The 255,882-nt window shown below is 42.7% G+C and overlaps 3 protein-coding genes and 1 long non-coding RNA gene across 9 annotated transcripts; all 4 read left to right on the forward strand.

The window, feature by feature from the left end:
- Positions 1-2,453: 2,453 nt before the first annotated feature.
- On the forward strand, positions 2,454-180,731 carry LOC135237794 (acid-sensing ion channel 1B). Of its 6 annotated transcripts, XM_064305253.1 has the most exons (11): positions 2,454-4,122; positions 22,661-22,856; positions 156,440-156,590; positions 159,612-159,739; positions 161,563-161,713; positions 163,963-164,019; positions 164,978-165,131; positions 169,845-169,936; positions 171,828-171,907; positions 176,000-176,101; positions 179,311-180,731. In XM_064305253.1, exons 1-11 carry the CDS (start codon positions 3,761-3,763, stop codon positions 179,404-179,406), a joined length of 1,569 nt encoding a protein of 522 aa, XP_064161323.1. In that variant the 5' UTR covers positions 2,454-3,760; the 3' UTR covers positions 179,407-180,731. The 6 variants fall into 6 exon arrangements, with proteins under 6 accessions (XP_064161323.1, XP_064161324.1, XP_064161322.1 ...); XM_064305254.1 differs by lacking the exons at positions 2,454-4,122; positions 22,661-22,856 and adding an exon at positions 52,793-53,050; XM_064305252.1 differs by lacking the exons at positions 2,454-4,122; positions 22,661-22,856 and adding an exon at positions 120,947-122,433 and having other exon boundaries at positions 176,000-176,165.
- Positions 180,732-193,462: 12,731 nt separating this feature from the next.
- LOC135238637 (SWI/SNF-related matrix-associated actin-dependent regulator of chromatin subfamily D member 1-like) lies at positions 193,463-217,090 on the forward strand. The gene is made up of 13 exons (XM_064306758.1): positions 193,463-193,684; positions 200,899-201,071; positions 202,278-202,320; positions 202,854-202,976; positions 204,199-204,321; positions 204,667-204,783; positions 205,147-205,248; positions 207,881-208,042; positions 208,505-208,602; positions 209,476-209,611; positions 212,179-212,301; positions 212,962-213,063; positions 215,399-217,090. Exons 1-13 carry the CDS (start codon positions 193,490-193,492, stop codon positions 215,450-215,452), a joined length of 1,551 nt encoding a protein of 516 aa, XP_064162828.1. The 5' UTR covers positions 193,463-193,489; the 3' UTR covers positions 215,453-217,090.
- Positions 205,255-207,067, forward strand: LOC135238639 (uncharacterized). Its single transcript, XR_010325164.1, has 2 exons — positions 205,255-205,514; positions 205,570-207,067. It is a non-coding gene; the product is annotated as an uncharacterized LOC135238639 (long non-coding RNA).
- A 160-nt stretch (positions 217,091-217,250) lies between the features above and the next one.
- On the forward strand, positions 217,251-233,070 carry LOC135238638 (glycerol-3-phosphate dehydrogenase [NAD(+)], cytoplasmic-like). Its single transcript, XM_064306759.1, has 8 exons — positions 217,251-217,408; positions 224,484-224,661; positions 225,390-225,530; positions 225,861-225,999; positions 226,436-226,548; positions 228,006-228,242; positions 230,345-230,451; positions 231,999-233,070. Exons 1-8 carry the CDS (start codon positions 217,365-217,367, stop codon positions 232,093-232,095), a joined length of 1,056 nt encoding a protein of 351 aa, XP_064162829.1. The 5' UTR covers positions 217,251-217,364; the 3' UTR covers positions 232,096-233,070.
- The last annotated feature ends 22,812 nt before the right edge of the window (positions 233,071-255,882 follow it).

Below are 255,882 nucleotides of genomic sequence, written 5' to 3' on the forward strand. Positions count from 1 at the left end.
CCGCTAGCGCCGTTGCGTCGCCGAGAACGATCGATGCGCGACGTGCTTCCTCCTCTGTGGCAGACGCCCCGATAAACGGTCCCTAAACGTAGTGCGGATAAATCCAGTGTTTCTCTCCATGCCTGAGTTACACGTGCAAACGTGCTACAGCATTTAATCTGTAATATAGAGTTGTGGAGAGGGAAATTACCCTGTTACTGTATACAAGCCCCGTGTGGGGAACTCTGTGCGAAGTGCCACTGAGTAAGTAACATGGAAACCTTTAGAACTGGTGTATAAAGGGAAATCATGCTTCACCATTTACCCTGAAGTTCCCATTTTACACGAACGTAATGGAAAATCAACTCTCTGATTCTGCTTAATGAGGAAATGAAAATGTGAAGCGAAATGTTTCGAGGAAATGACCGTGTCCGTGTAGAACAGCAGTGAAGATGATTTTAATTTCCAGCGGAGCAGTCCGAGTGAGACTCCATTAACCACAGAGTGGGCGGGACTACCCCCAACTGGGTACCAACCAATCAGAGCTCACTTCCCCGAACACTGCGGTTTTTTAAAATCAACAATTAACAAAAAAAAATGCGTGGTGACCCCGCCACCCCTTAATTTGGGGGGGTAAGGAAGCCTCGCTCTCTGGTCAGAATGAGCCTGTTGGCTAGGAGAGGTGCGCTGCACACCCATGTTTAAACGTGCTGCTCTGCTTCAGGCTGTGTTTGCTAAGCGTTCGGTTTTTCTTGCTGTGACGGTGCGTACGACAGCACTGCTGGGCTGGGAGGGGCGGGGGGGATACAGCACTGCTGGGCTGGGGGGGTAGGGGGGTACAGCACTGCTGGGCTGGGGGGTAGGGGGGTACAGCACTGCTAGGCTGGGGGGTAGGGGGGTACAGCACTGCTGGGCTGGGGGGATAGGGGGGGTTATAGCACTGCTGGGCTGGGGGGGGTAGGGGGGTATAGCACTGCTGGGCTGGGGGGGGTAGGGGGTATAGCACTGCTGGGCTGGGGGGGTAGGGGGTACAGCACTGTTGGGCTGGGGGGGGGGTAGGGGGTACAGCACTGCTGGGCTGGGGGGGTGGGGGAGTACAGAACTGCAGGGCTGGGGGGTACAGCACTGCTGGGTTGAGGGGTACAGCACTGCAGGGCTGGGGGGGGGGTAGGGGGTACAGCACTGCAGGGCTGGGGGGGGTAGGGGGGTACGGCACTGCTGGGCTGGGGGGGTAGGGGGGTACAGCACTGCTGGGCTGGGGGGGTAGGGGGGGTACAGCACTGCAGGGTTGGGGGTACAGCACTGCAGGGTTGGGGGGGTACAGCACTGCATGGTTGGGAATGCAGCACTGCTGGGTTGGGGTACAGCACTGCTGGGCTGGAGGTACAGCACTGCTGGGTTGGGGGTACAGAAGTGCTGGGTTGGGGGGTGCAGCACTGCTAGGTTGAGGGTACAGCACTGCTGGGTTGGGGGGGGAAAGCACTAATTCCATTTTAATTGGGAAAATGGATGTACACTAAAACAAAATGTCTGTATTACCACTAGTATTTGATTTTGTTTTCAAACGCTTGGCCATTCTTTCAGCTGTCAGAGTCTCAAAGGTCATGATGTGACACTTCTGCCACTCTGTAAAGCGCCTTTGTGAGTTTTCTGTAAAAAGTGCTATACAAATGAAATTGATTTGATTTGATGCGTGTGCTTTTAACATAACCTAATCCTCTGCCTCTGGTTCAGTTACTTAGGAAATATTTAGGGTATGACAATCATTGTCCTGATTAATTACTAAAAATCTGGATATGTTTACATGCTTCATCTGATAAGGCTTCCAGTTGCGCTTAAAACAGCCTGTTGTCTTTGCTGACTGCATGGATTTGTTCAAAATAGGTTCGATCCGTGCCCAAGGAGTAATACAGTAATGATTAATAAAGATTAATACAGTTTATTATCAATCGTTAAATACATGTCTCCTCGATTGCTAACAGCTACAGTCAACACTGTGTCATGTGGTGATTAGAGGGGAACGATGGGTAATTTCACGACTGGGTTATGTTTGTCCATGGGTTAGGAACAGCATCTTCTGCCTCCTGTTCAGCGTCTTACACACATGCGCGCGCAAACAAAAACAAACAGGCTGGGTGTCCGCAGAAACCAGACAATTTATTCAGACTACACAATTCTTCACTGTGTTCTAGTGAACTGTGTGCAGTGTTATGTTATATCAAACGTAAACCGACGCGCGTAAATTGACAGGCGTCCAGGCTGACTTGTTACGCAGAAATTCTATTGTATTTAATGCATTTTTTGTGATCCCTGCCTTGAATGTTTGTCAGAAAGCTATACATTGTGTGAGCCATCCGCAGACATATGTCGTTTAAAGCTCACGTCAGCGCTAGAAATCAGCATCTTTCCACGATGCAGCGCCCCCCCCCCCCGCTCTTCCTCTCTCTGGTAAGCATCACAGTAAGCGGGAGAGGCTAAAGAGCTTCCTCTCCTTAGTTCATACCTTTTAAGTCTCCCGGTTGGTTTAATTTCGACCTTTTGATTCGTACAGACATCGATATTACGAAACCAGACGTATGCGAGACAACGAACCGTCATCAGCACAGCTCCAAGTTTACCAGATAGCCTAATTGCGGTTTCAGAGGGGAAGAGTCCAACCCCAACCAGCCCCTTCTAAAAGCACACACCATTGAATCCTTCATCTTTCGCTGGTTTGTGGCAGACCGAAAATTGTCGGAATTTAGCAGCGGTCGTGTCTTATAGCCTAACGGTATAACCTCCCCTTGGAGGGTCGGCGTAGCTACATTCGTTTTGCACTTGGATTATGGCTTTTCCTTGACTGCATACGGAATTAATTGTTTTCAGGCGTCGTTCAAGGACCACACCGCAGCGTATAGCTTTGTTGTTGCATCTTAAACCATCGGGACGTGGAATCTGGGAGTCAGAATGCAGTCGTTTTATATTCTAACTGGTTTTACTTCGGTGACTACTCGGTTCCAGCGCTGCATTCTTCTGAGCGACCTCAGTTTGATCCATTAGCCGGAAAGCTGGACATCTACTTAAACTTAATTTAGCGGTTTCGTTTTCTTATCTGTTTCGCACAGGTGGGAGACTAGGCAGTCGATTCACTGTACGTGGCCTATACGTCCTTAAGAGTGAGCTGATCTTGTACTATTTTGTTGTCATTGTTAGCCATCGGTTGTAATATTTGTTATATAAGCTAAACGCGTTCCTAGGCTGTATTTCTGATGTGTGCATTTGTGTTAATAGCTTTATCAGTTCTAACTGTGCTGCAACAGCATTGTCACTGTTAAACCAGTCGCTTCAAACACCTGGATGCATGACAAGAAATGCTGTCCAACCCCTGGGTGTAGGCTAGTGCTCTGAAACGAACTTTAAAACAGCAGGGCGGGCGTGGGTATCGCTGTACCGCTTCCCACGCCGTTTGATATCAAATGGGAAATGGTATGATTCTAAGCAAAGCTGTCTCAACAGAAAATGTGTCCGGTCTTCTTTCTTGTTTCGAGTTTTCTTAAGTAGCATACCACGAAGTGGGATACTGAATGTCAAGGAGTCTGAGTAATGTTTGAAAAAAGATAGCTACCTGTGGATTTCTCAAAACTGAACGCGCAAAACATTTACAAAGCGCCTCTGTGATAACAAAACCAGACTATGTGTAAAGCCTCGTGAATTTACGGACAGCAAACCATCTTCTGAAATTACCGGCCGCAATCAGTTTTTATTCTTCACCTTTTGAACGAAAGGTAGCCGACTGGTCGTAATGGACCTCACGGTAGACCCAGAGGAGATGGACAGCAAGAAGCCTGTACCCATTGAAGTTTTCGCTAGCAGGTCCACCTTACATGGCTTCTCTCACATGTTCACCTACGAGCGGATCTGCATCAAGCGCTGTCTGTGGATTTTGTTCTTCTTGGGATCCGCGAGTTTCCTGGTTTACGTGTGCGTGGACCGCGTACAGTATTACTTCGAGTACCCGCACGTCACTAAACTGGACGAAGTGGCGGCTCCATTGATGATCTTCCCTGCTATCACCGTCTGCAACCTGAACTCCTTCCGTTTCAGCCGCGTGACGCGCAATGACCTGTACCACGCCGGAGAGCTGCTGGCGCTGTTAAACAGAAGGTGTGTAGTCAACGTCAAGTCTGAGTGCCAGGCTAGCCTACTACATGCAATCTTCATATGCGAAACCTACACAAAGCAAATCAGATTACAGACAAGACGTTTTTAAGGGCTTTGTGAAGTTGCGTTAACCTTATGGAACATACTCCAGAGTTCACTCTGATTTCAGAAATAGTCGACCGCCAGTGTGCATTTAATTTTACCGTTTTGAAGTTGTGACTTTAAACGGTCTCCCATATAATTTTAGTGGCTACATACTGTAATTATTGCTTGGGGCAATAGCATCAGTAGGCTGGTATGTTGTCTAGTCTCCCTGAACTCTTTTTTTGCCAGGAATTCTGTCCACTTATCTCTGCATTCGAATATTGAAGTGGTGTTTTATTTGCTCCGTTTTTGAGCTGGTGGGGTTTTAATCAAATAACATACAGCCTGTATGTTGCATAAATAAGCCTGTATATTTATAAGTGATTAAAATCACCCAGTCAATCTGACCAAACAGAAATACACAGAAATGTCATTCGTACACTGGCGAAATACTAATACTGAATTTAAGCCCAGTAAGAAATATTCAATATAGGCTATAATGTGTCAGCAGACTCACTTAAATTTTTTTTTTTTTTTAAAGAAATCATGTTCATTGTGGACTACAGTTTTTGAAAATCTGTTTATGACTGCTGTAGTCTCCTAAGATTCAGTATGTCAAATCTTAAGTCCAGAGTTTAAAGAAGAGAAAGGTCTGATCAACCGGCTGGAAACTGTGATGGAAAAGCCATTTAATTTGTTAACCCATTAATGCCCAGATTTTTCCCAGAGATTTCTTCCGTAGTCATCCAAAAATTATTCACAGATGGAAAAAGAGTGGTAGAGACTTCGGCAACTTTAGTTGTCCATGGGCTTAAATTGATTATGTTCAAGTTCAATACTTTATTGCCATGTCAACACAGTTGATAGGAATTTGCCTCAGTGCTACTCTTAAAAACAGACAAAAACACAGACATTAGTAGATAAAGTAGATTAAACAAGAACCACAAGAACAGTTATCACATTTATACATTCAAACATACATAATATCATAATTCCCTGCATAGTATCATCTTGTGGAGGGGAAAAAACCCCATCATTTTTATGTGGTTTATGTAGCCTTTAGCCTTCTTATAACATTTGCTTCCTCTCTAAATTTTGGTCTGGGCTTCAGGCATGTTCTGTACATAGTAAAATGTTCAGTGTTAAATCAACTCATACAGAGAACTCATTCGACTCTGTTAGAGTCAAATTAACACTGAACATTTTACTGTGTGCAGTATGTCACGTCTTCACCCTGCTGAAAATTCCAGCTTAAACCAGTTTGACCAGCGTATAGGTGGTCAACCAGCTGACCAGCCTATACAATCAGCTAGTCCACAAGTTTGACTAACAGCATACTCTACCAGTTTAACTAGCTTTGTCAAGCTAGAGATCAGCTGTGACCAGACCTAGGTCAAATACGTATTTGTTTTGGATTCAAATACTTTTCTATGCTTTACTGATCTCGTCTGGTGTATTAGAACCAATCAAATACTCTCAAAAAGTGCAAACCCCACCTTGTGGTCACATTGGCAGGCTCAAACGTGTCCTACTTTATGATAATTTAATATTTGTTGGCATCAGATACATTACGGGGTTGGAAATCAAATAATTTTGTATTGATGTGGATTAAGGTGTTGATGCTATATGTGAAATATGTAGGTAAAAATATATTAGTAACACCTGAACAAGGTACGTGCAGTTTGCAGGTTGTTGGTTAGCACTGGACATTATAGAAAAGCCAATTTCAAATGAATTTGTGAGAGTGCAGACCATCAGGGAAGCTCACCAAGGAAATCTGATATATTTACTGCTGCTGAGCTCAGTAAAGATAGGTCACCAGGGAAAATTGATATATTTATAGTCAAGATTAATTGTCTTGTAGCTTGGGAGTTGTGGTTTGATTCTACTGGAAGTCTGATTAATGTAAATGTATTATAAATAAATCAACAAGTAATTAATTTTTATTTTTTTTATTTATTTATTTATTTATTTATTTATTTATTTATTTATTTAAAAGGGACAACACACAGTAAACAACATTTCCGCAGTTGCGTCAAATGGTACAGTGTCAAGAGTTAGCTCAAGAGCTAATTTTCATCTGTAGTCCCTTAGCAGGTGGGAGATGTTAATGCAGGTGTTAACAGGCAATTGGTAGCAGTTTGGTAAAGCTGTAGTGGAGAACCATTTGCCCTGCCCTGTCCCAGGAGTGTATTCAGTTCAACAGCTTTTGTCATTTGGTCATTTACGATCCTAAACATCTATCAAAACATGTGAAATTTGGTTTGTAGTAGACTGTTTGTTCAGCTGAAAGGACATTGATTTCCCTGTCTTCTGTGAAGGAAAATGGATGGGAAAGATCTGAACAGTGGCCAGCACCTAGATCTCAGCAGCACTGTGCTCAATGTAATGCTGTATGAAGTAGAGTAAAATCTGAAGAAAAACACGTTTTCCACACACAAAAATGGCAAGTTGCTCACACATACAAAGCACTGTCTTTAAGTCATCAATTCAAATTTGCAAAATGTAGGCCTGCCATTAAAAGTATTGATATCACAATTAGGCCAAGTTACAAGAAATAATATTGGCTATAATTAGCTCACAGTAATGAAACAAGCTGTATTCCAAAGCAACGCTACAAAATGTTTCCTAAATAGGCAAATGCTCTACCCATTGCGCCTCTAGTAAGCCACTGCCGAGGCCACAATGTTTTATTAAATCGATGCACTTCCATGTATCTCCATTTTGCCTGTGTATCTGATGTTTCTATTGGCTAATGTTGGTAAATGCCAAATGGGGAAACATATTCTTTGTGGGCCTGGAGCATTTGTGATGATGTAATCGGCCGGAAAAAGAAGGAGGAAAAAAACAAAAATTCCCGTAAGTTTGGGAAGTTGTGAATTTTGTCTTTTGTCGTGAGGTCAGACGGTACAGAAATGAAGGTTTTAAGGTCTGAGAGTCTGTGGTCAATGCGGTTATTTCCATGAGGAAACCCTGAAAAGTGGCAAACTCTCAGTGTTTGCGAGAGTATGTATGTGCTATGTAGGTATGTGGCACCTGCCATCCCAGTCTGTCGATACCCAAATCCTTCAAGGGAGAGTTCTGTTACATTTACAAGGCCAAATGTTACACAAATGTTGTCCCTGTCAGTCATGATTGCATTCCCATAAAACCATGTATATTCGTGTAAAAAAAAACAAAAATAAAACGCCAGTCCGTCCTTAATAAAAGAGAATGCAACAGGCGGGGGCTAATATGGACAAATATATGTGCTGGGAACATTTGCCCTAACATTCCAACTGTATATTCTGAGAACCGAAAATGGATATCAGGGATAAAACTCATTAAAGCCCCTGGGGTGTGCAAGTTGTTATCTTAGAAATGGGATTCCTGAAATGTTCTCACACTTTACAGTTAGTTGCTGAAACAGCTCGACTTTCCACAAATTGGTAACAACTGCCGAAGGTAACCTGAAAAGGGCCTTTTGTTAATTAATGGCTCAGTTTGGCGAGATTCGCTTCTTGCATAGGTAATTTCCTTATCCGGGGGTATAAAGTTTTCTGAAGGAAGGAAAATGATTGACACCAGTCGGACACGGCTGTCGGCAAACAGATGGTGATCGACTTCGGTACGGCTTTTGCTGCGAGAATGAGCCTAGAATGTGTGATCGTTGGATCTGTTGAGCCGCATACACAGAAACATTTTAGTGCTAAATTTACATTTCATGGAGTGCATTTACTCTGGAGAATAATTTACTCTGATGGAGTAAATTTGCTGCCTTTTAAACTCAGAGTATTCGTGCAAAGGATGTTTTTATACTTAAGTGCAAATCAATGCGCGCATTACTGGGAATGTGATTGGACTGTGTTGAGTGCCACTGGTCTCATTGCATTGCGTACTGTAGGCACAAGAAGTATGTTAAAACTTCTGTTTTTCTATAAATAAGTGAATGGTTAAACTGTTTGAGACCCATCATCAGTGGTCACCAAACTAAGAGAGGACGTTATTTTGGGATGGGATTGAGTGATTGATTGATGGAACTTTTATATTACATGTGCCTCCGTCCAGTACTTATTGCACCTTGTATCATTATCTTGATGTCGTAGCTTGTCATGCCTCCTACTTTGACGTAGCATAGGTTAGGTCAGAGTAATGTTTACTGTGTGAACTGGACTTAATGTTTTCATCATGACTGTACAAAATATGAGTATTGTACCTTATCGGACCTGTGTTTTGTAGTTGCACCAGTGACCTTCGGTATGCACTTATTGTACGTTGCTTTGGATAAAAGCGTCTGCCCAGTGAATGTAATGTAATTGATGAGCAGTTCAAGCTCGCTGAGGCCTCCTACTGTTTGACCAACGTAGTTACATCAGTGTACTCATCTATTTTCATTATGGCCCCTTGTCTGGTTTCAGTTTGTTAGGCTAGTCACTTGAGGAGCTTGTCTAATATTTATTGAACAAAGAAATCTAAAAGCTAAAGGGTGTGCGGTGTCCATATATGGTAAACATTCAAGCGTCTGTTGTAGGTTTAGGTATAATACTCAATTTTTCTGAGCTCGTATATTTCTTTCAGCATTTCCCAAGATACTATTCTGTTACCTGTTACCAAATGGGTGACATAGTGGGGTAAGAGAAGTTTACTTCATAGATACTGTTACAGTCTGCACGCACGCACACAGCTGTCTCAGTCCCTTGCAGGCTTTGAGAACTCCTGCTGGAGACCAGCTGGGACACAGAGCTTAGGGGCGCAGTGAGGGGAGCAGTGTGCTCTGCAGCCTGGTAAAGGAGCTGAGGGGAGCATTTAGGGGAGCAGTGAGGGGAACAGTGAGGGGAGCAGTGAGGGAGCAGTGAGGGGAATAATGAGGGAGCAGTGAGGAGACCAGTGAGGGGAGCAGTGAGGGAGCAGTGAGGGGAGCAGTGAGAGAGCAGTGAGGGGAGCAGTGAGGGAGCAGTGAGGGGAGCAGTGAGGGGAACAGTGAGGGAGCAGTGAGGAGACCAGTGAGGGGAGCAGTGAGGGAGCAGTGAGGGGAACAGTGAGGGAGCAGTGAGGGGAGCATTGAGGGGCACAGTGAGGGGAGCAGTGAGGGAACAGTGAGGGGAACAGTGAGGGGAGCAGTGAGGGTGCAGTGAGGGGAACAGTGAGGGAGCAGTGAGAGAACAGTGAGGGGAGCAGTGAGGGGAACAGTGAGGTGAGCAGTGAGGGAGCAGTGAGGGGAACAGTGAGGGGAGCAGTGAGGGAGCAGTGAGGGGAACAGTGAGGGGCACAGTGAGGGGAGCAGTGAGGGGCACAGTGAGGTGAACAGTGAGGGGAGCAGTGAGGGAGCAGTGATGGGCACAGTGAGGTGAGCAGTGAGGGGAACAATGAGGGGAGCAGTGACGGGAGAAGTGAGGGAGCAGTGAGGGGAACAGTGAGGGGAGCAGTGAGGGAGAAGTGAGGGGAATAGTGAGGGAGCAGTGAGGGAGCAGTGAGGGGCACAGTGAGGTGAACAGTGAGGGGAGCAGTGAGGGAGCAGTGAGGGGCACAGTGAGGGAGCAGTGAGGGGAACAGTGAGGGGAACAGTGAGGGAGCAGTGAGGGGAACAGTGAGGGGAGCAGTGAGGGAGCAGTGAGGGGCACAGTGAGGTGAACAGTGAGGGGGCAGTGAGGGGAGCAGTGAGGGAGCAGTGAGGGAACACTGAGGGAGCAGTGAGGGGAGCAGTGAGGGAGCAGTGAGGTGAACAGTGAGGGGAGCAGTGAGGGAGCAGTGAGGGGAGCAGTGAGGGGAGCAGTGAGAGAGCAGTGAGGGGAGCAGTGAGGGGAGCAGTGAGGGAACAGTGAGGGAGCAGTGAGGGAGCAGTGAGGGAGCAGTGAGGTGAACAGTGAGGGGAGCAGTGAGGGGAGCAGTGAGAGAGCAGTGAGGGGAGCAGTGAGGGAGCAGTGAGGGAACAGTGAGGGAGCAGTGAGGGAGCAGTGAGGGGAGCAGTGAGGGAGCAGTGAGGGTGCAGTGAGGGGAGCAGTGAGGGGAGCAGTGAGAGAGCAGTGAGGGGAGCAGTGAGGGGAACAGTGAGGAAGCAGTGAGGGAGCAGTGAGGGAGCAGTGAGGGGAGCAGTGAGGGAGCAGTGAGGGCGCTGCAGCTGGGGTCCCCGCAGAGCCAGGCTTGCCGCAGTACGCTGAGGCTCCGGGCGGGATCAGGTGTTTGAAAGGAAGGGGCACGTCGGCGATGGGGTGACGAGCACAGAGACGGAGTGTCGCTGAGAACAGGAGCGGACTTCAGAAGGGAAGGGGGGGAAATAACGAGTGGAAGCAATTAAGCAATTAAGCGATTTAGCTAAGTCCGGTAAGCCGTGCGATAAACAGGCTTTCATCTCCGTGTAATTAGCGCCGCCGGTGAAACCTCGCCGTCGTCACGCCGATAAACACCGCCCCCGGGTGGACTCCGCCCCCATGCGGCCCCACGCGCGTGTGTTGCCCTCGGTTTCGTTTCTGTGTGTGAGCCAGGAGATGGTGCACGGGTGTCCCATAAAGACCCCGTTAGACACCCCCCTGCAGACACTGCAATCTGCTGCTCTGGAGCAACAGGGGACACCAGTGGCTTTCAGACTTGTGCGGTGCTGGTTTGTGTGTACAGTATTAATGTGTGCGTTTATATAGTGCACACGCATGTTCATGGGGATGGCAGGTATGCCAACCGGCCAAGTTACGCCTTGGCAGGGCAGCATGCCCCATACCTATACAGCACTGGGAGTTTGGCACTTTTCAGGGTTCCCCACAGAAATAACCACAATGACCACAGACTCACAGCCCTTAAAAACATTAATTTCTGTACATTCTGACCGCATTTCAACAGACAGAATTCACAAACAACTTCACACATCAACACAATAAAGCCCCAGACTAAGGGGATTTTGTGTCTTCTTTTTTTCCCTGCCTGATTACATCATTACAAATGCTACCAGCCCACAAATAATGTGTCTCCTCATTGGACATTTAAGGTACATCAGCCAATAAAAACTTTGGATCCTTCCTTACCAGCTCACTGGGTAGTGCGCCTGCCTGCCACGCTTTTAGATGTGTGACAGCTCAGGTTCGAGCCCTCCTTGGACTAATGAAAACCTCTCACTCATTACAGTACATGGGCCTACCTGGGTAACTACAAATTAAATATATAAACTATTGCTTTTGGATCTGTATAATCTTTGCGGGAAACTCATTCATATTACTGAAATACAAATAAAATACACCCACACTTTAGACAGTTCCGCTTTCAGCATTTTAACCCAGTTTAACGTTAGCTACCTTGCTAACGACCTGACAGACCGACTGCATAACAGTACAGACAGCTGTCAAATGAAACACTATAATCAGCATTGCACTTTGGTCCGCTATGTGACATTGCCGGTCCTATTGAAACTGCAGATGAGCACTGGTAACGTCAGATGAAAAACAACGTACATTTTCCAAGTACAAAAATTGCCAAGTTGCTCACACATACAAAGCACTGTTTATAAGTCATTCATTCAAATATAGGCCTGCAATTAAAAGCATTGATATCAAAATTGTGCCAAGTTACATGACTATGTCAGATAGCTAAGATAAATGAAACAAGCTGTATTCCCAAGCAATGCTACCCAATGTTTCCTAAAGTGTGCATGTACGTATGTATATTTGAGTTTATGTGTACACTATGTATGTATGTGTGTGTATGTGTATTTGTATTTGTGTGTCTGTGTGTGTATGTGTATTTGTATTTGTGTCTGTGTGTATGTGTATCTGTGTGTTTGTGTATTTGTTTTTCTTTGTGTGTGTATTTGTATTTGTGTGTGTGTGTACGTTTGTGTGTCTGTGTGTGTATGTGTATTTGTGTCTGTGTATTTGTGTGTTTGTGTATTTGTTTTTCTGTGTGTGTGTATTTGTATTTGTGTGTGTGTGTGTATGTTTGTGTGTCTGTGTGTATGTGTATTTGTGTGTTTGTGTATTTGTTTTTCTGTGTGTATTTGTGTGTTTGTTTATGTGTATTTGTTTTTCTGTGTGTGTGTATTTGTATGTGTGTATGTGTGTTTGTTTATGTGTATTTGTTTTTCTGTGTGTGTATTTGTATGTGTGTGTGTGTATTTGTGTGTGTGTCTGTGTGTGTATGTGTATTTGTGTGTTTGTGTATTTGTTTTTCTGTGTGTGTGTATTTGTATTTGTGTCTGTGTGTATGTGTATGTGTGTGTTTGTTTGTGTGTGTTTTCTGTGTGTGTGTATTTGTATGTGTATGTGTGTGTGTGTGTGTGTGTGTTTGTGTGTCTGTGTGTGTGTATGTGTATTTTTTGTCTGTGTGTATTTGTGTGTTTGTTTATGTGTATTTGTTTTTCTGTGTGTGTATTTGTATGTGTGTGTGTGTGTGTATGTTTGTGTGTCTGCGTGTGTGTATGTGCATTTGTATTTATGTGTGTGTGTGTGTGTGTGTGTGTGTGTGTCGTGATAGTGTTTTGCATTTGTGAAACTCCACAGTGACTCATTTAGGGATCCTCATGAATAGCTGGATTCTATTCAGCGTTCGTCTCTTAATTGTTTTTTTGCGCTGGCGAGCTGATCACAGACACGCTGGATTACAGAAATCTCATTAACACCTCTGCTGCATTTGGCTGCCATTTCATCCATTTTATTTCATCATTACTGATTTGCAGAATCTTATCGTGGCTTAACAGGTGTGAAAGTTGATGCAATTTCCCAGAATTAAGATCACCAAAATAGAATCTTTTCTCCTGAATGATTTATCATTTGTCACTTTCCACCTCATGTAACCCTGGGCATTCTTTAAAATAAAAAAATAAAAAAGGGCTCTTACCCTTGTCCTCTTGTCCACTTTCAGAATGCTTTGTTTTTAGTAAAGTTTATGTACTGCTGTGAAGATAATAAAAACCATGGGTGTGGGGGGGGGGGGGGGGGGAGGCGGATGTTTTGAAAGGGATCTTTGTCCTGTGTTGATCCTAGTTAGGGTTAGGGTTAGGGTTAACATCTGAAGAAACATTTGGCATTAGTAAATGCCTCCTGTGGATGGTTGAATGGAAATAAAGATTCCACAGAGGAGTTGCATGTACTGTAAAACCTTCTACAGAGGGTTGCACATAGAACAGTTTCTTCTAAGAACCTTTTTGTCATGGTTTCTACATGACAAAAACGGACATATAGGGGTGAATGAAGAACCCTTTTTGGTTTTAGGAGGTTAGTTTTATAGCTGTTTGCTTATGAAATACAATAATCTTTGGAGGAGTGTAGCACAGTGGGTAAGGAACTGGGCTTGTAACCGAAAGGTTGCAGGTTCGATTCCCGGGTAAGGACACTGCCGTTGTACCCTTGAGCAAGGTACTTAACCGAAATTGCTTCAGTATATATCCAGCTGTATTAATGGATACAATGTAAAAATGCTATGTAAAAGTTGTGTAAGTCGCTCTGGATAAGATCGTCTGCTAAATGCCTGTAATGTAATGTATCTTGACATGTGGTAATTTCTTGCTTTGTGCAGAAGTGTGGTAAACACTATACGGCCTATGGGTAAACAGCATCAAGTAGGCAACATGAGTTGAATTTGCTTAGTTCCTTTTTTCTTTTGGAAATAAGCCGACATGCATTGCAAGTTTGGGGAAGTGTGTTGGTATACTTAATCTAGGATTAATCTGTTTTCCTTAATCTGTTTTACTATGATTTTAAGTAAATAAATAGATAGATAAGATTATGGAAAATGCATAATTCAATGAACCTGTGGGCTTTAGATTACTTTGCTTGACTTAATGTGCTTTACCACAGGGTTCTTAAACATATAAACATTTTAAAATGTAGAATAGCAAGTTTATGTTATCACAAGCCACGGTGTACATGCTTTTGCTAGGTATGATGGATTTGAGTGTGAGGGCTGGGCGTTTCTATGGCGATGTAATGCTTCGACCAGTAGTAAGCAAGAGAAATCACACTTGGAACAGCTGCCATATGCATTTGTGTGTGTCTGCCATAGACCAGTGTCTTCACATTTGCACAAGGAGGCAAATCCAAATTAATACGTTTATTACTCCGAGTCCCAGAATGCATTGCAGATCTCTTACAATCATAATGTAACTCAAACCTGCTGTCTTAGATCCTCAATAAAAGTACATCTAATTTCCCAGACACATTTTTAAACAAGGAGTGAGAAAGCATTCCTGGATGGGGCTCCAATTTTATGGAGTATTCTGCTGAAAATAATCAGGGCTCTGACTTTTAAAATTAAATCAGAATTTTAAGTCCCATTTTTGATTCATTTAAACTTTGTGTAACTATTTTACTGTTTTGTTTCATGCTTATGTAATGCTTATTGTCTTTATTCTACATTATTTTTCAGTCACTTTACTTTTATTGTGTGAAGGGCTTTGCCCACCATGTAAGCAAAACAATCTTCAAATAAATGTGTCATCATCATCATCCTCCTTATCATTGACATCATCCATCCATCATCATCCATCATCCAACTTCAATCATCTGTCATCATTAATCATCAGAGCCGAAACAGAAAAAAATCATACCAGGAATGGACCAGAACATAGGGGAACATTCAGGACCAAAAGGTGAAATCCAAAGTTTAATAACAATAATGAATGAAGTAAGGAGAGGTGGTGTACAGACAGAGCACACAGTATATCTTCAGCCGTTTCTGATGTGCTGGCTTTTTTATGGTCACAGAGGGACGTTGTTGCAGCTGGCATCTGGAGTCTTAAACAGGGAAGATTTGTGTTAACGTCTTTAAACAGATCAAAAGAGCGATGAAAGAAACTTACTCCGTCTAATCGTAACGTCCTACATTCTGCTGTCAGGTAGGATGGTGCTTTTGCAATTAAAATTTCACTGCCAGAAGAGTTGGGATGGTTGTACATGGAAACCTTAAGTATGCAGTGGCAGGTCTGTGGAGAGACACTGAGAGGCTGCAGTGTCATTGTACATTCAGCTACAGGGTAATTCCAGTTGTTCAACACCAGATGAGGTGAGGGAAGGAACTGTTTTCCCAGAGAATCATTTTTTGATCCTCAGAACATTCCCTGAGGTTTGTTTGAAGTTGTACATATTGAACAGTGTACACACACACACAACAATGACCACATTTCTTAAATTCCTTAAAACAACAAACCAAAGTCACACATTGATAACACTTACTGTAGCAGTGAATGGCCACACAGGTATGTGCCAGCTTAGCCATTGGTCAGATTCTCTCACAAAGGGGCTTTTTTCAAGGGTGAACCTCTTGGCAACCTTCACTTGATGAGTTGGTGTTATTGTTTAGAAATTATTGGCTATTCCCCAAAAGAGTGGGAGGGGTTTGTGGCTCTGATTGGCCACTTTTCCCTGGTTCAGAGTGGAGGGGTGTAACCTTGGGCACACAAGGCTGGAGTATGGATGATATGGAGGTAACCGCACAGAAGAAAACAATCCCAGAGCCTCTCAGAAATGATACTTATTCCTCTATCATTTACTCCCTGATCCTGTACGGCAAAGTGTAGACCCTCTGCGGGTACTTCCTCGCGTCTTAAGCCTCTGTCTGAAAAATTAAAGCGCTCCTGGTCATAAATCCAATTGAGACTCTCCCCTCTCTTTCTCTCAACAATGTTTGCTGTGATTGCTTTGGGGAACAGCGGCGGGCGATGTAAAAACAACCCACAAATACGGTGGTGGTAACATCAGCTTCCACCAAGCAGTCTGACGCGAGGACAAATACGGTGGCGGTAACATCAGCTACATTTCTGATCCTGAGGCAAAGTTAGACCTGGCGGAAACTCGCTCTTGCCTCAAAAGCGCTCTGGTCGAACAATACGTGAGACTACCTCCTTCTCCACAAGGCTGTGAGCTTGGACGCGCGGGATGAAACAACAAATACGGTGGCGGTAACATCAGCTTCCACCAAGCAGTCTGACGCGAGGACAAATACGGTGGCGGTAACATCAGCTTCCACCAAGCAGTCTGACGCGAGGACAAATACGGTGGCGGTAACATCAGCTTCCGCCAAGCAGTCTGACGCGAGGACAAATACGGTGGCGGTAACATCAGCTTCCGCCAAGCAGTCTGACGCGAGGGCAAATACGGTGGCGGTAATATCAGCTTCCACCAAACAGTCTGACGCGAGGACGCCGCCCTCGAGTGCTCTCCTGACGTGGCGGCTCGGTGGCTCCTGAGAAAATTCGGGCCCCCCTGCTACTATTCAATCACATTTGTTTTGTTAATCGAGGGAGTGGTGAGTGCAGGGAGTGGAGGAGAACAGCCTGAGAACACTCTGAAAGACTGCAGTGGCTCTGCTCTACAGGCTCAGCTGTTTTTAGTCCCCCTTTGTGACTGAGGGGGGGGGGGGGGTGGAGGACAGGAGTATGTGATTCATCATTTGAAAAACAAGCACGAAACCGTCCAGACCCACGGCGCAACTGTGCTAACTATATAGCTGGGTAGCTTTGGCATGTCCTCACCTCTGTAACGTTATTTGTTGTCCTCCGTGTGTCCATTCATCTGTATCGGTGGTTGTAGCTGTGTGTCCTTAGCTCCTACTCATGCGTGCAGGATAGCATCCGTACGCGCAAACTAGGTTAACTAAAGTTGGCGATCCGTACACGCTAACTAGGTTAACGTGGTTAGTGAGATGCGTTTATCTGTCTGCATCTCCCGAAATCACCACTTCGAACGGCACAACATTTTTAAGCACAGCTTTATTGCCTAACGTTACTTTAGCTAACCCTAACATGTTTGCGTTTCGCCTACTCCTACTAAACGAAGCACCACCTGCGCATGCGTCCTACTAAACGTCCCTCTCAGATCGTCCGTGAGTGAGTGAGTGACCACAATTTGCCACGCATGGCCAAATTAAAAATTATTAGTTAAAGGTAGATCTGAAGAAGAGGACAAACCTTAGTCTTGGCAAACTGTCCTGGAGGTTCCTTACTTGTTGAATATTAATCATTTGTTTGGAGGAGGCTGTAGTCTCTACCTCTCTTAGGCTTGGTAACATAAACAATATAGCTAGGCCTCAATTGCTGATGCATACCACATTGTCTGGGGACGTATTTCATGAAACAAGATTACCGAGGTAGCTGGATAACTGCACTGAGTAAAACCCAGAGTAGCTCTTTTTACTTCAATTCATGTTCCAAATATAGGTTGTAGGTTTTTGCCGCAGTTATCCAGCTAACTCAGTAATTCTGCTTTGTGAAACAGGGCCCAGGTCCAGTTCCAATCCAGCATCACAGGGGAAGGGTTAAATGTACAGAAATTCTAAGTGTTGCTTTGGAAACAGACCTCTTTTTAGTCCAAATTCTAATGGTAATGGAGATCGCTTTGCACATCAAAACCTTTCAAACCTTAGCCCTCCTCAGTCGGTAGAGCTGGAAACCCAAATGTACCCTTTTGTTCATTCAGACCGCGGTGCATTCTGGGAAGGCTGCTAAACTTTAGTCAGGGTGTGAACGCTTTCCAAAATCCCAGGGATTGTGGTAACACTGAGCTGAGTGGTTTTCCCTAATTTCGTCCTTAAACCTTAATCAGATCCAAACATTTTGTGTGTATTCACCAGCTGTTAGGCTGTCTGTCTAGATATGGAAAAAAATCATTTGAAACCATTTACTGGCATTTATCAAATAAAGTTTTGCCGTGATTACACTTTTTGCTTACATATATACTGGCTGCAGCCTGATATTATGTATTATTCAAATGATAAGTAATATCCACAGGAAAGGATATACACACAAATTCATAAACCATTATGGAGATTTGGACAGAAAAGGCAACTTTACAATGCAAATTCAGAAATACGGCTCAATGGGAAATAAGCTGGCAGACATTAAATTGTGTACCAAGGTTAAAAAAAGACTGGCTGAAAGAATGTCAAAGTTTAAAGATGACAAATGTAATCTTTTTTTCTATATTTATCTTAAAAAAAGGAAAGTAAGGAAAAAGTTAAGTGCATTAGAACAGTGAATAGGCATTGTTGTGTAAAAATAAAGTTATTGCAGACACACTTACTTTTTAATTTGCTGAGAGCTCCACCAGAGAATAGGATTTGAATGAGCCACAATTACATGTATTTGCAATACCCAAGGTCTTTTAAAGGGTATTAAGATAAGGAATTGTGCAGAACTTTAAAAAAATAAAAATGACAGAAATATGGAATATATCCATAAGCACACTAAAATGATTGTAAGCTGCTAATAATATTTTTTTTTGTGAGCTCTAGATTAGGACTTGATAAGAAAAGCCACTGTATTGGCTGTTTGTTAAATTTGATGAACGTTTTTTGCTGGGTGATCATTCATAGCTAAAACCGAAATTCTTAATGGTTTGCTTCATGATGGCTCTCGTTTGTGAAACACGTTAATGATCAGATTTGACCATTAACTGTATTCTCAAATGTTTTACAAACATTTCAGCATTCATCTTTTTTCTAATCTGAATTTGTTCTTTGGTACAACAGACCTCATTAACAAAGTGGTTATCAATACAATTATTATTACATTACATTACAGACATTTAGCAGACGCTCTTATCCAGAGCGACGTACAACAAATGCATTAGTTCAAGGTGCAGAGGTGCAAAAGAAACACACTAGAGTGAAGTAAAGATCGTAGTGCCAGAAGTGACCACATCGATCAGGACTCCAACCCTGTAGAGTAACCTGTTCAGCAAACAACAATCCTACCAAGTACAAACTAGCACTATTATATTGATGTTATAGTATTGTCTAAAATGCTTATTCCTGGTCAGGGTCCGGAGCCTATCCCAGCATGCAGATGGTGAGAGGCAGGAATACACTCTGGACATGTTGTCAATTCATTGCAGGGCACACAATCCATTCACTCACGCGTTTATACCTACAGGCAATTTAGAGTCCCCAGTTAGCCTACTGTATGTCTTTGGAACTGGAGTACTTGGTGGAGACCCACATGAACGCGGGGAGGGCATTCAAACTCCTCACAGAAAGGCCCTTTGGTGGCGATTTGAACTTGCTATCTGCTGCACCACTGTCGCCCTCGTGGAATTTGCTAGTTTTAGTTTACTTTTTATATATAGAGTTCAATGTTTTTTCACTTCTGGTTTTCATCCTCATTTTTTACCTTGCTGGGAACACATGGTAGTTGTTTTTTTTTTTTTTTGTACTGAAACCTTGCAAGCATGTTCTGTTGGCTAGGTCTCTCTCGAAAGATACTGTCTCTCACAGCAGCTTCATGGTTAAAAAGAAGATAAGCAAAAAAACGAATTAACAGATACTTCGGAAATTAGAACTCCTGTTTATGTATGTCCAGCCAAGCCTTAATTGGTTAGTGAGTTACTTGGCTTGAGTCTGCTGGTTTTCCTGCAAAAAGAGAAATGGTATTGAGCAGTTGCAGGGAGTGACCGCCTGTGTAATTTAGCAGCTGTCTTCAATTTTTTAAGCATATCCGCTGCTGAGTGTTTAATTAGCTACAGCTGAAACTTAAAAGAGGATAGCATGAGAAAGTACATTATTTTCGATGTCGGGCCATCATAAAATGAATAATGTATTGAGTAGAACAAGAAAAAGGTGCTCAGAATAGTGAGAGGTTTCACACGGGCCTCCTCTCCTGATTCAGCCGCTTCCCCTGCGCCTCATTGTTTATGCTTGATTAGCTGGTTTTAATCGCCGCTTTCGCCGAGTTGATGTAATTGGTTAGAAAAGATTGTTCCCAAAAGGTCGGCGAGTTTAGTACTCTAAAAACTGCTTTCATCTGGCTTATCGTAAAGAGGTGGGATTCCAGCAGAGGATGCCGGACCGACATTTTTTAGCTGATCGATTACTGAAAGTTAATCGATTACAACACAGCCCTGTAATGTGTCAGAATTAGCCTGGGTCCACCAAGCTGTGTTTACAGGGAAGTTCTGCAGACACTGAGCAGCGCTGGGGTTCTGTAAAACCTACTGAATGAGCTTTGGTTGTTAGAAGGGTTCAGTGATACATTTGTGAACCTTGTGATTTTTTCAAACTGACTGCTTTGTAAAGGGGGAAAAAGCTGTGTTCTAGTCTTTGATGTTTTCCTTAATTGTTGTGATAGCGATTCACCTGGTTTGGCTTCTGCTGTCCCATCTGCTCTCTCTGTGTCCAGAGACATGCATACAAAGAGTTTTTAGAAAGGGATGGCAGATCATTTAGATTTGAACAAGACCAGGTCAAAACCTAGTATATGGCTGGACCGAATCGGCCGACCAATGGTGCAACTTCATCACTCAGTCGCTCAGTCACAGACATTCGCGTTTATAGGGCTGGCCCCGCTGTTGCAGTCCAGCCAAAAACACAGCTTGGTGTAAGCTGTGCTTAGGGCTCAACAGAGAGGAGGGGGGGGGGGGGGAGAGATAGAGGCCAAGAGAGAGGGAAGGATGGAGAGATGGTGATAGCAATGTTGTTGTTGTTTGTCATTAAGGCTATGTCTGTATATTGTCAAAGTCACTGTCATGTGCGATACTTGTATGTGCTTTGGCAAAAACTCCTGTGGTTGTCCAGCCAATAAAATGCCATTGAATATAACTGAGTTGAGATGGGAAGAAAGAAAAAAGCTAGAGAGAAAGAGAGAGGGAGAGCGGTAAACCAGAGTGACGCATTGCCAGCGTTTGCCATTGTTGGTGTGTGTGTGTGTGTGTGTGTGTGTGTGTGCGCGTGCGTGTGTGAGTGAGTGTGTGTGTGTGTGCTGCCTGCTGCCCACCTGGTCATCAACCTGCCGAAATTCACACCCCACTTTTGTACACCCATAACTAGGTTCGGTGGCTGCCCACATTCAGTTCAGATCTCTCACACTGGCATACCAAGCTGTGTACTGTAGCACTGCCGCTTCCTATCAGCAGACAGGCAGACCTCTCCATTCAGCGTCCTCTCCTCCCCAGCTGGCTGTCCCATCTTCTTCCAGTTCCAGACAGCCGCTCCTTGCAGCCCTGGCTCTTCTCCTCTCTCATCCCTCGAGAGTGGCACAACCCTCCCCAATCAATCAAGAATTCAGATACACTGGCCGTGCGTGTCTAAAAACTCAGCATTCAAAACTAGACCTCAATGTTTCTCTTTGATATAAAAAGCAACCCCTTTGCTCCCTTTCTCTCACAGGTCTTTGGGCAAACAACTCGATGGTGGCAGTTTTATGACCATAGCTTCATGTATCTCGAGTCTGCTTTTAGATTCTCTTTTTTTTCACAGAGGGTGAAGTTAAAAATAGGACCATCCTTATTTCAGCTCAACGCTCACTGTGACTTTTCAGGTTCCCTTTTTCTTCTAATTGCCTTCTTCAAATTCAGAGGCAGTTCAGAGGTGTTCAGTGTCTGTCAGTGAAGTTAATTAAAAATCAGAGAATCCATTAAAACTACAGACGTTCGTTTTGAGGTGTGAGATTAGACCGGACTGGACTTTAAAGGAGAAAATTCTATTTGTATGATGAGGCATATTTTCTTCTTTCATTGACAGCTGTGGGATTTCAATCACCTGTATACGCAAATGATAAAGCATTTAAAAATAAGTAAAACATAAAAAATCCTTTTACAACATCACTGCTATAAAAGTCCAACGGTAAATAATTTTGATTCATAGCCACAATTTTAATAAAGAAAATGTATGTGTATTTGTAAAACATAAATGGAAATGAATAATTCTTTCTTGGACACATCCTATCCCCACTTCCTGTCCTGCCCAATGTCACTTCCTGTCTTGACTTTGAGCCTTACTGTGTTACTTTTGACATTCTGAGAGCAGGCATACGTGATAATCACCAACTGAACTGAACTGCAACTGAATATTGACCATACTGTAGGTCTCAAACCATGTCTCAGGAACAAAAAGGTATAACTACAACTGCAGCTGTTGTGATGAACCATTTGTCTTACACTAATGTTCAGACCAGACTACTTTTTAACAGACCTATCAGTCAAACACTCACTTACCCCAAGGAACACACTGTGCTTGGTGGTGATTTGTTTGATGTATCACTGCTTTTATCATAGAGGGATTGCGAGTCGCTGATGGGGCACAAAATACACATGGAAAAAAAGTATTTAAAACTATAAATGTAGACTTTCGATTGACATTCACACCGCACACTGCGTCGTTTAAATGAACACACAGACACTCAGACACGCCCACATAAACATTGTAAAACTGCATTTACACTTTAACTAGGCAACACAGTGTGTGTGTGTAGTGTTTGACTGCTGTGAATGCATATATAAAAAATGTGAAATATTTGCATTTGTCAAAAGCCTCAAAAGACAGCATATTACATTAATCAACCCTAATGCTCTCCATCAAGGTGTATCAGCACAGATCTTTGACAACTGCTACAGCCCTGTAAATGTCTGTTGTACTTCAAACAACATGTATGCACCACTGGGCAGATTCATACCTTAAACTTCATACCTTTGCTACCGTGCTCAGTGTAATATAGTAGGATATGTAGTGTAGTATAATGAACCCTAGTGCGTTGGTGAACCTCTAATCGATACTTTCTCTACTTGGCACACAGGTATGAAATCCGGGACACGCACCTGGTGGAGGAAAGCGTTCTGGAGATGTTGAAGGTCAAAGCAGACTTCCACAACTTTAAGCCCCGCCCCTTCAACATGTTCGAGTTCTATGACCGCACGGGCCACGACATCAAGGACATGCTCCTGGCCTGCCACTACCGCGGGACGGAGTGCGGAGCCGAGAACTTCGACGTGGTGAGCCGCTGGCTGTCGAAGCCCTCTTTTAACACCTCCAGCCATGGAGACCTTCGACCGTTTAAGTGTGCTTTGGTTTGGGCTGGCAGGTTCTGACCGTCACGGTTTGGCCAACGGGTGGCTTGCGGCGGTGTAGCTGTATTGAGTCTCCACAGGTTGGCGTTTGTTTATTTTGTTTTATGTTATTTTGCGTTTCAGCGGTTGAAAAGGAAAGCTGGTGGAATATTGCTCGTGGGCAATGGTTGAACTTATCGGTAATGTTTGCCAGCACAAACAAATGAAAGGATCTAAATTAAAAGTCATTAAGGGGAAAGAGTCATCTTCGGTGAAGCTTTCATTTAATGAAGCTGGCGTTCTGTCAGTTGTTGCTGCGGGCCGTATTATTACATCATAATTAAGGAAGTATTTGAAATCAAGATTGTAAGATTCAGTCCGCCAATAACAATGTAATGAAAATGAAAGGTCTGTCACTCATAGACATCACCAGGTGCTGAGTACCTTCTCTGGTGATGCTCTGTCAGGTCTGTGCTGTAGGCATCTTTAGCTCCTGCTAGTCTTTTGGCTAGTTGCCTTAAGTGTTTACTTAAGCATATGAATCGCATGTTCATTTGGATTCAGATCTGGAAAATCACCTGACCCGTCAAGAATTTTCCAGTTTTTAGCTTTGAAGAACTTTTTTTTGCTTTAGCAGTATGTTTGGGATCATAATCTTGCTGGATGACGTGCTGTTCAATGAGTTTGGAGGCATTTGCTGAAACGGGCAGATCAGCTGCTTCTGAACACTTAAGATTTCATTTATGGTGCCGTTATCAGCAGTTACATCATCAATGAAGACAAGTGAGCAGCCATACATGCCCAAACTACAACACCCCCACTATGTTTCACTGATGTGGAGGGGAGGGTGGTGGTATGCGTTGGATCTTTGGCAGTTCCTTTTGGCCTCCCCACTTTGATCTTTTCGTCACTCTGATGCAAGTGAGTCTTGGTCTCATCTGTCCACAATACCTTTTCCAGAATTATCTAGGCTGTTTTAGGTATCTCTGGGCAAACCGAAACCTGGCCATCCTGTTTCTACGGCTGACTGGCGGTTTGCAGTATAACCTCTGTAGTTCTCTTAGTTACATCTTCTGCGGACAGTAGTCACTGATACATTCACGCCCCCTGAAGAGTGTTTCTGCTTTGTCAGACAGGTGTTTGGATTTTTTCTTAAATTATGGTGAGAATTCTTTGGTCATCAATTGTCTTAGCCTACCGGGGCATTTGCAATTACTGAGCTCACCAGTGTTCTCTTTCTTATTAATCGTGTTCCAAACAGTTAATTTTGATGAGCCTAAGGTTTGGAGTATGTCTGTGACTGTTTTTTCTTATTTCTCACCCTCACAATTGCACTGAAAAGCCTAGAATCAAGACTACATAGTATTGCAGAACTTTGACCTTCCTCTACCACTCAGGTGAACTTGGATGTTTGCCAAATCCTTACCACTATAATTAAGGGGGGGAAATGAGCACTTGCCAAAGGCCAGTACTTCCTGGCATAAACAAATGACATATTGAATAGAATAGACAGGCAGGGGCAGGTCGATATGCTCCAGGTGTCCAGGTCAAATCCTACATGCAAGTTGCATACACTTCTTTAGCATCCTGTGGCCCAAAGTGACAGGTCATACAGGCCATTGGCGGCAGGGGTGCCCACATTATCCAGAAATCTGCACTTTAGCCACATGTGCCTCGTTTGATTACGAAGCTTAAAATTGTGTAGTGCCAAGCCAAATCAAGAGAAATACGTTTGTCCAAAACACCTTCGATGTGTCAGTATTTCCCAATGTTAAAATGTTCACAGTTTGAGAGTTTTGAATTAATTGAATTAAAAATGTCAAATTCAAAAGGCTTCAGACTAAATTGATTTTTCTTTTGACCTCCTGTGACACTGTGGTGGTCCCCTCAGCTTGAATGAACACATTTAGCATAGCCCTGTTTGCTCAAAAAACACATCGATTGAAGTACCGAATCACTGTCCATCACTTCTGGAGCAACAATATTTTGTTCCAATAACAAAAAAAAATTCTGCAGATTTTCCTCCTGAAACAACGGAGAAAACCCCAAATGGGTCCGTGCGTTTTGATGATAAAGGCTTGGCAGGAGTGGCAGCGATAAAGAAGATGATTTTAATTGTGCGTGTGTGAGAGTGCTCCGGTGACTTTCCAAAGTCAGTGTTTAAAAGAGGTATAAAATGATGAGAAATATACATGCGCGTGTGCGCACATTCATAAGCTCCCCTATGCCGGTGGAGTACATGATTTGTGATCATTTCATATCACTTGGCATCTTCATATACCCGTAAATCATTTGCTTCACACCATAGAGAAAATAGACATTCTAAAAGAAAACAGAATTCTAATCTACGGTGACGCTAATGTAGTGGGGTGGCAAAGGAATCGCCTACAGACGTGTTCCATTAGCTGTGGCTGCACTGAAGAGGCATTGTTTCTTATTAAAAACCTCTTATGTTCCTATCCTCAAACGTGTTGCATCTGAGCCAGCATCATATAAACTCTGAGTCCCTTGGTTCTTTTTTTAAAATGGCATCTTTTCGTGATCAGAGCTAGTCGCGGATTAGATTTGGCTAACACATCCTGTCTTTGTTAATTAATTAATTTTTGCACACACAAACACACACACAATGAATTGTTTTTCTTTATGAAAGGGATAATCCAATAGAGACCTTCTTGCAGTCCGTGACTATCGTCTTCAGTGTGGGGGGGAGAGCGTCTGTATCCAAATTCTGTCAGAGCTGCTGCCCCTCTTGTGGAAAAAAATAAAAATAAAATAAAGGCCGCTCCCGACATGACTTTTTCTTCCCCCCCCCCCGTAGCCTTCTAAAACGCAGCGCGGCGTGTTCTTAAGCACTAATGTGCTGATGGGGTCCGTGTTTTTAGTTCTGCTGATGAAAAAGAACGCTGCGGAACCCGGGGAACAGCTCAGCAGAGAGCACTAATGGTGTGTAAAGAGTCATTTTGCATAGATGATTTCGCAGTCAGCCCAAGCGCATTGTACCTCAGCTGTGCCATCGACAAGGAAAAAAGGAGTGTTAGCACCACTCAGCGCTGTACGCGCGAGCGTCTGCTCAGCACGGAACCTGGTGACCTTTCAGCTACTGTTTAAATAAAAAGTCCAAGATAATCTCATTTATTCATGCTGATTCTTCCATTGCTCCCCCCCCCCAAGTTTCAATTCCAGTTTATTAGCACCTCCTGCAATAATAACTTATCCCAACTCCAGTCATAAACTTAATTACATCACTGTGTCTGTTAAAACAAAGTAGCTTTCAATTCATTTATATTCCACAGGAAATGAAAAACAAAAACAGCAGAATAGTGTCATTGTTACTGGGCAAAACGCTGGAAGGTCCTACTCTGCTCCAGATTGCTAAATGTTCAATATTTTCAGAATTAAGATTCATTTTCTGCACAGATACAGGGACATGTATTTTTTAGAATATCAGTTTTTATTATGAGTATTAAGGAAGCAATCATGACTTTTTAAACCAGGGGGCCATAGCCATGTGATTAAATGAGCCTGATGCAATCCAGTAAATGGTTATCATGTGTGAACAATGATGTCGTGTGTCATGTCGTGAATGTGTGATGGCGTAAAAACGGGATCTTGTACATCACCTGTGCCCACAATCTGTAAGTTTGGAGCTTTACTCCTTTTTCTGTTTCATGTGAACATTATGAATAAATGAATAAACAATAATCATGGATCATCCATTTGGCTCTAGTCTTCAGTCAATCAATCGATATTTCTTTTTGTATAGCACATTCATAATGAGTTCCCCATGGATTTAGTCAGCATTTTTAAATAAATAAGCCCACAAATATAAGCTAAAATAGGCAAACAAAATGGAAAATGATTCCCTAGGGTCTTTGAACACAGTAGGATAGATGGACACCTAAAAGAAAAATAGTCAAGACACAGAACAATAAGCCAGCACTCCATACAAAAAATAATTGAATTGAAAATATTCACTTTTAAATAGACTTTGACAGAGTACACCACTAGAGTAAATTTGATTCGTTATGGGGTCACATAATATGAGGTCGTATATATGGAGTTTACTTGGCTGATGTGTATTGGCCCTGAGCAGGGACAACGGAACTACATCTCCCTACATTCCACAGGAAATGCAAGGAGGTGAACAATACCTCCCCCAGTGTGACATCTTGGTTAAAGGGAACCAATCCTGTAACCCAGAAACATGTAATAGGCTATGAGACTTCTGGAACTCTGAAATTCAAAGGCTCGCAGAATGCCTATTGCCGTTATCGCTATGGAGACTTATCTGAACACAACGGATTAAGTGGCTTTTCTCCGTGAATAGCTGTTGCCTTTGACTAAGGACCTTAACTCACACGAGTATGACATTAACACAGCAGATTTTTCAGTGTTAGAAATGGAAGCTGGCTGTGTGGTTGGTTAAGACCTCTGCCCATCTTCCTGTCCATCTGTCCTTTGGACAGCCTGTCATATGGGGCTTAAAACACAGCCCTACCTGCTGAGACTAGTCACCTTCCACCTTTGTCCCTTATAATTTAACCTAATGAAGGGACTGGTGAATGTGAAAATTGCTATGATCACAAAATTGCCAGGGACCTGAGATTGACAGTCTCCGTTTCCCAGCAGCTCTGTGATGGTGTGTCGGATGAAAAAGATGTGAAACGATCTCATTACAGGGAGATAATTACTGATCACACTTCCTGAGTTATATTTCCCATGATGATTTAGTGCAGTCATTTACAGCTTCTAATGTGCGGAAAGAAATACAATAACAACTCGATGAAAACACACTCCCTGACAGCTGAAAGGATTGTCATTCCAGCCTGAGAAAGATAACATAACATAACATAACATAACATAATGACAAGAACAGGCCATTCAGCCCAACAATGCTCGCCATTTTCCTACATAAATTAGTGCTCTGATTACCTACAGACTAGATAGCATCTAACACTATGTCAAGCCTAGTCTTGAAAATCCTGAGTTTCTGCCTCTACTATGTGACCTGGCAGGCTATTCCCCACACTGACTACTCTGTGTGAAAAAATTCTTCCTAATGTCTGTATGGAATCTACCTTTTGTTAATTTCCATTTACATCCCCTTCTACTAACAGAACTCAACCTGAAGAATCTCTTGTAGTTCACTTTGTTGATCCCTTTTATGAATTTAAAAGCCTCAATCAAATCACCCCTGAGTCTTCTTTTACTCAGCTTGAAGTGGTTAAGCATCTTAAGTCTTTCCTCATCGCTTTTATCTTTCATATCAGGAATAAATTTTGTTGCTCTTCTTCAAACTTTTTCCAGAGCCTCTATATCTTTCTTGTAGCATGGTCCCCAGAACTGCACACAATACTCAGAGTGTGGTCTAACGAATGTATTGTATAAGATAAGTATAACTTCCTTGGATTTATACTCAATATTTTTGGCTATATATCCCAGCATCCTTTTTTTTTTTACTGCTACAGCACAGTGCCTAGAACCAGAAAGGCTTTGATCAACCATTTCTCCCAAGTCTTTTTCAAACTGAGCACATTCCAGTTTTGTTCCTCCCATAAAGTAATCCTGCCTAATGTTTTTATTTTCCCACATGCAGAACTTTACATATGGCTATATTGGATTTCATTTGCCACACACCTCACGGAAGCGCGTGTCAGACACAAGCAATCGAGTAGGAGCAATCGAGCAATCTTTAAGCTTTGGAAACTCCATCAAATACAATTTAACAGAGTTTTGGAGTCACATGAGGTCTTTTTTTTTTTTTTGTGTAGCCTGCGTAGACCGCGCGTTCTGCTTTTTGGGGCGATGCGCTAGGGGTGGTGCCGCGGCTGTGGGGCTCAGCTGATAGTCCAGCCGTCGCGGTTTTTGGATTTGCGGGTGTCCCACGCTCTCTGCGCCCCTGAGCTATGATCCGCCTCGGCAGACAGACGGCTGCTTGAATTAATAAGGTGTCGGCCCTAGCCCCCGCCACAGGGCTGTGGGTTTTCCGTTTTATGACACTGCGGTTTTGCGGCTCCCTAGGTTCAGCAGTCCCGAAGCCATTTTCCATATCATTCCTGCATGATGCCCCAGTGCTTTCTGGGTAAATAATGTCTAATTGCACACAGGTCTGCAGGAACTCACTTTTCCATGCAGGGAAATTAATGATATCAGTGACTAATATTCTGGGTATGAGTATATACAGGCTCACCTGTATGTCGGTTATATTGACTTATTCGTTTCTTGTTAATAAGCACTTGAGTATTAATTATGACAGCGGTCCTCAGTCCTGTTCTGGAGAGCTGCAGGGTCTGCTGGTTTTGTTTTTCACCTTAAATAATTTCAATTAAAGTTCAGAATACCAAAAAAAAAAAGAAAGAAGATGCCATAGCTTTCCAGGACCAGGGTTGGGGACCCCTAATTTATAGTAATTGATAGATATTCTCCTGGTCAAATATTTGAAGAATCAGGAGATTGAGTGGCATGTCCTACTAAAGTACTTGTTCCTAATGCAGTGGCGTTCCCTAACGGTTCTGGCATCAACTGCCGATTGGCCGGCACCCTTAAACATAATTGGCTGTGGTGTTGCCAAGGCAGAACAGTCCCCTTTTGCACTGCGGGAAAGAGACTTGTCCGGTTGATCGTGTGTCTGCTGCACTCAGAGAAACTGATAGGCCCTTTCGTCTGTAGGGAAATGACTAAATGGCCGGTTCTTGTGCAGCTCAGCTGTCGGGTAAGAGGAAGAGGTGGCTGATGGGAAGTTGTTCGGCCATGACAGGTCTGCGCATGGCCGAATTGACAGGAGACTCCGTGTCGATGGGATGGGCTTAGGAATTGAACTGGAAACTCCGGATAGGGAGAAAAGAAAATAAAATAAAAGGGAAAATGGGTCTCTAGATGGTTTCTTTGTCATCTAAAATGTATTTGCACAGGTTTGGTTGAATCAGTTGAATGCCAGAATTGGATTGTAGCGTGTCATCCCTACATACAATGAGTGGCCTTACCCTTACAAAATGAATACATTTAAATACATTTCATAAAAATCACGTGTTCAAAAAGCACACGTGAATGTGAAGAGTACACGTGTACTATATTGTTGGCGTACATTTGGCAACAATGCCGCTATACAAACTCAGAGCTGCCAGCTTGGTTAGAATTCATATCACTTTATGTGCTTTTTAAAATGTTTTATAATGGACAATTTTATTCGTTTTTAGAGAGGTTTTGGATTTGAATGAGTTGTGTAATTACGTGAATCGGTTTGTTGTCAACACGCAGTGCAACCACACGTGGTCTCTCCTGCCAGCTAACTCAAACTCCTTCCAATTCTTTGACTAACAATCTAACAATATCAGTATGGTCAGTACTGGGCAAATAACCAGCTCAGTTGCACTTACCTACTGCTTATGAATTGAAGCTGCCCTTCTTTCTTCAGCACTGTCGGGTGCGATATTTCTTTGTAGCTAAAAACGAAGCTATTCAACCAGGCCACTTTGCCTTTCTCCTTCAGACAAAGCACACACGTGCACATGCAAACATGCACGGACACTCGCACACACTCATAACACACTTTCCTACCTTTCTCTTATCTTTCCTGGTTATATTACTTTGTGTATGTTCTATTTTTAGAATATGTTTGTAAAAATAATTATTTTATTAAACGTGTCTTTTTGATGTTGCATGAGGGCCAAGTCAAATCTGTCTTTCAAATAACTCTTTTCATCCTTCAGGTTGAATCTATTAAATCTTTGATCAAATTATATTTGACTACTAGCATTGGTAATTATAATTATTAATCGAAAATTGAAATTTATGGCTGGATATTTTAGATAATTTAAGTAAATTTATGAGACTGATTACTTATTCAATTATAGCTGCACCTACATCATTGGGCCAGTGGCTCCTTCTCTGCCCAGTTTTAGGTCATTACAGAGACGGAATATAAAAATAAAAGATATCATCGACATATTTCAACACTTCACAATATATGGGCAAAATAGAAATTATTGATTCTTTCGGATATATTACGAAATAGCTGTCTGAACTAAATTGCTGTGTAATATATGTGTCCTTGCATATTCAGAAAAGTCCACCTATTTACAGTATTCTGCAGTAAATTCCATTCAAGGAAGGGAGTGTTTTTTGTATTAGGCAAATTGCAGGGAATCGTGGGGCGCGGTGAGATGTAATTGGCGACATGCTGTGGCTTTTTTTTCGACGCCGAGGAGCTGGCTCTGCGGGACTTGTTGCAAAGGGCAGCACAGCGCTGTTCTGGACTGGAGCTGGGTGCCAGTGAGCTAAATATCAATACCTCTCCGCTTCCAGCAAAACAGCCTCTTCACTGGAGCCCGGGAGACCACCGCTCTGTATATGCAAATGTACACAGCCTGCCAGACTCTCCTTTTCCCTCCCCCCATCTCCCTCCTCCTTTCTCTGTCTATTTCTCTCTCTCTCTCTCTCTGTCTCTTTCCTTCTCTCACACTATCTCATCAGTGCTTTAACCACACTGTATTATTTGACATGTAAACAATGATTGTTTGAAGAACATATTCTGCTCTCTCACTCTCTCTCTCTCTCTCTCTCTTGCTCTCTTTCTCGCTAACAACTGTAAATCTCCTGTGTTTGACATCCTCCTTGTCATACTTGAAAAATGAATCACAAGCAGAGAAGAAGAATTAGCCTTGATTAATATTAATGAACTGCTTGGCAAGCACTCAAATGGCTAGCCTGCAGGACATCATAAAGAAAAACAATAAATACTGACAGAAATGGCCAGTGATGGAGGCCCCCTGTAGTTAATTTAAAGGGGACATAGAGGCATAGTACATGCAGCTCAGTCACAAAAAAAACTGCACACTTTATTTGGGGAAAAAACTGCAGATCTCTGCCAATCTCAGAGTCTCTTACATTACAGCCAATAGAATTCCAGCACTGACTGGTGGATGCATTCTGGCTATAATTCCAGGATCTCAGTGTGGATAAGCAGGAAGTAGCCTGAATGTATCAACCAGTTGTAAATTCACTGTAATACTCTGTGCTTAGTGCAGCTCATCTTCTTCTCTTTTTTTGGAGTAAGGTTAAAGTTAAAAACAGATATTGACTGAATTATCAGTCTTCATAGTATCTTGCAAGCGGTTGCATCCATCCATCCAAATTGAATGAAAATGCATGAAATTCCATGAAAATGGTCAATAAAGGAAAGCCTATCGTTGATAGCAAGCATTTAAAATCCCTCACGGGAAAATGTGCTTGGTTTTCATGTCAATTTCACAAACATTTTACACAGGGAAAACTCAATATCAAAGTACAGAGGAAGACATGAGAATCTTCATCTTATCCATTATTATGTATGTAACAGTGACAGAGGCTGAGGACCTAAAATAAAGATGCTTTGAAGGAAGAGGGTATTTGAACGGAACTGCACTTCATACCTCCTCTGAAAACCGTGCCTTACCCAGGGCGGCCCCAGCCCTGTTCCTGGAGATCATAGTGCTGCAAGTTTTCATTTTACCAAAGTTCAAACCAAAACTAAGATTCATAAGAACATAACTTTGAAGAATAATTGAGTACTATACATACATACCACCTTTGGGGATATGGTCAAATATTATATTTATATGACAATATTATATTTGCATGTATTGGAAAATATAGTTAGAGTGCCTCCATATTGAAATGTATTATTCAGTGTGTTTTCATTGTGTAAGTAAGAAAACCTTCTGATTTAAAAAATAATATGTTCAGTGTTCGGTGATGTCGCTGATATAATTTGCCATGATCATTTCTTTGATATGAAAGTGATGAAATAACAGGATGTGGTTGGATAGAAATGAGCACGGACTGGATAAAGTTGCTTTGTCCTCGTATTGTGCCTTTATAGTTTTCTGCCTTGTAATTGTTTGGGCTCCGTGGATATGAATATGACATTGTATGATATGACAAGCTACAGGAAGACACTCTCCCTGTTAAACTCGAAGAGTTTCTTTAAATCCTAGGATTCATCTCTTCTCCCCTCTTGTCGCATGCTTGCAGAGGCCGTTGCCATGATTACTGCCTTCCCCTGGCTCCTCTATCTACAGCATATGAGGGGATTACAGTAATGAGATTTTAATCAATAATGGCAATCCCCATGGAACCCCCGACACTGCTGCTTAACAACCAAGATGCATCTGCTTTTACATTTCCTTCCCCTCGAGTCTGACAGTGCCCAGTCTTCATTTTTTAAAATTCACCAGCGCACGACAAAATAAAAGCCCTGTAAAGAACCTGTGCTCGCTTGGCGTGAGATAATTTTTTTCCCCCTGAAGTCGGACATTTTCAGATGTCCAAATTAGATGCAGTTAGTGATTTGCAGAATGTTCACATTCGGTAAATGTAAATGTACTGGTTCATCTACTCAACTGAACCTCCACCTCTCTCCTGAATGGATTCATCTGCTCAATTGAACCTGGGTAGCCCCCCCCCCCCTTCCCCATCTACCTCCTGAATGCATTCACCCACTCAGTTAAACTTGTGGAGCCCCCCCCCCATTGCCTTGCTGAATGGAATCATCCACTTATAAGAGCCTGTGCATTGCCCCCCCCCCCCAATCTCCCTCTCAGATGGATCAATCAATTCTCTATTACCGTAGTGCTCAAAGACAACGATTAATTAGATCCTAGTTGCTGAATAATGAATGTCCTCCTCATGAAAAAATGAGGTCTTCCTGAGGAGCAAGGCTCGTCATTTATACCCAGCTCACTCTCTCCCTCTCTCTCTAGGTCTGCAATGCTTAATATGTATACTCATCCCTCGGTTTCTAGACAGAGGGGATTGATTTCCCCTGCTCTCGATGATAACGGGCCATATATTCGTATTTGCACATGGCTGGGCTCCCAACCAGGGACGTGGCTGTTGAGGCTAAAGACCTGGGGCTTGCAGGCAGAACATTGTAGGTTTGAATCCTAGACTGCAGTGCTGTGTTTATGCCTTTAAGTTAAATGCCGAACCTGAAGTGCCACAGTAGATGTCCAGTTGGGAATCTTGCACATTTATCCTGGGAGTGAGACTCCGGAGGTCGTGCTGCGTTTAATGTCGATGCACAGACGAGAGTGCGTGGAGATAACTTATTAATTTTTTTTTTGATACATTTGAAAGTCCTGTGTACATTATTCATATTTCTGTGTCTTGCTCCAGTTTAACGTCTGGATTCATAAACACATGCTCAGCTAACAAGAAACATTTCTGGAACAGTGTGGAAAATACTGGGTTTGATATGATCAAGTTGTTCATTCAATTTTTGGTTTAACTCTTTATTGTTTGAAAGAAAAAACTTCTGGGGATATGCTTTGGTTAGTTACTCCTGATGAATGATGACATTACGTAGGCATGGCTCCATTTGGAGGTGGCATTTGAACCAACTGAACCACCTATGACATAATGGCACCTAAGACTTGCTCGAAACAAATAGCAGAGGCACAGTCTTTGAAACTGCAGCTCCTTTTACTGAATGGTTGAGAGTAGGGGTGTCTAATCTTATCTGAAATGGGCCTGTGCTGGTGGAGGCTTTTGTTTTTAGCCCAGCACTGCAACGCGTGATTCAACTAATGAACTAATCATGGTCTTCAATAAAGACCTCGATAAGCAGAATCAGGTGTTTTAGCGCTAGGCTAAGACCAAACCCTGCACCCGCCATGGCCCTTTTCAGATAACATTCACCATAGCTGTCCAATCTTATCTGAAGAAAAACACGTTTTCAACATACAAAAATGCCAGGTTACTCACACGTACAAAGCACTGTCTAGAAGTCATTCACCCTTGCAAAATCTAGGCCTGCCACTAAAAGTATTGATATCAAAATTAGGCCAAGTTACAATAAATAATATTGCCTATCTTAGCTGACGCACATTTAACATGCCGTATTCCATAGCAATGCTGATACCCAATTTTTATTAAGAATTATTTCAAGTAACTTGGCCCTGTGTTTTTTCATCTTGCCATCTGAACACATTGTGGTCACTCAGACTATTAAATGTCTGAAGAGAAAGAGTAGCCACACTGTCCTGGCTACTCTTTCTATCCTAACCTAGATTAACATTAACATTAACATTAACTCTTTCTATCCTACTCCAGACTAAAGTAAGTCCACACTGTTCTTTCTACTCTTTCTAGCCTACTCCAGGCAAAAAGTAAGTGCACTTCCAGATGAAAGGGAGTATAGGGGAATCTCTGTTCCCTCCTGAGTTGTCTTTAACCATAAAGAATTTTCTGTATCAAATAGAATTACACTTCCAGCATGTAGACTTATAAACTTATATTTCTTAAAATGCACATATATTTCAGAGGTTCAGAGGTCAATATATAAATATATTATTGGGCGGCATGATGGTGCAATGGGTAGCAATGTTGCCTCACAGCCAGAAGGTCCTGGGTTTGAATCCTGGCCTGGGCCTCTGTGTGGAGTTAGCATGTTCTCCCCTCCGGGTACTCCAGTTTCCTCCGATTGTCCAAAGACATACAGGTAGGTGAATTGCAGACTCTAAATTGCCACAGGTGTGAATGGTGAGTGAATGGTGTGCGTGCTCTGCAATAGATTGGCGGCCTGTCCAGGGTGTATTCCTGCCTCTCGCCCAATGCACGCTGGGATAGGCTCCAGCACCCCCCACGACCCTGCCCAGGATAGGTGGGTACAGATAATATGGATGGAGGGATCTTCCATAAAGGCATCAGCTCCCGCATATTATTATTACACTTTTCTTGCATCAGATAGTTTATAGTGTATTTTTTCAGGTTTTTTGTACTTTCTCACGTATTCCTAATATGAGCTTTATCCCATATAGTTTTATCTGACTAACACACGTTTTACAAACATATTTCATGACGTAAAATATTAGACTTTTTGGTATCGGTCAGCGCGAGGGAGAGAAGAAAGAGGGGTTGGGAGGTGGAGAAGAGAAATGGGACGGGAGGTGGCGGAGGAGTCCGCGTAACGTGTGCCAGGAGCGTAGGGCGGAACTAAACGAAGGGGAGCGGAGTTCTGAAGGATCCCTCTAATCCGCGGTGTTCCCATTCCCGCCGCAGACCCTCGGAGCGACGCGCCTGATAACGAACCGAGCGGCAGGGTTTACAAACCCTCCCCAGAGAGCTCGCTCCTCCGAGAATCAATTATAAATGCTTCAGCTGCAGAGATCAGAGGGGCTACAAAGGGCTTCAGATGGGAAAGTCACAAAATAATTTAAAAAAAGGAAGGGAGAATAAAAAAATTAAACACATGCATATAAAGTGATTTCTGAGTTTGGCAGGGCGAACTCTTTCTTCTTAATGATATTCCAAACAGTTGCTTTTGGTTAGCATTTGGTTTGGCCTATGTCTCATATTTGTATATGTAATATGTTTCGTATTTCTCAGCCTCATAATGGCTTTCTTGGATATTTCAGTTTTTTTATTTTTTAATAAATTTGATAAAATTTTTAAAAACCTGTTTTCGCTTTGTCATTATTGGGTATTGTGTGTAGATTGATGAGAATAAAAATGAATTTAATCAATTTTAGAATAAGGCTGTAACGTAACAAAATGTGGAAAAGGTGAAGGTTTCTGAATACTTTCCAAAGGCACTGTAAACTATGTGTAAAAGTCATTAAAACTAGCTAAATTTAGGCTGTTAAAAGCAGTGATATCAAAATTAGGTCAAGTTGCAAAAAACAATATTGGCTGTCTTAGCTCACAAATGAAGATGCAAAAACACAGGGCCAAATGAAATGAAATTGGGTAGCATTGTTTTGGAATAGGGCTAATTTGTGTGAGCAAGGATAGCCAATATTGTTTGTTGGAACTTGGCCTCATTTTGATATCAGTACTTTTAATGGCTGGCCCACGTTTAGCAAATTGTATGACTTACAGACAGTGCTTTGTATGTGTGAATAACTTGGCATTTATGTACATTGAAAACATGTTTTTGTTGATGTAGGAGTTATACCCCTCACCTGGCCCGCAGTGCTAGTGGTGCCAAGGGGAGGGGAGGGGCATGACAGGTCACATGACGCTTGTGGTCTGAGGGGTGTTCTCACTGCTCATTTATTCTCTCTTCATTGGTTGACGTGCTCAAAACAGTGCTCCCGGTGATTCAAACTTCTCACGTTGTGGGCAAGGTGCTAATTGTTGCAAGCACTGATGTCGGACGTTAGGCCACATAAAAAAATAGAGCTTTGCAAAAATACCCATCGGCAGCACACTAAGTGCCAAAAATGTAAAGTTCATGTTGAGTAGAACATAATTTACCAATTTTGTGAAATATGGATGAAATCTTTTGCTTTTATGCTGAGTTATGTATTTGTATTTCCGCTGCCCTTTTCAGAAATGGATTCAGGTGTACTTTATTGTGTACAAGGTTATTTTTGGATCGAAAGTATGCTAAGGAGCTCTAGCTTGGTTACAAAAGAGCCATTTCCAGTGTGATAATGATCTAGAGTTTGGAATGAGTGCATCTAGGGTTGAAATTAAATGTTATAAATGCCCCTTTTCTGTCTGTTGATGTAAATCCAATGAAACATTTGTCCTTTAGATTGAGTCCAATAAGCAAGTTCAGGAGCATGAATGAAGAAATGATCTCATGGAGCTCACACAAGCCAGGGACGGCAGTGAAACAGAGCTCAAAGGGACTGTCTGAACATTCGGCTGCGAGTGCTGTCTGTTACATCATCCTCAAAAGAGGATGCAGAACAGATAGTGGGGGCTTGAAGGGGGGGTTAAAACTGCTGGGGTAATGAAAAAAAGTCACATTCAGAGGCCAGAAATAAGTACTTGTAAAAAATGTATTTGGAATAATAAGCAACCCAGAATCCGTATTACAACCAGTATTAAACAACATGTGTGGTATTACGTACAGCTATTTTGGAAGGTATCCAGGCGTCACAAATGAACATATATTTCAAAAACTGACTGTCCAAGACAATATATGACCACTCGGTCCCAAAACGGACATCTCTACACGTAAAACCAATGGTAAGGTTGTATATTTATTCCATATTTAATCCCAGATAATGACAGTAGAATGACATGGTATAATTTTAGAAAAATTTGTCTTGTTTATTTCGTTAGTCAGTGAGCAGCTTTTCACTGCTGTATTGACATATCTTAGGGCTATTGTCAGGTTTACCTTGTTGCTATGACGGAATGCAATTTTTTAGTGGTGAAAGAATATTTTTATCAATGCCCAGATAGACACCATTGTCCAGTGTGTCATGGGTGGGGGGTGAAGTAGCAGATGAGACTGCAGGGAGGGGGTGTGTTAAATGAACGATCGGCACGACAATGGTGGTGCTGCAAAACTCCATATTCGACATAGTTGTAGTGTATCGTCTAGTAATGAAACTAAAACACGGAGTTTGTGTTTTCAACTCATAGTTTGGTCGCAGGAGCAATGCATGTCTGAGTTGAGCAATCTAGGCACGCCGGCGTGCCGACCACTAGGAGGATTGCACAAAGGGGTTAAAGATGACAGACCTTGACTGATTTCAGGTGAGGACCGAAGAGACAAAGATGGATAAAATGACTGATTGGAATGAGCCCCTTGTTTCCAAGGGTTTAAGATAGCTTCTGACTGAAAGAAAACCAGAAAAACACACAGCACAGTAGCCCTCCAGGACTAGAGTGAAACCTGCCGGTAGAGCAGCCATCCAGGACTGGAGTTAAACCTGCAGATGCTGCAGTCCCCCAGGACTGGAGTTACACCTGCAGACACAGCGCCCCCTGTAGGACCGGAGTTCAACCTGCAGACACAAGCACCACTCCAAGACCTGCAGTCACTGCGGCATTCCAAGACTGGAGTTAAACTTGTAGACACAGCGGCCCCTGTAGGACCAGAGTTAAACCTGCAGGCACAGTGTCCATACTGGACTGGAGACTGATGCTCAAGGCATACAGGGCTCAGACGCAATGGCATGAGCCTGAGCAGTCTGAGTATGATGATCTATTTTAGGATTTATCGATGTTGGCTGCAGAGTGTGTTGCGTGGTTCTATGATGTGATGCGTTTATGATTCTTACTGCTTGTCCATGAAAAGTTTTTACTTCATAGGTTAGTTAGTACTATAACTTTGAACTGTGTACATCCTATAGCCTTTTAAGATGAGGATATTCCTGATTAAATAATTTTTAGGTAATGAACTGAATATTAATGTGTTTTGCAGTGTGTGTAATATATATATTTTTGTGTTTTCATAATATAGTTCAGCATATTGTTCTGTAGTGATAATATGCCATGATAATATTTCCTTTTCACTTTTGTTTATTTTTTTAGGGACCCATTTAAATTTCTGTTCCATCACAGTCCTGTGAAGGGATCTTCTGGACTTCAAAATAAATGTAATTAGTATTCATATTTTAGATTTTTTTAAAACTCAAACAGAACTATAAAAAAACCTTTTTAAGTCAGCGTATTGAAAATTTGTCTTTGGGTGGCACATAATGTGTGAACGCTGCTTCCCATTGTCATTCCCTGCACGGTGCGCACGCGCGCGCGTGTGTGTGTGTGTGTGTGTGTCAGCTCTTCCCTGCTGGAGGCGAGCTTTCAACAGTCCAACTCCAGCAAGAGCTCCTGGCTGAAGGAACATTTTTCTCTTTCATGCTCAGCAGCCATTCTAAAATTGTACCTGACCGTCACACAAACCCACATTTTGATCCTTCGCTCGCAGATTGAATTTAGTAAAGGTGTCATGGTTCTCTTTCAACTGAAAAAAAAACTGTCCTTTGAATTTTGCTTTGGTCACGGGAAAGTTGATAGGAGAAATTCGGTCTGTGTGAATTTCCCGGGCGGTTTTTATTCTTCTTTTTCTTTTGAGCACATGTGCCTCCTTTGTTGAGATGAGGGTACTGTGGGTCACAGGGATGGCTTTTTTTTTTTGGCATTTTGATTGGCTGACTTGTTTCATTGCCATCTCTTGTGAAATGAGAAAATGTGTTCAGGGTTAACTTTTTTAACAACCGAACACACTCATCCAGAGCAACACTGCTGTGCGCCATCCAGTATATTTATATCTTACTGTAGTAATAGTGAGATATAAATATCCACCTACTGGATATTTCCTGAAGTGATTCTGATTGAGCACCTTACTCCTGCGTACAATGGCAGTGCCATTTTGAAGTACTGAAATTGAAGTATTCGTGTTTGCGTGTTCATTTACCTTTATTTTTATCATGTGCTTTCTGCAGGGTGTAGAATGGCAGAATAAGCCTGAGGAGTTCTGTGCCTCTCCATCAGCTGTTTCCATGGCAATTTTCATGAGTATTTCCTGTGCTTTGAAATGAGTAAGATTAGTTGACACAGTGGTCTTATGTACCATGTGCCACATGGCCCGGACACTCAGGGAAATCCCTTGTAGTCCACTTTGTTAATCCCCTTTATGAATTTTAAAGCCTCTATCAAATCGCCCCTAAGTCTGATTTTACTCAGCTTAAAAAGATTGCGCATCTTCAGTCTTTCCTCACAGCTTTTATCTTTCATACCAGGAACCTTTTTGAACCTCTTCCAGAGCCTCTTTATCAAAACTGCAGACAGTATTCCGGGTGCAGTTGAACAAATGTATTGTACAAGATAAGTATAACTTCCTTGGATACGTTTAGCTAGGCTATATATCCCAGCATCCTGTTCACCTTTTCTTTTTTTTTTTACTGCTACAGCACATTTCCTATAACCTGAAAGTCTTTGATCAACCATTACTCCCATGTCTTTTTTAAATTGAGCACATTCCACTTTTGTTCCTCCCATAAAGTAATCCTGCCTAATATGTTTTATGTTTTATGTTCTGCACATTAAACTTTTCTTTTACATAGAGAGCTACATCCCCCACCTCTCTTACTGGATCTATCCTTCCTAATGAGTTTGTACCCCTCTATATTATATTCATCCCCATCCTCATCTCCAAGCCATGTCTCTGTAATCCCAACTATGTCATAGCCCCCCCTGTTCATAGCAGCCTCAAGTTCCAAAAAATAATTTTTTATACTTCTATCATTTAAACGACATTCAAAAGACATTTCAGATTATTACTTCTAAACTTCTCCCGTTCCCTCACCCCCCGTCGTCCCAAGCCATCCTTAGTACCATTTTGCTTTTAAAAGATTTAATTAATGTTCACACTATTATAGGAAGCCTTGGCAGCTTCCATTTGGGCAGTCTTCACCCCCCTACCCTTTTCAATTCCTAGACTCTCTTACACATGCAAAACACACAGTCACACACAGACTCTCTCTCTCTCTCTCTCTCTCTCTCACACACACACACACACACACACACACAGGATCACACATAGACACACACATACACAAAGTCACACACAGAGTCACACAATCATAACCTCTCTCACAGAGAGAGAGAGAGAGAGAGAGAGAGAGATGTTATTATTATTATTATTAATTACATTTATATAGCACTTTTCCAAATGCTCAAAGTGCTTTACAGTGAAGGGGAACTCACCTCACCCACCACCAATGTGTAGCACCCACCTGGGTGATGAACGGCAGCCAATTTGCGGCGCCAGAACGCTCACCACACATTAGCGAAGGTGGAGAGGGAGAGAACATTAATGTTAATCATTTGACAGCTGTCTTGGTTCAGCCATTATATGAAGTTTTAATGTTCTGGCAATCTCATGTCCCACTCAGGCTCTTTTCAGAGGAGATACCAGTCCCCTAATTGGAACTCAGTGTGGTTGCCATAGCACCTGGGTTGCCATGGTGTTTTGGAGGGTGGATATTCAATGGCTGTGTCGTGACAGTGTACCTGCGCAGAAAAATAAGTGATGCACAAAATAGAAATTCCGCCACTGGAAAATTCTGGATGGAGGTATTAAAAAGCTGAAGATAAGTTGGTGAATTAGTCCTCTGCCCATCTTTTTAGAACTAGTGAGGGGGAAATGACTATAGTTAATTAGGTTCTTTAGCACTGTGGAAAAAATATCCTCTGAATGGTTAAGAGAAAAGTTCCCCACGGTTACTTAGGCCAAATGAGTCCTTGTGAGTTGTTTCAGTTCTTATTCCAGCCACCAGCCAATACACCACAGATGTCTCAAAACTGCCGACAGAAACGCGACTTTCCCGATCTTTGGCTCGTCCTTCCAAGCCAAACGAATGAGCTGTAATGCCAACTGTAGGACAATCCAGCTCCTGCGTTACATTACATTATTTATTCAGCAGACACTTTTATCCAAAGCGACATACAAAAAGTGGACATTAAGGTCACCAGACAGTACGTCTGGCATTAGGATTCCTTCCTGCCTCTCTGCTTCTTGTCCAAAGGAACTTATGGCAGATAACAGGGTTTCTGGTGCTATTCTGCAGTACAGGACCGTTACTGCACATGCTGTTGGCAATGCCACCTAATGCATTTTCAGAAGATGGGTCAAATCTGAAGTTCAGTGGGGTCCAATGGTAGGAAGACCCATCCACACTGAAACAGTGTCTTTCCGATACCAGACCATGGGGCCCATCCACACACTGGAACAGAGCCTTAACAGATACCAGACTATGGGACCCATCCACACACTGGAACAGTGTCTTTCCGATACCAGACCATGGGGCCCATCCACACACTGGAACAGAGCCTTAACAGATACCAGACTATGGGACCCATCCACACACTGGAACAGTGCCTTAACAGATACCAGACCATGGGGCCCATCCACACACTGGAACAGTGCCTTAACAGATACCAGACCATGGGGCCCATCCACACACTGGAACAGTGCCTTAACAGATACCAGACCATGGGGCCCATCCACACACTGGAACAGTGCCTTAACAGATACCAGACCATGGGGCCCATCCACACACTGGAACAGAGCCTTAACAGATACCAGACCGTGGGGCCCATCCACACACTGGAACAGTGCCTTAACAGATACCAGACCATGGGGCCCATCCACACACTGGAACAGAGCCTTAACAGATACCAGACCAAGGGGCCCATCCACACACTGGAACAGAGCCTTAACAGATACCAGACCATGGGGCCCGTCCACACGTTGGAACAGGGCCTTAAGAGATACCAGACCCCCCCCCCCCCCCACCTCCATCTCCATATCCCCCTGGTGCCTCACTGTTTGCAAGCAGAGGGGACGAGGCAGACATTTAAAAGCAGAAGAAATCGCTTAGAGGCTGCAGCATGCAGTGCCTTCTGCTCCCACCACTGAGAAGGCCTGGAAGGAGCACTGCAAACAAATATGTTTATTTTTATGTGCGCTAGCATTATCTAGCAAGATCCTCTGTGTCTGCTGTTTAAAGTTGAATGCATACTGTGCGTGCAAGTGTGTGTGTGTGCATACATACACAGTAAAATGTCCAGTGTTAATTCAACTTTTACATAGTGGATATGAGTCTATGCATATGGACCGGAGCAGGACCATATTTACTCCGTTAGAGTTGATTTAACACTGAACATTTTACTGTGCATTTGTGCAATTCTGCACGTTCGTAAACCTTTGCATGTTATTTGGAATGCTATATGGAATTTTGGTATGTGTGTGCACTGTGTGCAGTATGGGTTGTGTCCATGCATGCTTGTGTAAGTGTGTGCCTCTGTGCTTTGTCCATGCAGAACACAGTCTGGTGTTAGCGGTGTGGCTAGCAGCGTCTCACAAGCACTAAGGGAAGTAACACTGCCCCGAAGCTGAAGTGACAGACACTATATATTTGCAGGACCGGAGCTGCATATCAGCAGAATGGACTGGGCGGGTGGACGCACAGCGGTGTTTGCTTTGTCACAGATGGACCGGGCCCACTGCCGCCATTTTCTTTTGATTTTGTTCTGTGGCCTGAAACAGGCGAACGACCCGAGGGCTCAGATCATATCAGTTCCGTCGCTGTTCACGTTCTTCCTCATGAGATCCAACAGAAGCACAGCGGCATCAAGTAGGCCAAACCTGCACAGGGTTTCTCACATCCTGTCCGGTTTTTTTCTTTTTTTTAAACATTTGGTTATTTACAGAGCGGTTCCTCCTTCCCTGCCCTCCTCCCTCCACTCCACACATAACTGAGCAGCCTCCCCTCCCCACCTCCCTCCATCCTCGCTTGGCCATTCAGTTATACGGCCATGTGTATGACCTCCTGCACGTGTGAGCAATGAAACACTCCCATCGTTTTTTGTGTTTTTTTTAGTGATTGCTTAATTCCTGTTCTGGAGGGCCAATGTGTCTGCAGATTGGACTCCAGGAGAACTGGCCTGGAAACACATTCTTTAGGCTATGAAACACAGATTTTCCTACATTTATCTAATTTTGATGCTATTTTTCAATCTATGGAACAACAGAAAGTGTGTCCTGTTTAAGTCATATTTTGCTTCATTAGGCTACACAGTTTATGAGGAACATTTGCATGTGCTCCTTCCTGTTTCCTGTGACTCTCCGGTTTCCAACACACACACCCAGATGGCCATGCTGTACCACAGCACAGCTGCTCTTTAGATGGCCATGCTGTACCACAGAGCAGCTGCTCTTTAGATGGCCATGCTGTACCACAGAGCAGCTGCTCTTTAGATGGCCATGCTGTACCACAGAGCAGCTGCTCTTTAGATGGCCATGCTGTACCACAGAGCAGCTGCTCTTTAGATGGCAATGCTGTACCACAGAGCAGCTGCTCTTTAGATGACCATGCTGTACCACAGAGAAGCTGTTATTCAGATGGCCATGCTGTACCACAGAGCAGCTGTTATTCAGATGGCTGTGCTGTACCACAGAGCAGCTGCTCTTTAGATGGCCATGCTGTACCACAGAGCAACTGTTATTCAGACGGTTGTGCTGTACCACAGAGCAGCTGCTCTTTAGATGGCCATGCTGTACCACAGAGCAACTGTTATTCAGACGGTTGTGCTGTACCACAGAGCAGCTGCTCTTTAGATGGCCATGCTGTACCACAGAGCAGCTGCTCTTTAGATGGCCGTGCTGTACCACAGAGCAGCTGCTCTTTGGATGGCTGTGCTGTACCACAGAGCAACTGTTATTCAGACGGTTGTGCTGTACCACAGAGCAGCTGCTCTTTAGATGGCTGTGCTGTACCACAGAGCAGCTGCTCTTTGGATGACTGTGCTGTACCACAGAGCAGCCACCAGTGCCCCGCTGCTCTGTCCTGGCTAGAGGAAAAGGCAGGAGCAGTGGTGGATGACTGCAGAGAGGAGGAGAGGAGCGAGGGATAAACATTCTGCCTCTCCCTTTAAAAATAACCCTCTGTCCGGGCTCACACTGCAGGCCTCCCGGGGAGCAGGGTGACTCTGTCTCCAGCACTGTTCCGTTGTGTTGTTATGGTGATTTTTGAATACCTTGTTAGAGAGAACTCTATTTATATCTTTTCTTTCTCTCTCTCTCATCCTCTCTCTGTATATTCTGCTCAAGGGAGAGACTCCAAAGCGTTGCTAAAATGCCCCTGAATTTAACGCTATGTAAAAAAAAAAAAAAAGACAATACATAAATATTGGGAACAAACACCACTGAAAAACAGGCTTTTTTTCTTCTCGGTACATGGCTGTGATGAACTTATAGCCTTTTTCCTGCACCAGCAGCAGCTTTTCTTCATTTCTTAATTGCATTTCTAGGGACATTCCTTCACTTACTTTCTGTTTTTATTTTTTCCTTTAAATGCACCGGTGGGCACAATTCAGTGGAAAAAGTTATAATTTAATTATAGCCACTTACAGGTAAATAATAGTGACTCTGTGCGGGGAGTTCGAGAAGCATTAATCAAATGGAGCTCAGTGTTCTTTGATTGGGATGGTTCTGGCATCACACTGTACCTGAAGGGCTTAGCCAGGCATTGAATGAAGCCAATCGTTTGCCTTTCTTCGAGCGATTTTCCCACGTTGTTGGGAATCACTTGTTTTTCTTTTACTCCGACTGGAGTGAGGAGCCAAGCAGATGGGCGGATCGGAGGCCGTAGACGGGGGAAGGAGGGGAGAGGAGGCAGCGTGTCCCGGAGCGGGGGGTCCCACTTCCCAGGCCCTGAGAGGGGCCCTGAGAATATCCAATTGGCTTTTTGTTGTGGAAGTATTTTTAAATTATTCCATTAAATCAAACACTTTGTATTTGAAATGTTTTTGAAAGTAATTGCAAATACATGTGAATGCTCCTTACATTTCAGATTTCCTTTTCAAATACATTTTGTAATTTGTAAATGCTGAATTTCAAATAATTCCTAAATAATAAATATTTAAAAGTAATTAAAATACTTTAAATGTGTATTTGACCCAGGTCTGGAAACTCATATAAAGTTTTGTCTATTCAGTTGCTGAACAGCATGCTGGAGTAGACAGCGACACAGTCGCACCTGAGTAAAAGCACCTGTTGTTGTGTATTGGGCGGAGGGGTGGGGGTGTGTTGAAGAAAATGGCTCAAACTGTATTTCTTGACTGAGTCAATTTCTTTCAAATTTAAAAAATGCCGTTCAAGTCCAAATATTTAGGAAAGTCATGGAAGGAGGAACACTGTGATATATTGGCGGCCTGTCCAGGATGTATTCCTGCCTCTCGCCCAATGCATGCTGGGATAGGCTCCAGCACCCCCCACGACCCTGCTCAGGATAAGCAGGTATAGATAATGGATGGATGGACGGGATGGATGGATGGAAAGAGGAGGATGTGGCATTTATGGCATTGGGAGTAATCTTCATTATAAAGTCCCCAAAGCGCGATGGTGTCACTCTGGCTCTGTCCTTCAAAATGGCTATTTTCTCCACTCTCAGTGAAACCCTGATGGTTTCCTGGAATTGGGGTTTCAGGTTGGATTGTGTCTGTTGTCCTCCCCCCAACCCCTCATTTTCTCAGTGTCTTTACTTGGCCAGTTAAACTTCAAGGAATGCGACGAGGCAGCCAGTCGGTCCACAGACAGTGGGAGAAATGGCTGATGGAGGCGCCTCTATTTACCGTAGTATGCAGTGCTGGTGATGGTTTAATAAAAGCTGTTCATGTCATGTAGTTTATGATGCAACACAATCGCACCGTCTTCCCATCCGTAGGGTGGCTACTTATTTATTTTTTCCCCACAGAGCTTGCGCTTTCTGCTTTGTTTATAATAATTCGTTAGGGACACGTACCCATCAATTACAACGATCCCCAGAGGATAGTGGTGAAGCTTGGGGTTGGGTTCAGGGTCAAGCCGTTTTGGAGGACACCCGCCTGCTGCTCCCACTGGGCAGATGCTGCGCAGGGCGGAGCAGGGGAGGTGGGGGTAATTTTGTCGACAGGAGTTGATGTGTGCAGGGGTGGGGGTGGGTGGGAGGGGGGGGATGTGGGATGGGGTTAGGGTGGGTCAGGCGGGGGGGCGGAGGAGGCGGGGGCAGGGGCGGGGGTGGGTGGGAGGAGTATATTTGCCAGGCTTTACAGGCTTGTGACGGTATTCTTATTTGCCATGCCACGACATTTTGAAATGTTTTGAAGATAAGGCTTTGTGATTGGTGGATTTGCAGCAGGCCGGACCTTCCTGGTCTGCGAAATTCCGGTGATGGACGAGATGATGTAATTCTCTTTCCCGTTTCTCCTTCGACGCACCGTGAGCTGATAGGACTCGCCTTCCCTGCCGCCGATGCTCATTTGTGACAGGTTACACCAACTGACACCCTAAAGATCACCCAGAGGGGCCGCCAACGCACCTCTACTTGGGTTTCAATTACATACATCACCAAGCTCAAGTGAAGAAGGTTCTCTCCAGCCGTGCTCTGGTGAGGCGGCGTCTAAACTAAAGTGGGTTTGCCGTGGCTTCAAAAGGCAGGCTTTAAACTTGGGTTTCCCTGGCTGAGCAGGATGGCGGGATGAGCCCAAACGTTTTTTTTTGGCTGTCGCTGCGTCCCAGGCTGAGCGCGTGCACGTATCTCCGCCGTTCGTTTGTTCGTTAGCCATCTGTTTGAAGCGCTAACCGCGCGCTTTGCGCCATCCCCCGCACCATTTAAACGAGAACGTATCGCTCGCTTCCTTTCTGAAATGCGCCTTAACTGTGTCCCACTTGTGCAGCTGAGTGTGCCATCCCCCATTTTGTTTGTAATTGAGTTTTTGTGGTGCTTCTCCTGGATTGGCCAAGATTCCACCCCGAGTAATCATGGCTGATAGTAGCCAGGCGACGCTGGGATTGTTTTATAATCCAGCCTCATCAAGGCTTGCTGGTTCGCTCACTGGAGGAGAGAAATGAGTGGGAAATGATCTTCAGTTTACGGTTTATTTCTTTTGGCCTCATCGTGTAAAGCACAGTTATTGCACTTTTTTTTTTGCAACAGGCGATGCCTGGCTTGCAGTTGGCTTTCCAACTGATCCCAAAGGTGTTGGATGGAGTTGAGGTCAGGGCTCTGTGCAGGCCAGTCAAGTTCTTCCACACCGTTCTCAACAAAACCATTTCTATGTGGTTTCAATATTTCTATATTTCTTTATGATCTATATGGACCTTGCTGTGTGCATGGGGGCATTGTCATGCTGAAAGAGAAAATGGCCTTTCCCAAACTGTTGGGGAAACACAGAATTGTCTAGAATGTCACTATATGCTGTAGCATTAATATTTGCTTTCACTGGAACTAAGGGGCCTAGCCCAAACCATGAAAAACAGCCCCAGACCAAGGGGTGTCTAGATACTTTTGGTCATATAGTGTATGTACATACATACTTATGTACATTAGTACTGTACATGCATATTGGGTATGTAAGATTCATGGGTGCATATACTGCATTCGGTATATAAGATTAATAGGTACATAAAGTGCATTGGGTGTAAAAGACTAACAGGAACATATAGTGCATTGGGTATGTCAGACGTGTAATTCACCACTTGGCCGTTCTCAGCCGTAGGAAGCTTCAAAGTGCTCGGCCAGTATAGCCTGGAGATAAGACAGTGTAGGAACTGGGGGGTTACTATCTGAGGTGTGAATCTGTGTGTCTGCGTGTGCGCGTGTGTATCTGAGGGTGAAGTTGGGCACCCGTGCAGATGGAAAAGCGCCCCCCGTCGGTCGGCTGCGGTAGTTCGGCTCCTAGCAGCCTCTGTGATGACGAGGGACGGATTCAAAGCCGCCGAGCCTCCCGGTGGCTCTTGTCATCAGCCCGTGTTAATTGCACCGGGCTCCAGCGGGGAGGGGAGGCAGTCCTGCTGCTTCCCCCGGCGATATTATCTGAACGCCGCTCCGTGGGCTGAACGCCGTTCTCATCGCGTCCCTTCGTGTCGTCCAGGCAAGCCTTGGCGAGAGGTCGGGATAAGAGGCGAGAGAAAATAATATGTTAATTAACTGAAGGAGATGTGAGGGGGAGGGATCTTTGTGGATTAAGCCTCAGACTCAGAGTTCTCATCGTTTTTTTTTGTCCTCTTTTGTTTTGGATCAGGTTGGGGAAAGGCAGTTGTCGCAGACTTAACTGATCTTGACAGGCATCAGATAAAAAGATCAGTTCATTTTTTGAATTGTGAAATAACAGTGCATGGGCGTGTTTATGTTTTTAGACATTTTTTTTTCGTGAAGATTGCTGTCGGCAGAAGGCGACACTCAGCTCTGGTGGGCTAAATGATCATGACCTACCGTAAGGCTACATAGCGTTTATTTTTGAATCTGGAAATAACACATCTTGGCTGTAACCACAGCTGTTACCTTTTTTGTCATGCAAAGAATTTAGATTAATTACAATGGTCGCATTGCGGTCGCCGATGCACTTTGGCGTGGAGCCCAGGACATTCCAGCTTTGCCCACTTCCATCATAAGCAGGGCCGAACACGGCCAAAGAAAACCAAAAACACAAGGGTGCGTAGGAGGTTTTGTGCATTCCTGGAAATAAACCAAATAAACAATTCTAGAAAACAAACAAACTAGCACTGAAATCACATTCGCCTAATCAGAATCAGACAAAAACAATCCTGCCAAATAAAAATGAGTACTAGCAACATCAGATGTCCCTGTTGACCATTAATGGCGACACTGTTCCTCTTGGTTTTCTCCCGTTCACTCCTATTCATTTTCGCGGCCTCGCCAAAATTAACTTTTAAAACAGAAACTAACTCTGAGGATAAGTCGATAAAAGAGAGTGGGCTACTAATGTCATAAGGTCCAAGGTTTTTCGAGCCGACTATTTTCAGATTGGTTACTGCGTAGGAATACAGTAAGCCGTAGTTTGTACCGTAGTTTCACATTTTTAAAAATGGATGCGTCCTTGTGAATGTGTTATCATGCTCAAGGATACTTTGCTTCGTTAAAATAACACTTTTTCCCGGATCTTCTTCTTCTTTTATAAGGCAATAAGGCGTCCAGATATTCAAAAAACTACAGGCTATATGATGTTAGTACTCTATTTGACCTGTTACCCTCTGTAGTTAGTTTGTGTTTTAAAGCAAGTCATTTCGGAGAGGACGCGAAAATGAACGCAAGTAAAAGGGAACCGGAAAACCAGGAGGCCCGTCGCTGCTGTTAACAGAAGACAGGGACAGAAAAATCTGACGTTGCTAGCATTCACGCTACGCGACTACAGTGGGGTAAGCTCCACAAAATGGCTTGCGTTATGCCAAAGTGAAATATCCCTGTAAGGCCTTATTATGCCCCAGGTTCGGTGGAGTGTGAAGGTCGCTACCCTCAAGCGAGGCCGTGTGATATTTGGCCTGACAGGACGGGTCGATACACGCTCAGCGGAAAGCGTCAGAACGCTCGCAAACCCAAACGCAGCGCCTGGCTTGCGCTGAGGAATATAAATGGCTTTCGTTGGCGTTGATCGAGGGGGTCAGGTGCTTATCGCTGGGGTCTTTAAAGACCAGAGCTGAAAAGACAGAGCAAGGCCTCACCTGGTCTTCGCACCTGCACATGCACACACATACGCACTGACTCTCTCATATGCACATGCACACACACGTACATACACACACTTATTCACTCAGTTTCACACACACACACACTCAGTTACACATACATACTCATGCACTTTCACATGCAGACACGCATACAGAGGGACTCAGGTACACACAAAAATGCATGCATGTGCACAGACACACACATACATACACTCACTCATTCACGGTATAGACAGTTTGTTGTGTGGTGGTGATTATAACATGACTGTGGATGAATAAAGCATGCGACATGTTTAAAACAACGGAGGGTGTGCAGTGAAATCAGGAACTGGACCTGATCATGTACTTGGTTGTTCTTCCACCACTCCAGCTTGTTCCTGCCGTTCTCCTCTTGGGATCTCCTATCGGTGTCCATCCGTGAGTCTGAAAAGCTGTGCATACTTCTTACCCAGTTATTGAAAGAAACTGGGTTTAACACTGCTCAGTATCGTATTAACACATCTGTGAGTTTGACACGGTGCTCAGTACCATAGTGGCTCATTTTGGGTTAAACACTGAGCTCAGTAAACACTGTGCTCAGTACCTTAGTGACACATCTGTGAGCTTAACACTGCTCAGAAAACACTGTGTTCAGTACCATAAAGGCGGAACTGTGGGTTTAACATTGTGCTCAGTACCATAGTGGCTCATTTTGGGTTAAACAATGTTCTCAGTAAACACTGTACTCAGTACCTTAGTGACACATCTGTGAGTTTGACACAGTGCTCAGTACCATAGTGGCTCATTTTGGGTTAAACACTGAGCTCAGTAAACACTGTGCTCAGTACCTTAGTGACACATCTGTGAGCTTAACACTGTGCTCAGAAAACACTGTGTTCAGTACCATAAAGGCGGAACTGTGGGTTTAACATTGTGCTCAGTACCATAGTGGCACATCTGAGTATGCAGTAACACAGTGGCTCATTTGACATACAGATTCTAAATGGCATTTACACTCCCCGATATTTCATAACTACGTGCTTCTCGCTAATAATAGTCCTTTCTAATTCCCTGCTTGGAGCGATCAAGGCATACATGTTTTAGCTAACATATTTGATGAAGAAGGTCTCCACCTGTTTTCAGATTTAAAAGCTTATTATGATTTATCAAATGGCTCTCATTTTCTTAACCTTCATTTGTGCTCTAAGCTACAGGCCTACCATGTGGAACAGCACTACCAGTGCACCCACTTTATACACTACTAAATAGGGGGATAACTTCAAGAGGTTTAGCGTCATAGTTGTGTTTCCATTTTTGCAAGCTTCTTACAAGCCTCTTGCTGCTCAATTCATGTGGAGTAGAGATCATTCAGGTGAAGCTGTCTTTGCTTGGGATAATATCAGACAATACACAATAACTTTTTGCACAGGATGTACGTTACCCAGAGAAAGCCCTACATTATGAAGCTCTCTTATTTCCTCGAATGCAGTTTTTGCTCCCAAGGCTACATCGGCACTTTCATGCACACATTTTGGGAATGTACCGAGGTTAAGCAATTCTGGCTTCAGATTTCTGTAACCTTATCCAATATTTTATACAAAGCATTCCTTGTACCGCTGTTGCAATGCTCCTGAATGACAATCGGAAAAATATGTTAGGCTGGCTGAACTCACAGCAGCCGAGAAAGTTCTTGGTGTACAGTGGAAGCCGCTGCATTCAGTGGATTTAAAATTTTCTTGATGTTATTTATATGGTGCTGTCCATTCTGTGGATTCATGGTGCCAGACAGAGGACAATACTCTACTGGGAAGCAGCTGTGCCTGCTTCAACTAAACTCAATTAAGTCTCTTATTTATAAATATGTGACACCGCCACATAAACTGTCTTTATTATTTCTTCATATTATGTGCTCAAAACACATACAACACTTATCTGTTGACAAAGTGTTCCTATGATACAATATTGCCCATCTAAAATGTATAATAGTAAACTGGTCATCAGTCATGCACCATAAAACTTCATTCAGATGTACCTATTTCTATTTTTGTTACTGATATTTTTGTTAACTCTTAACTCTTCGTTATGTTTGAACTGTAATGTGATATATTGTGTCTTTAAGAGATGTTCGTTCAGAAAACGAGAAGTGATATAGGGGGTGGCACTAGCTTTACGGGAGGAGCCCCGTGATCGATCAGCTGTTCCGTTTTGAAATACTATGGCGGCAAACCGGAGTTGAAAGAGTACACTGCGTTGTTGTTAAAATAAATATAAATAATAGCTTATTCTTGTGAATGGCGATTATATAATTGCCTTAAAGAAAGCATTGAAATCTTCGTTTGGAATCGGACATTGGAATCACTTGTTTGGATTATTGACGGATTTCCCACGGAATGCATGGATTGAAGGAGACGTACGTTTCTCCAAAGCGGTGAGACCAATTAAAATTTTTTGTATATAAAGTGGAATTAAGAGATAATGTCCTTGTTTTTGTGGATTACCTTTTATTTTTCTTCTCTTCTTGTGAATTATTGTTGGAGGACTTTGAGTAATGTTTTCCCGTGGCCGCGTCTGATATACATATTGTATTGCCTATAATTAAGAGCGCATAATTAACGTCGTCAGGGAGCGCCAATTCATTCGTGACAAGTTTCTAAGAACTTGTCGAATACCTGCCGTGGTTTAAAGATGCTCTCACCTAAATCTTTGAGTACCCTTGGGTATATGCATCTGGGTGCATTCTTATTTGGCTTTAGTTTATGTAAAATCCTTACACTAAAGACAAAACCTTTCGCTGAACACAGGTGATAGCTGAGAGACATAAGAGAGAGAAACAAGCTCAACCATCGCCATCCACTACACCAGTGGTGTCAAACTCGTGCCATGGAGGGCCGTGTGTATGCAGGTTTTCATTCCAGCCTCAGATCTTGATTATATAATTAGTTAAATTATTTGCTGAATTAGGGATGCAGGTTTGTGCACAATGGTGACCCGACGTCTATGGTGACCCGCATTGTCTAAATAAAAATGTTCTTATATTCTGTGCTTCAATGCAGTTAAACGCATATGGCTGAATGAGTAATTGGACTCAATTAAGGCAGCATTAATTGGTTGGAATGAAAACCTGCATACACACGGCCCTCCATGGCACGAGTTTGACACCACTGCACTACACCAATGAATTCCACAGCCTCTAGCTGTTAGCCTCTCACCAATATTTGAGAGAGATGAAAATCAATGAAATTATTTTTGTTGATTAAAAAAATAATTTACCTATGCATATTGTGGTAGCGATGTGTGGCAAATGTTACTTGAAATATACACTGCTCAGTTAACACTGTGCTCAGTGTCATAGTGGCACATCTGTCAGTATTAAACTGTGCTCAGTGAACACTGTGCTAGGTAAAATAGTTGCACATTTGTGCAAATAGCATGGTACCCAGTACCATAATGACAGTGCATTTAACACTGTGCTCAGTGCCATAGTGGCACAACTGTGAGTTTAACACTATGCTCAGTAAACACTGCTCAGTATCATATTGCCAAATATGTGGGTTTAACACTCTGCTCAGTGCCATAGTGGCACGTATGTGAGTTTAGCACTGTGCTCAGTAAATACATTGCTCATTATCATAGTGGCATATTTGTAAGTTTAACATCCGTGTGTTAGTGTTTTCCGCGCAGGAGACAAACAAAGGGAGCGGGAGGCTGGTAGGGAGTGTAATGTTCCCGTCTCGGCCTCTGTCTCCAGGCTTTTGGTGGTTATTGCAGTGACCTGTGATTGGTTGCAGAATGCTGCATCTGGCTGAAAGTGTTTGGGGGGTCCATATCCCTCATCACATGCTTTTAAGTACGCCCACTCTGGGAGGACTTTGAGAATACCGCCCCCACTCCAGACTCCCACCCGTCTCATCGCCCTGCCCTCTGGTGCTGGAGGAAGTTGGAGGAGCCTGTCTCCAGGCTTTCTAGGCATTATTGTAGCCATAACTCCTCCGTCCTCCTCCACTCATCTCCTAGTGATGATGGCCAAGGGGCCCCGGTGATTCGATCGCAATTTTAAAATGTTTTTTCATTTAAAAAAAAAAAAAAAAATTGTTTTTTGCACCACTGAGTGAGGGAAGGAAAAAGAATAAGGGAAGGATGAGGAGCAGATGGGGAGACTGGAGATGAGAGGATGACCACGCTGAAATGGGGGAGGTGAAGATAAAGGGAGGGAGTCAAAGTGTGGGGGTAGCGAAGGAGAACCAAAGAGTGAAGCCCCCACCGGCATGGCACTGCTTCATTAAATATGAATGAGCAAAATTAATGTGTGAAGTGTACATACAAAGGTGGCTCGTATCTACAGTGAATCCGGGCTTGGCGGATAACGGTGGCATTTATCCTTACTGCCTCAGCTGAGGTGCCCAGTCAAGAAGTGCCACCAAACGGAAAACGTTCATGAGATGTTTTGTGGAAATGACGGTTGACGAAGACAGCAGGGCATTTAAGAGAGAGAAAATTCTGTTCACTATCCTAAACAAAACCAAGATGACATGTAGTTGGTCAGAACCAGCAAACAGTCCACCTTAACTCATTCAATTACCTTCAGCCAGCAGGGACTGAAGTTAATGATATTCATTGATCAGCACTGAGTGAGTGCCCCAAAGCGATTCGGGTTCATTTATGGACACGATTGCCCAAGGTCTGGAAAAGCTGTGCTATCATTATATCATCTGTTGAGACCGCAAGTATGGCCACAGACACAAATAGTTAACAGGATTATTCAGTTTACCGTCAAATATTTGGTTAAAAATGTTAAAAATGCCATCCTGCTTTCAACATAGACTTGAATATTACCGTAATTGAACGTACTGTGATGTTATTGCCGTGGGGGTTTCCGAATCCCACCTTTGAGGTTACTAGTCTGTCTCCACCATTTGAAAACGTCAGTCTGATGTGTGATCTGGTGTGGTCTGAATCCTGCACATCCCAAACTATTGCTCTTGAAATTTCACTGGGAGGCTTCTTAGTGAGAAGCAGACCTGGGTCAAATAGCTACATATTTTAAGTATTTTAATTACTTTTAAATACGTATTTAGAAATTATGTGAAATTCAGCATATACAAATACTGAGTATTTAAATTACAAAATATATTTTAAAATACATTTAAGGAGCATTTGCATGTATTTGCAAATACTTTCCAACATGTCTTAAAAAACATTTAAAATAGTGAATTTTAGAAATGTTATTTTAGAAATGTTGAAAGAACAGCACGGATTAAAATGTTTTATTATAAAGTGGACATATCAACACGATTAGAGCTTTAAAAAGTCATCAAGCGTGTAATTACCCTTTACAGCATTTAATTAACCTCAATGAATGGTTAAGTCTATGAGCCAATGAGAGAATATGAAGTATGAAATAAAGCCTTGTTCTAAAATGGTGTGGAATTCCATCAATTGAAATGTATGAAAGCCCAAATCAGTGGGTTGAATGGTTGCCCACTATGTAGTGACTGCATTTAAGAGACTGCATTTTGGTGCTTTAAAGTATTGGATGGCATAAACACTTGAAGAGTCAGAAGATGTCCTCTATAACTAAGGATGTTACCTTTCTGAACTCAGGGGAGAAGGACAGACAATACTTGGCTGTAAATCCCTGGGAGAAATCAGTATCTTTAGTGCTTTTGTATGTTACCCTCTGTAATTAAAAAAATATCATAATATTGAAGTGTATGGCCCATTTCTGATATATCAGATATAATATAGTACAAATGAGTGGTGCTCAAAAGTGTCTTAAGTATATTTTATCTCCATATATGGCTAAATATATTTTTGTTGTATAATGGCAGTCTGAGGCAGAGTGAGTGCTGTTAGCCAAGTACAAATGGGGAAAACGCAGTCCACTGAAACCTGGACTGGAGAAAAAAAGAGATTTGCTGGAACCTCCATAAACGTACTTGCAGTCATGACTTCAGGTTACCGTACCTGATCTTCCAGACAAGTTGATTAAAGCACAGCAACAAACCATAGCCCAACAAACGATACATCCCTGTGCTCTGCTCAGTGAAGAATGGTCAATCCTCATAGCTTCAATTGCTTCAATTGCAGCATGGTATCCTGTTTGTGTTTGGAACCAGCGAATGATATATATTCTTACCCCCCCAGTTGCTACAGCATGGTGCTCAATTAGTTTTAAAGAAGAACTGGCCAAGTTGTATGCAACTTTTTCATTTACAGGTGAATCCCCCCCCCCCAGCCATCCAAGTCCCCCCCCCCCACAGCCACCACCAGTTGACTGTTTTTATTGATGTTTACACAGTTATACCTGGATAGACGTAGTGAAATAATGTGTCTGGATTGAACAGAGATATTCTACTATTGGTCCCTAGTGATGATGATATTGTTTTACTAGTTTGTTTTTTAAGACTGTTTAAAAAAAAAAAAAAAATGTTTATATTGCTTTGTTTTCCTCACTTCTTATATGATGGTCCAAGAGGGAGTATCCAGTGCAAAAGAGTTTTTTTGTAATGGCTGATATAGCTCAGAATATGCTTTTTTGAAGTGGTGAAATGTTTTTATTGGACTGGTTGCTAACAAAGTGTGCAGGGAGAGAAAGCTACCACGATTTTTTAAATGATCTGGAGGAAGTTTGCTCATTTTCCATATTGCTTGTACTGATGTGCAGATCCAATAATACATGTTTAATGTGTACTTCTCTTTCATAAATTATTTTATAGTCCCATTCTTTGTAGCTTTTCTGGGGTGCAGGGTAGTCCGGATATGACAGTTGGCTGAAAGACAGCCTTTATTGCATTTTGCTAAATATCATGTGAGGTAAAAATGAGATCTGTTCCAGAGAATGATTTATGACCATGTGTGGAGAAAAGTGCATCAACATTTTGTGCAGGGTGGGTTAACCATCATATGTATGTCACAAGTTATGTGTTTGTAATAGATTGTGCAATGCTTTATCTACTTTGTTGTTTAATGTAACAAAGTTGGCCTCCATACGATCTGTGGAGTTTGTATCATTTAAAATAACTACTGCAATTTTCGCAGCAAAACATCATTGTTTGTGTCATTTACAATGTATGCAGCAAAGTCAGGCTGTATTTGCATAACCGTTAATTAGGATAGTCTCGTTTTACTCTTGTCTACGCCACACAGAGTTGAATCGGCCTGTCAGCCCCTTGATCCATTGGTACCTGGGTGTCTTTTCTGAGTATTTGCTGTCATTCCCAAAATGTCCCCCCAAAATGTACTGGTTTCACACATCTCTCAGGAATAATCTGTGAAGTATTCCAGCTCCTCCACGATAGGGAGGAATAATTTGTCATATTGTTCATCCTTGATATTTGTAATCTATGTGATATTCTACATGACATTTGTAATAGTATTTGTGATATTCTGTATGCAGTGAAACTGAGCCAGTCACCCAGCGTAGTCATGTAAAATGGCCGCCATTTGCAGGTGACTGCCAAGGCAGCTTTCGCAGTGTTTGCGTACGACCAGCGCCCGTGTCCTCCGCAGTTTTACAAGCGTTTTCAAATCAGTTTGATTCTATTGGCGAGTGTGTATGTGTCAATTCGTATGTATGTGTCAATAAGCTGTATATTTGGCTGGACTGCAACAGCAGGGCCAGCCCTACAAACGCGAATGTCTGTGACTGAGTCACTGAGTTATGAAGTTACACCATTGGTCGGCCGGAGAGGTCCAGCCATATACTAGGCCTGGTCTTGTTAATATGTGTAAGACGTGATAATATGTATAATAATGTTGTTACGATGTAGCTTGCAGTTATGACACACCTAACATAGCACCCTGCATAGAAGGCTCATTGTGACAGGGGTAACATAACACTGATTCACCATGACATTTGAAAATGACTGTGCCAGTAACTAATTGAGAGCCATGTCACTATGTGCCAGCTTGACAAATAGTGACACTTCATGTAAAAATACCTTGTCAAGAGGTTTATATTCTTTTACAGGGCACTTCAGGGCAGGTATTATGTCACGATAATGATACTGTCATTTCTGTGTCACAGCGATAATGTCAAATAAAGTGTTACCAAGCGTTTCTCGGGTAGGCGAGCACTGGAGCACAGCCTTGCTGAAATTCTGGAGCTCAGTGGAACATGCTCTGTACAGCCACACGACTGCCGCTGTATTTGGAATTAGTCAAAACTGGACAACATGCACAGCTGGGAAGCTTAATCGCGAATGAGGTTTTGGAGCCAATGGCGGACCGGGGCTTGGGTTGTTGTTGCTGTTGCTATCGGAAACGTTTGCAGACCAGGGGCGAGTCATGAATTCATTACAAACTAACAGTGAAGAGTGCTGGGCCAGAACAAAAACCTGCAACCCACGCTAGCCCTTTTTGGATAAGACTGGACACCCTGGATCTGTAGCGCCGCTCAGTTTGAAGATAAGCGGTAAATTACCTTTCGTTTGTTGAGCCACAGGCAAGATGCCTGTACACGGGTTCTCCTGCATATCTTAAACACACGGCACAATGCAGTCTGATGTTACAAAGGATCTGATTGATTATAGCCTTCTAGTGCTGAATGGAATAATGATTATGTGGGATTGTGTGAGTGAGACATCTTCTGGTAGTGACATTGTAGCAGTGAAAGCTCTGGTTTCATAATTATGATCTAAGGCTTTTTGTAATGAATCTTCCTCTTTATAGGGGTGTCCCTTGAGATAATAGTCTCATACAGCCATGCAAATTGAATTCATATATGACGTTTATAGCTTCCCAGCTAAAATATGTATGTTTAATGTTCCATTGTGCTGTAATTTTACTTAATGTGTTTAAGGAAAGGCTTGATCTTGTCCCAGAATCCATTAAAATCCTGAACGCTACTTGTTCTCTTAGATCCTAAATAAAAGTCCCCCGCGTGGTCCCAGCCACACGTTTCATCCGTACTCTTATTGCGTTAGAAATGTCTTCTGCAAACAGTTTTTGTAGGGGAACATTCCAAAGAGACTGTGATTTGGTTGTCCAATAATGTTACCATGATACAGTCTTAGAACTTTTTCATGTTCCAAACAAGTTCTGTCGAAGTCACAGAAAAGCAGTCCTGATATGTCTTGCATACAGACCTCTTGGTAATGTTCCCTGGCGGTTGTTTATTCATGAAAACTGTGCTGGGGTGTATATTTCTGGACAGGGTGCCCTAACTTTCCTAATGTTCCAGGTAAAAAAAAAAAAAACAATGAACAACTTTCTGAGTCCAGCTCAGATTCACTAGATTTGATATAAGGCTTCAGGGGTATTGGTTGCAGTGGAGTCCCCCTCCTGATGCGGGGGAGGAACTTGTACCTCAGGCCGAATAACCTTCTTTGAGTACATCGCCTGGGCCAGTTGATGGAGAAGGTTGTCTTCCAAATGTAATCCTAAACCACATTGGATGTGGTCACTATGGAAACTTTAGGGGAGCTCAGCCACAGCTCCTGGTTGTCCATACCTAAATAAATATGAATAAAATATATTTGAAAATATATTTAGTCTCAATGAGTATATTAGAAAGTAACCTCATATTTGGGGAACATAAATATATGAAAAGTATGCATGAATAGGTGCCCTTTTCCTGTTAAAATGGGTTTGTAAAATATATAATTAATGCATGCAAAAATGCATGGTAATAATTTGTATTATATGGTCTATTTTTATTAAATTATTATGACTGTATGTTACAAATGCTTTTATAACATATGAAAATTGAGATGTGTATATATGTATATATATATATATATATATTCATCTTCTTCAGGAAATGTACAAGATATATTGTAAATGAAATTATTTGTGATGGCCTACCTGCTACCTTGCCCAACCAATCAAAAGAGGACGACCGGTTTGAACTTCCTCCTCAGTATGGCAGTCAGTCTACCGATACTGTAAGTCGAAGAGTAAAGCACTTATTGTCTGGGAAAGGTCAGGGCTTGGGCTGTAGAAAATACAAAGTATTTGTCTTCATGACAGCTAACATATGTACGCATATCTTACTAGAATAATACATTTATCATTTTCTAGAGCTTTTGTTTAGCCCCTACTGCCAGTGGGAACTATGTTTTCAAAAGGTGGTTAGTAATGTAAATTTGTCATACGAGGTAAACTAAAAAGTAACCATTTTTATCTATATTTTTAAGCCATTAATTTGATGTAACATAAAGCAAAACCAATATCACTTCTCAGATCTCTAATTGATATATGTTTGGAATTTACCTTAATTCTTTTGAATACGTTTTTTTTTCAAAAAGACTGCAACACTTCTGTACAGTTTGTCTATTCACAATGGACTTTTGGATCAGACTCTTTGTACAAAAATTAAATTTAGCTTTCCAACAATCTAATGATTTTATATCTATATAGTTTAGACTACTTTGGATGCAGTTATATCTTTGGAGGAGGAGGTAGTGACTGTTTTCTTCTGTTGCCTGGGGATATTTTGCAGAGCTGGCTCCAAGATAGATAGAGACAGAACATCTTCATAAAAGACATCTTGAAATTATTAGGGAAATGTTTATTTTTTAAAGACTAGCTACCACAGAGACATCATTAGTGTGCATCCCCAAACAAAGATGAAATATGAAAACAGGGATATTTGGTTTTGTTAACAGCTTGCACTGTAGACTTGGGTCAGACAGATTTTAGAAAGATCATTTAAGGTGTGAGATCACAAATGTGTGATAAGAACGTTCTAATCTTAACATGCTGATGCAACAACCACTACTGGTAGTTGAAAACAACGGAGTTCTAGAACACTGACTTCCAAAATACCTACTCTTCAAAGGGTTAAACACAGATATCAGTAGAGCACTTCCCTGAGAATGCTCAGTGAAACTTTTCTGTAAGCAAATAATCGAATCATATAAAATGTATTCAAAATGTTGATAACACAATGTTGCACGCTCATGATTTTTTATTAATTTTATTTGTCAATCCATATGATAGAGGTGTTTAAGTTCTATTCTGGGGTCCCACTGTGTATGCTGGTTTCCATTCCAACCATAATTGCCACCTCTGAATTGTATTAAGATGTTAATTGTTCTTAATTATACAATAATACCTGCCGAAGGATAATTTGCCCTCTTAATTCACCTTATGTCAGAAATGTCTGTGCTTGCAATGAAGGATAAATGCCTCACATCCACATCCCGGGACTTCTAATCAGTCAGGTCAACTAATGCTGTCATTTTCTGCACTTCTGTACAGTATATGATAAATGTTTCTGTCAAAATTAGGTTCCCAGTTTTTAATTGATTCAATTAGAAGTGACAGGTAAAGTCCGTTGAAACCTGGTCACTGAAATAAAGCCATTTTTTGTTGAAAATGAAGAGCTGATCAGCAGAGCAAATGGGAGAAAGTAAAACTGCTGTTGTGCTATAAATTTAAATGAAAAAATGTTCTATAAAACGTAATTCATTTTCATCAAGCTTAAAAGTATGCTGTATAGGATTGTGTGACCCTTGTAGACTGTGTATTTGTAAGCCCCGCTTACACCTCTGTTGAGGACACACCGTTGAGTGCTACAAGCAAAATGTCAAGCAAAGAGGTGAAGTGGTCAGGGATATTGAAAATGGCATTTTTAGCAACATGAATGATTTCATATCGATGGTAACAGTAAATATTCAGTGTTATAACTGGGATGGCAGGTATGCAATCCTGCCAAGTTGCGTCTTGGTGGGGCGGCATGCACCAAACCTATACAGCACCGAGCACATTTCCCTAGCAGCATGTAGCATTCACATTTAACCCTAAGGTTCATAAATTATAATAAATTGTCATTTGCTGTTTTATTAGTTATTGTTCTACATCAAATAATTTTTAGTTCAAGTATTTGCATGTATTTTTTTAAGGTATTTATTGTTTAGAATTCATGACATTGCACTGCAGTTTTATCTGCATTGTGATGTGTTTAGTAATGATTTGGCAACACATATACTGAAATGTGTCATGCCAATAAAGCACTTTGAATTGAATTGAGTTTTCAGAGGCAGAAGGAGAGAGAGAAAGAGAAAGATAAAGAGAGAGAGAGATGGCTGACGGAGCTGCACTGGTAGCTGCGTGTTCTCTGACTCAGTCTGTCAGGCACTGACACGTGCCTGAGGGCAGGACAGCACGTTGGGCCCGCCAGATTGGACTTCATTTCAGCGCGGCAGATTGGTCCGGACAGGGATCACCGCCTTGGACCCCCTCTCTGTCTCCCTCTGTTTTCTCTTTATATCCCTCACTTCCTCTCTCTATCTTCCTCACTTCCACTCGTTCTCCCTTTCCCTTCCACTCCCCCCCCCCCTCTCTCTCTCTCTTTTTCTGGGGGGGGGGGGCACCACTGGTTGAAGGCTGGTGTTTTGCATTTGCCTCTGTTTGAGGGGGGGCAGGGTCTGATAAGTATGGGCAGCCGGATGGCATCTCTCAGGCTTCAGACACTCCATGGTAATTGCACTGCTCCTTGGATGGCTTTTGCTTGCTCACTGCTCAGAACGGTTGGGGGGGGGGGGGGGGTTAGGACTTGAATGGCAGTTATTCTCGCTGGATAGTGAGAAATTTAATCAGTTAAACTGGCCTGCCTTCTACTCAACAGCTGCAACGGTGTGGGCAATGTTTAGGGCTACCAGAGGGGATAGCAGTTTTGTGGTGGAGGAGCCCATGTTTTTTTAACCCACTATTTCCAAACCTAGGTTTCCCCATCACAAAGTGTGGTGAGGAATTTTGTAAGAGCTGGGGTCACTCAGATAAAACATTTGTTTGATTCACAACATGAATGGAGGGATGAGGAAGAGCTGGCTAGGCTAGCTCAGTGGTTTTCAGTGCGCAGAGTAAAATTACTTTTGGATGGATTCAGAGACTCCGTGTCTGTGATGTTTCCCAGGTTTCTTACAGAGGGAGATGTTGTTGGGGCCCCTTCTGCAAGTGTTCACAGATTTCCAGGGTTAAGGATAGATCCTCCAGAACCTGAGGATAGTGGGAGCGATGGCAGTTTGTTACAGTGGGGAGGGCTGAGGGAGATTTTGTTCGAGAGGGAAACAAAGAAGACACTGTATTGTGTATGAAGCTCATTTTCAGGGAGCAAATATGGGAGAGGGCTGTGAGATGGAGGACCCTCCTAGCTGGCGACACTGAGTATGGGCCATCATGGAAATGAATGTATAAGAGTCTGCTTCCCAAGCATGTCGGTGATTTACAGTGGAGGATCCTCCACAATATTGTTCCAGACAACAGCACTGCGAGTCGGTTCGACAATACAGTGGACAAAAGACGCCCTTTCCGCTGGGCAGTAGGAAGCTGTTTCCATCTGTTTACAGAGTGTTCCAGGCTAAACACTGTGTTCAGGGTTCTGGAGGATTGGACTACACACAGTTAGGGGTTTCATTTTTCCAAGGCGGTCTTTGTGTACGGAGTAAGGTACTCCAGGATATACTGACAACAATGCGCGCTGATTCATTTTATTTATGATCAGGCAAAACTGGCCATTTATAAGAGCCGCAAAGGGATGATGCAACAGCAAGTGACTCGGGACTGTGTTAACATCCTTAGAGTGCTGATTATTGCTCGGCTGAAAGTGGAGTTTGCCTTTTACAAAATGAATGACAATCTGGTGGAATTTGAAGACTAATGGGCTATAAATGGAGTGCTCTGCAAAGTGTGGGAAGGAGAATTAGTAACTATGTGTTAAGCAAGGTTTGGTACTTTTCTATATTCTTTGGTTTGTTTATTTTGGTCTGTGTTTTTTTTTTTTTTTTCTTGCTTTTTTAATGTTCTGGTTATGTTGTAGGTGGTATAGGGGTTGGTGTTGTTTGGGGGTAGCTCAGCTGGGTGGGATATAAGGTTATCAGTATGGTTTGTTTTTTTTATTTTTTATTTTTAATGCCCTTTGTTTAAAGTTATGTTAAAGGGTTTTTTAAAAGTCAAAGTCTCTCTCTCTCTCTCTCTCATTACCTCCTCTATCCATTTCAGTCTGGTCCCTTTCCTCAGTCAAAGCAAGTCTCCCAATGGCAGCCATTAAATATGATATGATAAATAGGGTTTGCGAAAAAACAAAACACATTTTTAAATAAAAATGGTGAAAGTTATCTTAATTGGGATGGCAGGTATGCCACTATTCAGGGCTTCCTACAGAAATAACCATGATGACCACAGGCTCTCAGCCCTGAAAAACATTCATTTCTGTACCTTCTGTACCTGAGACTCTGCCGATTTTCTAATTTCTTAAGGGTTATTTGTTCACTCACAATTCTCTGTTAAATGGTAATGGTAAATGGACTGCATTTATATAGCGCTTTTATCCAAAGTGCTTTACAATTGGTGCCTCTCATTCGCCAGAGCAGTTAGGGGTTAGGTGTCTTGCTCAAGGACACTTCGACACACCCAGGGCAAGGTTTGAACCAGCAACCCTCCGACTGCCAGACAATCGGTCTTACCTCCTGAGCTATGTCGCCCTGTTACTTTTTAACTATTGCTTTTGCAACTGCATAATTCTTCTGGATCCTTCTGCATCACATCATGCCGGTCTTTCATGGAACATATACTCAGTAAACCGGCTACATTCGATTTCAATGTGAATGTTTTTCTAGCCGGCTAGTGAGGCCTTCTCTAAAACCACAACCACTTTTCACCAATCCTGCCTCAGCCTCATGCAAATATTTACTTTATTGCATTAATAATTACTTCATTTAATATTTATTTTGTCACTTATTTGCTAACTAATGATTGTCTATTGCTTTTAAAATATTGCTTTTGCATTTCTCGGAATAACTGAATCTTCAATGCATATGTTCAGCTAAAGTCACGCACAACCACCCATATGCATTTCATGACGGCACATTCATTGATTTTCTTAAACAGTTACAACAGCTGACTACTGTGGCGTTTCTATACTAACTACTTTACTTGGCTACTGTAGAAAATGCTCTTATCAACAAACGACACATTTCTACATTCAAGTTACCTCGCCCTGTTCTCTGTCTACCCACATACAAACAATTACTACGTCTAGTGTCTGCAACACCCCATTAAACACATTCCATTTAAAAACATGACTCATTCACAAGTACAATTGCTAGTAGTCTATGAAAGTACATCTGTTTATATATGCAATTTCACCCACTCCTTGAACAGCTATATATACAACCACTTACTAATACCATCTGTTTTATATACTGTTGAATGAGGACACTCATCTCGCTCATGGTCAGACTATAGTCTGTGATCATGTCAAACTTCACCTAAACGCCCATTCTGCAGAATAAATGCCCATATTTTCTCATGTGCAAAGATTGCTGGGAAATATGTCTGCACATGCTCTTGTCCAATGCCAACTGTTCTATTTCTCACAACTGTTACCTACTTATCCTTCTCAAATTCTCACGTAAGGTCAGTGCTCTACCTAAGGAAAACAGCAGAGGGGAGTCCTACCTATAGCTAAGCATATTCAAATGCCTTATAAACCTCATAAACACAAAAAGTGGATCCCAGACGAAATAATAGAAAGTGCATGCATTACTGTCATCATTTTCTCATAACAAACGCTTTGCAAAAAGAAATGATATCTGAAGAAAAACACGTTTTCATTGTACGCAAATGCCAAGTTATTCACACATACAAAGCACTGTAAGTCATTAACACTTGCAAATTAAACACCTGCCATTAAAAACACAGGGCCAAGTTACCAAGTAGGAAGCCTTGGGTAGCAGCATTGCTTTGGAATACAGCATGTTTAATTTGCCTTAGCTAAGGTAGCCAATACTGTTTCTTGTAACTTGGGGTAATTTTGATATCAGTACTTTTAATGGCAGGCCTAGATTTTGCAAGTGTTAATGACTTAGTGCTTAGTGCTTTGTATGTGTGGGCAACTTGGTGTTTTTGTACGTTGAAAACGTGTTTTTCTTCAGATAAAACTTAAAATGGGGGATGGTGAAGGGGAGGGGGATGTGTGCAGGGGTGGCATGGTGGAGGCAGGACTGGGCATCACCCTTGGTCATGGGCCCCGGGTCTGCATTTTTCTTGTTTCATATCTGAGGGCCAGGCTTCCAGCATCGCCCCTCCCCCACCAGACTCATTCATACATAACTGCAACACAAAACATGAGAGGCATGACTGGACCAGACCATCAATTAGGCTGCTGTTTCTTCTTTTCTAATACCCACATTTTGGTTCTTTGTCGTTCCAGTGACATAAAAGAAAGAAATCACGCACGAGCGCAAAGGAAAGGTTTCCCATTAATATTTTATTGAATTGTGCTGGCAGGGAGAAATGTATATCATTAAAATGATTTAACTGCCGGAACAGCGGGAATCAGGGTTTTTCCCTGCCTGTGGCCAGATGTCCTGAGAGAGGCTAAGAGAGGCTCAAACTTCGACAAGACGACAACACTGGGGACATTTTTCCTCGTGGATGAACGGGTCATCCGGACATTTCAGCCACGCCCTACAGGCTGAGAACTCCTCAGTGTCCTTGTCACCTCGGCAGTTTTCCAGCTGCGTCGGTCAGCTGCCGGTTACAGTGTCCGATTTTGGATTGTCAAAACTTAGTGAAATATTGGAGAGTTAGAATTTTCTGTGATTCCCAAAGTTTGGGAAAGAAACTATGGTTGCCCCATTGGCAGTGCTTTACAATTATAGCATATATGTATATATATATATATTTATATATATGTACTTTACAGTATGCATGCAAATACAGACACACAGAGGACTCAATTTTAAGTACAGTATAGCATAGCTGGACTGACCACATTTCATGACTAGCTCACCCATTGTTTATTTTACACAGTTTTTAAATGGCTAATCTTTTAGGTGAAACGGTATTCCAAGCAGAGGAACCTTCCGTGCTGCAACAGAAGTATTCTGTGACAAGGTGTTTTAATTCAGCAACCGTACATTGGATGTAGCCATAGTTACCAATGGAGGTGGTGTTTGTGGGCCTGTAGGGGGAGGTTTGAGATTAGAGATATTGCAAGGAGGAGGGGGGGGGGGGGTCCTTGGTCTCCAATTTGAGTCCCACAGTGCACCTGACAAAATAAATCCCCCATTACAGGTGATGGGTGCTGAGTGTTCTGCTTAGGTTTGCTAGCAGTCCCTTTGGGACACAATGTGGTGACACACACTTAGGTTGCCAGATTTAATATTGCTGACATGTATTTGTGCACATTCACATAATAAACCTACCACATATATGTACAGTGTATGCATTTGAAATATATATTTGAATGCATGTATTTAATGTGTAGTACAGCTTGCAGTGTAGTACATTCTTTTATGGTTCATATCTCTGTGCCACCAACTGCAGAAAACCACTTTGGTACTAAATTTATAATGTATAACGGTGCTGAAGAAACAACCGTTGATTGCAGATGGATAATTGAAGATTATTTGCATATAAAAGCTGCCAGACCACATTGAAGGGCATTAGCCTTGCTAGGTTTATTTCACTTGTGCATTCATTTTTGTTTAATTCAATTGCTTGCTTTGAAAATGAGCACTTTTCATGAATGCTTTTATTGTTTTTATTTTGCACTTCAGCCCGTTTAGCGGACTCTGTGCCGACAATTGTCTTATTCCACCGTTCAGACAATATCGTGTAATACCTTTTTAAACCAACTTTATGAGGGTTTTGGCTCCTGATGGCCTGATAATTTTAGGTTCTTAGGTTTTTTTTCTTCTGGCAACTCCATGATTGTCCTCTTCAGTGTGTGCAACATTAGACAGGGGGAAGTCGCCATAACATTGCAGACACATCGTGTAAACAAATCCCATGACCATTTCCCAACTGTTTCTCTGTACTCTGTGGCCTCAAAGTTTTTATTTTATAGTTATGTTAACAAGTGAGGTCAGCTTGGGGGCCAAAGCTTTGATCATATTCTCTTCTGGTTTTCCAGGAAAATGCCTCTGCTGGTGGTAGATAGACAAGTTATTATTATGCACACGAGTTTGATAATAAGTAGCAATGTAGACCATTTATGAGTAATGGGCCTTGATCTAGGATCAGTTTTGAATTTTGGCTCTAAAAAAATTGATACTAAAAAAAAGTATCAATGTAAAAAAAAAAATTTAAAAAAAAAGTTATTTTATGAGAAGATAGCTGCACAGTTATTACTCCAGTGGTGAAAAACATGCTGGGGATGTATGCGGGTTGAAGTAGCAAAAATGATTAATTAAACGCTGAATCAGTTAAATTGCAATTAAATTTAATTGCATTTAATTTGATTGTATCAAATAAAATGCAACGAAATGAAATATTGCATCAAATAAAATTTTATTAAATGAAACATTTCATCACACAAAATGCACTCAACGATCGACAGCTCTCGTCGGACTATCCGTCCGTGGGATCTTGTCCTCACCTGTTCATGCGCCTGATAGCCGACTGTTTTTTTTGTTTTCTCTTGCATAAGGAAATATTTTGACCCTTTCCGCAGCCCTAGAAAGGGTATCGGAACAAGGGAAATTCACCCGCCAGCACGGCCAATATAGTCGGGCCTGAAAATAATAGGCGGGCCATTACTGAACCAGGGGTGTTTCCAGTACGGTTTAAGAGATGGGAGATGCGATTGCGGACACGGGGTAGTAGCTTTCCCGCATTTCAAACAGTTAGCAAATTAATTGTCAAAAATATTCACAGTTGGGTGTGGTGGTTCAGCCAAAATGTATAGGCGGGCCAGCCCAGGAGACTATTAGCTAAATGTGACTGACTGGAAACTGAAATTGCAAACTAGCTGACATTCACAGGTACAATTGACGCTAGAGTAACTGCTTACCTATGTGACAGCAGTTAACATACAGCAACTCTGTCAGTTGTTGTCACACAAATAGTAGAGCAAGTATATACGGTACATTAAAGGCAACTGATTTTAAAAACATTTTTATGTACACAATGTGTGTACCATGAATGCTAGCAAAGCATTGACCAACTTTTTGCTATTTTCTGTGTGGACTCAAGGTATGTAAAATCCTTTATCCTGTTTCCTGTTTTTGTAGTTCTGTACATTTTCCTATTGTTACCGTATTGTCCTTCGGTGCATGAATTTTGGTTGTTTTTCTGTAGGCTGTTGAATAATGTTTCCAGATGGAACTGTGAGCTATGGAATAGGGGTGTAAGCATGTGTGCAAGGTCTTCTCATGCTGCCATTATCAGTGATATCAGGGCCTGTGGCCTGAGGGAGGGAGGGATGGAGAGAAAGAACAAGAGAGAGAATGATGGGGTCTTATCCAGTGCTGATATACTGTTTATCTCTCATCTGTTTGAAAATAAGAAGAGAGAGACTTATGGGGTCTTCTCTGTTGGCGCTATATAGTTTATCTCTCCTCTCTGTTCAGAAAGAACCTTATATACTGGGATTACCTTAGAATGAGAGAGGGTGAGAGAGAGATTTATTTTATTGAATAATTAATTTATTCTGTTATTCTGTTTTTATTATTGTGATGTCTGGAAATATATCTGTGCTTTGGCAATATCACTAATTTTAGTTAACCAGCATAGTTAGAATGAATCACAGTTGCCATACATGTTTTATCAACTAGCACCAGACCATATTATACCTCAGGTTAACCTAATATTAATTAGTTAATACCAAAAACAATTTAAATCTTTACCTGAGTTAATACATCAAGTTGATGTTGATTAGTTCAGTCTTCGTCATCTAGCATGACCTACAGATGATAACAAATTAGCAATGACTGGCAGGTCTAATTACCTGCAGACATACACATTTGCCCCATACACCGTAGAGCATTGTGCGACTTCCTCAAATTTTTGAGTGTACGTAGCTCTTAGCTCCATTTACCAGAGTTGATTACGATGCCCACTGCGGTATCACATGCTCCTTTTTCTCTGAAGCCTGGTTTAGGCGGGGGTGTGCTCTGAATCCTGGTTTAGTGGAGTGCTCTGAAGCCTGGCTTAGTGGAGTGCTCTGAAGCCTGGCTTAGTGGAGTGCTCTGAATCCTGGTTTAGTGGAGTGCTCTGAAGCCTGGCTTAGTGGAGTGCTCTGAAGCCTGGCTTAGTGGAATGCTCTGAAGCCTGGCTTAGTGGAGTGCTCTGAATCCTGGCTTAGTGGAGTGCTCTGAATCCTGGTTTAGTGGAGTGCTCTGAAGCCTGGCTTAGTGGAGTGCTCTGAAGCCTGGCTTAGTGGAGTGCTCTGAAGCCTGGCTTAGTGGAGTGCTCTGAAGCCTGGCTTAGTGGAGTGCTCTGAATCCTGGTTTAGGCAGGGGTGTGCTCTGAAGCCTGGCTTAGTGGAGTGCTCTGAATCCTGGCTTAGTGGAGTGCTCTGAATCCTGGCTTAGTGGAGTGCTCTGAAGCCTGGTTTAGGCAGGTGAGTGCTCTGAAGCCTGGCTTAGTGGAGTGCTCTGAATCCTGGCTTAGTGGAGTGCTCTGAAGCCTGGTTTAGGCAGGTGAGTGCTCTGAAGCCTGGCTTAGTGGAGTGCTCTGAAGCCTGGTTTAGTGGAGAGCTCTGAACTCTTGTTTAGGCAGTGTAGTGCTCTGAAGCCTGGTTTAGTGGAGAGCTCTGAATCCTGGCTTAGTGGAGTGCTCTGAATCCTGGTTTAGGCAAGGGTGTGCTCTGAAGCCTGGCTTAGTGGAGTGCTCTGAAGCCTGGCTTAGTGGAGTGCTCTGAATCCTGGCTTAGTGGAGTGCTCTGAATCCTGGTTTAGGCAGGGGAGTGCTCTGAAGCCTGGCTTAGTGGAGTGCTCTGAAGCCTGGCTTAGTGGAGTGCTCTGAAGCCTGGCTTAGTGGAGTGCTCTGAAGCCTGGCTTAGTGGAGAGCTCTGAAGCCTGGCTTAGTGGAGAGCTCTGAACTCTTGTTTAGGCAGTGTAGTGCTCTGAAGCCTGGTTTAGTTATGTTGTGAAGCCCAGTGAAGACAAATTTGATTTAATTTCATGCATATTATGTAAAGTATATTCTGTGATTTTCTTACATACGTTTCACATTTGAGGAGAGTCTGATCTGGGTCTGGTGAGTGTTTGATGGAGATGGAGGGAAAGGGGGACTCTCCACAGCTGTGGTGAGGAGATAAGGCCAGCTGACCAGTCACTGCCATAATTCACTCAGTAACTGAGAGAGAGAGAGAGAGAGAGTAAAGAGGAAGAAGAGAAGGAGTGAGGTGAGGAATGAGGGAGGATGAAAGGGGTAAACAAAGGAGACCAGAGTAAGAGGGGAGGGTAAAGAAGAAAGGCAGACAGGTACTGTTTCTGGCTGTGATGTCCAGGACCTGCACTGGGTTTGTGTGCTGGACCTGCTGCTTTCCTATCTCTGTCATAAGCTTCAGGAGTGTGTGAATCAACTGCTCCTCCCTGCTGAGCATGCACGCACTGTGTGTGTGTGTGTGTGTGTGTGTATGGGAGACTTATTGACTTAGTGTCAGCTAGGGGGCTTGATCATCCTGTGAGTTGCTTCTTAAGAAAGACACTCTGTGGTGGGTCAGAGAGCAGGATCATCAAATGACAGAGAGATAGTGTGAACTTTCGTTTAACTCTATCGATGTATATCTGTTCTTTGCGGGCACATTGACTTCAATCACAAACTAATTTCATGACAGTTTGCATTCTGTGGCTGTATAGATGGCTGCAACAGGACAGTTGTGCAATTTTTCTTTACCTGTATTGTTGTACAAACAATATGGCTTCCACTGTTTTGGCTCTCTTCCAAGATGGTGTGCCAAGATTTGACCTCCCTCAAAGAGTAAAAAGAGACATGGGTGTTGGGAATGTGGACTTTGCTAGATAAAGAGTGTACAACATGGGGATAAAAGAGGTTGTTTTATTGTAGGTTTCTCAGTCCATAATATTTTTATATTGGGATGCTTCTATTACTGACAAAAAACAGAAAATTTTATTCATCATGGGTATTGTTTATTTTATACAGTCATTTTCAGAAGGATGCCAGTAATTCTGGAGTTGACTGTACACCTGGACACACACACACACACATACCAGAATCCTCTTTCCCCATACCAGAGTCCTTTTCCCCCTATACCAGAGACCTCTTCCCCCCATCCCAGAGTCCTCTTCCCCCCATACCAGAGTCCTCTTCCCCCCCATACCAGAGACCTCTTTCCCCCATACCAGAATCCTCTTTCCCCATACCAGACTCCTTTTCCCCATACCAGATCCTCTTCCCCATACCAAGTCTCTTCCCCCATACCAGAGTCCTCTTCCCCCCATACCAGAGTCCTCTTTCCCCCATACCAGAGTCCTCTTCCCCCCCATACCAGAGTCCTCTTTCCCCCATACCAGAGTCCTCTTTCCCCCATACCAGAGTCCTCTTCCCCCATACCAGAGTCCTCTTCCCCCATACCAGAATCCTCTTTCCCCATACCAGAGTCCTTTTCCCCCATACCAGAGACCTCTTTCCCCCATACCAGAGTCCTCTTCCCCCATACCAGAGTCCTCTTCCCCCCATACCAGAGACCTCTTCCCCCATACCAGAGTCCTCTTTCCCCCATACCAGTGTCCTCTTTCCCCCATACCAGAGTCCTTTTCCCCCATACCAGAGTCCTCTTCCCCCCATACCAGAGTTCTCTTCCCCCATACCAGAGTCCTCTTCCCCCATACCAGAGTCCTCTTCCCCCATACCAGAGTCCTTTTCCCCCATACCAGAGTCCTTTTCCCCCATACCAGAGTCCTCTTCCCCCCATACCAGAGTCCTCTTTCCCCCATAGCAGAGTTCTCTTTCCCCATACCAGAGTCCTCTTTCCCCCATACCAGAGACCTCTTTCCCCCATACCAGAGACCTCTTTCCCCCCATACCAGAGTTCTCTTTCCCCCATACCAGAGTTCTCTTTCCCCCAAACCAGAGTCCTCTTCCCCCTATACCAGAGTCCTCTTTCCATGCCGCCATGCAAATTGCAATGTGTCATTTCTGTGCACATTGCCATGACATTTATTGAATAATGGCTCAGCAATGAGCCAAGAGAAAAGGGGAAAGATTAATGAATCATGAAGATTTAAGGTCACGTATGCTGTTATTGAAATGCAGTCTCGGGCGATTGTGGCGCCAGTGATATGTGTGTGTGGGCTGTGTTCATCAAACATGACCAGAAGGCATTTCTGTTTGATTGGCTTATTCTTACCAACTGGTAATCATTACTCTTTCTCAAAGAAAAACACTGGTAAATATGTTTCTGCATGTATTCCATAAATGCCCACAGTCCCCCCTTTTCATTTAACATTTTTGTGTTTTTCTTAACCATTTGACCTGGAAACAAGATGCCAAATCCGGCGAGCAGAGGACAGATTGTATTAGTATTATGGTTTGTTTTCACAATAAATGACAAGTCATTTAATCTGAACTGTTTCCGGAATTTAATTTTATTTCTGAATGCATTTGTTATAACCTCCAGGAGACCAAGTCGTGTGTTTCTGGAGTGGCTGTGCTGATCAGTGCCGACAGCAGCAAATGAAATGTCAGCTGTTTTCTTTCACATTACCATTTTGCAAAGTGCTCATTATCATCTCCAAGAGAAAAGCTTTTCGGGGTCACCTTGGACTAAATTTCCTACCTTCAGCTTCTATATTGTATAACTGAGCCACACTTGTGCCTGAACAGAGAGAATCCACAAAACTTCCGAAAGGGACAGAAAAAACAACAGCAAAAACACACATTTTTCTTCTGTTTCTCTGATGTAGAATGATTTAGAGACCAAAATGACACATACATACAATACATTTGGTAAATGGACTGCATTTATATAGCGCTTTTATCCAAAGCGCTTTACAATTGATGCCTCTCATTCGCCAGAGCAGTTAGGGGTTAGGTGTCTTGCTCAAGGACACTTCGACATGCCCAGGGCGGGGTTTGAACCGGCAACCCTCCGACTGCCAGACAATTGGTCTTACCTCCTGAGCTATGTCGCCCGCTATTTGTGCATGTACGTCAGACATAAATGTTACATAAGCATTAGCATATTTCACAACTCCAAGGGCAGTTTTCTTAGAAACAGCATGGAGTTGCAGGCTGCCATGTTTTTATTTGCTGCTATCCCCCTATGAGCCAGATATTCATTTTTGTCTGCTGTTGGAGACATGAGTCTCAAGTATTAATCTGAAAAACTATGTAAATATTCTGCGATGCCAAAAACCAACACTACAAGGCGGATTCAATAAAAATATAATACTTTTTTGAAAAAATATTTTCACTACAATGTGTTGTCATCCAAGACACTTATGTAAAACCATTTTTTTTACTATTATGTAAAAATGCTTACACTTTTTTCAAATACACTTTGAGGCTATTTAGGAGTAATCTGATGAAAAACATGTTTTCAATGTACAAAAATGCCAAGTTGCTCACACATACAAAGCATTACATCAAATCTAGCTCACACAAATTAAACAAGCTGTATTCAAAAGCAATGCTACCCAATGTTTCCTAATAGTGTTTTTCATGAGATACAATTTATTTTTGTACTGTGTTTGTTATGAGTTACTGATAATTTTTAAAATCTTTTTTAGATAACTTTTTACAGGCAGGAAAAAGGAGGAGGAAAAAATACCCTGTTTGGGGCTTTATTGTGTAGATGTGTGAAGTTTTGTGAATTATGTCTGTTGAAATGGGGTCAGAAGGTACATAAATTCATGTTTGTAATGGCTGAGAGTCTGTCATTGCGGTTATTTCTGTAGGGAACCCTGAAAATGGCCAAACTCTTGGTGATGTATAGGTATGGGGCACTCTGCCCTGCCAAGGTGTAACTTGACGGGATGGCATACCTGCCGTCCCAATACTGTATATATATATTTACCAGTAATGCATTTCTATTTCTTACGCCTACCCACAACAATCAACATTTTTTTCTGTTGTAAGAAGGAAGTACAATACAAATCAAGTAAAAGCCTACAACTGAATTAATGAGCTGCATGAATTAAATGGCGGATGAACGATATGAGGTCACACTGCATGGGCTCTTAATGTGAACACACAATCAGCTGTCCCGGTACGCTGCTTTCCCATTAACATCATGTGAATCAGCTCACAGGTTGATTGCCAAATCAATTATCCGTCTGACAGTAGTGACATTATAAACTGTCTACTTGTCAGGAACTTTGTAACCTCCTTTGTGTGAAACTAGTTACTGGACCTTTTTTCTCCTTTTGTTTTTATTTTTCCTGTTACGCACTTTGAGCTGCAGTCTGTATGGAAGATGCTATACAAATGAAGTTATTATTATTAGTGGCTAAAGTAGACGCTAGTCTTTTGGGTAGAGAGTTTGACAGCTGTAGCCGTTAGCTTTGCTTAGCCAATCAAAATTGGACACTTAGACTAGCCTGTCCGGCCTGGTTGTTGTGTTGTGACACAGGTGGATAGGTCTATCCAAGCCAATCAGAGGTTAATTGAAAGAAAAGAGGTGGCTAAGTGGTGCGGCCCTATTGAGCTTCATGTGATTTGGAGCAATCCTGGTTTTCAGCAACGCGATGAGATATAGACAAGGCACTTAAGTGACCGTGAGCAAGTACGGTTTGTGCTCACACTTAGTGAATGCGAATGCTCAACCCTGCCCAAACCATAGCATTCCCAAATGTCCCATGAATGAAATTCTTATGTCACAAAGAACTTTTTTTTTTGGTACATTTTTATGTCTGGACGAACTGACAAAGCTTTTCAGGGTTTTTTTTGTTACAGTGTTTTTGAATTGTGGATGGCAATGTGTTCATTTTGTCAGGGAATCACTACTGTAAGACAAATCTAGGATATCAGTACTTACAGTGAGGACAGTAATTACATTCAAAATGGAGAATAATAATTTCTGACATACATGCTCCATGTTTAAAAAAAAAAAAAAATTATGCCAGGAGCCCTTGCCGCTAAATGTGTCAGATACCTGTCAACATTGTTGTGTGTCTTAACTTGTTTGTAAAAGTAAAAGTTTGGTTTGGGACCATTCTTTTCACAGTACCAGATGGGAATCTAACTGCAATGTTGAAACATTCCAGAAAATGTCTTAGTTGGACACTTCTGAGATCTGATTTTTGTAATCTGCTAAATAACATTAAGCAATGGAATGCAACAATCCATAAATGTTAAATAGATATTATTCTGATCAACTGTATTATAATCTGTAAAGCAGCTTGAAGAAAGGTATCCAACAAAATAAGTAATAATTAAAATAATATTTTGTCCCAACAGCCGCATTTGAATCTGGCCATACAAAATTGATTTTACAAGATATATTTTTTCAGGCATTGGCAGAAACTCTGACCTAGATTTCAATCTTACGAAGGCCACATATTTCAAATGACTGATATTTTTGTGCATATATTTGCATAAATCATTTAATAAATTTCATCAAATTCTGTAAATCAACCCTTACAGAATTTATGAGTCCACTGTAGCCAGAGTGGACTCATATAAACACTGCCAAGAGTTGAATTAACACTAAACGTTTTAACTGTGTAGTAGGTGTGGGCTTTCTTGTTATTTGTTTTATTCGTCCACATTGGCAGGTACCCTTGAGATATCTTGGGCTGGTATAAAACTTTTTTTTTTTTTTTGAATTACTTAAAATTGAATGATAGTGACTGGATTTATGAAAAAAATATTCTTCAAAACATGACATTAAGCAGAAGAGTGTCCTTCTTTTTTGGGGGTAGGACCTTGAAGAGATGTTTTTGCTTTATCATTTTTTAATTCAAATATGGACACAGCATTTCACTGAAATGTGTGCGGTGTTTTTTCTGGTATTTTTCATGCTGTGGAAAGGTAGTAATGGGCCTCTTTCTATTCTTCTGTTATATTAAAGAGAGTGTCGGTACACGTGCGGTTTTGGGACAGTGGGCCTGTGACATGTGTGTTCAGTCATGTGATGTTGAAATTGCATCACGGTGCCTCCCCAAAAGCTCTGTGACTGACGGACAGGAACCCTACGGCATATCTGGGTAGCGCGCAGCCCTCACTGGCTTAGCTGCCAAACCTGTCACTGCTGGAGGGGGCGTGGAGCCAGACCAGAGAATGAATGGGGCCAAGGGAGAGAGGAGAGGAGAGGATAGAGAGAGGAGAGTGAGAGGAGGGGATAGGGGGGAGGGAGAGGAGAAGAGGAGAGGAGAGATAGGAGGGAAAGGAGGGAGAGAGAAAGGAGGGAGGGAGCAAGAGGAGAGGATAGAGAGAGGAGATGGAGAGGAGGGGATAGGGGAGGGAGAGGAGGAGATGAGAGAGAGGAGGCAAAGGAGGGAGGACCGAGAGGAGAGGATAGAGAGAATTGGTGAATGAGGAAGAGAAAGCAAAGAATAAGGAAGAGAGGAGAGGGAGAAGAGAGAAGGGAGAGGAGGGGAGAATATATATTTTAGTCAGGCATTAACATCCATTATGAAATGCGGTAGCTTGCAGCAAACAGGCTTCTAGGAAGAAGCATTCTATTTTTCCCTGGTTAAAAAATCAGGAGTAATTTTGGGTGGAAATGCATAAAGCTTTAACACGGGGCTGTATGAAGTGTACTTTTATTCTGTAGGGAAAAAAACTGCAGGTCACATAATTGCAAAGCTGGTTATTTAAGTTATTTTTGTCAAACGATTACTGCATTGACCTGGTCTGAAGTCTGTATTTTTAAAGCACGAAAAAGTGGAAATGCCCGGTTTAGCTGATTTTAACCGGTATTTTTCACGCTGTGTACAATCATTTCCATCCGACTTCTGTAATTACTTCTGCAATTCTAAAGCTTTTTAAACAGATTCATAGCATCTTACCAACCACTCAAGGTTATGACACTGTTTGCCTTGCATTACTGCTAGAAATTCTTTAACGCACTTTATTCACAAATAACCGTCTCTCAGTATGTGAGCCACATATTAAACTCTTCCTCAAGCACATCATATGAGAAAATATACTTTGCTTGCTCACTGAAAGCCAAAATTCATGCCAAAGCTTCATGCTTTGCTATGGCCTTCTGTACTTTCAGGTTATAGTATTTTGACTAATGGCCTGCAAGCCTTTTTTAACACACATTAATTTCAGCAAGAATTTATTTTGCGCATTAATGAAAAAGTTGTGAAAAACGAAGAGTGCTGACTTGAGGAATTTTAATTTGATTTAACCGCGAACCGTTCAAATGAATGGACATCGGTAGCGGATACTCAGGGCTGATGAATTATGACGTTTCTTTGGCGACTATTTAAAAAAGCATTTTAATTCAGACTGCTTTGGCACCTACTGCATCCAAAACAGTTGGCACCCGTCTGAGATGTCTTGTCAGAATGATGTCTGTCTTTAACATGATTCACCAGATCTTAAAACACTTATCTTGGATGGTGCATTCGCTGATTTGGAATTTTTCCAGGCAACAAAATTGAGTCTGATTTGGCATGTTTTGGCTTCTTTGTAAACTGAGTAGCACACGCACACACACACACACACACATTCACACAAAAACACACACGTACACACACAAACACTCACACACACGTGCAGGTGCATCCACACGCACGTACACACACACACACACACACACACACACACTGAAACTCCCACCCTGAGTAACCCTCTGGCCAATCATATGCCACCCTGCCAGGTTCCCAGCCAATTACGCTCTCTCTCACTGGGCGACACGTAGCTGCCCGCAGCGCTCCCTCTGTGCTTATGTTTGGTATCACATTGGTATCATGACTTGAGCAAGAACAAATGGTAAATTACCACAGTACAGCCACAGACATTGGCTTTGTTTTAATGTTTAATAGGCTGGGAAAAAAATAACAGTTCTTATATCACTGTTATGCTACAGCTATCTCACTGTAATATCACTGCAATACCAGTGCTATACCACTGTTATACCATTGCTGTGACCATTGTTATTCTCATGTCATTCCACTGTCATAACACTGTTATACCACCGTAGAACTAAGTAAGCCTTCAAAATATATGTGACATCCACGTGCAATGACAGTTGGAGCTGCTTAGGATTTCATTTGTTTATTTGCTCTGTTTTGCATGTAGACTGGGAACTTGGTCCGTGTTTGCAGTGGTGACCTGGGGGCAGGGGTGAGCGACTCTGGTAGCACATAGCCGATGCTGGTTTTCGATCGGTTGCTCTGCGCTTAATTAGCAAGCGCAGTCGATTACAGTAAAAGCAGTTGATTACACGGTGAGCTTCCCTTACCTCGTTTCCTGGGTGCGGACTGGTCTTTGATTGGGTTTGGGACTCCAACCCCAGCCCTGACTTTTTGTGACCCCAGCCCTCTGGGATCAGAGTTGGGGACACCTGCCTAGGCTAACCCTAAATGGTTCAGGGATTTCAGTCTACCTCAAGGATGACGTGACCTATTTCTGCTCTTCATCATTTAATATACACGGCCATTTGCATGATCTGACATTTATTAATAAACTCAGAAATGGCACGGAAGACTGTTCCTGTGTCTCTATATGACATGTTTACAGTGGTTTAATCTACGAAGGAGGGGCAGCAGAAGTGTCTGCAGCTTATTGGAGGGCAGTTGGCAGAAACACACCTGCACAAACACAGGAACTTGATTGGACTCCTATGCTGTGGACCGATTGGATGCAGAGGAAGATCAGGTGGCCGGATGTTGAAAGCCCATCCCCCCATTCTAAAACCGTTACTGCCAAAATAACTGCCACCATCTGTATGGCCTTCAGCTGTATCTCATGTTACATGAACCCCCATTCCAGCACCTTTTGTAATTTGTATTTTTGTCCTAATATTGTAGCTTGTTCTTCTCCCTAATTTGACTTGGCATAAGTTTGGTCAGAATAAAGTTCACTGTGTGAACTGAACTGTGTTCTTGGCTAGAAATAGCTGAACAAAATGAGTATTGTACCTTATCGAACCTGTGTTTTGTTGTTCCAATGACCATGATGCGCAGTTTTGTACGTCGCTTCGGATAAAAGCGTCTGCTAAATAAATGTAATGTAATGCATCTCCTCGTCTGGAGCTCCAATGGTTCCGCTGGGTCCTGGGTCTCCGACATTTAGGGTTCCATATTCTTCTGCTGTATTTCCAGAACATTCCAGAACATTGTGGACCTGCTCTGATCTTTATTTGTCAGATGATGTTTATTCAACACAGTCACACAAGAGAAAGTCGGAAAAACACAGATGAAGAAATTGACTCATACTTTACTCAGATTAGCCCTGGTAATCTACAGCTGCCGTAGTGTACAAACACACACGGTTATGCTGGCATGAGATTTACATTCATTTGAATTGTGTGCGCAGAGGATGCCTTTGAGCGCTCCAAAACTGTCAATCAAAGGCTGTTTCACGTGTTGTTGTAACGTGTCCACTTCTAAAGTGCAATTGCTGCTCAACAAATAATAATATTTCAATTTTAATGTGTTTGGATGCCTCCAATGTTTAAATTGATGTAGAAAACTGTTGATAGTCATCTGCTGCTGGTATAAAATCCTGACTGTGCCCGGGCTGACTGAAGCTGGCAGCCCCACAGGGTAACACATAATGGGTTGTTGCATCACATGGGTAAGGAGAGGTTCTGCCTTTGTTTCTCCAGATACTCTCACTGGCCACCCACACACTCAGTCTGCTTTCTTAGATACAGTATGTAGATTATATTAACCCTCATGTTCTGTTTACTTACTGTACCTTTGCAACTGTAGCCTGGGTCAAATATGCCCAGGATATTATTGGGATTATAAAGCAATACAGAAATAAAATGTATGCCAAAATACTCAATGGTCATTATCTTTATCTCAATTCCAAACAATATAATGTTAATGGTCTCTATTTACCTTGATTGCATTTAGCCATAAAAGTCTTTCAGTTGTGATGAAGATGTGATTTTTTAAATAAAATCCACTACCCATAAAAGCATGGGGAATATAAATCATGTTTATCTGTGAAATTCCTTTTAAATATGCAAGTCAAAAAGAAACTGTGTTTTCATGCAGTATATTATTGATATTTATGGTTCATTTTTCATCTTTTTTATTGTATTAAAAAAAAACATCACAAAAAGACATAAAGCAAAGACAGACGATGAAAAACAAACACGAAACAGGAACCAAATTTACAACGGGTTAGTCACTCAAAAGTGTCAATCCTCTTTTACTAAAAGTTTAAAACGGGTCAGTTTGACCCTACCTGAACAAGGTTTAAGCTTAAAAGTTTTCCTCAGATTCAGGTGTGTGTGGGCTCGAATTGTGGACTGGGATGGCTGGTCATCATGTGCTTTGCAGGAGATAAGGTACTCAACTGCATCCCCCCTCCCGATTTTTGAGTTTTATTTATTTACAGAGCAGAAAGAGCAAATGGAGCAGACACATTTTTACGCAAAGCTAAGCTACCTAGTGTGTCTGCTCCGTAAAGGCCAGCTTGACACTTGATGCTAAACTACCTAGTTTGTCAGCTTTGTAAAGGCCAGCTTGACACTAAAGGCTAAGCTTCCACTTCTTAGAATTCAGCCAAAGTAGCCAGGCTATCGATCTTTTATATTTTTGTTGCATGTTCCATGACCACGGTGTATTATAAGTAAAAGCCATTTTTTTCTGAATTCAGAGAGTCATTCAAAATTGGGATAAATAATGGAAGGAATTTTTTTTTTTACAGAATTAAAAGGGAGTGTCATTCATTTGAGCGTGCTGGGAGAGGTGGGGTTCTGTATCGGTGTCCGGAAAATCTGGGTTGCTCTGCAGGATACGTCGGTCGTGCGCGGCTCTCCTGGTTCTTCAGCCACCGCTAATCCTGTAGCAAAGCTTCGGAGCTCCTCGTTCCTACTGTAGCCGAGGGTATCTGCACCTTGCTCGGTAGCAGGCCTTGCAAACTCTCCCTGGTGTGTGGACTCACGCGAGAGGGAGACTGATGTAAGGTGGTGAGTCCAGGGAGAGGAAAATATAACAGAGAGTGTTGAAACAACAGCAACCTCTGTTTTATTGAAGGGCCCGCATTTTAAATTTGCAGTAAGCCCGTAGTGTAGCTGTGGTAGGAGGCGTGGTTAAATGAGTCACTCTGAGTTGGACATATGGGCTTTGTAGTTTGGTGTCTTTTGTAGTCCATGGTACCTACACATACCTGGGGGCACTTTAGACTTTCCAATTAACCTAACTTGCATGTCTTTGGGCTGTGGGAGGAAGCCAGAGTACCTGGAGTACCACACAAACATGGGGAGTTCATGCAAACTCCACACAGAAAGGCCTCATTTTTTAATGAACGTAAATATCCGTGAGGTTGTAATTTGCAGCTTAAAAAAAAATAATAATTTGTGTGTAAAATATTCAACTTGGCATAAAATAGTTTAATTAGTGGCATTAACTCTACACGTGTGTCGAACAGTCGGTGAAGATGCAAGGAGCATTGTAGCTAACTACGTATATCATCTGCAGTGTTAATGACACCGGTGTTCATATCTGCTCTCTCATTCACTCCCTCTCTCTCATTCTCTCTTCAAATTTAAATTTGATTTATTTGCATGACAAGTAAACTTGTGTTGCCAAAGCATTGAAATACATGAAAACATTAAAAACAGCTCCTACAAACACAAATATAGAATAAAAACATTAAAAATAGCCCCTACAAAACACATGCACACCCATCTCACCTTAAAGGACCAAATTTGAACAAAGAAATTAAGAGTGCTCCATCTGAGAATTAATAAATAATACACGTCTCCCTCTCTCCCCCGCTCTCTCTCATTCTAAGGCAATCCCGGTGCATATTCCTCTTTTCAAACAAAGAGGAGAGAAACGGTACATCACCGTTGGAGAGGACCCCATCATCCTCTCTCCCTCTCCCATTGTCTCTTTCTCTCTGTCTCTCTCGGCGCAATCTCTCGTTTTCTGAAGCGCGACCGCGCCGGTGAACATTTCAGCCGTTTCCCGTCAACCTTTTTTTTCCCGGAAGTCACACCTGAGCTCTGTTCCTAGAGCCAAACAAATGGCAGTCGGAGCCCCGTACCCTCTGCATCCTGCACAGATTGGCAGCTGTGTGGGGTCACCTGCTCCCCCTTTTCTTGGTTTTGGAGATGAAGAAGTGGGGCCGGAATGAAAATTTGGGGGGGAGTCTGGCTCCATGTTGCAAGGAAGGTATCGATGAGTACCGTTTTATTTCAGGAAGCCGATCATCATTAGGTAGGGGTAGGGTTCTTTTGCTCAGTTTGAGCCATGAGTACACACTTTGTACGTTTCGGTTTTCATAGTCACTGTGAGGATGCTGTCAGGGGGGAAAGAGTGAACGCATGTTTATTAACGGCCGATTAAGAAGCTTTGAGCTGCCAGGAAACAAGGCCCTTATAGCGACAATCAAGAAATGGAGTAATTATTGCTTCATTTGTGTTGGTTATTTTTGGGTGTGTATCAGACATGGGTCAAATACGTATTTGTTTTGGATTCCAAGTACTTTTCTGTGCTCTGTTGATCTTGCCTGGTGTAATTGAGCCTGCCAATATGACCAGAACGTGGGGTTTGCACTTTTTGGGAGCATTTCATTGGTTATAATACACCAGACAAGATCAGTAAAGTGCAGAAAAGTATTTGAATACAGAACAAATAGGTATTTGACTCGGGTCTGGTGTATAAGATAGGCCACCGTCGCACGCTATGGAGAGACCTCAGCAGCCCTCAGCTCGGGTGGAACGGGAGTGGCTTTGTGTGGACACTGACACCTGGGGTCACACCAGAGGGGCAGGTGCTTGAGAAGAAACCGTCAGTACACAATGATCATGAACTCAACTGCGAGGTTCTCACCTGTGCGCCCCAGTGAGAGTCCTTCTAACAACCAAACAGGAGAGAGAGGAGAGGAGAGGAGAGGAGAGGCCTCCTTCGGCACGACAGAAGCTGTAACAGCAGCACTTAGCCGTGCCAGAGAATTAGGTGATCGCGCAAGGAGTGGAGGCTTAACAACTGTGTTGGAAAAATTTATCATGAGTGTGTTTGTGTCTGAGAAATGCATTTACTTTAATATTCAGTTATATTGAAAAATATTTAGCAGTGCCAGACCATTACCAGTGGTCAGTTTGGCTTTTAGAGATATTCTCAGCTTGTCAGAATAGGGATTGGTTTATGCATTCATGAGTTAATTTAATTTATTATACTGAAGGGAAGGAAGTGTTTTGACACTGCAATTTGTTCCCTGTAATCAATCTCAACACACTGTAAGCGCCGCTCCTTGGTGTGTGTGTGTGTGTGTGTGTGTGTGTGCGTGTGTGCATATGTGTGCTTGTGTGTGGATCCAGACAGAGCTGGTTAAAGTTGAATGGGTCATTCCAGACTGAGGAGTAAAAGATGGGTTAAAACTTGTCACCAAGGTGATCTGTTTTGTTTGCAGAAGTACTTTTAAAGAAATTCTTCTTTGCACACATACACACAAGCACACACGCACAGACACATTCATTTATCCATGTTTATTAAGTGTCTGTATCTCATTCACCACTTCTGCTTGCTTAGGTTTTGTTTTTCTCTGTTCTAAATCTCGCTTGCATTATTTACAGCAGTGGTGTGTTAGCAGCGCTGCCAGTGGGTGTCTCTGCTCCCGGTCCTCCCGCCTGTAAAAAAGGCAGTCGGGTTTTAATGAGTGCCGTCTGACTGTTTCACAGCCTGGATTTTACCACTGTTGTGACCCTCTGCCATTCGATTTGTGCTTTTCTTAACCCCAACTTTGGCTGGCAGGTTCTTGACAGGAAAAGTGGCTTTAAGTTCCCCCCCCACAATAAAAAGAGGACAAGTCCTCTTCAATGAAGTGCACAGTGGGTCACAGTCCAGGTAAAAGCAGTACAGAAGTATCGCGTGTCGAATGAGATCTGCTATCAGCCTTTGCTGACTCTTGCTGCTTAAACTGTAGCTCACTTGGCTTTACTGCTCCGAGGTGCTCCACGAACAAGGGCTGATCTAGGATCAGTTTAGACTTTTAGCTCATAATGGATACACAATAACATGTCCAAAATAATTTATACTCTAACAGAGTACATATGTACTCTGTAACAGAGTTTAACACTGAACATTGTACTGCGTACGGCTAAGATACAGACAGGGAAAATTGATCCTAGGTGAGGAGCTTTGAATAATGTGTCCTGTTCAGATGTTCTTTTGAAGACCATTATGACATGGAGAAAAATAAGATGCCTACACTATATGACCAAATTTATCTGGACACCCTTTGGACTGGGGCTGTTTATCATGGTTTGGGCTCGGCCCCTCAGTTCCAGTGAAGGGAAAGCTTCAATAAAACTTATTGTAGCCTGAATCTAAAACATTATTTACATATGATTTCATGTACTGTTAGAGTACATACAGTGAGCACCATAATTCATTGGACAGTGACACATTCTTTGTTATTTTGGTTCTGTACTCTAGCACTTTGAGTTTGAAAGGATACAATGACAGTGAGGTTGAAGTGCAGACTGTCAGCTTTAATTTGAGGGTATTTTCATACATGTCCAATGAACCGTTTAGAAATTATAGAACCTTTTGTACATGGTCCCCCCATTTTAAGGTACTACAAGTATTTGTTGAATTGGCTTCACAGATGTGTTTCGTTAGGCAGGTGTATTCATTTGTGTCGTTAGTGAATGCAGTGTAGCGGGCTCCCTACTTACACTGTTGTTTTTGGCTCATAGTTCTCCTTCCTGTTTTCCCAGTTGCTAACTGACAACATACGACTCCAGAGCCTTCTGATGTCAGGACTGCGCGGCCAAACGTTTGATTTTTCAGCTGGCTAACACTTGTCAGAGCAAATCAAAGCGTTTGAAGCTGCTGATGAGAACGGTAACCTTTCACAGCGAATCGGCCGCTGTCTCTCTCCATCGGTTAGTCGTTAGTCCAACCAGCTGTCAGGGTTGGCGTGGGCGCCCCGGTCCCTGTGGTAGGTGTGTGTGTGTGTGCGTGTGTGCATATGTGTGTGTGTGTGTGTGTGTGGATCCAAACAGAGCTGATTATAGTTGAATGGATCATTCCAGACTGAGGAGAAAAAGACGGGTTAAAACAGGTCACCTAGGTGATCTATTTTGTTTGCAGAAGTACTTTTAAAGAAATTCTTCCTCGCAGCCCAACCGAGTTATACGTAAAAAAATAAAAAAATAAATAATAAATAAATAAATAAATGGAACTGGACATGGAAATTTTTGCCTTTCGCAGAGTAAAATGAAAACTAAAAAACCGTCTCCCTTTTCCTCTTTGTCTCCCAGTCTGCCCCAATACCTTCCCTCTCCCTTCCTTGAGACTGGACATGGAACCAGACTTCTTCCTCGCCGGATGCTGGTGACCAAGGACGTGCTCAGCATGCGTACAGAATGTGTAGGGCCAGGGACGGCAGAGACCAGCCGCTCGAACCTCTGCTGATATCGCTTTCTCACATCTCCTTTTTATCGTGATGAATGAGACTCCCTGGATCGAGAGTGGCAGTTCTGTTGAGCAAGCCTTTAGACGTATTAGATGCTGTAGCATCTCTTTGACGCTAATACTCTACCTAAAGAATTATGGTTGTCCATACGTCAATGCCACTACAGATACAATTATGTCCACTGCACATCTATACTTCTTAATACTGTTGTGTTGATTTATCCCATTTGTCAAATAATAAAAAAACAATGCAAAGGCAAAAACAGAAGTCGCCTGACTCTGAGGCACAGACTCATTATTTTGAATATTCAGAAGCAGTCGCTAAATTTGCGCTGCAGCAACAGGCAACTGTTCACTGCAGGAGAAAACAGTGGTGCTCGGTGTAACCCAGGTTCTTCACTGTCTTGGAGAGTTCTCTCTGTGCTCTGTCAACATGGGTGGTGCAGGGCTGGAGCATTTCCTGGAGGACACTCGCACGCACACACACAAGCACTCACACACACAGGGAGGTACTCTTTTACACACACACACACACACACACACACACACAAGCACTCACACACACACACACACACACACAGGGAGGTACTCTTTTACACACACACACACACACACACAGGGAGGTACTCTTTTACACACACACACACACACACAGGGAGGTACTCTTTTACACACACACACACACACACAGGGAGGTACTCTTTTACACACACACACACAGGGAGGTACTCTTTTACACACACACACACACACACACAGGGAGGTACTCTTTTACACACACACACAGGGAGGCACTCTTTTACACACACGCACACACACACACACACACAGGGAGGCACTCTTATACACACGTATATACACAAAAACACACAATAATGCACTTTCATGCACACACAACCACATATGTATGAACACACTGGGATGCACTATGCTCACACACACTCACACACATGCACACACAAACAAACATACATGCACGTACACAGACAAATAAGCAAACACACACAGGCTTACACTCACAATTGTACTGATGCATGCATGGGCACGAACACAATCACATGGACAGGTACACACACACACACACACACACACACACACAACTGCATAGACAGGTGCACACACACACACATCTTTCATTCTTGCAGAACTCCCCTGAGTCCTGGCCTATAACTGAGATCTGAGGGAGAAGTTAAGTTTGCCACCTGCTCATACGTCACACAGAGGGAGGCGGTGAGGGAGAGGAACATTAGATGTCCTCTGGCCTCCTCTGGGAGGGCTTCTGTGACTGGAGGTGAAGCACTTAAAGAGTGATGTAAGTCCACTGGGGGATTCAACCTGTTAAGGCTCTGTTCCAGTGTGTGCATGGGCCCCATATTCTGGTATCTGTTAAGGCACTGATCCCGTGTGTAGATGGGTCCCCTGGTCTGGTATCTGTTAAGGCACTGTTCCCGTGTGTAGATGGGTCCCCTGGTCTGGTACCTGTTGAGGTGCCGTTCTAGTGTGTGACTGGGCCCCATGGTCTAGTATCTGTTAAGGCCCTGTGTTCCAGTGTGTGGATGGGCCCCACAGTCTGGTATTTGTTAAGGCCCTGTGTTCCAGTGTGTGGATGGGCCCCACAGTCTGGTATTTGTTAAGGCCCTGTGTTCCAGTGTGTGGATGGGCCCCACAGTCTGGTATTTGTTAAGGCCCTGTGTTCCAGTGTGTGGATGGGCCCCACAGTCTGGTGTCTGTTAAGGCCCTGTGTTCCAGTGTGTGGATGGGCCCCACAGTCTGGTGTCTGTTAAGGCTCTGTTCCAGTGTGTGGATGGGCCCCACAGTCTGGTATTTGTTAAGGCCCTGTGTTCCAGTGTGTGGATGGGCCCCACAGTCTGGTGTCTGTTAAGGCCCTGTGTTCCAGTGTGTGGATGGGCCCCACAGTCTGGTGTCTGTTAAGGCTCTGTTCCAGTGTGTGGATGGGCCCCCATGGTCTTTTATCTTTAGCTCTGTTCCAGCTCACCTCACGGATCTCCTTACTTGACTGAGCTACTCCCTACACTGACATCCTCATCACGTTTGGCCCTCTTAATTGGACTGACTCACTCCAAACACTGCCTTTCCAGGCCATGTCTGTGTGTCAGCTTTGATTAGATCCCCAAAGACACCACAACACAAAGGGAGGAAAACAAAGTTCAGTGTCTTCAATCTCTCGCAACATCCCTGTCTCTCTCTATCTCTCTCTCACCCTCCCCCCTCACTCACTGTCCCTTTCCCTCTGCTTCTGTTTCTCTCTCTCATACCACATATACAACATGCAACAAGTATGACCCACAACACAATAATAATAAGAATAATAGCAACAACAACAATAATAATAGCAATAACTATAATAATAATAATAATAATGATAATAATAATAATAATAGTAATAATTAATTAAGGTGCAAAGAAAATATGTCGTAATATAAAGAAATATGGTTATGATATAGGTTTACAAAATGTCTAATTATGGTACAGTAAGTTACCTTTTTTAAACTAGGTCAAGAAATCACAATTTGTTGATAACGAAAAACAAAAATGCCAGATTTGCCTTCTGAATGGCCAGGCTGTGGTCACTGACATGATATTTGTAATGTATTTGGTCCGGATCTCCCTCTGTTTTGAATTTTTAACGGTGAATAGATATTCTGCCAATTTTCTGTTTAGGGCCCAGTAGCATTTCAGTTTGTTTTGAGTTTTAATAGTTGCATGCCAATGTTCCAAATAAGAGTTTTTGAGGTGATTGATAATTTGGGTCACTCTAATTGATGGCGTGTCTGATGTGTTGTCCTGAAGCTGATGGTGGTGTTGGTCTGTTCAGTGAGCTTCAGGACTAGTTGGCTGAGGGGACTCTTTTATATGTTCTGCTCTCGACATAACAGGGCTTTTTTTTGTATACAGATAATTAATGGATGAAAGCCTAATTTTGTCCTGCATGCATTGTTTGGAGTTTTTCTTTCTAATTAATTTTTTTTTTTTTTTTTTCCACATGCAGGGATTCTGTAGGGTGTTTTTCCCATTTGGTGCAATCCAGGTTGGTAATGGGACCCCCCACTTCACTACCACAAAGAGCAATTGGTGTAATTACGCTGTCAACTATTTCATATATCCAAATTTTAATGGGAGGGTTTAAATTACAGAACCTCTTCTGTATGGTGTTAAAAGCCTTGCGTGCCTTCTCCTTCAGTGCATTCACTGCCAGGCCGAACCTCCCTGAAGCACCAATTATCAGACCCAGGTGCAGTAAGGAGAATTAGTGGTATGCCTAAAGTAAGCTGGAACTTATTTGAGATATCATGACTCTATCATGGTCTTATTCATGTTGTCTGTCAGGGCCCAAGTCTGGCAGTACTGCTCCAGCACATGCAGGTTCTGCTGAAACTCTTCTTCTGTATGGGGATGCAGGATGAGATCTTTTGCACAGAGCAGGACTTGGACTGCAGCCCTGTCCTCACTCCATGCCCTTGAGTTCAGTTGTTTAGAGTACATAGATTTTATGATGTCATATATTTTACCCCTACACCACATTGAAGAAGTTTGGAAAATAGTCCTTCATGCCGAATTGAAGCAAAAACTTTTAAAAAATCTATAAAGCATCCCAAAAGGTTACATGTCCACTAAACTAACTTCCTCTGTTAGTTTAGTGGACATGTTTATTGTGCAGGGTGTAAATGTGAGCTGATGTATGGTGTTTTGGAAGAAAGCCAATCTGACTTTTACTGAAGACACTGTTTGTTAAGGAAGGCAAGTATCCGGGTGTTTAAAATACTGCAGAAAACCTTCCCCAGGTTACTGTTCATATAGATGCCTCGGTAATTGTTAGGGTCAAATTTGTCCTCACTATCGTATATTGTATATCCAGATCTACCCAGGTTTTGAAGAGTTTCAGTAGGGCAATCTTCATTTCAGAGCTGCTGTGTTTTATCATCTCAGCAATGATGCTGTCAGGCCCATTGGCTTTGCCTGATTTGAGGCCTCCGAGTTTGTCTTGCAGCTCTCCAGTAGTTATAGTGGGTTTTGGTTGTCTTTAATACATGATTTTAATTGTTCAAGTCTTTCACAAATCAAATTGTGTCGATTCCGTTCTTTGGGTGGAATGTTTTGGTAAAGGTTTTCAAAATATTTTTTCCAAGTATTTCCATTTTGAATGGATAACTCTTCTGTTTTTGCTGAATTTAGTTTTTTCTGTGTTTCCCCGAAGTGGATTTGGTTTATTGCCTCTTAAATTTAGTTTAGCTTTGTGTTGATGTGTTCCAGTCTTTTATTTTTTGTTTATATTGTTTGAGTGTTTCTCAGTACCTTAGGCGTAATTTTGGTTTTTATGATTTTTATGTTCTTGGTTTAGTAGAGTTTTCAGCTTTATTCTATCATTTTACATTCCTCATCAAACCATTTTTCATGACATTTCTTATCATTTTTTATTTCTAGTTTTAACTTGAATTTCGTAGCTACTTTAAAAAATATATTATTTAAGTAATTTATGGTCAGATTTACACCTAGTTTTGAAGGTTGATACTGTGTGATTTGGAATGTGTCTGTTAGAGTTTTTATTTAATCACTGCCAATTGTGTAATTGTGGGCTGTTTGAAGCCCATCTGTAGGAAGGATTGGGGTTGTACAGCTTACTGGGCTTTGTATGTGTGTTGGACTGCTGTGTTCTTGATTTGAATGTGATTTGATATGGCTGTTTGTGGTCTGACAATGAATTAATTTATGGAGGAGGGGTCTAGGTCTGTGATGGCATAGTCTACCACAGTCTTACCAAGAGCTGAACTGTATGTATTTGAAATCAGAGGGACTCTTTTGGTAGAAATACAGTATTTCTACCAAAGGAGTCCCTCTGATCATGCCATTTATTCTGTTGAGACCAAGGCTTTGACATTCAACAGTTGCTTACCATTTTTATTGACTACTTTTATTGAGTGACACGGATTTGTTCAGAATACATGACAGTTTCCCTGGGTGCTGTTGAAGTCAGGTAGTTTACCTGTCCTGGAGTTAAAAACTCCACATAGCAATACCTTCCCCTGGGCCTGGAGGTTTCAGATTTCCGTGTGGAGATTTAGGAACACGTTCTCTGAGTAATAAGGGGATTCAGAGGTTGGGATATAAGCTGCACACAGGAATAGGTCAGATTGGAGGGATATTACTTTTTTTTTTTTTTTTTTGCCAGTACCGTATGATAATGACCCCAGAACCTCTGCCATGCTGGACATGTGTCTGCTTGAGGGATGGCAATATTATCTCTCTGCAGCCTGAGGGACAGTAAATTAATCTCCACTGCACCATGTCGGCTGGAGGATTAAAACGTCTATGGTTTTATGCTACTGATATAATTAGGATCTGTGCTCTTCAACCCGAACACTGAATATTCCAACATTTCACAGAATAGGGTATAATGACAAACTATAACATAGATCAATAATTAAAATATGATCGTAGACGATTTATTATACATATACATGTATACTTAGCCAATTATTCTGTTGATTATGTTGAGGAGTTGCCCTATTTCCCCCATCTCAGAACTGGCCAGGGTCCTTGGTGTTGCAGCAATAGCTGCATAACTCTGCTGTCTCTCTCTCTCTCTCTCTCTCTCGCTGGAAAGAACTTTGCTATTAATGATGCCTGGTTCGGGGGCCAGGATGTAACTGGATTTGCACTATAATACTTAAATCCCTGAAAGTTCATGCCCATGAATAAGAATTTTATTGAATTAGAATTTGAAAGGCAATAAGTGCCATTTTTCTAAAAAAAAAAAAAAAAAAAAAGTCACTTCTTAAAATAGCCTTGTTTTATATTTGTAATACTGCAAAAAAGTTGCTAACACACTATTTAGTCATACAGGGTGTCCACCCAACTTTGTTAGTATTTTTTCTAGGTTAATTACAGTGAATAGCTGACAAAGTTGGGATGATTCAGTTTGGTATACTTCTTTGTGTCGCTGAAAGGCTTTCTTCCCTAATGTTTTATTTTTCTGCTACATAAACAGACACATACATATCCAATCAGAGCCCTCTGGGTCAATGTACCTAAAGTAGCCGCTTACTAAATGTCCCTAACAAGTTGGCTCCTGTGTCTGAATTAAGCGGATCAATCTGTCTGTCTTAGGCTGTTCTCCATTGCTTTGCAGCAGAACAGTAATACAGTAAATGCCTGGGATCAGAGCAAAAGAGGCCATGTTTGACATACCGTAGATTCTGTTTTCTGTTGTGACCTTTGCTTGTACATGTGGTATGACATCAGGTAAATATCATGATGTGATACCCAGGTTAGTGCCGTTTGATCTTAGTTGTTCCTTTCAAAGATCATCATTTGACCCTGTCTCCGTCTGACTGTAAACTGGACCTCTGTAGATAGAATCTCTTTCAAGTTCAAAAGATCTTTGAGAGCGCACGGTTTGAAAACAGACTCTCTCTCTCTCTCTCTCCCCCTCTCTCTCTCTCTCCCCCTCCCTCCCCCCTCTCTCTCTCCCTCCCCCTCTCTCTCTCTCTCACTTTCTCTCTTTCAATCGCGCATACCGTATACACACACACACCATAACGCGCACCATCTCTCCTTCTCTTTCTCGGGTGCTGTCGGCCTCTGTGGATGCTTGGAGGTATTCTGAAACAGCCCCAGCCAGAAGACAGGAGGAGGAAAGGGAGAAGAAAAGCATGATGGGAATACTTAATGAGCCGTGGGGGCCCTGAAGATTAGGGGGCGCGCGGGCGAATGTCACTTTTCGCTGCGGCCCGGTGCTTCGGGGTCACCCTGCGACTCCGTGGCGAGGCAAAATCATCTGCTTTATTTTAATTGCCCTCTGCAGATCTTTCCGGTATATTCTAGGCATTTCTGTCTTTTTGCGCCCTCATTGATAGAGGTTAAAAAACAGCCACAGGGCTGCTGTGGATTGACATGTGGGAAAAGAAAAAAAAAAACCAAAAGATAAATTAAATAAATAAATTAAATAATTAAGTCTGTCTAAAGACGAAATGATCATCCTTCCAGGGGGACCATTATCTATAGTCCATGAAGCGAGGTGGACTACTTCAGTAACCAATCCTGAACCTCACTGAGTCAACATTACTGGAGAACATAAAAAGAGCTTCATTGACCATCTGTCTGTCAAAAAGCAACCAAAGAGACTGGGCTGTCCTTCCTAAAAGCCTGAGTTTAAAAACTCTGCTTTCTCCAAGCTGAGAGTTTATGTGAAAGACTGACTGTTTAAGTGGTACGTTCATTTCCCGAAGGTGCGATAAAGCCCGTGGAGTGAGAATGAGCTGTGGTTTGTGATTGATAGAGCTGTGGTTTTGCCTGTTTGGTGTTCAGCCCTGCTGGAGTAGGCCAATATCTGTCTGTGCAGGGAACTCCTGGCCTCCTGACCACAGGTCGAAGTGAGTGAGCAGGTGCCTCAGTTCAATTTATAATCAGCGTCAAAATGTACTCTGAGATTGTATGTGTATGGAGCTGCTCTGTAGCTCTTGTGTGTGTGTGTCTGCATGTTTGTGTTTGTGTGTGTATGTGTACAGAGGCTTAGGGTTTCATTTGACGCATTTGCCTCTACAGTGGAGTAGCTCTGCTGGCCAGAGGGAAATACTTGCGGGGCTCCGACAGTAGGGGGCAGCAGAGTGTAATTTTTCCTCATAAGGACCAGCTTCCATCATTCTGCATTGAGAAATTGTACTTGATGTCACGGCAAGTTGCGTTTCGGGGTGACTCGTCATCTTTTGAGGAGCGCTCAGCTACATGACTCTGAGATTTCATTTGTATTTGGAAGGAATATTGAGCTGGTATCTGCTGACAAAGGCCTACTTTAGGACAATCGTCAGTGTAGCCGCCATACAAATATTGTTATGCATCCGGTAACTCTCTTGACATATTATTCAATAGAAATATTATGCAATGGAAAAACCTGTGCTAGACCCTAATAGGAAGGTCAGAGCCGTTTTGGTGATTTTTTGGAAAACATATTTTGCCAGTTTATTTTTTTGTGACTAATGCCATGAATGCTACAGTATAATCAAATAACAACATATAAATCGCTAGCTTGGCCAGAAAATAATGGCTGTTTCCCTAACAGTAATACGGTTTTAAAAATGAGCTTCCCACTGCTGTGTAATCACACTTGTTGAAGCAATAAGCATGCCTTCTTTGTAGAACTGAAGTGCTGTATACTGTGCCACGCATGTAAAAATTTCATTGTTCAAAATAGCCTGTATGGAAGTATGAATAAAAAGTGTGTAATAATGCCTTCAATGTGTTTACATTTTTTTTATAATGACTGTTTTGTTTTTGGGGGTGTTAGTGATTAAAACGGCTGGATTCAGAAAATTAAACATATTTCACTTAATCCTCATTTTGCTGACTGTGTTTATGTCTGTCTTTGTACGTGTGTGTGTGTGTGTGTGTGTGTGTGTGTGTGTGTACATATGTGTATATGTCTGTGTCTTTGTGTTAACTTTGTTTTTATCCTTATTTGACATTCCCCATCTGATTTTGTGGCATTATTGATCCGTGCATTTTCAGGGGCACTAAGGCTAATTCATCAGCAATACTGCAATTGACAATTTGACAACACATAAATATTCTGTAGAGCACATTGCTGGCCGGTAAATGTGCTGGATTATTTCTGTGTTTGTAGATGCTTCTTCTTACACATGAGTGTATTTAAGTGCGCAAGTGAAGTGCCTGTCTGAAAGTGTGTGTGTGTGTGTGTGCGTGCATGTGCATGCATATGTATGTATGTGCATATGTGTGCATGTGAGTGTGTGTATGTTTTGTGGTGTGTATGTGCATGCGTGCATGCATGTGTGTCTGTGTGTGTGCATATGTTTATGAGTGTGTGTGCTTGAATTTGTGAGTGTCTGTGCGTGTGTGTGTGTGTGTGTGTGTGCGCATGTGCAAATGTATGGGTGCGTGTGTGTGTACATGCATGTATGTGTGTGTGTGTACGTGCATGTGTGTGTATGTGTATGTATGTGTGTTTGTATTTCTGTGTATGTGTATGCATGTGTGTATGAGAAAGAGAGAGAGAGTGTGTGTGTGTGTACATGTGCGTGTTTGTATGTCCGTGAATGTGTTTGCATGTGTATGTGAGAGAAAGTGTGTGTGTGTGAGTATGTGTGAGTGTGTGTGTGTTTGTATGTCTGTGTATGCATATGTGTGTGAGAGAATGTGTGTGTGTGTATGTGTGTGAGTACAGTATGTGTGTGTGTGTATGCGTGTGTTTGTATGTCTGTGTATGTGTTTGCTTGTGTGTGTGAGAGAAAGTGTGTGTGAATATGTGTGTGTGTGTATGTCTATTTGTATGTCTATGTATGTGTATGCATATGAGTGAGAGAGAGAGAGAGTGTGTGGGAGTATGTGTCTGTGTGTGTGTGTCCATGTGCAGTGTGTGGGAGTGATGTGAAGCTTGCCACAAGGCTGTTAGGATGCTGAAGTAAATGGAGATGTATCGGTCCAGGTGTAATGGGTCTGTTTTTCTTGGGTTGGCTAATGAGACAGTTTAGCCACAGGGGCCTTTCTGTGTAAAAAAAAAAAAAAAACAACAACTGCAAGAGGTGGAAAAAACACCATCTAGTCTGAGCCATTATGTTTGCTGAGAGAAAAGCTCAAGTCTCCCTCTCAATCCGATGGGGCGGTTATATCCCAGGGGTTGGGTATAGCAGAGAGGGAGGGGTCAGCAGTCAGCAGTGAAAAATCACACTATTATTAAATGAGTACAAAAACTCAAACAAAACAAAAACAAAAAGAGATTGGATTCACCCCGAGGTCTGCACAATGCAGTGGTATTTGTTACTTTTCTGCAGAAAAAAAAGTTATTTTTTTAACAGTGTTTTTGTTTTGGATGGAGAAATAACCTGTGTCTTAATAGCGCAATCTGTATTTGTTCTGCATTGTAAATATGGAGGTTTATGATGGAAAAATGCCTTTACTTGGTTAATATATCCTTACAGTCTTTGCATTATATATGCACTCCAATAATAGTTGTTTCGATGACTGCATTCTCTTCACAGGGTAAGAGGAAAAAACACAGGCCCAAGTTACTCAAAATAATTTAGGAAGCACTGGGTAGCAGCATTGCTTTGGAATAGCTACAGCATGTTTAGTTTGTGTTAGCTAAGGTAGCCAATATTTTTTATTGTAACTGGGCGTCATTTTGATATCAGTACTTTTAATGGCAGGCCTAGATTTTGCAAATGTCAATGACTTATAGTGCTTTGAATGTGTGAGTAACTTGCCATTTTTGTATGTTGAAAATGTGTTTTTTTTTCAGATATTTTATCACAAGTTAAATTTATTATGATGTCCATGTTTGTTGCATATACTTTCAGTCATGTGTGAAATGTATGATTCCACGTGAGTATATTTTGTGTTTAGAAATATATTTCCTCATTTGTTGGAAATATGCATACAGTCTTGGTAGAAGAATGACTGGAGCAATAAGAACGAGAATAATGTGTGCAAAATGTAGTGTAATAACCCCCCCCCCCCCCGAAAAAAAAAGAGGCGAAAGAGAGACTAGGTGGTCATTACCAGTCCTGTTGGAGTTCCATCAGGTGCTGGGTTTTGTGGCAATTAGTGTAAAACAGGAGTCAACAGTCTCACAATCCCAGTGGTGTTGACAACCATTAGTACCATTACCAGAATGTAATCTGCGCCAAGGAACATTGAACTTCAACCGCCAGCCGCAATCAGAGTATAAAGCACCAAGAGAGCAATCCTCAAAAAATTAAAATGTGTTTGTCCCTGCATAGAGATGATTACACAATAGTTGTGGTGGTTATAATATGAAGGAGTATGTCATTATCAACATATCCAGTTAATTGTCAGAAGTACTGGTGTGGAGGAGTGTGATCCTCTGCAATTGTTTAGTAATTTGGAGACATGATCTAAATAATCCCAGGTGGTGCTGGCGCCGCTGTTTCTCTCCCCCTGCTTGGCTGAGATTTCATTGGTTCATTTCTCTGTCCAGTTCCAGCTGGTTCATTTTCATTTTGCCTCCCTAGTTTATACCCATTACTGACAATGAGTAATCTGCCTGATTTTCCTTTTGGCAGGTCCCTGTAGAATATCAATAACCGTGCTCCATTTTAAATTGTGGCTTTCCCCGTCTGTATTTGGGGGGGGGGGGGCAGGGGGGCGCGAAGCACCGGCCGGGCTCTGAGCTATCTCCATGGTGATTCGTGTTTTTGTGTGCTGTGGCAGTGAGGTCACGTGATTTGCTCACTTTTCACCATTCATGGAATGACAGCATCTTATCTCTTTGAAGCTCCTCCCCTCCACAAGATGTAGATGATAAAGCACAGTGCACAATTAATCATGATGAGTGTATTAACATGATATTTTTGTGATATTATAAGATATATAATATTTACATAATATACAGTATGAAGCTATATGAACCGGTGGAGTTCCAGGAACTGAGTAGCTTGTCCTTTAAGGAACAGCTGAGAAGGGGTCCTGATCATCTTGACCATCATTCACCGGAAGTCGTGAAGGCCCATTTTTGAATGTAGATGGCTAGGTTTTGAATGTCAGCCATTGCAGAAGCATGATCACTTTTTTATATTTTCCTTTTTCATCTTTATAAACTTTGAGACATGACGTGAGAGCACATTCTTGCCAGACTCTACATGGCTATGTACAGTGGGATATAGGGATGTATTCTGATGCGAAATAGCAGTCATTATACAGTGATCATTACTCAGTAATAATGTGACTCAGTGATCGCTCAAATCAGAATCTGTGTCCATCAAAGCTACGGAATAATGCATATTATTTTACTTTTCAGCCATATAAATATTCTCTCTCGTCTATTCAAATATCTCTTAACCTCAATGCAGCTTTTGACAGTTTTCACCTGCAAGCTCCTGCTGTCGTCACTAACTGCTTTGGGAATCTGTGACACAGCTCTCAAGTGGTTTGCTTCCTACCTCGTCTGTCACTCCTTCCACGTTACATGCGGGGCAGGGGTTGCACTTTCAGAAACTCTTCACAGGTGTCTCCCATGGCTCAGTCCTTATCTCTCTTTACCAATCTTTTAATTCTGTCATCTCCATAGCCTGTCTTACCATTGCTATGCTGGTGATACACAACTCTTTCTTGCTCTCATCCCTGCCCCCCCCCCACCTGATACATTGGTCTTGGCATGATTCTCAACTTGCCTAAAAGAAATATCAACAAATCATTGAGCAAAGCTCAACTTGGCTCAATCTGAGATACTTTAATTCTCAGCTAGGTTCTCCCCCCACTGGACCTGTCCTTCATCCTGCATGGCACCACACTATCACCCTCTTTATCTACCAGGGTTAGGGTTAGGCCTTCAGATACCAATGAAATTCCTGCAGGTTACTGGGTGTCTCGTGGCTTAGCCTGTAGAGCACTGTCCACATGCTCGTTCCGAGCCGCGACGTCGGCGGTTCAAGTTCACATTTGTCGCACGTCTCTCCCTCTCTCTTCCCCTGTTCTTCCTGTCTCTCTACACTGTTCTGTCCAATGAAGCTGAAAAGCCCAAAGAAAAAAAAGAAAAAGAAATCCCTGCAGGTTACTGACAAACTTGAAAACAATTACCCATTTTCACCTGTATTCAGAACATAATTCTTTCTTTAATACATTTAGCTTAATAACGGTTCATTAAAAGTCCTCGGGGGTCTGCTTGAGTGTTTTCAATTTTTACTGCCATTAAGTTATTAAAATATTAAAATATTTTAAAATATGTATTTTACTTAGGACTGGTGTAACAATTTCATTTCTTGAACATTATTATTAAGGCTCTGGCAACAGATACCATCGTGGTCTCTGACTCAGTGATACTGCTGGAGGCACAAATGGCTGTAGTGGAAACAGTTCTGCTTAGCGGAATGATGCATGCTTAAAATTCAGAGAACCCAAAAGGATTCCAGTCTCACCTTTAAAACACATAAACCAATTAAATGTTCATAATTTTTCATGAAAACATCTACTCACTGGTCTATAAGCCATGACAGAGTGACAGCACAATGAGGCAGATGACCTTATGTGAGACAATGATGCCTTCCCTCTCTTGCTCTCTCTCTTTCTCTCCTCTCTCTGTCCTCTCTCTGTCCTCTCTCCTCTCTCTGTCTCTCTCTCTCTCTCTCTCTCTTTCTCTCTTTCTTTCTCTCTCTCAGTCACATACACACATACACACACACACAGGTCAGGGGTGGGATGACTGCAGATGGCAGCCAGACTTGATATTTGTGTCACATCCAGTCAGAGATTCACAAGTGAGCTTCAGCAGCTGGTCTTCTCCTTTGGCATGCAGGAGTGCGGTCTTCAGGACCCCCTGGGGATGTCTGTGCATATGCCCATCCTCCAGTCTATTTGTCATGTTTCATAAAATCATGTGCTTAAGGGTAGAGACTGTAACTATAGTATAGTCCCTCTCCACATATTTTTTCAGCCTGGGACAACTTGTTTGTCACCATTAGATGGCTTTCCTGGTAGCGTCTCCCAGTGAATACACGTGGAAAAGTGACTTTGAATACAAACACTGAAAGAACAGTAGAAAACACTGGAGACAGAAATATTGAAATGAGAGCGAGAGAGAGAGAGGTTACAGAAAAGCTTAGATCTGCTAAAACAGTACTGCCAGACCTGGGCCCTGGCAGTAAACCTTAACAAAATTAAAATTTTGACATTCCAAAAATTTAGGAACACCTTACATTGAACATTCCTCAAATTACAATAATTTAGGATTAAAAATCAGCTCTACATTTCAGTGAATGAACTAAGGGAGAAAGCACGCAGGGGCTTCTAGAATTATATCGCTTACTGGGAAATTCAAACAAAAACCGCAAAGTAAAATGAAATGTTATCTGACCCTAAAAAAGACAGTACATTGTAGCGAACTACCTGACCACAGTTACTGACAAAAAACTGAGAACCACCTTGACGAGGTGCAGACTCAGCAAGCACCACCTAGCCATAGAGACTGGCAGGCATCATGGTTGCCGGAAGAATAAAAGATTGTGGCAACAAAATTGAAACAGAAAAAACACTATCTGATGAAATGTACCAAATTGACCAAATTCGACAAAGATTTTACCCAAAAATGGCTCAAGAATGTCCCCAATTGAATGATTCACCTGATTAAGTTAGATTAACCTTCATATTAAGAGAAAAAAAGTTGCTGCATAATAGCAGCACAATTTGTGTTCTCTTGCCATACTCTGAGGGACAATGTGTGACCACCTCATGCGCACACACAGCATACACGCGTGCAAGCAGACAGGCATTCACTCATGCACACAACACACAGACAGACAGACACACACACGCACCCACCTAACATCACTTACTGACATTTTTGTCATAGGCCTGGCCTTTTAAAAAAAAATTAATTAAAAACTAATTCATAATCTAGCATTTAGTGTATATAATTGTATGTTGTAGCCACTGCTTTGGCAACACAAGTGCCTATATTTGTCATGCCTGTAAAGCACTTTGAAATTGGAGAGTGAGAGAGTGTGAGTGTGGACTCCATTGTGACGCTCGGTGCCTGTGAGAAACTGCCTTTATACATCTTAGAATTGTAATTAGGCTTCGAGTCTAGCTTCAGACAAAGTCTCAAAGATTCTGATTCATTTCTGCCTCCTTTGTTTCATTAATTACCCCAGCCTGCTGTGTTTGTAATTGCTTCAAGATTAAAAAATACAGCCAATCTCAACTTTCTAAAATGTGTTATTAGGTTCGAAGATTTTAATCGTTTTGCTGACCATATAATATACTCGGAAAGTCAATCAATCTGTATCGCTCGGAAGTTTGCACCATTTCAGAGGCGTTTTGCGCGCAATCCCCCCACAGTTAATCATAAAGTTTGGTGCTGTAGATCAAGCTCAATTAGCACTCCCGCTAACGTGAGCGGGCTCTGTCAACACCTTCCCCCACCCCAGTGTGTGTGAGACAGTGATGTTCTCCCTCTCGCAGCACCTTGTAAATATGCTCTTCCAACCCTCAATATCATCATATCATATCATTACTGTTGATTTTCCATAGCGAACCGGTGCCTGCCCGCGGCAGATGGGTTCCCCCTCTGAGTCCGGTTCTGCTCAAAGGTTTCCTCCTGTTATCAGTCAGGGAGTTTTTCCTTGCCACTGTTGCCCTAGGCTTGCTCTTTGGGGGCGGTTCTCTGTAAAGCTGCTTTGTGACAAAGCTCCTTTGTTAAAAGCGCTATACAAATAAAAAGATTTATTTATTGATCATACAGTATATCATATATCACTCATCAGTTTCATATCAGTACAAATTCCAATCATACTGCTGCTAATAATAATAATAATAATAATAATAATAATAATAAACTTTATATCTTGTGTATTTTACTCACAAGAAAACAAACTGCTTAGGTGCTTCACAGTGGAGCAACTCAGCTGAGACTAGAAAATTTGTATATTAGTAACAAATTAAGCTACTCATATATTTGTGACAAACATTTCCATAATTTTGGTGCAGAAGAAGGACATTCCAACATTTAAAAAAAGAGAAACATATATTTATACATATGTTATATTCTCTGATGAAGACCAGGACAGTTACAAGTGTTACAGCTTTTATTATATGTACAAATACTATGCATACACAAATAATGGTGTTTTCATTGAGATGGAATTAACCCATGTAATTCTGTTGCTGAATCTAGATATGCTCTCTGTGAGTGGAGGCTGTGGAATCTTTGCTCTTTGAAGCAACATACAGTATTTTAATGGCTGTCTGGAGACTTGCTATAACAGTAATCATGTCTAAAAACAGCTTTGAGATGGAAACACCTTAAAGCTGGTCTAAACATCTGTCCAGATGCTCCAAACATCTGTTCAGGCATGAAGGAGAGATTCTTAGGGACTAATTATAATTACTTACAATAAATGAGAAGGTATCTATTTTGGTTTTGTTTTGATTGTTATTATTCATATCACATGGAAAAAACAATTCATGTCACTAATGAAAAGAATTACTCATGATAATCTTATAAAAAGAGTCACCATCTTTCTATGAAAAAAAATAATGAATTCAAGGTAAGTAGTAATGTTGTATCAGTCGGGGAAAAGGAGTTTTAGCGGATGAGAAAAATGTATAAAGTCACTGACAACAGACGTGTCCCTTCAATACAATGCTCCTTTCATTCTGTTTGCCCATTGCTCTTCCTGTTAAAATCATGTTTTTATTGCACTGGCTCAAATGGCCTTCTCTTTGGTTTATGGAACGCTGTACCCTCAATTGTAAGGTTCCGCAGTCTCCCCAATGCAGCTATCAAGTAACTCAAGTTGATGTTTTTATTTTCCTTGAGAAGGCTGTCGTGCCGGCTTAGAAACCTGACTGCCTTTTTCTAATGGACACACAACTTAGGCTTGTTCCGGTTTAGCACACATTTAACTTTTATGTGTGTCTGAACCTTGACCAAGTGGGTCATTTGAATTTGAAATTTTTTTTTTTAAATGGCGGCATTGTGCCTCGCCCCTCTTGGCATCGGTTGAGATGTTTGACTGTGGAAAACTTCTGCAGTGTGTTTCCTTGACTGGTGGTATGGTCTGCCCTATTTAGACCCCCAGGTTGGGCTCTGTGAATGAATTGGAAAATAAAGTGGTTTCGTCATTCTGAACGCCAGCACATTTAGGCCATTTCTGGTAAAAATGAAAAAGAATTTTTTTAACCTTCAATCATCTCATCATGGTATGACATTGAAATATCATGTCCATGATACATGTCATAATTATACAACATCTGACAGTCCTTTGTCATTACTTATTCCTCCTTTATGACATAAATGTTTGTGTTTATTCATGCTCATTTTATACTAGCATCTCTCATGGGCTACCTGCAGTAATTTATACACTGTTAAATTTCAGGCAGCTAATAGGGCATCAATATTATTTGGAGTGTGAACTCACCAATATAAAACATGTTGAGTGTGTAGTTATATCTACTCAATTTGTGGCCCTTACCTACAAACCACTTAAATGGAAGCCAGTGTCAGTATTTATTGCTGATTCTCTACCTGATTAATGCTTTTGGAGCCTTTAAGTAGTCTGAGCTGGCTGGCAGCATATCAAAGCAAATATTGGACCAAAGTCTTTTGTACTAAGAATGATTCCACAAATGTAGTCGTTAACATGAGTGTTATCATAACACTGAGGTTTTTCTAGGACACATCCTCATCACGTAGTCTTTAAACAGGACACCAAAATCACAAGATGAAGGTTTTTTTTAAAAAAAACTTGCAGAAGGAAGCTTCACTGAGAAAAGCGGACTAGCATGACCGCTACGTATCGGGAAAGAAAAAAGAACAGCGGGCTTGTGAAAGTAAAAATACATCCCTTCTTCAGCCTTGACACATGGTTTAGTTGTCTTCTTCCTTTCAGATGCATTATTTGGAGGATATCTGTGTTTTATGTGCCCACAGGCTTGCTGAATTTCCAAATATAGTTTCGAATAGTGACTTGAAACAATTTAGAGAACATTGGGTGTCATTGCTTTGGAATACAGCTTCTTTAAATTCGGTGAGGTGAGAGAGCCTATTTTGTTTGTAGTACAGCAACTTGGCATCATTTTGATATCAATACTTTTAATAGCAGGCCTAGATTTAGCCAGTTTGAATGAATGAGTTGTAGACAGTGCTTTGTATGTGTGGGTAACTTGTTATTGTTTTTGTTATGAGATCTTAATATACACTATCAGAGCAAAATGTACTCCAGGAGAGTTGAGTGAACATTGGACAGTATTTTAATTTTGATTTTAATTTTCACCTAGATGTGGGCGCAACATGAAATTTACAAGAAATAGGGGTGTCCTTACACCTGGTAATCTGCTGACCCCCTCAACAGGTTACAGAATTTAAATATGCTCAAGATTTATTTAAGTTAAAATGTATGATCAAGATATTGCAATGCATTAATAACAGCATATTTATTTAGACAGCATATTTACATAGTACACTCAATGTTTTACAAACCAGAGGGCAGCTGAGCTGAGCTCCCCAAAAAAGACCTGAGCCCACCAGTGTGCAATCGCAACCCTACCCCCCCCCCCAGTCCACAATTTCAGAGACTTAACCCCCCCCCCCCCACTCTTGAGCTGCCGTTGGAACAGCTGTCAGTCCGCCAACATATTGCAGACTGGCACCAGAGCGGTAAGGCTGAGGGGAGGCACTCAGCTGTTCAGAGAATGTGAAATAGTCAGCGGCTGCCACTATTGCCACTACGGGGTCATGTGCAGACTTTTGGAGGTGACACACCCCACTGGTGTCTCTGCAGTGACACACCCACTGTTGTCTCTTCAGTTCACCACCCACTGGTGTCTCTTTAGTGACTCACCCCACTGGTGTCTCTTCAGTGACACACCCCACAGGTGTCTCTTCAATTTGTAATAAAAAAACAAGTAGCTGACTTTTCTTTGTGGACAACCACCTGCCCTCTAATGAAAATCCAAAAGGTTTCACAAATAAGAATAAATAAATGTTTTAAAAATATAAGAAAAGTGCCAAGAGAGGGCACTTCGTGACCGCAGGCCAAAGAGGCGGAGGCTGGCACCTCCCCTCAGGCCTCTCTGTGCAGGTCGTGCCGCGTGCCGCTAGCTGTCCGCGGTGGCGGCCGCTGGCAGACGGTGGGCGGAGGAACAGCTGGCACTGGTGGCGGTCCAGTTGGCGCTCGGTTTCTCTGGAACTTTGCCAGCGGGGTTGTGGGGTATTGGGCACCTCGCACCTGTCATGCATTTCCAAACAAACCTGAAACTTGCAGAGAATTGACTGAGGTTCAGGGCTGACTCTAGCCATTGTGACACCCTAGGGTTGAGCGGTAGGGGGTAGGGGGGGAGGAATTGATTGTGGACTGGGGGGATTTTACTGACTATCATGAACACAATGCATTCAATTTTCACATTTTTCCCTTTATTTACTGCCCTCCCGTACGGGGGTTGCCCTAGGTGGCTGCTTATATCGCCTATGCCTACCAGACCTGGATCAAATATTTTTCTGTGCTCTACTGATCTTGCCTGGTGTAATTGAGCCAGCCAATATGACCAGAAGGCGGGGTTTGCACTTTTTTGAGAGTATTTTATTGGTTCCAATACACCAGACAAGATCAGTAAAATGTAGAAAAGTATTTGAATCCAAAACAAATATGTAATTCACCCAGGTCTGATGCCTACACCCAGCCCTGCTGCAGCTTGATAGTCAGCCACCATGCTTTACACCAATCACAGGGCAGCCTGCGTCTGCAGCCTTCACGCTCTGGAGTCCAAAAGCTTTATTCGCAAAATGAAGAGAGAGACAGCCTAAGACGGCGGCCCATATGGGTGCTTTGCAAAAGTGGGGATTTTGTATAAGCTTTTTAAAGGAACAGATTGCTCCAAAATCTGGTGCGAGAAATCTGTGGTGTAAAGTTTGCTTTGTTGAACCAACCAAGGATTAAGCAGTGAAGGAAACATCTGTGCTGTATGTCACCAGGAGGCACACATTCATTCTGAATTCAGTGATGAAGAAATAAAAAAGAATCGTTATACTATTTATTTATATTTATATTTTATATTATATTTTATTTTTATTAAATGTCAAGATTATATTTTACATTGGTAAAATGTATGAGGAACAGATTAGAATTGCAAATTAGTTGTGATGTCTGATGGCGATGGCCTCGAAGCAAATTTCATAGGAAGAGGTACGATTGCTGCTGGGTAAGATTTTTGTGATAAAGAATGATTGCTTTTTATAGCTAAAAGATGTGTTATAAAAAAAAAACACCTCCATTTTCAGAGGGCAAGAGGAATTCATCTTCTACTGTCATCTGGACAAGTGTTAAAGTTCAGTCCAGGCAAATTTAAGAAACATAGTAAAATGTAAAAGCTTTAAAAATTATGGGATTCTTTATTCATAGATAAATGATTAAAAAGGTCTCTGTGAGCAGAAAAAATCACTCTAAAGCCCTTTTTGTGTGTTGTTTTACCTCTGGTTCATTTTCCAGCATGTCCCACTGTTCTTTACAAAAAAGACCTTTTACTGTGAAAACCATTTCAGAGTTGATAATTTACCCCCCAAATTAAATGCACTCAATATAGTGTCTCTACATGCTCAGGATAGCCAGAAAACAAATTAAATTATCAGTTTATGGGCTGGTAAAATATTTTGGTTTCCACAAAGGCATAACTAAGTGGCAAAGATGATGACACAGTTCTTCAGGTACTGTGGAATTGTTAAAAGGTCTATAAAAATGACTCACTTCTCCTTCGGAAGGCAAGGCCCACTGAATGTGTGTGTACACCTGTGTACGTGTGTGCATGTGCGCATTGCACGTGTACGTACGCACGCTTGTGTGTGTGTGTATATAGCTATAGCATAGTGGGTAAGATTTGAGGCTTCTTATTTAGGGATGCAACTTTTACTTTGGACTAAGATAGTTCAGATTTGGGGATGGCAGTGTGGTTTAATTGTTTTTTACGAACTGAGCTTTCAGCTTTGACTTTGCAGGCTTGATTCCCATGTTGGGGGAATTGCCATTGTACAAGCAAGGTACTTAAGTTCTTATGACCACCAATGTCCAATTAAATTTGACGCTAGCATTTAATAATAATCATTTTAAACAGAGGGGGGAAAAGGGTTTAAACTGAATTACAGTATAGTATAATCACTGTATAAATGGATTGTAAAGAATGTAAGCTGTGCGTTAGAGCATCTGACAAATGCCAAATTTTAAAGTGCTTATGTGTGTCCGTGTTGGCGTTTGGGCAAAATGTGAATTTTTCACTAACAACAGAACCTTGTGATTCTTCAAGTGTGTCCTGTTTCCATGACGATGTTAGGTTTGTCACAACCGTCAGTCGTTCCAGTGGAGGGGCTGGAAAGAAACCATTAGAATCGCTCTTCCTCTTGTCTGCCTTCTCAGCATGAGCTTTTAATGAAGCATTAACCCCGGGGCGACACAAATACTAGCGCCCACTGGTGGCTACTCGCAGTACAGCAATGCTACATGTGCAAAGGAAGCAACTGGAGGCGACCTCAACCAATTAAAAGCCACGGTAGCCTAATCGTGCAATGTTCTGCTATGCGATACTGAGATAAACATTGTTAATACAATGAAAAAATGTCAGCTGAGTATGTTGCTTATGCGTGTTTCTTGTTGTGTACTACTGCCTGTCCCAGATTACCTGTCTTCTGCTTCTTCACTGTGGAGCAGATGTCTGGTAATTGAATTGATATTTGTCTTCCCGTGCTGTGAATGAAGTGTGTGTCATTTGAATCATAATCACTGCGTTTCTGTGACTCCTCATTCATCATTTAATAACATTCTCATTTTGGTTAGCTAACTAATTCATGTGCCAGAGTGGGAAAAAATGCACTAGCGGTACTTTGCACTTACGTTATTATTTTACTCAGGAGGTTATTTCCATACAGATGTAAATACAATGCGAATACTTCAGATGCACTGCCCTCCAAAAATACCAGGACCAGGACCAGTGATTTGACATTTTGACCAGAACTCAGAAGGTTAGAATGAAATCCTAAAATACAAGAAGGTTTATTTATTTGTAACACCCAGTCTCAGGGCTGTGCAACCATACAACAAATCTTTATGCTATTAGCAATGTGAAGCCATCCTCATAGAATTCCAGAACTAATTTAGACAGTGGGACTACTGGGTAGCTCATTCGGTTAAGGCACAGTTCCAGTGTGTGGACAGACCCCATGGTCTGGTATCTGTTAAGGCACTGTTCCAGTATGTGGATGGGCCTCATGGTCTGGTATCTGTTAAGGCTCTGTTCCAGTGTGTGGATGGGCCTCATGGTCTGGTGTCTGTTAAGGTTTGTTAAGTTGTGTGGATGGGCTCCATGGTCTGGTATCTGTTAAGGCTCTGTTCCAGTGTGTAGATGGGTCCTATGGTCTGGTATCTCTTAAGGCTCTGTTCCAGTGTGTGGATGGGCTCCATGGTCTGGTATCTGTTAAGGCACTGTTCCAGTGTGTGGATGGGCCCCATGGTCTATTTGGCTGACAGCCCTGCAGGCAGTGTAAAGCTGGCCTTAGCAGCACACAAGGAATGAGGAATTCAGTATGCTTAGTAGACCCTGTCTCTTCGTACAGCAGTGATCAGTTCCACCAGTTCATTTGTCTGCTTGCTCAAGCTGCACATGAAGAGTCTTCCTCAGACTCATGTCTGTTTGAGCTCAGAGTCCAGGGTTTCCCCCAGAAAAGTTGTTAGGCCCGGTGGCAAGTATCTTTTGACAGGGCCTGGCGTGGGCCGGCGACAGACTGGTGGCAGCATTAAGGTAGGGCCCTATATTTTCTGTGATAACAGAATCATGGACGGAATCGCGGAATTGAGAATTTAAAAAAGCTATAATACAGATTCCATAGGGCCCTACATTAAGTCAGTGCTAAAAGCTGACTGGAGATTTGAAAATATGACTACATAATGTGAATGTTGTTATAAATAAGTCATTTATTCAACACACATTTAAAAAAAATCAACAACTATTTACAGCATAGCAGAGTCTTATAAAGAATTTGACAACAATGTACAGTCTTGGAATGCTGTGTTTTCAACAACAACAAAAGAAATTAAATTAAAATAAAAAATATCAAAGTTTTTACACTGTACAAAAAACTTGTATTCAAGTCCTCATTGGCTGCTGAATCATACAACAAGCCTTGGAATGCTGGGCACATTTAAACATTTAAAAAACTGTCTAAGGTTTTTTGGCTTTTACAGTAGGCTACCTTTTCTCCTTGACATTATCCCTAAATGGCACAAAGGAAGTAGCCTGTGTTACTGACTGTTTGGCTAGCTAGCTAAGTTAGCTACATGACCACGTTGTCATAAATTTTTTCCCGACCGTGAAAACAGCCTGACTTGTTTACATTTCGAACAGATGTGGCTCCTGGGTAAATCTATCGTTGTTTCCGCAGCACTTTAGACACAAGCAATATCGAAAAAATCATGAAATTTCTTCTTACCATGAAGAGTGCCTGACCCTCAACCGTAGCGTTTTTTCCCCAAAGATGGTATTTCTAGATATAGCCTAATTTTGCCGCTGTGTTAACATATTTCTACGGTTGACGGGCCGCCGGGCTTGCAATACACTGGCGGAAACCCTGGACTCTTCCTCAGACTCATGTCTGTTTGAGCTCAGTGAATCTTCCTCAGAGTCATGTCTGTGAGCTCAGAGTCTTCCTCAGACTCATGTCTGTTTGAGCTCAGTGAATCTTCCTCAGACTCATGTCTGTTTGAGCTCAGTGAATCTTCCTCAGACTCATGTCTGTGAGCTCAGAGTCTTCCTCAGACTCATGTCTGTGAGCTCAGAGTCGTCCTCAGACTCATGTCTATTTGAGCTCAGTGAATCTTCCTCAGACTCATGTCTGTGAGCTCAGAGTCTTCCTCAGACTCATGTCTGTGAGCTCAGAGTCTTCCTCAGACTCATGTCTGTGAGCTCAGTGTCTTCCTCAGACTCATGTCTGTTTGAGCTCAGTGAATCTTCCTCAGACTCATGTCTGTGAGCTCAGAGTCTTCCTCAGACTCATGTCTGTGAGCTCAGAGTCTTCCTCAGACTCATGTCTGTGAGCTCAGTCTTCCTCAGACTCATGTCTGTTTGAGCTCAGTGAATCTTCCTCAGACTCATGTCTGTGAGCTCAGAGTCTTCCTCAGACTCATGTCTGTGAGCTCAGAGTCTTCCTCAGACTCATGTCTGTTTGAGCTCAGTGAATCTTCCTCAGACTCATGTCTGTGAGCTCAGAGTCTTCCTCAGACTCATGTCTGTGAGCTCAGTGTCTTCCTCAGACTCATGTCTGTTTGAGCTCAGTGAATCTTCCTCAGACTCATGTCTGTGAGCTCAGAGTCTTCCTCAGACTCATGTCTGTGAGCTCAGAGTCTTCCTCAGACTCATGTCTGTGAGCTCAGAGTCTTCCTCAGACTCATGTTCGTTTCAGCTCTGTGAGCTCAAACAGCTCTGTAGCTCTTCAGGACCAGGGCTGGGGACCCTAGCAGACCCTGCCGCTCTCCAGGACCAGGGCTGGGGACCCTAGCAGACCCTGCGGCTCTCCAGGACCAGGGCTGGGGACCCCAGTAGACCCTGTGGCTCCCCAGGAGCAAAGGTCCACATACAGTGCTGTGTAGAGTCACGCTAATCGAAGAAACTGAAAGTAGTGTGAGAAAAACTTGCTCTGCTTTTCATACTGTGACTACAACTGAAGAAGGCCAAACTTGTATTTTTGAAATTAAAATATCGCCTTCACTTTTGAAATGTACGCCAATGCTTTTCTGCCATGGTGAAAATATTTTCTACTCAGAATCTCCTTCTAAAATGAGAAACATTTTTTTTGAAATACTATAAATGCACATAGCTTATCGAAAATGGTATACAGAATATGCTCAGTGAAAACAGTTTCAGACTGATTCTTTGTACAGCCCCAAACATTTCTGAATTATTCTTAGTGAATTCATACTTATCACAATATCATGTGAAGTGCTCCAAGATTGCAGAATCTCGCCATATCTCAACCAAAGGCTAATTACTCTCTGAGTAATTGGACTTTGCTGAATTAATTCTGTCTATCATTTTGTTATATCAAATTCCTTTTCTAGTTATAACAAGAAATGTTGGTATGTCATTAAAATGAAAAAGGATGTCATTATAATGACAAAAGTTTCTCGTTATAACAAGATACTGAACAGAAAATATTTTTCCACCGTTGCAGAAATATGCTGCTGTAGAAATGTTTAAAAGTTTAATGATTTAAATGCCTAATTTGCTTTCTTTTGTAAAAATATTAAGCAGTGCATTCTGGGTATGGTGACCCAGGCCTGTGCGAGATCCACTTTTTTGGAAAGTATGGCATCTCCGTGGAGCTGTGGGAGGTGCTGTGGTGTCAGTAGTGAAAATGGAAGATCTCGCCGTGATCTCTCTTTGAGCTCGGGCTAAACTCAAAGTAAGCTCAATGTAAGCTCTGCACTAAAAAACCCAGATCTCCTCCGGCACTCTCACGCCAGCGCCGAAACCCGTGGTGTTTATTTATTTATTTATTTATTTATTTTATTTTACTTTTATTTGACCAGGAAATCCCTTGAGATTAACATCTCTTTTTTCGAGGGAGACCTGGCCAAGATAGCACACCATTACAAAGGTACAAAAATGATAAAAACAGAGCATGTTGAAAGCAGACAAGGAACAACAGATGCATAATACAAAATACAAAATCCAGCTTATGAATAACAATTGCGCTCTTCAGTTACACAGTTTTTTTTTTACCAGAGCTTTGAACTCTCCCAGAGAGACAAAACCATTAAGCTGCAGGGTGTTCTGAAGGTTATCACATGACCAGGGCGCAGAATAGGAGAAAGCTGTTCGACCAAGTTCCGAGCAAATCCTGGGTTACCTTTAGAGCAGCCATCTAGTGGAGCTAAAAATTATAACAGCTGGTGGTATGTGATAGGAGATTACACAGATATAAAGGGAGTTTACCCAGTATGGCTTTGTAAATAAAAACATACCAATGCTGCAGTCTCCTTAGGCTTGATGAAGACCAGGAAACCAAATCGTGAAGTATACAGTGATGTGTACGGGACAGTGAGCTGGAGTCGGTGTGGGCCTCATGCATATGCATCCATGCGTCTCCTTTGATGGAGAAAGCAGAAAAGGAGATCAGCTTGTCAGATCATGCTCTTGCCCTGGGATGGATGTCAGATTGTGAGCCGAATGCAGGCAGACCATTTTTTGCTGAAGGCACCGTAGAAGATAAGTGCCGTTTTGAAAGTCGCGTCTCTTCCACAGTGAATGTTTTTTTGGGGTTGAGATGTACGCATCCGTTTCACTGGAAATGCTTTGGAGGGCCACCTGTCACTGGCCAAAATATAAGGCTTTCAGGGAGAGTGGCTAACTTTATTTTGATGCTATATGTCCATGTATTTGTGAAAAATAACGTTTGGGAGAAAGTAATTTTTTTCTTCATTTGGCTCTGTACTGGAATTTTAGATTTGTAATCAAACAATTCACTTGTGGACTCAGCACAGCTGAGTCTTTCAGCTTTTCTGCTTTTATTAAAGGGTATTTTTATACATTACATTACATTACATTACATTATAGGCATTTAGCAGACGCTCTTATCCAGAGCGACGTACAACAAGTGCATAGGTTTCATGATGTAGAGGCGCAAAAGAAACACTAGAGTGAAGTAAGGATCGTAGTGCCAGAAGTGACCACATCGATCAGGACTCCAACCCTGTAGAGTAAGCTTGTTCAGCAAGCAAGAATCCTACCAAGTACAAACTAAGACTTGATTCACACCTAATCATACAAAAACAATCCTGCCAGATACACTAACATAATCAAATTATCCTAGCTAGATACAGTGAGCTGAACTATAGGCTAGAGAGGGGTGGGGAGAGGTGCAGCCTGAAGAGATGAGTCTTCAGTCTGCGTTTGAAAGTGGTGAGATTCTCTGCTGTTCTGACCGTCACGGGGAGGTCATTCCACCAGCGAGGGGCCAGGACAGACAGCAGACGGGAGCGGGAAGTGCAGACGCGAAGAGGGGGAGGTGCCAAGCGTCCAGAGGTGGCCGAACGGAGAGGTCTGGCTGGCGTGTAGGGTCTGATGATCCTCTGAATGTACCCTGGTGCTGACCCCTTAGCTGCCTGGTATGCAAGCACCAAGGACTTAAATTTGATGCGAGCCATAACAGGCAGCCAGTGGAGGTCAGTGAGCAGGGGGGTGACATGGGAATGTCTGGGGAGGTTGTAGACCAGACGCGCTGCAGCATTCTGGATGAGCTGCAGGGGTCTGATGGCGGATGCTGGCAGACCAGCCAGTAGCGCGTTGCAGTAGTCCAAGCGGGACAGGACCATCGCTTGAACCAGGAGCTGGGTTGCGTAGGTGGTGAGGAAGGGGCGGATTCTCCGGATGTTGTACAGGAAGAACCTGCACGTTCGACTCACCGCTGTGATGTTCTGGGAGAGAGATATACATTTTGGTTTCACCATATAGAAATTACGGCACTTTTTATAAATAGTTCCCCCCTATTTCAGGGCACCATAATGTTTGGGAAAAATGGCTTCACAGGTGTTTCTGATTAGTCATGTGTGTTCAGTCGCTTCCTTACTGCAGGTATAAGAGAGCTTGCAGTATTTAGTCTTGATTCCAGGCTTTTGATTACCTTTGGAATCTGTTATTGGTGTTTGGCATCATGGGGACCAGAGTTGTGCCAATGAAAATCAAGGAAGCCGTGAGGCTGAGAAATAATAAAAAGTCAGAGACGAAGGCCAAGCCATACGCTCGCCAAAATGCTGTAGCATTAAGATTTCCCTTCACTGGAAATAAGGGGCCTAGCCCAAATCATGAACCAAACCACTCTTCTGAGACTAACTCTGCCGGAGGTGAGACCTATACGTCTGTCTAGCTTAAGGTATCAGTGGATTTTAAATTGCCCCAATCACATTTGCTTTGATGACTGTGATATCAAAGGAGGCCAGGCCACATTCTCAGAAACAATATAATACTGTGTCAAATTCTGTATTTTCCTCTCTAAGGCCATAATCTAAGCATTATATATCTGTCAATATATAGGCTCCATATAGACAATTTTTCAGCATGTCTTACAAATATATATTAAAAAAACATGTTTTGTTTCTTTATAACATTACACATGCTGTGTGGTTTTTTTCCCCCCTGTTAGGAGTGTTGGCGAATAGGCCTGCACTCGAGAAAGCCAAACAAAAACTCAGCAATTCGGGGGAATAATAAAGGGAAAGGCTTTTTCCTTGTCGATCGCCTATTGAAATCACTGATGTGCAATGGTGAAAATAGGTACATCACATTACCCATATTCTCCTGCAATGCTAATCCCGTACAGACAGGGCTAGGTCGGTGCACCTATTGGGTGTTGGCCATACATGGTTATAAATCGCGTTGTTTACCATCACAAAAACCTTTTGATTCGAGACGAGAGACCTGCGATCATATTGAACATGTCTGATTTCATTGGAACAAGTCGAGACGAGGAAAAGTCTGTCAGAAACTCGGTCGGAGCCGTCTTAATGCAACCTCACACTCATGGTGACTCCTGAGGGGGGGCACACAGTGACTGGGGTAGCACTGGCAAGATTTCACTATGACTCTTAAGACTGTGAATTCAGTGAAGATTTCATCAAGTGTAAGGCCATATGCACACTCACTGGCCACTCTGTTAGGTATATTACTCCTGCTTGTTAATGCAAATAGCTTGCTCCTCCAAACAGCAAATCTTGTGACTGCAACCCAATATATAAAGCCTGCACGAATCCATTGCTCCATCCTAGCTTTTGTCAATGGCATAGGCTGGTAATGGTGTGGGGAGTGTTTTTTCTTGCCGCACATCAGCTCCCTTAATAATTGCGCACCACAGCGTAAATACAGTTAGCATTGTTGCAGACCATGTGCATCCCTTTATGGCCACAGCCTGCCCCATTTTCAAATGGATACTTCCAGAAGGATAATGTGCCATATCACAAAGCACGCCTCATCTCAAGCTGGTTCCACAAACAATGGCAGCCACTTACTCCAATGGGCCTGCACAGTCGCCAGATCTACATCAAATAAGAGTAGCTTTGGGACAAGGCGGAACGGGAGATTCACAGCATGAATGTGTGGTTAAAAAAAAAACGTCAGCACCAAAATCCCTAAGGAATGTTTCCGTCTCCTTGTTGAATTCATGGCACGAGGAATTGTCGCTGTTCTAGAGGCAAAAGGGGGTCCTTCGGCAGTACTAGACAGACGTAGCTGATTAAGTGTCCACTGAGTGTACGTACTCTAGATCTTGTCAGGGATATGATACGATTTACGCTGCACCTCTGACCAGTAAGACAACATGCAGCCGGTGCTCTCGTGGACACTTTTTCGAAGGGCTGGTTTCACCAGCGGGTGTTTGCTGCCACCTATTGGCTGCAAAGTCACATACACCAAGAACAAGACTAGGTGAACATTTTGTTCCCGGCATTACCTCAGGATGTGAAGTGTTTGTTTCTTTTAACTGCGAAACACAGTTTTAAAGAGTTCAGCAATCAACAAGATTAGCTTTTTGAGATAAAATTTGCATGCATTGATAGGCCAAATTCAAGAGCAGCTGTTGATTAAAAAAACGGGCCTTTGTGGAAACATGCAGCTCAGCTGGACCAGCCCAATCCAGCACAATATTCTTGTTTTCCAGCATTATACTTAGCACAGTAAAATACCAGCCCAGCAAAGGTCTGTGCATGTTGTTCCTGTACATTACATAGTATTGCAGGACTATGATCAGTAGTATTTTTTAAGTTGTTGTATTCTCATGACACCATAGTAAAATTAAGCATGGCCTCTCCCTGCTTAAATGAAGATTTCTGTCTATGGGTGATAACTGCTATGTTCGTATTTCAGGATTGATGGGGTAAAATTTTAGTTTAGTGTCCCTGACAGAGTGGCACATCTTCCTTGGAGAAAGCAATACGACTGCATTCAATTCTCCTGGCTGAACATTACATTACATTACAGGCATCTAGCAGATGGTCTTATCCAGAATGACTTACACAACTTTTTTCATAGCATTTACATTGCATCCATCTATACAGCTGGATATTTACTGAAGCAATCCAGGTGAAGTGCCTTGCTCAAGGGTATGATGGCAGCGTCCTAGCGGGGGACTCGAACATGCAACCTTTAGGACACAAGACCAACTCCTTACCCGTTATACTACACTCTTTAGTTCAGTCATACGTCACGTTGTGCAGAGTGGGGAAAAGTCATGGTTCAGAACCCACAGCGGACTTCCCCCTCCAGTTGCCGTGGCGCCTAAGGGTGCTCATCTAGGTGGGACTGCCAGTTTCATCGGCTAAATTATGGGCTGCTGTTATGGGCCTGTTGTTATGGGGAACCGATCCAGCGATGCAGAGCACTGCGCAGAGTGGTATATATTTCCGCCCAGTTGGGGAAATCTTATTAGTTACAGCATCCATGTCACAAATTACTAAACTCCAAAACCTCAATGTCCTTGAAAAATTTTTTATGCATTCAAAATGTCAAACCATCCGCAAACGCTGATTATGTGTTCGATCGGGCCGGCTTAACTTGTGATTGACTGAGATTAAAGAATGGCAGTTGTTATTGATGGAAAACAGATCATGGCGAGGATGGTGAGGAACACGGCTGGAGTGGTCTGTCCACGCTACACACTCATGTTCTTTTTCAGTCCCTCTCATTGGTTCTCGTTCCATGGCAGTGAATAGCCTTTGAATAGCTAATTGTTTGTGTGTGGGAAAGGCGACGTGTCATCAAGGACACGCCCGGCTTTTCCAGGAAGCGGGGTGACGCGTCCGAGCCCTTCTGACATTTTGTAGCGCAGTCACGCGGCTTTCGCTGGCCTGAAGAGGAGGTGTCGGGAACTCCGCGGCATTTCAGGGGGGGCCTTGTGTGCGACCCCTGAATCCCGGATGGGGGAGGCCTCTTGGGGGGTGTTGATCTCTGCTGAATGTGGGAAAAGTGAGCGGTCAGTGTGTGTGTGTGTGTTTATGTATGTGTATGTGTGTGTGTGTGCATGTGTGTGTGTGTGTATGTAAATGTGTGGTGTGTGTGTGCGTGCGTGCGTATGTGTGTGTACATGTGTGTGTGTGTGTATGCGTGTGCGTGTGCGTGTGTGTGTGCATGTGTGTGTGTGTGATGCTTGTGTGTGTGTGTGTGTATGTATGCGTGTGTTTGTGTGTGTGCGTGTGTATGCGTGTGTGTGTGTGTGTGCATGTGTGCGTGTGTGTGCGTATGCGTGTGTGTGTGTGATGCATGCGTGTGTGTGTGTGTGTGTGTGTATGTGTGTACATGTGTGTATATGCGTGTGCGTGTGTGTATGTATGTGTGTGTGTGCATGTGTGCGTGTGTGTGTGTGTATGTGTGTACGTGAGTGTGTGTGTGTATGCGTGTGCGTGTGTGTGTGTGTGTATGTGTGTAGTGAGTGTGTGTGTGTATGCGTGTGCGTGTGTGTATGCGTGTGTGCGCGTGCGTGTGTGCGTGTATGTATGCGCGCGTGTGCGTGTGTGTGTATGCGTGTGCATGTGTGTATGTATGTGTGTGTGTGCATGTGTGCGTGCGTGTATGTATGTGTGTGTGTGTGTGCTTATGTGTATGCATATGTGTGCGTGTGTGTGTGTGTGCGCGTGCGTGCGTGCATGCGTGTATGTATGTATGTGTGTGCGTGTGTGTGTGTGCTTGCATGTGTGTATGTGTGTGTGTGTGTGCGTATGTATGTGTGTGTGTGTGTGTGTACAGATTGCAGGGGATACAGAGAGATTTACTGAATATAGGGTCGAAGCCACAATGATTTACTTCAGATATTTCTGGGAGGACTCTTCTCTGAGGGAGGAAAGGGTATTTTGAGGACAGGGCTAAATTAAGCTCCAAAGAGCAGACACTATTTCTTTGCTACCAGAGACTGACTGTAAAAAAAAAAACTCTCCACTCATATACGCATTTCCAATAATCCTATATTATTCAACGGTATACACTGTGTGATAGAATCATCCTCTGGTTGTCATTTTAATTGGACATTTAAGAGCAAATAAAACAAGACCAGGTTAAAACCTAGTATATGGCTGGACCGAACCGGCCGACGTCACAGACATGCGCGGTGTAACTTTATCACTCACTCAGTCAGTCAGTCAGTGACAGACATTCGCATTTGTAAGGCTGGCCCCGCTGTTGCGGTGCAGCCAATTAAATGTGTTGAGCATCTGATTTCTGCACGTTACCAAGTATGCGGATTCTTTCTTCTGTTCTCTGAACGCCATTTTTCCCTCCTTGGTGTGATTTTATTTATTTATTTTATTTTGAAAACGACTGAATTGTTATTCTCGGGGCGTCCTGATAATTTTGTTCCGCTGTCACTCCCGGCTTTGAAAAGGGCAGCTTTTTGTTTTTTCAGCTCTGGGTTTGTGTGAAATCGCAGAAAATGAAATTAGAAAGCAAGGCCTTTAAATCTGCTTCTCATTTTGTGAGTTTCTGTTGCGTGCCATTCATTGACTGCACATTTACATTCAGGCCCTTGCATATACAGTATGTTCTGTGTTTATTCAGTCTCTGAGATAAAGATGAAATTCTTCAAAAGAGAAGGTGCGGAACAGGATGAGAGGATGTGCCTTTCCTGGGTTTCTCACATTCATCCAACCAAAGCAGAAACCACGGCATTTTCATGCGCTAGGCATTTTTAGAAGAATGGAACAGGTTCAGCACATTCAACGCGGTGATGAAACTGGACAGCAATGCTCATTATTGATCAGATTTGTTCAAACTGCTGTAAGCTCAAACTCTGACGTTAGACAGGAAGCCATTATACGATGACTTCCTGTCTGAGTCTAACGCTTTGCTGATTGAAAAACAAAACCGAAGCAGGAATCGCAATAGACGCCTGTCTCTAAATCGTTTAGTGTGGAAGATTGACCCCAGATTCCAAAGCTCTACCATGTTCATGTACAGTGAGCTGCCAGCTTGCTCTTTGTACAGTACGCTGATCTATATCTAACTGTATGCGCTGAGGTGGCACATCTCTGGCACACGAATCTCAGATCCAGCAGGTCCGTTGGTCCTCTGCTCATTACCCCTGGCCTTAATTTTTTAATTGCACTAGCACATGCTTCACGGTTATGAACCAGTGGTAATGAGTTAATGGCTAAAGGCTTGCTTCGGCGACGGTATCTCAGGGGCGTGGCCAGCCGTGTGTTAATCCCGCCTCTCTTCATGATGCTGCCCATTCACCCGTATGGACCCCTAATGCATAGATTACAGCCTGAACAAACTGGCTGACAGCTTATGTGGACTTTGCGAGACTGCACATCAATGATATTGCCAAATAAAACAATTAACAATCACACAAAAGACACATCATTAATACAATGGAATAAAAAATGTGCGTGTGCATTGGGAGGTGGTGGCTACAGACAACCTGCAAGTTGTATGATAAGTAAAAGAGACAGTAATAAAAAGAAAAACTAATAGCAATACCTTCTTGTTTTTCTTCTCTTTCACCCCGTCTCTCTCCCTCTTCTTCTAATACTTTCCCCTTCTCTCTCTCTTGTTGTTGTGTGTTGTGTAGTTTTTGCTTTAGAGCACTGATGCTGTCCTCTGTCTGTTAAATAGATATTGCTCTGATTAGTATTGAGTATAAATCCAAGGAAGTTATACTTATCTTATACAATACATTTGTTAGACCACACTTGGAGTATTGTGTGCAGTTCTGGGAACCATAATACAAGAAAGATACAGAGGCTCTGGAAATCGTTCAAAGAAGAAGAGCAACAAAACCGATTCCTGGTATGAAAGATTAAAGCGTTGAGGAAAGACTTAAGATGCTTAACCTCTTCAAGCTTAGTAAAAGGAGACTTGAGGGTGATTTGATTGAGGCTTTTAAATTCATAACGTTGATTAACAAAGTGAACTACAAGAGATTCTTCAGGTTGAGTTCTGTTAATAGAACGAGGGGACATAAATGGAAATTAACAAAAGGTAGGTTCCATACAGACATTAGTAAGAATTTTTTCACACAGAGAGTAGTCAATGTGTGGAATAGCCTGCCAGGTCACGGAGCAGAGGCAGAAACTCTGGGGACTTTCAAGACTAGGCTTGATACAGTGTTAGATACTATCTAGTCCGTAGGTAATCAGAGCACTAATTTAGTTAGTAAAATGGCGAGCATTGTTGGGCTGAATAGCCTGGTCTTGTCATTATATTATGATAGTGATTATGATATATTATGATCTCTCCCAGTGCACCTTCTTTTCAAAGAGAAAGGAGAGATAAACTGTATATACTGCATATCAGAGAATACCCCATCATTCTCTCCACCTCTCCCATTCTTCCTCACTCTCACTCTCTCTCTCTATCTCTCACCCCCCTCCCCTCCCTAACAAGGGAGAAAGGTTAGATTCTGGCTCCTGTAAAGCAGGGCCAATGTGGGGCTCTAGGGGGATATATCTTACCTCCCTGCCCTCGATGACTCCATCCTTACTGTGGGTGTGCAGTACTTGCAGAGGGGGGAGGGACAGCAGTCAGCCTGTGTAACCTAACACAGCCTCGAACTGAGGGGGGGAGGGGGGTGGCGTGGGGCAGGGGTGCTCAGAGGGAGACGGAAGGACACAACTCCAGCCTCTCCTCCGCAACCGCGTTCTTCAGCACTCCTCTTCCTCATGTGTCTGGTAAAGCGTCTCTCCTCCAGCTGCCAGGGTATACAACTTTCCTTCCAGCTGCTTTCTACAAAGCTGACAAACTGTGCAGGACACACAGACGTTTGGACCAGAATGTGAATTTTTCTGCCTGAGAGTTCAAAAGGTTTATCTTTTTACTTTGTTTTTCAGGAATGGATTACGATCTGTTTTTTTCAGTTGCTTTGTAAGTTTTCTGAAAATATTTTACTTGTGGAAAGTTAATAGAATTGTCTTTTTTTTAACTTCAGATCAAGGACCGGATAAACTTTTTCTTAGTTTTTGTTTTGTGGCAGGTTTACAGAAGCAGAAATGCGAGCAAATTGGGTGCTTTTAGTCAGGATTTAGTCTTCCTGGATAATAATATTCATTTGTCAGAAGGATTTGCACTGGAAAATTCAGGCTTTTCTGTTTTCTTTTCCTGTCTCTTGTGCCCTTCGCAAAACCTTCTGTGGTTATTTTTACTGAGGTTTCCGGACATCCTACCCGCTATCGACTCAGTCAGGATTTGAGTTTTTAGCACTGTCATCAGCTCTGTGTCAAAGGAGTTTTCAATCTGACACGTGGACCCGAGAATTCATTTGATTTGGACACCATGTTGTAAGCCTTACTACCTCAACCGCAAAAGGAAAGGACTTGTACCCAGCGTGAGGAAACCGAAGACAGAACTCCAAGAGCCACATTGCTCCACCCAGCTCCACCCGGAGGCGATTCTGAGAGGCAGCAGCACCTGCACCCGAGCCACTGGCGGAACCATGCCCGTCCGGATCACCTGCACCATCTCCTTCTCCACCGACGACGAGCCCAACGGCGGCGCCTGCGGCGACGGGTTCGAGGACCGCTACAGGCGGGTCCTCAGGGCGGGCGGCGCCAAAGACGGGTCGCCCGCGGAGGACGGCTGCGACGAGCTGGACGCGTACGACGAGGACGAGGACGAGGGCGGCGGCGGCGGCGACGTGCCCGACCTGGCGACCTTCGCCTCGGGGTGCTCGCTCCACGGGGCCAACCACGTCTTCGTGGAGGGGACCAAGTTCGGCGTGCGGCAGGGGCTGTGGGCCATCGTCTTCCTGCTGGCGCTCTCCATGTTCCTCCTGCAGGTGGGGGACCGCGTCGTCTACTACCTGCAGTACGACCACGTCACCCTGCTGGACGAGAAGGTGGCCAAGCAGATGGACTTCCCCGCCGTCACCTTCTGCAACTACAACACCTTCCGCCAGTCGCAGCTCAGCTACAGCGACCTGCTGTTCATGGGGCCCCTGCTGGGGTACGAGGAAGACATGGCCCCCGGCATCACCCTGGCCCCGGAGCCCGACCGCCGCGGGCGCCCCTTCAGCGTGGACGAGTTCTTCAACCGGACCAGGCACCGCCTGGAGGACATGCTGCTGGAGTGCGATTTCCGGGGCCAGGACTGCGGCACTGAGAACTTCCTGGAGGTGAGCGGGGCCCCTGGTCTAATGCTGCTATTTTTTAAATCAAACTTTTTTTTATTCTGAGGCCTGTAATACAATGTTCAAACGACACAAATAACCCCACTGCCTTTGTACTGGAGGGCAAATAAAATAAAATAATACTGCCTTTGTACTGGAGGGCAAATAAAATAAAATAATACAATGTGTATTTAAAGTAATTAAAAATGTAGCGTTCGACGTTTGAGTTAGTCTCGTCACAAAATCTTGTGGCGAAATTATGAGATGTTTACATTCCATGCACTGAACGTGAGTCTCGGGCCCCAGCTTGGTCACGTGACATGCCTCCGTTCGAAACGTTTTAAGGGGCTTGATAAGAAGGACATGACGTTGGGCATGTCCAAATGCACAGCAGTTTGACTAACTGAGCATCACCTTTTAGATCCCACCTGGGTCAAATACACGTTTGAAATACTTGAGCTCTTAACGGGTACCCATTGTGAGCTGGTATACTTTGCCAACTTCTGCTCTAAAATATGAAAATGTATTTGGTATGCCATTTTTGCTGTTTTTTTTAAAAAATAAAGTCATGAGCTATGGCTATAGAACTGCATCCTTGATAGATGCTGGTTTTACTGGGACCTGGTATGGGATAAAATCAAAAAAGGGGTATGTGGGGTCGATGGCCTAGGCAATGGGTTGGCCGGGGTGGGCCACAGCCGTGTAAATAGTGTGTTGTCCCAGCCATTTACCTCGCCTGACCCACCACACCCAACTGTAAACGTCCACCTTCTATGTTCTATGCAGGCCCAACTACATGAATACTTTTGTCTGCGTTGCTGATGTGGTTGTTTAGCAAAGAGAATAATTGGTTGGGAAAAAGCAGCAAACACACACATACCCTACTTTAGTTTCAAGTCAACTTCAGAAAACAATCCAGGGAATCCTTAAGAATTAATGAAACATGTGACTCACCTAGAACATACAAGCATACAGAGTTTTTTTATGAATTATGGTAGAAGTAAGTAGATGTTTTTAATTAATCTGAAGTATTATGGCTGTCCAGAGAGATTAATTACTCCAGATACAGTCACCGTGGGCAATTCTTTCACTTTTTCTCTGCCATTTCACTTTTGATAATTTCATTATTGGGCTCACAGGGAGAGATTGTTCTTCTAATGCATTTTTTATGGTCTGACTGTGGAGAGACTTGGAGGGATGATATCCATTCATTCCCTAGATCTTACTGCTATTTCTGTTTGGAAATGGCCTGAACAGAGAGAGTTTCAGTCCTATGCACAAAAATGCTACAGTAACCAGGCAGCTCTACTTGGGGTATGACCAGAATGCAAATTTCCATATGGACTTTTTGCCACAAAGTGTATTGACCCCCATGAAATTTGCTCAGTATTCCAAATTGGAACAGAGAACACACTCCTGACTGACAAATAGATCCAGCTCCTGTGGTCCTGAAAATAACACAATGTCCAAAAAGGCTGTTATCTAGTGCAGTGTTTCCTCCTTTCTGTATCACAACATCAGGGGTGCTAATTATAATGTAGTTTGCTGCTAAGGAAAACACTGATTGCTGCCTTTGAAATAGCCTGTCCAAGATTGCCGTGTCGCTGATTATGAGCAGGCAATGTTTGATCAATCTTGACACACAGCTACCAGTCAGCAAGTCTTGAGATTAGTTGTCTTCTAACGTCTTTGTTACCGTGACATCCGAGTGAGGACAGGAAATGCAGGTGGCGCAGCATACAAATTGTAATGCCTTCTCATGAGCTACGACACAGTGCGCTTATAGTTTTATACATACTTTGTGTATGCGTGTCACACTGTACAATGAGAATGCAGGTTAGGCCAGTCACTTCAAATTCAAAACCTTGGTGATACCTTATGGGGAAGCTAAAGGGGACAGCTCTGTTATTTTGTCAAAAGATCATCAGAGCCTGCACACCTAGCCGTCCCCTCCATTCTGCTTCCTCTGGGCATCGGGCTCCTCCCCTACTGCGTGCCCGCACTTCCTGGGGACCTCTCCTGTCTGTTCTGCCCCCCGGTGGTGGAGTGAGCTTCCCAATGTGCCCAGAGCAAGCAGAAACCCTGCCCATCTTCTGATGCAGGCTAATGACTCACCTCTTCAGATAGTATGGCTCCCCTGGCTCCTTCTGAAAGTCTTTCTTTCCTTCCTTCCTTTTCCCCTTCCTTTCTATGTATTTCCTTTTTTAATAACATTATAGGTATAGGTGTATAATGATTTGATACACATGTAATCGTACGTATTTGTTATGTAATGGTTATTTTTCTAGTTCGGCACTTCGTTTTGTTACAAATCACGTACCGTAGTTTGTTCGGTTTACACTACTTGGTGGTTGGAAATTGGCCTCTGTGCCTTCTTGTTGAAAGTGCATTTTTGAATGCTTGAGAGTAACACTGATGTTCTCCATGACTGTATGTCACTCTGGTTCAGAGCTCCTGCTAAGTAACTGTAATATAATGTAATGGCAGTAGTGGTTTGGCAACGTTGGCAGCAGGTGCGCAACCAGACATATCTGTCGGGGGGTGCTAATAGTGTTACAGTGATGACGCCATTTTGTAGGACAACCCAGAAGTTTGGTGTTTTCCAATGTTTTTCTCCCATAGGGATTTAGATTTCTCAGTTTTAGGTTTCACGTTTTGTTCTATGACATAGCCTAAATTACACCCTTTAACATAACAACTTGTTACCAACATACTTTTTTAAAGCCTGTGTCAGCTTGGGATACCCATGATTGAGATATTAAATAGTGTAATTTAGGCTATGTTGTGGGGAAAAAAAACGTCAACTCTCTTAAGCTTATATTCACCTCAGACCTTATTTTCTGCAGAAATCGAAATCCCTACAAGAAAGAAGCATTGGTGATCTGCCATTTCTTCGTGAAGGGGAACTGACATTATGTCACCACACGTCCAGCTGCCGAAGCAAATCACTAATGCTATTTTTATTAGCGAAATACAGCACATGCGTCACCGCATCACACAATCACGTCACGTTGAGGGACGAATGCGTTCGGGGCAGCTGGAGTCCGACAGCCCCAACGCTGGGTTTGCTGCTGGCTGGCAGAACGTTTCGGGCTGGGAGGGAGCTTTAAGTGAGGTTGTGTTGTGGCACATAAATGGATCAACTGCTCGAAACTTAAATGCACACTCAGGAGGTTCCGGGTTTTTTCCCCACACTGTCATACTGATGTTACAACTCTGGCCAACTCTGCTCTGTTCTTTATGTGTGTGGTTTGTTAACAGATGTTTGGGCTATGGGTTAATGTGGTATATTAGAATGAGTATACTTAATTCATAATATGATTTATGGTATAATATGGTATATTAGAGTAGGTGGGCATTATGAGTTAATATGTTCTCTTAAAGTAAGTTTGAGTTATGATATAATGCTTTAGAATAAGTTTGGTCTATATGGTATAATATGGTATATTACAGTAAGTCTCGGTTTTATGGTAGTAAGAGGAGCTGTAAAGGTTACTTAGACCCTTACCTCAGCTAATCAATAAAGGCTCCTAGATGGGACAGCAGATAAGAGGCTCAGCTTTCAGTCTCGGGACCGAACATGACCCCCCCCCCCCCCCCACACCTCCCACTTCCTACCTCCATTAGGGTTGAGGTCCGATTTCACCAAATCCCACGCCTCCATTGTACCCGTATCACGTTTCTCCCATCTGCCTTCTCCCCAGTGCAACTCGAGGAACAGTCTTGGCCTCTTTGCGTTTGCTAAGACGCACAGAGAATCGGATTTTAAATGGAAATGCCAGGCTGCGATATTTGATCAAATGCTGTTTCCGTTAAGGAGCGTATTGCAGGGTTTTTTTCTTTTTTTTCTTTTAATAAAAACAGAATATTTGCCCCTTCTACATGACAATATAAAAAAACTGAATTAAATAAATTAATTTTGCATGCAACTAGAGCAGACACAGTGCAAGCATATTAGCTGAGTGAGCACGCCCCCCTTAAATGTTCGATTTTTCACTACACTGGCTATGATGTAAACCAAGGTGAACATTGTCAAAGGCATTGTAATTGCAAAAATGGGGGGACCTGCATATCCCGCGTCAATCTGTTTCTGGTTCAGGCGTCAATTGGACATATCGACTGCTTTATTGGATACAAGACCAAGGATGCGTAACTATGTGCTTGTTCACATAGGATCTGCGTTGAACATTATCCGCCTGCTGGCTCAAGCACTGCAAGCTAAGTAGTTAGCGAATGTAAGTGAACGTTTTGATAGCTACTCACTCAGCTATCAAGCTACTGAGATAGCCAGCGTCTCCAGGCAGGATCTGCACCAATTCTGGCCCCGCAGTTCTAACTTCGTTCAGCTACAAATTGCGACATTTCCACGATATGAATTTAATCAAATTTAATGTGGCTTTACCATTTGGGGAAGTTCACAGCTAGCTAGCTGCTAGCTTTCCAGTTCCATGTAAAGGACGACTGACATTCATTTTCAACTGTAACATATTGTCGTGTATTGGAAAATATATTTAGGGCAGGTTTCACAGACACAGATTAAGCTTAGTCTTGGACTAAACTGAGTGTTGTATGGGACATTTTCATTCAAAATTGAATTTAGTCTAGAACTAGGCTTAATCTACGTCCGTGAAACCTGCCCTTAGTGTATTACATGAATGACATTATATATGTCAGCATATGGTGAATTCTTGTTGTGTGAGGGAGGACAACGTCCTGCACCTCAGATTTAGCCTCACGTGTTATTCCATCATGTGCACTGGCCTGCTCAATGAAATGATTGTGTAAGCACACTGAAATCAAAGGCTGTGTCGACAGTTCTGCAGTTCATTTCACCAGACTTCTGTCCGAGGTATAAACTTTTATAACAGGTCGTAGTAATTTTGCCATTTGTGTTGGTCTGAAATGGTTCTGTGTTGGGAAGTCAGTATTGTAAATTCTTTTGCTTACCTTAGGGGTATTTATGTTAATGTTATAAATAGCTATATTGTTGTTTATAATAAGCCCTATTCCACAGTGAATTAATTTCAAGATGAAGGAATGCCATTGCTAAAAGTGAATTAGATCATGAATGGATAAATTAGAAAATAGATATGTCTGATTATTACATTATATGATTATAATATTGATTATAAAAAAGCAAATTCTGAATCCATCTAAATGTTCAGCTTCTGCAGATAGAGTTCTTATAAATCAGCAAACATTTTTGTGCTATCGCACTCACACACAAACACATACGCACAAACACACACACACATAAACACACACACACACGCATACACACACATAAACTCACAAACGCAAAAGGAAGGGGCATTTTGCCCTTGATGACGGGCTGTGAGCTGAGCCAGTTCTGTGTTGTTTAATTAAAGCTGCCGCAGAATTAGGTGGAGCTGACTGCAGCATGAGACATTAAAAATTTACGAGCAGTTTGAGCCTGCCTCCTCTCCCCTCTCCCCAAACTCCTAACCACCCCCACTTACTCCAGTGATCCACAAACTCCTTCCATGGTCCAAGCACATCTACAAACACATGCGGTTGGGCAATGGTCTAGGAGAGAGGTGTGGTATCCTCAGAGTTAACCATGGGCTTGCATAGGGTTATTGAATGTAACAACAGATAAATTGTAGGTAAATCTTGAGGGCAACTGTAACTATATTGAGGATCACTCTTGAGAGAGACCAATCATAACTGTATTGAGAATCAACCTAAAGAACAACCATAGATACACTGTTGCTTTACCTTGAAGGCAACTGTCGACATATTGTGGATCAACCTACAGCTCAACCATTGACATATCGTGGTGGTATCTCCCTCCTAAATTTATGGGATTGATTTATGGGAAGGGGCGTGGTTTCCTGTTAGGCCTTATTTCCTCAGATGCTTAGTTCTGCGTTGACACAACAGACTGAAACGGTGCTACGGCAACCTAAAATGCCAAGAATGCAGTAGATCTTTCCTAGCAGCGAGCAGTAAGGTGTTTTGTTCATGTGCTTTATAATGCTCCGCAGGAGAGCCTGATCCTCCGCCTGCCCCTTAGCTCAAAGAGGGCGGCGGTCTGTCTCTCCTGCAACGCCGCTAGATGTTTCAGGGCTTTTCCCCAGCGCCGATTCCATCACCCTCCCTCCTGCTTGTTCTTCCAGCTTGTTCTTGCCTCCTCTCTCCCCCCGTACGGGGCCACCACTGTGATGAGTTCTCCAGTCCTTCTCCCCACAAACCACGCAATCCGTCGTTCTTAGACGCACAAAGGCTTCATTGTGCACGCGATGCCAAAAACACGGAAACACAAACAAAACGAAACACGCACGATAAGGAGGGGGATTAAACGGCACGTTGCTCCCGCGTGCGCGTCTCTCAATCTGGCGCCCCAGTCTCACTGCAGGCAGGGCATTTAAAGAATTAGCCATTAGCTGTAATCGTAAACGGCTGTGGCTGTAGGGCCAGCTAAAAAGCTCCCTCTCCACCTGCAGATGGCGCCCTAACCACACCACCCCTCCACATATCCCCACCGCCCGACTCAGGCCGGGGAGCCGTCCGGCCGCCAGCCAACCCCCCCCCCCCCCAAGCGGGAGAGGAAGTCAACCACCACCATCCGAGCCCCCCGGCCTATGGATCACCTTGAACTTATATCGTTGTAATGCCAGATACCAACTTCCTTCACTTTCCTTTTCCTGCTACAGCATTGAAAGAAACATTTAGGATAACTTTTTACATCATGGGAAATTTGCCTTTTGAAGAGCTTCTCAGCTTCCCATAGTTCTTTTTTTAACCTTAGCAGGCATATTACAATATTCCGCATTATTACTCTCAGTGCTATTGTTTTTATATATCTTATACAGTTTTTTTTTTCTCAAACTCTCCCATATGGCTTTGTTCATCCACTGGGGAGACTGCTTCTTCAACTTACTTTTCCTTACTTTTGGAGTAACTCCACATTGTGCCTCAAGAGTAAACCTTTTGATCCTGCTCCAATTTTCATTCACAGTCAAGAAGTTGCACCCAGTCAATATTACTTACATTTGCTCGCATCTAGTTAGCTTAGACTTGGACTAAGTGTCACACATGGACAGAATTATTGTTAAACTGCAGATTTAGTCTGAGATCAGAGCTGTTCAGGTTCTGGGAAACACAGTGCATGGGCAATGCTGGACATTCTTAAGCCATGTGTTAAGCCAATCTTCGTGGCAGTGCTGTGTCAATAGTGTTGGGTGTGATGGCCATGCTGGGTGATTGTGATTGAATACAAGCAGCACAAAATGGTTGTGAAAAGGCCAACGTTCACTTTTTATTTATATCCTCCTGTAGCACAAACTGACACAGAAATGAGTGAAAAGAAAAGGCCCGAAGAGAAAGGCAATTTCTTCGTTATGAAACCAAAGAATGACAAACTTCAGTCTTCCAAAACTCCCTCTTCCAGGGCCTTTGAGCCACTTTAAGTGGGCTGGTGCTGTCCATGGACCTGCTGTATTTCTGTAAGTGGGCTGGTGCTGTCCATGGTCCTGCTGCACTTCTGTAAGTGGGCTGGTGCTGTCCATGGACCTGCTGTATTTCTGTAAGTGGGCTGGTGCTGTCCATGGACCTGCTGTATTTCTGTAACTGTGCCGGTGCTGTCCATGGACCTGCTGTATTTCTGTAAGTGGGCTGGTGCTGTCCATGGACCTGCTGTATTTCTGTAACTGTGCGGTGCTGTCCATGGACCTGCTGTATTTCTGTAAGTGGGCTGGTGCTGTCCATGGACCTGCTGTATTTCTGTAACTGTGCCGGTGCTGTCCATGGACCTGCTGTATTTCTGTAAGTGGGCTGGTGCTGTCCATGGTCCTGCTGCACTTCTGTAAGTGGGCTGGTGCTGTCCATGGACCTGCTGTATTTCTGTAAGTGGGCTGGTGCTGTCCATGGTCCTGCTGCACTTCTGTAAGTGGGCTGGTGCTATCCATGGACCTGCTGTATTTCTGTAAGTGGGCTGGTGCTGTCCATGGTCCTGCTGCACTTCTGTAACTGTGCCGGTGCTGTCCATGGTCCTGCTCTACTTCTGTAAATTGGCCGATGCTGTCCATGGTGCTGCTGTACTTCTGTTAATCTATTTAAGTAGTATTAAATAGATTAGTAAATATTAGTTCTCTTTAAGCCCCCAATCAGATGCCATCTGTATGCTGTATTCCCTTTGAAATGGTATGAATATGTGTTCATAGAGTCCCTGTGGCAAACTTTAACAGTGTGTCATTAATCTATTGGTCTTGGGATTAATTCCAGCCATGGCACGCTGAATTATACCCATTTTCAAATAAAAATTTGCAGTAAAAATTTGTGAGCCGTCCTTGAGAGGATGGTAGTGCTGTAATGATATTTGGGAAATTGTGCTTGCAACTTGGAGGTTATTGTACCCTTGATTTAAAAAAAAAAAAATTTAAAAAAAACTTAGCCTGAACTGCTTCAGTGTTTGTAAAAACTATAACCTGTGTAAACCACCCCTGCTGAGAATTCCAGCTAAGACCAGATTTTAATGCTTTTGGCAGGTCATAGCTGGTCTGTGGCTAGTTAGAGCTGGTCTCTGACTGGAAAAAGCTGGTCAAAGCTGGTTAAGCTTGTAAAGTAAGCTGGTGGTCGACTGGTGAGAAAGATCACTATATAGGCTGGTCAGTTGGTGAGCTAAAAGTATCAAAAACACAGCTTAAACCAGTTTGACTGGCTTCAAGTGGAATTTTCAGCAGGAGTCTCGATGTACATGTCTGTTGAACATAAAAGTCCCCTGTCCTTTTTTTCTGTTTTTCTGTGACATGCAGGTTGATTTTTGCTCATAGTTATTTAATTGAATGGTGTTTTGAACCCTTTTAAGTTTCAAGATCACAAATATGTGATTAGAATGTTCTTAAATGAACATTCTAATGCTGAAGTAACAATCACTACTCGTAATTGAACACAATGCACTTCAAGAACGCTGACTTTAAATTTTGTAAACCACATGATAAGAAACCTAGTCTTAGGAAGGTTTTTAATGCAGCCGACATTGAATGTGATCAACCTTTTGCACATTTTGTGCTTGTGAAACTTGCGCCCTGTCACAACCCTGTCATGCTTCTCAACTACCACTGGAGGGCACTGTTTAGCAGGAAAATAGTTGCCGGGTTATCTGAACAGGGTTCATTTTTATTTTTTCAGTGAAGAGCTGTACACTCATTTAAGAATCATTAGTACATCAGTAAATGAGAGCCTGATAAGGGGATAGAGTCTAATGGCTTTGGATATCTCATGCCATTTCTGTTTATGTGGATTATTCATGCACTGTTAGGCAAAAAATAAAATGTTTGTAAATGAATTATGTTAGTTTTTGTCTGAAGTTGACCATTCATTTGAGATTACCATTCCCGATATAATGAGTAATTCTAAACATGAAACAAGAATTGCACATTCTGAAGAATGGAGTCCTAGAACATTTATACTTAAGTGAATAAATCATAAGCTACGAAATGGCTTGTAGCATGTCTAATGTTTTTAACAAAGTCTTATGAGGCATCACTAAAAATTCCCTAAAAGGGAAATAGTTTTCACCATAATTACCCTATCTTAAATATATGCTATAAAATAATTGGTTTTAAATTGTACTTCCAGTGATACTTTTACAGCGAGCATCACAGCCATTTACTGTTATCATATTCCCAGTAAATTACAATTAAATGACAGCTACATACCCCCTAATCATTGTCTTTATTACTGTGCTGGTGGCAATGGGGATTACTTGACTAGAGGGAAGATCGCATCTACTGGCCCACAAACACCAATTCCAGCTATAATAACATGGTTTTTCTTAGCAGCCTCCCATCCGAGTACTAATCAGCCCCACACTTGCTTTGCTTTGCCGATTCAGCAGGAGCAGGGTGCATGGTGGGATGGCTGCTGGTATTTTACAGAACCTTTTCTAATCGGGTAAATTTAAGTAAAAACAAAGACAATGCACATTTGACATATTAAGCAGTTTTTTTATGCTGCCGAAATGTATTTTCTTAGGACCCAGGTTGGGACGGGCCCTTAGAACACCATGAAGAATTTACCATGACAACCACATACAGTTCCCTTTTTTATATTTTTATTACGCAAAACCATGTAAAGATTGTATGAAATGTAAATGTACAAAAGCAGTAACACTGAAACCTTCAACAAAGATGTTCAATGACAATTTAAAAACAATGGAATAACAACAAACTTCTGAATCATTGCATTTATATAGCACTTTTCCACATGCTCAAAGTGCTATACAGTAAAGGGGGAACTCACCCCAACCTCAATGTGGGGCACCCGCCTGGATTATGCACGGCAGCCATTTTGCACCAAAACGCTGAACACATATCAGTGAGGTGGAGAGGGACGGATTTTTTAAAAAAAAGATTGTTTTATAAATGAAGGCTTGTTGGATGCCTGTCAAATCACTGCGTACGCACAGTTCTTTATCATGGTGATTTATGTTGGGTTTCTGATGGTGCCAGCCCATTATAGTTTGAATTGTACCACCGCGCCACTGATCACAGCCATTGTTTTATACGTATAGCAAAGTGCCAATGCTAAACGGTAATCGTCGATCAGACTGTAAAAGTTCACACAAGGATAACCGTAATCCACGATCGTTGCTTTGAGGGTCACTTACAGGCAGGTCCGCTGCGCTACTCATCACTAATTATGTGATGAAGTTGCCCCCCCCAAAATTTCTTTCTGCCTCCCAATCACACCAGTCTACATCCGGGACTGCCTACGCTGTATGCGTGTTTGCATGTATGCGTGTGTATGCATACCTCTCATAGTCTACATTTATATGTATTACAGCGCCCTGTGACAGTGACTGTTGGAAGCGCCCTGTCTCTGGTACTGCCAGCTTCAGTCCAGGCGGACTGCGGTGTTGGCATAGCTTGAGTCCATTATTCTTTGAAGTGAATTTCTGGAATGCACTAGTTCCGCGCGTAGTAAATCAGTGGCTAACTGAAAGGTAGAACTGAATCTGACTGAACTGCGGTACATGAAATCATGGAGCAGCCTAATCTTGCTGTCTGAGAGCTGCGTGTTAGGGTGCTCGTGTGTGCGGTTGTGAGAGTGTAAGAGAGTGAGTGACAGAGAGAGAGCGAGAAATAGTGCTGTAGTGGCGTTCCTTTGAACAAAGCCACTTCTTGTGAGGTCGGGGTAGGTAGCCTAAGCTCAACGCATGTCCATAAATCCATAAGCAAAGATGAAAAATATTGTTGAGATGAGAGAAATGAAATAAGGATGGTTTATTAAACGTCAAAAAATACAGAAAAAAGAATAATTCACAGCATGGCAGGGTTGAAAAACTGTTGGCCTTCTCTCCCCTAACCTGCCCTCTCACCCCTATACCACACCCTGATATACTCATGTGGGCTCCTCGCAGGTCATAGGTGATGTCAAAATAAAAGTCTTAGAAATAATATTTCAGAATATTTTAAAAAGGGCTCCTGCAAGTGCTAATGTCACCGCATCTAATAATGTGTTGTTTTAGCATCTGTGCTTCTTGCAACAGTTTGGCTGATTAAAATAAGCGACAACAATATTAATTCTCACAACTCCATAAGCACAACTGTACCTACTGAATCTGTCTGCTGTTAATCATCTGTGAAGCGTCATTTCTTTGCATCTTCGGCAGCCGGGGGGCATGCTTGCTGACTCCAGAAGCATGTGCGGAATCCACTATGAATTAGCGAAAGAAAAGGAGTTTAAATAATAATAATAATAATAATAATAGAACAGCGGTCCACACGATGCGAAACCCTGCGCATCTCCAGTTATGGCTTTGGAAAGGCGGTTTGTTCCGTCTTTCTGTCTGAAGAAAGACGGAACAAACTCCTTGGCAGCGGTCTCCAGACTGAAGCGCCACTAAGCCTGACATTTGGCTCCCCTCCACGTTCCGTCTCAATCTGCCAACATTTTAATTGCTGGTGCAAAGCAAGGACACCAGGTACTAGGTGAGCAGGGGAAAACTGCAATCCCAAATCCATTTATTTAAAATAAGCCATAAGTATTGAACAACAATAAAAAACTAGCACGCCATGCTTTCCACCAAAGGCAAGATGGAATATCAGTGTTCTTTCTGGTTGTTTTCTTCATCCAGAAGAGCAACGGGTGAAATCAGAACAAACCCTCGACCTGTGTTGGGCCAACACCCTGAAAGGTACCTTGAAAAAGTTTTTCCAAAACTTGAAGGGAACGCATTCAGCTGCCGGGAGGCTTAAAGGCATGTCCTGGAGGAATATTATTTGCCTTGCTGTGCTCAAGCGTTTATAATCAAAGAAGTCTCCTCCTCAGTCTTCACCCCCACCCGGTCACCCGAGTACCTCACGTGAAGCAACGAGCTCGATAGCTAGAGGTAACGTTAGTAGCGTGAAATGAGTGACAGTAAGAAGGCGGATTAGATTATAGCCTAATTAATTACGTTATGTTGAACGTATAGCTTAACTAATTCCATTATGTTGAACGCAATTGTTTTCTTTGTTGCTGGAGAATTTTAGAAGATTTTGGACCGGAAGTCATTATTGTCACCAGCTTCACACTGCTAGTAACATTTACTTACAGGTCCGACAGAAAACAAGCCGACTCTTTTTTCATGCCCTTGGGGAACATCAGCTGACACCGCTGAGGAAAAGCAATTCCAAGGTTGACTCTAGTTCTTCAACAAGCCTCGCTTCTGCCGAAAACCAATTCCAAACCGCGGTGGCCACTGTGGCCGCACTCAGCCCTTCTCCACACAGAAAAGCACGCCGTGCCTAAATGACCCGCTGGCTTGGTAGGTATCGGGGCATTTGGGCTGTTCGTGTGTCTGAAAGAGTTGCTGCACTCATTGGCTGAAATGGGGGAAACAAGTCCAGTAGTTCAGTATTCTGGAATGGCCCGCGGCCAAGAGCGCAGGTTTAGATCGCACTGACCTGAAAATAGTTGACCACCTAAGCTCTTCATCTTGGAAGAATTGGAGCAAATGTGCACGAAAGGATAGGGAATAAATACATGCACTGTATACCTTGATCTAATTCAAACAATCACAAGTGCGTGTAGACATTGTACGTGTGCTAGTGTGCTGACATCAGAGGTCAGTTGAGGACAGAGGCATTTGACAGGTTTGTTTGATAATCTGTAAACATTAGCACCAGCAAATTCATTCACATTCACAAAGGGGCATTTATCCTCCCTGAGCTGCGAAGGGGGAGGAGGCACAATGAGGGGGGGGGGCAGGAGGGGCTCAGAAAGAGGGACTGTTTACAAGCAGCCCCCCCACCCCCCCACCCCCCCCACGAACTGAAGAGCATTAATCTATGCTGTCTGCCAAAACTCTCATCTATATAAGTCTATATCTGTCAAGATTAATGAGAATGGACCACCAGCACAGCAAGCCCTCCCTCTCTCTCCCTCACTCTGTCTCTCCCACTCTCACACACACACTCACTCTTTCAGGTATAAGTGAAAACTGAATCCGAGGACAGTATGTGTGATGAAAGTGTTTAAGTGAATCTACACCAGTGTTAAAAGTGCACTGTTCTTTACTAATCCTGCACGTGCCCTCAGTGTACAGACACCTGGAGTACTGGAATCCCGCCACTACTGACGATAGACTGTGCCACGCCCCCCCCCCCACCCCACCCCACCCCCACCCCCACCCCCAGAGCTGCTTTATCACGAGTTAGCAGCTAGCGCCGGTCGCAGCGAGCGAAAAACTTGCGGGGGCAAAGGGGGGCCTTTCGGACCTCTTAAAAATTGGGGGTACGCAACAGTAACCCCCGCTCCTTTTCGGCGGACGGCATCACGCGGCACTCTCTCTCTCTCTCTCTCTGTGAACGGAGGGCGGCGCGCGGGTGATTATTTTTTGGGATTGTAGTCGCGAGCCGCCACCTGCGACTCCTCCGCTGCAGCTGCAGCCTCCGGCGCCCCTTTCACTCCTTCTCCCGTCCCCGCCATCGGGGGGGGGGGGGGGGGGGGGGGGTTTGGTGGCGCGAGACCCTCACATCCTGCCTGCCCGACGGTGCCAGGGACCAGCCTGCAGGGGATTATGGGAATGCGATTACGGCGGCGCAAGAGAACCGGCCTGACAGGTTAATAAACTGCTGGTCCAGAGGCCCCCTCCTCAGCCCCCCCATCAGCCCGCCTCCCCGTCCCCCAAATCCTTGAATAATAACAAACGCCAAGTGCAGAGGTGCAAAGACACCCACTCCTCCACCCCACCTGCAAACCTTACTTCAGCTTTCTCTTTTTAATTTTTTTTTAAAAGGAACTTTATTTGTACTTCATTTAACAAAGTACATTAGAGTGGTTGAATACTGCGTAATATAATAATAATAATAATTTTTAAAAACGACCACTTAAAATGTCCTTTATTATTTCAAGGATTGCCAAGCCCTTTAAGTTCTCTTACCGGCATGGTTTTAGTACCGTCTATGATTAAAAACCTATTTTAAGATCCTTCTTGGCTGTATTTTCCATAATTTAATTTTCTCTGAACATATTATCCCACAAACCTGTACCTTCTCAGCAGTTGCTTGTTTCATCTATAACTGGACATCATTGCAGGAAGTTCGGTTGTTGAATCTAAAGCTTCACGTGCAATAAAATGAACCATTCTTTCTGCATGTGTGTGTGTGTGTGTGTGTGCGCGTGAGAGAGAGATTTTTTAAAAATATATTCATTTATTCATTAATGGGCATATGGCCCCGTTAAAATCAGATCCCAAGAATGGGACAACCAGGTGACTCCTGCTCCTGATACATGGTTCTGGGGATCGATGGTCCTTGTCGTCTGGTGTTTAATTGTGACCATCTCAAGTAAATCAGACCTGCATGGGTGATTGAAATGTGATCTTTATGGCTCAGTTAGCAAACACCGCCGAAACAAGGATTTCCATACACATACGTCTGTCTATAAAAGTAGAGCTCTTCTTTAATGAAAGTTACAGAGCTGAACGGCGCATTTGAAAAGCGAAATCAATAAACATTCAGCTATTTCATGCGTCTTATACTCAAGTATCATGCAGCGAAACGGCTTTAAAATAGTTTTGTTCAATTTTACCTCTTGTTCAGTTTGGGACGGATCGATCAGCGTCGGTGTTCACATCTCTGTGGAGAATGCCGTAAACTCTGCCGTAGGCATTCTTTCCACAGACACTCAACACCATCAATTTTCTTTAAAGCATGGAGACAGACGATACTGATGCGGTTCGCTTCCAAGATGAGACCCCTTCCTCGTCCCTCTCATCCACTGGGCCAGGCTGATGCGCGAGGTCTTCCACTCACCACGTGATAAATTCAGCACAAACGCGGGCCAGAAGCACTGCTGTGAGGTCGAACCTCTCCTTAAAATGTATCGTTATCCATCTGGCGGAATTGTCTTGACGAAGCAAGGAATACTGAAGTTTGAATTAATAAATGCGCGAAAGCGTCTGTGCTAAGAACAGTGCTGTTAAAGGATGATATCTTCAAGCAAGTTGGTATCCACATTTTACGATGCAAAAACGGAGAAAATATAAAACATGCAGTTAACTCCAATGCGTAATTAAATATGCAGTTAACTCAAATGCGTTGTTAAACATGCAGACAATTTCGAAGTGCATTGAGAATGTTGTCGACTCCAAATCGTTTGTATTTAATCTCTAAAACGTTATAAAACATGGTGTCTACTCCAAATCGCCATTAAACATGCAGTGTACTCCCAAAAAAAAAAAGTTATTTATCATGCAGTCAACTTCAAGACATTATCAGACATGCTGTCAACTCCAAAACGTTATTAAACATATTGTCAACTCCAGAATGTTCAGTCCGATGATTTAATGCCTTAGGAATCAGTCACGTGTTTCATCTCACTAATGGCAATAGGCTTTATTTGTCATTTTCATGTTAAGTTCATGGTCAACTTATTGCAAGTGTTTGCCATCTTTTACTTAGCCCAATTAAGTGTCTTATTCAGAAACAGTCAGATTCAGTAAGCCGTTGTGTTCTGTTCGTTAAGACATAAATGATTTTGTGTGAGTGGACTTCGGTGTAGGTGTTAAGACTGACCGTGACAGTTTTTCAGTTGTAAAAAGAACTACATTGGCGTCTTTTCTGTTACTATTTTGATTGAGACTAACAATTAATTTTGTTGACTGTGAATATTAATCTGGAAGCTTCACCCCTTCCCAGAACCCCAATATAATAAATTTAATACATAACTTTTTTCCTAGTCTATCCTCTAATTCATTTTATCATCTAGATTGAACATCATATTTTGTAGATATATTTACTGAATATTGCATCTTCATTTCTAAATCAGCAACTCAATGTTACATTTTCTTTTGCTAATGGTGCAAATGTTGTGTTGTATTTGTGTAGGTACATACGCATTTTAACAAAGTGAATTTCTGTAAATTATCCTATAAAATATGAGTAAGGAAATGAGTTGAAAACAATCTGTTTAGAACACCAGAATGTGGAAAGCAAATGTGTTTCCAACAACAACCATTGAGATTAGGAGAACTAATCGTTAAAGTACATTTTTACTGCTCACTTTGAGTTATACGCGGGGTTTGAAATAAATTAACTACAGAAATCTGAAATCCAGAATCTGGTCACGCTAATAAATGATAAAAGGGCTTGCCATGCTCTGCCCATTTGCACTGCCCAACCATGCTTCTAAGATGCAACTACACTTGAAATGAAGCTTTTTTTTAAAGCCACCCACCCACACAGACACAGACACATGCACATGCGCACGCATACACACACACACACACACACACACACGCATACACACAAACATTCTAAGCTGCCTTTCATGCTTGGACCAATTAATTACTGCAGTCTCCTGTTTTATCATGTGTGTGTGTGCGTGCCTGAGTGTGTATGTGTGTGCATGTGTCTGTGTTGGCAGACGCTCTTATTCAGTGTACAATAAGTGCATAATGAAGGTCGTAGGAACAACTAAAGAACATAGATCAGATAAGGTACAATCCTCATAAGTTATCTAAAGTTATGAATATCAAGTCTAGTTCACACAATAAGCTGATGGGTCAGCACAGAATTACAGATATCTCCAACTGTCATTCGGTATGTGTGACAAGTCGAATGACGATATCTTCGACATCATAGAGGTATTTAAAAGGTATTTTGACTAAACAGATGTATTTGCAGGTATCTTCAATTGCTGTTCTTACAAATCAGGCTGCTGCAGATAATGAATTGTAATTATGACCGGTCACATAGCAATTACAACTTGTAAAAATCCATCTGTAGATATCTAAAATGTAATTATGGACAGTAAAGCGAGACTATTAATGTTAAGAGGGCTTGCCATAGCAGAGTGCCTTCTGGATATGTGAGAGAATAAGTTCATGTGGTAGTCTCGGGGACTGTGTGTGTGTGTGTGGGGGGGTGGGGGGGGGGGGAGGGGGGGGGGGGGGGGGTGAACAAATGGGGTGAAATGAGGGAGAGGACATTTAGAATATGCATGCAGAGGAAACGAAAAATGCATTTGACAGCTTTATAGAAAATAGGGAGGCTGGGAGGGTAGGAGGGGAGACTCTAAAGGAGTTTGGTTCACAGATGGATGGACAGACCGAGGGAGGAAGGTAGACGGCATAGAAAACCTCGTGTGGAAGACACACAACAGAACATAGATCGCGCCGAGATATGCCAAGCGGGACAAGAGAGGAAGTATATTAGAGACGTCATGGCGTGGAATTTACAATAAGCTATGTTGCTTGTGAGCGCGTGCCCCATCGCTGTTGTGTTCATTTAAATGCGCTATTGCTGCGAAGCCGCATTCCGTTGGACTGACATTGATTTTCAATGAATGCGTGAATACGTACGCAAAGCGTATGTAAGTGTGTATTTCTCCTCTCCTTTGGCTTTGATGCTGATGGTCGCGTGGAACCTATTATACATTGGCTATACAGCTATTTATATTTGAAATGAACGTTACAACGTTTGTCTCAAAAAAATACGTAATTTATATTATATCGAGAACCTAGAGTTATGTTTATTGCTTTCATTAAGAAGCTTTCATTCAAAAAGAAGGCTTACTGACAACTATGTGACGTGCGCTGATTTCATGGATAATTGGTTGCTTCTGAATATTTTATGTTTTTACTGAACATGGGCCCCTACCAAACTTCAAAACAAATGCGCTTGTAGCCTACTCAGTTTATTCTTTTGAGATTTTGTTTATTCAGTCAACGTTCTGAGACCAAGATTAAGTGCGGCATTTAAAAATCGCATACGTAATAATGACTAATGAAATTTGTCCCAAACAGACAGAAGAACCGATAAAGCAATCAAGATTAAAAAGCTAAATACCTAGTCTCTGCTATTTGAATTCTCCCTTGCAAGCTAACAGGTCACCTAAACGATAGTAAACATATCGATTGCTTACACAAAATACTTGTCTGGATTATAAAACCAACAAATACTTACACATCCTGCACATCGAGTGAGTTTACTACACGTGACTCCAGGAATACTCGCTTGGATGCAATTGTTTTAAAATGCTGAAAATCAAAAAAAAAAAAAATTCTTCTGACATGATTTTATAAAATATTTTAATATTGAAGTCGAACAACAAGCTGGTAAATAAACCTTGATAAAAATAAAATAAAAAAAAACACAAAAAAAAAAAAAAACAATGAAGATTACTATATCGTAAAGCATTTCTGCAGTCCTACTCTTCAGACTCAATATTTAATTATCTCTGCAACTTGGCATGCGCTGGTAAACGGAATACTTTGGACAGCCTCTGAAATCCTACCACATCGGACCGAAATGCTCAGTGACGAACAGTGCGCGTTCTGACGGACGCGCAGGATTGTTCGAGCAGCTTTGTCGGAACCAGTGAGTGACTGACGGAAGGCTAGATGAGCGCATTCGCTTCGGATTGACAGGCGAATGCTAGAGTGCCGCGCGTTTTCTCGCAAAAATGTGCCAGTATGCAGACGTCCATAGGGGGAGAACGGCATCTCTGACAGAAGCGGGGAAGCTCTTCTTAAAACACACCACCTTCCACGGTTTGAGGCACGTCTTTCTGGCTGGGTCGTACCCGCGCAGGCTGGCGTGGCTGCTGGCTTTCTTGACGACTCTCGCGCTCCTGTTCACCTGGTCCACCAACCGGGTGCGGTACCTGCTGTCCTCGCCTGTTCACACCAAGGCGCATATGGTCTACGCCAAGCGACTCGTATTCCCAGCAGTTACTATCTGTAACCAGAATCTTCTGTTGCCGAGGCGCATGAAGAAGACGGACATCTTTAGCGCAGGACGGTGGCTAGGGCTCTTGGGAAGAAACTGGCAGCTGTCCCCTGGGGCCAGAGAGGCGTTAACCCCCTCGACCGAGAGCGGGCACCCCAGCAACGACCCGCCGTGGTCCCCACTTTCACGCATATTGGACTTCAACCACTTTCTCCCCCCGCCCCGGGAATCCCAGCAGACGATGAAGCAGCTCCTGGATCGGCTCGGGCACCAGCTCGAGGAAATGCTACTGCACTGCCGTTTCCAGGGAGAGCAATGCGGGCCCCGGAACTTCAGTACCGTGAGTGTTTGGAAAGTGCTGAAATTCACCGCAATCACTGGCCGTTAGCACCAGAGCGCTTTCCGCTTCGTGTCAACGCGATTCGCCTTGCAACAAGTTTCTCCCTGAAACGTCGAGCCCCAAGCAGAACTTGTTTTCATTATTAGCGTGCAGCGCCACGCTCATACATTCACACTCCAATACGCACTCACACTCCCTCACGGTTTCTTTAAACGTATAATTTCCGTGTTGTGCTTCCCCCTCCGCTTTACTTAAAATTTGTGTTTTAAAATGCAAGTTGAATCCCCACTTCGCACTTGGGTTAGTTCCAGGAGTAGGCGCTGTTTTGGTAGAATTTACTGCAGTGAGATATTTTTGCAGATAGTAGTTTTATGTCCACTTGGATCTGAAACTACAAAAGTTAGCAATTGTGCGTTTAATGGGCTTGTCAAACGATAAGGTTTATTTACGACAGTTCTTATTTCTCTGCTGAAAACAGTTTTTAACACCTATTGGCTCGCTTTTAGAATGCAGCGCACAGAAAACCCATTTAGCCTGTAGCTTTTAATATTGCCTTGGTTTTTGTTGTTCCCCATGCTATGCTTCATTACACGAGTAATAAAAAAACAAAACAATTAATGACTTTCACCCATTAGCTGTGTTTGCATTATTAAAGCCATCCCCGTGACTGAGCTTTAGGTGTAAGTCAGGGATCATAATATCAGGTTGTGCTGTTGGTGGGTTTATAATTGTGGGCTCAGAAATGAAGGGGAATGTAAAATCTGATGGTAAAGTGCAGATAAATGTTTCCTGTTTGTAACTTTGGTCAGGTGTTCTATTTTGTTCACTCAGATATCTTTTTTCCCCCTATGCATTCTAAAAATTAATAACAATAACAGCAGACCTGGTAGCAGAGCAGGCTGTGCAGTTGTCTAGGACCAAAACCATCTCTGGGCCACAAAATTCAAGTTTAATTAAAACAAAATGATTTGGTGATTTATGTTGGAGCACTTTGAGGCCACAACAACATTCATGTTTAGGACCATCAAAACCTTAGAGCTGGGCTTCATGCTGCGATGAGAATCTGACTGTTCATCTTGTAATTCCACTGTGATGTGTATTCTCCGTAGCTGTTCATAGCCTGGGCCAGATATCTTCAGTATTGGCCCTGACAGACCACAGGGTCTGCTGGTTTTTCGTTTTCCCCTTAATATCAGGAATCGATTCGGATCCAAGAAACCACATGAGGTGAGTTGACTGTGTAATCAACTCCTTTCATTGATCAATTAAGCGCAGAGTTACTACAAAAACAACAAAAACCAGCAGTCTACTCAACATTCAGAGATGTACTTTGATAATAAACCCCTCTGTGACCTTTGTCTTTTTTGGAATGACATACAGTATGGTATATACAGCATAATTGTGTCTGTCTTTGTTTCAGCCTCCTACTGGCTGACTCTTGGTTTGGGTTCGGTCTCCTTGTTCATTTCAGACCTCTTAGTCTTGTATTAGACAGATTTCCGGGATCTTTGATTCTCAGTCCGACTCATCGTTTTTTTTGGTGAGATCTTGCTGATCAGCTACATAAGCCGTGTGTTTATATTTCAGCCCAGCAGCGATTCATCTGTGAGCACTTAACCAAAAAAATCAGTTGGAGGACTGTATAAATTAGAGCCGCTCAATCTGCCAAGAACATTCAGCGATGGTGGGCAGGCACACGGTGCTCCCAGATAGCTTCCTCTCCCACATAGACCATGAGGCCAGACCACCTGTGTGGGTGACCAGTTGTTAAAGTAACAGTATTAGTGACAGCCTGTGGAGATTGAATCAGCAGTGGCTTTACTCATGCAATGGGAAGTTAATCTGTAATATTCTTCACATCTTATAGAAATGGAATATACTGAAATACACTACATTTCCAAAAGTATGTGGACACCCCTTCTAATTAGTGGTTTTGGCTATTTCAGCCATGCCCATTGCTACCGGGTACATAAAATCAAGCATACAGCCATGCAGTCTCCATTGATATACATTAGCAGTGGAATGGGTCGTACTGAAGAGCTCAGTGTCTTTCAATGTGGCACTGTTATAGGATGTCTAGGATAGGATGTTACAGGAATTTCTGTCCTGCTTGAGCTGCCCCAGTCAACTGTAAGTGCAGTTATGTGTAGGAGCAACAACGTATGGTAGCAACAACAGCTCAGCCGCAGAGTGGTAGGTCGCACAAGTGCTAAAGCATGTAGCGCATAAAAATGATCTGTTTCCGTGGCCGAGCAGTCGTGCACAAGCCTAAGATCACCATGCGTAATGCCACGCGTTGGCTGGAGTGGTGTAAAGCACACTGCAATTGAACTCTGGAGCGTGGAAATGCTTTCTCTGGAGTGATGAATCACGCTTCACTCTCTGGCAGTCTGATGGAAGAATCTGGGTTTGGTGAAATGCATAGTGCGAACAGTATTGGCCCAAATAGCGCCGACTGTAAAGATTGGTGGTGGAGGAATGATAGTCTGGGGCTGTTTTGCATGGTTTGGGCTTGGCCCCTTAGTTCCAGCGAAAGGAGATATTAATGTTACAATGATATTCTTGAGAATTGTGTAATTCCAACTTTGTGGCAACAGTTTTGGCGAAGGCCCTTTCCTGTTTATTAGTAGGTGATTCTGCAGATACACCCCCCACGCACGACACAGTGGATGATAGTGTCTATCTGGGCATTCATAAAAAACATTTTTTCACCACTAAAAATGTGTATACTGTCATAGCAACAAGACAAAGCCAACAATAGCCGAAGGTGTGCCAGCACAGCTGTGAAAAATGCTGCTCAATGAAGACTGAAATAAACAAGAGGAACTGTAGTAGAATTATATTATGGCATTCTACTGTCAATATATGTGACTAAATATGGAGAAAATGTAAAATCTTACCTTTGGTTTTACATGTAAAGATGTCCCTTTCAAGGTTCAGTGGTGATTTATTGTCTTCAACAATCCGTTTTGGAAATGTTCAATTGTAACGCCTGTGTACCTTCCAAAATATGTGTGTGTAATACCACACATGTTGTTTACGGTGTTGTCGCCCTTTGTAGTACAAACAGGCTTGATTGACAATTAATTCTTCGAGTAGATGACTGTATAAGCTTTCTAACAATGTATGATATGTCAAATTTTGCTTGAATGATCATTTTATAGCCCAGCATGACTGAAAGTTGTGAATCATCAGCCTTATTCATTGTGAGGCTGCAGTAAAAGACACTGCACCTGGCGAAATATTATCAATGAGTTTAGTAATTTCTTGGAAAATATTATTATTCTTGAGAACTTCTGAGCATGGCTAAGGCATATGTTTGCTGATAGACTCAGCTGATACTGTTTTCTGAACAAAGTCAGAAGAGGATAACAACAGCATTGATTCTCTCTGTCTCTGTCCACTGAACACTGATAAAAATTTCTTTGTCGATATGTAACAAGGATATTTCACACTGTAACATAAGCATTCACTGATAGCTCAGTCGGTTGTTCAATAGGGTTTGTGTTCAATATACCTCATTAAAAACACTTCCACTTAAAAATATGACATACTTTCATTTACTTGTCTTTCATGGCAAATGAAAAGTGACTGAATACATGCCTGTGTATTTCTTTCTGCTGGAAGGTATGTGTGTTTGCTTTTCTCTTTCATAGCCTACATTTATATGCGTTACTATTATCACTCATAAAAAAGTGCAAAAAGAACTGATATCTGAAGAAAAACACATTTTAAACGTAAAAAATACCAAGTTACTCACACATAGCACTGCCATTAATTCAAACTTGCTAAATCAAGGCTGCCATTAAAAGTATTGATATCACAATTAGGCTGTTACAAGAAACAATATTGGTTATCTTAGCTCACACAAATTCAACATACTGTATTCCAAAACAATGCTATCCAATGTTTCCTCAATTATTTCAGGTAATTTGGCCCTATGTGTACAAGCCTACAGTACATGAGAATGGTTTGGACTGATATATATATATATTTATTTCCCATAAATTACCCAGATTTGTCCATTTCAAGGTTGTACAGTCATAATATGTAAATGTTTCTGATTATAAATAAGCCCGCGGTGTGCAAGGGGAAAAAGTGTCTCCTGAACTGCCGTGCTAGTTTCCCAATTATCTGTCCCAACTGAAGCACTGGATGATGGGTTGTGTTGTCCTTAGAGTGGCCTAGATGGACTACAGCGGTGTGCGCGTGGTGTGTGTTATGCCGCTGCACAACAGTCAGAATAAGAGGGAGAGGTGTTCTATCCATCACTGCCTTGTCGTTCGCGGTCGGACGGAGGCTTGTTTGCTTTTCGGCGAAGCGGAGAAAAGCCCCCGGCGAGTTAGAGGAGCGAAGGCTCGCTATCTCGGGGTAGCAGAGCGAGGCTCGGGCCGGGGAAGACGAGAAGGTATTGAGAATCGATGAGGCGGCACGCCGCTCAGAAGGAGGGTACATCTGTCGCACGTTAGCAGCGAACATCTGAGGGAAAGACAGAGCGAGGGTAGAAGTTCCGTGGGATCTTGAGTAAGGGGTGCGGGGTCACACAGGAGGCTGGGAAAGCTTCCCTCTGCTGCCTTGCTCTCTTGAAGAGGGGTCCCCTGCCCTGGTCCTGGAGGGCCGCAGGGTCTGCTAGAGTCCCCAGCCCTGGTCCTGGAGAGCCGCAGGGTGTGCAGATTGGTATTATTTTCACATTAAACATTCAGTTCAGACCCAAGAAATCAGGTGAGGTAAAATGAGGTGGTTTTTATTTATTATTCAAGATGCAAGCTCTACTTCTGAGATAACATGGCATTTAATAGGGTAAATCAACCCTCCATAAGCTTTAAACGGGTCTCATTCCAAACAATTAACAGCCTGTTATAACTCAGTGGTTGTAGTTGTGGTTGTAATGAAAACCATGCACTCATGCACGTTCACACACACACACACACACACACTGGGTCCCCAGTAGTTTGAGAACCCATGTTCTAGTATACGTGTGATTGAGAAGCCTGCATGTGTGCCTCTGGAGAACTGCAGGGCTTTCTGTTTTATTTCCACGTATCAGCCAATTTATACGCAGGAAATTAGGTGAGGTGAGGTAACTGCCTGAAATAAACAACTTTAATTGATCATCAGTTCAGTGTTGTTTAAAAGTGAAATTACACTGACCCTGCAGCTCTCCACGACCAGGGCTGGTTTTTAAAAGTAGTCCTTGTTTCAGTGTTTCTGATTTTAGCTGGAAAAGACTGTTTGGGGTGCCTAGCAACCAAACTCAGTCCAGTTAACTTGAGGCCATCTTCAGAATCACAGGTGGGCACAGAGATGGAACTGGATCACAAGGTGCTAGACTTCCTAAGGCTCCGGACCATTCTGGTCTTCAGATTCACTTTGATAGATTTTCGCCACTGGACCGTCCCTGAGTAATAATGGCAAAAACTTCAGCCATGTGTAGCTTTTAAACAGCAAGACCACTAATCACTCATTCCTCTAGTTTTCAAACCCAGCAGTCCACTAACACACTTTAGTCAACACCCAGAAGTTCATTACAGATTTGTTTAACATCCAGTCTGGTATCTGTTAAGGCACTGTTCCATTGTATGGATGGACCCCATGATCTAGTATCTGTTAAGGCTCTGCTCCAGTGTGTGGTTGGGCCCCACGGTCTGGTATCCTATAAGGCACTGTTTCAGTGTGTGGATGGGCCCCACGGTCTGGTATTGAATCCATACTGTGTGAGTGTCTACTGAGACTGGCAGCCATGCAGGGGTACACGTGTTAACTTGCTGCAGGGTTTCAGAGAGTGGTCGGGTCAGACATTGTCTACATCAGACTGTCTCATCCTCAACAGCCATCACCATTGGTTGAGCGGTTGTGTAGAAAATGTCTGTTAGCTCGAGCTGCACGTTAAGCATCTTCCTCCGATGCACGCCTATGTGAACCTGACTTGTGGACTGCAGTGTGAAAAGAAGCAGAAGCAGCCTACTGTTGCATGTTGCGGGTGTTTAACATGAATTGCCATTCAAAATTTGAGGAAAGGGGGTAGAAAGCACAAAGAAAGTTTAGTTTAATGGTGTTTTTGACTCTGTTCGCCTTTGTATTGTTGTATCTACGTCAGCCTCGATGCACACACTTATGAGAAGGAATGGCCATAACCATAGCAGCTTTCTGACAATGCTGCCAAACGGCTTGGCCTCCTTCAGAAAGGATTCAGAAAGCGACTCACGGTGCCTGTGAATAACTCCTGCCGAGATGAAACGGCTGTTGACTTTATATTTTACCATTTAGTACACACTGTCAACCCGAGAGCATTAAACAGATTACATTTTACATACGCTCGTTTGTACAGATGAATGTTTTTTTCCTGAAGCAATTCAGATTAAGTACCTTGCTCAGTGGTACAAGGCCGGTGGCCCAACTGAGAATGGAATCCTGTAACTTGTGATTTACTGGCCCAGCTACAGAACCGTTATACTATGCTGCTGCCCTCTTCAATCTCCTCCTGTCGATTTTCTTTGCGGGACCGGGGAAGAGCTGCTGTCAGTTGAAGCGAGAAAAAATGGAGATCTGAAGTGTCTGAAATGGCATATTTTTTCATTGACTGTATTAGAATGACATGCTTGGCTTGTTTAAATTAGCACGTGTGCACCCTATCTGTACATTTTGCTCCGCAGATACAATACCTTATGATATATAGCAGTGATGTACATAAACGTGCAGTGTAACTGCATGGAATTAACTACAATACCCACATTCATTTTTGTTCAATAGGGAATTTTATTTTTACTTGTGCTGCCGTGTTCAACACATTTTCTGTACATTACTGATATTGTGGCATTATATATGGCCGTGCTTTAGTTAGCTTTCAATCAGTCTCCAGAAATGTTTCAGCACATTGATTGCTAGAGTGCATGTCAATGTCATTACTGAACTTAGACCTACAGGAGATCGCACAACTTGTTTAACCCTTTCGCGCAAGCCCCTTAGTGATCTGCACATCGAAGTGCCTAGATTGCTCAGCTCACCTTGCAATAGCATCAGTAGATCCACATAGAACTATAATACCCATCAGCAGATCCACACAAAACTATAATACCCATCAGCAGATCCACACAAAACTACAATAATCATCAGTAGGAGCAGATGATTCTGAATGCCGCTGCCCGACTCATCTACAACCTTCCCAAATTCTCCCACGTCACTCCTCTGCTGCGATCACTCCACTGGCTACCGGTCGCCGCCAGGATCCGGTTCAAAGCCCTGACCCTTGCCTACACTGCTGCCAACAGGACAGCCCCCATCTACTTGCAGAACATGACTCGATTCTATGTGCCTGCGCTCTGCGGCAGCAGGGCGCCTTGCAACCCCTCCCACCCGCCCAAAGGGATCACAGAGCTTCTCCACCCTAGCTCCCCAGTGGTGGAACGAACTCCCCGTCTCTCTCCGAACCTCCCCCTCACTACCGATCTTCCACCGTGGCCTGAAGACTCATCTCTTCAGACTATACCTAGACTAACCACCACCACGCTGTATATTTCACTCTTTAAACCCCCCCCCCCCCCTTTCATGTCACTTGTTACATGTTGCCCCATCCCAGCACTTTTTCGTAATTTGTATTTGTCCTAATACTGTAGCTTGTTCTTCTGCCTAGTTTGTTTTGTAGAGGTTAGGTCAGAATAGTGTTCACTGAGTGAACTGTGTTCTTGGCTAGAAATAGCTGTACAAAATAAGTATTGTACCTTACTGAACTGTGTTTAGCAGTTGTCTATGACCATTTTGTACGTCGCTTTGGATAAAAGCGTCTGCCAAATGAATGTAATGTAATGTAATGAGCACACGAAAATGGAGAAGCAGGCCAAAACGAAGCCCAGAAACGATGCTGCCATGACAGTAGGAGCCAGCACAGAAGTGAGAGAGTTTCACCCAGCCCTCGAACCTGCTGCTAGAAGCTTGGACTGAATTTACTATCATCGTAGTCATCACAACAGCCCCCGTAGTGCTGATTTACGACTCTCCAAAGACTAATCGCTCTTTCTCATCTGGAAACAAATGGAAGTTTACATGATGGATGTTAATATAATCCAACAAGGCTGTTTCAGCCTATTGAAGGAGTTTAAAGGGTAACCTTGAAAAGTTATACTGTTCAAAGTCCCAATAGTGACCCAGCAGGCAAAGCTATACCCGCTGGTCCAAACGAATCTTGCCTCAGTGCTACTTTGTGAAATTATTTTTTCTTTATTTAACCAACAGAAAGTTTTGGAGTTTGGATTTGGCAAGAATTTGCCAAATAGGAAGGCCTGTTAGGTCTAATGATTTTATGTGCACTGGGTAGTTTGTGGTTGTAAAATTCACTAAAGGGATTTTACAAAGTGATTTTTCAGGTTAAGTTCTGTCAGTAGAACAAGGGGGCATAGTTGGAATTTAGTTAAAGCTAAATTCTACATGGATAAGAGGAAGTCCTTTTTGATTGATGATTATAGGTTTTACATAACACATAATATGTCAAGATGTATTTTATGCTCAAAATACACATGGAACAAAACACCTTCCTAGGTTTAGGGAGGGCAGGCCACATTCTTCTAAACAATATAATATTGCATCCAGTTCACTGTTCCTTTCTCTAAGGCCATAATCTAAACTCTAGATGTCTGACAGTGCTGTCGTTTTGTGTAATTGGGGATGTCAGGATGCCCTATGCCCCACAAACCCAGTTCTGAACAGAAGCCCTGCTGAGGCAAACAATTCTATGTTATAAAAAAGCCACTGAATTTTTATCAAACAGCTTTATTGTGTGAATACAGCCCGTGTCCTATTTTTCACCACGGCACGCAGGACCTGGCGCCGTGGGCTATGCATGGCAAACTGTGGTCACGTCTTTGAGGGACGTTTTGTGGGACGCATGCGCAGGTGGTGCTTCGTTTAGTAGGACGCATGCGCAGGTGGTGCTTCGTTTAGTAGGACGCATGTGCAGGTGGTGCTTCGTTTAGTAGGAGTATGTGAAACGGGACGCATGCGCAGGTGGTGCTTCGTTTAGTGGGACGCATGCGCAGGTGGAGCTTCGTTTAGTGGGACGCATGCGCGGGTGGTGCTTCGTTTAGTGGGACGCATGCGCGGGTGGAGCTTCGTTTAGTGGGACGCATGCGCAGGTGGTGCTTCGTTTAGTGGGACGCATGCGCAGGTGGAGCTTCGTTTAGTTGGACGCATGTGCAGGTGGTGCTTCGTTTAGTAGGACGCATGCGCAGGTGGGGCTTCGTTTATTAGGACGCATGCGCAGGTGGTGCTTCGTTTAGTAGGACGTATACGCAGGTGGTGCTTCGTTTAGTAGGACGCATGCGCAGGTGGTGCTTCGTTTAGTGGGACGCATGCGCAGGTGGCGCTTCGTTTAGTAGGACGCATGCGCAGGTGGTGCTTTGTTTAGTAGGACGCACACGCAGGTGGTGCTTCGTTTAGTAGGACGCATGCGCAGGTGGTGCTTCGTTTAGTGGGACGCATGCGCAGGTGGAGCTTCGTTTAGTAGGACGCATGCGCAGGTGGTGCTTCGTTTAGTGGGACGCATGGGCAGGTGGAGCTTCGTTTAGTAGGACGCATGCGCAGGTGGAGCTTCGTTTAGTAGGACGCATGCGCAGGTGGTGCTGCGTTTAGTAGGATGCATGCGCAGGTGGTGCTTCGTTTAGTAGGACGAATGCGCAGGTGGTGCTTTGTTTAGTAGGACGCATGCGCAGGTGGTGCCAGCTAAAAATGTGTCTGCGGAAGTGAGTTGCGCCGTGGGTCTGGACGGTTCTGTGCTTGTTCAGTCCGCAGCCTTTGCAGAGTGGAAAATCACACGTTCGAACTGCATCTTTGTTCAACAAACCTTGAATTCTGGATTAAAAATCCCTGCTTTTGCTGCAGGTAGCACGTCAAATCCATTTGCTGCCAAATCCTCAGTCTCTCTTTTGCACCGGCTGTGACCCTTAACATGCAGTAGGTTTATCTAATGGCTGTACTTCTGTTCATCTTTTGGCTATGATGCTGATGACTTGGTATTGCCTCTGATCTTTTCCTAATGTTTTATATAATAATAATAATAATAATAATAATAATAATAATAATAATGTTTTATATGCATCTTTGTTAGCGGATAAGAGCTGCTGTTAAGTGTAAATAATTTGCCTTTGGTGAAGCAGAGGTTTACATTATAATCACTTTGCAGACATTCTTGTCCAGAGCGATTCACAGTCATGGAGAACATCGGTACTACTGTCAGGGATGGGAAGATGCAGTATCACAAGGAGGATGATGAAGGGAGGGTGAGGATATAGGCATTCATGGGGGGGGGGGTTATGCTGTGCATTCAGTGTGCATCCTTTCAAGGCCACCACCCCCCCCCACCCTTGCCTCCGACCCTGAGTCTTCCAGCTCTCCCAGCCCCCCCCCCCCCAGGTTACCACAGCAACTCTGGCTAGCTTCACTTCATCCATCCCTTACCAGCCCCCCCCCCCCCCCCAACTGCCATTTGTCAATCATGGCCTGACAGCCCTCCGGCGATGGGGATTCTAGACGTCAGTGAGATGGAGGCACTTTCACTCTTAGCTCGTGCATTCGTTTATTCTTCTCTGCAAAACTGAATCAGCAGGGCAGTGACTAAAATACATTATTTTCTTTTCTCTGAGAAAGAGGGAGTTAGAGAGAGGGCGAGGGGGGACAGAGGTAGGAAATAAATAGACGGTGGGGGGGGTAAGAGAGGGAGGTAAACAGACAGAGAAAGATATATAAAGATGCCGAGACAGAGAGAAGTTTTTGTTCTCAGAGCCGATTTCTACATGACAGACCGTTCCTGACATACCCTCTGACTTAGATCGATGCTGCTTCGATTTCCCGCTCGGTTTTTTCTTTAGTGCCACAAAGTGGATGGGGCAATTACTAGCGGACGGGTAGCAGCAGTGACCTTTCAGTCCGGGGCACTTTCTCTTTGTCTTCTGCGACATCTTTCACGGGGATTCAATGTTTTTCCCCATATTATTTTTTTTCCCCCCGATGCAGAACGCTGAGAAGCAAAGGAGTGTGACCGCTGCCGTTTTCAACCCATCACGGTACCGAGAACTCAGACCGCCACTGAGCACGCTTTTCCGTTCACGGTGTTGTGTTTTTTCCTCCTCCTCTTCTTCTGGAGCTGGTGTAAACGAGCATTCGTGGCGGAGTGTGCTTCTCATTCAACTTCAGAAATTGCTCTTTGAGAAGGTCAGCTGCCCTGATGGATATTTATAAACCGAATGGCGTCACTCCCAGTGAGATTCACCGTTGGGATGCTACAGAGTGCGCGTCTGCCTTTTGCTTAGTGATGAGTTTAGAAACAATGATGCTGCGGACAAACTCTGTTTCCCAAATTTTTTTGCCCTTTGGAATTTAATGTTGTGACCTTGTGATTTTGCTACGCCGGAAAAATCTGGCCATTTGTCGGTCCAAGTCTTGGGCTGTCCCCCACTCATGTCCAGGTCCAGTCAGTTACTTTAGGAGAACATTTTGCTTTAAATTACATTTACATTCAACAAAAGTACTTATGAGGATTATCCTTCTAGCTTTTTATCCTCCTGACTACTTTTTCTTTGTTTCTGTCTGTAGTGTTTTATATGTTGTTCAACGCATGGGTGTATAATTGAATGGAGAATTGAATGGAGGCCAATGTTGTACAGCATTATAGACAGACTACCAGACTACAATCACCAGGATGGAGGAATACCCACAGGGCCACAGCCGAGGGCTGAGACTGTGCTCACAGTTGTGTGTGAGCAGCCTGAAGATTTCTAAACTCCCAATACAGTTACCTCAGACCCCAGAAACTCTCTCTCTCTTTCTCTGTTGTTTTTCTTTTCTCTCTTCTCACTTTCTTTCTCTTGCCCTTTTTTCTGTCTCTCTCTATCCACCTCTTTATGTTTTTTTATTTATCTGTCCCTCTCTGAAATGCAAACTCAAGTAAGCTTTCTTAGCATGGCAATAGTGCCCTTACATTGCCAAAGCGTATACTGACATAACAAACAGTTTAGAGAAAAGCATTGCAGTAAACATGCACAGTAAAGAAAGAAAGAAAATTCTACATCTAAAAAACAAACACATAAAATTGGACTACAAAATATCTTTATTTTTATGTATAAATGTTAGTGGCAAGTAGTGATATACTGTGCTGACAAAGCCACACATTCCCTCCGCTCTCCCAAGAGGAACTGCAGCCTCTGAAAGCATCTGAAATTCAGGGCAGATTTCTTACGTTTTAACTTGTTGGTGCAAACCCCCTAGTGGCCATGACGTGACGTCATGAGATTGTTCAACTCAGACGTTCGGCGCTCCTGCAACCGAACTATGAGTTTAAAACACAAACCTTGCGCTCTCGCTTTATTACTTGGCGATTCGGGACAACTATGCCGAAGACGAAGTTTCTAAGCTTCACCATTGTCGCGCCTGTCCTCCATTTACCAAGCACCCCCTCCCTGCAGTCTCATCCGCAGCTACACCCCCATCCATGACAAACTGGACAACACTGTCTATCTGGGCGTTCATAAAAGCATTCTTTCATCACTAAAAATTTGTATTCTGTCATAGCAACAAGATATAGCCATCAATAGCCAAAGGTATGCCAGTACAGCTGTGAAAAACACTGCTCACTGAACACTGAAATAAACAAAAAGAATTATAGTAGAATTATATTATGACATTCTACTATCAATATCTGGGACTAAATATGGAATAAGTATAAAATCGTACCATTGGTTTTACACATAAAGATGTTCCTTTCAAGGTTCAGTGGTCATTTATTGTCTTCAACAAATTGTTTGTGAAATATACGTTCATTTGGGATGCCTGGGTACCTTCCAGTATAGCTGTGCGTAATACCCCATGTGTCGTTTACGGCCTTGTCACCCTTATTAGTACAACGTGCCTTGACTGACACTTAATTCGTCCAGTAGGTGACCCTATAAGCTTTCTAACAATGTATAATATGTCTAATTTTACTTTTGGATTAGTGTTTTATAGGTCAGCGTATCCGAAAGCAGTGAATAATCATCGCCATATTACGCAGTCACTCAGTGGCAGCAGTGAAAGACACTGCACTTGGTGAAACGTTATCGATGAGTTTTGCAATTTCTTGGAAAGTATTATTATTCTTGAGAACTTCTGAGCATGGCTAAGACATATGTTTGCTGATAGACTCAGCTGATACTGTTTTCTGGACTAAGTCAGAAGAGGATAAGGACAGCATTGATTCTCTGTCTCTGTCTCTATCTACTGAACACAGATAAGATTTCTTCATCGAGTGTTACTGCTCAAAATATTTCGGTTATCTACATTACTTTTGAAATTGAGTGACTTTAAATAGGTTAGTGGTATTTGAAAATGAGGATATTTTACACTGTAATGCAATTGTTCGTAGGTAGGTCAATAGGATTTGTGTTTCATGCACCTAATGTGATGTGAGCTGGAACATTGCCACAACATGGTGGACGGTTGAATATTATTTTAATGTTATCCCATCCCCATACAAGAAAACAAGAATTACATACTGTAGAGTGCAGAAAAATATATGAGAGTTAATGATTACACATTTTGCTGCTGTAGCACATTGTGCGAAAATGTTTTTGCATTATTTTTAAATCTGATATCAATGTTTCATCTTAAACATTCATAAGGGGCACATTTACAGGCTTTATAATTGACAAAAAGCATTGTATTCATTTTTGAAGAGATTTTGGATGTATTTCTGAACCCCTATATATTTTAGACCATTTAACTGACTGAAAGCTTGTAATTCCCACTTTAAAATGAGACAAAAGTGAGTTTCTTGAGACAAAACTGTTGATTTGTAGAGAAGTACATTATTGTGTGATTTACAGAAATCCATAATTTAGAAATTTGCTGTCAAACATGAATGGAGTCCAATGGGCAAATAGGCTTTTTCAGTGAAAATATTACTAGGAGCAACTTCAAAGCTGGCCCATTGTTCCGCATGGGACAAATATGAATTTCCGGATCTCTGCAGGATAAGAGTAGTTCATGTTGGTGCATATGTATTCATGTATGTCTGTATATGCTAGTTATCTTTACGCCCTTAAGGTTGAAGATGTCACAGTTGCAGTTTGTTAGTCAACTGTCCATCTGATAGTTACATCATCTACCAAGTTGACAAGGTAATTGAGACTAAGGGGCCAACATAACTTGTATCTTTGGCAAAATAGTCATCTCCCAAAAGAATCGATCGGTTGTATTTATCTGACTGAGTTATTCCTTGTCTTTTGACTAATTTTCTATAAAAGCTTTTTATTTTGGCCTATTTATGTACTGCTTTTTTTGTAAACATGTAATATAACTGACGTCAGGAGTTCACCATAACGTCAGGTTGACACAATATCTCCTCTATTCATTGTAAAGACACCTACCGTGGAAATGTTTGACCGGGCATCACAACCTCAAACAAATGGAAGGAACGTCTTCTTGGATGCCTTGTTTAATAGATTATTTATTCTGCTTTCCTCGCCAGATCTTTACCCGCTACGGAAAATGCTACACCTTCAACTCAGGGAAAGACGGACGCCCTCTGCTGGTGACGATGAAAGGCGGAATGGGGAATGGCTTGGAGATCATGCTGGACATTCAGCAGGATGAGTACCTCCCCGTCTGGGGGGAGACGGGTAAGGACAAAGACGTGCGCTCAGGGAAGGCGTGACACCCCTGTAGTCCTAATTAATTAAGTAATGAAATCAGTTTCTTGTGCCAAAGCGCATTTTTTAGTTTCAAATTCTATTTCTTTTTTTGAACAAGTATTTATTCCATTTCAGAATATCGGCAATCCAAACAATAGAACACTTTGACAAAACAGAGAATATATATAGGTATATATATACACACTCACCGGCCACTTCATTAGGTACTTGCTTGTACCGGGTGTGGTCTTCTGCTGCTGTAGTCCATCTGCTTCATGGTTCGACGTGTTGTGCGTTCAGACATGCTCTCCTGCATACCTCGGTTGTAACGAGTGGTTATTTGAGTTACTGTTGCCTTTCTATCAGCTCGAACCAGTCTGGCCATTCTCCTCTGACCTCTGCTATCAACAAGGCATTTATGCCCAGAGAACTGCTGCTCACTGGACATTTTCTCTTTTTCTGACCATTCTCTTTAGACCCTAGAGATGGTCGTGCGTGAAAATCCCAGTAGATCAGCAGTTTCTGAAATACTCAAACCTGGTCTGGCACCAACAACCATGCCACGTTCAAAGTCACTTAAATCACCTTTCTTCCCCATTCTGATGCTTGGTTTGAACTTCAGCAGATCGTCTTGACCATGTCTACATGCCTCAATGCATTGAGTTTCTGCCACGTGATTGGCTGATTATATATAACGAGCAGTTGAACAGTTGTACCAAATGGAGTGGCCGGTGAGTGTGTGTGTGTGTGTATATATATATTAGGGGTGGAGGTAGATGCCACTATTTGTATATTTTTGTTCAACCAAAAACATTTTTGAATTTTCATTTGAATAAAAACAGGAAGTGGGCGTGGTTAAAACCAAAAGCGTGTGGAGCTTAACCAAAAACTGTATAAAAGGCCGAAAATCCCAGATTTTTATCATTATAATCACTGGTACTGCTCATGGGAATTAATACAGAGTTGGTCCCTCCTTTGCTGCTGTAACAGCCTCCACTCTTCTGGGAAGGCTTTCCAGTCGGTTTTTGGAACATGGCTGCGGGGATTCGCTTCCATTCAGCCACAAGTGCGGTCGGGCACCGATGTTGGGCGTAAGGCCTGGCTCGCAGTCAGCGTTGCAGTTCATCCCAAAGGTGTTCGATAATTTGATATATTACTTCTAGGCGGGTAACAGAGGCGAAGCCATCAGTTCTGACGCTAATCGCCCATATCAGGAATGACAGGTTTGAGCCTGAGGTTATGAAAAGCAGTATGCAATTGTGAGATTTGGTGTCTACCTAGCTTCTGGATGACAGGGTAGAGTCTCAGGAAAAATTCATTTTGTGTTTGTGTGTATAATGCTGATTTGGTTGAGACTGTTGAGGTGGGATAAAATGCACTTACTGCCTTGTCTCCATGGTAATTACCTGAATGAAAGTGTGCCTTTACATTTCAAAGGGGAAGGCGCACGCTGACAGGAAGGATCTGAAGTAAATAAGCAGATAAAATAGCAAAACAACTCATCAGTGTTTTGTATCTGCCGCCGTTATTTCAAAGACAGACCTTTTCTTTGCCGAGGAGCCTTGTAATGATAATATATTCCTGCAGTATTTTCAGATTTGAGGGTTACCGAAAACCTTTTTTTCCCCTGAGTTGTTCACAGTTGCATTATAGGTCTACTGACTTTGCATGAAGGAAGCTCATCCATAGAGGTAAAAATTCAAACCGAGTATCTAAGCATATAAACCACTCTAGTAGTTGCATTGATTTCCTTTAGATTTTTAGCAGTTTTACTTATGCATCTATTTCTTCAATGGTTCGTAACGAAAAAAAGTCAAACATTCAATGCCTTGAGCTTGTGTTAGCACGAGCACCTTTGGCCTCTCTTCCAGATGCTGTTAATCCATCTTTGCATGACTTTTTTAAAAGTAGCCATACATGCACAGAATGCCTTTATATATAGCCTAATGAAAAGACCTTTTCATCTCCTCTAAGGTTGACTATTATTGGTTATACTGTAGGCCACTTGGAACCATTTTATCAATAATATTTCTCCAGTATTATTTTATATTATTGCTGAAACCCTGGTGAGTTTTATGAAATGCAAATGAGTCAAAGGGCTCACATTAACCCTTGGATCTGCACTTGACTGTCCACCCTTTTACAAGTTTTGCCAAAAAAAGGAAAAACTAGTTGGTGTGTAGGCTATTATCAAATATCTTAGACAGAGAGCAACTTACACATGTTGCGTTTTAAATACAGTTAATTTGTACTCATGTTTTCCTGAAGCAATTCAGGTTCAGTTTCTTGAATAAGGGTACCAGGACACCGGGCGTTCTGGGAGTTTTGGGAACCTGCAAACTCAAAAATACAAGCCTAATTCCTTAAATATTACTGTACTATGGCATTTAATTCTGAAATATGGAATAGCCTACCCACTACACTTCTGTATAGGCTAGTCTCCAGGTCATCATTCTGGATCGCAGTAGAATGCATCGTCGAATGACGTTAGAGTCACTTATGCGTCTGTAGTCAAGAAAAATAAATTAACTAATTTTCAACTTCTGTAAGCCTCCTAGCCTATGGTGAAGCACTAGGGGGTAACTTGCTTTGACATAGCGTTATACAAAACAACGGTTAATTAATTATGTTCCTGGCATTTAGAAGACACTGTTGCCGGAGTGGCTTACTCTATGTTTTGCTTGCTTCGGTAGTATCCATGTACAGGTGGATATATACTAAAGTAATGCAGGTACCTTGCTCAAAGGTACAAACACAGTGTTCTACTTAAGAATCAAACTTGCAGTCTGTAGATTACAAGCCCAGTTCCCAACCAGACCTGGGTCAAATACGTATTTGTTTTGGATTCAAATACTTTTCTGGGCTCTATTGATCTTGCCTGGTGTAATTGATCCTGCCAATTTGACACTGTCACCGTTGATAGATTGATTGATTGATTGATTGGTTGGTTGGTTGATGGATCGATGTGTTGGATTGACGCTGTTTTTGTTCTCGCTTCCCCTTCTGTAGACGAGACGTCGTTTGAAGCGGGCATTAAAGTGCAGATCCACAACCAGGACGAGCCGCCTTTCATCGACCAGCTGGGCTTCGGCGTGGCACCGGGATTCCAGACCTTCGTGTCGTGCCAGGAGCAGAGGGTACCGTTCGGGGCGGCGTTCGCGCGTTCGAAAGTTAGCGGCGGCGTCCGGCAGCGGACTGGCTGGCGCTCCCGACGCAACAGTCGGCCTGTCGTGTAGTCCTAGAGGAGCCCAAACCACACGTTTCCCCGTCCGTCGACCCATCACCACCAATTCAATTCGTTGTTGCCTTTTGTACCTTGAAAGGCATTAAGCATGCTGGCACCGTGCTGGCTGTCAGCCCCCGGGTGCGGTCTCTCTGTCTGCCCGGTGTGCAAGCTACGCCCCTGCCTTTCATTAATTTAATGCAATGGAGTCTAATTTCGTCTAATTCCCCCCCCCCCCCAGGCTTACAAATCTCTCCCTCCGGCAGCAAAGCCAAGCCGTCGGCTCTGGTGAATGAAGCCACAGACTATGGAGAAAGCTTGTCTCTTTCCTCCTCCTCTCTCTCTCTCTCTCCTCTCTCCTCTCTTGTCCTTTCTTCATGAAATCCAAACAAACAAAAAAAAACCCCAAGACGGCCATGTCTCTGAGTAAAGAGGACAGTCAAGAGGATTCTTTAACTGAAGTTAAATGAATCACTCCCCCTCTCTCTTCCTCATTTCCTCCCTCTCTTCCTCCCCATCTTCTTCCTTCTCTCTCTCCCTCCTTCCCTCTCTCCCTCCCTTTCTCCTCACCTTCACACTCTCTTCACCTCTTTCATGACAGAACCTGCAGATTAACTGTGTGTGAATAAGGAGTCGGGGCAAAAGGCAACACGTTTTGTTGTGTTGTTTTGTTTCATTTCAAAGGCTGACTGGATCAAGGACACGTACAAACACACACAAACACAACCGAAAACACACACACATGCAAGCACACATACAAACACCGAAGCACAGGCACAAACACACACACACGCACAAACACACACAGACACACACACACACACACACACATATACATACACACACACACGCGCGCGCTCACACACACACACACACACACGCACACAAAGACACGCACACACACACACACACACACAAACACACACATACACACATACACACATGCACACACACACACACGTACACACACACATACAGCCCCTGCCAGTGCTTGAAAAGACAGCGAGTGGAGTGTGGGTGGTTGAGGTTGGCTGAATGGTGCTTTGCTTTGAAAAGGCTGGATCTGAATGTGGGGACCCAGCACACAAAGCGAAGCTATTGCTAGCCTGGCCAGCCTGGCAATCGGGAAGATACCATGTCACGATGAGCGGGAGGAACTCAGGAAAGCTGCCAGCTCAAGTCATCCATTAAAAAAGATGATACTGTGACTTTTTCCTCTGTGTCCATTTAGTGACATTAGCCATTATGAGGGCTATTATCCTGGAGTAATTAGGCTTAAGTGTAAATAGGACTTGTGTGTGTGAGTGTGTGTGTGTGTGTGGGAGGAACAATACAAACACACATTAGAAATGCTCATATAACCTTGAAAACACATCAGGACTTTTAATTGTAAATAACGTGACTGTTTAAATTGCTCGGAAAATTATTTTCAGTGTTTTCAATTTTTGCCACACCGATAAGTGGATTGTGATAAAATGTGTATGTGTGCGTGTGTGTGCATATGTGTCTGTGTGTGTATGTGTGCATGCATCTGTGTGCATGTGTGTATTGTGTGTGTGTGTGTGTGTGTGTGTGTCTGATGTGTGTGTGTCTGTGTGTGCGTGTGCATGCGTGTGTATGTGTCTGATGTTGGTGTATGTGTTTGTGTCTGTTGTTTGTGTATGTGTGTGTGTTTGTGTGTCTGATGTTTGTGTGTATGTGTGTGTGTGTGTGTGTGTGTGTGTGTGTTTCCTGCAGCTGACGTACCTGCCGCCTCCCTGGGGTGACTGCAAGGCCACGGCCATGGACTCTGAGTTCTTCAGCAGCTACAGCATCACGGCCTGTCGCATCGACTGCGAGACGCGCTACCTGGTGGAGAACTGCAACTGCCGCATGGTGCACATGCCCGGTAGGGCCCTGCAGTGCTAACGCTAAATGAGCAGTGCTAACGCTAAATGAGCAGTGCTAATGCTAAATGAGCAGTGCTAATGCTAAATTAGCAGTGCTAACGCTGAATTAGCAATGCTAATGCTAAATGAGCAGTGCTAATGCTAAATTAGCAGTGCTAACGCTAAATGAGCAATGCTAACGCTAAATGAGCAGTGCTAATGCTAAATGAGCACTGCTAATGCTAAATGATATTTCAGTGCATTAAACCAGCCAGGGGTCGACTAGATGTTTCATGGGGGCACATCATTCCTGCAGTTTCTGGGGGTCTATTGCAGTGCTAACTTGCGCTTATTTGAGCTGTTAAGGAATTGCATTGCAGTGTTTGGATAAGGAAGTAACTAAGCGCATACACTACATTTCCAAATGTTTGTGGACACCTGAACTTTACACCCATAATATGCACCTGTTGAAAATCTCATTCCAAAACCATGGGCATTAATATGGAGTTGGACTCCCCTTTGCAGCTGTAACAGCCTCCACTCTTTTTGGGAAGGCATTTTTGAACATGGATGCAGGGATTCTCTTCCATTCAGCCAAAACAGCATTAGTGAGACTGGGCACTGATGTTGGGCGTAAGGCCTGGCTTGCAGTCTGCATTTCAGTTCATTTCAAAGGTGAAGATGGGGTAGAGGTCAGGGCTCTGTGCTGGCCAGTCAAGTTCTTTTCTGCCAAACTCAGTAAAACCATTTCTTTATGGACCTTGCTTTGTGCACAGGGGCACTGTCGTGCTGAAACAGAAAAGGACCTTCCCCTAACTGTTGCCACAAAGTTGGAAGTGCACAATTCTCTAGAATGTCGTTGTATGCTGTACCATTAAAATTTCCCTTCACTGGAATTTATGGGGCCTAGACCAAACCATGAAAAACTGCCCCAGACTATTAGTCCTCCTCCCCCAGGCTTTACAGCTAGCACTGTTTGGGCCAGTACAGTTAGCACTGTTTGGGCCAGTACAGTGGGCCAGTACAGTCAGCACTGTTTGTACCAGTACAGTGGGCCAGTACAGTTAGCACTGTTTGGGCCAGTACAGTTAGCACTGTTTGGGCCAGTACAGTTAGCACTGTTTGGGCCAGTACAGTTAGCACTGTTTGGACCAGTACAGTTAGCACTGTTTGGGCCAGTACAGTTAGCACTGTTTGGGCCAGTACAGTTGGCACTGTTTGGGCCAATACGTTAGCACTGTTTGGACCAGTACGTTTGGCACTGTTTGGGCCAGTACAGTTAGCACTGTTTGGACCAGTACAGTTGGCACTGTTTGGGCCAGTACGGTTGGCACTATTCAGTCGGACCCAGCTTTCTCCGTCAGACTGCCAGATCGTGAAGCGTGATTCGTCACTCCAGAGAACATGTTTCCACTGCTCTGGTGTGCTTTACTCTACTCCAGCCAACGCTTGGCATTGCGCATGGTGATCTTAGGCTTGTGCAAGGCGGCTCGGCCATGGAAACCCATTTCATGAAGCTCTTGACGGACAGTTCTTGTGCCGACGTTGTTTCCAGTGGTAGTTAGTGAGTGTTGCCATTGAGGACAGACGATTATTACGCGCTACGCTCTAGCACTTGGTGCTCCTATTCCGTGAGCTCATCTGGCCTAAGGCCGAGCTGTTGTTACTCCTGTATGTTTCCACTTCGCAATAACAGCACTTACAGTTGACTGGGGCAGCTCTAGCAGGGCAGAAATTTGACAAAATGGCTTGTTGGAAAGGTGGCGTCCTATGACAGTGCCACGTTCAAAGTCACTGAGCTCTTCAGTTACGACCCATTCTACTGCCAACTTCTGACAATGGAGATTGCATGGCTGTACGCTTGATTTTATGCACCTGTTAGCAGTGGGTGTGGCTGAAATAGCCAAAACCGCTAATTAGAAGGGGTGTCCACATGCTTTTGTAAATGTAATGTGTCTGAAAGCAGGATTAATACCTAGGAAATCCTGTGATTAGTGTCCTCATATGCTACGTGAGGAGCTTTTAATACCAGTATTTTGCAGGCGTATTTTAATTGGCTGTTCTGTAAGTATAGTACTAACTTCCTGTTGGTAGGGCAAATCAATATATGTCAATCTAAGTGGACTTGATTGCTGAAATGTGTGTCTGTAGAGTGTAGGGAAGTTTAGATATAATAAGCCCTTAATTCAGGGCGCGTTTTATTAGATCAAAAAAATTCACTCTTATTGACTCAAGATGGTGAGCCCTGTGTTCTCTGATTCTTCTCTAGGAGATGCTCCCTACTGCACTCCGGAGCAGTACAAGGAGTGTGCCGATCCTGCGCTGGGTAAGGAGATCGATTTTTTACATTTTAAAATTGACGCGTGAAGGCACACCGCCCTCCCTGCATTTCCAGGTTTCTCTCCGTGTTTCGTTTTTTGTTGTTTCATAACGTGCTATCAGGGCCAGTGCCCCGCAAAGGCAGCGGAATGTTTGTGGTTTGAAATTTGAAGACGGCTGTTTGAAAAGGCTAATAATAAAAAAAGCCACACTAAAAGCCTGCACCCACACCTGATATTTAAGTTTTTTTATTTTGAATAAATTTGCAAACATTTCTAAAAACCTGTTTTTGCTTTGTCATTATGGGGTATTGTGTGTAGATTGATGAGAATGAAAATGAATGTAATCCATTTAATAATAAGGCTGTAATATAACAAAGTGTGGGAAAAGTGCAGGCGTCTGAATACTTTCCGAAGGCACTGTTTATGAAGAACATTTCAATGTTTTGCTTGTATTAGTACAGTAGATACATTACTTGATTTTGCTCACATTCATCTGCATTCTCCTTTTCTCTACATTTCTACATTATCTATTCATCTCTGGTCTGTTGGCTCTTAGTACAGAAAATAGTCATAAACTGTAAATGGTCTGGCTGTAACTGTAAAATCCCCCCGGCCCCATCAAACATCTGTGACTACACTCACATTTCTTTCTCACTCTTTCTCTCTCTCTCTCTCCCTCTCCCTCTCTCTCGTGCTCTCTCCCTCTCTCTCCTTCTCCCTCTCCCTCTCTCTCTTGTGCTCTCTCCCTCTCTCTCCCTCTCCCTCTCTCTCTCGTGCTCTCTCCCTCTCTCTCTCTCTCTCTCTTCCCGGCTCTCTCCCTCTCTCTCTCTCCCCGGCGCTCTCTCCCTCTCTCTCCTCCTCTCTCCCTCTCTTTCCTCCTCTCTCCCTCTCTCTCTCTCCCTCTCTTTCCCTCTCTCTCCCTCTCTCTCTCTCTCCCCCTCTTTCCCTCTCTCTCTCCCCCAGACTTCCTGGTAGAGAAGGATAATGATTACTGCGTGTGCGAGACTCCGTGTAACATGACGCGCTACAACAAAGAGCTGTCCTTCGTCCGGATCCCCAGCAAGGCGTCCTCGAAGTACCTGGCCAAGAAGTTCAACAAGTCAGAGCAGTACATCGCGTGAGTCACGTCGCCTGCCCAGACGAGCACCTAGGCGCTGTCTACCTTGGGTTCCATTTCAGTTCAGTGTCAATTCAGCAAGGGTAGATGGGAGCCTAAACTGGTGTTGCGTACCTGTGTGTCTATGTGTGAAGAAAAATAAAACATAAATATGCAAGTTCTTGTGGCGAGGTAGCGCCAAATTGAAAGTGTGAAGGGGTAGGTGACTCAGCCAGTCTGGTGGTACCCGCTGCAGTCGTTCGTTGATGGCGAGCTCGGCCTACAGGCCGAGCAACAAGGCTTTGTCTTCTTTTGTTTTGAAAGGTCGTTTAATAATGTGCACGAAACCCCTGAGTGAAACTGAAACTGAAAATATGCACAGTGCCTTCAGAAAGTATTCACTCCCCTTGGGTTGTTTCGCTTTTTGCCCTGTCACACTTTGTGCTGCACTGACATTTTTTTTCCTTTCATCAACACAGTGAATTAAAGAAATTTATGATGCCAAATAATGTTTTTTATTCAACATTTTTTAAATGTAAGACTTCTCAAAAAAGTATTGCCCCAAAACTCCCCTCCCCCCCCGAGAAAAAAAAATGTAGACAAGCAGTTACAGCTCCAAGTCTTCACAGATATTAGTTTAGCCAGCGGCTAGACAGTTATGACGGGAGGGTTGCTGGATTATTTATAGCAAACAAAACTAAAAAGAAAAAAACAAAATTATTAATTTAATTTATTAAAGTTCAAACATCTCTGGATTTACAAAATATTGTAGTGGGGAGCAAAATTGACGCAAGAATGGGCTTTGAATTGAATAGGGTAATGCAGAGCATTGTGTACTGTATGTAATAATGCTACCAGCTGTTCTACTAGGTGCTGTTACCATGGCAACAGGTCATACACAAAAACCTACCCTGCTAGCTAACAGCTAGCTATCATTTTACTATTGATGCCCGCCTGTTGAAGCTAGACCAAGACACATCACATGAAAGAATTTGATGAGCTGGAACGTTGCTGCTTTTGACGCTGCAACATTAATGCAGCTTGTTAAGACAATGACAAGCTCCAGAAAGACAACGTTCAATCACAAACCGAATCACAGCTATTGTTACAGAAGACATTGCCTGATTAGCTTAAGCTAACAGTAAGCTACAAGCTAGACCATGGATACTCTAACCTGGACCTTGAATCCAAATCCAGCCCGGGTTTTCTTTTCCCCCAGGTAATTAACTGAACAATTAGCGCTACTGATTGGCCAGACTGTATTCACACCTGACTCCCGAGTAAAGGGAGGGTGGAAAACCAGCAGTGCTCGGACCTTGAGGGCCGTGATTTGAGTGCCAGGGAGCTAGACAAACCCCGTTCCTGGAGATCTATCATTCTGTAGGCTTCCATTTCAAACTTAATTGGGCACGCCTGAGTCTTTCCTTCCAGCCATCTTCCAGGTAACAGGTTGACCTTTTCACTCATACAATGGAACCCATGTATCCCTCCACCCCAATATTTCATCAGAGTTACATATCATACTAAAACAAACGAATGTATGTGCTCCTTGCATCAGTCAGGAAATAAAATAACTTTCAGTCAGTTGTTGATCTACCTGAAATATTCTACCTGCCATTGGGATCATACTGAAATGCTTGATGCATTTTTTTTATTTAACCATTTTACTGTAGTAATTCGCATGGCTGGGGATCAGTTTAATTTCAAATGACTCAGTCTTGGAAATGAACTTGTAATTCACTTCAGTCATTGAAAAAAAGTAAATTTGAAGTTGAGAGGCATTTTTAAGTTTGCAAATAGAATTTTAGTTTATTTCCTGAATTGACTGAATTGAAATTTAATTGGAATATGTCTGTGCATTACTGTCATCTCTTACTTTCTCGTGCTTACCTTAGTTGGTTGGCACACACTGGCAGAACCAGTGTGGAACACTGATTTCCTTCCTGCAAAGTCATGGGCTTACATCCATCAGCCTTGTCTGAGCTAGATGTTAAACTTGGCCTCTTTCAGCAGAGTGGATCTCTTACAAATGTTAATGTATCTCTGTCAGTTTGAAGGAATCTGTCTGCTGTTCAAATCTGTTAGAAAAGTAAAGAAGAAACAAATTGCACTCTTGCGGAATAGCTTCCAAAAAGCACAATTTGTACAGTGGCAGGTCTGTTTTTTTCTACCTCCTGTGGATTTTGTGTGTGTGTGTGCGCGTGTGTTTGTGTGTGTGCATGCGTGTGTGTGTGTGTGTGCAGCAGTGTTTGTGTGTGCATGCGTGTGCGTGTGTGTGTGCAGCAGTGGTTGTGTGTGCGTGTGTGTGTGCAGCAGTGGTTGTGTGTGTGTGTGTGGTTGTGTGTGTGCAGCAGTGTTTGTATGTGTATGTGTGTGTGTGTGTGTGTGCAGCAGTGTGTGTGTGCAGCAGTGTTTGTATGTGTGTGTGTGTGTGTGTGTGTGTGCAGCATTGTTTGTATGTGTGTGTGTGTGTGTGTGTGTGCAACAGTGTATGTATGTGTGTGTGTGTGTGTGTGTGTGTGTGTGCAGCATTGTTTGTGTGTGTGTGTGTGTGTGTGTGTGTGTGCAGCAGTGTTTGTGTGTGTGTGTGTGTGTGTGTGTGCAACAGTGTTTGTATGTGTATGTGTGTGTGTGTGTGTGTGTGTGTGTGTGTGTGTGTGTGTGTGTGTGTGTGGTCCTCACATAAGAAGCAGCGTGTGTTAAAAGCCCTCAGCTCACACTGTGTAACTGTGAGGATTATCAGAAAAGCAGGCAGGAGCTCGTCTGGATTTGCCACACACAGCACAAGCCTGACACTTCACGCTTAGCCGATTCTACAAATGAGACAGGATGCCAGACAATGTGCGTGAATCACAGAAAGGATTAAAACTTTTTCAACGGAATGCTTTACCCACTTGTCCAACATGGCAAAGGAATTTGTTTATTGTGGAGAAAACTTAATCAAATATTAGTTGCTCTGATGGATTTAATTCCAAACAAGCCCATATGAAATGAACTGCAGTCACTACAGTATAGTCAGGTACTATAATATTGTAGTGCTCTGCAGTAGGTCTATTGTATGTTATGGTATTTTTTACCATTATAAAGTGGTCAATTAAATACAAAAGTATGTTTATATTGATATATTATTGTGTAGTAGAAGTATAATATTTTCTATAATGTGTTTAAAAAAAAACACAGAAATAACAATAAAGTATCAGTAACACAAAAGCAATACTACTTTTTTCTATCATGAGTATTTATAGTAATACTATAGTAATGCTATAGTGTTTGTTTAAATATGGGAGGGAAATCTCTGATCTGTTTAGTAAGGTCACATGACACAGAGCAGTGTGGGTCACTAACCGACAGCTGTATATACAGTAGAGAGTCAGAGTAACTGCAAAACTTCAAATCAAACGGGAAGGAGACAGCCCAAAGCCTGAAATATGGCCATAGTGTTCTGTCCTTGAGCCCTGGAGAGGCCCCATTTACATTTTTACATACTACACTGTCATGACCCCTGTAGTCAGTTGTCCTGATGCCAGTGTAGGGTATCTTGTCCTCACCGCAATCTTTGGTCCTGTGTTCTAAGTGATAAGGGCATTGGTGATTATCTTAGTACACTGTGCTTCTCCTTTTGCTTCTACCTTCTTCCTCCTCCTGTTCTGCCATCAGTGCTGCTAAAACCTCACATAGGAGCCTTAAATTACTAAAAGGTCACAGAGGTTGGAAGCCTGCCAACGAATGATTTATATTTAAATGCAAAATGAACCTGCATTCATTTGCTCACAAATCTTGATACAGGTTATCCATAAGCTCTTAAACATTATAGCTTGCAAGAGCAAGCTCAGGTAGTATGCCCTTTCTTTAATATTTCAGGTTCAGAGTTAACAGAGCTCCCTGATTGGATCAGTAATAGATAATAATATTATTTGGCTTTACGTTCCATTTAATCGATCTGTATAGTTTAATTTGGAGTCGATGCTAAGATATTAGCTAATTCAGTACTCGTTAGCTTTGAATCTGTTGCTACGACAGTTTGTTCGTGAGTGTAGTGACTTATCCAGTACCGTCATCCAAATTCCGGCGAAGGATTTGTTGAAGGATGTGTTGAATTCTTTAAAAAGTGTAATTATTTAATTAATTTATGCCCCCAAACCCCCCGCCCCCAATGCCACCCCTCACCCCCTGCTTGCGGCTTTAATTTGTATTAAAGCTTTGTTTGTCACTTTTATACAAACTGTATTATCTTAATTCAAATCTAATGATGGCTTTGAAGCTAAAGGTATTTCTCTTTTTACTATTTAAAAATATTTTATGATTAAATATTTCAAAAGTTCATGTTGAAAAACATGCACATAAAGTGCTTCTTGAGCATATCTCTGGGGAGAAAAAGACCGAGTTACTCAGTTCACATACACTGAGATTCACTGGATATTCAGAAACTAAAAAATAAAAAAATCACCCCTGCCAGGATCTTTCATGTAATCCCTGTCTGCTTTTCCCCAGATGTGAAAACAGCCGTATAAAGCAAAACTATTAATAATTTCTGTTATTGTATTTCAGCATAAGGACCAGCATACAAACACAGGCCAGCAGGTTATCTGCTACCTTTGTAAGGCCTACTTATTCAACTGCTGATAAAAATGAGAAAAAACACCAGGGGCTAATAGGAGCCATGCTACACTATTGCCTGAGAATAAATGGCAAACTGTGTGTGTGTGTTTGAAACCTGCTTTTTCTTATTGACAGCGATAATATCCTTGTGCTGGATATCTTCTTTGAGGCTCTGAACTACGAGACCATAGAACAGAAGAAAGCGTATGAGATTGCGGGACTGCTGGGTAAGGTTGCGTGCCAACTGGTCTTGTTTTGTTGCTTATCACCGTGTTGCCATCACTACCACCACCATTTTGTTTTCCACTTTTTGCTAAAATTGGATGATTATACTGTTAAACCTTTACTTAACCAGATAGGGTCGCCTGAGACCTCAATTCTTATTTGCGCTGACTGACAACCTGGGAATGAAATCAGGTTGGGGGGAGGGGGGGGGGGGGGGCTTGGGAGTCAGGGATTGTGTAGCCAATTATATGTAGGATGTGATTAGGTAGCCAGCCATGTTTGAGAGTCTGTTTCTGTAGAAATTTAGCTTTAGTTACCACCGTACGTCTTTTGAATAGTACCTTGGGGGTCTGTACTGACCAAAGTGAGTATGAACCAAATTGAGTATGAGTTTTAAACCTTTCATGTCTGTCAACCAGTCTGTGTGCCACCATGGGTATGTTTGACTTCAGAGTAGGGCCCTGAGGTTTCCTGAACACGTGACCTGATTCAGATACTCTAGATCATGACTGAAGACCACGATTTGTTCATTAGTTGAATCAGGTATCAGAACAAAAAGCTTGCCCCCACGTCGGCCATTCTCGTATTGGAAAACCCTGCGGTAACAGATTAGCTGACATGATTAAGGTATCATAATGCGTCAACTGCTGTTGAGAAGGAGTCGCTTCAGAAAGGCTTGTGTCACACGCCGTGACACACTCCTGGGTGGAAAGAAGAGCTGGACACGGGGAGATAGACGAATTCCGGTTTTCGCCGACAATTTATTACCCAAATGCACCAGAGTGAGTGAGCAAGAGAGCGGTTTACCATACGGGGTTTGGAAAATGAAATAAGCGGGGGAAAAAAGCTTCTCCTATCCCCTTCACGGGCTCTAGGTAAAAATAAAAAATGAAAACATCAAAGGCAAAATAAATTCACATGAAGCTCCCTTCCCATTCATGCTCGCTTTCACTGAAGAATATGTGATCCCCGGTCTCAGACACCTACTGGAGAAAAAACGTACACTTTTAAACCCTGGACTGATTTGTAATGTAATCCAGGTGTGTGTGTGCCTACTTAACCAGTAGGCACGGTCCTCCGATTGCCCTGATTCTCCCTCAGAAACCAAGCCCTGCCACAGCCTGTATCCCCCTTGTAGTTTTGGAGGACTAAGTCCCGAAAAACTCACAGCCCTGTTCGTGAGCTGTGTGACTATGATGTTCCTTGTTACATGAGGATGAACTTGCTTGGGATATCCAGGAGCCTGGAACGAATGAATGCGTTGGGAAAACTCTCCTTAGCTTTCCGGGAACATTTCAGGAATTGTCTGAAGGACCAAGAACTGGGTCCCTGCTAAAAACTGTGTATTCGGATAAACACATTTCAGTCTAGTTCAGGTTTCTGGAGGGTCAATATGGACACAGGCAGGACTGGCTGTAGCCTCTCTGCTGCTCTTTGTGCCCTTTCTCATGGACACAATGCATGCCCCCCTTCATTTGACGCCACTTAGGCAATCATGTATAATTGCCTTGATACCGGCCCTGTATGTGGGTTAGGTTATTGTTTCCACCTATTACTCTGGCTCAGTTAGCTGCGTGCACCATCAGTTCATTCAAACAACTAGGCCACAGTAAACTGTTGGAATTATCAGACTGTCATTCAGGAACTTATCAAGATGTGCAGCTAAAACAATAGATCGCATAAATAATTGAATAGTTACATAGTTCAACTAAAAGCAGAAGTTTGCCAGTAGTATTTTACAAACAGAGACAGACCACCTTGTCTATCCCTGAGTAATGCTCAGAGATAGACAAGTGATACCGCCAATCAGTGTATCAGAACACATATGTATGTCTGTGTTTATATGACTGCGTCTATGACTGTGTATGAAGTGGTTGATTGCTTCTATTTCAGGTGACATTGGAGGCCAAATGGGCCTGTTCATTGGAGCCAGCATTTTGACCATCTTGGAGCTGTTTGACTACTTGTATGAGGTGAGGCGTTTTTTCTGTTTTTGAGCTGGATAGTTCCCAGCATGCACTGGGGCCGTGTTCACCTCAGAATGTATGGCTCCGATGCCTCTTTGCATTCCCCATTCACACACTACATTGTCAAATTGAGCAACTTAAAATGACATGGCATAGCACAGACCTGAATACATATCAGCCCATGCCCCATGGACCATGACTGGGTGAAGAACACATCTGCGAACACCTGATCTTACACCATCCGCCACAGGGCAGTGAGTAGTAATTATCCTAATTAACAGTTAAATCTTTTAACTGAAAAATGATACATCAGCACCTTGTGGAATGTGTGTTTCGATATGCAGAATTTCTCTGCCCTCTGGGAGAAAAATGTATGTGAGAGATGAGGTGAAAATTTGAAAGAAAGAGTAAAAATCAGATCAGAGCTATTGGCCAGTCTCATTTTTGCATGCGTAAATGCTGTAAGGTGCATTATGTCATGATTTATGCATGAACAGGAACATGGACTGACTAATACTGACATGTACTACTCTGGGGCCTTGGTTTGGTCAGTAGTCATCAATTCTGCCCTTGTTAAGGTGTTATTATCACATTTGAGTGCACCCAACGATCCTTTCTATCTCAGCGGCTAAATTTCTGCCTGATAGATAAAAGGCGCAATCCGGACGTTCCGTTTGTATCATGTCGTCCAGTTTCCTTTTGACTCGTCGTTTTTGATCACGTCCTCCAATTTGATGCGCCACAGTAACGTCCTTCTTTAATCCCGGAGGACAAGCGCGTGCCCGCCTCTGAAACACGAGCGCCGGCTCCTTCTCTCACTTCTGCAGTCCTCCACCCTGCAGCTGCGCAGTCATTCAGTTGCAGGAGTTCTCTTTGTGCGCAGTTGGGGCTGGCAGACTGCACAGGCTCGATCAGCTTGAGCAGCAGTTTTTGAACTCTCTCCGGGGGGACTTCCCGTGAATTTTCAGCATTTCTGTTTCAGCCAGTTTAAAATCCTTCAAAACACGGTCAAGTTTTTCCTCTAATTTCCCTCAAACTTGTTTATGCGACACAGGTGTGGATCGTTGCCATTACCTTTCACTTTGAGTTCCTCCATTTTGTACAGTTTAGTTTTGGTGACCTTGTGTCCAAGCTTTCAGCAGTTAGGGCCCCACTGGTGTCACCTGTGCTCAGGGATGGACTGCGATCAAAAATTGGCCTGACTTCTGTCCAGTCCGGCCATCCGCAATCATCTTGGACACAAACCGTCCTTGCTGGTGATGTACAAATCCCCAGCATCTTTTTATTACAAACACATTGCTAAGTAGAGATGTCTGAAGTAGAGATGGTTGAATTGATAATATAGGCCATATTGGCCATTGCATGAATCATGTTGGATTGTGATTGGTTGGTGCACAATGCCAGTAACATTTGGCCCTCTTAATTGGACTGACTCACTCCAAACACTGCCTTTCCAGGCCATGTCTTTGTGTTAGCTTTGATTAGATCCCCAAAGACACCACAACACAAAGGGATGAAAACAGTTAGTCTCTTCAATCTCTCTCTCTTTCTCTTTCTCTCTCTCTCTCTTTCTGTCTCTCTCTCTCTCTCTCTCTCTTTCTGTCTCTCTCTCTCTCATACACACACTCTATCATACAACTCAGACCGTAGGGCGTTGATCTGAAAGGGTCAATAATTTATTTGTGAAGTTAAAGAATATTTTACTGATTTACTTTATTTCACTATGTTCTATTTCTATAATGGATGGTGTCAGAACAGAATGTTCTTTGGTAAATTCTTAATGTTGGTGCTGCAAATTAAATTGGATAATTAATATGAAAGTGTTTAAATGATTAATTAAACAATTAGACAAAGCACTGAAGTAATTTGGTTCTGTACTCAGTTGTGTAGTTAAGTCTAAACTAGCTTAAATGCATCTGATCTTTGGCTTTAAGTCTGAACAGCCAATAATCAAATGAAATCAGATATTTGGAGTTCCAGTTTGGACCACATTGATAGTGGTCTGAAATCTGATAAATATCCAGACTTGTGTCTGTAGAATCAGATTTTTTTCTGCCCTCACAAATCCTCGCTTTTTTCCCTCAATACTCAACTTTCAACATCATTTCTCAACAGAAGTAAGAAACATCCAGCTTGGTCCAAACACATGAGCCTAATCTGCCACCAACTTCAGACAGTAGAGTGAACTCAATGCTCTTCGGAAATATAAAACAAGCTTGTCAGGATTGTGAGACTATTATTATGGGTGACTTCAATTACCCTGCTATTAATCGGGAATTGATGACAGGACAAAGAAAAAGTGAGGAAGAATTTTTAGATGTTATAAATGACCTTTTTTGGCACAGTATGTCAGTAGGCCTACTAGAGGCAAATCAATTCTGGATCTGGTGCTATGTAATGATCCGGATAGAATCTGTAGCATAGAGGTAATTGAGCCTCTTGGGTCTAGTGATCATCCTGCAGTTAGATTTCCTGTATTATGGCAAATTAACAAGGCCTCCTCTATGGCCTGAATTTTTTATTTTATTTTATGTCTTCAGATATTGAAATAGAGGGAAAAGTACTGGATGAATAACTTAATCTAAAGACAAACAAGGCTGCAGGTCCTGAGGGCATATACCCAAGAGTACACAAAGAGTTAGCTGAGATCATTTTTAAACCACTGGCAGGTATTTTTAGACCATCCTTAGAAACTGGAAAAATACCTGAGGACTAGAAACAAGGTAATATAACACCAATATATGAGAAAGGGGAAACTACAGGCCTGAAAGTTTACTTTCATCACATGTAAAATACTGAAATCTATCATTAGAGACAAGTTGGAAGTATTTCTTGAAAATTGCAACATCCTAAGGGATAGCCAGCATGTTTTTTGTAAGGGAAGGTCATGCCTGATAAACCTTCTGGTATTCTTTGAAGAAGCTACCAAGTGTTTTGATTATAACAAGGCTTATGATATTATATACTTAGATGTCTAGGCTTTCTATAGCTGGGTTCCTCTCAAGATTTCTTTCCCGTGGGGAGTTTTTTCTCGCCACCGTTTGAGGGTATTCTCCTCACTGGGAGTTTTTTTTTTACCTCATGTACTTGCTATTTGGGGGTTCAGGCCTGGTGTTTGCTCTGTTTGCTTTTTTTTGCTCTGTCTCTTGCCTTGCTACTCTGTAAAGCGTCTTTTGTGACAGTTCTCTGTAAAAAGCGCTATACAAATACAAGTGAATTGAATTGAAATTGAAAATGTACCGATTATTGCCACTTTAATCTTACTGGGATATTTCAAACTATAAGAAACAAATAACTGTATACTGGCATGTATTCAAAATATATGTGGTATATCTCTACATTGTATATTTTTCAATATATGGTAATACATTTTCATTTCTTAAGGCTATGGCTGTAGTCCTGTCCTCCCCTGACTCCCCTGATATTTTCTGTGGGTAGCGCCTCTCAAATTAGTGCCAGAACACACTGAGAGGCGCTACCCATAGAAAATATTAGCCTATGGGCGGGTCATGCGTAACACCTGGCAGACCACGTGCTCATGTGGCCTTCTGGGCTAGTCATTCGAAATGGGCTAATGAACGGCGCTCACTTGCTGTTCTGATGAATGCTTGTTAGCCGAAACGCTAACTGTGCTCTATTAAAGCTTTATTATTTGGAGCACCATACCAAGTGTGCAGATCTCACTTTGTTCAAGTTTTAAGACTCTCTTGACTCTGTACCTTAGCTATTGGGCTGGTGTGTGTGCATTTCTTCAGATATTACTCTAGGCCCATGGGTAAAAAAAAAAAAAAAAGAAAATTCAGTTTTAAAAGTAAATATAACAAGTAAATATATTGCATTTGTTTTGTATGTGTATGAAGGAAGTTGATTTGCACAGGTCACTTGTGAACACCACATTGTTCTCTCTGCATGTACAGCCGAGCCGTATAGCAAATAGAAAACGAGGAAGGAAGACGGTGTCTGGAACACACACGTTACCGTGAAATGTCCCTATAAACTGTGGCGGTCATGTCCACAATAAACATATGAAATTATTGGGTGCGCTAAAGCAGTTCTGGCACGTCCTTTTCACGAGCGTGTTTTTCTGTTTGCGTGCAGGTGATCAAGTTCAAGCTGTGCCGCTGCTCGAAGAAGAAGAGCAAGCAGAGCAGCAGCAACGACCGCGGCGCTGTCCTGAGCCTGGACGACGTGAAGCGCCACGTCAGTACCCGCGACTGAGCCTCGGCACCGTCAGAACCAGACCCGGGTCAAACGCGTATTTAAAGCATTTCAATTACTTTTACAAAATGACAGTGCCGTGCTATTTGTGTGCATCCAACTTTTTGTGGCAACGGTCTGGGGGAAGGCCCTTTCCTATTTCAGCATGACAGTGCCCCCCGTGCACAAAGTGAGGTCCATAAAAAAATGGGTTTGCCGATTTTGGCGTGGAGGAGCTCGACTGGTCTGCACAGAGCCCCTGACCTCAACCCCATCGAACACCTTTGCGATGAATTGGGACGCCGACTGCGAGCCAGGCCTTATCACCCAACATCAAGTGCCCGACCTCGCTAATGCTCTTGTGGCTGTATGGAAGCGAATCCTCGCAGCCATGTTCAAAAATCTAGTGGAAAGCCTTCCCAGAAGGGTGGGGGCTGTCACAGCAACCAACTCCATATTAACGCCCATTGGAATGACATTTTCAACAAGAATATATGGGTGTGATGTTTGGAGATCCGCATACTTTTAGCCATGTAGTGTGCATCAGCAAAGCAGTGTTTGCTAATCAGAGCTGACTGATGGGAACAGTAGGACACTTAACAGGATAGCTTGCTGAAACCCCACAACTAGAGCCTCAAAAATTACCACGGATTTGAATGAACATCTCTGTGACCCAGTCTAAAAAAAACATACATTGTGAGTCTCACAGGACTTGTATTTAGACAATAAAATTGCTCGTATCCAAGGCTAATGCACAAAGACAAAAAAACCTGGACCCCTGAACAGTGGAAAAAGTGATGGTCTAATGGGTTGTCTTCTACTCTTTTTCCTACGCCTGGATTACTTTATATTGAGGGAAAATCCAAGGTAGCCTTCAACCCACAGGGCGACATAGCTCAGGAGGTGAGAGCGGTTGTCTGGCAGTCGGAGGGTTGCCGGTTCAGTCCCCGCCCTGGGCGTGTCGAAGTGTCCCTGAGCAAGACGCCTAACCCCTAACTGCTCTGGTGAATGAGAGGCAACTATTGTAAAGCGCTTTGGATAAAAGCGCTACATAAATGCAGTCGATTTACCATCCATTTACCCACAATGTCCGTTGCCAACTGTTAACCCGTGTGTTCGGTTTGGGTCAAATGGACCCATTTTAAACTTTGAGTAAAAGAAAAATTACACGTTTGAGAGCTGAATTTCATAACCAGTGACTAAACCAGTATAAATTTGGTTCTTGTTTTGTTGTTCATCATCTGTATTTGCTTTATGTCTTATTTAGTTTAGTTGAATATAACAACATAAATATGAAAAATAATTGAAAATGCCAGTGCAAATCTGGCTAACAGTTTCACAGATGCTAATAATTAAACATTGCGGAAGGGTTTACCATGGTGGTGAGTCTGTAATAGTCTGGGCAGCCATCTCATGGGAGTCATTGGGTCTGATGATTGTTCTGCGTGGTCATGTAATGGCCGAGGAGTGTGATGCCATTTTATCAGACCAGATGCATCATGTGGTGTAAAAACAGTTCCCTCGTGGTGTTCCCATCTTCCGAGACGATAACGCGCCTCCACACTGCTAAACGAGAATGGTTTCAGGAACACCGTGATGAAGATTTTTTGCGTCTTCCTCTGACTCATGTCTCCCGAAGGTGAGGCATGATGTAAACGTGAGAAGCGTGAATGTTAGCCCCGGCTTGGACGCGCCCACGCTCCACTCTTTGGTATAAGGGTAATGAGTAATGTTTTCAGTTGGACGCCCACCTAAAGCCTGCGTTTCTTGACTGGTAGAATGCCAGGTCATATTTTCTGCAATTTATTATCCACTTAAATTATGTCATTCTAACAGAACAGACACTTATTTAACTATGTGTAAGAGGACGGGGTTGGAGAGAGAGAGAGGGGGGGAGAGAGAGAGAGAGAGAGAGACGGCTGACCAGGCCAGAGGGATTTTGAGCTCATAATGTCAGGTGACATTTACGGAGAGCTGTAATTTCACATGCAGTGGAATGTAAAAGATATGAACTTCAGAGTTGTGTGGAAGGAAGGAAGATACACAATTATGCCTCATTTGAGTTTCCTCATTTTAAAAACTCATGGATTATCGTCGCCATTCTCGCTGATTCAAAAAAAACAAGCATTGAACAGAGAGAAAACTGGAAATTAACCCCTCCCTTGATAACTGTGAATTAGGTCCATGGTAGCTTAACGTGTTTTATAGAAAGAATTATCAGAAGAAAACAGGAGAAGGTTGAAAGATTGTGTGTCACTGGAAAGGAGAGTTAGACTGACGAGAGAGAGAGAGCAGATTGTCTCTCCACTGGACATCGAAGCCAGCGAAACAATATGAAGGTAGTTTTATGGTAATCAAGCTGCTATTTACTGTCAGTAGTTCAGCTGGCTTGACATTAGACTCCGTCTGACTCATTTAAGGAACAGCATGTTCAACAAAAATGCACTTCAAGTAACTCCAAAACAATTTGGGCAGCAATGTAATGCCTCCAGATATACTGAAATTTTGGTTTATGATTGTGAATAAACCCTTCAAAATTCATCTGTTCTTACATACAGCCTCAAGAAATCAAATTTTGCTGTTTGAGTTACTCAAAGTGTATTTTCTTCCTTTAGACCAGGGGTCCACGGCCCTCCGGTTGAAAACCAGACATACCCCTAAATACTTGTTTGCCAGCAAGCAAAGCCATCTGGTTATTCGAAACAGTTGTAACTATCCAAATTATCCTTCATAGCACATAAACGCTGTCAGAACCAAGTCAAACCTAGTCAAAAATATATATGAAATCCGAAAAATATTATCACATAATTTTAGTGAACTATCCCTTTAATTTAAGGTGGGTTCTTTTATAACTCTGTGGCACAGGCAAAGCCAGCTATGCCATTTTCACTAGGCTTTATAGATACATTTACTTGTGTGGTATATTATATATTTTATAACTTATATTTTATACTTATATTTAATAAGTAAAAGTGATCCATTTGTGTTATTGTAGGTAAAAATTGAACAAAACATTTTGTACTTTGATTTGTTATTCAATAAATGTGTAAAAGAATTCTTTTCTACCTAAAGTTTTTTTTAAATTTTTTAACTACAGGTGGTCTAATACTTTTGGCCTGTACCTAATATGTGGTATTTTTGCCAATCCCTGCCCCCTCTCCCCCTCGCTCATGGTCTCTTTTTCTCCTTTTGTACTTCTGTCCACTGCACAGGCTCCTTGCGAAAATATCCGCGCACCGTCTACATATCCCGCAAACATGCTACCTCATCACCCTGGGCAGGGAAACTTTGAGGACTTCACCTGCTGAGCCAATCACCGAGGAGCATGGAGGCAGAGCCTTGTAGCCTGCGCTACCAAAGTCAGCAACTACAACTTTCAATAAGGACATTTATGGGATTGGAACAGATTTTAATGGGTTTTTTTCTTCTTCAGTTTTTATGAGCTTTTTTTAATGGAGTATTTGCTTCTCCATTTCACATGGAGAAAGAAACTGAATAATCCACCACAAACAAAAACAAAAGCCAAGTAGAAAAACCCAGTTAGAAGAGTATGTGAGGGGAGCCCGAACCTTTTCGAAGGAGGACCATTCGTCACAGATTTTGTGCTGCCGTCTCAGAAGAGATCCTTTTCGAGGCCTGGTGAATACGGAGCGCTTGGCCTCGCAGAGCGCGAATGTAAAAAGTTTCGTTGTCAACCGGACGCTTGTGTGAAAGCTTTTCTTTCCAATGCCCCTTGCCTTTACTGCACCGACACACAGACTTTTCCAGAAACTTTCCGGTGCATTTGGACAGTACAGTAGAATACAGCATCGCATTCTCAGCTGTTCATGTAGCAACTGTTCATTTCTCTCTGTCACCTGACCAGCCAAAAGCAGGTCTCAGTGTATTTCTCATGAGAAGGTATCTTCTCCCTGGGTTAAAACAGCTGCCTGGAAACCCAAGGGGGAAAGGTGCTGTGGGGGGGGGGGTGGGGGGGGTGGGGGGGGCTAGGTGTAGAGACTTCTACCATTTTAGGGCGCAGAGGTTTAGCCAGATGTATGGTGAAAATCTTCAGGTGTCATCCTGTAAATGCATGCTTGTACTCGTCTTCGTGTGCATGTGCAGTTATTTTCAGTTATTCTATTATTTGAATTGCCATATTGCCGTAAGGGATCGTCCTTAATTTTTTTTTCTCATTTTTAACATTTTTAAAAATAATTGTTGTTGTCTGTGTGATTGTGTGCGTGCGTGTATATGAATGAGGGGTTGTGCGTTCATTTTGGGAGGGGGAGGGGTTGTGAGGAGCGTGTTTCTATTGCCCTACCCCAACAAATTTATTTGAATATTCACACCTAGATAAGGGGACCTTTATGTAACTGTGTTATAATCGCAAATGTCATATCAAAGCACAACAATAACACCAATATGTAAAGGTGATGTAAAAGTACTATGAAGACTATGATTATATTCTGATTGCTATTACCATCATGGTTATCATGTACCATTATTAGTAGTATTATTATTGACATTTATTTGTTTTTTTCTACTACAAGAGCATACAGTATTGCCTGATCATCCAGTCTCCATCATTTCAGATACCAGGCTGTTCTATTTATCTAATGAGATTTAAAGAAAATAAAATTATGAATAACCATTTTTGAAATAGGACATCTTATTTTTCCTGCATCTTCAGTCTCTTGTTTTCGGTGTTCCAGCATATTTAATTGAATTTAATGTGACCTGCGGCAATTTATGTAAGTGTTCTCTCGCAGTAATGCTTTGCCCAAGGAAGTCTCTCAGCTGCTTCCTGTTATGTGGATTTGCGGTTTATTGAAGAACGGGGTTTGAGCAGAATCGTCCTGCTCCTCGTCACAATGATTCAATCATGACCTCAGCAGCGGCCTTCCTCTTGTCTCCCCCAAATGCTGAGCTATTTTTAGGCCGGTAATGAAATCTAGAATTAAAACTCCATTTAGCAGGAGGGAGAGAGAGAGATAGTGAGCCTGGGAGAGAGGCAAAGTGTATGTGAGTAGGTGATGGGGAGAGAGAAAGAAACAGAGAGAAAGAGAATGCGAGCGAGACAGAGAGAGAGATAGACCCCTGAGAAAGCGAAAAGCAAGTCAGAGAAAGAGAGAACTGTAGTTAATAGAAACAATGCTATTAACTGTTTGAAAACATTTGTCTGCTTAATTAATAGAAACAGTGCTGATTATTCTGTTTTAAAACATTTGTCTGGGGGGAGGGGTAGGTTCCTGAAAACAGCAGGGTGTGATCTTGCAAGACAGGGCCACCTTCCAATCCCGCTTAAGGCTATTACATTAATGCACTAGGATGGATGTGACATTTCTGTTTGTGGTTTCTATACAACATCCTTCGCGACCATGCAGAAAGTCAAAAAAGCCATTATTCTTCTCGCTGTCAGCTTTTGGATCTCAACAGGCTAACAGGTATACCTCCAGGTATTTAATTTTCTGTGCAGTTTGAAGCTAATCCTGAAGATCATTTACCTTCACAAAGATTTCACTTGAGAGGTTTATGAGCATCACATGAGTACAAATTATATATTTATATTGAAATATTTTTCCTTTAGTGTGTGACATTGATTCTCAGCAACCATTTTGTGTGGCAAAATACATAGTTTTTAAATGCGCAGTTATTGAAAGTGAGTTTGAGAATTCATTACGGTGGGATTATTTCTGAATTATCTGTCAAATAAATAGCTTTACGTTTTTGCAAAAAGGAAACGCCTTGGAAATACCTGAGCTGTTCGGCACTATGGGATGCGTCTTTGTTGACATGAGCAACGGCTTATGGCTTTATCCTGGAATAATATCAAAAAGATGACAGCCCCAAACAGCTAAAATATAACCAGTTTATTAACGGTCAAAGTTGAGTTCAAAATGTGTGAAACGGTGTAAAAAATCTCACTGACCTTTGATCTGACCGTCAGTAAATTACATTTTGGCATATTTAAACTTTGGGCCCCCCCTTTATGTTTACAGATCATTTTCTGGGCGATCTTTTGGCAGCCATGCTGCCATCTGCCCTGCTTATTTTGGCTCGGTGGCCCTGCCAGCTGACCTGCGCAGTCGTGTTATGAGAGCGCACTTTATGCGCAGTTAGTGCACACACTGCAGGCGGCCAATCACAGGCCAGAATGAAACCCTTCGTCCCTGCGAGACATTACAGCCAATAATGTGTACGAGGCTGCCAACTTAATTTTGCACTGGAAAAGAGTCTTGCTATTTCAGTGGAACTTCCTGTTGAAATAAAGGCTAAGTATTCGTATATTGGATTTTTATGTAAAACAGGCACATTCTGGATTCAATCGCAAAATATCAAGGACATGTCCCTTTAACAAACCGTTAGACAGCACTTGGACCCTTTTCCTGATTTTGAGTTGAAGATTCCGTAGTTTTTGCTCTGTACTCCCAAGTGTGTAAAATTTGCCAGAACCTGAAAAAGGCTCAGATTAATTAGCCCAGATTAATTGCTCTTCTGCGATCATATTTTCATTTTAAAATGTCTATTTTCATTTAAAATGTAGCTGTTGAATTGGTTAAGCAGGCAGAGGATAACTTTAAAACACCATGGCCATTTTCATCATTAATTTGGACATTTTCACTGTACAAATTATAGTGCAACTTATCAGGAAAGCATAACCTCCTGCCACACAGTATCCTAAACATTGCACGAGGGCTCTGGTTTTCAACTAGATCCAGAGGTATTTTACACAATTATCAGGATATGAATGAGCCAACCCAGCTCAAGTGAAGCTTCTAGCAAAACATTTTTTTCAAAGAATACACACAGGGGCTACACAGCATGGAGTGGTTGTACAAGCCCTGGACTGTGAGGGGTTGCTGTTTTAAATCCCAGTTAGTCGCTATGGAATGGTGAGCTAAATGTAGTGTGAAATAACATAAATAATAAAGGGTGGTTAATCCGATCCTTGTTTTTGTTGATTCCTCTCAATTTTTACTGCTACCGAATAGGGTTGGTAGTCAGTGATGGTGGCAAAAATAATGGCATTTTATGTACACTATTAATCTGAAAAATGTCACTACCTTGCAGGTAACCTTGAGTGTGGATAGAGATACAGATCAGGCGAATACACCACATGACATCCACGCACGTAGCCAGTATTAGCATATAATGTCACAGCGAAGCACTTTTCAACTGATTCCCATTCTATCTTCAGACCTTTATTGGCAGACGTCGGCTTGTAATGACGAGCACGTGGGAATGCGCTATTCGTTTCCAGTGGACGGGTTTGGCGGAAATGATTGCACTCTCGCCGCTCTTCATTTCTTTTCCGATGGACATGGCGGATGAGTCACATTTTGTCTCTCCCCAGCGGATAAATGTATCCTGCCCAATCCTGCGGCACAATTAGCAAACTCGGCAGTTTGTCACGGAGACGACCGCCCGGGCTCCCCTCTGGGTTCGACTCTGCGTCCTGCTCGTTAATGGGATTAATAATTACCGTGGAACAAAGTCCTCCAGAGCGCTCGCCTCATTACATCTTTTAGGGTTTGTGATATTTCAATCCCCTTGAAAAAAAGAAAAGAAAGAAAAAACACTAGTATCTGTTCACGGTGCAAAGATTGGCTGCCGACAGTTTCGCGTCTGTCTCATGAATAATGATTTTACACAAGGAGCATTGTGCCTGGAATGGCAAGTAGAGGCTGAGTGCGGTGGAAGAGCTTCAGGTGGTTTTGACTGACTGCAGTTTCCGGAAAGCTGTTTGGGTTTGCGGACGGCCTTGCTCTTTCGTCCTCTGTGATTTGAGTGTATCTGTGCGATGGAAAGCTCAGAATATGCTAACAGCTGTTTTCATCTATTTCCATTTTTAAATGGAGATATATAACAATGGCCAACTGTCGTATGAGGGTTTACAAGAGATTTGGTGGTTATACTTTTACCCTCTCCATTAGCCATAAGATACAACGGACGTATACCAAAGAACAAAAAACCAAATTGACACTATAATGTGAGTTAAGTCTTCCCAAGTTCCAGGGATGTGCTTTGCTATTAAAAGGTCAGTTGCTTCTTACACGCCATGATTGTATGTAGTTGGGGGCAGGGATTCAGCCATTTTGGCCTCTAACCTAGATGATAACGCTGGCTGAAACATTCAAGAACCTATCAGATTGCAAGCAAATTATCTCAATCTGACTGCCTTTTCCAGGAAGTATTGAGCAGGGATCTTTAACTTTTAAAGACCTGCCTGTGGCTTATGTTGTTTCCTTCAACAAAATCAGTGGCCAATTAAGGCCTTGGAAAAACGTATTTGGACTGTTTAGCCAAATAATTTATTTAAATGTTGAAACACATCGAAAACCAACAGGTATTGCGGCCCTCCGGGCCTGGAGTTAGAGACCACTGCTCTAGAGGGACAGGAGTCACAATACAAGACTACTGAGGCTCCTGAGCACTTAATTGATCATTTACTGTAAATCAGATGATTATGGCGTTAACTCACATCACCTTTTTTGAGTCCGAAGTGGTTATGAAATTTAAGGGGAGAAGCATATCCAGCAGACCCTGTGGCTCTCTGGGACCAGGGTTGGGGCCCCCAGCTGAACCAGCAGCTCTCTGGGACCAGGGCTGGGGACCCCAGCAGACCCTGTGGCTCTCTGGGACCAGGGTTGGGGGCCCCAGCAGAACCAGCAGCTCTCTGGGACCAGGGCTGAGGACGCCCCTGCAGAAAGGACCCTGCATGGCCTCTACCAGGCACCAGGAGCCTGGGACCAGGGCTCCCAGAGACCCGCAGCTCTACAGCTTCGCTGGCTTTCCAGGACCAGGGCTGGGGACTCCAGAAAACTCTGCGGCTCTCCGGGACCATGTTTGGGGACCCCAACAGTCCCTGTGGCTCTCCAGGACCATGGTTGAGGAGTTTATTGGATGGGGCAGCAGCTGATGCCTGCCTCAGGAAAAGAACCACAGGATTTTTTTTTCACTCTCAAAAATCGGTAAGCTGAGAAAGGCTGTCCAGCTGGGCTTCCTCATATGACATTACATTATAAGCGGGCAGACTTATCCAGACCTACAGAAGCAGATCACTGTTACTCTCAAAATAAAAAAAAAAAGTGATATCACTGAGAAAGCACAGAAGGTCCATTTATAGGCACTGTTAACCTGTTAACCTCTTCAGGTATGGGGTTTTGAAACCTACTAGTGTGGAAAATCAGATATTTGGTTGGTTGATATTTTGGTTGATGCTTAAATCCTTCCGACAGGCTGATTCTTGAGAGTAACTCACTTATTCAAGTTAAATATATATGGGTTTCAAGTTACCAGTTACTATATAGCCTTTATAAGTGGCATTCTTCTAAACAAAGCTGTCCATCACCCGAACTGCTGAGGGGGTCTGGGGGTTTCATTTGGCTTTTCTCATTTCTTCCCTAAAAAATTATTTCTAAAAAATTGCCCTCTGTAACAACGTGTTGATAAATTCTGCTTTACAAAAATGATGATTGATTAATGTATGTATTGATTCATTGAAAATAAAATGATTAAATACATCTTTCAGTGACAAGAACAGATGGTCCTGTCTACTGGTGTGTTTTCACCAGCCAAAGCAAGGGCACTGGCCTGGGTCCATATGCCCCTGACACCTGTAGCCACCCAAAACAGCCATCGGCCCAAGAATGATCTAGAAAGCCCCCCCCTCCACCCCAAAACGAAAGCACTTAAACAGTACCCACAATGCTCTGGGGCTCAGAATGATGAGGCGGGTCATCTCTGCCCTGTCCTCCTTCCTAGCTGAGAAAATAAAGTGCACCTTCTGGAAATTAATGGCCAACTTCCCGTAGCAAACTAATCAGGATGACATAGAGGCCATTAAAGACAGACATCATTGAAATGCGATAGGCGGACCATTATTATACACCACAGCCAGGTGGATGCCAAAAGAACAAAAACAAAATTAGTGAAGTCAGAGGACATGTTGAGATGAAAATATTATGCTTTAAAAAATAAAATTAAGATGATTGGGTTTGGAGAATGTCATTGTTCTTCTGTTCTACAGTGATGGCAGCCCTTGCTACTTGATTGAGTCGCACACTAAAATATACATTTTATAAATTGTTAAAGATGTGATTATTTTATTTTTGTAAATAATGTGTTCAAACAAGAAAATCTGTGTATGCCACCACTTCTGAAACCAATCCAAACGCAACACGGCTGGCTCACAAATGTGTTATGTTATAACCCACACAATTTCAACTGAAATAAACAAGGCTTCATTCAGAAGCCAAAGTAACCATCTGCAAAGCATAGATTGGCATGTAGTTGTAATTAAGTTAAATAAGAGGGTGGTAATAGAGTGTTACAGTGGTTAAGTCTTTTTGGAGGCCAACTCAAGACTTACTTCCGCCATGGGTTCCCTCGGCAAATTTCCAATTCATTTTTCCCATAGGCATTTCGTTTTCTGTCGAAAAAAAGGTCTGTGGTTAACGTATGTCGAAGAGAGTTTCACGTTTTGTTCTACGAGATAAATTACACCCATTAATATTTCAACCGTTATCTGCTTTAAAAAACTAAGTGGCTAGCAAGTTGCTATGTTGAAATTACAATGGTTGTCACGTGCAGGCGGGCTAGTTTGGAAACTTCAGTGACGGTTGCCAGAAAGTGACCATTGTTGTAGTTTCAACATAGCAAGTTGTTAGCAACTTGCTTCTTAAAAGCACATAACCGCTTCAAAATCCACAGTGGTGATGTTAATGTGTGTAATTGATCTAGCAGAACCAAATGAGGAGCTTTCTTAGGCTAACGTTCACTACAGACAAAAAACGAAATCCCTCTGAGAAAAATGCATTGGATATCTGACGAGGGAACCCATGGCTCAAAAAAGCTAACTTACTTTTGGGTTTTAGGACAACAAACTGTAACACTCTATTAGTTTACAAATTTGAATACATTTTCAGGGAATGTTTTTATGGGGAAATCAAAGAGGAAATCGATCAAATCCGCAGTCTAAATGAGAGTCCGATGCTAATGCTAGTGCTGTTCAACTGTATCAGTTAACAGGGACCTTTTTCAAGGAAGATGTGCATCCTTATAGGGGAAGTCCATCAAGCAGACTGACATCAGACCTCACAAACACTTTAATATCCATTCTTTCATTTGTGACGAATGCACACAGAGACACACGCAGAGAGAAAGAAAACTGAGAGAGAGAGACGGTAAGAACACTGCATTGATTTTAGAAGCGCTAGCCTCCTGCTAATGGATGGAGTGTTTAATGACATCATGAAAGCCTTTAAAGCAGCGTGCTGATTAATTCTGCACTATTACGCAGTGTTGAGTTATGGCCCTCGTCAGCCCGCAAGAGCCGTGCAGCCCTTGTAAATCAGTCTCTGCTTTAGAGTGCCACTCTGGCATGAAGAACCACATCAAACCGTCATGGCTGCTATAACAAGGACTCTCGCCCCTAGCGTACGCTATATGCTACTTTCTCTCTGCAATTTCATCCAGTTAACCATTAAGATAATAATAGTCATGGCAACCATTCACCACCACAGACGGCTGCTAGATTGTGCATATACAAGGAAAGGGGAAAGGAAAGGCAAGGGTAAATAGCAACAGTGATAATATTTCTTTTAAAAAAAATATAAACTCTAGGTCATTGAACGGTGGTTGTTATGAAAATACTCTGTATTAATATGCATTGGCATATTTTGGCTTTCTGTCTGGTCCTTAACCTTCATCGTTTGCCCTGTTTAAAATGTATCCCCCTCTTGAGCCATTAAATTACATCTACTGGGGGAGGAGGAGGAGGAGAGGACTGATCTGACTGTTTATCAACAAACAGCTCCCAACCTCCCCCCCTCCACCGTCCACCATGACTTCATCACAATTAATTAGAGGGAGCGGAGATGACAGGCTCTTTCCATTTTCTGTTGCTCTGTAGCTCCTGCCAAGGAAAACCTTTTTGTCTTGAAGACTTTAATGAAAATTGATTGCCGGATGGTCGGTCAGACTCTTCGATGAGTGGGACGGTGAGCGATAGCACACGTGCAACAACTCGACTGGCGGATGCTGTGGCCTTGACATTGTCAGGCCGTGGTTAGCGTGTCCAAAGAAAGAGACGCAGAGATGGGGCTATGGGGATAATGACCTATTTAAAGCCACAGGTAAACAAAGAGGTCTTCCTTGTACTTCTGCGTTTAAAGCCCCACACAAAGTTTATACAGTTAATGGTCCATATTAACTAAAGATTTGCGAGGCTTTCACATATGCTAACGAGACAAATAGTATTTTTTTGCATATTTACCAAGATTCAGCACTGGATCTTAGTAAATATGTATAGTACTACACTGAAGTATAATTTAAGTGCAGTTTTTAAAATAAAATACAAATATGACTTCCAAATGAATATATAAACCCAGTCAAATGCGGGTTGCATGCTCCCTCCCTACCTCCCCAGTGCTCATTGCACAAAATCTAAGTTTAGATGACAAATCATCACCTACAGCTCACCTTGACTAAAAGCAAAATAGACCCTGATGCTTTCCATCTTCCTGGATGGTACTACTGTCATGCCTTTCATCTACTATCTCAGAGTAGTACTTGCCTTCACGTTCTCAGGTGGACAATTATCTATATCACCTCACATCAAATTCTTAACCTTGGTGCTAGCAGCTAAAGGAACAGCTGTTATATCTGCAAAGGATCATCAGACCCTGAGACTACTGCATGACCTCAATTCTGCTGCTTGGGCATTGTGCTGCCTCCACCACCGCTCCCTACCGGCCTGCATTTTAAGGTCACGTCTCCTATCTGTTCTGGCCCCCCAGTGGAAGAATGAGCTTCCTATTGTTGTCAGAACAGCAGATCTTATCTTCCAATACAGTCTGATGACTTACCTCATCAGATTGCACCATAGCATCCTTGACCCCTTTAGATACTCTTTAGCCTCTTTTCCACTGTAGGGCCGAATGGTTACCAGGGCCGCTCCGTGCCGTTCCGCGCTGCTCAGGACTCGTGGGAACGGTTACCGTTTCTGTTTCTATCTGTCGGGCTGCTAAAACCAGGACTAGGAAGTATCTAAGAAAAACTAGTGACGACAGCAAGTGACGCGGTGGATCAGCGACGGCGTCCCATTGTGTATGTAATAAATATGCGCCAGTTGTTGTCGTCGCTCCCCATTCGGTTTTGTTTTTGTTATGTTCTGTCTCGTTGGCTGATGATATGGATGAGGATTCTGTGTATTTTGGTCTGTTTTTGGTTTTTCTTTTTAGCGCGTCATCCACTGACCATGACACAGTTTCGGGCATTTTTATTTATATTAGCTTCTCTACCGACCTAGCTTATGGAAGAGGACGTGAAGAGACTGGATGCGGAGTCACAAAACTGACGTAAATGTGAAACCAATCAGTGAATACCTACATCATTAAGCCTGCCCACCCGAACGGTTCTGCTGCACTGAGCACGGCTGTCTAACCGTGCCGAGAAAATCGTGCTGGGCACGGTTCGTGTACTGTTTCCAGGTGGAAACACCATTGGAACCGTTCCTCTCCGTGCTCAGAACCGTTTGGCCCTACGGTGGAAAAGAGGCTTTCTTTATTTCTTTTCTCTCTTTTGGGATACTGTAAGGCAGTTTACAGAAGTGTGCTCCTTATCAGACCCCCAAAAGAAAACCGACTCTTCACTGTGCTGACAGGGAGTCAGTGTCCGTGTCATGAAGAGACAATGCTCAGTTGCAAAACGTCCGATTGGATCAGCATTATGTAAAACTTAGGTTCTCCATAATACAGTATAATTATGTTTTGTGTTGTTGGAAAGCCGATGTCATGGGCGGCAGTGTAGTATAATGGGTAAGGAGCTAAAGGTCACAAGTTGATTCCCAGGTAGGACACTGCCACTGTACCCTTGAGCAAGGTACTTAACCTGCGTTGCTTCAGTGTATATCCAGCTGTATAAACGGATGCTATGTAAATGCTATGTAAAACATGTTGTGTAAGCCACTCTGGATACGTCTGCTAAATGCCTGTAATGTAATGGTGTCTCAGATTAACCTGGTTAGGTTAACCCGATGTGGTATGCTTACGGAGATACCGCAAGATACCAGATTCATGTTGTACTGTTTTGTCATGTTTGTGTCTTTATTTGATGACTTCAGATTGTTCCTTGTATATATAAGGAAAGAAGTGGAAATGATTAGGAGACTCATTAACACGGTCTCCTGCGCATCATTTACGCGTATAACCATTTCACCACTCACATTTTGCACTCACCACTCACATCGTATATTATCATTATTACTGAACACGCTGAACTGCATTCATTTCAGCCTGCCATTCCTCTTTGACACACGTAGCAGTTTTAAGATCCTAATATACACACAGAACTCAGGATGTCTGCGCCCCATAGTCACTCGCCTATACACTGGTGCTGTAGCAGGATACACAAGCCAAAGACACGTCCGCATCTACCAAGTTAGATAGTTATCCGTATAAAGCTACACTACTGGCAGAAAGAAGTCTATTCCCCCTGTGCATAACTGTCAAGACAGAGCAAAGGTCATAAATACTATTTTGGAATCAGATAATCGAGATATCATTAAATGAATCCCATTCAAGTAGAACTGGGTAAGACTACACGCATTCCTTCCTTCGCTGTTTGGTTTGCGGAGGGGTTTCTTACAGTCGGTGACCTCGATGCATTGTTTGGTGTATCTGAGGGGTTTCTTACAATACCGTAATAGGTATTACTGTGTTAAGATAGGTTATCTGTCTAGTGGTACTTTCTTTTGTTACAACATAAATTGTTATTTTTTCTTTTGGTTAATATTATACCTATTTCTTATCAGTGGGCCTCCTTTGCCTTCTTGTTGCTATTGCATTTGTGTACTGAGACTAATATTGATGTTCTCCACTTCTATATGTCACTCTGGAAAATAACATCTCACCATATGATTATAATATATTTTCCATACAAAAAAGAGGCATAATGGAAAACATATACAAATACATATTTGAAATACATGTGTATAAGTGCTACCTGTCTCTGACTGAGGCACATGGCCCTGTGGACCCCCAGGTAGCCTTATCCACCTTCTTTTAGCTACATGGTAATAATTATAATCAGACTGACAGGCCACTCTCAACCCTTGTGTTCTGTCTATGTATTTGCACCTGTGAAACTTTTAGCCTGCATCAGATATACACTGGATATTATTATGATTTTAAAGTAATACAGAAATAAAATTTATGCAAAAAAATACTAAAATAAATATATAATTTATTGCAATTCCAAACAGTATAAACATATGTCTAGTAGCCATTTACTGCTGCTAGATCACATTTAACAATTAAAGTGTCATTCATTTTTTGTGATAAAGATGGGATTTATATTTTTTTTAATCCACAATTATGAAGGCATGGGAAACATAAATCATATATATCAGTGGAAAATTTAAATGAAACAAAGTTTTCATGTAGTTGATTATTGATCTTTTTTCTGAATTGACATTCTCAATTATTATTTTTCTTTATATTATTATATTCAAAGAAACTATAGGAGAAAAGATATATAACAAACACAGATGATGAACAACAAATAAAAAATAAAAACAAGAACCACATTTACACTGGCTAGGCACTAGTTATGAAATACGTCAAGTGTAAAATAAGTCAATTTGATCCAAATTGACCACAACAGTTAAGGACAAGGTCCTTGCATTGACACTTCTATCTCTTCTATTTGCGCAGATGAAGAAAGCTTTACTCTGTTTGGAGCTGAACAGGCTCTTTGCCACTTTACATATGCTAATTAATTTAGCTGGCAGCCACTCTTATCCAAAGCACATTACATAACTAACACCAATGATTTTTCATTTCAGGATACAATACTGAAATCAATCAACTTCACAACAGTGTGGTTTTCTATCAGTTGTCTTAAATTAATCATAGTCTGGCATGGTAACAATTTATCACCATAAAAAATAACCTTTGGGGCCACACGCAAGACTCCACAAACAATGAAAACTCTATTGATGTATAGAAGACTAGATGAGTGTCTTCAGATCCTTTAATATTCCTAACTTCTGGAAATACAAGAGAGAGGAGACAGGGAGGGATGCAGGTGGATGGGATGAGTTTGGCTTTTTGGCCCACATCAACTGCTGTACTGTCGCTGTGATGCTTGAGCCCTGAAGCCTCTTTGTGGAATTCAGATGAGATTTGGAAAGTGATAGTGTCTATCAAGTGGCAAGTGATATTTATTCTATTGGTGAATCATAGTTAAAGTACTCAGTGGATCAGTTTTTGTACACCAGCGCTAAAAAAAATGCGGGAACCTGGTACAGCGCAGACACACTGAACTATAGTTTTAGGTTTCTGGTCTATCCCTGGAGTCAGCGTTTTATATAATGCGGGTCTACTAATATAGAGGAAATTACCACAATTATGGGTCCATAATGAATGGAACCCTGTTGTTTTTGTTCAGGTTTTTATTTTTAGGGGTCCAGGCAATGAAGCTGCTGGAACCCCATTGAACCCTATTGATTTTGCTGGTGTTATTAGGGGCTGAGCATCATATGTGTGTAGGCACCTATTGATTTTGTTGGTTATTATTTTCTGCCATGGGAGTCCATGAAATTTGGCACACTGATAGAGGATAGTCCATAGACCCCTGTATTTACAATTGTTTCACTCTACTGAACCAACATGTGTCGTAATATACTGTGACACCCCATTATGTAGGATACAAAGAGCATCCACCAAAAATATTATCACTGTGGCTATGTTATTGAGTATGCGCTGATCAACTAGTATTGCTAATTGGTGGAAGCAGGACATGCAGGTATAATATGGGAGTTTTTGTTAGTGACCTGTTGCTGTTGAGTGTACACACCACATTCTGTATTAACAACAATTGCAAGATTTTAAAAAGTGAATTTTTGGCACAAATGTTGCTATTCTGGCTTTGTATTAAAGTATTATTTTTAATTTGCAATTCAGGATATATATTATTCAGGCTGTATTAGATCTCATTGGAAATAAGAAACTCTTTCGTACTTTCTAAATAATAATAAAAAAACACCAACAAATTGAAAACCTGTGACACGAATGCATTCCTTTATGATGGCATAACGAGAGAACACTGCACAATCAGTAACATAACGACCGGTGGTTATGCAGATTCATACGGTCTTCTTGTGTGAAATATTAAAAACACATTAAATCGTTTTAATAATTATTGCAAATTCTAGCAAATAATCAATGCTAAATATTCCTAAGGTGTCAGAAATTACATGCCAAGTTATGCCACCCGTCCTAAGCTTTCTATCAGTGAAACGGTGCAGTCAGAACCAGAGCTGTAGATCAATAGTGAAATCTCGCTGTGTTGTCGCGATATTTCCGTTAGGCTGCTCACTTGTGACCTCGCGGCTTCTTTCCTAGTATGGAGAAAATGGCGGCCCGCGGAAGCTTTCAGGCAGCACCAACTGGCGGCGTTGGTGGTAGTATGGGTCCTGGGCCCCCGGTGACTGGTGGGGCACCTGGAATGGGACCTGGAACCCCTGCTGGTCGGATGGTACCGTCTTCGGGTGCACAGAATCACCTTTACCGTTCCCCAATGCCTGGCCCCGGATACCCGGTAGGACATGGAAGGAGGAACAAAGAGAAGGGGAATGAAGGGGGTCGGGGTTAATGCGATGATGTGAGACAAATGTGATCAAGCTAGGTAGCTAACGTTAGCATGACCTGATTAATTATTGACCATTGGGAGATAAACGATTTGGGAAAGCCCTTGCATGTTTGAGTTAGCGTAGGTTAGTTGGCTAGCAATTGCATGGACTTGTTTAGTTACATTACGCAACCTTAGCTAAGTTAGTTAGCTGGCTGGTACACGCAACATTACGTTAGCTGGTTAGCTTTGCTAACCTAACCGGTTGGGTTAGCTAAGCTAAGTTAGCGAGTGTTAGCTTAATGGTAGTTAACGTTATCTGTATCGAGGGACACCGTTACCAATAACTTGCATTGTAGTTGACCCAATAAGCCATTTATCGTTATTTTATAGCGCTAGAGTAGCGCACTTCATTCAGGCAGCTAGTATTGCTTGATTAACGTTTGCTAGAATAGATAGACTAGCTAACATAGGCCGTGAAATACATATGATAATAGCAAGCTGACATCAGCTAGGCTAGGTGTATCTAAGACTTATTTCGAAGGAAGACTAGATCGTTAATGATATACAACTGGCTAAATGGTTTTAGCTGGCTTGCCATCTCGGCTTGCACTAATTGGTCTTTTAACATGCATGATCTGTGGAACAACCTCCCCTGAAAGTTTGAATAAATTTTATTTCAGTTCCAGCATTTTGGTTGTGTTGGTCGTGTCAAAATCTTTGTTATGGTTTTACCCATTTAAGGTGTGAAATCACTACTATGTGATTAGGATGTTTTTAAATGAACATTCTAATACTGATATAACAATCACTACTGGTAGTTGAAAGAAATGGAGTTCTATTTTTCAGAATAAAAACGACTAAAAAAGTTCCTAAAGAGTAGGTTTTTTGGAATGTTTTCCCCCCAAGAAATCTAAGTTGTGTTCTTGAACTCAGTTGCTTTCAGTTGTCACACTAGCATTACAATGTTTACTTAAGAACATCGTTATCACGTATTTGTGATTTTACACCTTAAAGGGTTAAAGACAGGGGCTGGGGAACCCTGGTTGGAGATCCATGCAGGTCTGCAGGCTTTTCTTTTGTCCTTAAAATCAGCAACCAGATCAAACCCAACAAAAGCCACTTTTCCACCGCATGGTACCGGCTCGACTCGACTCTACTCGCTTTTGGTACTAGGTACTTTGTTTTCCACTGCGGATAGTGCTCCCGTCAATGTAGCTGGTCGTCATAGCGACGCCACATGAGACTGCCATTTCTGACCAATCAGTGGTCTGCAGTGTTTTCACGTCACCTTTTGGTATCGCCTCAGCTCGCTTGGAACCTCGATGGAGGTGATACCAAAGAAAGTACCAGGTACCAGGTACTATCCACAACTTTTGCCCGATGGGAAACCAAAAAAGTCGAGGAGAGTCGAGTCAAGTTGACCGGTACCATGCGGTGGAAAGGCGGCTAAACTGGATAAGTTGAGATATACCTGAAACTCCTATTACTAGTTGACCAATGAATGACTCAGACCTCCATACACACACACACACCTGTACACACCTTCACACACACCACACGCACACACCTGCACTCGCTTATGCTCACACACACACACACACTTTTTATTTGACGAAGGAATGCATTTAAAAGCTAGTCAAAGGCGTAAATTAACCAGACAATTTCTGTTCCGAATTGGTACGACGGCGACGGACGTTAAAGAAATCGCATACAAGGCAGTTTCCCAAAGCAATACCTCCACCCCCTCAAAACCTTGGGCTTTTTTATTGCTCTGCGTCTGAAAAGATGTTCTGTTCCTCCTGCTCTCGCATCCTTGGCAGCCGCGAAAACAAAGCGGCCGGCAGCGGCGGACTTAGTCCACCGCGGTATCTGTGCACTTTTCATCGCCAACAATAGCTCGGCGAAGATCCAAGGCCACAGAATTTTTATGCAAGAAGTAATGGCGCTGGGTAATGGAAAAAGGGGCTGGAGCGGTCGACGAGGCTGCATCCTGCCGTTCGGTTCCCTTTCACTCCGCTGCCGGAGCTGGAGGTCGGGTTCTTTTCGCCGGTCGATTGTCGCTCGGGGAGCTGCTGTTTTTGGCCGTGAACCCGCCGCAAATCAATTCGGGGTCCGAGAACGAAAATAAGCACTCCTGTCACGTTTCTCAGATATCTTTCGGTTTTTATAACTTTTGCACGTGTCAGGCGGGCAGATTGCGTAAGGTGCAAAGTGCACCCCCACCGCCTCGAACTCATCTTGCAAAATGATTGAGCGGTTTTGAGTTTAGGCAGTTAATAATTCAGTGGGACTTATTTCACAGGCTAATTTGCATACAGAAGAACGAAAAAAAGAATGCTTTAAGCCTGTCCTTTTGGAACAAGTTGTGCTTGTGAATACAGGCTTGTTTTTCTTTGGCTCGGTCAGTGTTTGAGGAATGGCTGTTGAATTAAGGAACAAGATTTTTACTTTTTGTTCAGCAAGTCATACTTTCTCCTGTGTGGCTCTGGTAGAGGCGGCCTGCAGTTTTGAAATGGCCGCCGGTTGTTGATTTTCTCTGGTGTCAAAGCTTATATGAACTTTGCCAGGCTTCTGTGGCTGGTGAGTCATTCTCCTGTGCTTATAGGGTCCCACAAACCTGTGTCAAAGGACCGTATTCTTCCTAGGGCTCTTCCTAAAAGCCCTTTTCACCCCACCCCCACCCCCCCGCACACACAGCTTGTGAATGGTGGAGGTCTAGTCATGGCCAGCACTGTTACAGAATATTCCATTAATTTAATTACTATTCCTGTATTTTTTGCCTAATAAATGAATGAGTTATTGAGGGAATTCATGGATGAATGGATAGAATGGGGAGAGTGCTGGTGTGTGTGTGTGCAGATGTGTGCTTTCACATGCGTGTGTGGGTGTGCATGGGTGCATGCGTGCGCGTGTGTGTATGTGTGGGCGTGCATGCGTGCGTGCATGCATGTTATGTGTGAGTACGTGTGTGTGTGTATGCATGCGTGTGCATGCATGTGTGTCTGTGCTTGGGCTGCGTCTCCGGTTCCGCACTGTCGGTCACCGCCTCTCGGATCCGTGCACCGTTTCCATGGCACCCGTTGGGAGCAGGGAATCTGTCATTCCCTCCTGTGAATCGCCGTGGCGACCAGCCGCCATGCATTCGGAAACCTGCAGCAGGCTCTTCCATTTCCTGGCGCACGGCTCGGTGAGTAAGCTGGCGACAGGTTGTCTATTAAAATTTTTTTTAACAGCGTCAGTCCTCGCTCACATCCGCTGAAGAGTCACTGCGTGAGCTGGCTCTGCTGTTCGTTTGCTTGCTTGCTTTTTGGAGGAATGCATGCTTTTCCTCCGGCGCCTATTGCCTGCGAGTGAAACACGGCGAACTTCCTCACCCCGCAGCGCGGAGCTCTGCGGCGTTTCTCCTGTCCGCTCCGGGCGCCAGAGCGCTGTGGTCGGTTCTCTGCGCTCGGGGAACGGGGAGCTCTGTGCACGTGCACGTTTCCTGTTCTCCAGCTCCCCGTCCGGCTCGCGCCAACGCTAGATTATCCCTCAAAGGCTGTGCGCAAAGCCGAATACCTGCTGGCGCGGTGGACGACAGGGATGGCGCTTTTCGGTCATTTCACTGATCGTGGGATCCCGTAATGCGTTCGATTCCAAATCGATTCCTAACACGGGGAAGAATCTGTCTTCAGAACGCATCTTGGCTGGGCGGCGCCCTTGGTCGTACAGAAAATGCATGAACGCACAACAGCGCACATGAGTGGCCAGGTTTTTCCCCATCACAATGAAGTCTTAATGTTTAATTTGCGTCAATAAGAATAGCATTTTATTATTTATTTTAACTCGTCCTTGAAAACCAATGCACGACGGCTTGGCTGAATACTCGATTCTGATTGGCAGGGGCGTGTGTATTATTTCTCCATCTACGCCCAACTATGAAGTAGCCCCTGCAAAAGTTCAGTCGCCATTCTGAATGAATGCGCATCGGTCTGACTCGATAATGTGGAAATTTGTAAGAGCAAGCTAGCTAACGGTTACGATATCATACTTTCAATGGTTGTCAGCTTGATGTCCATGAATAACTACTGAGGGCAGCTAGTCTAGTTACAGCTTGACCGCATTTATAGTTTAACCTCTGTTACAAATATAATTCAGTAGTTGGCTAGCTTGCTATTCGTATTTATAAAAATAAAAAAATAAATAACATGCTGGAAACCATTTTGACTTAAAACCAAACAGAATTGTAATATTAGGCAACCCGGTTGAGGTAGTCTACTAGAAAGAGGTGTTTGCTGCTAAGTGGTAGCCTATAGAGTATGGGATATTTGAAGTAGACAAACGTTTTCTTTGAAATGGAATTGCATATTTTCAAATGCATGTTTTCATTACAATTGACAGAGGGGGTAAATTTGTCTCGGGCAATTTCTGTCAGCACAGGGCGTTCAATCTAAATGCTCAGCTGCTTGGACAAACCAACAAAAAGCATGATTGCAATCAACACATACATTTCAAAATATATGTTTGCTTTATTCTGTTCATATTAGATGAAGCAATATACTGTTTTAATTGCATTTCTTATTTTTTACATAGGCTGCTACATGAAGAATTAATAAATGGAGCCAAGTTACTAACACATGTTTGTACATGGATAGCCTTTTTGGAGAAAATAAAAAAGATCAAGTAGGCACGTATCCGAGAAGCAATCGATCAGTCCATTCCTCGTACCCATCCGGGTAGACAGCCCACCAATCCAGCAAAAATAATTTGATTTCACAATCCCCCCCACAAATAAATAAAACATTAATCTGACACAGATTTTACCATCGGTACTGGTGAGCATTGCATGTCCAGGAAACACACTCATCCCAGTACACCATGGGTGTGGAACCAAGAGTCTGCTTTTGGATTTCTACCACGTGCTAAGCGGAAGCATGGGTCTTAGACTGCGCAATATGAAATGAATTTGGTTTGGTGAAAAGTGCCTGTATACGATTTATTTATGTGTTTGTCACAGGTGATGTGTATTGCTTTTGTATGGGGGCGGCAGTGTGGTGTAATGGGTAAGGAACCAGTCTTGTAACCTAAAGGACGCTGGTTTGATTCCCAGGTAGGACACTGCCGTTGTACCCTTGAGCAAGGTACTTAACCTGCACTGCTTCAGGATGTATCCGGCTGTATAAATGAATAAAATGTAAATGCTATGTAAAATAAAATGTAAATGCGTAAGTCGCTCTGGATATGAGCGTCTGCTAAATGCCTGTAATGTAATGTGTGGTAGTGTTCGTCCAATACTAATAATTTCCTTTATAACAGTAAAAGTAAGTCTTGAATCTTGAGTGAGAGATCATTGGGAATTTGAAAAGCAAGTGGCTGTATGAAGGCAGTTGATTGGCTGTTTTCTGCTTCCTGTTTGATGCATCAGTGTTCTCACAGTGCCCAGAGAGCCAAACACATGGGCCAGCTTAAGTGGGCTGCCTTGCATATGTATTGCATCCAACTTGCCTTATTTTCCCAACATGGCTAGTTTTATGACCTGCAAACAAAGATATATTTGAGTTTCTGTGTGAAATAGACTTGTGCTATTGGCCTCATGTATTTTTTGCCAAATATGTGGGATTTAGCCTATCAGTATGTGTGTTAACTGCTCAGGCTAATTGTCAGTTTGTAAACAGTTTTAAATGTAGGTTCTATTCAGTGTCTCATCTGGCAACAGCCAAAATAAAAAGAAATTAAATTGCCCTTACACAAAATATAGCCTACATCAGGGGTGGCCAACCCAGGTCCTGGAGAGCCGCAGGGTCTGCTGGTTTTAGTTTTTACTCTGCACTTAATTATCAATTATAGCAGTCGATTACACAGTTAACTCACCTCACCTGGCTTCTTCAGTCTAATTGGTTGCTGTATTTAAGGTGAAAACAAAAACCAACAGACCCTGCAGCTCCCCAGGACCAGGGTTGGCCACCCCTGGCCTACATGAATGAATGAAATGCCTGAACATGATGCACAGACGGTGAATTATCTATTTGTGTGGGAACTAGTCGGTTGTTACCATCTGTAGTGTAGTTAGTGAAGCCAGTAGAAATTTACTTCGTCAGCTGGTTGGTGGCAGGGTTTCCCACGTGTGTATGTGTATGTGTGTGTTTGTGTGTACAGTGTTTGCATGTAGTAGTAATGCATGTGTATGTATATAGTTGTGTGTGTGTGTGCGCATTTGTGTGTGTAGTAATGCATGCATGTGTTTGTAGTTGTGTGTGTGTGTGTATGCGTGTGTAGTTTTGCTCTTGCATGTGTATGTAGTTGTGTGTAAGTGCATGCGTGTGTGTATGTGCGTGGTTGTAGATATGCTTCTGTGTGTATGCGTGTGTGTAGTTATGCTCTTGTGTGTGTATGTAGTTGTGTGTACATGCGTGTGTGTAGTCACGCTCTTGTGTGTGTATGTAGTTGTGTGTACATGCGTGTGTGTAGTTATGCTCTTGTGTGGCGTATGTAGTTGTGTGTACATGCTCGTGTATGTAGTTGTGTGTACATGCGTGTGTGTAGTTATGCTCTTGTGTGTGTGTGTAGTTGTGTGTACATGCTCATGTATGTAGCTGTATGTTTTATACATTCACACGTTGAGAGTACACCGTGCAGGCTTTGTTCTCGGACGGCTTTCTCTGCTTTTTCACTATCCCATGAAATGAAGCCCGAGGCGCTTTGCAGAAGGAATCCAGGTAGAGACGTTTTTATAGGAGGCTATAAAATTGTCAAATGAATCTTCTTAGGATGTGCAGCCACAGTCGCTCAGAATGCAGTGTTCGCTAAACCCCACATCTGAAGCATTTACTTTTATGGGTTTCTCTAAGAAGTCATCACAGCGTTTTCATTATGCTAAAGCCTCGCGTTTTGCTTGCTCCTTAAGTGTACGGTACAATACACCCATTGAATGCGTAAGCTGTTTTATATTTTGCCTGCTGACCTGTTATTAAATTACTCATTAATCGTCCAATTAGATACTGCCTCCCTTTTCTACTTGCAACTTTTTGAAGTATTGGAATATATGAATATATTTTTGGAGCCAAATATGTAAATCTATAAAAGTGTATGAAAAATTGACATTATTGTTTCAGTAAATGTAGCGGACCTCCCAAAAAATTATCCGGTGGCACACGCTACTGAGGGAACTGTACTAACCTCAGATCCACCCCCTTCCCCCACAGAGACCCGGGATGCCCCCCTCCAGCCGCATGACCCCCCAGGGCCCGTCCATGGGGCCCCCCGGGTACGGCGGCAGCCCCGTGTCCCGGCCCGGCATGCCCGTTCTGGACCCGTCCCGAAAGAGGCCCGCCCCCCAGCAGATCCAGCAGGTCCAGCAGCAGAGCCGCAACCAGCAGTAAGGCCCCGAGAAGGAGGTTCCCCTTAGAGATGCCAATACATACGCACTGGGCATGCTCAGAATATTAGTAACGCCTGTTACTTCGAATTTGATGCGAAACGGCTCCAATTTGGACCTGGACCTGGCTCGTAACTCAGTCGCTCACTCGTTCGAACTTTGGGGGTGTTTTGCATCAGTGACACTGTGTGTCCTTGTTTACAATTAGAATTCTTTCTAGATTTTTTTATCTTTGCATAGCTGTAGCCCTCTTTCATTTCATTTTATCTGTTCTTTTTAATGGGTTGCTCTCATTTTGGAGATACAGTCCTTAGTTTCTGATAGTGAGCAATAATAAGACCAGCATTAATAGAGTGTTACAGTTTGTAGTCCTTAAACCCGGAAGTAAGTTTGCTTTGTTGAGCCATGGGTTCCCTCGTCAGGTTTCCAATGCATTTTTCCCAAAGGGATTTCGGTTTTTGCCAAAAATAAGGTCTGTGGTGAACGTACGCTTAAGAGAGCCCCACGTTTTGTTCTACAAGATCAATTACACCCATTAATATCACCATCGTGGATTTTGAAGCTGTTATGTGCTTTTAAAAAGTAAGTTGCTAACAAGTGGCTATATTGAAACTACAACAATGGTTTGGCAACCACCACTCAAGTTGCCATACTAGCCTGCTTGCACCTTGACAACCGTTGTAGTTTCAACATAGCAACTTGTTAGCAACTTACTTTTTTATAGCACATAATGGCTTATAAATTAACGGTTGAGATATTGATGGATGTAATTTATCTCGTAGAGCAAAATGACAGCACAGACCTTATTTTCGACAGAAAAAAGAAATGCCTATGTGAAAAATAAATGAATTAAAAATTAATTTTCTGAGGGAATCCATTTGCGGAAGTAACTCCAGAGTTGGCCTACAAAAAGATGTAACCACTGTAACACTCTATTGGGATCTCATTGGAACAGTCCTTATTTTTTTCGCATTTCAAGTTTTCATGTTTTAATTTTATCAGTGTAAAGTATGACTGGATATCATTTAATGCTTGCATTTTTCAGTAATGCTATGGAGCCTCATAAGACCTAATTGCGCATGTTAATTCTGGATCCATGTCATGTTCCACTGACCAGTCTTTCTGTGGCTCTGAGGTTCTACTGTATTGTTAATGCTGCTAGTGACTGAAGCAACATTGTAGTCACACATTGCGTATTGTCCTCAGTGCTAAGAAGAAGAAGATGGCCGACAAAATCCTACCTCAGAGGGTGAGTGTCCGTCTGTGCTCGTACCCGGCTGGGTAGTCACGGTGAATCGGGTGCTCGAGGTGTGATGTTTAGCCTGAGGTTCACCAGCACAACCGTTGATCCGAGTTGCTCGATTTATGCAGTGCACAAAATGGATTGAGTTGAAGTTGTACGTTTTGTTTTTCTTTGTTTGTTTTTTCCTGTAGTGAGATTTGGTGAAGGTTATTTCCCCTGCTCTCTTGTTTTTAAAGAACTTTCTGGAATTTCAGTCTAAATCAGTATGTGCAGCTGGGCTTGGATGGGTTGGATGTTTATAGATCTGAAGGGCTATGGGGACCCTCATGGTTGGGTGGAAAAACATATGGATGGAACTCCAGTAAATTCTTCATTGGTAGTGCTGTTGTAATGATAGATCCTTCTCTTATTGTGCTAGGGCCTTCTCCCTTGCTTGAATCTTGTGTGTCCCTTGTGATTTTTCTTTGCACATTTAGCTCTTTGATAAATGTGTGGATATGGATTTGTAGAGCTGGTTGTTTCCCCGGTTCCTCCCCCAGATCAGAGAGCTGGTCCCGGAGTCTCAGGCCTACATGGACCTGCTGGCGTTCGAGCGAAAGCTGGACCAGACCATCATGCGCAAGAGGCTGGACATCCAGGAGGCTCTGAAACGACCCATCAAGGTAAGGCCTACATGAAGATTTCAGGCCACACGCTTACTCTGTAGTGCGTTCCCTTTTAAAGGCGTATGAAACTCAAAACGTTTTTATTTATTTCATTATATATTTATTTATTTAGATGTTAACCAGCTGTTGTTTATGATAGCTGTTGATGATATTTCAGTTTCATCTTATTTTTGTGCATTTTTTAGATTGCTGCTCTTTTAGGCGCTAAATTGGGCGATTTTTCCTTTTACCAGATTGAAAAAGAAAAAAATGGACGAATGTCGCAGGATATTAGGTTTTGCTGTACCTGCGATGCTACGTGATGTATGGCATTTTTAAATTACTCCCGCCCCGAATATAAATTAAATTTTAGACGATGCGTGGTCTCTCTGCGGCAAGCTCTCCCCGTCATCGAGTATCACAATAAAAGTCAATAATGTGCCTGAAGTCAAGGTGGTAATTTAGTTAGCATAACGCATGATTTTGATATTTAGTCTTGTTAGCTAGTGATTTTCAGTTTCGTTTCAAGGTTGATGCATACTTGATCGTACTGGGGAAAATGCCAAAGTAATGTTTGTATTACTCACTAACGTTACGACCAGTCTTTTATCATAGCCAACTAGGCTACCATTCAATGTATGTATGGAAGCTACGCTCGCTCCCAACTGACCCCCCATCCCCTCTCTTTCTTAGTTTTTATTTATTTATTTATTTATTTATTTATTTGTTTGTTTGTTTGTTTGTTTGTTTGTTTGTTTGTTTGTTCAGTGCACAATCCCTGGAGGTTAGCATCACTGTACAAGCTGCTTTAGAGTTAACCGAAGTGTGTCTTCATGCTTTGGACCACAAACCACCGAGTGCCCCCAAACTTAAATGCCATACTTAAATGTCCACAACCCTTTAACCCTTTAAGCTGTAAGATCACAAATGTGTGATTGGAATGTTCTTAACTGAACATTCCAATGCTGATGTATCAAGCACTACTGGTATTTAAAAGCAATGGAGTTCCAGAAGACTGAACACCATTATGTTGTGTTTAAAAGATCATAACATTCAGTTCAAATAACATTTTGCTGAAAATGTTCATAATTTCCTATCTAAATGTTCATTATGTTCTGTTTAAATATTAATAACATTCTATTTAAATGTTGACAATGTTCTATTTCAATGTCTACATGTTGCTGTTTGAATATTTATAATGTTCTTGTAATTGATGTTTGCTTTTTGCTTTCTCTTTTAGCAAAAAAGAAAGCTCCGTATTTTTATCTCCAACACTTTCAACCCTGCGAAGCCAGACGCGGAGGACGGAGAGGGCACTGTTGCATCATGGGAACTGCGTGTGGAGGGCCGGCTGCTGGAGGACGTGAGTTTGGCCCGTATGCGGTCTTGGGCCCCAGGAGGCTTCTTTGAGATAAATTACACCTATTGCTATCTCAACCGTGAATTTCGAAAACGTTAGGGGCTTTATAATAGCAGGTTGCTAACAAGTTGCTACACTGAAACTACAACGGTTGCCATGTGCAGAAGGGCTGGTATGAAAACTAGAGCGGCAGTTGCAAAAATGCGACCACTGTTGTAAGGCACATGCCAGGTGTGAGGATTGATCAGCCAAGTTAGTCTGAGGAGTCGGATTTTCAGTGGACACTCGTGCACCCGAACAAAAAAAAAGATGAAGCACGCGATATCTAACAGCTTCTTTCTCTTGCAGACTGCCGTGTCCAAGTACGAGGCCACCAAACAGAAGAGGAAGTTTTCGTCCTTCTTCAAGTCGCTGGTGATCGAGCTGGAGAAGGACCTGTACGGCCCTGACAATCACCTGGTGGAGGTGCGTTCGCCCTCGAGCGCCTGGCCTTTTGCACAGTTCAGAGGTTGCGTTCTTAGTGGGACCCGCTTTGCACTGTTTGCCGATAGCTCATCGGGCTGGCGCGAGCTTGCCTGTTCAGTGACATTATCGGAAGAGCTGGTGATTCATACCGCTTGCTTTGGAGGAGAACGCTTGTCTGCGCTGATTACATTTACAATTTCTCCTGAAACTGGGGAGAAAGGGGAGTGCGGAGGGAAGTTTTATTTATTTATTTATTGATATATTAATTTCTTTTTTAAGAGAGAATATGGCCTGTTTCCGGGATGTTCTCTCCTAGCCGTGCTGTGTCGGTCTGTGTAAACGCTGGTCTGTTTTCTCCCTCAGTGGCACAGGACCAGCACCACTCAGGAGACGGACGGGTTCCAGGTGAAGAGGCCGGGCGATGTGTGCGTGCGCTGCACCGTGCTGCTTATGCTGGACTACCAGGTAAAAACACAGCACTTGTACACAGGGCTAAGATGCTGGACTACCAGGTAAAAACACAGCACTTGTACACAGGGCTAAGATGCTGGACTACCAGGTAAAAACACAGCACTTGTACACAGGGCTAAAATGCTGGACTACCAGGTAAAAACACAGCACCTGTACACAGGGCTAAGATGCTGGACTACCAGGTAAAAACACAGCACTTGTATACAAGGCTAAGGTGCTGGACTACCAGGTAAAACACAGCTCCTGTACACAGGGCTAAGGTGCTGGAGTAACAGTAAAACACAGCTCCTAACTGCACCTGCACACAGGGCTAAGATGCTGGACTACCAGGTAAAACACAGCTCCTGTACACAGGGCTAAGGTGCTGGAATAACAGTAAAACACAGCTCCTAACTGCACCTGCACACGGGGCTAAGATGCTGGACTACCAGGTAAAACACAGCTCCTGCACACAGAGCTAAGATGCTGGACTACCAGGTAAAACACAGCTCCTGTACACAGGGCTAAGGTGCTGGAATAACAGTAAAACACAGCTCCTAACTGCACCTGCACACTGGGCTAAGGTGTTAATAACTAGGTTATAACTTGTAAAACACAGGTAATGACAGGTAAAAGGCAGGTAATTACAAGGCTAAACTGATAACAGGCCGAACACCGGTAATGACAGTTAAAACATAGGCAATGACAGGTGAGAAACAGGTGTAATGACTGGTAGAACACAAGTAAAACGGGTAATAGTGGGACAAGCACGGGTAGTAACAGGTAAAATACTGGTAATGGCGGGTAAAATACAGAGCTTCTAACTGCGCCTGTACACTAGGGCCAACTTTGTTTAGTCGAAATTCTCAAAGACTAATTTTTATAATTTTTTAATTCAACATGAGCTAAGGCAGGCGTGCAGGCAGGCTATTCTGAGTAAGTGGACGTAATTGTCTGGTGCGGTCTATAGAGTAGCCCGTGCCTGTGTTTGGGTTTGTGCAATTATTTTTAAGCAGGTCTCAAAACAGTGTATCGCCTCACCATTTATCAGCATTTTTCTTTTATTTATTCAGACCTGTGTTGGTGTTCATTTATTTGTCTCTCCCTGAACAAAACAGGCTTTTTTTTTGGTATGCTGTTTATGCCAATGTTATGTTGTTTATGTTGTTTTTCTGGTTCTAAAGAATGAGCTTTTGAAGGCATATTTATGGTGAAAGTTTTGTTTTTCTGGTTCTGAAGAATGAGCTTTTTAAGGCATATTTACGGTGTAAATTTGTTTTTCTGGTTCCGGTCCAACGGGCTTTTAAAAGCATACGGCATAAAAGCTGTGCTTATTACTTGCAGTTGCAATTCACAGAAGTTTTTTTGAAACAGTCTGCACTTTTATTTAAGATGAATTGACATGAATGTGCCAGGGCAGCGTCTAAATACATTGCATTTATATTTTAATTTAATCAGCCCAGTATACCGGGGAATAGAGTATGCATTATTAGAATATGCCTGCTGGCTAATGCGCTATTAGAAATGTATTTTATGGTTTGGTTTAGTAGCCAAATAAGGCAGTCAATTCTGCATTGTCTAGATCACACACATCGGCACAGAGAATCAGTGCAGCAGTTGTTGCAAACGCTTGGGTATGTTTTCTTTGGTGTCTGTGCTTGTTCCTCTAGTGTAAACCTTCATGAACTTCATAAGAGAGTCTGCACCAAAAGGAAGAGAATAGCAGTGCATACAGTGCTATTCATTTAAATGAATTTGATGTCTTCGAATTTGGAAGAAATAAATGTTCAAAAATTTTGATGGATTTTTAGTTTTAAAAAAAAACAAAAAAACAGGTAATTACTGGTAAAAAAAAAAAAAAAAACAGGTAAACCAAAACCGGTAATAGAGGTAATAACAGGAAAAACTGGTAAAGCACCAGTATTAGTAACAGTAACAGGTCAAAAAAAAACAGGTGATGGGTTAAAAAATTGGTAATAAAGGGTAAAAATAGGCCACAATGGGCAAAACACCGGTAATAACAGGTCAAAAAAACTGGTAATAACTGGTGAAACATAGATAATAACGGAAAAAAACAAGTAATAACTCGTAAAACAGATCCGTACTGTGCAACAATTTCTGTTGAGTCAGTTCAGGTAATTCATTAAAAAGTCTATTTCTAATGGGGATAAAATCTGTCAAATACATTCCGGGTATTTTTCTGTTTGTGACCGGACTTAGAAGTTAATTTCCTGACCTCATCCCAGCCCTGCATGCAGTACGTTCTAATGTCGCTGTAGAGAGTTTGAAGAATATTCAGTGCCGGTCGCAGTGATGTTGTCACTACGCCCTGTAGAAAGGATTTGCTTCCAGCGGCTGGGCTGCTCGGGTATTGCCCGCAGAGCTGAACGCTGTGTGTTGCTGGCTACAGAAAAGGCGCTTGTGCGGAACTTCGCCACAAGAGGGTGCTGTTTCAGGGGTGGATTTTGGGAACCATCTCTTCGAGTCACATTTTCAGCATAGTAGTTCTACGGTTTGCGAACACGACGACTCGTTCAAAATAACAGTAGTCAGGGCTGCTGACGGTCAGTGTGACGGTTTGTGTTGTCGTTTCACTGTTGATTCCGTTAAGTGATGCTGTACTAATGGCGGGTCTCTACGCCCCCAGCCCCCCCAGTTTAAGCTGGACCCCCGCCTGGCCCGCATGCTGGGCATCCACACGCAGACCCGGCCCGTGATCATCCAGGCCCTGTGGCAGTACGTCAAGACCCACAAGCTGCAGGACCCCCACGAGAGGGAGTTCATCAACTGCGACAAGTACCTGCAGCAGGTCCGAGTCGCATGTGCACGCACGTACACACACACACATCTATGCACGCGCACACACACACACACACACACATGTCTATGCATGCGCGCGCGCACACACACACACACATCTATGCATGCGCGCACACACACACACAGAATAGTAGTATGTGTGAGAGAATAGTATGTGTGTGAGAGAATGGTTAATTGCACATAAAACTGCCTGGGCCTATCAAAAACATTACCATTAAAGTGAATAATATAACAGAATCACAGAAAGTAAATGATCCTTTTTTGAACGTGGTGTCGATGCCATCTTCTGGCAAGGGTACACAATGCACTTTGTGTCTCCTGAAATGCGAGACGGAATTCAGAACTTCAGAATTCTCTCCAGCGTTCCGTTCGGCAGCTTCATTAGCATCCAGTTTCCACGCTGTCCATCCAGTATTGTGAGCGCAATGGATTTTCCTTCCTGTGCGTTTAGATTTTTGAGACCCACCGCATGAAGTTCTCCGAGATTCCACAGCGTTTGCACGCGCTGCTGATGCCTCCTGAGCCAATCATCATTAACCACATCATAAGGTAACCATGGCGCCACGACCTCTGACCCCCCTCTGTGTGTCGTGAGAGTAGGGCCAAGCGTTTTACCGACTTTTTTCTAGCCCTTGGTTTTGTCCTCCCAACAGCAATAGGGCGCTACAGGGCCTTCCAAAGCTGCTTGTTTGGTAATCATCACACTGCAACAACTCCAAATGAATCATCTAAGTGAACCATTTGTCCAGATTATTCAGATGATGGGTGGCTGGGTGTGAGCTTTTGTTGTGGCCTGATTAACTCAATAATTGTCATCTTCAACAAATACCGTAATTAATTGAGTCAGATCCCCACACCAGGCTTTTTCAGATGGGATTGAACACCTCTGGTGTTTCTGCCAGTAAGCTTTTTCGCTGGTCCTTTATTACAGTCTTTATTGCTTGTTGCTGATAACTATTAACAATTCTAGTACTGTGACACTTGGAGCATAGTGTTGCAGTGCATTACATCTGGGCAATTGGCACACACTCTTATTCTGAGTGACTTACACAGATTGCGTTCTTTTACATATTAGAGACGCCTTTACTACTCATAAAGCTGGATAGATACTGAAGCAGTTTGGGCTTGTGCATATGCTGTGCTTTAGGGTACCTACAACAACAGTGACCCCTCCTGGGAATTTAAATCTACTGCCTGGGGTTTGTTCCCTAACTACTGTGCTACACTGCTGCTCTGTTTAATGGTAAAACAGGTATAAAAAAAAACAGATGTTTCCCAGGTAACGTTGTAACGAAAATGGTCATAGCCGTAGTTATATCCTGGTCTGAGAACGGTTCAGCTTTGCTGCTGTGTTTGAGAGAGGCAACCCGCATGAGCCCGTGTTAACACTCCCTGCGGCCCCGCTCCCCCCCCGCCCCCCAGCGTGGACCCTAACGACCAGAAGAAGACGGCCTGCTACGACATCGACGTGGAGGTGGACGACACGCTCAAGACCCAGATGAACTCCTTCCTGCTGTCCACCGCCAGCCAGCAGGAGATCGCCGGCCTGGACAACAAGGTGAGCCCCGCCCCCTTTCCCTTTTTTCGGGAAAAGGGAAAGCTTTTAACGCCGCGGTAAATTTCACCGGACAGGTTTTAGCCGCGCGGTGTTCCGAATGAACTTTAGTGGACCGGATAACAGGGAGAGGGAGGCACAGGGCATGCGTAGCACCCCCCTTTTAGGGGAAAAGGTGTTATGGGGTTCTTGAGTCAGTGACGCATCATAAACAATCTTTATATATTTTTTGCCAGTTTATTTTGTGTAAATACATTGGAAGTTTGAATGTACCTCACCCCTCTCCTCTGTGTACTGTTAGTATTTCATAGCTGAGCTAATAAAACCCTGTGACTAAGGTCTAACGGTGTGCTGGTAAATAGAAAAACAGCATTTTTTTTTTACTGTTTCTGAGATTTTTGAATTTTTTTATTTGAAGGTGAACGTTTTTGTACACCACCTGTGATTGATTTATCATTTGTGGATACTCCAGTTCTTCTCCCGTACTCAGTGTTTCTCCCGTTTGATCTGAACGTGAGCAACGCATGACAAAGCGTCCGACTCTCTCAGTATCACTTCTCAGTATCACTCACTTATGCCCAGTGCATTAAATGTTGCTCCTTACGGTTATTTTTAAAAATCACCATTTCACTTCTTAATATCCTTGTCGAACTAAATATGTCACCGTCCAGAGAATAACCGATATGTTTTAACTGCCTTTAACCCTTTACGACCGGATTAGTGACCGGAAGTCAGTTGAGAACAATTCCAATCACTTATTTGCGATCTCACAGCTTAAATAAAGGGTTGAAATTTAAAGTGGGACCCTAAGTGTGATGTCTTATTCTCTGAAAGATTTATGTCTGGCATTAATAAGCGTTCAGAAAGGCCCGTCGGTCGTCGGGAGCGATGGCACAGGGCTCTCAGAGATGCCATTGGCTGTCTTTGGTGGGGGCGGGGCGTTGCAGGGGGATGGGAGGGGCTCTGTATGTGCAGATGCAGTATTCTCTACTCAGCAAAAATAAGTTAAAATAGAAATAGTAGCATTGCAGTGATGTAACCTTGCACGGAGCCGTTGGGTGAGAGTACGGGGTGCCAGAGCCACAGTGCATAACTCAAAAGTTGTAGAATCGGGAAAAATTTCAGTAAATATAAAATTCAAATGGACTGCATTTATATAGTGCATTTTCCAGCAACAGCTGCACAAAGCGCTTTACAATGAATGCCTCTCATTCACGCAGTCAAACACACACACCATCGGCGATCAGGGCAGCCACGCAAGGCGCCGTACAGCTCGTTGAGGGGGTCAGAGGTCTTGCTCAAGGACACTTTGACGCACTGAAGACCGGGGATCGAACCAACAACCTTCCATTCGCCAGACAACTGCTGCCAATCATTTAATATGGGATAGGCTGTGTTCTTGGTCATTACATACTTATTTCAGATGCTAATTGTCTCAACCAAAGGGAGAGGGTGTGTCATAAGCGTACATGTACTCACACACATTACATCTCACAAACACACACACATACACTCACACACGCATTACGTACACACACACGCAATAAAGTCAGACACCACTGACCCCCAGAGACGTTTCGGGTGTAAAAATCACAGCCCTATTTATAAGCATAAATGGCATAACCGAATGGATCGTGGTAGCCCGATATCTTGAAAAGTTTTGTTTTTCTTGTCCGCGGTTTGTCGTAGAAAACGGTACAGGGTATGCACATGAGCAGGTCCTGCTGCTCGGCTCTGCGTTAGCCCCAAGGTGCCTTTGCCCGACGTTCTTCGCTTCACGGTGCAGATGAGTAACTTTACGACCGCAGCTCCCGACGGAGTTTTATGCCCGCACCTGGAGACTCTTTCAAGCTCGTATATTTTATCTGGAGTTGTTAAGTGTAGTTTTTAGAGCCAAGATGGAGGCTGCATGTAAATCAAGTTTCCTCTTCTGTACTCGGGCTGTGCTGCTCTGTGGAGTGTGGGCACTTGGCAACACTCACCCAAGCCTGTTCTATTGGAAACTGGAATTCTTTCTCTCTCTCCTCTCTCCCTCCCTCCCTCCCTCTCTCTCTCTCTCTCTCTCTTTCGCCCCCTTCGCACTCTCCCGTTATTGCTGTCACTGCTGCTCGGAAAGTGTTTTAACTCTGACCTGTCCGTCTAATTACGTATCACAGGAAGAGCAGTGTTGAGCCTGGATCTTAAGGGCGGTTTGCAGCTACTCGCTGTCCTTTCAATTTCCTTAAATTATTACTGTTTTGGCAATGGAAGTGTCAGCCAGTCCGCCATCGATGCTTATGTGGATGTTAAGTAAATAGAATTGAAAGTGATTGTTGCCTTGACAACTACCTCGTTGCATTACATTTAGACAGTTAGCAGACGCTCCTGCTAAGAGCAACTTTCATTGCTCGTGTTATTTGTACGTACAGGTCCATTTGCACACCTGGATATTTACTGAAGCAGTTTAGGTTGAGTACTTTGCTCAAAGGTGCAATGGTGACGGTCCACCGGGAACCTGGGAGCTCCAAGCCCAGGCCCCTAAATGTGATGCTTCGCTGCCACCCACAGAGGGCGCTGTTGTGTCTCCGCAGATCCACGAGACGATTGAGACCATAAACCAGCTGAAGACGCAGAGGGAGTTCATGCTGAGCTTCGCCCGAGACCCGCAGGGCTTCATCAACGATTGGCTGCAGTCACAGTGCAGGGACCTCAAGGTACTACATTTCCCATAAGTCCCAAACACAAGGCAACCATCAGAAAAGGTCGCCACAGAACAAAATCCAACCATTAACTGCCGATTTGCTGTCAATACATCCTAAACATTCATTGGGAGTGTAGGGAATACATCTAATAATTACAGAATAGCGGGCCTCACAGATTGTTGTATTGTTAATTAAAGGATTAGGAGTTTGAGTTGGAGAGTTAGCTGGTACCTCCCAATGTTGGTGTGGCATGGACACCTTGTGAAAACGGGGGCTGACTAATCAGTAAATATAGATTTTTTTCTTCAGACCCTAAATGTGTCGCCCACACAGAGAGGTGATGACAGTAGTTAATGCTAAAACAATAAACGCAAAATACTAGTGGCCCCCAGATATGATGTATTCAGAGAATAGTTTTTGTTTGATCTTTTTGTTTTTCATTTTCTTTTAAAAACCTGATATATACTTCCCTTTGAAATCTGTAGGATTCTTTATCCACCCTGGGAGTTTTTGAGACGCGAGCTCTACACCGCTTGCCCAGTCCGTGTTCGGACTGGACAAAACAGACAGCGGCTTTTATAGACGTTGTAACTTTGTGCTGAACGCAGCTGCCTCGTGTTATGATGTCACGATGCTGAATTGAGTTGTTACGACCCTGCCCTGCGTTTGCAGACCATGACGGATGTGGTGGGGAACCCGGAGGAAGAGAGGAGGGCGGAGTTCTACTTCCAGCCCTGGGCCCAGGAGGCCGTCTGCCGGTACTTCTACTCTAAGGTGAGGCGGTGCTTTGGGTGCGGAACGGCACAGGTGTGCGGTGTTAGCATACGGCGGACGGGCGAGGGTACAGCGGTCAGGGGCACTGCACATCACAACCAGCTCCACTTAAAAAGCATGCAGAATAACAGCCAGGTACGAGGCATGGAATAAGGTAATGCACGTGGATAATATAGCAGACATGGATAATGTAATAGACATGGATAATGTAACACACATGGATAATATAGCAGACATGGATAATGTAATAGACATGGATAATGTAATAGACATGGATAATGTAATACACATGGATAATATAGCAGACATGGATAATGTAATACACATGGATAATATAGCAGACATGGATAATGTAATACACATGGATATTATAGCAGACATGGATAATGTAATAGACATGGATAATGTAATAGACATGGATAATTTAACATATGGATAATATAGCAGACATGGATAATGTAATAGACATGGATAATTTAACATATATGGATAATATAACAGACATGGATAAGGTTACAGACATGGATAAGTTAATAAATGTGAATAAGGTAATACACATGGATAATATAGCAGACATGGATAAGGTAATAGATGTGGATAATGTAACAGTCATGGGTAATGTAATAGACATGGATAAGGTAATAGATGTGGATAATGTAACAGTCATGGGTAATATAGCAGACATGGATAAGGTAATAGACGTGGATAATATGGCAGACATGGATAAGGTAATAGACGTGGATAATGTAACAGACGTGGATAAGGTAATAGATGTGGATAATGTATCAGACATGGATAAGAAAATATACATGGATAATTAATAGACATGATTATGTACAGGATTATGTAATAGACGTGGATAAGTTAGACATGGATAGTTAATACACATGGATAAGGTAATGAACATGGATAAAGTAATAGACTGATAATGTAATACACCTGGGTAATGTTAATAGACGTGCATCAGGTAGGTAGTAAACGTAGATAAACACATATTGGTGTAAGGAAAGATGGAACTGGTGAATATGTGAGAAGGTGAAGAACACCACCCATTCTGTCGATGTTATTGATACGTTATTGTTATGTTAGGAACTATGCTTGATTTATCTTCTAATAAAGTAAGTAAGTGTATGGTTGAATCCTACCTAGAGAAAAAAAGTATGAAGTGGGGGTTGTCACCTCATAAACATTTCATCGTGTTTCATTTGTCTTGTGCAAAATAATGACTGAACGTGGATATTAATGGACCACGGACAAAGTGTTTCGCAAACAGAATCGCCCAAATTTTCCCACCCTTCGGTCTGATTAATTTTGGCAAACCGCTACGATGGGCCTGTTTTTTTGAGATCAGCTAATATTTGTATTGGGAGCATGAGCACGGACGTAAATTGGTACCCCGGTACAGTGCTTAATCTGTTTGTATTTCTCACTCCGTGTCCCTGGATCTGCTCCAGGGGTTACGGTAACCGATTGAAGTTGTGTCCGACAGATTCATTGGCTACACGATACATAACTCACGCGTTAAACCCGCCCCCGACTCCCCACTGAAGGCTCTACCGTCTCCTGACGGTTCGTGTAGAAATTACATTTGTATGTTTGTGTGTGTCAGTTTAGCTTGGCCCTTGGTTATATTTTGCCTCAGAAAGCCAGTGACCTTTTGTTTTTCCAGTACCTCACTGATGTGACTGTTGTCAACATCCCATTCCCAAATGCTGATGGGCCTTAGGAAAAGGGAAGAGAGCGTTCCACGGATATCCGGATTTCCCGTTTCAGAGCTGACCGAATCAGATCATCCACACGTGGCTATATTCAATAAAGCAAAAACCTCTTTGTGTGATTGACAACCCACTAAGCAGAGAAGGGTCATTTCACGGATACCGTATTTGTTTTATGAGATTTCAGGCATAGAATTCCTCCAAAAAATAAAAAGGCTTTGCACTACTCCTATCTGGTGCTGGTAGGCTCTGAAGAAATGACAAGTGTGTATGCTTGTGTGTGTGAGTGAGTGAGAGAGAAAATCATAAGTGGTGTGTGTGCATGTCTGTCTGTGTGGGTGTGTGTGTGTGTGTGTGAGAGAGAAAATCAAGTGGTGTGAGTGCTTGTGTGTATCTGTGTGCTTGTGTGTCTGCATGCGTGCCTGTGTGTGTTTGTGTGTATCTGTGCGTGCTTGTGTGTCTGCATGCGTGCCTGTGTGTGTGTGTGCGTGTGTGTGTGTGTGTGTGTGTGCGTGCGTGTGTGTGTGTGTTTGTGTGCGTGCGTGTGTGTGTGCGCGCGTGCGTGCCTCTCTGGTCCCCGCTGAGCGTGTGTAACCCTGCGGCTTCCTGTGCTGTTTCAGGTGCAGCAGAGACGACAGGAGCTGGAGCAGGCCCTGGGGATCCGAAACACATAGAGCTCCGCCGCCCGCACCTCCAGCCAGAGGCTCGGGGGGGGGGGGAAGAGGATTAACCATGCACCCATCCACCCCGGGACTTCCTGTTTTCCCTTCTTAAAAAAAAAACAAAAAAACCTCACTCAGATTTATAAACTTCCGCCGGCGTATGAAAACAAACGCTGCCGTGTCATCGTAGACCCGGCCGGTGCAGCTGTTTGAGGCCACTCCATTACACGTTTCACTGCCCAAAACAAATAGAGAGAGAGAGAGAGAGAGAGATGTAGTTCTTCACTTCTCCTCAGAGACTCAGTCCAGCTGTTGTCTTTATCCCGTAACCTAGCAACAGACTGAAGGGTTGGAGCGCTACACTTCCAACATGACGCTCCTTCCATCACTTCTGAGGATGGTGGTGATGGTCATAGGTGTAGTACTTGTCCTGGAGAGGGGGAGTGAGAGAGAGAGAGAGAGGTGTAAAGAAATGGTATGGAACCCACACCTCTTGTGTTGATGTTTTCTCTGCCCATTTTCAATGATGGAAAGTGATTTAGAGTCACTTACTTTACTCCCCAATCTAAGGCAGCCACACAGTATGGAATCCTTAAATTATAGTCTCACAGCAGAAGCTGCTGCAGCATATCCTGTGACTTTGTAGTGAAGCTGACTTTTATGTTGTGCCTTCTTTTAAAGTATATATCCCTTCGATCTGCATCATGGCTGCAGGGGGTGGAAATTGACTTAAACAGAGTGGCTGTCATCTTCATCCTCAAAATATCGGTTTGTCTTTTTTCCTGAGTGTGTGGAACAGTTATCAAACACTGAAAATGGGTAAAGGAAAGCAGCTTCGTTCATTTTGTGTGCCACTGTAGGCTCGTGTTGAATGGACCGTTTTCATTGTTGTAGCCGATTTTAATTTTTTTTCCTCCTATGTTTACGTGTTTTGTCCAGGGGCTGTTTTCAGGTCATGCCTCGGAATTCTGACTAGTCTCGCTAGCTAGCAGTGTATGAAAATATAAATATAAATTAGTACATTTATATCGTAGGATGTAGTACCTGAGATGTCCATTTGACAGCAAGTGGAAATTCGGACTGGGACAATGGTGTTGATTGACGTGGAATTCCCGGGACCGCGTGTCCTCAGATCTATGTTCAGCAAAAACATCAGAACTGTTCTCATGAATTCATTCAGTGAACCCAGTGGTTACTTTGGGAACACGATGCAAATCTTGGAACTGGTTGTACTAATCTCATTTATCTGTGGCACTGATGCGAAGGACAGGATGTTCCGAGTTTTTTGAACGAAAGAGATATTCCTGTCTTCGTATGAAATGCGTAAAAGCCATAAGGTCTTGGTGAGGCATAAGGTCATTGAAGTCGTAAATTGTGACACATTTAAGATCATATTCTGGGTTTTTAGCCAGCTCTAGATAGAACAGTAGAGATGAATTTCATGTTGTATTTGATTTCCTTGTATTTGGCCCATTTTCCTCAGCCTCTTCCTAATGGGTTTTATTAGGCTAACTGTTTCTGTTCACTAGTCAGAGACGAGGGTTTAGTTAAGATTTTTCCCTATGACATTTTATGGACCAAATATTTGTGTTCGTTATTAATTTACTCCGTGTTTACCCCAAATTTTAATAAAGACCACCCTTAAGTTGATGCTTGCTGCTTATTTGTTTAGTGCTGCTTATTTGTCTTATCATTTTCTGAAGGCGGGTGTCGCATGTAACTGGAAAGGGGTAAGTTATTTGATCTATGATGGGAAAGTGATGGTTTTCCCTCGGAAAAAACCTATCCTGAGGGGGGCGTGCTCTCCGCCGAGCTATGCCGCGTGCAAAGTATAAATACGTTTTAGCTGGGTGCCAGTTGTCAGCCTTCGTGTAACGGCACCGTTAGAGGGACAGCTACATCAACCAGGCACGGGAAGGTCACAATGGCAGCACCGAAGAAAGTCTGCATTATCGGCTCTGGCAACTGGTAAGCGATTACGTCACGGCATTTTCATTTTAGTGCGTACATGTTTTAAGGGCCAACGGTAAGAAACGGAGACTTGCGCAAATACACAGTGTGCTGTAACTTGTGCTGTCTGTATACAGTAATAAAGGAAATTAATTTGAAAAAATTAACTCTGCTACAATTACAGAAATTATTCGACCGCTAGTCACTGATTGGGACCTCACGAGCGGGCTAGCTGTATGAATAAGTGCATTGGACCAGTGAAACTGCTCCACGCTTCTGCTTCACATGCGGCGAATTTCATTTGAATTTATTTTTACATCTTGGCTGCCGTGAAGACTGTGAAGACTGAACTGGTGCTTCAACATACTCCTGTGTCTGAAATTGGGTGGGGAAAAAAACTGACCGTGTTTTTGTTTTCTAAAACACTATGTTGACGAATATTTTAAAGCAGCGCATTATCAATGAAAAAGCTTAGCATACTCAACAGAGGGTAGTTTAAGAACCGCTGAGAGTCAGTCCGGCAGATTAGTAGGCGGTCACATTTCAATTGGCAACTGCCACGCATGAAGTTTTGAATTTCGTTTAGCCTATATCGTACTATTGCAAATTGGTTTAAGAATGAACTGAATGACCTTTTAATCTGGATCAAGAAAATATATTGGAATTCTCATGAGAAATTCTCGTAGAATTTATGTTGCTAAAGAGAAGCAAGTCCACACTTCTAAAACGTCTTGCCGGTCATTAGCCAACAACGTACCGGTAAATGTCAATTGGTGGTTAAACTACGTATCGTTGCAGACGTTTTATGTTAGGACGAAAACTTTAGCTTGGAAAACTCTTAAGAAAATAACAAGGCACAGTATGGGCTATTCAAAGCACCGCTGTTATTTGCTAGTGCTATGAGCGATATTTATAGATCTGCAAGGTATCGGGTTGCACATACTCCTGTCTTGGCGATATCATTTCTCTGTCGAGAAAGCATTTCAGGTTACTGTAGCAATGTAAGTTTTTCTACCATACTTCTCACATATTTCCCACTGTAGCTTGTTGTAATATCTAGAGAATACTATGTTACTCGGTTCTGAGTTTGTTTTAGGTGCAGATTTAATTGGTAGCGGATTTAATATTGATTCGAACCCTGTAGAGAGTGAGAAAATAAGCGGCCTGTATCACTTGTCTTGTCGGCTAACCGTTAAGACAGTTTGTGATTAGTACTATTCCGTCCGGGGAAACTAGGGTTGAAGTCTGCAACCCTGGTCCCTGACAGCCACAAGGTCTCCCTGGGTCCTCAGCCCTGGTCCTGGAGAGCTGCAGACCCCTGACCTTGGATCATTGCAACTGCAGGGTGTGTACTCAAGAGTACATATTAGCTGAAGCAAGAAGTACAATTGTAAATACAGTAATAATTACAATAAAATCATTAGTTCTCCTCCACATTCATAATTAATTACCTGCACTTATTTCTGAGTATGACAGGTGTCTCAAGTGCCAGCAGCACTTCCCGATAACTGGGTCTGTCATGATGGCTTGCTGTGTACTTAAATCATTTCTGCATATTTCTGTGACACATTTAAATTCCATAGAAGACATACTGTATAATATATATATATATAATACATATATACAGTATAATGTGCAACCTGGTTATGTTTTAATAGGGGAACACCACTCAGTGCCCATAATTTAGTATGCTCTCATACCCTCATAATTAGTTGACTTGCAATGTCTAATTTCAGCCTAAAATACATTTTCTGAATTCTTTCTCGGTAATGGGGGGTAAAGGAGTCATAACCAGGTGACATAATTGTTGGTGGATGGGGTTCTCTCTGTTGTGAGCCACAGTATTGTATGAGATTCATTATTCTGACTATACTCATGGGCCACTATATTTAATAACAAATAATTTTTCCATAAAAAAAAAAAAACTGACTGAGGCTGTAGTATTGGGCGTGGCTTGGGAAATCCAATGAAACAACCTAAACTATGTCCAAGGTTTCCAAGGAGATTTGGATCTGAGGAGCTTTGCCAACAATTTTCAGTATTTTTAGCTGTGTGTAGCTGCTGACAGGGGTCTGCAAACCTGGTCCTGGAGAGCCACAGAGTCAGTGGGTTTCCATCCATAGCTGTCATTGAAAACGCCAGGTTCTGTCAGGCAATGGTGTTTCTGTGTAGCGCCTCTGCAACGTCACTGAAGTCAGCATCTGTAGAGTACGCTTTGCATGCGTGTATTTTTTCAGCCACCTTTTCAATTATGTCTGACAGAGAACACGCCTCCTCTTAACACCAAATGATGACTTCTGGTAAATTCTATACTCTACTGGTTCTTTCTGTCATGTCTAGCCTTTCCGTGCAGTAGACAATGGGTCATGCTATGCTATTGCGGCTTGAATAGGATGTGAGGAATGATGCAACTCCCATTTCACACGAGCCTTCCACTCGGGACAGCGGGCACGTTTCTTGGTTTGAACTTAATCACTGCCTGGGCATGTGCAAAAACTTTAGGCTTGCGCACCACTGGCAACTTCATTCTATCCAAATAAAATAAAATAGATTCAATCAAATCCCCAAATTAAAAAGTATAGGTTGTACAGATAAACCCATAATTTTCAGCTGATGGAATGATAAGAATTGCATTTGATAAACAACATCTTTGTCACATTTTAGCGTATATGCAGTCCAATGTTACATTCGTATGATCTACAGTTGTGTGCATGCCTAAGCTAAAGACATTCAAACTCAATTTTTCACAACTCCATACATTTCGTGTGTTAAGTCAATTAGGGTATATACTTTATTTCCATAAGAAGTCATTTCAAAATAATAGCTAAGAGACATATTTATTTCAGCTCTTATTCACTATATCAGATTTTCAGTGGGTCGAAAGTTTTCATGCGCTTTGTTTTTGTATTTGGTGGCATTGCCTTTTAATTGTTTAACTTGAATCAAACACTTTGTGTAGCCTTCCACAAGCTTCTTACGATACTTTGCTGGAATTTTTGCCCATTCCTCCTGGCAGAACTGGTGCAACTCAGTCAAGTTCGTGGGCCTCCTTGCTCGTACACGCTTTTTCAGTTCAGTCCACAAACTTTCTATGGGATTCAGGTCAGGGCTTTGTGATGGCCACTCCAATACTTTCACTTTGTTGTCTTTAAGCCATTTTGTTACAACTTTTGAGGTATGCTTAGGATAATTGTCCTGCTGGAAGACCCAGTTGCGACCAAGTTTTAACTTTCTAGCTGATGTCTTGAGATGTTGCTTCAGTATTTCTAGATTATCCTTCTTCCTCAAGATGCCATCTAGCCTATTTTATGAACTGCACCAGTCCCTTTTCCAGAAAAACACCCCCACAACCTGGTGTTGCTACCCCCATGCTTCACAGTTGGGATGGTGTTCTTCGGATTAAAAGCCTCACCCTTTTTCCTCCATACATGGCACTGATCATTATGGCCAAACAGTTCAATTTTTGTTTCATCTGACCAGAGAACACTCCACCAAAAGGCTAGGTCTTTGTCCTGGTGATCACCTGCAAACTTAATTCTGGCTTTTTTATGCCAGTCTTGGAGTAGGGGCTTCTTCCTTGTGCGACAGCCTTTCAGGCCATGGCGATGTAGGGTTCTCATAATGGTGGATGTAGATACTTTGGTACCTGATGCGTCCGACTCCTTCACCTTTGTTGTTGTCTTGGGGTTCAGTTGAACCTTTCGGACCAAAGTTTGTTCAGCCCTGGGAGTTAATTTGTGCTTTCTTCCTGAATGTAGTGTCTGTGTGGTCCCAAGATTTGTATATTTCAATACAATTGTTTGTACAGATGCTTGTGGTACCTTCAGTTGTTTGGATATTGCTCCTACGGAGGAACCAGACTTGTGGAGGTCCACAATTTTTTTTCTGAGGTCTTTGCTGAGTGGCTTGGATTTTCCCATGGTATCACGGGCAAAAAGGCAGTGGCTCTAAAGGTAGGCCCTTAAATACAGCCACAGGTGCCAATGAACTCCTAATTATGACAATTAGCCACTCAGAAGCTTCTAAAATGTTATTACATTCCAATTTCTGGAATCTTTCAGGCTGTTTAAAGAGATAGTCAACTTGGTGTATGTAAGCTTTTGACCTACTGAAATTCTGATATTGTGAATTAATGCTGAAATAAATCTCTATTCAATTGTTTTAAAATGACCTCTGATGTAAACAAAGTAGATGCCCTAATTGACTTGCCAAAAGAAATGTATGGCAACATGAAATGTGCGGAGTTGTGAAAACTGAGTTTGAATGTCTTTAGCCTAGGTGTATGTAAACTTTTGGCCTCAACTGTAAGTGTAATTTTAATCTGAGGCAGCATAATTTTAACAGCTATTAAATTTATACAGATGGTCAGGGACATTTTTTTGGTCACTGAGCAAACAATTCCCGCTAAAATTCACTCTGAAAACCAAACTATCTTTTCACAACCCTAGGTGCTTGGCCGCCTAATAATCCTAGCAAAAACAATAGGGGTCTTGTGCACCCTTGGTGCTGGGCCGCCTAATGATAATAATAATAATTACTCACTTTGTGGTATATTGGCTAGCTATAAAGTGTGGCCTAGACCACGCATTCCCAAGCATTAGACTAATATAGATTGGATGGTGTATTTGTATTTGTCCTTACCCATTATACAACACTGCCACCCAGGATTACAGTGACACCGCTGACTGGCTTCATGACACCAGTTTCTAAATACAGTTGGCAAGCCAATTTGCAATTGAAAATCTGGTTTGTAATAGCATAGCTGTAATAATTGTAATTGTTGTCAGAGGCGGCATAATTTTAACCACTATTAAATTCATACAGATGGTCAGGGACATTGTTTTTTGGTCACCGAGCAAAAAATTCCTGCTAAAATTCACTTTGAAAACCAAACAAACTTTTCAAGGACAGATGCTTAAGATGATGTATGATTTGGTTTATTGTAAATAAAAACAAAGCCTTATATCCAAAAATTACTATCGGAACAGATTTTTACAAGCCTCGCTCAAACAGTTTTCTAGAAATATTTCCCACGAAGGTCGTCTACTTGCTCAGTTCTTTTGGCATGCGGTAGAGGACTGGATTACATGTGTACAAACCTGAAATGGCTACTATAGCAGCAGTGTACGAAAATTTATGGACCATGCTACATTTATCAAGGGTTACATTTATAGCAACTCTCCCATATGCTGTCGTAAACTGTCTATTTAATCCTGCGAACTATGCGACAGGTTAAACGAAAATGAAACTGGAAGCAAAGAATAAATCCCAGCCCACAAACAAAACACCAGCCGCAGGGGGAGGTTTGAGTTTGGCCGGTGAGTTTGAGTTGACTACACTGGATGAACACATTAGCCAGATTATAGGAGATACGTCGCTATCTGGAATTACCTTGGAAGGTGACAGCGATATGTTTACCCGGTCCTGTGCCATGCCCCAAATCATCCAATAAAGCGAGGTCAGCCGTAGCAATGCAGGCCTAAACTATGACTTCTGTGCCCTCTCTATAGTAAACTTCGTTTACATGTTTTTTTTGGAATTTGTTTTCAATTGCAGTTAAGCATTAATTCAGTTATTCAGGATAATGCAAATAAAGCATCACCTATTTTAATGTTCAATCCAATTGTGATTCTCTATATAATAATTTGAACAATTCTAATATTCAGTTGACTTTTAATTTGTTCAAATAATTTTGCTACTCTTTTTAAATCAAAATAAAAGATGAATGAATGGAATGCACAAGCTTTACAACCGTGTTTTTTAATTTATGCACACAATATGAACAATTTAGAGGCCTTCTGTGAACTCTGTTTGTATCCTACGAACATACTGGCATAGGAAAACTGATAAAACCCATATTGTTAAAATGCATTTACGAACAATTTGCGATCAAATTTGTTTGGCTCAGGTATGATAAATGCAGCCCAATATGTGTAATATCTTGTTTTATTAAATATTATTCTTACAATTTCAACAAATTAGGCCTACTCCAGATGACTTAGAAGGGCGGAACTCTTGTTTAATACTAAAAGTATACGTAGGCATCGGGGCTTATCTTTGAGATTAATCATGAAATGAATCATGTATACATTTTTGTGTACTAATCCTTGTACTGGGCCCTTTTCATGTTTCCTTGCCTCAGACTCCCATAGTTTATTGCAAAGTCTTTGTCCATGATAATGTCGATGATATGTTGGTGAAGTACTCTATGGGAACTGTAGTACAACAGCAAATGAAATGCCGCTTTTGTAAAATGTGAGATAATTGCAAAAACATACGGGAAGTCGTATTTGATATGAATTACTGCCAAAATAAGTATAAGTAACAACAATGTTTTCATGAAATCGGGTGATTTTTTTCCTTTAAGATAAAAACAAAAACGTGTGTGCTCTCCAAAGCAAGGTTTGGGGACCATTGTATTTCACAGAACATCCAGAAATCTGGCTCGTTATCTACGTAGCCATCACCCTACCCAGTGGTCTGCATGTGGATTGTGTATGTAGGACAGTCTTAGGCAGGCTGTGATATTAACTGTGCACTAGAGCAGGGATGCTACTTTGCCCTTTAATAAGATATTTGAGCTGACTGAGGGCAGAGGCGCAGTTCAGTCTCCTGTGAATGTTCTTTCCCGTGTGAAGCTCTGCAGACCACAGAATGCAGATATAAAATGCATTGCACTTGGGAGAAATGCTTTTGGTTAAAAACTCCAGAAATATTCCAACGGTTGCTTTGCTGTACTGTACTTGTTTTTCTCCTTACCTATCCTAACATGCATTGGGTGAGAGGCAGGAATGAACCTTGGACAGGTCACCGATCCATTGCAGAGCCCACACCCCATTCACATGCATTCATACCTGAAGGACAATTTAGACTCTTCAAGTATCCCCGCCAGGGATCAAGCTGAAGAAACAAACTAAAATAAATGTTCAAACGCAAAAGCAAGTATGTGAATACAAAAGTGGCTATGTCCAGCTTCTGGAAAGGCAGAGTGAGACGTATCTGGAACGAGAGGAACAGCTCAAACGCCCTGTCCCATCCGTCCATTTGTGCGATTTGTGCGATGAGAGTGTGTAAATCCTCCCTCTGCCCATAGGGGCTCTGCCATCGCCAAGATCGTGGGCTCCAACACGGCGACGAACCCAAAGTTTGACAAGACGGTCAACATGTGGGTGTTCGAGGAGATGGTGAACGGGCGCAAGCTCACTGAGATAATCAACACTGACCATGAGAACGTGAAGTACCTGCCAGGACACAAGCTGCCCCCCAATGTGGTGAGAAACCGGTGTCGTTTGCAATAAAAGGTGTCAAGGCATGCTGCATGGATATATGGCTACCGGGCTGTGTGGGCGATTGGTGGGCCATGATTAGGCATGCCAGATAAATATGTCATAGACTTATTACAGACCTACCTGGACTTACAACAGCCTTACGGATTTACATAGACTTATAACAGCCTTACAGATTTACATAGACTTATAACAGCCTTATAGATTTACATAGACTTATAACAGCCTTATACAGACATGCATAGACATGCTTGTAGACTGAAGTAGACTTAGAACGGACTTAAGTTTTGTTTTACATTTTTTTTCTAACCGTTTAGGCAGTTTAGCCTCATTGAGATTAAAATAGACTTATTTTTGAATATAGACTTAGACTTATCTTACATTAGAAATAATCGTATGTGTAAGTTTGAGTGTTGTTGACAGAATAAGCTGCAGAATGTTTTTTTTTTTGTAAAGAATGAGTGAAAGCTGAGCCTAATTACATTCAGAAACCCAATGTTCTTTAATGTTACTGATGTCAGCACGCTGTGACTGGCTGTAATCTTTCTCATTTATTCTTATCTGAGGGTCAGATTTAATCTTCGCCTGCCGACTCAAAGCGACGTATTAACGGCATTCTCAGAGAACAGATGCATTTTGAAGAGAGGACTGTTGAAGTGGTTAAAGTGTAAAGCTAAGCACTGTCTGACGAAGCTCCTCCTCCTTTTCCCCAGTTGGCGGTTCCCGAGCTGCTGGATGCTGTCAAAGGAACGGACATCCTGGTGTTCGTCATCCCGCACCAGTTTGTTGGAAGGGTGTGTGACACCATCAAGGGCCACATCAAGAGCGACGCTGTGGGCATGTCTCTCATCAAGGTCTGCACTTTTGAATCTGCTTCCTCTGGGAAAACGTTCTCCTTTTTCATTTCGTTATTACTATTTTGTTTGTATTTTTAATTCCTCCAATTGGTACATTGTTTTGAAGAAACTTTTTGTGTCCCTATATGATAATTAAGGGCAATAGGCTTAGGAAACCAGAGTCATGGTTTCTACGTGAGTGAGGAGGATTTGTTTATTTGCAATGTCCAGCTGCTTATAAATTTAGAAATCATAAAAATATGGATTGTAAAGATTTCCCGACTCCCCAGCTCTTCCGTGGACGAGGCCGGCGCAGGCAGCGTTCGTGACGCCCCGGTTGTGTTTCAGGGTGTGGACGAGGGCCCCGAAGGGTTGAAGCTCATCTCCGATGTCATCAGAGAGAAGCTGGGCATCGTCATGACGGTGCTGATGGGAGCCAATCTGGCCAATGAGGTGGCTGAGGAAAAGTTCTGTGAAACCACCATCGGTAAAGGGTGGGGAGAATGCATGCGATCAGATGTGCTTCAGTCGTGGGGGGTTTTAGTAGTGCTGAGCGATTAGTGTTTTTTGAGGTCAGTTTGATTTCGATTCAGTTTTCTGAATTAATCATGGTTTTCAGATCCCCTGTAAGGGTGTAGATGTGTAAGGTTGTAGATCCCCTGTAAGGGGGTAGATGTGTAAGGGTGTAGGTGTGTAAGGTTGTAGATCCCCTGTAAGGGGGTAGATGTGTAAGGGTGTAGGTGTGTAAGGTTGTAGATCCCCTGTAAGGGGGTAGATGTGTAAGGTTGCAGATCCCCTGTAAGGGTGTAGATGTGTAAGGTTGCAGATCCCCTGTAAGGGTGTAGATGTGTAAGGGTGTAGGTGTGTAAGGGTGTAGATGTGTAAGGGTGTAGGTGTGTAAGGTTGCACGGTCCCTTCCACAGGTTGCAAGAGCGCGGAGCACGGCCCTGTGTTGAAGGAACTGATGCAGACCAAAAACTTCCGTGTGACGGTGGTGGCTGAGGCCGATGTGGTGGAGATCTGCGGAGCTCTGAAGGTGAGGGGCGGTACTGCATGCAGATATTTAACATTCTCATTTCAGCATTTGAGCAGAAATGCTTATCCACAGCCACTTTAACAGCTAACATTTTCATTTTTGCGCACAGAGGTTTTGTGTGGTTCTATGCTTTGTGAGCTTATATATACTTTTGTATTTATCGGATAGGCTTATCCTGTATGGCTTGCATAGCTAACATACTGTCCATTCTTACAGCTAGATATATACTAAAGAAACTGAGGTTAACTACCTTGGTACTACAGTCCCACAGTAGTGCACCAACTGCAAATCAAACCTGCAAATTCTTAGTTGCGGGCCTGGTTCACTAACTAATGGACTATTTTATTATGTAATGTTATGTTATAATGTTATTTTATACTGTGTGATTAGGTTATTTTTATATTGGTATGTTGATAGTATGTTACTATGTCGCTGTGTAATGTTATTATGTCATGTTGTTATGATCTGGAGACTGCAGCGAGGGAGTATGATTGGTCTCAGCCAGGGTACCAATCTCTGAGAATATGTGGTCAGTAGGGCGTAAAATAGTCACTGGCTCTCCTGTAGTACTGTGTGGAGCCTATAGGGTATAAAATAGTTGCTGAGTCCTGTGCAATAGCAACAGAGGAGAACGTATTACAACAGGGGCTTGTACAGTACAGTGGCTTGATTATTTATGGTCATAATGTATGGTATTATAGTCTTATGTTTTTGTTTTTAGCACTGGCAACTTTTATTAATGCTTTAGTGATGCTGTGTCTTTCCTTGCTGGTGTCGGAAAGCTGTTGCAGGGGTATAGCATTGCTGCACATATAACCCGAATGAATGCACTTATGTTCTGTAAGCCCCTCTGGGTCAGAGCATCTGCTAAAGTAATGTATTCTAATGTGATGTAGTATGATGCAATGACTTGAAAGGCACAATTGTAAAAGCAAAGGAAGAGACCAAAGTTATTCAAAAAGTGAGAAGTGCCTTGTAGAAACTGCTTGTAATTGGGGATTTACTCGCCTTATGTGGATCAAAGATCCATCAGATCTTTGATCCAGGCAGAATCATCTAGCTTCTAACAACACATTGCATATTTTTTTTCCCCAAGATATACAAACGTTTTCTCTAGGCTCTTCTCCCAAGCAGCTTATAGAGTTTTTATTCTATACATGCATTCCATTTGTACAGTCAGAGATATGTACTGAAGAAAGTGTCTTGCTTAGATGTATCACGGCAGTGCCCCCCCCACCCCCCTCTGGAGTCAAACCTGTAACCTCTGAGCTAGTTCCCTCCTAACCATTACACCACACTACTGCCACACTCTTCCACTACTAGTAAGCGTCTCAACTTTAATCGAGGCTATATGGAAAATAAGAAGAGCGCAGGAAAGATGCAGCTTTTCTCTTTTTGTTGAAGCTTGTCGTGAGATCAGGTTGGAAAAGGGCCTCTGTCTGCGCCTCCCTCCGCAGAACGTGGTGGCGGTGGGCGCGGGGTTCTGCGACGGCCTGGGCTTCGGGGACAACACCAAGGCGGCGGTGATCCGTCTGGGCCTGATGGAGATGATCGCCTTCGCCCGCGTCTTCTGCACGGCCGGGCCCGTCTCCCCGACGACCTTCCTGGAGAGCTGCGGCGTCGCCGACCTCATCACCACCTGCTACGGCGGCCGCAACCGCAAGATCGCCGAGGCCTTCGCCAAAACCGGGAAGGTGAGGTTCCACGGAAACGCGGAACGTTAAAAACTCTCCCCAGTACACAAGATTTCTTTTCAATAGAACCAAAATATTTAGTGGGATCTGTGGGATACACAGACAGAAGTGTGAACTGTGCACACTGAATGAGCTCAAAGCACACACAAGGCTAAGTACAAATGAACACTTCTTCAAGCCCAAAATCATTTGTCCAAGTATTCCCTTTTATGTTGGTGTGCATGGGTCCTGAGTCTGGTGTAAGACAAACTTCCCTGGCTGCACAGCTGTTCTTACAAGGTTTTAACCAGGAGCACAAGTCTGTCTAGTTTCTGGCCTGAGTGATGCTCGGTGGCAAGACACAATTTCACCGTTGGAAGCACTCTCCCAGAGGAAGAATGACAAGCTGACAAGACTCGTTCAAAAACCGGAGTGAACCCTGAAAGTGCTTTTCCTCGGCCGTGATAGCTATCGAAAAACAGAGACACAAAAATAAAAATGGTATAAAAATGCATATAAAATATAAAATGTGGGCATGGCTGAGGAAGAAGGAGACTTTGATTGTAAACACAGGCCCACAGCAAAACTAACACTGCTGCATAGTACGCATTTAAACTAGAGCAAACAAAATATTCTCAGAGGAAAGTTTTGTTCATTAAAGATTCTTTAAACTGTTTAAAAAATACTAGCAACACATGCAATGTTAACAATAATACAAATGAACAAATGAAAATTTAATTAGTAATAATGTTAAGCATGATTCTAAAGGCAGTTTATGAGCAGCCCACAAGAATCCACCGATGGACTTCACGTACAAGAACACTGTACGTGTTAAATGAACATGCCAGAACTGGCGCGCGTTGGTTCCACTGCTCATGCGTTCAGCTTCTGGTGTAATTCCAGAAGGGGAGATCATTGCCCCTGTCCTCCATGTCTGCAGAAACGTCTACTACGTGCTGCATGGTTCTGCAGTCGACTGGCCAGGCCGCATAAAAAAGTACAGCGTAAGCACAATGCGATATTATCAATGTAGCTTAATTTTGTGTCCCCTACAAAATGAATATTGAATATTACGGTAGTATTTGATATATTACAGGCCCTAGCCTGTATTATGGGACTGCTGTCTCTGGATACAAACTCCCTTTTTAGTCGTACTGAATTATAAAACAGGCTGTAGTGTAGTTATAACATTGTTATTTTCACTGATGGGATTCAATAAACCTGCTGATTCTGCTGTTTCTCTCCGCAGCACTTGAGTGAACATTTGTGTCTCTTCATCTTTTTCATTTTTATTATACATTAAGTGCAGTGTTAAAATGATTAATCCAAAATTTCTTTTTTTAACAAACTTTAAATATCAGAATCTGTTATAAAACTTTTTTTTTTTACAGCCTGTCTCCTGTGGTGCAGAAAAGGAGACATAAAAATAGGTGTTAAAAGATGAACGGTCTGCACGGGAAAGGCTTATCGAGGGGGAAAGAGCTTAATCGAGCGATGTCAGGGTCATTAAACCATGGGGGGAAAAGGTGCTGTGATGAATTAGTGAAACGATGCCCTAGCTGTAGTCAGCGAAGAGCGTTTGAAGTGTGAGAGCGTGTTATCTGTTCTGCGGGACAAGGGGAACAGTATTCCAAATTTCTGTGCCTCCGAACGAGAAGGAACTCCCGACAATATGGAGCCAGGAAGCTGAGAATTTGAGCTCGATTCGGAAGCGTCTTGTGGAGGGGCTGGGTGAGAAATTTCTGTTGACTGGAGGGAGATTATTTAGTTTCGTTTCGTTTCGTTTCGTTTCGTTCGTTTCGTTTCGTTTCGTTTCGTTTCGTTTCGTTTCGTTTCGTTTCGTTTCGTTTCGTTTCGTTTCGTTTCGTTTCGTTTCGTTCGTTTCGTTTCGTTTCGTTTCGTTTCGTTTCATTTCGTTTCATTTCGTTTACTTTAGTTTATTTGACAAAATTAAAACACATGTATCAAAAGACTTGCATGTGAAGAAATTGTCAAGGATAACACGGAAAAAGTCCTGGACATATTTCCAGCGTGGTCCTTGATGTTCCATCAGCCATAGCAAGGTAATATCAAGCTCTATTCATTCGTAAGAATGAACGGGCTTGCGTCTGTTCCCTCCCCAGACCATCGAGGAGCTGGAGAAGGAGATGCTCAACGGGCAGAAGCTCCAGGGCCCGGCGACCGCCGCCGAAGTTCACCACATCCTCCAGCGCAAGAACATGGTGGACAAGTACGCACCGCGGCCTTCCACAGTGACAGGCCGAAGACGACTCCACGCGCACACACACACACACTCACACACACTCACACACACACACTCACACACGCACACACACACACACGCGCACGCACGCACGCACACACACACACACACACACACGCACACGCACACACACACACGCACACGCCATCTCAGTTATCAACTGCCAGCTGTGCTGCGCCTGCCCGACACTGTCACAATTTAGCGCAAAAACATAAAATAATCACCATTTTCTTCTCTTAGTGCTTCCTATGAAAGTAACATAGAGTGAAACTACATTGAATGAGTGATAATGATCCTGTTTTCTTATAATTCCTGGTGAATCATAGCCATCTTTGCTTGTATTTATCACCTTTTTCTAAATATACCCTAGCCTCTGGTGAATTGAACATACTTAACAACAGTACTAGTAATTATTATTATTATTATTATTATTATTAAAAGAGGGAGTAGCACTCATTTGAAGGTTATGCTTTAATTTAACATTACGTTGAATTAATTTAGCAGATGGTCTTATCTAGAGTTATGCAGGAGAAGCATAAATGCACCCTTCTCATTTATATGAGCGACAGCGCCAGATCTGGCTAACAACATTCCCAGATCAGCGAGTAAAGATGCAGCATCACTAATTCACTAGTCCAAGTTGCCTATGCTAACCGAGACCCAAAATATACATTCTGAACATATATAGATTACAGACCGTTTTGTCCAAGAGAGTAAAACATACTCAAATTTAGCACCAAGCACTTTAGTAGTAGCAGCAGTAGTAGTAGCGAGTGTGGGATTAGTAGTAGTAGTAGTAGTAACAGTTGGAGTAGTTGTAATAGTAGGAGTAGCAGTACTAATAATAGTGATATTGTTTTGTTATTATAAAAGTATTTGTAGCAGTATTGGGATGGTCGGTATATATATAAGTTACGGCTTGGTGGGGCATGCCTCTTACTTATACAGCACCAAGAGTTTGGCACTTACGGCTTGGTGGGGCATGCCTCTTACTTATACAGCACCAAGAGTTTGGCACTTTTCAGGGTTACCTACAGAAGTAATAATTTATACTGGAGAAAAAAATACAGATAAAGAGGAAAAACATTGAGACCAATTTTATAAATATTGAAACATACATCTTTAGGGATACCGCTTTTCTCTTGTTTTCCCAGTGCAAACCTCATGTGCATCAGCTTAGCAAATAAGGAAAACACAATTTGTCTCGTTAGCGTCTATATAAGCCCCGCAAATCCTTAGTAAATATGGCCCTAGGAGTAGAACTAGTGATAGCAGTTCTAGTAATAATAGGATCAGTAGTAATAGTAGTAGTAGTTGTAATGATAGTAGGAGTAGCAGTAGTAGTAGTAATAGTAGTAGTAGTTGTAATGGTAGTAGTAGTTGTAATGGTAGTAGTAGTAGTAATAGTAGTAGTAGTTGTAATGGTAGTAGTAGTTGTAATGGTAGTAGTAGTAGTAATAGTAGTAGTAGCAGCAGCAGCGCTAATACTCTCCCTCTCTGTCTGTCTCCTCCAGGTTCCCCCTCTTCACCGCTGTGTACCAAATCTGCTTCAAGGGCCTCCCAGTCAAAGAGTTTGTCACCTGTCTCCAGAACCATCCGGAACACATGTAACCTGCTGTGTGATGTCGTAGGTGGGGGGGTCGGCTGGGGCGGAGGTTTTAGTGGGGAAGACCATTGCCAAACTTAACGGTCTAACCACACCTGTTTCCACCTGCCTTCTGTAAGAGAAGGAACTAAAAGAATATTCCGGCATTCTTCCACTGCTGTTGTGCCATCCACCCCAAAATCCATCTCTTCCCTTGCGGGTCTCCTTAGTCACAAAATGACCCGTTAGAGGAAACTAAGACCTGCTTTTGGAGCCAGGTCTGCTATGATAACTAAGACCTTCTTTTTGGAGCCAACTCTGCTATGATAACTAAGACCTTCTTTTGGAGCCAACTGTGCTATGATAACTAAGACCTACTTTTGCAGCCAACTCTGCTATGATAACTAAGACCTTCTTTTTGGGGCCAACTCTGCTATGATAACCTTTGTCCTTTAACCTGGGATGACGAACGCATTGAACACGAGCATCTCCATGCTCTTAAGCACTGCCAGTCCCTTTTTTCACATGAAATCAAAATGGCGGAGTGTGAATGCTTTTTCTGAAAGTGCCATTCACAGGGCTTAGAAAATACCTAAAGTGTTTTTAAAAAAAAACATTTATAAACTACCATCTGTAATACAAAGTAATCCTATGATGTTGGACTTCCTTAGCTTTATATCTTAAAACTGCTATATCTGAGCTGAGCCCTGCAAGTGACAGGTTTTAACGTTCTTCATTTGGCCATTCCAAAAGCCTGGCAAGTTTTAAGTGCCTTCGAGTGTCTTTCTGTCCTGTTGGTTAATACTCAGCTGGATTAAAAGTTTCACTTTAAGATGTTAAATTTAAGCTGAATGACACGTCCTTCCCCCGTGCTCATTTTCACCCTCCAGCAGTTCCCTGCTCCTTGTTACGGTCTTCGGGTTTTTCCTGTGTATGTATGTGGAGAATGTATGCAAAAAAATGTATTTTAAAAATTAAATATATTTATTTAAGCACAAAAACAGGTAATTTGGCTGTGTTTGAAATCCACCGTAGTGCTTTATATAATGCAAACTGGGTTCACAGTGTAAATGAGTTTCTGGTGAAAATGGCTGTGCCCTTTGGTTCAGTGCCACAATTGATTATTTAAAATCCTGCTGGTATACAAAAAAAGACCCCTCTTTCACACATGCACATACACCCTCACACACACACACATCCACACGCACCACTATGCACACACATGCTGCACTCACACACACTCCGAACACACACCGCTCGCACACACCCCACCACACACACACACACACACACACACACTGCTTTGGTGTAATTTGATCAGCATCTGACATCTGTCTTCTCCTCCCTCTGCTACTTTAAACTCTTCACCTTTACCATTTCCATTAGAGTCACAGTAACCTTTCCTCTCTGTCGGGGTCGTACGAGAACTCCTCTCCCTGGCCAGTAGCTGCACAGATACTGGGTGATGCTCATTAAACATGTAACATGATGTCTGGGATATACGAGAACAGGCTTACCTACATGCGAACTGAGCCAGGTTCTGGTTGTGATTCTATCTCTACGTCCATTCTTTCGGTTTATAGCTTAAAAATTTAATCAGGGATCAGGATTTTTATCTAGTAATGTAAAAGCTTTGGATATGCAAGGATTATTTAAAAAACATGTTTATTTTCTGAATCCAGCGGTTCCAACAGTCAATGCCCTTGTTAACATGTTCAGCACTCTGAATACTGAACACAAGAGATATTGCATTTTAGAACCCCTCACTTAACCTAGATATAAAATATATTTTATGTGATTTAATTTAATAATTATTAAATTAACAAATGAGTTTTTCAAAGCCATAAACTAGAAAATTCTTGACTGGGCAAGTCATTTGCCCCAATCTGAATCCAACTGAACATGCGTGTCGCGTGCTGAAGAGAAAACTTAAGGCAACTGGCCCCTGAAATGAGCAGGAGCTGAAGATGGCTACAGTACAGGCCTGACAGAGCATCACCACACACAGCATACACACTCTGTATGTGGTGATGTCACTGGATCACAGACTTCAAGCAGTTATTGCATGCAAAAAATGAGACAAAGTGCTAAACAACACTACTACCGTTTATAATATTATATGCCCTTGCCTATGGGTATAATTCGCCTCATCACGACCCAGTTTTTAGGCGCATGGCTGCTGCCGTTCGGAAAACGACATTTGCATGCACCACCGTTACCATGGACACCACTGCCCTTCACCATACGTGAACTGTCTGATTACAAATCTAAAATAGTGATGTACAGAGCCAAATCAAGAAAAGATATATTTGCTTTGTCCCAAACATTATGGAACTCACAGTATCATTGTAAGAATACAAGTATGATTTACAGGATAATCACTTTGATGGGGCATTCATAATCTTTTCAGCTACAATTAGAATCAGCTATAATAGTAAGAGCCTGGAGCTAAACTCTCAAATGTTCTTTACAGCTCTCTAGCTAAGTTGCCTGGTATGTCATAGGTTACCTATTGTTTGTGATATAAAAATATAGAGAAAAGATTACTGGTCAGCAATGACAGTCTCTCTAAGTTGAGCAGTTGTCAAACTCTGATTAATGCATGCGTGACTCATTGTGTATTCAGTCCTGGATTAGGACTAATCGGACCCTGGGAGACACCGTGTGACCTGGTGGGGGGGAAGTCCACCTGTGTCCATTTCCCCTGGAGATTTCCACTTCCTGTCCCATTTCCTGTCTTGCCCCCCGGTCCTTAGGAGGATCTTTCTCAACCTCCCTGCAGACCTCAGTGGGGAAACTACAGGATTCGCCACCCAGAGAGGTCATTGCGTATCTGTCCTTTAAATTACATTACAGGCATTTGGCAGGTGCTCTTATCCATGATGACTTACACAGTTTGACATGGTATCCATTTATACAGGTGGATATGTACTGAAGGAATGCAGGTTAAGTAACTTCACTCAAGGGTACAACAGCAGAAACACCTGGGAATTGAACCTGCAACCTTTGGGTTGCAAAATAAAATGAAAGTATAGAAAAAAACCTTTATCCCCAACCATTACACATGGCTACCTGTAATTTTGTTTACCTTCCAGCACTGTACAAACCCAAACAGGATGGTAAATACAGAAATTCTATCGTTACCACATCATCAATTTATCATTTTTTCCGTTTTTAATTAAATTACGTTTTTTTAAACCAAGGCACACGTGCCTGTTTTAATTGATCCATTTAACGTTTTATTATCATTTGATGTGTATTTTCTGAGGCTACAGATTTGAAGAGCCCTACGTGTGCGTGCGCTACGTGTGCAGAATGCTGGCGTTCGCTGTTATTGCATGCGCCAGGTAGGCGGCTCAGTGCTGCTAATTGCTGGGAACCCCAGGCTGAAATAGACAGAATACCTTTCAGGTCAACGGGTCAATTGGACTGCTAATAATAACGTTGCTCATCTGCCAACGACGGTGCTATAATTAGGGGTACAAGGAAGTGATGTTGGTCGTTACAGGGCAGGATAGTTACTTTGCCATTTCGATCATATTTTAATGAAAAAAAATTGCAATATATATCTCCATAATGTTTGGGATATATATCCATCCATCCATTATCTATACCCCCTTATCCTGAGCAGGGTCGCGGGGGGGATGCTGGAGCCTATCCCACAGAAACTCCACACAGAAAGGCCCCAAGCCGAGACTCAGACTCACAACCTTCTTGCTGTGAGGCGACAATGCTACCCACTGCACCACCGTGCCGCCTGGGATATATATATATATATATATATATATATATATATTTTTTTTTTTTTCTTGGTTTAGCTCAGTACTCCACAATTTTAGATTTGTAATCAAACAATTCGCGTGCGCTTAAAGTGCAGTTTCTCTGCTTTTATTAAATGGTAATTTTATACATTTTGATTTCACCATGTAGACATTACAGCACTTTTTATAAATAGTCCCCACATTTCAGGGCACCAGAATGTTTGGGGCAAATAGCGTCACAGGTGTTTCTGAGTTGTCGGGCTTGCAGTGTTTTTTTTTATTCTAGCCTTTTGATTGCCTTTGGAGTCTGTTATTGGCATTTGACAACATGCAGACCAAAGTTGTGCTTTCTTGTTAGCAACACATAGCAATGGGTTTTTCTCAGATACACATCCTTTTAGACCAGCAGATCAAAGTTGCCGTTTCACTGTATTCACTGGTTTCTTTCTGGTTGCACTGAGTTCTTCCTTTAGTTGTGATGCAGTTTTGCTATGCTACACAAGATATTTTCCTTCTGCCTCTTGTGCTTCATAGAGTTCAGTGATCAGCACCACTGTCTGACTTGGCCAATCACATGGCAGTACTCCCTAAATGTGATTGATGCAAGGGTTGGGAATCCCTATCCTTGAGGGCTGCTGTGTATGCAGGTTTCTGTTTCCACCAATTACCCCTGCTTCCTGGTCTTCTCCTGTTAACATTATTGCCTAACAGCTGGACCCTTCTGAGTGTGTACTGAACACTGTGCCTGGAAATCTCAGGCTTCTTTGCAATTTCTCTCTGAGAATAATCTTCTTGCCACAATGTTCAGTTGGCCCCGCACATCTAAGCCTAACTCCTCCTTTGCCTAATTTTTTACAACATTAGTGCCTATTTTTTCTTGCTTTGAAAGCTAAATATATTAGGCTGCTGGTTGTTTAAAAAAAAGGGAAGAAAAGGGTAAGATTTCGCCCAATTAATTTACTACCTCCCTCCCACCACTACACCTCCCACTTTGCCAAATGATTGGATCGACTTCCAATAATTAATTTAATTGTAATTGTAGCCAATAGCGGCCATTTCGAGGAAAGTCGTGTCTAAGATTACTTCTATGTAAAACTCATCGTGTTGTGTTATTTTAGGATAGATACTGAAAAAAAAATTTGTCATTTGGTTTGTTATTCAATAAATGTTCATATATTAACTGAATTCTTCTCAACCTAAAGTTTTTTATTTTATTTTTTACTACAGGTGGCCTAATACTTTGGCCTGTACTGTATGTTAGAGTTGGGAAAAGTATGTATGTTAGCCCTTGGGCATGCATCTCCATGGTTCTCAAGGTTTAGTGGAAAATGAATGAGTGAGTCATTTCAGGGGCCACTGAAGTTCCAGATAGTTCCTGATTTGGATACTTCCTGCACCGTTTGTGTGATGGGAAAATTCCGTTAATGATTCATCGGCACCATAGAGCGTATATATCATAGAGTTCAGTGATCAGCACCACTGTCTGACTTGGCCAATCACATGGCAGTACTCCCTAAATGTGATTAATGCAAGGGTTGGGAATCCCTATCCTTGAGGGCTGCTGTGTATGCAGGTTTCTGTTTTCACCAATTACCCCTGCCTCAGTTAGCTAACATGCTATATACACCAGTGCTGGCTCACTTGATTAGACCACATTAAAGCATTGAATGTACGAAGATCAATCTTCATCTGTCATCTTATCAAGAAATCTAGCTAAATATATATCAGACTATAAAAAAGATTGGGCTAATTAAATCATGAAGAGCAAAAGCAGGTGTGAGATCTAGAAGCACGCATCTTCACAGGGCCAGAGTTCCGTACCCCTGGGCTAACAGTGTGAAGTTTAGTGCTGCAGTACACACTACTGCCTCAAGAGGGAGAAATAGCATCACAGGAGGAAGATAAAGAATTACAGCGGAGTGGATTTTTATATACTTGGCTGTTGCCATTTTGAGTGCAAGGTAATGACAGACGATGGCGGTATTGCATCAACGTGGAAAGTACCAGCGCAGCGTCTCGCGGTACTTTTCTGATTCTTCAAAGAGAATGAGGTCATACCTTTAAAACTTTGGGTAATGCAGAACAAATGCTTTATGGTCGGAGGGTGTTGCTGGAATTTGAGGAATTGCTAATCCGGCCAGTGACATCACCCACACTGAATTTCATTTCGAAAAAGCCTTGGCTGACGTCTGTGCCAGGCTGTTTGTTTCCTGTTGTGAGGAAGTGCCAATGTATCTAAGGACATAATTTGACCATGTCAGCTAGAAAAAAACGCCATACCAGACAGTGTCGCTGCTACATTACCAAAGTAGGGTGTAGGAGGTGATGAAGGCCTGAAAGCCAAAAACCATATTTTTTATATCTGGTTAAATATCATTATATAAGTATACCTATCTCATTTATAATGTGACACATAGCGCCTTAACCTACTATAAAAAGTACACCCCCGCATGATGATGTAACCTGGGTATAACTCCTCCCCTTTGCCCCAATTTTAAAGAATGGATTTAGAAAATTTACTAGAGGCTGCAGTTGAGAAAAAACTAAACCAAAACTCTGAACTTTTAGTTGTGTCTTAAATATTGTGATTTTTACTTGAGTAATGCAAGAAGAACATTACCGTTACACAGCATTCTCCAATTGAAAAGACACCTTCATTCATTTTATTAACAAGAGAGGTTATATCCCAATGACATCATCAGTTTAAATCAAATGTTTTTTTTTTTTGTGGTTTTTTTTTTTAAGATACTTGGTTTTGACACATGAAATACTGCCCACACCAGTTATGACGAGGGTAAGACAGAACATACCAAATTAGGATTTTGGGGGGGTGGCGTTCCCCTTTAATACAGACAGGCGCGTTTAATAATGCCCCGTTTCTTTTGTTCTCCGCCCACTTAACCCCAGTGAACCCCTTTTTGGCGTCCTGCCAAAAGCACCCCAGACAGCAAAGTGATTCAGCGCTCTGACGATCGTCTGCTGCTCGGGTTCCTCCTCCCCGCACGCAGAACTGCTTTTATTAATGTCAGCACCGGGGGATGTACTTTTCCCTCATTAATCAGGAGGTTTTCAGATATTTAAGCATCTCTGGGGGGGTACATGCTGACCCTCCTCCGTCTGTCAACTGTCGGCAAAAGCTCTTAATGTGTGTTGTTACCACATACATCAGACATTTTGGGTCTGACTATGAATATTTCCTGATCAATTAAGAAACATTATTCGGTTCATTAACCCGTTCACATTGCTTTAGACTGCTGTGATTCATTTGACCTTTCTCAAATGTATTGAACATTGGTTTTTATCTGGAAAATGGGGTGATGTTTTTTGTGCTTGTCAGAGAAACATACTCAAGACCAGTCCCTTGGTTGTCAATGCACAGTAACAGCACCCCCAACTGTCTTTTATTAAAGTGCTAACTCCGCAGTTGGGGTAACCAGGTGCGCTAATCCTATTATAGAAGGGTACAAGCCTTTTTTCAGGGCACTGAACACACAGGCACAGCGAAAAATTCTCACGCAGGGTCGTGGTAACATCACCGAAAGTTCTCATGCTCATCAGGGCAAACGCCCAGTATGATTGAGAGACGAACTATTGGTTTCATTTCCTGTCTCTGATCACAAGTGGACTGCAAGTGTTAGTCCACACCCAAATCATTTCCCTCTGGCTTTTATACTGAACAAAATACACAACAATTATTCTGTATTTCATTTTTTGTGGCTAGATATTTTTTTTTTGTTAGTATACAAGGTTCAGCATGTCGTTGATTGTTTACAGATTCCATGTCACTTCTTGTAAAAACCTACAGCATCCATACCCTTGCAACGTTATGCCAGCTGGCATTATGCATTCTGTACAAGCAGTTGAAAATATCTCTAGTGTGGTCTGGTGTCCATAATGTGGATATCAGTAGTACTGTGTGCATGTGTGTGTGTGTGTGTGTGTATGTGCATTTAAGTGTGTGTCTGTGCTTGTGTAAATGTGGTGTGTGTGTGTGTGGGTAACTCGGCAAGTTTTACTGAGGCCACAATGTCACAGGACCTCTCAGTGAAAGCGCTGTTGGTCAGAATTTATAAAATATTGTGCAGTGATATTACATATAAAACATGTAATATTTGAAATGTAACAGTGATAGTGTTCAGTGAGGATTTTGAGTTGTGTTAGTTTGCAGTGCTGTGGGATGTTTGGCATAGCAACCACCAAATGTAAAGAAGCAAAAGCAAAACATTTCAGAGTGGACAGTGAGTTAGCCTCTGCTTCTTTAAGTTCAATAATAATAATAATAATGTATCACACTGTATCGATATACTACTTTTTCCATACCCCCACCAGTGTGTAGCCTCCACCTGGGTGATGCACAGCGGGGGGGGGCATGAACCTAACAGAATTCCCTGGTAAAAACTGAGGTGTGCTTGTCGGTGGCTGCTTGGTGGCTCATCCGGTTAAGGCACTGTTCTAGAGCGCAGGTGGACCTCAGGGACCGGTCCAATCCAGTGCACGATTGAATCCTGACTGTGCCAGAGCCGAGTGATGTGTGCAGCTCTTGACTTGTGGGCTGAAGTGAGAAAATAAATGGCGGTTGACATCACTGCTTCGGAGAGAGAGGTATGTTCCTGTCTGCGCTGTCTGTATGGGCTGAACACTGCTTCGGAGAGAGAGGTATGTTCCTGTCTGCGCTGTCTGTATTGGCTGAACACTGCTTCGGAGAGAGAGGTATGTTCCTGTCTGTGCTGTCTGTATGGGCTGAACACTGCTTCGGAGAGAGAGGTATGTTCCTGTCTGTGCTGTCTGTATGGGCTGAACACTGCTTCGGAGAGAGAGGTATGTTCCTGTCTGTGCTGTCTGTATGGGCTGAACACTGCTTCGGAGAGAGAGGTATGTTCCTGTCTGTGCTGTCTGTATGGGCTGAACACTGCTTCCACTGCTTCAGAGAGAGAGGTATGTTCCTGTCTGTGCTGTCTGTATGGGCTGAACACTGCTCTGATGACAGGGCAATTGACACTGCAGTGTGATGTGCGTGTGTGTGTGTGTGTGTGTGTCTGTGCGTGTACAGTGCATGTGTGTGTGGGTGTGTGTGTGTCTGTGCATGTACAGTGCATGTGTCTTAACTACTGCTTGTATTTTTTCCATAGATTGCGTTGTTGCCGTTCTCGTTGTTTAGTGTTAATCAGTTTAACCTTCAGGGTCCAAGTTGAGCTATGCGGGTATTCCCTGTACTTGGACCGGTACTTCTCTCTAGGGTTTTCGTCATACTTGTTCCTGGTTATGGTTATACACTTTGTTATACGTCGCTCTGGATAAGAGCGTCTGCCAAATGCCTGTAATGTAATGTAATGTAATGTGTGTGTGTGTGTGTGTCTGTGCATGTACAGTGCGTGTGTGTGTGTGTCTGTGCATGTACAGTGCATGTGTGTGTGTGTGTGTGTCTGTGCATGTACAGTGCATGTGTGTGTGTGTGCCTGTGCATGTACAGTGCATGTGTGTGTCTGTGCATGTACAGTGCATGTGTGTATGTGTGTGTCTGTGCATGTACAGTGCAGTGTGTGTGTGAGTACAGTACGTGTGTGTGTGCACAGTGTGTGTGTGCATGTGTGTGTGTGTACAGTGTATGTTTGTGTGCATTTGCAGTGTGTGTGTGTCATGCACATGGGTTTGTGTGTGTGTATGTGTGCACAAGCAGTGTGTTTGTGTGTGTGTGTATGTGTGCACAAGCAGTGTGTTTGTGTGAGTGTGTGTGTATGTGTGCACAAGCAGTGTGTTTGTGTGTGTGTGTATGTGTGCACAAGCAGTGTGTTTGTGTGTGTATGTGTGCAGTGTGTGTTGGTGCAGTGTGTGTGTTTGTGTGTGAGTGTGTGTGTATGTGTGCAGTGTGTGTGTTTGTGTGTGAGTGTGTGTGTATGTGTGCAGTGTGTGTTGGTGCAGTGTGTGTGAGTGAGTGTGTGTGTATGTGTGCAGTGTGTGTTGGTGCAGTAGGGGCTGTTTAGTTGTAATGAATCCCAAATGAGAAGCTCTCTTTGAAGGGAATGCTTACCTCAGAGGGTAAGAACAGACAAGATGGGACCTAGAGGGCAGGAGGATGACAAAAAGATATGTGCTGTCTGAATATCAGAGAGAGTGAGGAAAAGGTGTGTGCTGTCACTATCTGAGAGAGTGAGGAAAAGATGTAGGCTATGCTATCAGAATATCTGAAAATAAAGGAAAGGGGTTATCTGAATTCCAGTGTTTTATCTGCATAACCTTTAGTGACCTGCCTTTTCCACTGTCCCCACTTTTTAATGTATAAGCTCCCAAATTTAAAGTCTGTCTCTTGCACATGAACACCAGACACATGTAGAAACATGCAAACATCGCATACACGCAAAATACATATAGAAACACACAACACATTCCCAGAAGCACACCGGCACAGAAATGCAGAAATTGTATTTCTCTGACTGGGTTTCACGTTTCCGACCATAAGTACACAGATAATTACATTATATATCCTTTATTAAACCTTTGTCGTTCATGACATGCACATCTTTAGTGTTAATATAAAATTCAGAATCTGAAGAGGCTTTGTCTCCTTTAAGGATGAAATACACTTCTAATAATGTGCTGGTTTTATTTTACAATGGGACTTTAGACTCATACACGATGTATTACTGTAACGTTCTGAAGTAGGGACATGTGATGCCTCAAGTCAACGGGTGCATTCCTGGAATAGCCTCATGTCCTCTTTAAAAGAAAGCGAAAATGTGTGCTGTTACCATGGAGATAAATATGAAAAGGACAAACAAACAAACAAACAAACGGCTTTTAAACTGGGCCAGGCAGATTTCTGGTCACTCTGTTTTGGGTGACTAATCATTTCTCGGTGTTGTTCAGACTGGCATATTGCTTCAGAGAGTCTTAATCCTAATTTAGATAGTTGTCTCTTCAATATCACTCTCCATAGCTCCGGAATAAGTATTGTTTTAACGCTTTTGTCTTTGTGTTCTGTTTCCCCTCCACCCCCCTCCCATTCTTGGTGTATCACTCTTCTTTCACTTCTCTGAGTAATGACTCATTGCCACGGTAATGGGGGGTATAACAATAACAATAGCAATGAATCATTTGCTAGTTTGCATGCCCCAAAATGCTTATGCCATTCACATCTATAGTCAACTAGCAGTACTTCCTGTGAGAACAGAAAGTAATTGGATTTGATTGATGTGCTTGTATTTATTGTGGAAGTGGTTTTCTAAAGCTCACTCCAAACACACTGATGGGAGGGTCATGTTTGATAAACCCTGAGGGATCCAGTGTTTCAGGAGTTTGTGTGTAAGAGATCCAGCATCCCACTATTTTGTGAGTAAGTGATCCAGTGTCTCAGTCCCCTGTGTGCAAGGGATCCAGTCTTTGTATTTTGTAAGGGATCCAGTGTCTCAGTATTTTGTGTATAAGGGATCCAGTGTCTCAGTCCTTTGTGTGTAAGGGATCAGGTGTCTCAGTCCTTTTTGAGTAAAGGGTCCAGTGTCTCAGTACTTTGTGTGTAAGGGATCCAGTGTGTCAGTCCTTTGTGTGTAAGGGATCCAGTGTCTCAGTCCTTTGTGTGTAAGGGATCCAGTGTCTCAGTCATTTGTGTGTAAGGGATCCCGTGTCTCAGTACTTTGTGTGAAAAGGATCCAGTGTCTCAGTCCTTTGTGTGTAAGAGATTCAGTGTCTCGGTACTTTGTGTGTAAGGGATCCAGTGTTTCAGTCCTTTGTGTGTAAGGGATCCCGTGTCTCAGTACTTTGTGTGAAAAGGATCCAGTGTGTCAGTCCTTTGTGTGTAAGGGATCCAGTGTTTCAGTATTTTGTGTGTTAGAGATCCAGCATCTCACTATTTTGTGAGTAAAGGATCCAGTGTCTCAGTACTTTGTGTGTAAGGGAGCCAGTGTATCAGTACTTTGTGTGTAAGGGATCCAGTGTTTCAGTCATTTGTGTGTAAGGGATCCCGTGTCTCAGTACTTTGTGTGAAAAGGATCCAGTGTCTCAGTACTTTGTGAGTAAGGGATCCAGTGTTTCAGTCCTTTGTGTGTAAGAGATTCAGTGCCTCGGTACTTTGTGTGTAAGGGATCCAGTGTTTCAGTCCTTTGTGTGTAAGGGATCCAGTGTATCAGTAGTTTGTGTGTAAGAGATCCAGTGTCTCAGTACTTTGTATGTAAGAAATAGTGTTTCAGTGCTTTGTATGGAAGTGATTGAGTGTCTTATTGCTTTTGCTTCAGGGATTTTGTGGTCCAGTGATTTGTATGGAAGGGGTCCAGTGTCTCAATGATTTGTATATAAGTTATCCAGTCGTTCAGTGTTTTGTGTGTAAGGAATCCAGTGTATCAGGGCTTTGTGTTTAAGCGATCCAGTGTCTTAGTGCTTGGTCTGTAAAAGATCCCCAGTCTATTGCCTGTCTGCACAAATATGCTTATCAAATGCAGCTTCTTCAGTCATGAGATCACGTTATGTCACCCAAGCTGCTGTGTGTGACAGAGAAGGCACTGAGGAGGAGGAAAAACATGAGGAAGATTTCTGGCAGATATTAGCTGTGTTTAAGTAAGAAAGGTGGCCATAAATGAGATTAGTATAATAAAATCCATTACTTATATGTTTGTTTTTTGTTACATGTCATTTCCCTTGTCTGGAAATAGAAAACTACAAACTTCTGAGGGCAAATTCATTGCAAATGTCAGCTAGCATTTAGTAGCAGTTACTGTACTGTCAGACCACAGAGCCAAAGGTGATAGAAAAGCTGCAAACTACAGGTCAATTATTATCTGCATTCAAGGGCACTGCATGTGGCAGCATGTTTATGTGTGGTAACAGGCACAGCACAGCCTCTCCGCAGTTTAAAGCACCAGCTAACGCACTGGCACCATCTGCAGCTTCCAGGAAAGCTTTGGCTACAGGGAGTCTGTCACATGACATAATCTGTTTTCCCAATGTGAGTTTTCAGTGATGCAGTTCATATGCAGGTGTGGACATGATTTCCCTGGCTGATTTCTGTACAGAGAGATAGACAAATAGAAAGAGAGAGAGAAGGGGCTGGGTTAAAGAGAGTGTATGTTTGTGTGTGTCTTTGTGATAAAATTGAATTGAATTGTGTGTGTGTGTGTTAGGGATGAGATATTTAGTTGTTAGTGTTTAGTTACTGAAACAAAGCAAGACTCGGCTTGCTTAGTACTGAAACTAAGCAGGCCTGGACTTGGTTAGTATTGAACCTAAGCAGGGCTGAGCATGGTCAGTACTTGAAGCTAAGCATGGCTAAGAATGCTTAGTACTGAAGCTAAGCAGGGCTTGGCTTGGTTAGTACTGTAGATAAGCAGGGCTGGGCTGGGTTAGTACTGAAGATAAGTGGGGCTGGGCTTGGCTAGCACTAAAGCTAAACAGGGCTTGGCTTGGTTAGTACTGAAGCTAAACAGGGCTGGGCTGGGTTAGTACTGAAGCTAAAAAGGGCCTGGCTTGGTTAGTACTGTAGATAAGCAGGGCTGGGCTGGGTTAGTACTGAAGATAAGTAGGGCTGGGCTTGGTTAGTACTGTAGATAAGCAGGGCTGGGCTGGGTTAGTACTGAAGATAAGTGGGGCTGGGCCGGGTTAGTACTGAAGATAAGTGGGGCTGGGCTTGGTTAGTACTGAAGATAAGTGGGGCTGGGCTTGGTTAGTACTGTAGATAAGCAGGGCTGGGCTGGGTTAGTACTGTAGATAAGCAGGGCTGGGTTGGGTTAGTACTGAAGCTAAACAGGGCCTGGTTTGCTTAGTACTGAAGCTAAGCAGCGCCGGGCTTGTTTTAGACCACCTGGGCAAACTAAGTTTCTGTTGGATGGGTCAGTAGGGGGCCAAAATCCAAAAAATTTTTACGGTGCGGTGTCAGGCACACCATTCCATAGAATGTGCTTCTCCTTTGGATGAAATGGAATCCTGACTCATCCATTGCGGTCATTGAAGACTGCGTGCAAAGAATGGGGGTTTTCCATGGTGGCTTGGAAAAAAGTCACCACCTGGTTCCCTCGACCTGGCAAATCAATGATCTCCTGGCTTAAGCGGTTGTACGATGTCCTCCCTGTTCACCTCAGCTGATGTGCGGTGAGTGTTCTGGTGCAAAATGGCTGCCATGCATCACCCAGGTGTGGGGGCCTCATTTTGGTGGTGGTTGCGGTGTCATTCTATTATTCCACACTTTTTAAACTCATTCTGCAGTCACATGACTTGGCACCGACACAATTGTGGTGGTCTTGTTTAAGTCCTCATGTCTGTGCGTTCTCTCATGAGACCCAGAGAATATATCCATCTGTGTTGTCATAAGTAATTATTATGCACTGCACAGCACTGCAGGAAACTTATGCGCACCATGGCAGGGGTAATGGCCACCCAGCATTCAAACGCTGTTAGCAACAGAAACCGCTTTCTCTGCTTGAGTTTGTGTGCGTAGCAATTTCTCATTTCACTGTTCTAATGTCGGTAGGACGGAGTGTAGCACAGTGGGTAAGGAACTGGGCTTGTAACCGAAAGGTCGCAGGTTCGATTCCCGGGTAGGACACTGCCGTTGTACCCTTGAGCAAGGTACTTAACCGAAATTGCTTCAGTATATATCCAGCCGTATAAATGGATTCAATGTAAAAATGCTATGTAAACGTTGTGTAAGTTGCTCTGGATAAGAGCGTCTGCTAAATGCCTGTAATGTAATGTAATGTAATGATCTGTGTGTAGCCCGTTCAGATTGCAGATGTTTCAGGGAAAATTATTTCCTAACCCCAAAGCCCAGCCCTCACTGCAACCCTAACATCCTGGGAAAATCATAGTAAATACACATTTAGTACAATATTTTTTGCTTTCATTTTTCATTATTTCAGGCCAAAAAAAAACATTAAGACATGACATCATGAAAGAGAGCGAGAGAGAGTCAAAGATGGGGAGGAAGAAGAGAGGCAGAGGTGGGAGGGAGGGTGAGGGAGAGAGCAAGAAAGAGGGGGGGCTGGGGAGGGAGGGAGAAGGCAAAAGATGTGGGAGGGACGAGAGGGAGGGAGAAAGAGAGGGGGGCTGGGGAGGGAAGGATAAGGCAAAAGAGATGGGAGGGAGAGAGGGAGAGAGAAAAGGAGGGGGGGCAGGGAGGGAGGGAGAAGGCAAAAGAGATGGGAGGGAGAGGGAGAGTCAGAGGAGAGAGAGGGAATGGCCGAGCGAGTGAAGACTGCGGTGGTTGTGTCCTTATTTGGGGTAAGGAATGTGAAAGGGGTCGAGGGTTAGGCAGTGATGAATGACTGATCTCCCTGCACCCCCTCCCCCCTCTCTCTATTTCCTTGACTACTCTGCTGAGAACAGAAGAGCCCGCAGCCCTGCAGGAGCTCACACACACACACACACGCATGTACGCACACGTACGCACACATGTGCACAACACACACACACACACACGCATGTAAGCACACACACATGTGCACAACACACACACACACCCATGCCCTCACACTGAGTGTACTGCGCAGATACTGAGTGTGATGCACAGATACTGAGTCTGATGCACAGATACTGAGTGAGATGCACAGATGCTGAGTGTGATGCACAGAGACTGAGTGTGATGCACAGATGCTGAGTCTGATGCACAGATGCTGAGTGTGATGCACAGATACTGAGTGTGATGCACAGATACTGAGTGTGATGCACAGATACTGAGTGTGATGCACAGATGCTGAGTGTGATGCACAGCTACTGAGTGCGATGCACAGGGACTGAGTGTGATGCACAGGTACTGAATGTTATGCACAGATACTGAGTGTGATGCACAGGTACTGAATGTTATGCACAGATAGTGTGTGATGCACAGATACTGACTCTGAGCTTCGATACAAAGAATTACCAGAGGCATACTAGAAATTCTTGACATTAAAGATTAAATTGAACCTGCCCTCTATAATGTTTTTACCACTGAAATGTAAGTACCACATTCTGTTACACAAATATAAATATTTAGACAACCCCAATAACCCAGCTACTTTAATAAAAAGTGTACACTCAAAATTATATAAACTGAGATGAAGTGGTTCCAAGAAATATTCAGGAGTCCCATTTGCTGGTCATTCAGCCAATCTCATCAGTGCCTCAATGACCCCTTTGCTGTCATCCTTATTCCTGCACCTTTATCTGCATGACAACTCAAACAATTCCCTTGTAAAACAACAGGCAGGTTTCCAATTAATATTATTTGTGTCAGTGCTTGCTCATATTTCAAATAGGAGAGGCTATTTGGATATAATTGTACAGTTACTCAAGTTGAATCAATACTTGGTATGCTAACTCCCACTGGAGCAATTCCAGGACATTCATGGCTTTTTCTTGTTTTTAAAAAAATTATTATTATTTTAAATAAATGCCTTTATTGACAATTACACAATATTACCTGCTGCTTTTTACCCAAAATAAAGGCCCAAGTTTAAATTTGTTGATCGCTAATCACTAGTTCTTATCCCTCCTGATGGTGCTGTAGGTCAGCGCACTCTGAAAGTAACGTGCCAATGTAACGCATGGTTATTTGGGAGTCAGAGGGCCAAAAACAAGAGTCTCCCAGTGTTACGTTTGTATTTTATTTCCCAATCTGTTTGATACAATGGCAAAAATTTCAATTTTGCAATTCCGTGAGGCCAGTGGAAATTTTGGGAGACTCCTGGCCAACCAGGAGGGTTGGCGACGCTAATCAATACTTCAGTGACTCAATCATTAACGGCCGATTGCATTCACAGCTGTTCTGGTAGGAAACGGAACATGAAAAATAAATAAATACTCATCAGCTCATTACGAAAAGGAACCCAACATAGAAGTAAGTTGGATTTAGGAACATGGCTCGAGCATATTTCAGAAATAACACCTAGTGCATGTACAGGGTAATGTTCACTGCTTGAACTGAACTGTGTTCTCGGCTATAAATAGCTGAAAGAAATGAGTATTGTACCTTATCGAACCTGTGTTTTGTAGTTGTTCCAATGACCATGATATGCACTTTTGTACGTCGCTTTGCATAAAAGCGTCAGCTAAATAAATGTAATATATTTAAGAAATGACACTGCCCTCTGCTTGGAAAGTAGGGTTAATACCTAAAATAAGGATTTATCATGCACATTGCCACAGTATCATGTCTGATGCTTATGTCACTGTTTTATTCCACTTAGAACACTGCAGAAGGAATGCCTGTATACTCATAGGCTGAAAAATTCAGTTACAAAATTAATACAATCCACAAGCATGAGCGTCTTGGCCACTTGCCACCTTTTCTTTGGGAGTCCTGCTGATAATCTTTTGTGATTGAATTCCAGCACAAATTCCTTTCTCTGAATGAGGTAGGTTCATTCAGCGCATGCAATAATATGGACACTGTCTTCATTGTGGACTGACCATGCTTTGTGGTCCAGTTCAAAGAACTGTCAAACATATGATGCTGTGATTAATACTACCTTTTGGTTGTGGTGTCCAGACCTCTGTTCAAGTATTTCAGGTTTCTGGTGGAACAGTGGACGTCTTTGTTTTATGTTTATGTTCTAATTAGTTATTGTTTTGTCTTAAAAGATCAAACAATGAAAATGATGATAAGCTTATGTACAAGAACTTGAGGCGTATTTAAGTTATATTTAAGAACAATGACCTCACTACCAAGCTGTAACTTGGCGGGAAGGGCAGTATGCCTCATACCTATGGAGCACTCAGAGTTTGCCATGTTTCAGGATTTCCTACAGAAATAACCACAATGACCACGGACCCTCTGCTCTTATGAACATTAAATTCTGTACCTTCTGACTTCATGTAAACAGAGAGAATTCACAGCCAATTTCACTCAATAAAGGGATTTTCCATTTTTCTTCTTCTTCGTCTTCTTCTTCTTGCCGATTATAACATAACGCATCCTCCAGAACCACAATCAAAAATTTTGAGCCATTGGGCATTTAGCTGCATCTGCCAATTAAAAAATCTGATCAAAGTAGCCAATTGCAGAATGATAATACACAGACAAAAGTACTTTGAAAAAGCTTTGTGGTCTGCATCGTGGTTCTGTGCAGAATGGAAGCTAGCTTGCTTGATAACGAATAATAATTGCTCAAAAATTAAAAACATTGCTTTTACAGTTGCTCAGAAGTCAGCACCAAGTTACTCAATTAGACACGTACACACATCTGCAGAGAGACAGCAAGTGAGAGTTCAGTTTAACACTAAATAGGCCACATAAAATAATCACATAAAATCCATTCATTGCAATCACCTGATGAAGTTGATAAAGCCTTTGTGGTGGGGATGAATAATTGCAGAAGCTGTAGTTATACAAATGATAAGTCTAGAACTTATTTTCTGGTTTTCACTTAAACTGAGACATTGAATAAACTGAATAGAGCAGCTGTATGTGAACTGCGTGAAATGTAATCTTTTTGCACTCGCGGTCCTGGAAAACCACCAAAGCCTGTGCATTGTTTGTTGATAAGCGGAGAACGATGGTGCACAGGCCATGTAAAAGCGCAATTAAAGGAGAAGAGAGGGAGAAATGGGCTGAATTTGTTAATTACTCATACTCATGCAGTCCTACTGCATGTATGAATGCAGTCATACATTTAGAACATAAAATAAAAATTCATTTTCACTTAATAGAAAACCAAGCCCAAAGTTGTATGTGAAAAAAACCTGAACCTGGCCTGAAACCAGATACTTTGTTGGGTCCCATTGGGCTTGAGTCGGGTTGCAGACCTCCAATAAGGACATACGAAGACATAATCAGGAGAACAGGCCATTCAGCCCATCTAGAACATAAGAACACATAATGAGGAGAACAGGCCATTCAGCCCATCTAGAACATAAGAACACATAATGAGGAGAACAGGCCATTCAGCCCATCTAAAACATAAGAACACATAATGAGGAGAACAGGCCATTCAGCCCATCTAGAACATAAGAACACATAATGAGGACAACAGGCCATTCAGCCCATCTAGAACATAAGAACACATAATGAGGACAACAGGCCATTTAGTGCATTTAGAGCATAAGAACACAAAATGTGGAGAACAGGCCATTCAACCCATCTAGAATCTATAATCTTTCTAGATTACTGTAATTTGTGTATTTTGGTAAAATGGTTCCAACATAAGTTTTTCCTTATGTCCTAAATTTACCATTTACCATTTACCATCCTTATGTCCTGGTATTTTGGGCATTTGATCACAGTTGGGAGCACAATCTGTTCTCTCTGTTCAGCCAGGTCTGCCTGTGATGGCCGGCTTCTATGGCCAGGCTGTGCTCACTGAGTCTGTACACTGTCAGTCCTTTTCTCAATTTGTTATCAGTCACCATGGTCAAATATTCTGCTGTGGTGTACTGTCTATTTAGGGTCAGACAGCATTCAATTTTGCGTTCGGGTTTGTGTGGTTTTGTTCCAATAGATGATGCAGTTTTATTTTTCTTCAGTCAGAATTTGGTTTGGTCTAATTCTTTGAAATAATGTGTGGCAGCCCTGAGGTTGATTTGTGTTAGTGGTGTCAATATCTGTACAGTAAGTGAACTCAGCCTCAGGACGAGCAGGCTGAGGGGACTCCTTTCTGTGTTCAGCTCTTGGCATCGCAGGGCTTTATAATTATATGGTTTTATATTTATTTCCAGAATTTCATGGCTCTTTTTTTGGATGTTTATTAGTTGCAGACATTGGCCTAATTCTGCCCTGCATGCATTGTCTGGGGTTTTCCTCTATACCTGGAGAATGCTTTTACAGAGTTCAGCATGCAGGGTTTCAATTGGACTTTTGTCCCATTTAACAAAATCAAACCGCGTAAGTGGACCCCACACCTCACTGCCATAAAGTGCAGTTGGTTTGATCACTAGTTCTAATATTTTGAGCCAGATCCTAAATGTAATTTTGATTTTGATTGACTTTTTAATGGCATAGAAAGCCTTTCTTGCTTTTTCTTTCAGTTCATTCATGGCCAAGCTAAAATTTCCCATGGAATTCATTCTTAAGCCTAAATAAGTATAATTAGTTGTTGATTCAATGGTATTTTTTTACTATGGTAAAGTTTTGAGTGATTCCTTGAGATCCTTGAGATTATTATTTTAGTTTTCTCTTGGTTAACTGTCAGAGCCCAGGTCTAACAAAATCTTTCTAACAGGCAGGTCTTTTTCATGTATGACAGCAGATCCCGGTCATCAGCATACAGAAGACATTTGATTTCTGTGTCAGGCAGAGTGAGGCCAGGTGTTGCAGTTTGCTACAGTAATTTCCCAATGAATTTATATAAATGTTGAATAGGGGCGACAGTGTAGTATAATGGTTAAGGAGTTAGTCTTGTAACCTAAAGGTCACAGGATCGATTACCCGGTAGGACGCTGCCGTTGTACCCTTGAGCAAGGTACTTAACCTGCATTGCTCTAATATGTATCCAGCTGTATAAATGGATGAAATGTAAGTAAGATAAGAGCGTCTCCTAGATGGCTGTAATGTAATGAATAGGATAGGACTGAAACTGCGGCCCTGTCTCACTCCATGCCCCTGGGTGAAGAAATCAATTTCTTTAGTTCCAATTTCGAATGCAGATTTACTATTTGTGTACATTGATTTAATGACATCATATCATTTTACCCCCTACACCACTTTCAATAAGGTTAAAGAATAAGTGTTCATGCCAAATAGAATCAAAAGCTTCCTGGAAGTCAGCAGAGCAAGCAAAGACTTTGGTTTTGTTGTGGTTCACATATTTATCCACTACGGTATGCAGGGTGATGTGATGTGATGAGGGATGCCACCCCGCCAAGATGTCACTTTGTCCGGTGTTTTGGTAAGAATCCAATTAGACTTTTCCTTACGACTATTGTGCTCAATGAGGAAGTCTGCGATATCTAGGCATTTAAAATACCTTCCCCGGATTACTGTCAACACAAATACGTCAGTAGTTGTTTAGGTCAAATTTATGTCCATTACTGAGGGGATATCAGTCCGTGGTTCCAAATGTCAGTGAAATGCCAATCAGAACAAAATTTAACAGTTTTAGAGTGGCTAATCAAAGTTTGTAATCAGTGGATCTGTGTGTTTCAGCCAGTGGCGTAGGTTTTGTTTGAACATTGGGGGGGGCACGTTAAGGGGTCTTCCCCCAGGAAATTTTGAGCATCAAACACTTCATTTCCTGCATTCTGGTGAATTTTTATGCACCAATTTGTACCTTTTCTGCATCAATTTATGGTGGAAATGTAAAGGAAAACACAAAATTCAGGGGGACAAATGCACATGTTCTAAATATTGCAGGGTAGCTAACGTTAAAAAGACATATTGATAGCTAAAACAAACTTGTAATTTTACAAGACGTGTCCATAACGTTACACAAAACATTGGCTAAAATACTAACACTGCAACATGGGGAGTCATGTTAATTCCCTGCTTAGCAACCGAGTACAACTATCGCCGGGGAGTTTTCCAAGTTAAGTGAACATCACATTCAGACAGTGTACCGACAGCTATTAACTAGCTAGCTACTTATCATACTATCAGATATCATGGTTCATTCATTGACAACTAGCTAGCTAAAAATGACGTTAGCTGGCATATTGATAGGTAACGTTACAAATATAAGATTACCGTTACCGTTCTTTCCTACCGTTGTGAGTCACTGACTTTAGCTGACGTTGTCATAAAAGTTTTCCCAACCATGAAAGCTGCCTTGCTTGTTTACATTTTGGACTGATGCTAGTGGGTAAATCTATCGCTGTTTCCGTCGCAGAACTTTCGACACAAGCAAATTCGGAAGCGCTATCCTAAAATTTCTTCTTACCATTTTTATTTCTATAAGGGTTATGGGAAGTGAAGTCCATAGTATGATCGGCTTGAGCATTCCCCTCTAATTGTTGACTACATATCCTATTTGTGCTTTCATAAGCTCAAAGTTTTCGTGGCCATGGGGGTAAACCACTGCTACTGTGTGAAGAGGGGACTCAGTAATTCACGCTATGTTTACAGACGTTACAGAACATTCCGCATAATTTTGAAGTCATCTTTTATTGCTGTTGCAGCCTTTATTGAAAGCTTTACATGGGAGAGGGATCAGTTATGGTTGGGGGGGACAATTAGATTCTTTACAAACATTGGGGGGGGGACACGTCCCACCTGTCCCCCCCGGTTCCTACGCCAATGGTTTCAGCATCTCATTTAAGATGCCACCTGCCCCATAGGCCTTTCTGGATTGCAAGGGCTTCACTTTTTCCATAAATTCAGATTCTCTAATTTCATACTATAGGGGGTTCTGTTTGTCTTCAATGATTTTTGCAAGGTTGTTCAGTTTTTCACACTGGTTATGTTCTGGGTTCTTTATCATCTGACTATGTAATTGTTTACAATTATTCTTCCTTATTTCTCCATTTTGAATGGCCAATTTGTCATGGCGTGGCTGGTTTAAAGATTTATAATTGTCCCAGAAGTTATTTGACTTCATTGATTCTTCAGTTACATTTATTTTGTTTTGGATGCACTGTTGTTTTTTTGTACTGAGTGTGTTTTTATATTGTTTTAGTGTTTCGCAATAAGGAAGTCATAGGTCCTGCCTTTCTGAATACTCTCTCTCTCTCTTCTCTCTCGCTCTCTCTATCCCTCTCTCACTCTCTGAGGAAAACAGTTCAGGGGGTCACAGTTCTGTTCCTGCTGAAAGAGCATCAGAGGGATCCCGGCAGTGGCGGAAAGCCGGTCCTTGAACCCATCCCTCGCGCTTCCTCCATTACAGTCGGCTCAGTCCGCAGTCAGAGGAAGCAGCTGACGCACTTACGCTGTTATGGTGTCCGCCTTTGCATCGCACTTTGTTGGGCCATGGCAGTCATCTCCCACACACTGGTGTAGCTCCATGTGTTCCTGCCTCAGAACCCCAGTGTGATGTCACGGTCCGCTTCAGCCAATCGGGATGGCTGACCTCATGTTCGACTCAGTGCATCTGTGTGGCAGGCTTGCTGGCACATCCAGCGGCCCCTTGCGCATTCAGATTTTTTTTCAGGATTGGTTGTTTGGAAATTCTTGCAGCGTCGATGCTAGCTTACCTTAAATGGCTGTGTTTGTGCTGGAGGGAATTTGGAGCGTTCACAGAGAGGTTTGGAAGAGTGCTGCTCGTAAAGCCTCTGTGCACTGTAAAACTGTAAGGATAGGCAGGAGACATGGAAATGTATGGGTACAATGAGTAGCCATGGGGGGTATTCTGTGTGTGAGTGTGGGGGAGGGCAGGCAGGGTGGTGTAGGTGAGCTCCAGGGTCAGGACTTTGTAAACTTTGTAAACTGAAACTTGAAGTGTAGTGCCTGTAGAAAATTTAGATTGCTCTCTCTCTCTCTCTCTCTCTCTCTCTCTTTCTATCTATGTATCTTGCTCTCTCTCTCTATCTATCTTTCTGTCTATGTATCTTGCTCTCTCTCTCTATCTATCTATCTTTCTATCTATGTATCTTGCTCTCTCTCCATCTCTCCCTCTCTCTCTCTCTCGCTCATATCTCCCTGTTCTCATGCCTCTCTCATACATTCCTCTTTTTTCTCATCCCTGTGTCTTCATCCCTCTCATTGTTGCCTTCTGTGCCAGCCGGAATCAACCTGTTCTACCTCTTCAGGAGAAACCGACAGACACCACTCATACACTCCACGAGTAACTGGTCATCTAAAGGAAATGTCACTGAGACTCTCTGTGAAAGCATCTTTCTGTATTCCATACAGTATGCTTGCTTTGTTCATCACTGCAAGCCAGCACCTATCACCTACTTCTCTGCCTTCACCAGCACCATACCAAGATCACACATTAAGATATTGATGTTAAGTTAAGTCTGTTATTCGAAGTCAAATTTAACTAGGTGAATCTCGGTGACCACTTGAAGACCACAGTTGGCATTTGATAACCCAGAAGTTCATGTGGAACCAAATTTATTTTGTAAATGATCTAAAGCTGTCTTGACGATAAATCGCTTTGTTGTGAACCAGCAATAAGTTTGTGGTTTGTGTGTTTAAAGACTGCATGGTAAATCATCTTCATTTGATAAATCACCATGTGGTAAATGTTCAGTTTATGGTTCTCTGCAGCCGTGATAATTGTGGTA

This window comes from Anguilla rostrata, chromosome 13 (assembly GCF_018555375.3).
Source record: "Anguilla rostrata isolate EN2019 chromosome 13, ASM1855537v3, whole genome shotgun sequence".
NCBI classification, from domain to species: domain Eukaryota; kingdom Metazoa; phylum Chordata; class Actinopteri; order Anguilliformes; family Anguillidae; genus Anguilla; species Anguilla rostrata.

What these genes read in the sequence shown, in the direction of transcription:
- LOC135237794 (XM_064305249.1), top strand. Translation starts at nt 121,756, where the DNA reads ATGCCCGTCCGGATCACCTGCACCATCTCCTTCTCCACCGACGACGAG. An exon ending in TGTCGTGCCAGGAGCAGAGG is followed by an intron (nt 159,740 to 161,562) that starts GTACCGTTCGGG and finishes TGTTTCCTGCAG; the next exon opens with CTGACGTACCTGCCGCCTCC. An exon ending in AAGTCAGAGCAGTACATCGC is followed by an intron (nt 165,132 to 169,844) that starts GTGAGTCACGTC and finishes TCTTATTGACAG; the next exon opens with CGATAATATCCTTGTGCTGG.
- LOC135238637 (XM_064306758.1), top strand. Translation starts at nt 193,490, where the DNA reads ATGGAGAAAATGGCGGCCCGCGGAAGCTTTCAGGCAGCACCAACTGGC. An exon ending in CAGCAGAGCCGCAACCAGCA is followed by an intron (nt 201,072 to 202,277) that starts GTAAGGCCCCGA and finishes TATTGTCCTCAG; the next exon opens with TGCTAAGAAGAAGAAGATGG. An exon ending in CTGACAATCACCTGGTGGAG is followed by an intron (nt 204,784 to 205,146) that starts GTGCGTTCGCCC and finishes TTTCTCCCTCAG; the next exon opens with TGGCACAGGACCAGCACCAC.
- LOC135238638 (XM_064306759.1), top strand. Translation starts at nt 217,365, where the DNA reads ATGGCAGCACCGAAGAAAGTCTGCATTATCGGCTCTGGCAACTG. An exon ending in ATTATCGGCTCTGGCAACTG is followed by an intron (nt 217,409 to 224,483) that starts GTAAGCGATTAC and finishes CTCTGCCCATAG; the next exon opens with GGGCTCTGCCATCGCCAAGA. An exon ending in CGCAAGAACATGGTGGACAA is followed by an intron (nt 230,452 to 231,998) that starts GTACGCACCGCG and finishes TGTCTCCTCCAG; the next exon opens with GTTCCCCCTCTTCACCGCTG.